Source organism: Castor canadensis, chromosome 1 (genome assembly GCF_047511655.1).
Source record: "Castor canadensis chromosome 1, mCasCan1.hap1v2, whole genome shotgun sequence".
Classification (NCBI taxonomy): Eukaryota; Metazoa; Chordata; class Mammalia; order Rodentia; family Castoridae; genus Castor; species Castor canadensis.
In genome coordinates this window covers 130,608,838-130,896,768 of record NC_133386.1, presented here as the reverse complement: position 1 = coordinate 130,896,768, position 287,931 = coordinate 130,608,838, and the positions used below count along the sequence as shown (strand labels likewise).

Genomic DNA, 287,931 nt, shown 5'->3' with positions numbered 1-287,931 from the left:
CAGAAAAGACCTGAAAATGAAAGGCACTTTTTGTAGGCACTTAAACATTCTTATCCAGAAAGCAAACCTGTGATTCAGCACAAACACATGGGAAAGCAGTTCTCCAACCTAGACCAGTTTAATTTGTGGATGGATTGAAGATCTGGGACCCACAAAGTATTAGGTTAGTCAGGGCTCAGAATCACTGAGGGGAGAAACTTGACTAAACAAAACAAAAAAACAAACATAAAAGGAAGTGGTATGAAGGGAGCTTACTGCTGGTTTTACAGGTTTTACTTCCCAGTTCTGTTTAATTTTTGTGTTTGGCCCTTTGAATATTTATTATTAAATAAATAAAAATATTTGTCACCTCATCTATCTACCCTGCCTCAATCTCTGTCATGAGATGGTGGTGGCAGCATAAACAATTTCCATAATTATTTGCTTCTATAATATGTCACTTTTTAAGGTTATCCTTCCACAGGGTCTGTTTTGCCATCTCCCTTGCAGTGTGCCAAGATAAATCTTATAGATAGTTCTGCCTCTGCAGTTTTCCTGAGGGCTGTCCAAGGTCCTCAGCTACAAGGCCCTTCCTCTTCCCTGCTCACAGCTCAGAAAACACTCCCCACACTCATCTTAAAAGAGTGTGAGCGAGGTGCAAAAATGTGACAAACAGCAATGCCACATTTTTAATTTTTGAAAACTGGGTCAGTCACAGATCTGAATAGCACTGAAACACAGCTGCTTTCCATTTTTTTCTTCCTGACAACAAGATCTAATTATAAGCTGCAAGAACAACTAAATCAGAACTGTGCATGTGATGACAGTATGAGCACCATCTTGGGCGGGTGGGCTTACATTGACTAGATGGCCCCAAGTTAGAGTAGGGGTAGTCACCAGTTTGACTTAGAAACACAGAGTCCGCAATCCTTAGTTTGCAGCTGTAGATAACAAGGTGTGGGTCTTGCACCATCTCCTCCCAAAGGCAAGGTAAATCTGGTTCTGCCTGGTCTCACTTTGGCAAGAGAGTAAAGATTTTCTTTCAGAGCACCATAATCCCAGGAGCAGGCCATGTCCCCTCTCATCTGTTCTGGGGCCTGCAAGAGTTGGCGCTGCTAGCACGTAAAGGATCAGATGAGAAAGGAAGGTTGGCCGAGGCCACGGATGGACCACTCCAGGGAGCAGCAAGAGGGACCAACAGTTTCTCCCTCCATCCCATCCTCCTCTGCCCTCCCCCACTTCATTTTTCTCCACATTTTCCTCTTCTGTGGTCAGTGGTGAGGACCACCCCCATTCTTCTCCTCCTACCCAGCCTGTAGTCTTTTATCTGGTCTTCATGATCAGGAAAACGTAACTTTAGGGACCAAACTTTCCGTTGGGAGCCCTGTTTCTACCCTTGGTAGGTGGGTAAATCATGTCTATCAGTGCAGGCCAGAAGTAGGGATTGGAGCCACCGCTAGGGATGAAATTAATAGGTCTGATGCTCCCAGTGGAAGTGGTGGGGCAGGAGGGGTGGGGAATGGTTGCATTTAAAAAGAAAAAAATCCCTGTTCTAAACAACTTTTTCAATTAACCGACCAACTTCTAGGTCACATAAGAAATGTCCTTCTATATTCTTCCTAGCCAGGACTCCTTGAGTAGCTATGAGTACCTATCATGTGCCAGCACTATCTCAGATGTTTTCTACTATTTCTGTTCCTTTCATCATTCTTACAAGGTGTATGCACTTTGTGTATCTGCATGTTATAAAGAAAATGAGGTTCCCAGAAGTGGTTACCTCACTCGAGATAACCCTGCTTGTTGCTGGGTGTGGTGGTACATGTCTGTAATCCCAGCTATTTGGGAGGCAGAGGCAGGAGGATCTCAAATTCAAGGTCTGCCTGAGCAGACCCCCTCCCCCTGGTCAAATAAATAAATAAACCTGTCTGTAAATAATGGAATAAGAATTTGATTATTAGTTTTATGCTAAACACTAAGAAACTGTGGGCAGGGTCAGACCAAGGGGCTATCTAGGCCAGTTTCTGTGACAATGGCATAAAAGAAACACTGAGGGATAGCCTGCTTACAGTTCCTAGGCTCACAGTTAGGAAAGGCCCTGCCACATTCCTACCTACTACTTTCTTCTAGCAGGAGGCCAACAGTTCATAGCTATTAACTTGCAGCAAGCGCTGTGCTGGACACTAGACACTTTATCTCATCTGCCCCTATCCACTCTGATGAAAGAAGAATTATCATCCCCACTTTTGTGATGAGGAAATTGATACTCAGTGTCATTGTGACTTTCCCAAGGTCAAACAGCCAGGGAATCGTAGAGCCATGATTTGAACACACTTGGAGATTCTAGAGCCTGCTCCATGGGGCCTCCAGGGACTGGACTGGTTCCTTTTGAAGCTACTCCCATGGTCCCTCCCTTTAAGCTTCAGGACAAATCGTTTTGTGACTAAGTATAAGAAGGATGTCCCTGAAAAAGATCTGTGCTGGTATCCCTCATACCTCAGAATGAGTTTATCAAATCCTAACTGAGAAGTTGGATGATAGAATGGTGTCAGTGTCTTAAAAAAACCCCACAAAACTAGAAAAGTTTCCACGTACATTTGTGAAAATCTGCTTCTGTTCACGACAGGGCAAGTGGAGCAGGAAGTAGGCAGACAGCTAGACTTTAGTTTCCGGGTCATGGGCTGTCTCACTCATCAGTTTCCACAGCCCCTTACATAGGACCAAGCACATGGGAATTATTGCCATTTTTTCAGTACTTGGTATGGCCCAGACAACTTTACTAGTGCCACCTCCCTCCTGCCTCACAATAATCCTGCAAGGTCAATATTATTTCTATTTCTCCAATGCAGGCCCTAAGGCACAGAGAGAGATTAGGCAGCATGTCACTAAGGAATGGCAGAACTGATAAATTCGGCCAATCCAGTTTCTCAGAGAAGGCCACAGTTGAGCTGGCTGCTAGAAGATGCATTTGAAGGAGGAAAACAGGAAAAAAGACTTTAAATTTGTAGCAATAGGCACAGAGGTGGGGAAGAACAGGATCTTGCTCAGACCTAACTCAAAAGCAATTTTTTAAAAAAAGAAACTCTATTAAATCTTTACAACACATGCAACTTGGTTTTCAGAGAAATAAAACTTCTTTTTTACAGTCATATTTCACAGGCTTATGTTGTTTTTCATTAAGTTACACTATGTGTGCCTGGAAAACAGTGGTCTCTCAGCAAACATCATTGACTCCCTGTGAACTTGTGACTCAATTATTGCTGAGTTAACGTCTTTATGCCTCATTCTTCTCGTTTGTAAAGTGGTGTTGTTATAAGGATAAATGAGCTAATCTATACCAAGTGCTCAGAAAGCTCCTGTTAGGGCACAGAAGCACAGAGGCATATCTTAGTTGAAGTGTTTTCTAGAAGGCTTTGGGGGACTAAAGACACTAGCCTCTGATGTGTATATGTGAGAGCACCCCCTGTAGTTATGGTGGGATTTTTTAGCAAGAATGCCTATGGTGGTAAACTAGGTGTCAGTGGCTCATACCTGTAATACTAGCTATTCAGGAGGTAGAGACATCAGGAGGATTGTGGTTCAAAGCCAGCCCAGGCAAATAGTTTGAGCAAAACCCTATCTCAAAAAATACCCAATAAGGCTGGTGGAATGGCTCAAGTGGTAGAGTGTCTGCCCAGCAAGTATGAGGTTCCAAGTTCAAATCCCAGTACCACCAAAAAAAAAAAAAAAAAAAAAAGAATGCCTGGGGTGGATTATAGAAAACTTCCTACCCAAATGCTCCCTTCTAACTCCCTGGCTTCCCAATGAAATGGAACTTTGTCCTGACTCTTACCTTATCCAAAAGCTCCTTTATTTGCAGATCCAGAGCTTCTTTACTTGCAGGTCCAGTTGAAGGCAGGAAGTAGCACAAATGCAGTGTTACTGTTTCAACCATACAAATAAACAAATAACATCCTTTCTATACTTTCAAAGACACACTTGGGATGAGTTTCTTAACCTCTCCCCCACTGCAGCAGATCTACTTTGAGAAGTATTAGTTGTGAGGGACACACATGTTCCAAGAGTGATGCTTTGGGTGGGAAATGTCACATTTTGCTGTCAGAGGACTCCCCAATTGCTGCCGCTTTCTAGTCACTGGCAGCCAACCGTAAGCACCCTTGCCATGCTACAGCTCTAGTGAAAAAGCTGGAAGGTAAGGCCCCATAGAATATATGACAGAAAGAGCAAAGGCTTTAGAGGCAGGTCACTGGATCCAAAGTCAGGCTTTGCTAGTTGACTAAGCAAGTCACTTAACCTTTCTGAGCTTGTTTCCTCAGTTATACCATGAATAACCTTTGCTACATTAAATCCTTAAAAAGCCCAGGCCAACCATACTTGTAATCCCAGCTACCCAGGAGGTGAAGACAGATATGATGGTGCTGCAAGTTCGCACTGGGCAAATTAATTAAAAGCAAAAAAGGGCTAGCAGCATGGCTCAAGTTGTAGCTAGCCTGCCTAGCAAGCACAAGACCTTGAGTTCAAACCCCAGTACTGCACCCCACCAAAAAAAATCCTTGAAGAGATGAAATGTATTAAGGCAGAACTGCACCTACCATAGGACTAGGCACATAGCTTGTATTCAATGAGCATAGCCGTTATCATCAATCATACTTCAGTGTAACTCCAACACCGACCCTTAGGTATAGTGAAGCTGTAGAACGTGGTGATTAAAAGCCAAGCGAGCTGGGTTTGAACCCCAAATCTACTTCTGAACTGGATGACCTTGGGCAAGTTTTTTAACTTCTTTGTGCCTTACTTTCCCTCTCTAAAATGAAAAAGTAACAGAACCTATTTCAAAATGTAAGAATTAAATTAGTGTATGTTTAGAATGGTGCCTGGAACCATATAAGTGTTGTCTATTGTGTAATTACTGTGTTGGAATTGTCTCTTTAACTGTGAACTGGGAGATCAGGGCTGTCTTTCTGGGTGGGCAAAGTGACTGAAGTAGATTAATTCATGTTAGATGAATGAATGAAACATCCATTCCTAGAAACGACACTAACCCAATTCACACTAACTAAAGAAACAAGAAGGCAATTTAAGCTGGGCTCTGGTGGCTCAGTCCTGTAATCCTAACTATTTGGGAGGCTGAGATTGGGAGGATCATGATTCCAGGCCAGCCCGGACAGTTTGCAAGACTCCACCTCCAAAATAACCAGAGCAAAATGGACCGGAGGTGTGGCTCAAGTGGTGGAGTACCTGCTTTGCAAGCATGAAGCCCTGAGTTCAAACCCCATTCCCACTGAAAAAACAAAAGCGGGGAGGGGCAGATGGGCAATTTATTGTTGCTCAGATTTTAAAATCCAGGAGTGTGTCTTGTTTCCAGCACAGTTATAACCAAGGGCTCAAATAATTTAAGGAAGACACGTTTTCCCCAGCATCACCTAAGTTTGTTTTGTTGGCTTTCTCCACATGATGGACGTTAGGCCTCCCAAGCCTCTTGCCAGCCAAGTCAACAAACACAATGGAAAAAAGAGATTTTTGTTCCAAAAGACATGACGGGGGGCAGGGGGGTTAGGATATTTTGATGTGTCCAACTTGAATCATGTGCTCATCCCTGTATTAAATTTTGGGGCAACAAAATGAGATGATCTGATTGGCTAGGTCTGCCTGCTTAAGCAGAAAGGAAGGAGCAACCCCATGCAAACACAGATTTCCCCAAAGGAAGGAATGGTCTATTATAACAAGGAAGGGAAAGGGATACTGAGCAGACAAAAGTGCCAGATGTCCTGACATGAGCCAAAAACGGCTGTTAATCCCATTAGTCTAAGGATGACAAGAATCTCCAGTTTTTTTTTTTTTGTGCATACACCTTGAGCCATTCCATCAGCCCTTTTTTGTGAAGGGTTTTTTGAGATAGGGTCTCGTAAACTATTTGCCTGGGCTGGCTTCGAACTGTGATCCTCCTGATCTCTGCCTCCAGAGTAGCTAGGATTATAGGTACGAGACACAGGCGCCCGGCTCTGTCCGGTTTTAATAGGTCTTTTAAGAAAAAAAAGTCTTAATCTGTTCCACATTTCAATATTCCTCCCCTAAGATTCTTCCTTAAATCTGGTGCAGTCTAAATCCCCCCCATGCTGGAGATAAACCTAGGGCCTCATGAATTCATGAATGCAAAGCTTGTATTTTTCATCTTGTTTATTCCACTGTAGAAATGAAAAAAAAAAAAAAAAAGAACCAGTTAGACAAGTTATTCCCTCTACAAATCAACCTTAAGATTTTTTGAGTAGGAATAAGTAATTTCATTAACTTGGTGCTATGTGGAGTAGTGTGGCAAGAAGCCCAGCCCAGTGGGAAAGAAAGCTATAATTAATTAGTGATGTTTGCCTGCCCTGGGTTCTAGAGGGAGAGCGGTCACACACTTGGCAGTGTTTGCCATCTCTGATTTTTTTAATCCTTCATATTAAGCAGGAGTAGGATGAGGAGGAGAAGAAGTTGTTGTTTCATCTACTTACAGGACCAAAAATTACTTGCCAGTGAATCAGCAACAACGTGGAGTGTGGCTGACATTTTTTTGGATGCAAAAGAACATTGCAGTCTGCTCAGCACCCCGCTTGGGTGTGCTGAGGTGCCATCTCAGGTGTTAGCAAAAAAGCAATGTGTGAAAGAAAGAATCTGACACCCCAGCACCCTCCTTCCACGCGACTCATCGTCCCAGGTGTGGCTGCTGATGCCAGATATGCCTCTACGCCCTAGTCGGAGCTGACAGAGAACAGCAAGTTCATGGGATCAGCAGTGACTGGTTCCACTTATTTACTCTGTGGATGGACAGGCATCAACCAGGCTGACGTGTCATCCAGAAGATTTCTGTTTTGCCTGTCTTCACACTATCATTTTATAATGACAAAATTTAAATCAACAAAATTCCAGCTGGAGGTGTGGTTCAAATGGTAGAGTGCTTACCTAGCAAACACAAGGTGTGTGGGTTCACTTCCCAGTACAGAAATACTTTGTAAAAAGAACAAATGAGTTCATGCTGATATTTCTAATTCAAATTTAACATCAAGATTTATTTCTATGAATACCTTTCATTCTATATTCCTCTTGAACTGAAATGTTGTTCCTAACAACATTAACATAATTACTTGTTATGTTATCTTATGCTAGGTGGAAAGTAATTTCACAGCACTAGGATAAAGACTTCTACTAGCAATCTATTCAGTGCAATGATAGATTTCTTTGCAGCTCTCTGCCTTTATGGTCTACTTTGCATGTACAGCAATATGATATAAATCACTTGAAATCATTACTCTAGGAAATAACCCTGTGCTCACAGAAGTTCTCTGTATCTTCAACTGTTCTGATTTGGAAGTAACACTCATTATTGCTCATTGTGCACCTATATGCTCTATGGGAAAGAATCAATGTACCTGCCATCCTAAAATCAGCTTAGTTATAAGCTACACTGTGAATTAATACACAGTTACATTTGTTATTTTTACTTTGTTTTAAAATCTTAGTAATTGTCTTTTTGTTATTTTGGGAGTTTTTTGGTGGCACTGGGGTTTGAACTCAGGGCCTCACACTTGGTAGGCAGGAGCTTTACCACTTGAGCCACTCTGCCAGTAATTGTCTTTTTAAATTAAAATTTTTGAATGTGCAAGACATATTTGTGTGATTCCAATGTAAACAATAAATTACAAATATATTCAGAAAGGTCTCTTCCATTCCTGGAGATTATTCTAGAACATATAAAAAGATACTCCTTCATTTTCAGTGTATTTATTTTCCATGATTTTTATGCAACCAATTTTCTGTAGCAGGACATGTCAAGTTTCCAGTCTTTTGCTGTTACAAACAATGACCATATAATCTTGGGAGTATGTCATTTCATCTTTTAACCTAGTCTACAATCAATAGGTAAAAGTCCACTCTACCTAAAAAGGGCTGCTTCCTGCCATACCCAACCCACACCATTCATCCTGGTGGACATTTGTCACGGTCTTTAGGAACCACTGGCTTTTGAATTCCCTTTTGATGCTTGGAGAACTTTCCCCTTTTGAGTTCCACCAACTCAGAAGCAAGATACTTATCCCCCTCTTACTCCTGCAGAGCTAGGCCACTGGTGTGTGCCAAGTGCTCCTCCAGTCAGATGCACATGTGTGACATGGGGTAAAGGAGCAACGTGAGAGAAATGACTACACAGTGTTCTCCTTCTGCTGGTGAGGAGCCCTGTGGCTTGGGGCCTGGAATGGTTTGTAGGGTGGAGTTCCAGGTACAGACATGGCATTGATGCCTTCAGAGCAGTCAAGCTGAGCTCTGGCAGCAGACAGTTACTGAGCGGTAATGGGGCACTTTTCCCATTCGGCCAGTGCTGCTGCATAATTTTGGGTGGGTTTTTTTTGGAGTTCTAGCTTCAGGATTGTTTTCTCTAGCCTGCCCAACAATTCTATGACCTACCCAATATCCTTGTCTGCTCATTCTGTCAACCTCTGTCACTTACAAACAAGAAATCATTAATACAGCAGCTTCTGGAGGTGGGAGGAGGGATTATTTTCAGTACCACAGGGCTTGATCATCTTCTATTGCCCTCTCACTCTTCTCCCTTCACCCTTATAGCGCTGTGAGTTCGGGGGCAGAAGGGGTTGTGGTGTAACAGAAAGAACCGGGTCATGAGAGGCTCAACAGCTCTTTTACAAGAACCTCCTTTGAAAATAATCAGTAGCATAACACTGAGGGGCCTCCCTGATTGCTGGAGAGGAAAAGAGGGCCAGGAGTTGGCAGGTGCCATGAGGTTAGCAAGGGCCAAGCAGAGGTCCTGGGACCCATAGAGCAGAAGATGACGAGGCCAACAGGCAAAGGAGATACTAGCTATAAAAATCCCCATCCCACCCCAAAGCCTCCTGAGGGAAGTGTTGGAAAAAGGGGTCCTGAGGGAAAAAAACTGAACTTCCAAGTAATAAAGAAGTTGAGTCTATAGAACCAGGACTTGGGGTGATCTTGGGAGTGGTCCCACATGGACAGGCTAGACCAAGTCCTGTGTATTAAGGCTGCTCACCTGTAATCTGTCATCAATGGAAATTTTTCCCTCTTGGTTGTCATTTGTCCTTTCATTTTGTGTTCATTGGCATAGTTGTTTTAACTTTATAGTTAACTCATTTTTTTTTGTGGTATCTTTCATTACTTTTATGTTTAGATAGCTTTGTCCAAACCTGTGTTTAGTATTCTCTTAGATTACCTCTTAGTTTTTCAAGTGGTTTTGTTTTTTATACTTAATCTTTGATTCCATCTATAATTCATTTTGATGTATAGTATGGTCACCATGTGATCTTGTACTTGGTTAAAACTTAGATGCTAAAAACAACCAGACATCATTAAACATGCTTCACAAATTAGAAGTATATTTTACAATAATATGCTGAATAATAAAGAATAATAATTCCTCACCTAAAAACTTACCAGAGCTTGGCATGGTGGTTCATGTCTGTAATTCCAGCTACTCAGGAAATAGAAATCAGAAGGATCAAGGTTTGAGGCCAGCCAGGCAAAAAGTTAGTAAGACCCCATCTCAACCAACAAGCCAGACATGGTGATATGCACCTGTGATGCCAACTACAGGAGGCCCTAGATAGGAAGATCATGGACTAAAGCTAGTCCTTGGCAAAAATGCGAGACCCTACCTGAAAAATAAATTAAAGCAAAAAGGGCTGGGGGAGTTGGGCGCTGGTGGCTCATGCCTGTAATCCTAGTTACTCAGGAGGCAGAGATCAGGAGGATCACAGTTCGAAGCCAGCCTAGGCAAATAGTTCTTGAGAACCTATCTTGAAACATCCTTCACAAAAAAGGGCTGGTGGAGTGACTCAAGATGTAGACCCTGAGTTCAAACCCCAGTACCACAAAAGGGGGAGGCATCCTAGAGGTATAATTCAAGTAGTAGAGTGCCTGCCTAGCAAGTGGAAGTCCTGAGTTCAAACCCAAATACTGCCAAAAAAACCAACCGTACCAAGGATTTAAAATACACACACACACACACACACACACACACACACACACACACACACCCCTAAGTCAGAGTAAGCATAGAGGAAAATACTTTTAAAGTGCTGCTTTTAGGCAAGGCATGGTGACAAGCCTGTAATCTCAGAAGGCAGAGGCAGGGGCAAAATTATGGAGATCTTTCTGAAAAACAAAGCACAAACAGAAGGGCTAGGGGTATAGCTCAGGTGAAGAGTGCTTGCCTAGCATGCACACACAAGGCCCTGGGTTTAATCCCGTGAGCCTAAATAATTAAAAAAGTGAAGTGCTACTTTCAATTTAGGAGTTCTGGTCAACAGCCTAAAGTTAAATAAATAGAAAAGGAGAGAAAAAGAGGGAACTTATTAGTTAAAGGAAAAAGGAAACATGTCAAATAGTTATAATATAGACCCCATTTAGAGCATGACCAAAATGAGCTAACTTAAAAAAAAAAAAAAAAAAAAGAGGGCTGGTGAAGTTGTTCAAGTGGTAGAACACCTGCCTAGCAAGCATGAAACCCTGAATTCAAACCCCAGTACTGCCAAAAACAGACCAAAAAAAACCTATCTTTCAGTGGGAGGCCAGTGGCTTATGCTTGTAATCCTAGCCACTCAAGAGGCAGAGATCAGGAGGGTCGTGGTTCAATGCCAGCCTGAGCCCCATCTTCAAAACAACCAGAGCAAAATAGACTGGAGGTGTGACTCAAGCAGTAGAGCTCCTGCTTTGCAAACACAGAGTTCAAACCCCAGTCCCACCAAAATAAATAAAGTCAATGGGAGAATTAAGTCGGTGTTTTATCTTCCCTTCATACAAAAATAAGTTACAGGGCTGTGCCGTGACTTCAGTGGGAGAGCGCTTGCCTAAGAAGCATGAAACACTGACTTCAAACACCAGTACCAATAAAATCATTGCTCACATAAAAAGGCTCTTATGGGTCAACCATCTAAAATTAAAATATACGATTGGTATGGCTTTATGGGATCTTTACTCCCATTTCCTGCATGGGAACAGGACATGTTTCTCACACCTCCCAACTTCTCCCTACTTTGTCCTGTTATACTAAAATAAATACTTGCTAAAACTTCCAAAAAGTACAGCTTTATTAAGAAAAAAATAAAACATAATCAGACAATGTCATATTGCTGCTTAAAATGACTTATTAATTTTCTAATTGTCCTCAGGACAAACACCCTCAGGTTGGCCTGCCTTATGTACACACCCTGCCTGCTTCTCCAGCCCCATCTCCTGCCCATCTCCACCCCCTCTGAATTCCAGGCATGAGAAGGAACTTACAGTTCCCAGAACATCCTTGTGGAGTTTGCACTCTGGAAAGAAGTGCTGTCCACTCAGCAGCAGTCTCTGATCTAATAGGTCAGACACAGGCCATGCTCCATCCCATCTCTACCTGACTGCTTTCCGTCCTCCTTCCTTCGTTCCTCCAGCTTCTTCCTTCTTGACATCTTCTCTGAGAACTCTTCTTCCAATCACCCAAGCTGGTCAAACAGCTACTCTTCTGTGTTCTCTGTGTAAGGGGCTTTGGAGGAGAGAAAAGGAAAGTCTTATTTCTCCCACTGGTCTTAGAGAGCAGGGATAAAATTCCCACCATGTGACTTAAGGCCTGGATCCGCTTAGAACATCAATGACTACATGTCGAATGGATGAAGGAATGAAGCATCCTCACCTGAAGGAAAGTGCAAAAGAGCAAGGACTGTTGTTTTCTTCTGTTTTATCCTTAGCACCTAGGATATTACCTAACACATAAATCTAGTAAATTTATAAATCTTTATTTACTAAAATGATTTAAACTACCTGTCAAAGAAAGGCTAGATGTCCATATGAAGGCTCACATCTAAACTGACCATTCCCTAGTGTCCAGCAGACTTTGATCCAGGGCTTAAAAACAAATTAATGACAAAAAGCGTTCTAGAGGTTGAAAACAATGAACGTTTTCCAGATTTTATTGAGTTAGAACTTGAATTTACAAATATGAAAGAAATCCTATCTCTAAGTCCAAGAATGATTGGGATATTTGTTAACTTGATTATTTTTCCATCCATGTTAGACATCATGAAACAGAATGATAACTTATTTCACACACACACACACACACAAAGATGTTAAGAATTTAGTAGATTCTAATGTGGAGCAGATCATGTTCCATGTACCCACATTGCCTGTGGACCTAAAAATACATTCAGCATGGAGCAACTCACCAGTTCCTCCATCTGGAGCAGCCAGGACCCAGGGAAAGCCTTATGTCATGAATTGCATCATCTCATTGATCTAATTTCTAACAAACAATGAAATAATTTCTTCTTGCCCAAACATCGTAGTGGTTTGGCGCAGCAACTTTCGAGTGGGGATGATGGGAAGGCCCCAAGGACAAAGGACAATTCTTGGCTACTGTTCAGCAGAAGGGAGATTGACAAAGTGATCTTTCTCAGGAGTCTGTCTGGGACCCACTGTCTACCACATGACAGGTGCTCTTGCATAAGTAAAGCAGAACTGGACTCAGTTTGGATTATTTTTTTTTTCTTCCACTCTTTCTCTGGAATCGTCCTCTCTAAAAGTCACCAGAACAGAAGGGAAAAGTGAGCTCTTGAACTCCGCAGGGAACCAAGGCCGAATTTCCTTCCTCTTACTTCACTCGTTTACCTTTTCAGGGCTGCCATGCACGGGGACTGCTTTGGAGAGGTTTTATTCCCCTGCTTTCTTTCAGGATCCTGCCTCACATAATCTTCACTGGCTTTTCACAAAGAAAACCAGGACTCATTTATTTCACCAATCCACCATTGCATTCAGCCTTGAACACAGCACGGAGCGTATTATCTTCCAACAGGGACAAATAGCACAATGGAGCCTGACATTTCCCATGGACCTAATTTTTGCTAATCAAACACATTTACCCTGATACCTTTTCAGTCCCTGTTGAGAATGAAGTGGTACCAGAAAGGACAGTATCTCTCAGTACACCATGTAGAAATGTATAGAGAACAGAGACTATTGAGGACTTAATGGAAAAGTAACTCAGTAACTTGTAGAGGGGCAGTAGAACCATTCTGCAGTATTAGCGGAATATGCACTACACACACCTTTGACCCAAGAATTCTGCCCTGGGATTTGAGCTCACAGAAAAACTCACAGCTGGGAGCAAAGGCAAATGAATGGCATTGTTTATTAAGTAAATAATGAACTGACACAAAAAATGATACACTATACATTGTAATGTGGAAAAAGTAAATTGCAAAGCAATATATGAGATTCTGGTTTGTTTGTTTTTTTTAATATGTAAGTGGTTGCATCTATCTGTATATATTTACAGATGTTTTTTAAAAGGCTGGAAACACGCACTAAACTTATTTTCTTTTTTGGAGGGACTGGAGTTTGAACTCAGGGTTTCACACTTAAGTGCTTTACCACTTGAGCCATACCTCCAGCCCATTGTGGTCTGGTTATTTTGGAGAGGGGGGGATCTCGGGAACTATTTACCCAGGCTGGCCTCAAATCTTGACCCTCCTGATCTCAGTCTCCCAAGTAGATAGGATTACAGGAGTGAGCCACCAGGGCCTGGCTATACTAAACTCTTAAGAGTGATTCCTTTCTCTGGATAAGGAGGTTAGGGAATGTGGTGAGGGAAATTTCACTCTTTAGTTATACACATCAACATTATTTACATCTACTTTTAAAATCAACAAAGGAAAAAAAGACTAACTGATCGGTATAAGGTAATTAAGAATTTATACAGCATCTGTTGTGCCAGGTTTATGATGGACACTTTGTATATACCATCTCACTTGTTCCTCCAACCTTCCAAAGCACGTAATAGTATCCCAGTTTTGAGAGGGGAAAACAGATTTGGAAGTCAGAGACTTGCCCAAGGTCATGTGGCTGGTAAGGAGCAGAGCTGGAAATGAACCCAGACCTTTCTTCTTTTTTTAAATCTAGAAGTACTGGTGTTTGAACTCAGGGTCTCACACTTGCTAGGCAGGCATTCTGTCACTTGAGTCATTCTGCCAGCCCTCTATCCTTTACATTCTTAAAAACTGGTGGTGAAAGAACTATTCACATCTGGTCCAATTCTTTTGGCAAGAAAATTTCCTAAATGGTGCTGTGTACTTCCTGGAGGCAATCGGACAGCTGTTTCACTTTAATAATGCTAGGGTTTGGGGGTCGTCAGCCTCATCATCTATTAACCAGTTTCTCATCAATCTTTCAGTTAGTAATTTTGGTAGCCATTGATGGCTTCTGTCTAGACCCATTGTGTGATTATGGATTAAATTTATTTTTAATCTTACAAGACTTAGGTATTTTTCAACACCATCCTAAGATAGCAATACTTTATCTTAGTTTGAAAATATCCAAAACAAACTCACCCATGATGGCTTAAGACTTTAGCCTTACTTTCCTTAGATTATCAGCTATTATTATGGGGATTCTATAACCTCGTAAGCCCCATATGGAATCATTTTTCTACTAAGATTGTCATTTCATCATTCTGTTATGGGTGTCAGGGGAACTTTATCCAGGCTACAATTTCTAAATAATCCATAAAAAAGAAGAAAATGTGTGTGGGGGGAGGAAGGGGTAGATATTTATCTTCTGATAAAATGCCACTCAGTAAACCATTTGAACACCTTTGAATCCTTTTTAGGATTCAAAGTTGCCCAGGGCAACTACTTTTTTACTTTAGAAAAGGGTGTTCCTTTCAGTGATTCTAACTCTTCTTTTATTCATTCCACATTCCTTGTGGCTTCTGTCCTGAGATAGGTTCACAAGCTAAACAGATGGAAGGCCCATGTCCTGTGCTCCAGGGGTTCCCAGTCACCTTCCCTGAAATATCAGAGAAATTTCCAGAAGGGCCAGGAGCAGTGAGGTACACTATAGTTCCAGGCCTCTTGAAAGGATCACTTGCAAACAGGAGTTAGGCAACATAGCCAGATTCCATTTCAGAAGAAAGAAAATCAAAAGGAAAAGGAAGGGAAGGGAGGAGAGGGAAGGGAAGGGAAAGGATGGGAGAGAGGGAAAGGAAAGGAGGGAGGGGAGAGAGGGAAAGAAAGAAGAAAGAGGGAGGGAGAGAGAGAGAGAAGGAAGGAAGGAAGGAGAAGGGAAGGGAAGTGTCTAGAAGGTTCTTGGGGATCAGGAAGGAAGCATCACCAGACTATAGAATCAGGGAAAGCTTCTTAAAGCAGAGGTTCAGCTTGGTTCTGCAGGATGAGTGGAAAGAAAGTGAGGAAAGGGCCTTCCAGGAAAAAGAAAAACCCCTGCAAAGAAAGGCTGAGAGGCAGGGAAGAACAGACCCTTTCAGGGCTCTGGGCCTGGGTCGTATGACTGGAGGGTGAGGTTTAAAGGGAGGGGTGGCTGCAGTGGGGACAGAACCAGGTCATCAGGCAGGTATCTTGTCTGTGAGGCTAAAGACATGAGAGAGCCCTGAAGGACTTCAAGCAGAAGAATAAATCAGACAGAGTTGTACTTATCTAGTATACTTTTCCTTAGTACGTTTTTTCCTCTTTCTTCCTGTTGTGAAATTCACATAACATAAAATTAACCATTTTTAAGTGCAAAATTCACTGGGTTTAGTGCATTCAGTGTTATACAACTACCTCCTCTATAGAGTTCTTTAAAACATTTACATCACCCCAAAAGGAAAGGAAAAACCCATGCCCATTAAGCAGTTAGTCCCTAGTTACCTCCCTTTCCAGCCCACGACAATCACCAGCTAGAATTCTGTCTGTGGATTTATTCACTTGTTCCCTCAACACATTTTTCTTCTTTTTAAAAATATAAAGTAATATGCATTCCACAGGAGAATCAAAATAGAGATGAACAAAGAGGAAAATAAATATTGTCATAATGTTAGCATCATGAGTAAAATTTGTAAACTGTATATTCTAAACAATTTTCTCTGATCCTGAACCCCATGTCTGCAAGTATTTTATAAGGTTCACCAATCCTCTGCAGTCTCTCCAGCTCTTGAGATGAGCTATGATTCTCTGCCTTCATCTCCCCTCATTTCACTTCCTGGGCATCTAGCCCCTTCTTTTACACTGTGTCACCCTGTTGGGCACTTCTTCATCCTCTTCTTTCCCTAAAAGACGGCCCAACATGGTTGCGTGTTTACAACAGTCTAGAAAAATTTGAAACAACAGAGGCTGGCTTGTATCAAAGCACAACTCAGAGAACAACTTGAAACAGCATTCAGAGCAGTTCTTTGAAGAATCTATCAGTCATTCTCATCCCTCCTGGCCATCCCTCTGCCAGCTGCCCAGCCTCTCTCCCTCCCACCCTTCCTCCATTTTCCAATTTCCACATTCAATTTCCTTTAGCTGTAGATTCTAAAGCACTCATTTCCAGTCTCCACTCAGCACTCCTTTTGCTTTGCTCCAACCAGCAGATTCTAAATGATTCTACTAAATCAAACAGCCTCTCCCTATCAGAACACTAGTGCCAGGTTGTCAAACTAATGTTTTTCCTCTACTGGTACATTTCCACTGTAGGGGCAGAAGAAGGAGTGATAGCTTTCTTGCCCATCACAGAGTCATGGCTGACACCTTCACAACAACAGACAGGTTAACAGGAGCAACATATACATATCTATTTGTTCATAATTTTACATGACACGAGAGGGCCAGGGTGATTTCTCCATTAAGTCAGAAGAAGCATCAAGAATCATGTACAAATATGACAAGACAAAAGAATATGACCTAATATTAATACAGAATATCTTTAATATTAGCATTAATATACTGTTCAGCGTAGCATTCCTTCATTCTGGGTAAGGGGCAGGACTCCTTGTGGAATGGAGTCTTCTCATCTACAATTAAACAAGGTGGGTCAGAGAATTTCTTTATGGAATTTCTTACACAGAAAGATAAGGTGAAGTTAGAGTAGTATTCTTAGAGTTTATAGCTGGATTTGGAGAAAAGAAAAGAGGTTCTGGCCTGCCTTCCTTCCTTCCCTCTCTTCCTCCCTCCCTCCCTCCTTCCTTCCTTCCTTGCTGGGGATTGAACCCAGGTTTATTTTTCTAAATAAACTTTAACATATTTTTATATTCTTAAAAGAAGTTTCCAGACATTCTATTAGGATTTTATTAAATTTATAGGACTAGCTAGAGGAAAGTTAGTAGCTTTAGAATACCAAATCTTCTACTGCAGAACATACAGCATTTCTCCAATTATTCACATTTCCTTTAGGATTCTATGGAAAAGTTTTGTAAATTTGCACATTTATCACTAGGCTTACCCTTAGCTTTGATTTTTTTTTTTTTTGGCTGTGATATAAGTTCATTTCCCCATTATCTGTGTTAACAAATTATTGCTGATATAGAAGAAAGATATTAATTTTTAATATTTCTGTTATAATTGCCAAACTGTCTGAACTCTCTTATTAGTTCTAATAGATTTTTTTTCAATATTGGGAGCTGAACCTCACACTTGTTAGACAAGTATTCTACCACTAGCCTATATCCACACTCTATTCTAATAGATTTTTAGGCCACCATATCCTCTTCAAATAATAAAAATTTAGTCTCTTCTGGTCAAATAGTTTTATTCTCTTTATTCATATATTCATATGTGCATACATTGTTTGGGCCATTTCTCCCCCCACCCCCTCCCTCTGTCCCCATCCCCCTCGCTTCCAGGCAGAACCTCTTCTGCCCTTTTCTCCAGTTTTGTTGAAGAGTAGACATAAGCAATAATAAGAAAGACAAAGCATTTTTGCTAGTTGAGATAAGGATAGCTATACAGAGAGATTCCTAGCATTGCTTCCATGCACAAGTGTGTTACAACCCGAATTGATTCAACTCTACCTGACCTCTTCACTACTTCCTGGTCACCTTCCCATATTGACCTCTGTCACTTTAAGGTTACTGTATTAGCTCCTCCCAGTCAAATATTTATACCTCCTTATACCTCCTTCCTTTCTTTTTCTCATTACTGAATTTGATTAGTAAATTGATTAGCACTTCCAGAATAATGTTAAATAAATACTGGTAAGCACAGCCAAATTACTAACACTAATGGAAATGCTTCTTTTTTTTCTTTCCTTGTTATTTTTTTTCCTTTGGAAATGCTTCTAATGTTTTATTGCTAAATACAATATTGGCTGTTGGTTCTGAGATCAATATTCTTCAACATATTAACATGTTAACTATTTTTTTGGAGGGTGCTGGAGATCAAATCCAGCACTCCACCACTGAGTTACACTCCTAGCCTCTAAGATTTTCTTAAATCAAAAATGTATGTTGAGGGACTAGTGGAGTGGCTCAAGTGGTTGAGAGCCTGCCTAGCAAGCAGGAAGCCCTGAGTTCAAACACCAGTGCCACCAAAAGAAAAAAAAAAAAAAGATGACTTTTATAGGTTGCTCACAAAAATGTATGTTGAAAAAAACTGATCTCAACTCTCTCAATAGCAGAAAGAAAAATGGAAAATTCTTAAATATGTAGAAATTAAACAACACACTGTTGAAAACCATTGTGTCAAAAAAGGAAATTAGAAAATACCTTCAGATAAATGAAAATCAAACATGTGAGATGCAGCAAAAATGATATTAACAGTGATAAATACCTATGTTAATAAGGAAGAAAGATTTCAAACAATGTGCCTTTGTATGTTTGGGAAGTAGAAAAGGAAGAACAAACTATGCTTGAAGTTAGCAGAAGGAATAAAATAACACAAATTAGAGTAGAAATAAACAAGATAGAAAATGGAAAAACAATAGAAAAAAAATCAATGAAAGTAAGTTGTTTTTTAGGAATGATAAACAAAAACCCAAACTGACCAACCCTTAGCTAAACTAAGGGGAAAAAAATGAGAGAAATTCTAAGAAATAAAACCAGAAATTAAAAAGATGTCACAGAAGTAAAAGATAGCAAGAGACGACAACAAGCTGAACAACACAGAAGGAATGGATAAATGCCTAGATGCATACAACCTACCAAAACTAAATGAAAGTCTAATCAGATTTATGATGAGTTTGAAGACTGAATTAATAATCAAACTCCCAACAAAGAAAAAACCAGGAGCAGATGGCTTTACTGGTGAATTTACCAAACATTTAAAGAATATCAATCCTTAAGTTCCCCCAAAAAACTGAAGAGGAAGGACCATTTCCGAATCTATGTTACGAGGCTAACATTGTCCTGATGCCAACAAGACAAAGACAAGGAAAGAAAACTATGGAACAATACAGTGATCGTGTACTAACAAATGTAGGTGAAAAAACTCAACAAAATACTAGCAAACCAACTCCAACAGTACATCAGAAGTATTACTGGAAAGTCAGCCCAGCTATCTACCTTGGTCCTTGTGTCTGGTGAGAGAAGAACTCAGGCAAGATGCAAAAATGTAGTGAAAGTGATAGCAAAGTTTATCAGGAGACATTTTCAATAGACCGAAAGTGGATGGTCTGTAGAGTGAGAATGACAACACAATAGTTATTCTTACTGTGGTACCAGTTTTTATTGAAGAAGGGGCTTGGAGCCCTCAGCCCATGAGGCTGGCTCACATGACTAGGGTATATCTACAGATTAACAATGTACCAACTACTGGCGGGTTCACCTGACCCCTAGGATAGGGTTTATATGTCTGAATCTTTGTTAAGATTTATTGTTTCAGGAACTGTTGCTGACCCACCTTAGGCCAGGTGACTCAAAAACATCTCATGACATCCCATGACCTTCGTGGGCTGTTTTGATCTAACAGATGTTATTAAGATTTAGAATGTTTAATTACAACCTTTTCTCTCAGAGACCTTGAAGAATACTCCATTTTTAGGTTCCCTTTGCTCATAAAGTTCCATCACTCATAAGTAACTGCTACCTAGCAGAAGGGTCATATGCAATGCCCAAGTAGAACTTATCCCTGGGATGCAAGGATGGTTGAGTATATGATACCCACCAATATGATGTATGACATCAACAGAATAAGAGAAAAATCACAAGATTGTCTCAATAGATGCAGGAAAAGCATTTGAAAAAAATCTAACACTCTTCCATTATAAAAACGAAACAAACCAAAAATAGTCAGAAATTACCTCAATGCAAGATGAAAATCCCACAGCTAACATCATACTAATCGTGAAAAACTGAAAACTTTCCCTCTAAGCACAAGAACAAGACAAGGATGCCCACTGCTACCATTTCAATTCAACCGAATACTAGAAGTTGCAGCCAGACTAATTAGGCAAGAACAGAAAATAAAGAACTGGAGGAGTGGCTCCAGTGGTAGAGTGCTTGCCTACCAAGTGTGAAGCCCTGAGCTCAAAGCCTACTACCACCAAAAAAGAAAAAGAAAGAAAAGGTGTTCAAATCATTAAGGAAGAAGTAAAATTGTCTCTGTTTGCAGATGACATGTAGGCAAATCCTAAGAATGACACAAAAACAGTAAATTCAGTAAAGTTGCAGGTTACAAAATATAAATTCAGTTGCATTTCTAAGCACTAAAACAAATTATCTGAAAAGAAAATAAAAAAGAACAGCATAACTTATGAATAAACTTAACTAACAAGGTAGAAGAGCTGTACATAGAAAACTCAAAACACGGATGAAGCAAATTAAAGAAGATACAAACAAATGGAAAGGTGTCCTGTGTTCATGGATTGAAGGACTTAATACGGCTGCAATACCCTTACTCCCAAAAGTGATCTACACATTCAGTGCACTCTGTATCAAAATTCCAATGGCAGAAAACACGATTATGAAACCACAAAAGGCTCTACCAAAGCTCAGTGGTAGAACAAGTGCTTAGTATTTGCAAGGTCCTGGGTTCAATCTCCAGCCCCAGAAAGAAAGAAAAGCTCAAAATTGATTACAGCCTTCAATGTAAGACTGAAACTCTAAAACTCCTATAGAAAAACATAGGGAAAAAGCTTCATGCCATTAGTCTTGAAAATGATGTCATAGTTATGATTCAAAAAGCACAGGTAACAAAAACAGGTGAAGCAACATCAAACTGAAACCACCTGCACAGCAATGGAAACGATCCACAGAGAAAAAAACACAACCTAAGGAATGGGAGAATATGTTTGCAAAGCATGTATCTGAAAAGGCACTAACCTTCAAAAATGTATAAAGAATTCCTGCAACTCAAGAATTTAAAATAATGTAGCCAGGTGCTGGTGGTTCCTGCCTGGAATCCTAGCTACTTGAGAGGCTAAGATCAGGAGGATCTTGGTTCCAGACCAGCCTGGGCAAATAGTTCACATGAGCCCATTTCTAAAATAACTAGAGCAAAATGGACTGGAGCTGTGGCTCAAGCAGTAGAGTGACTGCTTTGCAAGTGCAAAGCTCAGAGTTCAAACCTGTTTCACCAAAAAAAAAAAAAGTATGTAGTAGAAACCTGATTTTAAAATGGCCACGTGCGAAGTGGTCAACAGGTGTATGAAAACGCGCATACAAAAAAATGTTCAAGAAATGAAAACCACAATAGATATCATTTTACACATTTCAGAATGAAATAAAAACTACAACAGATACCATCTCACACCTTTCAGAATGGCTATTCTCAAAGAGGCAAAAGCTAACAACTGTTTGTAACAGTATATCAAAAAAGAAACATTTTCTCTATATTGTAGAAATGCAAAATGGGGCCAGGCACCAGTGACTCATGCCTGTAATTCTAGCTACTCGGGAGGCAGAGATCAGAAGAATTTCAGTTCCAAGCCAGCCCAGGCAAAATAGTTCACGAGACCTCAAAAATCTCAAAAAAGGGCTGGTGGAGTGGCTCAAGGTGTAGACCCTGAGTTCAAGCCCTACTACTGCAAAAAAAAAAAAAAAAAAAAGCAAAATGGTACAGCTGCTATGGAAAACAGTATGGAGGTCCTCAAAATATTGAAAATAGAACAACTGTATTATTCAGTAAGCCCACTTCTGCATATTTATTGAAATGAATTGAAATCAGGATCTTGAAGAGACATTCTGAAGTGACATCGCAGCACTATTTACAACAGCCAAACCATGGGAACACCCTAGATATCCACTGAGAAATGAATTGATAAAGAAAATATGAGAGCTTTGAGGATACTAGCTAAGAGAAACAAGGCAGTCACAGAGAGACAAATACTGCATTAGCCCACGTACATGCAGACCTTGTACCACAGGGGATGGTGGAAAAGTGGCTCGTAGTACATTCCCTATTGTGAGTCTGGGAACAACTGTCAACTACAAGCCTTAGAGATACACAGAACCTTACAGAATTGACTGAGGAAACAATTCTACTGTGGTCGTATGCCAGGTCCTCTCTCATTGCTAGAAAGAATAGGCACTAAAGGAACAAGAGGCAATTACTGAGAAGGGCCTGTGTCCGCAGAGCAAAGCCCTGGTGACTGACAAACAAGACTAATAGGTTTCCAGAAGCTGTGCCTGAGGACTTCAGTAAGCAGTAGCAGGAACCAAGACAGTGAAGTTTGCAGAAATAAACATCAATTAACTCATAGCTGTTATCTTGAGAAGCTAATAAACTCAGCAGAACTGAGTTGGGCAAAAAGCCTCTAAAACCAGAAAGAAATGAATGCCTTGCATATTAGACTATTTTTCTCTGTACTCTCAGTGTTGGTGGCATAGCACATTGAATGGGTACTGCAGTATTAAAGCCATGTATAAGCAGACTGTCTAAATGATGAATTAAAGGCGACAGGCTTTCTTATCAATAATCCCTGAACGCCATCTCTCAAAGCCTGAGAATATGCAAATTGCTAGACTCGTAGGCTACTAAATGTGACCTTAGGAAGGTGCAGTACTCACCTTTCTGTTACTGTGGCAAATACCTGAGATGATCAACTTATAAGAAAAAAATAAGTTATTTTGGAGGTTTCAGTCCCTGACCAATTAACTTCATGGCTTTGGACCATATTCTGATGGAGCAGAACTGGTCTCCTTGGGGACAGGAAGAGTTAAGAGAGAGAAGGGAGAGACCAGGGTCCAATCATCTCCTTCGAGGCATACTCCCAATGCCAAAACCTCCACTAAGCCCCACTCTTAACAGCTCCAACAGTTCCCAATAGTGCCATGGGATGGGGGATTGACCTTTGACATATGGGCCTTCGGGAAATCCAAACTATAGCAGAAGATACATAGAAATATGAGTAAGTAATCCTTAAATGATGTCCAGTAGAAAAAAATATGTAAGACATTTGGAATTGTAGTCAAACCTATATCTATTAAGTATTTATTAAGGGCTTGCAACTGAAGAAATATATATATGAGAGTTTGGATTCAAATGGAAATAGTTATATCAGGATACTCAACTTGGGGTAATCTTTTTGTTTTCTTGAAAATCTTTGATTTTTTTTTTTCACAGTACTGGAGCTTGAACTCTGGGCCTCACACTTGCTAGGCAGGTACTCTACCACTTGAGCCACTCCACCAGCCCTGTTTTGTAATGGAGTTTTTCAAGATAGGATCTCACAAACTATTTGCCTAGGCTGGATTGTAGGATTACAGGTGTGGGCCTGGTTTCTTTGATATTCTTGTCATGGCAACTGATCAATAAAAATAAACAAAATCAGGCTGAGCACCCATGGTTCCAGCTACTCAGGAGACAGAGATTGGGAGGATCACAGTTCAAGATCAACCCAGGTAAAAAGTTCACAAGACCCCCATCTCAACCAAGAGCTGGTTGTGGTGGCACACACCTGTCATTCCAGTTACTATGAGAAGCTTAAATAGGAGGATCATGGTCCAGGCTGGCCTGGGCAAAAAGCGAGACTCTATCTCAAAAAACAGCCAGAGCAAAAAAAGCTGGAGGTATGGCTCAAGTGGTAGAACACCTGCCTCAAAACCACCAGGCCCTGAGTTCAAATCCTCAGTATTGTCAAAAGGAAAACAGTAATAATAAATAAATAAATGGAATCAAAAAACTAATTCTAGAAAAAAAATCTGAGGAGTACTCAAATTACTGCTGTTGATTTTCATGTGTTCCAGTTTATAAGGGAAATGAATTGAGAGGAAATGTGATGTCTATGGCAAAAACGACAAACAAATCACTCTGTTAAAAAAAAAAAACACACAGAAAAGGAGGGATTTCATTTTGAAAGTCTGAAAAGGAAATTTATGGCAATATGTATGTGACACATTTATGTGACTATGATGTCCCTCAGCTGTCGAGGGACCCCCGTGTGAGGCCCATGGTTAATGGTGGTTTTGCAGTTGGGGAGCTCTGTAGCTATACTCCACCTTCAGCACTTACCAGCTATGGGTCCTTGGGCAAGTTCTTTCAGCTCTGTACTCCTCAACTTGCTCATCTGTAAAATGGAGACATAGATAACCAACTCACAAGATGTAACTATCAGGCAGGTAAAGCAAGCACTTGGTACCTTGCCTAACGACCAGTCATACTCAGTAAATGCTGGTTTCTTATCTCAGCATACTGTTCTCAGGAATCGCAATGGAAAGGTGGACTTACCAGGCCAGGTGTGGTGGCACATACCTATAATCCCAGCACTTGAAGGGTTGGGGCAAGACAACCTCAAGTGGAGAGCTGCTGGAGCTAAATAGTGAGAAACCCTGTCAAAAAAAAAAAAAAAACAGTACCTACCTGTGAATTAACTGCATGTTATTAATCATTCCGTTTACCCCTTCTCACTGCCTCCTAGAAGAACCAGGGTCTGGTACCTGGTAGACTCCCAGTGAGCTGGGATGATGACTTATTCTCCATCTTCAGATCGCTAGAGGAAGAGACATTGGGTTTCTTCTATATATTTCTAAAGACTACAACTGAGAGTCAGGTGCAGTGGCTCATGCTGTAATCCCTGCTACACAGGAGGTAGAGATTGGGAGGATGGCAGTTTGAGGCCAGCCCAGGCAAAAAGTTAGCCAGGTGTGATGGTACGCGCCTGTCACCCCAGCTACACAAGAAGTATAAATAGGAGGTTAGAGTTCCAGGCCAGCCCAGGAAAAAATGTGAGATCCTGTCTGAAAAATAACTAAATAAGGACTGTGGTATGGCTCAAGTGTAGAGCATCTGCCTAGCAAGAGTGAGATCCTGAGTTCAAATCCTAGTCCTGCCAAAACAAAAAGAAAGAAAGAAAAACTGGGACTAGGCAGTATCTTGGTAATCCCTCTTTATTTTTTGATCTTAAAACATGGATTTCACTAAACACAGTGAGGCTCCTGGGGAGGAGGCTGTTAAGTGCACAGGGGGCTTCTGTGATAGCACACAGTCACACATGGGCTCTACTGGAAAGGGTCACCCCACCCACCCTGGGTCTGAGGAGGCAGTACTCACCCAGAGGTGCAGAGTGTTGCTCCCTTCTGTGGTCCTCTGAGAGAGGGGCTGGCGGCAGGACCACCCAGAATAGTGGGGCTCCCACTGTGCCAGTGACATCCCAGAGCTGCTTGTGAGGGCCTCGCTGAGTCTGGACAGGGCTTGCACTTAATTTCCTTGTGGAGTAGGCTGGAAGCTACAGCAAATCCAGAGCACAGTTGTGTTAAAACTCTCCAAGGGGGCTGGGATGTAGCTCGGTGGTACAGCGCTTGCCTAGCATGCGTGAGGCCCTGGGTTCCATCCCAGCACCAAAAAAAAAAAGAAAAGACAAAAAAAAAAACCTCTCCCCAAAAAAAACTCTCCAAGGGTTGGTGGAGTAGCTCAATGGTAGAGTGCCCGCCTACTAAGTGTGAGGCCCTGAATTCCAATCCCAGAATTTCTCTCTCTCTCTCTCTCTCTCTCTCTCTCTCTCTCTCTCTCACACACACACACACACACACACACACACACATACACACAAAAGCTGTCCAAACTTGGAAGAGGGGTCTCAAACACTGTAGGTTCCTCATCATTGACCTCAGAGCTGGAGGAAGTGTTGGTGTGGTTATTGAAGACACTTCTGCAACTAAGGAATGACTGACCCCTAGAGGCTTCCTTAGTCAAGAGAGTATCACACAGATCTGAGCCCAAGGAAAGCGCCATTCAATCTAAATTCTCATTTTCAACACCACCTAGGTCTGCAGCTGCTACCCTTCTTCTAGGTAATCCCAAGGGTTGAGTCTCACTAAATAAATAAATAAATAAATACTAAGGTGAGTGTAGTAGTAATCTCAACTACTGGGCAGACAGGAAGATTGAGGTTCTTCCTTCCTTCCTTTCTTTTTTGCAGTACTAGGGTTTGAACTCAGGGCTTCATGCTTGCTAGGCAGGCACTTTACCACTTGAGCCACTCCACCCCAGATCTTGGTTTCTAACACCATGATCCTATGAAGAAACCAGACTCCTGGAGAAATGACTGATTCAAGGTCTCAGGCAGGAAATACACAGCTAGGATTATAGGTGTGAGCCACTGGTGCCTGGCTCAAAAACAAAAAAAATTTTTTAATGGTACTGAGGTTTGAACTCTGGGTCTTGTGCTTGCTAGGAAGGTGCTTTACCATTTGAGCCACACCTCAGACTCAAAGTAAAAGAGCTGGGGACATGGCTCAAGTGGCAAAGCGCTTGCCTAGCAAGTGCAAGGCCCTAGGTTCAATTCCCAGTACCACAAAATAAAACAACACTAAGTATTATGGTGCTACAATACCACCACCATTGTCACAGCTCCAGGAACAGGAAAGAAACACAGTTAGAGGAAACACCTTCATCCCAGCCTCAAGGAGAAGCTCTGAGAAAGAAATTGCCTGACACATAGCTAACGTGGGTGATTTAGGACTTAAGAGCTGAGTCAATGAACAAAGCCCAGGTCTGGAGTGGAAGGCCTGGGAGGGGCGAGTGAAGTGAGAGCGAGAGTGTTTTTGTGTCTGTTTTTTTGGTGCTGGGGACTGAGCCCAGGTCCTGGTGAACACTAAGCACCTGCTCCACCACTGAGCTACACTTGCAGCCCCTAGAGCTAGTTCTGGATGGAGAAATAAGCCAGGAAATGGGGGAGGAAGGGATGGCAGTGAGTGTAGCTGAAGGGCTTTGGAGTCCCAACCGGCCTGTATCAAGCCCTGCGGTCCCTTCACTGGCCATGATTCAGTCACTTGAAGTCACTGAACAGCAGCTTTCCCCTCTTACTTCCTGCTCTTACAGTGGGGACACACAGCTTTCCGGAACACTTGTTGAGTGGATTAGGTGTAACGTGTCCTGCAGCTTGCCAGGGTTTGGTACATAATAAGCACTCAACTGCAACTTGGACAGCCTTGGGTTAGATGCAGGGTGGGCCTGGAGAGAGCCCAGGGCTATGAGTCAGTAGACTGGGGTTTGAGCTTTTGATCTCATGTCACCAGACAAGTCACTTCCAGACTCTGGACCTCTCTGTCTCTGTATAGTGAGAATGCTGGTCTAGAAAAACAAGCAGTTCTTTGCCCTGGCTGCATAGAATCATTAAAAAGCTTTTAAAACTTTTAATGACTATCCTGCATCCCAGTCCAATTCATTCAGAACCTCCAAGGCTGAGAACACACAGATAGCAGACTGTTCTTTCTTTTTTTTTTCAGTACTGGGGGTTGAAGTCATGGCTTCATGCTGGCTAGAGAGGTGCTCTACCATTTGAGCCATTCTGCCAGCCTGACAGCAGGATTTTTAAAGCTTCCCAGGTGATTCCAAAGTGGATGGAAGGTTCAGAACCAGTAGACAGAACAGTTTGTAAGGTTTCTTTGAAGATAGAGAAAAACAAAGTAAATAATAATTATGTAAGTATAATCACCTATGTAATAGCTACCATTTATTAAGTGACAGGTATCAGGCACTTTACCAAGAGCGGCACATGGGCTAGGTAATATTCACAGTGAATCTGAGGGGTAGGGATTTTACAGAAAAAAATAAGGTTAATTTTTTTTTCTTTGATGGGTACTCTGCAGCTAAGTGGCAAGAGATACCTGTGCACAGGTCTCTCTGATGCCTCAAATGGAAATTTAAATATTGCATTTAACTATTTTGTATAACTACTCCATGGCATTAAAAGGGTTTTGTTTGGTTTTGTGTGTGATACTGGGGTTTGAACTTGGGGTCTTGTACTTGATAGGCAGGCGCTCTACCACTTGAGCCATGCCCTCCAACCCTGGAAAAGGATTTTTTGTTTTGCTTTGTTTTTTGAGACAGGGTTTCACTACATATGCTTATATGTAGCCCAAGCTGACCCAGAATTTTTTTTTTTTTGGCAGTACTGGGGTTTGAACTCATAGCTTCACACTTGCTAGGCAGTTGTGCTACTACTTGATAGGGTTTTTAAAAAAAATTTTATTATTCACTTATTCACATGTGCATACATTGTTTGGGTCATTTCTCCCCCTGTCCCCCGCTCCCACCCTCTTCCCCCTCCCCCCTCCCTTCCAGGCAGAACCTGTTCTGCCCTTATCTCTAATTTTGTTGAAGAGAAGACATAAGCATAATAAGGAAGACACAGCATTTTTCCTAGTTGAGTTAAGGATAGCTATATAGAGAGATTCCTAGCATTGCTTCCATGTACAAATGTGTTACAACCCAAGTTGATTCATCTCTAACCGATCTGTACACGGGTTCCTGATCCCCTTCTCATGTTAACCTCTGTCGCTTTAAGGTTTCTGTATTAGTTCCTCTGGAGTGGGGACATCAAATGCTTTCATGTTTTGGGTTTTCTACCTTTTCCTATATCTCCCATATGTGCTCTCCCCTTGTCATGTGATCCAAGTCCAACCACATTGCTGCATTTGCCCTAGATCTAGAGTCCACATATGAAGGAGAACATACAATTTTTGGTCTTCTGAGCCTGGCTAACCTCGCTCAAAATGATGTTCTTCATCTCCATCCATTTACCTGCAAATGATAAGATTTCATTCTTCTTCATGGCTGAGTAAAATTCCATTGTGTATAAATACCACATTTTCTTGATCCATTTGTTAGTAGTGGGGCATCTTGGCTGTTTCCATAACTTGGCTATTGTGAATAGTGCTGCAATAAACACGGGTGTGCAGGTGCCTCTGGAGTAACCTGTGTCGCATTCCTTTGGGTATATCTCCAGGAGTGGGACTTCTGGATCATATGGCAGGTCTATATTTAGATTTTTAAGAAGCCTCCACATTTTTTCCAGAGTGGTTGCACCAGCTTGCATTCCCACCAGCAGTGGATTAGGATTCCTTCCCCCCCCCCACCCCCGCATCCTCGCCAACACCTGTTGGTGGTGGTGTTGCTGATGAAGGCTATTCTAACAGGGGTGAGGTGGAATCTTAGTGTGGTTTTGAGTTGCATTTCCTTTATGGCTAGAGATGGTGAGCATTTTTTCATGTGTTTTTTGGCCATTTGAATTTCTTCTTTTGAGAAAGTTCTGTTTAGTTCAGTTGCCCATTTCTTAATTGGTTCATTGATTTTAGGAGAGTTTAGTTTCTTAAGTTCCCTGTATATTCTAGTTATCAGTCCCTTGTCTGATGTATAGCTAGCAAATATTTTCTCCCACTCTGTGGGTGGTCTCTTCAGCTTACAGACCATTTCTTTTGTTGTGCAGAAGTTTTGAATTTTACGAAGTCCCTTAGTTGCTGTGCTGCTGGGGCTCTATTGAGGAAGTCCTTGCCTATCCCTATTACTTCCTGAGTGTTTTCTGCTCCTTCCTGTACTAACTTCAGAGTTTCAGGTCTGATGTTAAGGTTCTTGATCCATTTTGAGTTGATACTAGTACAGGGTGATAGGCGTGGATCTAGTTTCAGTTTCTTGCAGACGGATAACCATTTTTCCCAGCAACATTTGTTGAAGAGGCTGTCTTTTCTCCATCACATATTTTTGGCACCTTTGTCAAAAATGAGGTGGGTATAGTTGTGTGGATTCAAATCTGGGTCCTCTATTCTGTTCCACTGGTCTTCATGTCTGTTTTTGTGCCAGTACCATGCTGTTTTTATGGCTATTGCTTTGTAATATAGTTTGAAGTCGGGTACTGTGACACCTCCAGCATTGTTCTTTTTGCTGAGTTTTGCCTTGACTATTCGTGGTCTCTTGTGTTTACAAATTTGACAAGATCCAACACCACTTCATGATAAAAGCTCTAAGAAAACTAGGACTAGAAGGAATTTACCTCAACATTGTAAAGGCTATATATGACAAACCTACAGCCAACATCATACTTAACAGTGAAAAACTGAAATCATTTCCCCTAAAATCAGGAACGAGACAAGGGTACCTACTATCCCCACTCCTATTCAACATAGTACTGGAATTTCTAGCCAGAGCAATTAGGCAAGAAGAAGAAATAAAAGGAATACAAATAAGTAAAGAAACTGTCATAATATCCTATTTGCAGACAAAATGATCCTATACCTTAAAGACCCAAAAACTCTTAGACACCATAAATAGCTATAGCAAGGTGGCAGGATACAAAATCAACTTACAAAAATCATTACCTTTTCTATACACCAACAACGAACAAACTGAGAAGGAATATATGGAAACAATTCCATTCATAATAGCCTCAAAAAAAAAAAAATCAAACACCTAGGAGTAAATTTAACAAAGGATGTGAATGACCTCTACAAGGAGAATTACAAACTCCTGAAGAAAGAGATTGAGGAAGACTATAGAAAGTGGAGAGATCTCCCATGCTCATGGATTGGTAGAATCAACATAGTAAAAACGTCTATACTCCCAAAAGCAATCTACATGTTTAATGCAATTCCCATCAAAATCCCAATGACATTCATCACAGAGATTGAAAAATCTACCCTAAAGTTCAGATAGGTTTTTTTTTTTTTTTTTTTTTGAGATAAGTCTTGCAAACTATCCTCCCTGGCTGGCTTTGAACCATGATCCTCCTGATCTCTTCCTCCTGAGTAGCTAGGATTACAGGTGTGAGCCACAGGAACCTGGCTCTGGAACTTGTCTTTAACCCAGGCCTTGAACTCACCATCCTCCTGCCTCAACCTCCATAGTGCTGTGGTTACAGGTGTGTACCATCACATCTGCTGAAAGGGTTTTTCGTTTGTTTTTGGTTTTTAAATCCTGCTTGCTTACGGGTAGATGTCAACATCCTAATACCTATGAATGTGTGGAATATTTCTGTAAACTTAGGGGCTCTTAGTCTCTTTCCGTACAAATATTTCTGTTTAAAATAGGTTAGTTTCTAAGTATGGGTTATGACTGATACATTTATTATTGTTGTTGTTTTAACTGAAAAAGTTGGGAGTGAACCATGAGTGGCCATTGAATGAATGAGTACAAAATGCTGCCATCTTGTGGCCAGGAATGTAATTCACAAGCCCAGCACACCTGCCACTTTGCCATCCTTCTGTGTCCTTCCTACCATTAACGTCATTTTGTTTCTTTAAATATATGAAGGGACCATTGTCAGCAACAGGAGGAAACACATAGGAAATGCTCAAGAATGATTATGTTCTTTCTGTTGACAAGAGCATGTAACTGTTGCCAACTGACTTATTTTTGGCAGGACTGGGATTTGAATTCAAGGCTTCCCACTTGCTCTGTCACTTGACCCATACCAATACTCCTCTCCCCCCTTTCCACTTTAGTCGTTTTTTGAATAAGATCTTGTGGTTTTGCCTGGGGCAGGCCTCAGTCCACAATTCTCCTTAACACCTCATGCTGGAACCACAGGGCCATGCCAGGCCTGAAATTTTATTACCTATTGATTTGGGACAGTAACACCCTCTTAACAAAATTGGTTGCTTTTGTTTGCTTGGTTTTGGTGCTGGGGATCAAACTCAGGAACTCCTGCATGCTAGGCAAGGGCTCTACCACTAAGCTATACCCCACACTCAGTATTTTTATAAGACCAAATGAAAACATAGATGCAAATTCTTGGAAAATTACAGGCATGTGACCAATGTGGCCACTCTCCCTCCACTTCAACTTATATGCTGTCACAGATATTGTAATACAAAACATCCCCCTCTGACCTTTTCACCTGCCTCTGGGCAACCTGACACACACCCAACTCTCTAGCCTCATTCTCCAAGCTCTTCCCCTTACTCTGCTCTGACCACTGGCCTCCCTTTTGCTCCTCTCTTTGTCAGAAAGGCTCCCTGGGTATCTGTACAGCTTGCTCCCTCACTTCTACCAATTTCTGCTCAACCAATGAGGCCTTCCTCAATGTTCTACAATGTTCTATACAAAATCTCACACACACACAAACCACCAGTCGATTTTTATCCCCTTTGTTAAACAGCTTTCTGTTACTGTAACAAAATGTCAGAGATAAGTAATTTAGAAGGAGGAAAGGTTTATTTTGGCTCACAGTTTTGGAGATTTCAGTTCATTGTCAGTTGGTTCCTTTACTTTTGGGCCTGTAGTGAGGCAGAACATCGGAGTGCACATGGAACAAAACTGCTCACCTCAAAGTGGCTGGAAAGCAGAAAGAGAAGGGACCAGGGTCCTGATATTCCCTTCAAGGGCATGCCCCCAGTGGCCTAACTTCCTCCCACTAGGCCTCACCTCTTAAAGGCTCTACCACCTCCCAACAGTACCACAGTCTGGAGACCAAGCCTTCAACACGTGGGCCTTTGGGCAACATTCAAGATCCAAACAACAGCCCGTTTGACCCTGCTTAGTTTAACTGTAGCACCTCTTAACTCATATTATCTATTTATTATTTTCTAACTCCCTGACCCAACTTAAGTACCCTGAAGACAAGGACGTGATCTGTCCGGAGTGCCTTGCCTGGAGCCTGGCACAGACTAGGCACTCAATATTTGCTGGGAGAACAAATCAAACCTCTGGGTAAGGGAACCTGTCTAGGTTGGGGACAAGGCAAAGTTTCTGGGCACTAGTTTTGTTTCAAGAATCACTGGGGGCTTCTGAAAATTCACATTACAGAATCCCACTCATAGAGGACTGAGATATTGGTCCCTGACTCAGCATTTTAAATGTCTTGCCTGGGGAGTCTGTGGCTTCTTTCAAAAACACATTGCTCTATCCAGTGCCAGTGGCTCATGCCTGTAATCCTAGCTACTCAGGAGGCAGGGATCAGGAGGATTGTAGTTCAAAGCCAGCCTGGGCAAATAGTTCATGAGAATACTTCATCTACATATATGAAACAGAATAATGAAACCTCTTCCAATTGTTTTAAGTGAGGCAGGGAGGAGGTTGAGGTGTGGAGATGGGGGGATCTAACCAATTTGCAATGTAAGCCTACCTAGAACTATCACAATGAATCTCCTCTGCACAGTGAATATATGCTAATAAAAATGAAAACAAAATAACCAACACAAAACTGGGCTGGTGGAGTGGCTCAAGTAGCGCGACTGCCTAGCGTGAGGCCCTGAGTTCAATCCCCAGTACAGCCGAAAACAGAAACAAAAACAAACAAAAAAACCCGAACACATTGCTTCACACAGCTCTGGGGAACAGATTAGGAATTAATTTCCTAGAGCAGGGATGTCTGGGGGCAGGGTTTCTGCTATAGAAACTGTTCTGTGCATTGTGGGATGTTTATCAGAATTTCTGGCCTCAGCCTACTAGACGCCAACAGCACTTCTCACTCCCCCTTCAAGCTGTAACAATTTAAAAAAAAATGAGCTCACGTGAACCCTGATGATGTATCATAGAGAAGAGGGACTGGGTACAGTATTCATTTGCTGCATGTGAAGATTTTTCAAAGTGTACACTTCTTCCTATTCAGGTGTAGGAACCGTCTATTTTCAGATGCACTATTCCTGGCTACTTTCATGTCTCACTCCTAAAAATGTTAGCAGTGCCATTCCTCCACGTGCTATGACTCCTAGGAACCTGTGTGTGGAAACAACATAGGCCTCACCTCTGCTGATCCTAACACTGTCCATGCATCACACTGCCCATGGTTTCAGTGGGTCTAGCATGAGTGTTACCATGGTGACTTCATTGATGGTAAGTATGAGTGCAAGTCTTGCCCAGAGTCTGCATGGAAATGCAATGATAACATACTTCCTGGTGAATCACCATCTCATTTCACGGCACAAACATCACACACTTTCCAGTTAGGTTTTTTCATAGTCATTGCACCCCTTCAATGCAACATTTTATAATGTTAATGGTACCCTGCCTTCCATCAACAGGTGGAAAAGACAAGTGACTCATCTGCATAAGGAAGTCTGGTTATTGCCTGGCATAGGTTAAGCCTACCTGGAGGAGGCAAGAGGCAATCAAACTGAAAGGTCTATCGGTGGGGCAGGACAAGTAGTTTAAAAGCCCAAGAGCAGAAAGGCCCGAGCCTGCCCTGAAGATTGCCAGATTTATGCTGTGGGTCTTGCAGAGGGATGAGGTAACTGCCTTGATGGTAGCAGTAGGGGATGGCCAGGGCAAAATAAGACTGCCATTGCACTCATCACCCTTGGGTGCCATGGATAGGAATTGCCAATGTGGTCAGAGCACAGATGGGCAAAGGTCAACGCACAGCCTCACAAGTGCAGCACAGTTCAGGGTCAGGGATAGAGAAGCAGATGTGCGAAGGTAAAGACCAAATGCTAGGGAGCTCTGTGTCTGACTATGAGTCACCCAGACCTACAATGGCACCATTCTGATGGCCCAATCTCTCACTATCTTACAAAATAACTACTTTGCTGGCCAGCAGAAGTGATCTGCTCCCTAGGCTGTCCTAGAACTGGGGCCTGGCCACTGGGATCTGAGACAACTCCCCAGGAACAAGTTCTGATGTTCTTCAGGACACCTGGCTGACTTAATGACCTAGGAGGGATTCAAGAGCACCAAAGGGGAATAGCTGGGTTTGCAGAATCCTACCTGGAGAACACGACTAGCCAAACGGGGGAAACCGAGACGATCTCAAGGTAGGTATTCTATAACAGGAAGGAGAGGTGGCAGGACCACTCAGGGCCCAGGGCAGTTATGCACTAGAGCAAAGATGAGTGTCAAAGTGCTCTTCTGTGGGATGACAAGGTGCACGCAGCAGGGCATTGGTCCTCAGCAGTGGATTTTTCTGAAAACATTGTCATGTTTTTAGCTGATGATAATGCATGTAAGATAAAACTTATAGAAAATTATGTTTCATTTTTACCACTGCTATTCCTTAGCAGTCTTTCTTCCCATGTATCTTAGAATCTCTGCTTCTGATTTCATCTGATTTTGGTGTCCATCATTTAGAATTCTAAACCTGGAGTCCATGGATGGGTTTCAAATGATCTATAAACAATCTCAAATTGTTGGTAAATTTTTTGAGGCATGTTATTTTCTGGGGAAAAGGTCCATGGTATTAAATTCAAGAGTTCTATGACCCCCCCCCCTCCTAAAAATTAAAAATCATAGTTCCAGGGATAGCAGCCCAATATTCTCCTATCCTAATAAGCCTAATATTTAAACCATTTAATATTAGCCAGTCTTTTTCAATAGGCAACCAGCAAGAAAAAAGGGAGTGTTTATTCATTGCTGTTACGGTGCCTAGCATGGGCTGGTACCTGGTGCTCAAGAAATACTTGAATGAAGACCCTATGGTGGTAAGAGCCTAGTAGGCTGGACATGATGTGCACACCATAATCCCAGTGCTCAGGAGGCTGATGTAGGAGAAGGATCATGAGTTCGAGGTCTGATTGGGCTACATAGCAACAGCCATCAAAAGCCTTGTGCTGGGATTACAGTGTCTCTCGACAGATCCAGTTAGATTATATTCGCCAATGGGAAGTAACGGAAGAATTAATTCTACCAAACACCACAAATTTGACTTTTAGGCAACAGCATCCTTTATAATAAATACAGAAATGCAACAACAATCACAAAGTAATAATTTTTTGGCTCTGTTTTCACACACTCTGTAGGAATAGTTCTGTGAAAACCCAAAGCACAGATGCAGAACCGACCAGAACTTCCACCACCATTTTCCTCCAGCCTGCCTGGCTCAGGCTCTCTACAGATGCCTTTGTTTCTGTTGAGCCCTGAAGGGAGCAGTCTGACCTCTAGCACCTGCAATTGCTGGTGCCCACAGGTGCCTGTTCTAAGGCCCTTGAGGCCCTATACTGAGGCCTTTTGTCTCTTTATAGCTGCCAAAATCACCATTGCCAACTGTAGGCTGTGCTGAAACTTCCTGGTGTTCAATTCTAGTAAATAATAATAATAATAGGAGCAACATACTCTGTACGGGTGTGATATTATTTTAATAAACTTTTTATTTTATTTTTACGAGTAAAGCAGGAGAGTTTATTGAGATAGAACAGTATAAATTGGGAGAGTAGAACCCCCAGAGTTGTCCCAAGAGACGGTACCCAATAAACTTTTGATTTGAGAATAGCTGTAGGTTTCTTCACCTTTCCATACCAAACTCTGTGGAAGGAAGTAGATATACACAACCCACATTTAACAAGCAAGGAGTTATGCCCCACCGCCTCGAAGGAAGACAGAAATTATTTGGTATTTTTTTGGCATAGGACATTTTTCTACTCGCCTCTCCTACTTATTTGTTGATTCAATCATAGATATGCATCAGTATGATCTCATGGATGTTTAATTTATACATTGTTTATAATCCACTATTACTTTAATTTGCTGTGCAAATTGCCAGCTTTAGCCAGCTCTTTCAGTTGGCACCTGTATCAACTTTGATGTACCTCCATCTTTTTTTCCCCTAGCAGCTTCTTACATTCTTGCGCTACAAGATGCTCTAGGCTAACCTTAGGCATTTCCTGCTGGAGTCCTTGAGTCAGTCATTTCAACAAGGAGTCTTGGTTTCTTGTATTGGAGTGTGGTGTTAGAAACCAAAATGTGGGCACTAGGCTATCTCATTATCCCTAGCAACATGTCCCTCCTTCTGGGCCCTTTCTATGTACGAGCAAAGAAAGATATGTGTGCATACTAATCCATGTACCTGCACACATCTATAAGTATTTTTGTAAGTGACCATCTGAAACTATATGAAGAGAAACATAGATTCATCCTGATATCTCCAACTCCAATCATTACCACGATTCATTCTAGTCTGTTTCTCTCAATTATCTGTAAACTTTTAGTCCACAGTAAGAAGCCTGGTTCCCACCATCAACCATCCATTTACTTAATGGTTTCATTTTGTATATGCACACAGCGATTTCAGAACTGTTAACTTCTGCTGCTGTAGGGGTACCACTTCATTGACTGGAGTAGTACCTACGTATGCCTTTTACTGTTAGAGACTAACTCATTCCCAAAGTTACTTACGTGAGCAGTTTTCTCCCACTTGCTTTGGCAAGGCTGTTCATAATACAGTTAAGATTCTTTTGTCCCATTCCTTATTTATCTTGGTATTCTCCAACCTCCTAAATATTTTTTTTCCTTTTGGCAACACTGGGGTTTGAACTCAGGGCCTCACACTTGCTAGGCAGGAACTCTACTGCTTGAGTCTCTCCACCAGCCCCCTTCCTAAACAATTTTTTAAAATTTGTATACACTGGGGCTGGGGATGTAGCACAGTGGTACAGCACATGCTTAGCATGTGTGAAGCCCTGAGTTTGATTCTCAGTGCATGCGCGCGTGCGTGCGCACACACACACACACAAACATAATTGCATATGCTAAGGTTCTGTGGGTTTTCACAAATGCATGGAGTCATGTATCAACCATTACAGTATCATACAAAATACCTTCACTACCCTAAATGTCTTCTGTGTTCCTTATTCAGTCCTCCTCTCCCACTGAATCCCGAATGACCTGTTTCTCACCTCTACAGTTGTTCCTCTATAATGTCATATAAATAGAATTATGTAGTCAGTCTTGCTTCTTTCATTTGTCATTACACATTTAAGATTCACTCTTGCATTTGCTTACCTTGGTAGCTAATTTCTTTTTTGGTCCTGGGAATCAAAGCTAGGGCCTCATGCATGCTAAGATGAGTGCTGTACCACTTAGCTACATCCCCAGCCCCATCCCTTTAAAAATGTTTTCAGCTATGATAAAATACACAGTACATAAAATTTACCATCTTAACCATTTTCCAGAGTACAATCCAGTGGTTTTAAGTATATTCACACTGTTGGGCAACCATCACCACCATCCACCTACAGATCTCTTGCAAAACTGAAACTATACCCATTAAACACTAAGTCTTAGTTCTTCCTTCCCTCATCCCCTGCTAACCACCATTCTATTTTCTGTCTCTATGAATTTCATATAAAGAGAATTAATTATATCTCCTTTTTTTTTCCATAGAGAAGACTGTAAAGCTGTCTTGACAGAATTTAACAAGTCAAGATTTCAGTGTAACAACAGTTTGCATGGCTTCAGTCTGCTTGGCTTCTTTTAAACTGATGGCTGCCCATTGCTTACTTCTGGAATTCCAGTACACTCTAGATTAGGTGGACTGTTCCATGCTCACCCTCAGTCTTATCTATACCCCCATTTCCTAACAACCACCTTCTAGTTCAGGGTCCTCTTTACATTCATCTGCAGGTGCTCCTTCTCTTTGTTGTCCTGGGGTTCAATGCCCTAACTCAGTTGGTCCCTTTTTTTTTTTTTTTTTTTTCTTCCGGCACTGGGGTATGAACTCAGAGCCTACAGCCTCAGCCACTTCACCAGCCCTTTTTTTGTGATGGGTATTTTCGAGATATGGTCTGGAGGAACTGTTTGCCTGAGCTGTCTTCAAACCACGATCCTCCTGATCTCTACCTCCTGAGTAGCTAGGATTAGAGGCATGTGCCACTGGCGCCGGGCAGTTGGTTTCTCTTGTTGAGACTTTATCACTGGGCTTCCGGATAACCACAGGTTCTGGAAGGGACTGGAAGATTCTTGATCATCTCCTCTCTGGACCTTGATCATACTCAAGCACTTTTATAGTTGAATCTACTAACAAATGTGTAAATTACTGTTGTGTAGAGAAAAAGTTTAAGATTATTTTTCTTCCTGGGTCTACATTGAAATGTAAGACTATTAGAGTATTTTATTTTATTGAGAAAATAAGCAATTTTGTTTAAATTCAAACTTCTGTAAAAATTATTTGAAAGTGCAAATTAGAAAGGTCTTAAAGCTTATCAGTTTATGTATATAATTAAATCTGCTATAATTTAAAATTGTCTTAAGAATTTTCTAAGGTCAAAATTTAATATACTGATATAAAACTAAAAATTATTTATGTATATAAGGTTGTCTTAATATTGTTCTGTTCTTAGCAACTTTTGTAAAACTGGCTTAAAAGAAAGATTTTGTTAAGTTTTTGACTACTTAGAAAACTAAACCTTAACTGAATCACAGTTCATTTAAATGTCTGCTCATATGAAAGTCTCTTAAATTACCACCTTAGAACTGTGTGGTAAAACAACTATTATTTTAAGTAATTCTAACACAATTAGTGCACTATATATCTGTGACAAAAGTATGTAGAGTTGTGTTTCTAGATTTTATCTAAATATTGTACAAACATTTGCAGAGTTAAAAGTGTGCCAGTTTAATATTTGTACAATGACCAGCTAAAGCTCTCTTTTATCCAAATGCATCACATCTAAACCTGGTCAATGAAACTTTTGGCATTTCTGCTGCTTGTAATCAGTAACATTCAAAAAAAAATTCTGCCATTTGGGCAATCTTACTATTTAAAATCTAGCCTACAATTATTTGTCTTAACCAAATGAGTGTTACTATCTATATATATGAGATGGACATTAGAAAATGAGACTATTTCAGATCACTACCACTATCCCCCTAACTTGTAAGAGACTATTTAACTATGTATGTCTTTTGTCCCTTACACCCAGTTATTTTGTCTACTTAAACCTATAGCTCATGCTTTTACCCTGAAGATGGCTGAAAATGGACTGAGTGGTTATTCTGCCTCTTCCCACGACATGTCCCGAGCCGTGTAATAAATCTCCTTTTTCTGCCTCCACCATGCCTCTTTATTTGGCATTTAGGGATAAGTGACCAGACCTGGCATGTGGAATTTCAGGAGTCTGGCCTTGGGTCCAAAACTACCGTTTCACTCAGTCTTCCAGCAATGCTTGAATCCTACAGACACATGGCAAAGGCTCTAGCTGGGGCACCTTCCTGCTGCAGAAGTCACTGATTGTAGTTCTCCAGAGGGTCCTTGTGAAGTAGTTTCACTGTGCACTGATACTTGACTTGTCTGAGTCTGGTGAAAAAAAAGACCCCCCCCACTCCAACACACACACATAAGTTACATGAATCAGGTAAATTCCAGGTAGGTGGTAGGGAACAAGAGAAGCCCAGGATTCATTATAAACCAGTCTTCCAAGTGGAGTCTTGACTGCAAGTGTCCCACTTACACTGCAGCTTAGGGACCCTGGAAAATAGCCTGCCTTATGGTTTTAGACCCCAGAAGTAACATGACAAACCAAGCTAAGGCACTGAAGGGCACCTTGCTTTTAGGGGAGGCTGAACCAGAGCCCAGGCTGTTCCAGCCTAGGACATGCTTTCCAAAGCTCTTAAATATCTCATCTCCTTCCTGCAAATATCACTAGAACACAGTTCTAAATTTTAGTGAGTTTTCCTCCTTGTCTTGTGAGGCTTTTTTTTTCCCCTTAAATCACCAAATAGTATTCCAGTGCACAGATATTTTTATTTAGTTCTACTCTTAAGACACAGGCATGACTCCCTGGAGGGCTGAGCTGCAGAGCAATCTAAATGACAGAGACCATCTCTTCTTCCTTCTGACAGTGCCATCCTTGAACCAAGCTTTCTTAGGGACTGAACGCTAGTGGTAACTCTCCTCTCCCTCTCTCCTCTCCTCCCTTCTCCTCTCTCCATTAAGCAACAGTTTCCCTCCATTTCTATACGCTAACCCTTATGAAGCACAAACTTATATACTAAGTACTCTTTAGGCAGTATCTCATTTAAACTTGATCTCTTGCTACTTCCTCCTTCATACTCCAGCCTAGCGTATCCTCACAGCCCTGGGCTTTCTCTCTGGACCTTTGGAATATATAGTGCCTCTCCTTTTTTCCTCCTTCTCTTCACCTTGAACTCCTACTCATCCTCCAGGTTTCTGCTAAGATGATACTTTCTCCAGGAGGCTTTCCTCAGGTCTCAGTTGAGGCTCCTGTCCTATGTCCCTAGAGACCCCTCTCTTCTATCACCACTGTACTTTTATACACATTTTAATTTTCTGTTGTCTCTTCTGGTCCTTTTTTTTTTTTTTTTTTTTGGTGGGACTGAAGTTTGAATTTGGTGCTTTGCACTTGCAAAGCAGGCATTCTACTGCTTGAGCCACACCTCTGATCCATTTTGCTCTGGTTGCTTTGGAGATGGGGGTCTCTCAAACTACTTGCTCAACCTGGCCTTGAACCTTGATCCTCCTGAGCTCAGCCTCCCAAGTCACAAGCATTACAAGCATTAGCCACCTGCACTCGACTTATTTTGGCCCTTCTTCTAGCCTATTTAAGAGCAAAGACTGTCTTCACTATTGTTTCACCAAAGCTAACAGGGTTAGCTCAAGATGTCACATTGAAGAAATTGTCTCTGAAAATAGGAAAAGATTGATTTATTTGATGTGAAATATTCAATCACAAGTAATTAACTGGGTTTATTTTGCTCTCATTCTTTGAAACAATGTCTAAAGTCCATTAATGACAATGTATATTTTAATGAGTTTTAAATTTCTTATCAGAGTCCAAAACACCAGTTTTTTTTACATAGCTCTTGCTAGTAATTATCAGCAGAGCAATAAACAAAATACATTTACATTACCTAATCCTCAAGTGACTTCTGATAAAGGGGAAAGGGTTTCGCCCACAGGATGGATTTTAAAGCAATCTCTTGAAACAGCCCAGTGACTGAAAAATAATTTTAATTTACCCTAAATTTTTCCTGGTCAGGCATCAGCACGGGAAAGAGGAAAGAATTTCCTTTCTCTACGTGATTTCTGTTTTGTGAAAGAATCAATTTTCTTTTCTACTGGCACCACAAAAATCTTGGCGTTAAAAAGGGAGTTTCCATTAGGTTTTAAAAGGCCAAGTTGGGTTTGGGGAGGAAAACTATCAGGAAGACATTATTCCCCTCATTTTTCTTCCTCTCTCCCTCCTCCAGCCCTGTGGTCTTGTCAACAGAGCCAGGTGGAGGCAAACCTGAGGAGGGACAGTGCTGAGGCACTGGGAGACTCTACACTAAGCCATGACATCATTTCACTAGCACAAAGCTTTGCTAGGTGCAAGGACAGAACAGACATCTCTCCAACTGCACCCCAAGAGAGTGAGCTGTTGAGTGGGGTGTGGTGGACTCTTAGATGCTGGCTGTTGAAACCAGCTTTTTCACCTTCAAGCTACTTATGAACACTTCCCATGTGCTAGGCTGTGCGAGAGGGTTCATGCTTCCTAAAACATATCGAAATTGAGTCACAAGACCCACTACTCTATGAGGTAGCGTGCAGTGCACATAGAAAATAACTGTTAAACTGGGGAGGGAGGGGGTAAGAAACAGTAACAGGGTGAATTTGATCAAAGTATATTATATGCATGTATGGCTATATCACAGTGAAACCACTTCGCAAATACTAAAAACACTAACAAAAAATAATTTTTATACTATTACATAGAAATAGTTCATACCAAAGATTATAGAGGCATTAGGAACTTGGAGGACTTCATTTCTAAGAACCACCACTTAAATTCTGGAAACAGAGAGTGGTGATGGTTGAACAAGTCTGAATGTAATTGTCATGGAATTATACACTTAAAATGGTTAAAATTTATATGTATACATTTATAAGTTGTACATAAATATATTTATAAAATGTATATGTTAATATTTATATAAAATTTATGTCTATATTTTACCGCACTTACAAAGAAGTTTTTAGGCAGGTGAAGAAAACAAAGACTCAAAGACCCTGCTGCACAGGTCAACCCCGCACCGCGTTCCCTGCGGGGTACCTCCCCTCTTCTCAATCTCACTCGCCCCATTAGTAAAAACGAAGTGACCTTTACAGCTCTTTCTAGTTCGACGTATTAGTCTTACAAGTACAAAAAGAAAAGTAGAAAGCCCGGTTTCAAAGCCACGGTGGAGACACTACCGCGCGCTCTTACCCTCACCTCCGCGCCCGGAGGTCCGGGTCTCCCTGCGCACGCGGACAGGAGCAGTGCGCGTGCGTAGTGGGTTCAAAGCGCGTGTCCCTCGACGCCGACTCCGCCCACCGCCGGCAGCCCCGCCCACCGCCGGCAGCCCCGCCCACCGCCGGCCGCCCGCCGCTCTGGTGGAGGCGGTGGCGGGGCCCATGTGTCTGTCGCGGCTGGGTGGACTGCTGACCCCTCAGCCGGCGCCCCTCACCGCACGGTGCTTCCCTCCTCCCCGGCTCGGGTCCCATCACCCCGGCGCCGAGCCGGGAAGGAGGGAGGAGCCCTCGGGCGCCACGTGGGGCCGCGCTCGCCGGAGCGGCCCGCCCCGAGGGGCGTGAGGGGAGGCGGGGCTGCGGACTTCGGACTCTGTCCGCTAGCGGCCTCCAGTCGCGCTGGAGTCGGCGGTGGGTCTGGTGCGGAGGGAGCCATGTCGGAGCTGCCGGGGCTCCGGTCCGAGGTGCTGGACACCTGCACCTCGCTGGCGCTGATGCTGACGGTCGTGCTGTGCATGGGGCTGGCCCGCGTGGTTGCCCGGCAACAGCTGCACAGGCCCGTGGCCCACGCCTTCGTCTTGGAGTTTCTAGCCACATTCCAGCTCTGCTGCTGCACGCATGAGCTGCAACTGCTGAGCCATCAGGACCCGGCACACCCCACCTGGACGCTGACACTGATCTACTTCTTTTCCTTAGTGCACGGCCTGACTTTGGTGGGTACCTCCAGTAACCCGTGTGGCGTGATGATGCAGATGATGCTAGGGGGCATGGCTCCCGAGATGGGAGCGATGAGGCTGTTGGCTCAGCTGGTTAGCGCCCTGTTCAGCAGATACTGCATCCGCGCCCTCTGGAGCCTGGGTCTGACCAAGTACCACTTCAGCGAGAGGAGCTTAGCTTGCAAGAATCCCATCCACACCGACTTGTCCAAAGCGATCATTACCGAGGCCATCTGCTCCTTCGTCTTCCACAGCGCTCTGCTGCACTCCCAGGAGGTCCGAAGCAAGCTTCGCATCCACCTGCTGGCTGCACTCATCACCTTTTTGGCCTATGCAGGTTTGTCATTTCCACAAAACACTTGGCGGGTCAGAACCCCCACACTAATGTGAAGTGAATATTGGTACCCCACCTCCTGCACTGTTATTCCAATCATTTTGCAGCCCCTTCTTAACCTGTAGGGCCGACGTGTAGAGATCCTTCATTCACTGCTGTTATGAACACCCACTTCTACAGAAACTGAGAACCTCATAGAGCTTGCCAAGGGTTCAGATATCCCACCAAGGGATTGTCTTAGTGTTAGGGAGGAAGGACACCCTATCAGTTACTCCCCCCCCCCTTTTTTTTTTCCTGCCAACATGGTATAGATCGTTTCTGACACTCTCACTGAAAAATTATCCCGGCTCTAAAAAGTTCCTTTCACAAGGCACACGATTGGCTAGTAGTAAAGAATGGGAGTAGAAATTCGTTAGTTTCATTTCCTGGTCTTTTCCTGTAAATTACTTAAGTCATTTCTTGCTTCCTTAACAATGCATCTTGAATTATAAATGAACTTTTAAATAGCCTGTCAAGAAAGATGGGGTTTTTAAAATGAAAACTTGTTTGGAATTAAAAATGCTTTTCAAAAATAAATAACATAAGAAATACGTTATTTATTTTAAACCATTTATTTACCTTGACAAACTTTAGATCAGGCAGATATTCTAAAGAGGACAAGGAAATTTAAAATGAAATGTTTAATGATGAAATGTATCATTCAAAGTGATTACAGCAGAATACCTTTACTGGGACTGTATCTGAATTATAAAATATTTTGGAGGTATGAATATGACAAAGGAAATTTAGAATAATAGTCTGTCTTCTGTCCACTTAATAGTGAAAATTATGAGTAGAAGCAAACCTTAAGATAGGACTTATAAATATATTTCTAACCTCCTAGTGTAAAAGTGAGACTTCCCCAACCCATTTTTCCTTGAGTTCGAGTGCCACTTTTTCAGTAGACACATGAAAATAAATAAATACATTGTGTGGGGGTGAGGGAAAGGCATATGCATATTTGAGGAGCTGGTGAGTAGTTGCTTATTTATTACAGTTTTAGGTTTTGGCTAAAACAGAAACATCGCTGTATATGGACAGAACTGCCCCTGGTAAAAACAATTATGCCATAGTTAAGTTCTGTATTTGTACAATTGAAAGCAGTAAAAATTTAAGATCTTTTAAAATTAATAAAACATTAACTACAGTTGGATCCTTGCCTATGTCACTCTTCCTGCTAATATTGTGAAGTTGGCATTCTGTCTTTTTATACTTTGGATGCATAGTTACGATTCCATAACTAATACTACATAAAATATTAGCCATTCCCTGGCTGGAAATGCAGCTCACTTGCTTGGCTTGCTCAAAGCCTTGAGTTCAATCACTAGCACCTAAAAAAGTCTTTGTTTTATAAGTGACAGAGATTTTAAGAGAAAAAAAACAAGGTAACATTTGAAGTCATAGATAAATACAAGGAAAGTTGAACAGAATCTTTAAAATATCAATTAAGGGATCTAAAACGCTGCCTTTTTTTTGAAATGTGGGTTCTAATTAATGGAGGAAAGGAATTGAGTAAATGAATCACTAGAGTGGTGGTTCTCAACATTTTCTGCATTACAATCACTTGGGGAGCTTTAAAAATATACCCTTCCAGGGCACAGAGATTAAAATTTAATAGCTGTGGGAAAGAGGCGAGGCAGTGATCCTTTTATGAAACCAAGGGTGGAGAACCCACTGCTCCAGCTAGGAGTCTAGACTGGTGTTGCGCAATTCAGTAGCCACGTTGCTATTTACATTTAAATGAGCTACTTGCTGGAGCCTCATTTCTTGTGTTCAGTAGGCACATAGGACTGAGCTAGTGGCTATGGTACTGACTGGGCTAAGCTGGAGACTGCCAGGGTAGACAGATATGACTCACTACCACTAGTCACAGAAATTCAGAATCTATTATGGTAATCCTTTTTATTTCCTTTTCTGCCAGTATCAGAGAGATGAGATATTCACTGGGCACCTTTTATAGGCCAAAGCATTTGTGTGTGTGTGTATTTTTTGAGACAGGGTGTTGCTATGTAGCCCAGGCTGTCCTTGAGTTCATTGTGATTGATCCTCCTGCCTTGGCCTCCAGAGTGCTAGGACTAAAGCTATGCACTCCCGTGCTCAATTTAGAACAAAGCATTTTGCTAGGCAATTTATGTGAGTTAGTTTAGTTAACCCTTATACCATTCCACTGATGAGAACATCATTCTCATTTTAATAAAGCAAGCAAGGCTCAGAGGTGAAATGACTTGTCTCAGGTTACACAGCCAGATCGTGCTGCAACTGTGGCCCAGTTGACCTCAAGTCAGCTCAACACCCATTTCATTATCAGCGTTTGTACTGTGTGCTCCTTAAGTTACAAAAGCATATACACTTGGATGCTATTTAGTAATAAAAAGGAGTGAAATTCTGACACATGCTACAACAACAATGAACTTTGAAACACTGTGCTAAGCAATATAAGTCAGACACAAAAGGGTAAGTATGGTTTGACTCCACTTACATGAAATATCTAAAACAGGCAAATTCATAGTAGAATAGAGGTTACAGGGACTGGGGAGCAGGAAGTAATGGGGGATTATTGTTTAATAAGTACAGAATTTGTGTTTGGAGTGATGGAAACTTAGAAAATGTTTGGGAAATGATGGTGTTGGTGTCCAACAGTGAAAGTAAAGAACACCATGTGGAATATTTTGTGTTATGTTTTACTACAGTTAAGACATTTAATTATAGAAGGATTCTGTTGCTCAATAAGCCACTGGATTAAACAGATTTAAAATTCTAGAATCTCACAGTCTTTACCATGCCAGTATATTATGTGAACCTCCAAGAGAAGCATGTGGCAGTGTTTGGAACTTCTGAGATCCTTTTGTGTAGGGGTGTGTAGCAGAAAAGAAGCTACTTTAGGAAATGCCACACAAGCTGTATCACTCCCATATATTCTGTGCTTGCACATCATACCTCTGTTCTACACAGTCAAGTCTCATGACTAGTTGAGTGTCTGTGCTATCAGACAAAGGCAAAGCTTTTGTAGGAAGATTTAAGAATGAACAGGGAGGGAAAGGCAGGGAATGAACAGGCAAGGACAGATAGCGTTGCAAGTTACTCCTTGGATACTGTGAGTACAGATTTGACAAAATTGCAGGCTGGGCAATTGCTTTATCACTTGGGCTCTGAGGGCACATAGGAGCCACCAATATAAATCATATCAAAATAACCAAGTATGTATTTTAAGATTCAGAATGTAATTGTCCAGCAGCTAACCACAGGTCCTAGGACCTGTGCATTAGTGATGTAGCACCCCAAATTTTTTTGTGGTGCTGGGGATTGAACCAAGGACCTAATACCTGTTAAGCACATGTTTTGCTGAGCCAGCTCAGCACCCTGGATTTTTATGTGCAGGTGGAGGCCACTGATGTCGTCAGCATTCATGTATTTTTTTTGGCTTCCCTTATAAAGTAAAAGAAAAATGCTGTGACTTAACATGTCAGAGCTGTAAATTTTTCTCTTTTTTTTTTTTTTTTGAGATGGGGGTCTTGCTGTTTTGTCCACACTGGTCTCAAATTTGTAAACTCAGTAATCCTTCCACCTCAGCTTCCTGAGTAGCCTGGACTATAGGCAGGTACTACCACAGCTGGCTCTTAGAGCTGTAAAGTATTAATGCAATTTCAAGCAAGTTTCCTTAATTTGGGTTTTGGGAGAATTTAGTTCAGTGAACAACGTAAGAGAGAGATGCATTGATTTTTTTGTGTGTGAATAATTAGATATTGAAAAATGTTACTTTACACATGTAAGTTGCCTTTATTACTGCACCTTGTTTGTAGAATTTTAAATTATATACTGCTTTCTCATATAATGTTCATGTACCTCTCTCAGAAGATAGACTTCGAGTGCAGAGACTACATTTCTTTTATTCATCATAACGTATGACCTGGTACATACGTTATAGCATAGGCCTGGTACAAAGCAAACTGTAAGAATTTTTTGAGTATGTGGATAAACTATCAAATAGTTTGCACACACACACAAACAACACAGAAAGATAAAATACTACCTGGGTATTCCATATTTTGTGTCCAAGGGCTTCATACATAAGTCTAATAAATTGTCAAAAGAAACTGTAGCATTCTTACTTTATTCTGCTACTCCAGGATTTTTAGTGTCCTTCTAAACAATATATATATCTAAGATTATCATCTGTCAAAAGAGAAAGGAAGTGAGTCCTTCACATGTGTTCTCTTTTACTACAATAAGTATATGAAAGGGGTGCCATTATCAATTTACAAATAAAACCCAGCTTCAAACAAAGGTCCCACACTTCTCTTTACTAGCCAGTATGATGTGATGATGAAGAGCACAGCTTTGGAGTTGGGCTGTGCCCTTAGGCTAGATGCTGAATTTGGGTTCACTTTCCTATCTGTAAAATGGGTACTAATACTATCTGATAGGAGTATGTGGAATAGGACTTCTTAGCATAGTACCTAGCATATACTAAGTACTGGAGACTGTTAATATTGTTCCTCCCTACTCATTCTCACAGGCTTCCAGTATAACTTGATCATTTTTGCATAGTTGATAAATTTGTAGTTCACGACACCTTTTGGGATAAGTTCAGGAAAATTGAAGTTAACAACTTTCACATAGAAATTTGTATGTTTGCAAATATGTCAGTTCATGTTTTTCCATACAAACCCCTACATGTTCCTCACAACCTCAGTCATTCTTCCAGGTCTGTAAGAATAACAATAATCTAAAAGCAACTAGTTAGCTTAGTTAGTAAATTAGCGGATCCCATAGGGTGAGCCAGCAATGGAAGGTGGGGTGTTTGGAGTCACATCTTTGAGAGCTTCTGCCGGGAGGTAGAGGTTTCATCAGGGGAAAGTGTCATCAGAGAGGCAGTTGTAATTCTGGACAGTGAGGTTTATCAGCCCTTCTTCATTGTAATGTTTGCTTTGATCACATGACTTACTTCTGATGATGGATTTGGCTTTCCAGGGGCATTTACCAGGAAATGGGAGCCCTGGAGGGGGAAGGTAGAAATGCTGGTTACTGGAAAGGGCTGGCCTTCACTGTAAGCTGGTAAATTTGACCCTCTGGCTTATACATGAGTCTTGTGGTTTTTTTTTTTTTTTTTTTTTTTTTTTTGCGATACTGGGGTTTGAACTTAGGACCTACACCTTGAGCCGCTCCACCAACCCTGTTTTTGTGAAGGGTTTTTCGAGATAGGGTTTCATGAATATTTTGCCCAGGGCTAGCTTCAAAGTGTGATCCTCCTGATGTCTGCCTCCTGAGTAGCTAGGATTTCAGGTTGAGCCACTGGCGCCTGCGAGGCTTGTGACTGTAACTAGTAGTATCCTTCTGTCAGCGAATTTGACTCCTGTTAGGAATATTGAGAACATTAGTGCCTAGAGTTGCCAATTTGGGGACCTCACCTGTGGTTACTGTAATTTCATTAAATTCACCCTGTCCTCTAAGACTGTTAGCGGTCAGCCAGGTAGATCTCCCCAGTGATACCTCTTCAATATCCACTTTTATTTCATCTCCCCTTCAAATGTCAATAAACTTGTTTGCTGAAGCCACTTTATTTTTTTTTCTTTTTCTTTTTTGGTGGGACTAGGGTTTAAACTCAGGGATTCTTGCATGCTAGGCAGGCGCTCTACCGCTTAAGCCATACCTACAGCTCTTTTTGCTCTAGTTATTTTTGAGATAGGGTCTCCTTTTTTGCCCAGGTCAGCCTGGACTGAGATCCTCTTATTTTAGGCTTCGTGCTATAGCTGGAATGACAGGTGATGTCCCTATTGCAGTGGGGTTTAGGTAACTGTTTGCCCCAGCAGGCCTCAACAGTTCATCCTCCCCATCTTAGCCTCTGAAGTAGCTGAGCTTATAGGCGTGAGCCACCAGTGCCCAGCTCTGAAGCCAGTTTCTGATAGTTCTATGCCTGATGATTCTTTTTAAATGATTCATGTTAAACACAAGACACAAACATGTTCTTTGTAAAAACCTGAAACACTGAGGTGCCTTTGATTGCTGACCTTTCTAGATGCACCTGTGTGTAGTGTGTGTCATGTGCTTCCAAACTCTTTAAGTGGGTTTATTATATATGCAGATAAAACACTGTGAAACTCTGTGTTCATGTTAGCATAAAGATTATCAAGCCTTACTTCTGCAGTCTTCTTTCTTTTTGGGTGGTAGTTGTTTAATGGTTTATCTTAGAGATCTATGTTAGGAAAAAGATTTCTCTCATTTCAAAATATAGCATGATATTCCAAAGTAATAAACTCATTCATTTAGCTGTTTTCCCCTAATGGACACTCAGGTTTTTCTCAGTTCCTTGTTACTATAAATAAACAACCTTGCATGTCTTCTTGAACACATACTAGCATCTCTCTAGGACAGTGGTTCTCAACTGGTAAGGATCCTGCCCAGGGGATATTTAGCAGTGTTTGGAGATATTTTGGGTTGTTACAGTGTGGGGATTGGGGTGCATTACTGGCTCTAGTAGCTAAAGAGGCCAGGGACACCATAAATGTCCTATAGTGTACAGATTGGTGCCCACAACAAGAACTATACAATAAGCTAGCAAAGCAGAGAACCCACACCTGGTGCAGATTTCTGTATCGGTTATAGCTATTGCTATGGAACATGCACGCCCAAACTCAAAATCACAATGATTTGTTAGTTTTCAGGATTCTGTGGGTTAGATGGGCAGATCCCTGAGATCGGGCGTGCCTGCGTTCAGCTCGACAGTGGTGGGGCTGGGAAAGCCTGGCCATTAGTGCCAGATGTCACCTGGGATGCCTCAGGCCTCCTCCCTGTGGTGCTTGTCCTCCAGCAGCCTAGACCAACTTGCTTCCATTGTCAGGGAACTGTTCTGAGAGAAAAAGAGTGGAAGTTGCTGAGGACTGAATTGCTACCTGAACCTAGAATTCAGTGTCACTCAGGCTATTCAGAATTCAGTGTCACTGCTGCATTCTGCCAACCCAAGCTGCAAAGCCAACCCACATTAGAGAGGAAAATGATTCTACAGTTCTTGATGGGAGAGGTAGTGCCTTCCCCTTTTTTCCCCCAATCACACTGAACAGAACTGGCGCCGGGAGGGTTAGAAGGAAAGGGAAATAGAGCAGTGTGAATTCAAGGACGGTATGAGACTGACACAATGCTGGCCTAATGGAAAGTCTTAGTACACCATGGCCTGTGGTACTGAAGTACCTCCGTATGAGGGTGATGGCTCGCTCCATTTCTACTGCTAAATGCCTTAAACAGCCATAGGTCATCGGTGTTATTCACAACTCATGTGCCAGTATATCATAAAGATCTGCGAGTGACTTTCTGCCCATGGTGTCTAGGATACAGGAACTCAGTTTTTTGTGGTATTGAACTGAAATGACCAGCTGCCAGCCAAACAATTGTGTTGACCCCAGAGGCTGCATGTTTAACATTTCAGGAGTTGACTGTTCAAGAATGATTCTGAAGGTCCATGATGTGACATCATTGTAATTGCTGAGGTATCACCATGAATGATGCTGTGAGGCTGGTGTGCCAGTGAGTGAACTGAGTCATTGCTAAGCAGCGTCATCTCAGCACAACGTCATTGTCCTTGGCTGTCCAGTGTGAAATCTTATGACAGGGTCACTTAATTCCCACTTCACTTTACTGCATTTTATGAAGATAACTAACATGCCATAGAGGTACATGTCAGTGCAACACGGTGTCGGTGTCGGTCTCGGAATCCATATCAGTGGTGAGGGAACAGGTAGATGTGTGTGCCCAGGAAGAACCACAGAGAAATGGCACTGTGCTAGCGAACCACACAGCACAGCTCTGGTGAGTGGTGTTGATAAGTCATTCAGCCTTCCGTGCCTTGCCTTATTGGCTTGTGGCCAGACTATGAACTGCTGGTCCCCGTGTCAGTTACTCTTGGGTTCGAAATAGAACATGCATCCCGAGAAGTAGTCAACAGTTGAAATTTGTGTTTAGCATTCATAACTACTCAAGTCACTCCTATATTTTATAACCACTTTATTTTCCAGTATATGTTTTGGTGCCTTTGTCAAAGATCAGATGGCTGTAGCTGCGTGGTCTGTTTCTGGATCTTCTGTTCCATTAGTCTACACACCTGTTTTTGTGCCAGTACCATGCTGACTTTGCTACCGTGCACTAGTAAAATTTGAAGTCAGGTATTATGATACCTCCAGCTTTGCTCTTTTTGCTCAGGATTACTTTGGCTATTCTGTGCTTCCATATGAATTTTAGGATTGTTTTATTTACTTATTTGAAGAATGAGACTGGGATTTTGATCGGCATGGCATCATTGAATCTGTAGATTGGTTTTGGCAGTATAGCCATTTTCATGATATTCATTCTGCCAATCCATGAACATGGGAGGTCTTTCTTTCTTCTAGTGTCTTCAGTTTCTTGCTTTAGAGTTTTATAGTTTTTGTTGTACAGATGTTTTACCTCCTAAGTTAGGCTTATTCCTAGATTTTTTTTTGAGGCTATTGTGAATGGGATCATTTTCCTGATTTCTTTCTCAGTTTGTCTATTTATATGGAAAATATACTGATTTTTATATCCTGTTATTTTGCCAAAAAGTGTTTATCGGATCTAAGAGTTTTTGGTGAGTCTTTAGGGTCTTTTACGTATAGTATCATACTGTCTGCAAATTGTTTTGTTTTTACTTCTTCCTTTCCTATTTGTATCCCCTTTATTTCTTTTTCTTGCCTTATGGCTCTGGCTAAGAATTCAAGTACTGTATTGAGTAAGAGTGGAGAGAGTGAATACTCTTGTGTCATTTCCAACTTTAGAGGAAATTTAAAATCACTTTATGGATATGTACCATTCATCAGCACTTTTTAAGGACTCTGCTGACAAGTTAATATGGAACCATAATTATGCTTTGGTCCATTTTACTTTTTGTTTTCACCACAAAGGTATGGCTATGCCTAAGAGGATCCTGGGATATTTTAACTGTTTTCATTATACTGTTGTTGCTATTCATTCATTCAAGTTGATGAATATTAAGGGCAGCCAAATCTCCCACTCCTAACACTGTAGGAACAATAATAAAGCACGTTAACTTTCAATGTGCACTTCATAAACAGGAAAACTCAATGTCCTCTGTCCTTTTTTTGGTGGGGGCCTGTGCCTGATGATTTTACAAAGGAAGATCATAGAATAAGAATACTTAAATATCTAAAATAAAAGTTATACTCAGTAACTAGTTTATGTAAGCTGTATTGTTTGGACTCACTCTGCTTAAAATGTATTGCAGGAGGAAGTCTAACCGGAGCACTGTTTAATCCAGCTTTGGCACTTTCACTTCATTTCATGTGTTTTGATGAGGCTTTCCACCAGTTTTTTATAGTATATTGGCTGGCTCCTTCTTTAGGTAAGTATATTTTTATTTAATATGTTTGAAAGATTAATCAGGCTATTTTAAAATGCGATGTGAACTGTCACTGTAACATGTCAATTTCCAAAGCCAGAGAAGGCACAAAAAAGAGAAAGAAATGAAAATGGTAATTAATATGCTTGCATTAATATTTTGTACAGTATTTTGTTTTGTTTTGTTTTTTTCATGGTACTAGGGTTTGAACTCAGAGCCTCACACTTGCTAGGCAGATGCTCTACCACTTGAGCCACTCCCCCAGACCTTTTTGCTTTATTTTGTAGGTAAGAGTTTTACCCTTTTTGCCTGCACTAGCCTCAGATTATGGTCCTCCTACCTTTGCTTCCCATGTAGCTGGGATTATAGGCATTCACCACCACACCTGACATGTTTATTGAGATAGATATCTTGCTCATTTTTTGACAAGGCTGGCCTCAAACCATGATCCTCCTGATCTCCATGTCCCGATTATACAGTGTTCTTTAAAACTCTTTTTATCAGCAATGAAGTGTAGCATTTGCTTAGTGGTAGAATGTTTACCTAGTATGTGGGAGGCTCTGGGTTCATCCCCAGCATGGGAAATGCAATGGGTATAAGGAGTGATTACTTCCATTCAAAAATAATTTTTTGATAAAGTTGTTTTTTCAAATTTGTGAGCTCCAAACAAAATGTCGTTTAATTCATTTGACTCATTGTGCAGAAGACTATCTCATAAAGCAATCATTGTGGTGAGCATAGATTTTCAGTTATCCTTAAATTCCACCCGTTACTCTATCTGGATCAAACACATAAACCTCTTTCTCTAAGAGTTGGGGATTAGCTCAGCAGTAGAGTGCTTGCTGCCTGGCATGCACAAGGCCCAGGGTTCAATCCTAGTAGGACAAAAACCAAAACCAAAACCCTCTTCTGTAGAGGGGTGAAATCACACAAACCGCATGCTAACTGTAACCGTCATACACACTCCTTTGTACATATGAGCACTTCTTGCTTTGTTTAGTTATGTTTTAAGCCTGATCATGACTCATAACTGTACATGGATGGATGGACACCCTTCTTTTTGTCTGGTTAAAATTTTTTGTCTTGTTGCTCATTTTCTGTTAATAAAAAGGCCCATGTGGAAGGCACACTGGCCCCACAGGGTTGAACAGCCACCATGCCCTACTCTTCCCAGTCACCCTCCAACCCTCGGGAGCCGAGGCAGGCAAATTGGGAGTTAAAGGTCTGTCCAGGGATACACAGGGGGAGCTGTCCCCTCCAAAACAAAATCAAAATAGCAACAAAAGAGAAGAAGAGGAAGAAGAAAAACAGCAAGTTGTGCCCTTGGATCACACCCTTCTCCATCCTTATTTCACCCTGAAGAATTAACAGTGGCTGGATTTGAGATTTGTCTGGTATAGCCTCAAAAATAAGAGTTTAGGCTGGGGGTGCAGCTTGGTAGTAGAATGCTTGCCTGGCATTTGGTTAAGTGGAGGATTTGATTCTGAGCACCTCAGAAACAAAGAACACGAAAATGATTAAAAATATTTTTACTCTATTTAAGATAAGTTAAAATTTCAGCATTGACTGAAATTTTCTGTTTTAAATATTCTACTTGGTACATGTCTAAAAGCTATTACTGGTTGAGGTTGATGAAGAAGAGAAGGGAGAATCCAGTCCTCTCCTGTCCAGTCACTGGGGTGGAGGGGTGCTACCGTCTTAGAAAGCAGCCAGCAAGGCCTGGACCCAGGCTTTCTCTGCAAAGGAGCCAGGAGTAAGGCCATTCATCTTCAGCTCTTCTTTCTGCTGGTTTTACCAAGTACCTGAGTAAAACCTGTTTTTAAGGATTCATGGTTGAATAAAAATGTGAGAATAGTAATCTTAATTTCTTGTAGTCTCTTAAAAATTTTATTAAATTTATTTTTGCAATCCTGGAGTTTGAACTCAGGGCCTACACCTTGAGCCACTCCATCAGCTCTTTTTTGTGGTGGGTTTTTTTGAGATAGGGTCTTAAGATCTATTTGCCTGGGCTGGCTTTGAACCTCTATCCTCCTGATCTCTGCTTCCTGAGTAGCTAGGATTACAGGCGTGAGTCACCGGGCTATTGTAGTCTTAATAGTAATCTTAATTCAGTAATCATGATCCTCTTTAACAACTTTTGTTTTTATTTTACTGTATTTTGTTCTTCAGGTATACTGTTGATGATTGTGATGTTCAGCTTCTTCCTCCCATGGCTTCATAACAACGGTACATCTAATAAAAAGGAGTAACTATTCCAAAAGACTCCACCTAAGTTACAGGACAGTCAAGCTGGCTGTGAGATTTTTATCACCTCATATTCAAAACTCTGGTTGCACTGGATTTATCCATGTTTTAATTTCCTTTGAGGAACCTGTCTTAAACTTTTCACCACTGGGACTTTAAAAATTACTGTGAAAATGAGGTATCCTGTATTCCTCAGTTAAGACTTGTTCTATTGAGTGACTTATTAAACGTTGCTAGAAAAGACTCATTCATTTCATCTCACACAAGCCTCAAGTGATAATTGCTCCCATTGATGAAAAACAAAGGAGGACAAGGTTGAAAAGGGAAGGGAAGGTGATGATGGAGGGACCAAAGTAGTTGTGTATTAGGCGTGACAGGAATGAACAGGTTTGTAACCAGAGTACAACCAGTCTCACTTACAGAACAGAGAGAAGGGAGGGAAGGTGCTGTTGGGCCACTACCTCACACTGGTCCCATTGGTGGTGTCATCTTTCACAAGCAAAGTTGCCTTTGGAAATAGCATGTCCACTCATCCTCAGGGGATTTTCCAAATTTTAAAAATACTCCAATACCAAAACATTTTTTCTAAACAGAGAATCTCACAAGTTTTAACCTAGTAGTATTCTTTTAAACACCAGGAGGAAGTCAAGTTTTCACATTCTCATTTGTGCCTAACAGTTACCTTAGGAAGTGGCTAGAATGCATATAATTTTTTTTCCTTTTTTGGTAGTACTGGTGTTTGAACTCAGGGCCTCTGTCTTGCTAGGCAGGCGCTCTACCACTTGAGCCACTCCTCCAGCCCTGACCGTGTATTTTTTGTTCTCCATTTTACAGATAACGAAGCTAAGCCTAGAGGGGTCTGCAATTTGCCTCTCTGCCCCAGGTCATTTAGATCCAAATACTATGTTCAGATTCTACATCAACCCCCAAATTCTCAGTCATCATTTTAACTTGAGGAAATGAAGGTTCTGAGGAAAAAATTACATGTTAGATTATTAAATTTAGGAATTCATTAGTATTTTATAAGATTTAAAGAAGCTTCAGCTTTTCTCTGTTTTCTTGTTCTATTGTATGAGGTCTAATTTTTAATAAGTGTTCAGGCCATAAAATATTGTTTCTCTTCAAAGGCAAGTCTGTTATCAGATTAAAACTAAAAGTAAAACCAGACACGGGATGAAATATGATCTGTGAGACATAATCAATTAACAAGCAGTCGGCAAGTTGCCAGGTAACTTAAGCTGGCGGTGACCAACTTGTAGACAGGCTCTATTTACACCACAGACTGAACAGGGGCAGCTTGTTGTTATGTGTAATAGTGTAGCCAGTCTGGTCATGGGTTTTCTGTCTTTAACTTACAAACTATAGCAGCACTACAAATAGTTCTTTTTAGTCTTGTTACTAGCATGAGGACTCCATGCCTTAAGGAAAATGGGTAATTTGTGAAAATGCCCAGCCTCTGAACTCCACCTGTCATACCGCATTTGTGCTGCCTGATGACACTGCTCCTGCAACCCTCTGGTGTTGGGCCTTTTCTCTCCCACTACTCTTGTCCTCATGGCTGTTTCCCACCCCTCTCCTCTGCCTGTTCTGTTAAAAACGGATCCTCAGCTACCTGGACGCCTGTTGCAGTTGGCTACTGTAGAGTGCCCTCAAGTCCCTTTCCTTGAAGATCTTACTTCCTGTCTCACGTTCATTTTCTCCAACACTACTCCAGTTCTACTTAATATCACAAAGCTGATCCTTCCAGTGTCTTGGCCTGAGTTCAATGGCTGTCTCTCCTCTTATAAACTTGTGTTCTCACCACCCTTCCCCCCATAGCAATTGAATTGAACCCAGGATATTGCACATGCTGTTTGCCTGGGCTGGCCCTGAACTCAAGATCCTTCCAAGTGGCTAAGATATGCACCACCACACTCATCTGATAATCTTGTCTTCTATTTTGCCCGAGTCGCAATTTAGCTACCAGCTTGTCATTACCAGTAATCAAATCTAAGAGCTCACACAGGCCCCGCTCTCCAGCTGTAACCCTTCAGCTCGCTCACTGTAGCACCCCATCTCCATGATTCTCTGACCCACAGGGAGCTTTGTCCGCTGGTTCCTTTTCCCATTTTCATTCCTCTCAAGTGCCTTCTTAAGCACCTTAAATAACTCGGCCAGCTGTCGTCACAAACATGCTTGCCTACGCCGCAACTCCCTTCTCCTCTATCTCTTCATACTCACAGGACTTAGCACAACTTGATTAAATGCAGTTGTCTCCTTATTTGCCTGCACCCATGCAGCAGGACACCATCTCAGCTTGTTTTTGCTTTCTTCCTTTTTTCTCTTAACTTTGAGGTTGCAGGTAACTGCATTTTTTACAAGCCAGCATCTAAGCACCCTTTCCTTTTAGGGTATTCTGCTTCACCACTAAGAATGTGGATGGTGCAGTGCCCCTCCACTACAGAAGCAAAGGCCAGATGCTCCTTCTGCCCCTTGCAACTAAGGCACAGTGCCACCCACAGCTTTGAATCTTGAGGGTGGTGACTGTCAGACATGGGGACAAAGTCAGTCTTAACAGCCTTCGAATGACTGTTTTCTCCTTAAGCTAGTCAGATCTGGATTGATTTATACCTAGACACAGGGTCATGACTGAAAAAGGTGCTGTGTCCTTCCATATTCAGTACCGCCACTATTCACACTGCATGCTACACGCAGGCTATATTGCAGGAAGAGGTCATGCATTTTTCTCTTCATAATGCTGTCAGCTATTTATTGCTGCTTCTGATGGATCTGATGCAACCACTCCCCACCTTCTCCTTTACTTACCTGTGGCATACCTAGAAATTACACACTCCGGTGCATTAGACCTGTGTGTAGGGCGGAGTAGAAACTTGCAGTGAAGACCTGTGGGTCTTATGAAAAACATGCAGACTTCATGTCTATTTTAATTGCTGAGTTTTTTTGGTGATTGTTTTGATTTTTGATAGGGTCTCGTATGTAGCCCAGGCTGTCCTCAAACTCATGAGCATCCTGCCTTAGTCTCCCAACTACTGGGATTACAGAAATGTACCACCATGCTGGCACTGAGTCCAGTTTTCAATTTCAAGCTTCTCAGATGTATTCTAAATGGTGGGTTAAGTGCAGGGGGCATGGGTCAAGTGGTAGAGCGCCTGTAGCAAACGTGAGGCAGAGTTCACGTACCCAGTACCGAGGACCAGTTCTCGGTCCCAGTACCGAGAAGAAAAATAGACTTATCATGTGTGATGAGGTAAAAGTTACTGCTTCTTTTTTTAAAAAGTTACTACTGGCATTAATGAGTACCTAGTGAGCTATTTTGTAGGCACTATTGTTCTAAGCCCTTCATGTGTATTAGTGATTCATATAATCTCTAAAATAGTATTTTAAAATCCTGAGTATTCGTTAGCCTGAATATTCCTGGACTTAGCCTTCTTACCTCCAGGTAATATATCTTTTAACTCTGTCTCTCTCTGTGTAGCCTAGGCTGCCCTCAAATTTCTGATCCTCCTGCCTCAGCCTCCCAAGTGCTGGGATTATAGGTGTGTACCACCACACCCAGTTATTTTCTGTCTTTAAAAGTTAAGTTAAAACCAAAAGTTCTAGCCAGGTCTGCTCCTCAGAAATTTTTCTGACATCTTATTTGAAATTAGGGATGCCTCCCAATTATATTCTGGTTTTATTTACATATTTATGAACAGAGTAAGATGTTAGTGTGAATATGTTCTAGCTCCTTCCATAAAGAGATGGCAATAATTCTATTCTTGGAGTTTAATTATTACCTACTAACTGCAGAAGATGGATACCAGATGTTGATTCATGCATACCAGAAATACTTAAAAAAGGATTTGTATGAGAATTAGCTAGATAGTAGGGAGCCTACTGAAGTCCAGTATATAAATCAAATTCTAAATAGTATCTGTGAATAATCACTAGTCACACCTACCTGCTAAAAGGACTATACATCATGATCAGCTGTGCATAATCGCTCACCTTTACCAACACTGAGGAAGATCCTAACAGAATCACAAACTGTATATATAACCCAAAAGGATTTCAACAAGTTTTATCTGTACAGTATAGATATCTGACGCACCCCGAGAAGGATATCCATGGGGACTACATTATAATCAATATAATTTTTAAATGACAGAATCTAAAACAGAACCACTAATCCTTTTAAGGATATTTTAGATGGCTCACATTTGGGGGAGGGAAGGAATGTTTATGTCTTTCAAATTTTTCTACATTAAGACCATGCAAGTAAAACAATTCCAGCAACACTAAAATTAAGCTCAATAGAATCAACACATGTTGGTTTGCTGATAATTATGAATCTCATTTTTAATAGTCTTTCCCCCCCCCAAAGCCATGGATGCAGCTGTCTAGCATTACAAAATGTTAACAGTTAAATCTTTAAGAGCCATTTACTAGGCTGGGCATGGTGGCTCTGCCTGTAAATCCTATCTTCTCACAAGGTGGAGATCAGGAGGATCTCAGTTATCAGGCTGGCCTGGGCAAAAAAAGTTATCAACACTCCATTTCAAGCTGGGTGTGGTGATGCACGTCTGTCAGCCCAGTTGTGTGGGAGTCACAGGTAGGAGGAATGCAGTCGAGGCTGGTCCAGGCAAAATGTGAGACCTTATCTGAAAAATTATCTAAAAGCAAAAGCCCTGTCTCAAGTGGCAGAGTGTTTGCCTAGCAAGCACAAGGCCCTGAGTTCAAACTCCAGTATTCCCCCAAAAAAAGTCAGTCTAATTCCCTGATTTTACAGATGAGTAAACAGGCCCAAGAAAGGTTAAATGCTGTGTCAGCCAAGCCAGACCTAGAAGCATGGTCTCCTGTCTCTCTGTACTGCATCATCTATAGTTTGGGCACAGCAGTACACACTGGAAATAGGGTGGGTATCCCTACTTCACCAAAAGTCACATTACAAATTTGTCCCTTTCCAAAGGAACTCAAATGGAATTTCTAAAATTGGCCCATGAGAAAAATCCTGCCCCACTAGTGAAGAATGGGCAAACTTCTAGGATAAAAATATAGATAGATAGATAGATAGATAGATAGATAGATAGATAGATAGATAAATGTAGTTCAGATTGGGTAGCAGAGAAATTTGGGAACCTCCTATGCTGTTCCATGAAATTTTAACACTGAAAACTGTAGCAGTGGGGAGAATTTGCTTCCTTTCGGCCAGTAAGTACTAAGGCTGTGCAGTGTCTTGGGGCACGGGCTAAAAACGACACTGCAATATCCATATGACCTTATGTAAGTCACTCTCTCTAACTCAGCTTCCTACCTATAGAGTGGGATATAAACGCACCTGGACCCCATAGGGTAGTCAAGTATATCGTAAGGCATAGTGTTTGTGAAGAACCCAGGACAATGGCTGCCACACTAGTCTCAGAAAATTTTACTTTCCATTTCCATTGTCTATTATAACAGAATCAGATTTTCTAAGTTTGATTAAAAAAAAAATTTTGTTTTCTTTGGAAACTGCTCAAAGGATCAGCAGACTAAATTCAGCCACCAATTAGCCAAGGGATGACTCTAAATAGCTTGTTCAACATTCTTTTTAAGGTCACAGAATGCATCTAAAGTTCAGGTATAAGTGTGTCACTACAAAGCAGCCTTATCAATGCTCAGGTGCCTGTGAAAATGAGAAAGTGAGAGTTGATAAATGTAAGAAATTATTTCTGACCCAAGGAAAAGCAGAAATTTCTAGAAATGTTTTAAATCCTTGCCAGATGCTCTAACTATACATTTTCACATTAATTTCATGTTTATGTTCTCAAAAATGACCTAAAATAAACCCCAAATTCTCATTTTTTGCCAGCATTACTTTTTTGTTTAAATTCTCATTAATATTTTAGTCAAGAATGAGACCACAGTAGTATAGAAAACCTAGATTTATTTGTTAAGCTATTACAAAGGCAAAACAATTATCATTGGGAGACTTTGAGGGCTTCATCGCAGTTCACTTATTCTGTCACAGAAAACTAACCTAAAAGGGTGGAAACTCAAGGCTATAACCTAAGAGGCCATAACAGAGCAGACTGGTGAAATAGGGCAGCAGGAGATGCTAGCACTTTAATATGAGGTTGGGATTTCCTCTGAATTCATTTATCGGGGCTCCAAATCAGTAAGACTCATGTCCCTATGGAACATGACAGAGGCTGATCCCTTCTCTCTTAGGAGTCAGGATTCTCAAGCCCCAGAGAGGCATCGTTAAGTCTCTCTTTCCCACCACAGTCCACCCATACCCCAAGCTCCATGTGCCTCACCACAGAGGCCTGCTAGCAGACAGATGTGCACATAGTGAAGGCAGGAACTAGAGGCCTTCAGGGGACACCTAGACACAGAAAGTTTCAGGTAAATGATACACTACAAACACCCTCTTGGTTAAGTTAATTCACCTTTGTTAATAAAGGTCTTAAATTTTTTCTGCTGGTGACAGCTTGCTGACTTGGTATAGTCTGTCTTGAAAGAACTGGTTTAAGTGAATTTTGGAGAAGGGAAAAAGCCTTTCATCAACCTCACTCCAAAGTGGAAGAGGCACCAAGTTCTCTCCTATGGTTATGAGCAGAATCTGAAAAACAAAAGGTTTACAGTGTTTTTAACAGTTAATAATAACCATTATTTATTGAATGCCTTGTCAAGAGTGCCAGGGGACTTAGATATATTATATCTGGGTCCTTACAACAACTATGCCAGATAGATATCATCCCCACCTTACAGTGGAGTCAAATGATGAGATAAGTTACATGCTTTGCCCAAGGGCACAGTCAGTGTGTGGCTGAGTTCAGAGTCCACCCTTTATGTGCCCTTCCCTTTACCCATCTCTTGGTCCATTATCTAGAAATTAGCGATGGTTGCACAAATACTCTAATTATTCCTTGGTTCATTCTTTAAAAGTACATATAATTTTAAATGATTATAAAAATTTACAGACATTGTCTGGAAATCAGGTCAATTACCCAGATGTACATGAATAAACTTTTGAATAAAATGTTTCTTTGCCTCTGAGCAAAGAACATAAAATGAACAGAAAACAAACCATCGGCTCATTAGGAAATTTGTGGCTATTTTTTATGGTTACTTCATTATTACAAAGACTCCTAAGAATTCTTGCCAGGGATTGCAGTAACATCCCATTTGTGCAACTGTTAGTGACATACCAACAGAGTTTCTCATGATCATTACTAACAGAGTGGTTAATGTTCTCTGAGCAGTCTATTTTTCAAGGAGAAATAAGTGAAAGTCAGATGATCCAAAAATGTCTTTCAATTTCAATAAAACAGCTACTGAACTGAAAAAAATCTACATGCTATAAAGAATGTGGTGAGAAATAAGGAAAGATAACTTAAAGTTGGTACTGAAAGACTTCCCACATAGTACACGAGTGAAGTGTGACAGCTGGAACTGAAAGAGCTGAAAATGAAAAGTAGCAGAGTGCAGTGACAGGAACGTGTGATTTCAGCCAAGGAGAAATCGCTGATTTTAAGACTCTATAGCTACTAGTGACACAAGCAAATGAGAAAATAATTCAGGTATTTATGGGAAGAAATACAATTCACAAACCTCTATGAGGTTTTTTGATAGTGCTTGTAGCACGACCTGAGAAGAAAGCAGGGATCCAACATCACAATTCATGGTTGATAGGAGCAGTGACATTGTATTCCTAATGCAACAAATTAGAAGGTTTGGAACTTGAAAGGCTGGTTTCTGATATAAAGTGGAATAGGGTAAAAGGATTTAAGACTTTTAACTGGGAGAGGGGGAAACAGCAACTACTTAAGGTTCAATACTAAACTCTGTACCAGAAGAAAATAAAGGAATATTTTTTGTGGTGCTGGGCATTAAAACTGAACTCAGGGCTTCGAGCATGCTAGGCAAATGCTCTATCATTGAGCCACACACCCAGCTGTCAAAAGGTTTACCACAGCAGGGAATAATGAGGGCACTCAACAACTGGATGGCTGGCAGTGGTAGCTGAGTCAAGTCAAAATCCACACAACTTGCCATGCTATGACAGATGCTTTAATAAAGTAAAAGGACAGGAGAGCAGTGGCCAAAGGACTGGGAGACAGCCAGTAGTCAAGAAGATAATGTTGTTTTAGGGAGGAAAGAGGAGTAACAACAATGTGAAAATGTTACCGTAATAAAGGAAGTACTACCAACACTAGTCCTAGCTCTGTATGAGGAGCTTAGCTACATGACCTTCCACTGTTACCTAAGGTACAGTTCAAGTGCTCAAGCTGGCAGAGGACAGTTGCTTCCCACAGTAACAAAATAGCAATTCCTCAGGGACAAACTTCAGGCAAAGCAAGTAAGAATGCCCAGGGGAGCAAACTGGCAGAGAGCTTGTATCTTGGCCATGAAGACCAGCCAGGAACCAACTTGGGAAAACATGACTCTGGATGATAACACAGGGACTTGTTACAGTTGGCAAATCAGCCTTGAACACTGTGGTACCAGGACCTTGGTCTCCCAACTGATTTCATGAGGGAACCAATACAAGATTATGACTAATGGCTTAAACTCAATTTGGAATTACTTATACTTCCTCCCTAAATTAAAAAGCAGTGGTAGCAGCAGATCATGAACATGTTAAGGGTTCAAATATTGCAAGTGAGAAAGGTGACTCAAGAGCCACGACCTCAGGTTCTGTTACTCCATGTGAGCCAACAGTGAGGTCTGTTTTTGAACAAATGGCTAGTAAGAAAGCTAATCTCATAAATTCACTGTGTCCTTTTTCTTTCTTTTTGAGACAGGATCTCATTTTGTAACTCAGAATAACCTTGAATTTGTGATCCTCCTGTCTCAGTCTCCTGAGTGCTGGGATTACAGGTATGCATTACCATGTCTGGCTCTCTTTTTCCTGTTTACACTCAATTCCTAGTGCAGTGCCTGTGATGGGGTAAGTGTACAGCAGATATTAAATTGAGTATCACCACATCTGCAGATTGATTTCTTCAGGAAAAAATGTAATTTTCATCAATAACTTCAGGGATGGTCAGCATTTTTCCAAACTGCTAAGACTTCTGTATCTCTTTTTTTTTGGCTATACTAGGGTTTGAACTCAGGGCCTTGTGCTTGCTAGGCCAGTGCTGTACTACTTAAACCATGACCCCAGACCTTTTTTGCTTAGTTATTTTCAGATAGGATCTCGCACTTTTTGCCTGGGGCTGGCCTTGGACCACAATTCTCCTACCTATGCTTCCATGTACCTGGGATTGATTACAGATGTGTACCAATACATCTGGCTTCTTACTGAGATGAGGTCTTGCTAACATTTTGCCTGGCTGGCCTTGAGCTGAGATCCTACCAATTTCTGCCTCTTGAATAGCTGGGATTACCAGCATCTATAACCAGTTCGTGATTTTCATGTCCAGTGACGAGAGAAAGTTACTCACCTTAGAGCAGTAAACTGTCTTCAGTGATCAACATCTGCATCCTCAAACTGCCCAGCAACTGTTGGTGTGGTATCCACCTCCATGCCATCTAAACAAAAAAGAAACTGCTGAGCCATACCTGCACAATTCAGACAGGTAAAGTTTCGACCAGAAGGAACCTAGTGCCCTCTGCTGGTAAGAGTTGTATTTTTTTTCTTTTGAGAATTAAAGGATACAGAAACAGACGAGAAAGGAAAATGCTGCCTGTTGAATTTAGACCAAGTTAAAATTAGTCTATACGTTTAACATTTACCTTGTAAATTTTCAACTTTGACACTGAGAACTTTCTTATTTTTGAGACTGAGTCTTCAATGCAGCCCAAGCTGGCCTTGAACTCATGATCTTCCTACCTCAGCCTTCCTAGTGCTATACATCTGGCTGACAGAAACATTCAAATGCAGTAAGTATCAACTGCACATGCTTCCCAGATCTGTGCTTAGAGGTTACTGTTAGACAAAACTTTTAAAGATATGTGGGTATATCCTCAAAACCTATCACATCATTCTGGAGGGAAAACAAAATCAGCACAGTGAACTTCTTGCCCATCTCCTGTTTTTCTCATCTCACTAAAAAGAAGGTAGGGAGGGGGCAAAGTTTACCTCTGGAAAGAGTTGGCTACAGTTGATCCTTTGCTTCCATATTCTCATTTACCCCTTAGTCCACTCCACAAACTTCTGCCAAGAGGCCCTTGGCCTCCCACCACTCTCAAACGCAAATGTAACATATTTCAGACTAACTCGTCATTTTTCCACATAAAAAAAAAAAATCCTCTTTCTAGTTTTGATAATGAGTGACTCCTTATCTACCAAAGCCAGAAGCTCCTGCCATGCCTAACTTCTACTTCTAGCTCCTAAATCTCTTAAATCAGTCAAGTCTTTTGTATTCACACCTTCTACTTAATTTGGACCTCCGTCTCTAATCTAAATTAACATGTAAGCCACATGCCAGAGCTTCTCTTCTTTCCTCCAGTGTTTTCCCTCTCCAATCCATCTTCCTCACTATACCCAGGGTCATCATCCCAAACACTAATCAAATTCTTCAATGGCTTCCCACTGATCTAAAAGTAATGTCTGAATTCTTTAATGAGACTTTCAAGTTCCTCTAGGATGCAGCCCAGTTTACGACTCCGTTTTTCTGTTATTACAACTACCCTCCATGCTTACAAGTTTCAGACATGACGAACTATAGTCGTCCAAAGGTGAGTGGTCTCTTGAACCTTTACACATGGCTAATCTCTTTACCTCCTCTCCCCAAAATCTGTGTGTAATCCCTGGTCACTTCTCTTCACTTTTCAGATACTGGCATAGATATCACTCACTCTGTGAGGGTTCACTATCTCTGCTGCGTGAAGGGCCCAGACCCGAGGGTTCCATAGGTTCCCAAGCATCAGCCTCCCAAGTAGCATACACCACTGCACCTGGCTGAACTCAAAAGTTTCTTGGATGCTGTCTAACCAATTAAATACATGGCTATCCTAGTTTTGCATATTAATCAAAATGCCTAAAATAAAAATGGTGTTGAAATGTGTATACATGTAAAAGCAAACAAACAGAAAGACTAGAAGGATATGCAACAGAAAATTAATATGTATGTCTCAGAATTATTATTGATTTTTTTCCCTATTTCTTTTCCAGCACACATTTTCTATTATAAACACAACTTCAATAGTTAGAAAATAAATGTAAAACCATAAAAGGAGGAAAAATAAAAGACATAAAAAATTACATAAGAATCCCGATTCTTGGGCTGACAGAGGTGCGCAAATGGTAGAGTGTCTGCTTAGCAAGCAAGAGGCCCTGAGTTCAAACGCCAGTGCCACTAAAAACAACAACAAAAACCATTCTATGTAACTTTACATTTGCTTCCTACACTGTAAAAAGCATATTCTGAGCTGTGCACAGGCACATACCTGTGATCCCAGCTACTTGGGAGGCTGAGACAGGATTGCTTGAGCACAGAGGTTTTCAAGGCCAGCCTGGGCTACTGAAACCTATTTCAGACTAAAAAAAAATTGTTCTGACATTTTATATATATTGTATGGAGAGAGGGTCCTTATACAGAAGAAACCAAGTTAAAGAGAGGTCATCAGGGTGAGCCCTAACCCAGTGTGACTTGTGTCTTTATAAGGGTAAAATAGTTAATTTTATCTATCAACCTGGCTAGGTCACAGTGCCCAACTGTTTATCAAACATCATTCTACATGTTTCTATGAAGGTATTTTTTTTAGATGAGATTAAAATTTAAATTGGTGGACTTTGAGTGAAGCAGTTACCTTCATGATGTGGTGGGTCTTATTCAACCCATTAAATGACTAAACTTCCCCACATAAGAAGAAATTCTGAAGCTGGGTATGGTGGCATATACTTATAAAGCCAGGACTTGGGAAGTGGATGCAGGAGGAAAGCTAGTTTGAGGCCAGTCTGAATTACAGTGAGACCACACATCAAAAAAAAAAAGAAAGAAATTCTGCCCACAGATCACCTTTGGACTAGAATTGCAGCATCAATCAACTCTTTTGTGGGCTTCTAGCCTGCCAACTTATCCTGCAAATTTTGGATTTGCTAGCATTCACAATCACACGAACCATTCTGTAAAACAATCAACCAATCAATCTCTGTGTTTGTGTGTATATGCACACCTATGTATATGTGTATACACACACACAGAAGGTCATCTCTACATTTTATACCTATGAAGGACTATCCAATTTGATAGCAGCCAGGTGTAAAATGTAGTGATGTTCCCCTGCTCTGCACACACACTATTGGTTTTATTTCTCTAGAGAACTGTGACTAATTAAAGGGAGAAATCTAGACACAGACACGACAGAGGGCAAGATGATGTGAAGACACAAGAGAAGACAGCTATCTGTAAGTCAAGGAAAGAAGCTTGAACAGATCTTTCCCTTAACTCTCAGAGAAGCATCCCTGGTTTTTAGCCTCCAAAGCTATGACACAACAAATTTTAGTTGTTTAAGCTAGTTTATAGTACTTTATTATGACTGTCCAAACTAATACAGATTTGCAACAAAAATGTCTCAGTGAGAATTACACCTTTTTTTATTTTTTATTTTTTTTGGCAGTACTGGGGTTTGAACTCAGGGCCTCACACTTGCTAGGCAGGTGCTCTACCACTTGGACCACTCTACCAGCTCCCCTCCCCCCCTTTTTATTTCTTCCTTGCTTGTGATCATTTAAAAATATTTGAGGCAAGGGATGTGGCTCAGTGGTAGGCTTGCCTAGTGTGTGAGACCCTGGGTTCAATCTCCAATATTGCAAAAAACAAACAAACAGACACCAAAAACAAAGAAAATTTAACCACAGACTACTTTGATAGTTAGTGTAATCTGGGGGAGGGGGATGTCACTAAAAACAGCAACAAAAGACAAATAAGAATGCCCATCCTTTGATTCTACATCTGCTTCCTACTCTGAAAGAGTTAATTGTGAGATTTCTTTGTCTTACAGTTTCCTACAGACCCTACGTTTCTCCATAACTTCCCTCTGCCAGGTGGCCATCTGTTCACATTGCAGAGAAAGGACACTCACCTTCATAATCTCTTATTGAATCTTCTGTCCGTACTCCAGCCATGTTATACTGACTGCTCACAGACTGAGAAAGCATTCCTTCTAATCTCTCCAGTGTTGCTTGCCCTTCTGCTGTTAAATGGGACAATCCTTCTTCATAGGTATAAAATGTAGGGATATCCCCCTGTCCCTGTTCTAAACAAACAAAAAGCTTTTAAGCTATTACACAACAATTAGAAAAAACAAAATGGGTAATCTATATTGCATCTGCTAAATATAAAGTATGGTGAAAAGAGGCTTCCAGGAAAATACTTCCAGCACTCACTGACAAGGTCACTGTTGAAGAGACACAAAGAAAATGCCCCTAACCTCCAGGATGAAAAGGAATTCCAACAGAGCAAGCCAGTAAACAGCAATTCCCTGAGAATGACATGCTCAGGAACTAAAAGGCAGAGGACGCTTCTAAAATCAGGAAGTCCTTTATTATCTCAAGGAATTTTACAAGTGAATGAAAATTAACTTGACATTGAAGTTTTTTTGTTTGTTTGTTTGTTTTAATATATATGCTCCTTTTTAAAAAAATCAGAAATTCAGCCAGGCACCAGTGGCTCGTGCCTATAATCCTTGCCATTCCAGAGGCAGAGACCAGGAAAATGGTGATTTGAGGCCACCCTGGGCAAAAAGTGAAACCCTATCTCAAAACCAGCCAACACAAAAAGCGGCTGGCTCAAGTGGTAGAATGCTGCCTCGCAGGCATGAGACCCTGAGTTCAAACCCCAGTCAAAAAAAAAAAAAAAAGTAAAATACAAAAAGGCCGGACACTGGTGGATCACACCTATAATCCCAGCTACTCAGGAGGCAGCAATCAAGAGGATCAAGGTTTGAGGCCAGCCCAGGCAAATAGTACAAGAGAGACTATGTTGAAAATAGTCAACACAATATGAATAAAAAAAAAAGAAAATACTCAACACAAAAAAGGACTGGTGGAATGGCTCAAGTGGTAGAGTGCCTGCCCAGCAAGCATGAGGCCTAAGTTCAAACCCCAGTTCTGCCAAAAAAAGAGAAAAGTCTCGGAAAGATGAGGACACATTTAGGTATGTGAAAGAGAATTCCAGAAATGAGTATATCTCAGGCCAGGAATTGGTAGATAGGGAGGAAAGAACTTTGGATACCTAATTTGTGTGTCTAAGACTACTGGGGTAAAAGCACATGCCTTAAGCTACAGGACTCTAGCAGGCTAGTGAATCCATCTGGGTATAGGAAGGCAATAGGACATATTCTTAGAGAAATGAATTAGGTTTCTGGGAAAAAAGAAATGACGTTAGCAATGAATTGGTTCAAGAAATATGTTAAATAAAAATGGAGATGATCCAACTTCTCAAGCAGCAGAGAGAGAAGGCTTGTTCTCTGGGGGCAGCTATCTCAGTCTAAAAGCCCACAAATCTTTCCAATTTGTCTGTTGAAAGGGCCTAGACACAAAATGTGCCCCTGTATCATTCACTTTTATTTATAACCATCTTATACAGTGTGCTTTTTGGAGATACAAAGAACTATAATCCCCTGCCCCTAGTCCAAATAACTGCTTAAAGCACAGCACTAAAACAAATACTTCACCCGATTCCACTAACCGTGTGCTTCCACGTCATACTCTTCTCCATCGTAATCGTCCGAGTCTTCATCCTCAGGATCCGGATGCAAGGCCTGGCACTCACACATTGCACTGAACATTGCCTCTACTGAACAAGGACATTAAGTAGTAACTAGTATTTTCTTCAGTGTGCAATAAAGTTTTATAATGAAAGAAACCATCAGTACAAATAAATTTAATGGGTAGACAAGAGGTATTTACAAAATCTGACAGCCAAATTCCAAGAAGGGTCTATCCTGAAAGTACCCAAGGCAATGGACAATCACAAAATAAGAGATCAAGATATTACTGAAATCTCTTCATAACTGTTGGATTTTGTGAGAGAAAGTCAGAGTCTACAGTCAGACTGTTGAGGCTAAGCCCCTCTCAGCTGACAGGGCACTTTCTAGTGAGCCTGGTCATTCTCCACTTTGGAAGTGTTCTGACTCCTTTCCCTTCTAACAGGTAAGATTGACAGTCAACAGCATCAATCAGTAAGACTAACCAGAGTCCCTCCTCCATTTACAAAACATTACCAAATAACACCTATAGTACTCTCACTTTAGATGCTAAAATGAAAAAGCAATAGACAAGCAGGTGTGGGGATGCATGTTTGTAATAACAGCACTTGGGAGGCTGAGACAGGAAGGATGGAGTTCCAGGCTAGCCTGGGCTATGGAGAAGACCCTGTCTCAAAACAAAACAAAACAAAACCCCCAAAAGCAACAGAGTGGAGGTAACAGGGATAAAGGTGAGAGATGTGTGTGTGTCAATGGGGGGAATGCTTGGTACATAAAGGGAAAAGATTAGTAGTGTAGAACACTCACATGCTGATTTATCACTAGGCACAAATCTAAATTCAGCAATAGGTTCCACATCATCATCACTGTCTTCATCTTCTTCATCAGAAAGAGATTCTCTTGATTCCTCTAAAAAGAGAATAAAAATAACTTTTGCATGTACTCTTTGACTTTCTTAAAATTAAAATATGAACTATAGCCAGGTGATAGTATATGCCTGTAATCCCAGCACTTGGGAAAAAAATAAAAATAAAAGCTCTCTGTTCTAATCACAGTATCCTTCAATGAGCCCTAAGTATTCAAGGCCCTTGTGGAGGCACAGGGGGTGTGAGAGAACAGTCAAGACATTAAGTACTGCTCCATTGTTACCTGTTTCTTATCTTTCACCTTGAAGCAAAGGGTTCAGTAAGACCTTGTAACCCTGATGGGAATGATGAATCAATCAACAGTTTATAGATAAGAAAACTAAAGTCCATGAAAGTTAACTGACCCAACAGATAAACTAACATGTAAAAAAATAAGAAAAAATAAGTTTACTGAGAACTAGGGCTGAGGACAGAGCTCAAAGGTAGAGCACTTGCTTTGTATACACGGAGTGGGGGATAAAAGGGGGGAACAAGGCGGAGGGGGAAAAGGAGAGAAAAAAGGACTGAGAGACAGGGAGGAAGGAGAACTAGTATATGTTGGTGGAAGCAGAAACTTCTATAACCACCTTGGAGACTAAGCAGTTCCACTTAGTCCACTTAGAAGTACATACACTTCTAAGTATGTACTAGTGATGACATCTCAGCAAATGAACTGTTTGCTGAGAGTGTGGCTCAAGTGGTAGAACACCTACCTAGCAAGTGCAAGGCCCTAAGTTCAAACCCCAGGACGCCAAAAAAAAAAAAGTATGTATATGTTATGTATATGAAAATGAACTGTTCATAAGAAGGAAACTGAATGTATTATAACCTGGTCATGTAATATTTTACAGATGAATAGATAATGACAGTTAAAATGTAACTGAATGAAAAAGCTAGTTGGAAAACACAAGATATCACTTAGATGAAAATTTTAAGCAAAAACAAAACCATTCAGTAAAAGTTAAAAGCACAGAAAGGAAGGACACACATCACCTTCAGGATATGAAATTCAATTCAGAGAGAAGAATAGGGAATGACATGGGGAGCCACACAAAACAGGCTACGACAGTACTAAAGTGGTTTACCTTAAAAGTTTATAGTAATTATGAAAAAATGTTAAGAAATTTATGCTAGATATTGAATCATAGAATCTTTTTTATTATATGAGGCCCTGAGTTCAATCCCTAGTACTATAAAAAATGTTTTATTACTCTGTATTTTTCAATATTTGAATTATTTCATAAGGAAAAAAATTACACGTCAGTAAAATATTAAATAGACACCAAAACATTAAAACATACTCAAAATTAGTAAATTTTTTTTTTTGATGGTACTAGGGTTTGAACACAGGGCTTCAAGATAGCTAGGCAGGAGCTCTACCACTTGAGCTCTTTTTGCTTTAGTTATTTTTTAGATATGGCCTAGTACTTGGGGCCAGCCATGGACCTCGGAGGGATTGCGCAAGTCAGTTTTTCATTGCTATGACAAAATACCTTAAGTGAGCAAATAAATCTAAGGAAAGGATTTATATCGCCTCATGGTTTCACAGGTTTCAGTTCATCCTGGTGGAGAGGTATAAGGAGCAAACTGCTCACCTCATGGTGGCTAGGAAGCAGATGGAATGCCGCACTAGTGGGCTTCCTCCTACCCTTTTGTTCCATCTAGACCTGCAGCCTACTGGATGGTGCTGTCCACATTCAAAGCTTCTTCTCTCCTTATTTAATCCTCTCTGAAGGCACTCTCATACATATCCACAAGCATATTTTCTCTTCCAATCAACTTGACAATCAAGAATTGGACACAGGGTTTGCCTCATGTTTCCTAAGCAGATCCTGTATCACTTGAGCCACTCTACCAGTCCTTTTTGCATTACTTATTTTAAAATTATTTACATATTTATTGACACTACTGGCATTTGAACTTGGGGCTTTCCACTTGCTAGGCAGGTGCCCTATGGCTTGAGTCATGCCTCCAGCCCTTTTTTCCCTGGTTTTTTGGAGATAGGGTTTTGCTTTTTGCCCAGATCAGCTTGGACCATGATCCTACTATTTTATGCTTCTCACCATTGCTGGGTGATAGGTTCATGCCACCACACCCAGCTTTTTTCCACTGACATGGGGTCCTGCAAATCATTTTTGCTTGTGCTGGCATTGAACCATAATCCTCCTGATCACAGCCTCCCAAGTAGCGAGGATTACAGGTGTGAGTTGGTGTGCTCAGCTCATCTTATTTTTATGTTATGCAGAATGGTATGAAAGTACAGAGAAACAGAAAAAGAGGAAGAAAAACTCCAAAAACGGCCACTGACAGCAGTTTTAAATAAGATTTAGTAGGACATTTTCTGTCTTCCTTTTAATGTTATTATATTGTTAAAGGTAATATACATGTCTTCTGTAAACAAAAAAATATATAAAAATACCAGAGAATTTTAAATAACTCTAAATAGTTGGATAAATTACTCACTACTATGAAACCTTTTTTTTTGTGGTACTGGGTCTTGAACTCAGGGCCTACACATTGAGCCACTCCACCAGCCCTTTTTTTTGTATTAGGTATTTTTGAGATAGGGTCTCAAGAACTATTTGCCTGGGCTGGCTTTGAACCAGAGATCCTCCTGATCTCTGCCTCCTAAATAGATAGGATTACAGGCATAAGCCACTGGCGCCTGTCTCTATGAAACCTTTTTAATACATTTTAATAAGCAAAATGATAGTACAATACAATTACTATTCTATATGAATGAATATAACTTTTTAACTCTTTTATATTCTTAGGAATCTACCTTAAGACAATAAACAGAAATGTAGGACCAGTGGTAGAATGCTTGCCTCCTATGTGTGAGGCTCTGGATTCAATCCCCACCACACCACCAAAACAGTAAGTAATACACAACAAAAAAACACCCAAAAAAGTGTGATATAACAGAAAATAAAAAAAGGAAGGAGGGAGAGAGAGCAAGAAGGAGGAGAGAGAGAGAGAGAGAGAGAAAGAGAGAGAGAGAGAGAGGGAGAAAGGTAACACAGTGATTTTACAATAAGGAAAAAAATGCAATTATCACTAATACCATCTCATACTAGGTTGTTATGGTAGGCTCTCTTTAAACCTTTCTACATTTTCAACAAAAAATAATTTAATCCAACAACGATGATAGTCATTTTTAAGGAGACTAATGAAGGTAAGTCAGAGAAAGAAAAAAAACAAATCTGAAGCTCAAAGAATCAGAATTTGCAAAGGGTGTGTGAGTATAATCCAAGCACAGGTAATTTATGAGAGTAGGTACAGATAAACAGAACCAGAGAGCGGAAACAAATGTGTGCCAGGAGGAACTACTTTCTAGTAAGATGGAAAGTTCTACATATTTTTACGAGAAAGGATTAATCATAATCATATCAATTTCAAACAACCACATGGAGTTTAAGTTTATTTATTTATTTATTATAAGTTTAAAATAACTACCCAAACCCTATTGAATTGTCCCACTCCTATTTGGGACGTCAAACATTTGCATTTTTATCCCCTGTACTGAGGACTGAACTTGGAGCCTCACTTCTTTTGTTTTCAGTTTGTTTTTCAGATAGGGTCTCAGGGGTTACCTTTGCCCAGGCTGGCTTGGAATTATGATCTTCCTACCTCTGCCTCTTCAGTAGCTGGGATTACAGGTATGAACCATCATATGTGGCTACATTTGTATTTTTAACAAGCTACCCAGGTGCTTCTAATATGCACCAGAGACTAATATAACCTTCTAATTTTTTAAGCAAAATTGAGACTCAAGAGAAAATAACTTACCTAGCAGGTTAACTAGAGTTTCCTTATTCAGTATCCTTTATCCTTTTATCTAGTATTTACTGAAACCCAACCTCTCTTTTCTTGCAGGCACCTTTGCCCAATTCCAAACCTGGACACTATTTTGGGGCATTTCACAACAGTATTAGTTCTGGTTTTTGGTGCTGGGAATTGAACTGAGGGCCTCATGCATGGTAAACCTACACTCCACCCCTGAAATATCAGCATTTGGAATTGACTGATGATAGTATCTTTAAGGTTTTTACATTTCCAGGAATGCAAATGAATACTTTAAGCTTCACAGGACACATAATTCTCTTAATTATTGGTATAGTCTGGATTTGAATGTCATTCACAGACCCACATGTTAAAGGCTTAGTCACCAATCAGTGGTGCTGTTGGGAGATGGTGGAACCTTTTGTGGGTGAAGCCTTATGGAAAGAAGTTAGGTCACTGGGGACATGACCTTAAAGGGAATATTGGGACCCCCACCCTGCCTCTTTCTTTGCTTCCTGGCTGCCATGAGGTGAACAGGCCTCCACTGCCATGTGCTCCTGCCATGATGTACTGTGCCACCACAGGCCCAAAGAAACGGGCAAGTGATTACAGACTGAAACTTCTGAAACCAAAGCAAAAATAAACCTTTCCTTTATTATCTCAGGTATTTTGTCACAGTAATGGAAAGATGACTACCACAGTTACAAAATTACAGCTATATTTACTTAGAAGGTGAGTGAACTTTGTGCCTAATAACCCATCAGGAACTCTTACTACACCCCTGCATTCTAAACAGCTTTTTACTTTTCCTTATTCTCTTTTTCAAACATCACTAAATTTTATCTATATCTAAACCTTCCCCAATGGCAAGAATTTGAACTTTTGTAACAAAAATATTTCCAGATAGCTAAATCAGCCATTATCATGTAATGAGGCAGGACTTGCCAAAGTTCTAAAAATTAATATTTAGTGTCAGGATATAAATATAAATGGTATTATATCTGGAATCTTATGAAAACTTAACTTGAAGGAGCAATAGCTTCAGAGGCAAAGTCACGGGATTATCTGTTATACAGTAGTTCAAAGAAAAGCATTCCATTATTTTAAAAGCAAACATCTTCACTAGATTTTTATGATTCTTTACAATTGTGTCCAATACACAACTTTGGAATCTGTAACCCAGGGCCTCTTAACCTTGGCATCATTAACATCTGGATTGGATAATTCTTTGTTGGGGGTTGCCCTGTATACTGTAGAACGTTTAGTAGCATCCTTGGCATTTAACTGCTAGATGTCAATAGTACCCCTCCCCCCTCCAATTAAAATGTCACTGCCATATGGGGGTGGGGGTGATAAGAGGGTTGAGGAGAGGTGCACAAAAACTCTCCCCCCACTTGAGAAAAAGAATAGTTAAGAGCAAAAACAGAAATACATATCCACAATAGAATTGTAAGTGCAAATATATAAAAGACAAAAGTCACACAAAACAAAAGTCCATTGTAAGAACTTCAAGTGTCCCAATTATTTTATTGTATTTCCTTAATTTTTCTTAATAAGCTATTTATCTAAAGTGGGTCAAAGATTGCTTTTTAGATGGGCATGGTGGCACATGCTTAGAATCCCAGCTATCTGGCAGACTGAGGCAGGAGGTCACTGGAGCCCAGGAGTTCAGGGCCAACCTGACAACAATGAGAGACCCCATCTCAAAAACAAGATTACTTTCTAAAAATATTCTATTAAAGGAAGCACTAGATTAAATTATACCATACATACCTCCAAATTTGGCATTCACCATAACATACAAATGCTCTCGTGGATAGGCATTTAGGTCCCTGGAGACTGCATGCAAGCTAATGGTGGGGTATTCCAGTGAGAATCCTAATCCAGAACCATCTAACCAAGACAGGCGGCTGAAAAACATGTTTTAAGTAGATTATTTTTAGAAAATAAATGTAACCTAACACCCCAACGTTTATAAAGGTTCAGCCTGGACCCAAGTTTGTTTAGAAATCTTCTAAAATTGAGCAGCAGGAACTGAACTTTTTATAAGGTCTATTCTTTTATACTTTCTTTTCCTCTAACTGTAAATTCAAGTAGATTTGAAATGCAATTTTTCTAATCACATGCTTCTATTATTCTTATTGGAAATGTCTTAAGGTGCTCGCTTTGCTTTTGCAAATTCTCCTCATCTAGTTAAGTCCCCAGTAAGTCCATGAGGCCTCCTTTCAACTACTGCAGTCCATAATGACCTCTTTTGTTTTCAGTCTGCACTCATGTTCAGTAGTATACCATTAGCGCTCGACTCTGCAGTAATGAATCTTACATATACCTTGCTATTTGACAGCAGAGTTTGACCTGTAACATTCCTTTAAACATTCTTCAAAAATATTAGCATAGCACTCAGCAGGTAATCATGCAATAAATACCTGGAAACCATCAAATGTATCCACTAATCTTAAATGATACACATGAAATGGGCGTGATCACACTCACAAGTCAAAAAATAATCATTAGTTTGAGAGACAAACTATGAAGATTTTCCATTTATTCCTGTCTTTAAGAAAAAGCTATAGATAAGGCAGGTCTACTTTTCCCTCAAAAGTGGTCAAATGCAAATATTTTATTGGTAAAACAAAAGAAACATCACCAAAATCAAATTAATTAATCAAATCAATTTTTGGTAATAATTCACCCACCTGGACTGTATCACCTATTGCAAAAATGTTAGCAAAAAGATTCTGAAAAAAACCACAAACTATATTAATGTAATAAAAGTTAATGCAGTTAACATTATTTTAAAAAAGAAGTTAAGGAATGTCACAATAAAGTCCATTATTTTATACAAGCATTATATGGTAAGTTTTAAAAAGTAAGTAAGTTAAGGGATTTGCTACAATTTACCCATTTAAAATATACAAGTTGATTGTGGCCAAATCAACTGTAGCATATTTTCATTGCTTCAAAAAGAAACTAGGGCCCCTTAGCAGTATTCCCTATTTCCTTCCAGCCCTAGACAATCACTATATAACACATTATCCTCAATAGTTATCAAAAGCAAAAGCAGAATATTAAATATTGGATTGTGGTGATAACTGTACAATTCCATAAACATTAAATTTATTTAATTGCACACAATAAAAAAATGAAAAGCAACAAAATATGCACGGTTACCAACAGACTTGTTTTTAAAAGAAAATCTGATAGGTTTAAAAGTAAAAAACCTTAAGGAGCATAAAGAGATAAAAGCTCCAGAAATTCTTTTCCAGAATGACTCATCCCCACTGGTTCCAAAGAAACCAATTTCACTATGTAATTAGACTGTGTGCTGGATGCATGTCTTTCCTGTCCACTTCTTTCCTCTTAGTGCAGAGATGAAATAGTGCATGCAGATCCAGAAGACTCATCCTACTAAGACAATTAAAAAAAATAATAAACTGCTTTTTCCTTACTTCAAAAGTCTCCCAGCATGAACACAATTTAGAAAGGCACATTCCAGACTTAAATGTCCAAATATCCAGAGTCATAAAAATTTAATGACTCAATTGGGAGGTAAAAAAATTGAAATCTAAACATAGAATCAGTGCCTATCAAATTATGGCCTTTATTTTAAAGCACACCACTGCTCTATATTTGCTTACCGCAAATGACTGCTGTCATAGCACAGCATTTCCTGCAGAGCGCTCTAACACCAATTCTGCCTCTACGATCTCATATTTAGAAACGGATTCTGCATTCTGTAGGACAGAGGCAAACTCAACACTAAAGAAATACTTCTTGACCGTTAAGTTCTAGTTACTCAGTCTCTTCTCATATTTTCTAGAAGAAAAAGCCCTCCGAACTCAAAATACGTAATTAACTATATCCAGTCCTAAAAAGCAGGTGGGTCACAAAAGGGAAAGGCAAGAGTTGGACAGCCAGTATACAGAGAAAAACATTTTGATAAACTGTACTTTTCCCAAGTATGACCAGTGTCCTTTATTCCATGGTGTAAAAAAAACAGGAGCAGAAAGTAAGAGAGGTCTTGAATTTCGGTTGGCTTAATTATTTGGTTTAAAATTAACTTTGGGATGAGATGCAAAAAAGCATTCTTTCTTTCTTATTGGGCCTTGCTTCTACTTGAGTCACATCCTCAGCCCTTTTTGCTTTAATTATTATTCGAATAGGGTCTCACATTTATGCCTGGACCTCGATATTCCTTTTTACGCTTCATGCATAGCTGGAATGACAGGCACTCATCACCATGCCCAGTTGCTTGAAATGGGGTCTCCTGACTTTTTTGCCTGGGCTGGTCTCAAACCATGATCTCAGTCTGAGCAGCTAGGATTACAGCATAAGACACTGTGCTCATCAAAAAGGTACAATTTCTAAGTTTAAATTACCTAGTTTTAAAACTTAATTAGCTATTTTACCTGTTTTAAATTATCTATTTACAATTCTTCATGCCTCCATATCTTCCTTATTTGGATAAAAAGTCAACATCCTATTACAAACAAGCCTGAGAGGCTGGGGGTGTGGCTCAAGAAGTAGAGGGCCTGCCTAGGGAACTGGAAACCCTGAGTTCAAAAAGAAGACAGAAAATAAGCCTGAGAGTTCTGCATATCTAAATACATATCTGAGAGGCTATCTACTCAGTCAATTCTAATAATAATCCTTGGTCTAAAGTCCTAAATCATTTCCCCAAAGCCTAAGGGTTATGATATAAGCCAAACTCATGACCCTCTCCAGCTCTAGCTTTATATCTCTTTCCACTTTCTCCTTTGTTTCCTCAGGGGAAAAACTGCTAGGCTGAGCATATATGAACATGGTATGAGCGTGTGTCTATGTAAAACACACAGACACATCCTGGCTACAGAACATTATTTTCCACATTAGTTTCCTTGTGTCTGAACATCCTGTTTCTTCTAATGAGAACCGCCCCCATCTCTGCCTTATTCACTGGCTGTTCATCATTGTCACACTCTTCAGGAAGCATTGCCAGTTTTTTAAAACCCAATCTTAGAAATGGTACAACAAAAGAAGCGATGAGACCAAGGAGGGGAGGCTGACGGTGAATAAAGAGGGATGGCCAGAGGTGTCCAAGGCACCAGTAATACTGTAATCTTAATCTGGAGGGTGAAGGAGATATATAGGTGTTGGTTTAATTACAATTCTTTGAAACATACATATGTAACTTGCATAATTTTTGTACATAATTTTTTACAAAAGTTTTGTTAGTGAAAAGCTGAAATATGAATTTTTAAAATAACAGCCAAGCCGGGCACTGGTGGCTCATGCCTGTAATCCTAGCTACTCAGGAGGCAGAGATCAGGAAGATCGTGGTTCGAAGCCAGCCTGGGCAAACAGTTCTCAAGACCTTATCTCGAAAAAAATCCATCACAAAAATAGGTCTGGTGGAGTGGTTCAAGGTGAAGGCCCTGAGTTCAAACCCTCGTATCACAAAAAATAAAACGAAATAACAGGCAAACACTTAAAAAGAATTTTACTTCCTGAGTGTAATAATTATGTTGTGGATGTCCTTGTTCTACAGAGGTAGATACTAAGGTATTTACAGGTGAGGTGAAAACACATGTGTAATTCTAACAGTTTAAGAAAAAAAGAGATGTGACAAAATGTTAACAATGAATGAATTTTTATAAGGGCATACACTTGCAACCTCTGTTTAGGTTTGAAACTTTTCAAACTTCAAAAACAAGTGCAGGACTCTCCCCGGCCAAAAAAAAACCCAAAAAACAAAATGGAACTATAGACAGAACCACCATTATACACAGAGGCCAAGAAGAAAAAGGATTGTGTAGGGGTTAGGAATGTATCTGTGCTTCACCCCCACTCCTTAAAAGGAACTACTCTTCTCAAGGTCACCAAAGATCTGGTCAATACCCAACAGACACTTTTCCAAATTAATTTTTTGGTTGCTCCTTCCTCCTCTTTCCTCAAGTCTCTTCTTCCATACCCACATCTTAATGTGTCTCTCCAAGGTCCTATCCGTGGCCCTCTCTTCCATGTTATCTAAGCCACTCCCATGAGCCTATGTCAGTACTTTAACCATTTCCAAATCTCTATCTTTATCTCCTCTTTCCTAAAATACACACACTCATGTGCCCAACTACTGCACACACATAGAGACCAGACTCATTACCTGCCCCTCATCCCAAGCTTTCGCTCCCACCCGCATTTCCTATCTCAGTAACTAGACAAAAGCCCATCTGCCCGGCTCTTCACAATTTTCGTACCCTGGAGTCTGTAGTAGACAGAATTTTGGTCCCCCAAGATGTTCATTTCTCCGTGTCATGCCTGTGAACATGTAATGCTAGATTGTAGGAGGGACTCTGAATGCAATAAGGTTACTAATCAGTTGACAGAGAAATAAAGAGATTATCTCATGAACCCAATGTAATCACATGAGCTCTTAAAAGCAGAGAGTTTTCTCCAGCTGGGAAAACCAGGGATTTCGAAGGACCGGAAGGATTCAGTGTGTCACTGTTAGCATGGAAGATGAAGAGGACTGCACATCAAGAAAACAAGACCCACGCTCTACAAACGCAATACTCAACGCATGTCTACATGATGTGAAAGTCCAAAGTGCTTCGGGTGGTCAAATCAAAGGGACGTTCCTTTCAGGACCCCTGCTTGGGGCTGCAGATGTTCCTCCCCCCACCCACACAGAAGCCAACCTTTCAAAACCTGCCCTGATCCTGAATATTCTGCACAGGGCAACACCGCCCTGTCTGGAAAAACAGGCACGTCGAAGATTCCTTCAGCGATAGGAACTCAACACCTTAAAACGTGACGCGAAGTTCAGGACACCGCGCGCGCCACACCTCCACTAGAGAGGAGGCCGCACGCACAGTGGGCGCGGAGAAATTCCATGTGGAGAACAGGGACAGGAAAGCTCCCGGGTAGGCGACACTCGAATAATTCGCCATGCTCTGCGCTGAGACATCCTCGAGGCGACGCACAGCACGCGCTCCCCTCCCAGTAGCCCTGCTCCTCTGCACGGCTGTCGCCAGCCAGGAGAAAGGCGACGCCACCGCGGGAGTACACGCAGAGACCCTACCTCTCAGCGATGTAGAGGGTGCCGGTGCCCAGGCCCTTCCCGTTCAGCACAGCCTCGGTATCCGGCTGCTGTTGCCGAAGCCCCTCCGCCGACCCTGGCGGCGGGAAACTCTTGAGGAAGCTCATTGCAGCCTGGAGCGGCGAAACACGGGCTCAGAGGGAGCTGGGCACAGAAATGCCAGCTCGCGGCAGCCAGCCCCGGAAGCAGTGCCGATGGCCCCGGAAGAACAACCTCGCCGGCACGGGCCTTGGAGTGCCATCGACCATAGAGACTAGACGCTCTAGGAAAAGTGTGGATTTCCTCGGCAACGGGGCGGAGTTTATCACGTGATACCGCTCCGCCACCCCCCTCTTCCTCTTCTTTTCTGCAGCTCTGTCCTTGGAATTACCGAGCGTTCTCTGGGACAGCCTACTTCAAGGTCGTCACAGTGAGAATAGAGTATACCTTTTTGTATCGAAGCGGGAACGGGACTAAGACATGGAGTCCCTTGCCCGAGAAGGCACAGGAGGTAGAGACCACGAAGGTTTGAAGTCTCCCAGCCTAGTTCTCACAAGCTGCCACCTCGCCCGGCATGGTCACGTGTCAGGCTCAGTCAGTAAAGTAGGAAGAGCAATGAAGCCTCAGAAAATACCGAAATAGCAACTAGTTATGCGCCAGACAGCGCAAAGCTCTCTACCCTCGTGACTTTCTTTCCCTTCTTTTTGGTGGTACTGGGGTTTGAACTCAGGGCCTCACGCTTGTTAGTCAGGTGCCTCCACCACTTGAGTCACTCCACCAGCTCTTTTTTGCTTTAGTTTTTCAGATTAGGGTCTCCCGATTTTCCTCCACGCTGGCCTCAGTGTAGCTGAGTGGTTTTCACCCCTATTATTTCATTTGTTGTTCATGACACATATGGAACCTAATTTTACAGATGTGATGTGAGGCATTAAACTCCAGTGCAAGAATTTGGTCATGACAGACTACTGGAATTCAAGTCACTGTCTCTAGGTCCGACTTTGTTGGTCTGTGAAAGTAGAATAGCTCCCTGGTAGGACTGTTGAGGCTGGAGGACAGGCCATGTGGAGTAGTTTTATTTATGTCTTCCGAACAGTCAGGGGAATGTTAGATTTTTAAGCTGGATAACTCTGTTGTGAGAGTCAGGAGGAAGGACACACTAAACAGGGATGTAGTATTAGTATAGGTGAAAGAGGAGCAATAAAGGTGGAGATAGGGGAAGATTCTAGAACTATTGGAAAGTAAAGCCCTCATAACTTGGAGATAGATGGCGGGGAAGATTGCTGTGAAGGTGGAGATTCAGGATGGATGAAGAAGAGAGAGGCATTAAGGGTTATTTCTAAATGTACAGTTTAAGACATTGAAAAAAAATTAAAAATAAATAAAAAAAGACATTGAGAAGATGCTGGCTTATTTCTCCAAGGTTGAAAATTTAGGTGGAGGAAGGGGTTTTGAAAGTTCTTACAGGGGGTGGGGTATAGCTCATGTAGAGCACCTGCCTAGCTTGTGCAAGGCCCTGGGTTGGATCCAGAAGAAAAGAAAAGATTACTGGCAGAGTGGCTCAAGTGGTAGAGCGCCTGTCTGGCAAGTGTGAAGCCCTGAATTCTAACCCCAGTACCACATAGATGTGCACACACACACACACACACACACAACCACGTACACACAAAAAAGAAAGAAAGAAAGAAACAAAAGGAAAGGGAAAAGAAGTAGCTTATAAATCTAAATTGAGAAATGACCAGTTTTGGCCTTCCCACAGGACATTTGTTTGTGGCTATTTAGTGGAACAGCCAGCGCTTGCATAGAAATGGAGTTCCCCTCCCCCAAGAGAAAATTGGCTAAAGCTAGTATAATAATTTACTATGAATTTAACCCAATTTCATAGTGTAATTTTTAAAAACTGCCTGATGGCAATACATTTTATCCAAGTTTATATTTTGAAAAAGGGATCTTAGCTATGATAAGGAGCTCTTCAAGCACCAATTACAGTGCTAGGCTCCCAGGAGGGGTTTAAGCAAATGTATGTCAAAGCAAACAGGCATAGAACGAAGAATTGAAAGAAGGAGCAGATTTGTACTTTTCTGCTTCTTACATAATTCCTGAGAATAACATAAGCAGTAGTCACTTCATACATCTCATATTTGTATAGTGTTCTGTTGTTTTTTTTTTTTAAAGAATGTTTGTTTCTCTCATCTCCTTTGATGATTATAGTAATTTTGTGCTGTCGGCAGGGTAGCTGTTACTATGCCAACTATAGATAAAATTTATTTATTTTGGTGGTATTGGGGTCTGAACTTAAGGCCTCCTGGTTGCTAGGCAGGTGCTCTACAACTTAAGCCATGCCCCCCAGCCCTTTTTTTGCTTTTTCAGTAGGGTCTTGAATTATTACCCAGCACTGACTTGAACTGCAATCCTCCTACCTATGTTCTCCCACATAGCTGGGATCTCAGGCACACACCACCATGTCTGACTCATTGGTTGAAATGGGGTCTCGCAGCCCCAGGTGCTGGTGGCTTATGCCTGTATCCTAGTTACTGTGGAGGCAGAGATCAGGAGGATCATGGTTCAAGGCCACCCTGGGCAAAATGAAAGCAAGACCCTATCTCAAAAATACCGAACACAAAAAAGGACTGGTGGAATGGCTCAAGTGGTAGAGCGCCTGCCCCAGTACTACAGAAAAAGTGTGTGGGGGGGGTCTCACTAACTTTTTCCCTGGGCTGACCTTGAACAGTGATCCTCCCAATCTTTGCCTTCTGAGAAGCTGGATTACAGGTGTAAGTCACTGACCTGGCTGTACAGGTAAAATTGAAGATCAGAGAAATTATTTGCTGACTACTAATGCTCAGGTAGAAATTAGGTTACTGTCCTTTTTATCCAAGTTCAACATTGCTACTCCAAACCATCGTATTTTAAACTAATTGGCAGAGGTCTAAAGAGAGCTATAAAGATCCCTGCCTTTTGGTATAATAAGAATTAAGCTTCCAATAAATTCATTCATACTAGATAAGAATTGTCATTAGAACCTTGGCACAAGTTCTAATGAGGTTCTATCATCATTAATCAAGTCTTTCCTTTTTAGGCTTTGGTAGAGGAAAAGCTATTCAGTTTTGTGAAGTCACAATGCAATTACTGGTGTTCCACTAGCACATGATAGTGTCAAAGCATAGACAAAATAGATATTCAACAGAAAAACATGAAATAAATGCAGGGAAAGGGAGGATAAGCCTTTTTTGGTAAGTTTTAGCTTTCTGTAACAGTTCTTCTCAATGATGGAATTCAGTTACTGTTGCTGAGAATCCTGCCAGTTTCTTGGCATTTCTTTTAGGAATTTGCAGTTTTAATGAGAATTTCCAGATACAGCTTAATATTTCTATAGTGCATTTACTGTAAAGCCTGGTAGTCAAGCAAGAAATAATTGGAATAAAGAGATTGAATAAATAACAGAGCTTTGTATAGGAGTAAGTTTGGAAGTATGGAGATTGGAGACAGATAAATATGATGTGAAAAACCTAAAGGAGGTAGTAGGGAAGCCACCAGATCAAGGCCACAGCTGAAGGGCTGCTGTAGAAAGAGACACCTCCTCCATGGAGACAGGCTGGGGAGAAGGATGGGTGCTTGGTGCATGGTAAAGTGGCTCTGAAATGGGCAGGAGGAATGATAAGGAAGCTACAGTACCCAAACAGCAGACCCTGGGTACCCGCGGGCACATGGTTACAAGGGGACTGCCACTGAGAAGGCCCACACATGCTCAGGGTGACAGAGTTAAATCTAAAACGTCCACTGTCACTTAAATTAAGCACATTATGTCCCTTTTTGGCTTGGGAGGATCACCATAACTTTTACCTTGCTTTTTGGGAGGTGTATTCTCACAAAATTAAGGGCAGGAAAACATTCAGCAGTCACTCAATGATTTAAACACAACTGATGGTAAAACAGGGCTGACATAGAGCTTCACATCAATTGAGCTGCATAGTGCATGTGCAGGAATTAAAAATTTTTATTTTTGAAACTTGTTCTGATTTTACTTTTTTTGACCACACTTGGTCAAAACCACATGTAAAAAGAAAATCCACAAATAAGATGGGTTTGCTGAACTGTGAACTCCTAGTTTCCCTGCTAACTTTTTCTTTGGGATATGTGCTAAATAAATACTGCATGTACCAAGTCACATCCTCTTAGAGTGTTGTCTTTGATTTTCACTTAGACTTGACTTTTATGACCTCAAAGAGCCCAGTCATTGAAGAATCAAAATAGCATTAAGCATTCACCTTATCATTCAATTTCATTAGAATATTTTCATTATTTTTAGTAAGTCTACTTCCACTAAATGATCAACATTTTGTACACCAGGATTTAGTTTTTGAAAGAAAAGAAGCCTTGTTCATCCTGTGGTCTCTTAGCCTAAGAGATGTAGGTTGACAACAATGTTCTAGTTCTGCTCTTGGTCCAGAAAAGAATCCTTTGAACTCTCTTGAGGCTGCCACAGCACAGTCATCTTTGGCTTCCAACATAACATGTCATTTTCATTTCCTTCTTTCCTTTTGTTTTGTCTTTCTCTTCCTCCCTCCCTCCCTTCTTGCTTTCCTTCCTATAGCCCAGGCTGGCCTTCAACTGGCAGTCTTCCTGCCTCAGTCTCTTGAGTGTTGGAATTACAGTGGTCTACCTCTTTTTTCTTTTCTTTTCTTTTTTTGGCAGTAGTGGAGTTTCTATTCAGGGCTTCATGCTTGTTAGGCAGGTGTTCTACTATTTCAGCCACAGCTTTTTCTCTGGTTAAATTTTTGAGATAGGGTCTTGCTTTTTGCCCAGGCAGAACCGGAACATCCTATTTTAGGTTTCTTACTGTACTTGGGATGCCAGGCATGTACCACAATTCCCACCTTTTTCCATTGAGTTGGGGTCTCATGGACTTTCTGCTGTGGCTGGTCTTGGACAGCGAACCTCCCGATTCTCAGCCTCGTGTGTAGCTGGGATAACAGGCACACACCACTGTACCCAACTGTTGGTTAAGATGGAGTCTTGTGAAATTTTTGTGCTGACTGGCCTGGAACCGAAATCTTCTGGATTTTAGCCTCTCAAGGTAGCTAGGATTACAGGTGAGAGCCACCAGTGCCTGGCTCCTCCCCTTGACTGATTCTTTTAGAGTGAAAACTTCAACTAAATTATCAAGAAACATTGTAACTAGCCATTTTCTTGCCAGCATAGACCAATTTTTCACTCCATTAAGTGAAGTTCTGATATTTTAATCTAAATAGTATTTCCAACTAGAATTGGAAAAACTGCTAGCTTATTGGTAAAAAGATGGAGTTCTGTTTGAATTGATTTTTGTATTCCAAGACTGAGGAAAGGCTATCAAATAAAAATTATGAGTTGAAACCCGTGATAATCCCAGCACTTGGGAGGCAGAGGCAAAGAGGATTGTGAGTTTGAGGCCAGCCTGGGTTACATACTGAGCAAATTTACTTTCTATATAGTGAAAGAATAGTCTATTCCTAGGTGATAAAAATATTTGAACCTTCACGAACCTGCTACAGAAAACTCAGCAATATGTCATGGTATCTAAAGTAAACTAAGTTTGCAAACACATCATGCTAAGTACATCAAATTATTTCAATTTTTTATTATGACAGTTGACATATATTAAGTAAAAGAGATGACAGAAGTAATATAATAAAACATTTTGAAAGGAAAAGTTACACAATTAGGCCAGTACCTGTAAAATGGCTTTAGGCCTGGTTCGTTACACTAAGTTGTGATCAGACTGTAGTGAGACACTGAACATTTCATTAACAAAAATATTGGCATTAGCCACAACATATTTTGGTTGTCACAGAAATATTATAAACTACTCACTGCAGTGCTAACACACTAGGTGTTCATACACTGCAGTTAACTCCTGAAGCTTTAAGCTATCAGGAATTCCCATGCTTTTTATACACTAAATTTACTTTGTGTTATCAGAATCATGTTTCTGGCTTTCAGATCTCGTCCCACCTCCCTTACACATGTTGTGTATTATGTGATAGAGAGCACTCCAGATTCTATTGACTAAGTTTGCCTTAAGAGTTAGTTTTATGCTTATCTTGGAACTTCTGCATTAGCTCACATTTAGAAACAAAATATTCTGAGAACCTATTCCAGCAATAACTTTTTTATGCATAGGAAAAATAAAGCATTTCATGTAAGTACATCTGAATGTCCAAGAGGTGCTTTGATCAAATGCTTTCTGGATCCCAGTTATTACTTTAAAAATTAAAGTGAAATTCTAACTGACAATTTACAATTCTGGAACTTGTATTACAAATCTGGAACTTGTATTTTTCACAGGGAAATTCATGGTCTCCAAGCTTGTGAATGGTGAAGATAGCAAAGAAACTGACTTCCTGGCAAGAGATGAAGGTTGCTTAGAAATTATGACACATTTAGATTATTTTAATTCTTTATAAGAATACACTTGTGCTACAAAGGTGAGAAATTAGTACAGGAAAATCAGATGGCAGAAAAGCATGGCATTAAACAAAAGGTGGCAACATAATATGGTCAAATGTGCCATGCAAGACTGCTAGAATCAGCAGTTCTACAAGGTTTCAAAAATACCTATCAAATAAGGGGCAACTGAAATTTGAGTCTTTCCTGCCATGTTTCAGCAGGTATTCCTGTGGAATTAAGTCTACTGAATAACCAAACTGAGCAATTCTAGTTTGTCTTTCTTTTACACATAGAAAACAAGCCCTTTCCCATCCCCACCTCAACACAGGACAACCCCCCCCCCTTTTTTTTTTTTTGTTTTTAGCTTATCATCCCTCTTAAAGTGCACAGATAACCTCACAGCAGTTTTGGGCAAGCTACTACTCAGATACTATAATCAAGAAGCTACTTTGATAAGAGAACAAAACACCAGGCCAACATTGAGAATACTCTATTAGTCATCACGAAAATCATGCATGGAGAGAATATGCTGTTAACTGCAAATTTGGGCTATTATAGCTGTTCTGATCCTGGAAACCCATTTACACTAATATAGACTAGATCTGTGTGTATACATATGTATTCACATGTATGTAGGTATAATTTTCATGCAACGATCTTAAAGCTTTGGAGACAGGTTTTAATCTAGTTTCAAGGCTTGTCCATATAGCAGTATTGATATGCATCAACTCTGCTAAGGGGCAAGAGAATGAAAAAGACCATGGCACAAATTTTTAAACAATTGTAGGTTTAATTACATAATGCACCTGCAGATGTTCTAGCATAAACACAGTTGTAGAAATCTACATCCTATTTTAGGGTATTTTCCCACCTCCCATCCCTTAAAAGCTGTACAGTTATAAAAAATGTGACTTTCAAGCAAAATAAACTTTTTTTTTTTGCAACATACAAAATAAGTTAAACGATTCAGAAGATCCCCAATGACTGTATTCTGGCTGTCCATAAGCATGACATGCAGGATCCTGGTCTATGACCAGAACTCAATAAATACAGACCAAACAAAACCTCCAACACTTAAATTAGACTCCTTTAGAAACTGATGAAAGTCAAGAAAATATATAGTTGGGGCTAAAAATTCCATTCTCAACTTACATCATCCAGTGGCAAAAAGAACAAGGCAGATTATTCAGTCCTTAGCACATTTTCTAGTTTGTACTGGTTTGGCACAAAAGTAGTTATTTCAAAAATTTTTTTTCTCCTTCAAAATTTCTAAAGTCTAATAAATTCATACTCATCTAATTGTTATATCTTCTCCTACAACTTATATATAGGAAAGCTGTCTTAAAATTATTAAAATAAAAAATAACACCTACAATAACTGAAACCACTACAATGTGCCAGAAGTGGGTTTATAGCATCTCCCAGAAGCAAAGTGGCATAAGAGTGAAATGAAGTAAATGAGTTTATATGATCAAAATGAGTGGAAAAAAAAAACATTCAACAGGACACTACTCAACTTGAGAGGGTTTGTATGGGTAAAAGTGTTGAGGGTACAATCTAAAGTAGTTACATACCAAGCTTACTATGTTTTGGCTTATGTTTACTGGGGAATGATATCTTTAATTTGTTATATAGTTAGCAATTCTTGGCACTCAAAAATGTTAAATAATAAATAAGTCAGAGTGAAATATTTTGAAAAAAAATCAGTAAGTGAAAATTAACAACAAAAAACTCGTTTAAATACATTGACAGAAAAAGGCCTGGTCTTTCAGGATTTGGGTGTGAAAAACAATGAAAACAAAAATTAGCTATTAGCTTGCCACTTCCAAGGTGGGTTTACAAGTACACACTGGGGATGGTGAATAAAGTAGGAATGGATTATATTCTAGGAGTTTAATAATGGATATTAAGCAGATGAGGACTAGGTTGATTACAGAAGATAAAGTCTTGGCAGTCTCTGCTTCTTGGAAAACATGTATACATTTTGAGAATGTCAAACCAAGAAGAGAAACTTTTTCTCTAGATTTTCTACAATTAAATGATGTTTGTAATTTTGTCAGTTGTAAAGCCATTATTTGCCTTTTCTTTTTATAGATCAATGATGGATTCATTATTCCAATACTTATCTAAAGTGTCTGGTGGTGTATGTGTGTGTGCACTCCATTAAAAAAAAAAAAGACCTGGGTCTCTGGGTACTTGTTCTAAAGCTGCGAGGCAACACCTTGAACTATGGACCCATTCTAATATGCTGGTAAAGAATGGCATCCACAACTTTTTCTGACTATGAAATTGTAGATTCACCAGGTTCTTTACCATCTTACAGTAGAACAAACTTTTAGGGAATAGTTAACATCTCTTTGCCCACAAACAGAAGCTAAACAGGCATTCCTTATGACAAAGGAAATTCCATCAATCCCACTAAAAAATAACTAACATTTTCTCATTTGAACTCTCAATTTAAACAAGTAATTGTCCACATTTTTCTTAATACATATGCATTTCTTAAATGTGTAAGATGGGTTCTGACAACCACAAAGTGAAAACTGGATCATGTATATTATTATTTAATTTGTTTAAAAATCTTTTATTCAACAACTTCATTAGCATTCAAAGTTCTTCATTCTTTGGCAGATCACTTTTTTTTAAATATATTAACAGCAGACATGAATTTATTCTAAATGAAACTCCTCTTTTACCTGAATCTATACCAATTGAAAAACGATGTCAAAGAAAGCCAACCTCAATATATTATGTATATCCTTGAAAATATCTTTGCCATCACTTTGCACTAATGTGCTAAAAAACCAAAAATGTTTTACATGAAACACTTTCATCAGCACACATGTACAAAACCAGTCTTGAGTCCTTTTCATATATTTAAATGCAAAGTTGCTACATTGTGAAAATATGGCTAGTTTTCAAACCTTTATACAAGTTGCAAACTAAATATTCTGAATACTAAACTGTATCTCCCTTTATTACATTTGCTTCAGACTAGAGTTTGATATTGGGAGCCCAACTTGTATTTCAAAAAACAAAAAAAAAAAACAGCTCAAAGAATAAAAGGGCTCCATTCTATTGTGAATCTAAATCCATAGTTAGTTCTTTAACAAGGATCCAAGATGATAGAACATATATGAATTACTGCTTTCCTTTATGTTTTCTGATTCCTAATGATTGTATTGGTTGGCGTCTTAGGATATAAAACATTGATTTTTTCTAATTTTTAAAAAAACTTCAGAACATCTTCAGAGTACGTATTTCTGAGAGATAGTAAGACTCTGAGGGATTGAAACTAAACATGAAGCACGGCTAGGACTTAGCTCAGTGGTAGAGCACTTGCCTAGCATTAAACAAGGCCTTGGGCTCAATTCCCACCATGGATCGAAAACCAAATACCAGAAACAAAAAAACCCCTGCAGAACTGTTCAAAATGTTATCAGTTATAGTCGGTCTATCTATACAATAAGAATTTGTATCTATTAGCTGCCTGGATTACATTCTTGGTAGATGAAGCATAGTTAATTGGTTGAATCAAAATCTAGGGTTAGAAGGGAGACACTCAGTATCAAATTGACACACACTTATTCAAGCTTGGTAAGTATCAGGCAGCACGAGTGGTTTTGTAACCCATGTCAGTGTGATACTTGCTGAATGGAATACTCATTCTTTACTATAAAAATTACCTTGGACTTCCTACGGTGGAAGGGTAAAAATAACTTATTTTATGGTAGCATCCTGTTAAATAACCCATTTAGCAGCTGGGTGTGTAGCCCTGTGGTAAGAGTGTTTGCCTAGCATGCACTATGGCCCTGGGTTCAATCCCGAGTACTGGAACAAGCAAACAAACCCCCAAAACCAACTCAATTATCTACCCATCTAATACTAGTAATGCCTGCTTGACTGAGTAGAACTTTAATAGGCAGAAACAGGAGCTAGTATGTCCAGAGGTAGAGAGAGACAGGGAAAGTCTAACATTATAGTGGCTTTATATGGCTGCAGGACTGAAACAGCAAAGGGCAGGATACACCACCTATATATCTGAATCACTTACCTTTCACAAGTAGGAATCCTTTTACCTGCCTGTTTTAGATAGTTACAAAGGTTAAAATTTTAAATTGACTTTCAAATAAATGAAATAAAACTAGCTAGACAGTGGCCTCGTAAGTCAATGTTGCTGCTTTTTCACTCTACTTTACTGCCTGTAAATGTAAGCCCTTCCCTCCCTTCCAGTAGAACATTGTTTCAAAATAAAAATCACAACTGGCTTGGAACCATATGCTCTTGTTGCATCCTATTTTTAGGCTGCTATCATTATTTTATTTTTTATACAGATACATATACATTGCTAGAATCAAAGCAAAAATATTAGTGGGCAGATAGTATAGAACTAAAGTGAAACAAACCAACAACTGAAAAATAACAGCTATAAGACATTCAAGACCAGAAGATTTAAGGGCTATACCTGTTAAGGAAGAAAAAGTAGGAGAGTAAAGTTTCTAGAGAGGTATTTATAATGCAAGTCTAATGTCAGCTTTTTAATAATAAAAAAGAAGTGAGTTACTATACACAGACTAGCACATATAATGGCTTAATTTGGAAAGAAAAATGAAGTTCCTTGGGCCAGCAGCAGATACGATGTGTCCATTGCCGGCAACAGACACAACACTGAAACAGAAACCCCAAATCCTAGGGCAGAAGCACCCACAGAACTAACAGTTGAAGGCTTCAGCATATGACAGACAAGGTTTACTCACAAGGGCTACGCTCTGTACAATGTTATGGCTTGGCCTGAAATTTTACAGCCGTAACAGAAATTAAGATGAAGCTCATATTTTAGTGTCAATTACGGTACTTAGTTATGTAAACCGTCTTTTCTTGAAACAAAGGGATTATCTTTAAGTGTTGAGATGTTTAAAATGAATGTCATGCTTATTAAGTATATTGGCGCTTCTCATTCAACTCTATATGGGTTGTGTGACTATTAATGAAATTTTAATAGAAGTCTAAGGGCCAAAGGCCAAAACTACATTCAAACCCTGCTAATATATCCAGGCAGACACGCAGACACGCAGACACGCAGACACACACACACACACACACACACACACACACACACGTACACACACAGACATACACACTAAAACTCAAAACTAAAAACCTCCCAAAGGAACTGCTTTGTTTGTAGACTTCAATTTGAAGTAGATACTAAGGGCAAGAATAGACCAGTTAAAATTCACCTGAAAATCCCTTCCCAGTCTTCAAATGTGCTAAAATACCATTGTCAACTTAGCATCTCTTCCTGTATGTTACATAGAGATGTTATTTTTCTCAAAATGACATTTCAGATATTTAAACATCAAGTGGCCAGAAGACAAAGAGTTACACTGCCAGCAGAGTTTATAGTCCACCTGGGTTTTATCAAAGATCACACTCATTTCACTAACTCTCCACCAGACATAGTAAATTAGAGGCCACCTTATTACCACTGCATAAAGCTATTTTAAAATATTTGTTACTAGCACAATCTGGTTGTCAAAGCTTCATTATACTTTTTACTGTACAAACCTTTTTCAGATGATTTTGTTTTTTTCAGACAAGAAACTCCGCTATAACAGAAACTTAGGCTTAAGTATTTTTATGATGGTACTTTCATGGTCTCTTCTTTATTTAAAGTGTGGTAACTCCAATAGAAAACAAGTTGACTTCACGAAGGCTATTACTAAATGACTTATGTATGATGTTATCTACAATTCTCAAACTGCAACAGTACAGACTTGGATTTTTAAACAGTCTGTTAATCATCATCTATGCCATGAATGTTTAAATATAATATATATTTAATATGAAAAAGCTAAAGCACAAGTGCTTTCTCCCACCCTCTAAATTCTGTTTTGGGCCCTCATAGATTTGGAATGCATTCTTATCCACTCTTTTCACAAAGTCAGGAGAGCTCAGGAAATATAAAGTCAAAAATATACAAATCTTTGTTGTTATTATAATAAGATTTTTTTTCCATGAATGAAATTACCAAGGACCATGAACTTGGAAAAAGAAAATCAAAAGGAATTTACAGCAATTATTTATCTTCAAAGTTCAAAACTGGTCACTTCACAGAAAGACTTCAGGGTTTGTTGAAATTTTTCTTCTAAAAAGTCATTCTGTAGTGGAGTTTTCTAGGAAAAATTAAACAGCTTTTAATAACTGGCCCGCTGGTGTGAGAGCTACCGTGGAATAAATTAGCACAAAAATGGAAAAAAAAAAGTTTTATAACTGTTCACTGTTACAGACATAATCAACAAGATCAGTCACTCTCAAAAGCTCATCTTCCTCCTCTTCTGGTGCTCCTGCCTCCTGCCCTCCACTTGTCCCATTGGGGGCTAGGCTTGCACTAGCTGTGCTGCTGTCCTTGGGGGTCTGGGCCTTCTCTGTTGACTTGCCAATCAAGTTCTCAATGGCTTTGCCTGGACTCTGTCCATTGGTGGAAGGCAAGTCCACTAAGCTATAGTCCAATGGGCTCCCCACTTTGCCTACATTTTCAAAGTCGTCCTCGTCACTTTCTATCCGGTAGGGCTTCTTGGCGCTCTCTTGCTCTGAGGGCAGGACCCTGGGCTGGCTGTCATGGGCAGGCTGACCCACACCTCCATGAGTATTGTCACAACTCTCCTCATCCGTCTCAATCCGGTGTAGCCGTTTTCGAGATGGTTTGCCTTCCTCTTCCTCCTCCTCATCTGCTTCTGAATACTCATCAGTGCTTCGGCCTCGCTTTCGAGCTGACCGCTTTGTTTCTTTAGCTAGCTCCTCATCTTCAGAGTTCTTGGACATATAGCTCTCTAGAACAAACAGCACATTTATTGGCAATTAACTAAAACAGATTCAAGTACTCTTCTCCCATATGCATCCAGTGGCCTGCTTTCACACCTGTGTATATATATTTATTTCCCTTCAATAACTGGCCTGTTTTCCTTTCTCTTTCAGTTCCGTACCAATGCCCAGTGTGATTCATTGTATACTTTACCTATGATTTTAGGAAATAATAGATTTCATGGGGAAGTTGGATGATCCTTGAATTAAATGAAGATAGACTGGTCACAAACTGGAAAACTCCTTCCCACTAGTCCTATAATTAGGGAATCATGTAAACATACTGATAAGGAAGGATTAAAACTGGGCACCCCTCTGTTCGTCTGTTTAACTCTCATCTCATTTTATCAAATTCCCTTGGTAGTCTGTGAATGTTTTCTCTTCTTTGTCTATATTTAACTCATGGATGATCTCACCTAGTCTCATGGTTTAACATACAGATTATCTGCTGGTAAACCTAACATGAAAAAAAAAACCTCTTAAACTTTCCCCTTAAACCTACAGCATTATGGTCTTTATCATTTTAGTTTTTGGCCATTCTATTCTTAAAAATTGCTCCTTGATTCTAACCCAGCAGTAAATCCTTTGTGCTTGTCTTCTAAACCTATCCATACCTTGACAAGTTTTCACCCATCACCCTTTCTCACCTGGACTATATCAGTAACTCCTAACTGGTCTCCAAGTTATTGCCCCTTGCACCCTTCACATATTTATAACATAGCTACCATAGAAAATTAAAATTGAACGCAGCTCATACCCCACTTCCCTGCTCAAAATCTTCCAATTTCTTCCCATCTCACACAGAATAAGATCCAGTCTATATACATTGGCCTATTCTGTGGTTATCCAATACGGTGACACTAGTCACAAAAATTCAGTTTCATTATCACACTAGCCACATTTCAAGTGCTGAATAGTCATGTAAGGCTAGTGCTTACCAAATTGATCAGCATGGATACAGAATATGCCCATTACTGTAGACTGCAGATTCAAGAGGACAGCCTTGCTTTTCATCCAAGGTTAACAGTATTTTTCTGTAAAGGACAGGCCCCATATGGGTCTCTATCAGAACGACTCAGCAGTATGTAAACAAATGGAGATAACCATCTTCCAATAAAACCTGATTGACAAAAAGCTTATTCATGCAAATAAGTGGGCTGTAGTTTATTGACTGTTGTTCTGTATGATCTGGCACCCACTGTTCTCTATGCTTCATCTCATACTCTACTTAGAAGCCCTCACTTGGTTCCAACAACCATGGATTCTTTTCTGTTCCCCCAACATGTCAGGCACTAACTTGGCTCAAGGCCTTCACATCTCTTGTTCTGTCAGTATCACTCTTCTTTTAAGTTAACTTCATGAATCATACTTGCCATTTCTTTCATGTCTTCACTTAAATTCTGTTTCTGTATGTGTGTGTATGTGAGTGTGTGTGATGGTGGCAGATATCAAACCCAGAGTCTCAAGCATGCTAAGCAAGTGCTCTACCACTGAGCTCCACTCCCAGCCTTTAGATAGTGTCATCTTAGTAATGACTTTCTGTAGTACCCAATCTGAAATTCTAACTACTCTTACCACCTCCTTTTCTCCTTTGTCTTCACAGCACAAATCTCCATCAAATATGTCTTATATTCTACATATTTATCTTGTTCATTGTTCATGCACCTCCAACTAAAAGTAAGAATTGCATGAGGGTTATTTTGTTCTCTGTTAAATTGCCAGTTCTTAGAATAGGGCCTAGTTGAATATTCATATTTAATGACTAAATGAATGAATTTGTCTGTCTTTATGACATGTGCATATAAATAAGCACTCAATATAATGTTTACTTCTATTCTTTAACCCTCCTGCATTTAAACATCCCCCCTCCAAACCATTTCCCTGGCTTATACTCAATTTATTTCATGCTTAATCTATAAAAGCCAACAACTTTCAGAACAAATCAAACAATAATGAATTAAATGTATGAAAGAAAGGTGGGAAGGAGCGGGTTAGGGTCATTTAAAATGAACTTTGGAAGAGCTCTAGATTAACTACAAAGGCTAAATGGTATCACAAGCTCATATCTTAGGTATGTGCCACCACACCCAGCTTTTATTGGTTGAGATGGAGTCTCCCAAACTTTTTGCCTGGAGTGGCTTCAACTATGATCCTCCTAATCTCTACCTCCCAAGTGACTAGGATTATAGATGTGAGTGTGCCCAGAATTCTTAAAAATCAGCATCTTATCATTTATTTAAACTATAAAATCAGTAATTAGGAAAAAATAATGGGATTTATCTTAAAGATACTGCTGCTTGTAGGTGTTTTAAAAAACTGTACATAATCACAATCCTAAATTTACATTATAGTGCCTATTTCTGCCCAACCATACTTTCTCAGATAGGAAAGCTATGCCTTACCTTCACTTTCTGAGCTGGAAAGTCTGCGCTTGTGAACTCGCCTAATTTCTTTGCCACGTCGTATACTCTTCTGGGAACCATCACTTTCTGAATCTTCTTTGTAGTTAATTTGTCTTTTCTGATTCCTCCTTGACCTCCTTCGCCGAGTTTCTACAAAATCATCACTAAAATCATCGCTAAAATCACTTTCTATTAAAAAATGGAAAAATAAGTATAAAATTTAGGTTCATTTAGTGGAAGTGTTAACTACAAAAACTAACAAAATGTAAAGTTACTAAGCAGAGTTTAATCGTACAACACTTCAGATGGATAATAACTTTCATAAATCTTGTTTTCTTTTTAATAAGATGAATTAATCTGTAGGGTCTTTAATGCCAAACCTCCATATATATATATTATTATCAGTTAATCCTCAAGACAAGAAAACGTGGAGGGCTGGTGGAGTGGCTCAAGTGGCAGAGCACCTGCCCAGAAAGTGTGAGGCCCTGAGTTCAAACCCCAGTGCTGCCAAAAAACAAACAAACAAAAAATATGGACGAAAAGGAAAAGGGCTGGGACTGGAACTCAGTGACAGAGTGTTTGCCTAGCATGTGCCCTACCGTTAGCAATGCCAAAACCAAAACAGAACAGAAACCAAAGGACAATGTTTTTAATATATTTAAAAATAATCTTTATTACATTCAACCTAGAGAGCTACCTGATTAGGTACACAGCTGCCACAAGTGCTGTGTCTTCAGTCACCAGAAAATTCATTCTGTTGATCTTATATATGGCTACATTCATAACTCTTTAATCAAAGAAAACTAATAAGCCTGTTTCAAAGAAGTACAGAAGTGATGAGTTCTATTTTTCACTTTTCTCCACTAAAAAAAGCATACAGAGCTACTTAAATTCTCAAAGCACTGCTAAACAGCACTGTTCTTATTATCTCTAGTCAATAAACCAGAGTGAGAGACTAAGATTTTCTATCACCTGTTTTTCAGTGCTTATGAATTCTAGTGAATTATCACATCCAACTTTATTGTGCTGGAATGGACTGAAAACATTTCAAAACAGCCAATAGTTTGAAGTGGTTTCTATTGGCCAGTCTGGGACAAACTGCACTTGTGATGGTAATGTAGTAATTCACTGATGATTATAAGAATCCTTAAGTATATACTGATATAATAAATAGATGGAGAGAGGAAAGTTAATTCATTACAGAGCAATGGTTAATAAATATAAAAAGGAATGATGGAGCTGGAAAATTCTCAATGGAACTAAAAGTAACAGGTGAAAAATCTGGTTATTTATAAAACTTCAAAGAATCCTCCCACAAATTACTTATTAATTAAAAGGAAAACTAGTAACAAAGAGACCTGGAAGACATAATACCTCCATCATACTCCTGCCAATAATATGTAACCAGAATATGGTTACAGGGAAACAGAAAAACCCAAATTGAGCAATGTTTTACAAAATAGTTTTATTCTTTCAAATTGTCATGGTCAATAAAGACAAAATTTGAGGGACATTCCAGACTAAAGAAACATGAATATATGGAATGCATACTCCTACATTGGATTCTGGACTAGAAAAAAATGAACATATAGAAAGTTTTGGGACTCCTATATTCAAATGAGTACTGTTCATTAGTTAATAGTATTATATAAATGTCAAAATTTCTGATTCTATTAATTGTACAACGATTAAGTATGGAAATTTTCTTGTTTTTTGGAAATAATCACATAAACAAGCATAATTTTTGTCACTTACTCAAAGCTTTAGAAAAAAACGAAGTAACCCAACAGATGGCCAAAGTCAAATATATAATACTCATGTCTATCGCACTTTTCCCATAAGAAGCAACCACCTGTTTGTCAATTACACAAAGCACTCGTCTTTTCTTTTAGCTGTTGTACTTCTCACTACTTATTCAGCTAATAAAGATAAGTGTAAGCTGTAAGAACACTAATAATTGCTCATTTGGAAAAAGTATGAATCACTCACTGTGGTTATATAAATTAGGCACGGAAACAGTTGGCACCAAAAGGATCCATCACAACCCTACATGATTCTTGGTATGAAGTTAGCACATCAATGTGTATGAATTTTCTCAAATATGCTATGTGGAAAATTAGTTACCAGTGAGTCATAAGAAAAGGACTCAAAAATTTGGGGAACTTGTATCATAACTGAATGGAATTTTAAGAACTCTTAACTCCATAAGTTATACGGATTTACTGAGTTGGTATGATATGGACAAAAGTTGTTTATACCAGAGTCTCTACTATTCTCCTCAGATTCCTCCTCTTCATCATCATCAGAATATTTTTTCTTTGGAGTCTTTCTCCGCAAACGCCTACTTTGCCTCATTGGCCGAGAGGGGTGCCGCCTCAGTCTACGGCTACAAAAATCAGTGTCACTGTCATCATTAGATGGTGGATCTTCTTCACTTTCATCTGGGTTGTCATCAGACACAACAAACTCATCTTGGGATCTGTCAAAAAACAAAACAAAACAGATAAATTATGATGGTTATCACACTTAGAAGTGATAAGCCATTTTTGACAACCTCCTTTTTTAAAAATTGTTGCTGTACTAGAGGTATACTGTAACATTTACTAAAGTTCTATACAATATATTATAGTTGAATTCACCCCTCCATCATTCTCCTTTATCTCATCTCCCCCCACATTTTTGATAAGTTCTTAATACAAATTTTAACAAGTTCAGTAAAACAATTATTATATTTAATACAACATATCTGGACAATTGTATCAATTTCTGTTTCTAAAAGGTGCTGGTGCTGTTAGCTCAGGCCTGTAATTGTAGCTACTTGAGAGGCTGAGGATCACGAGGATTGTGGTTAGAGGCCAGCCAGAGCAAACAGTTCAAGAGACTCCATCTCCAAAATATCCTAGCAAAATGGACTGGAAATGTGGTTCAACTGGCAGAGCAATTGCTTTGTAAACAGAAGCCCTAAATTCAAACCCCAGTCCCACATAAAATAAAACAAAACAAAATAAAATGAAGTGTCTTGCTACCTATCCTTCTCTTTGGAGGGGCTGTGAAGATGAATTAAAGCTGTTATTTTTTTGCCATGAGCCACTGGCACATGGCTAATGCTGGGTTTTTCTTTTTCATAGTTTATATTGGCCTCAGGCTGGGTGTGTGGCTCAAGTGGCAGAGCTGCAAGGCTTTGAGTTCAAACCCCAGTACTGCCAAAAAAAAAGGTATAAACTACATTGGCCTCTTTGGAATGTTCCCCACATACTTTAAACTCATCATGTCCAACGTGGGCTCATTATTTCCAAACCTACTCCTTTTTTGTTCCCCAACCTGGTATTTGGTATCATCACCTATCTAACAACCAGACACTTAACTTGGTATTTATCTTAATTCTTCCCTTTTCATTTCTCCCATCTAAAGCTCTTCAGTGATTCTTTTTCAGAATTTTCAAGACAAAGTCCTGCACAACAAACAGAATACAATCTAGTTCTTTTTTGTTTTGTTTTACTTTAATCTCCTGGACAGGAGATTAATAGGACATTCTCTTTTTCATCCCCATACTCTTGCTAACTTGACTACTAGGAGTTTCTCAGCTATTCCACGCCTTTTACGGCTTGCTGTCTTGAACATAAACTTCACTGCTTGGGATACCTTCTTTCTTCATCCTACTTCTAATCTCAAACTCACCGACCTCACTAAATATGAATTCTACAAATTTTAGACTAAGCATTACTCCTGTGGTAAGGCTTTCCCTAACCTCCTTGAATTAATCTAACTGTGCTCTATACCTTATTTTATATTTTCCCTGTATTTTAGTAGCAGTATGAAGAATGACTTTTTTGGCAGCACTGGGGTTTCAACTCAGGGTCTCACACTTGCTAGGCAGGCGCTCTACCACTTGAGCCACTCCACAAGATAGGGTCTCACGAACTATTTGCCTGGGCTGGCTTTGAATCTCAATCCTCCTGATCTCTGCCTCCTGAGTAGCTAGGATTACAGGTGAGTCAATAGCGCCCAGCCAGAATAACTTTTTTTTGTGGTTTATATGCTTATTATCTCTACTAACAAATTTGAAAAGAGAAACATTGCAGTATTTTTCAATACCTGCTTTGCATAAAAACCTTCCTTGATCTTTCATACTGAATAATTTGTCCCAACCTCAACAGGTCACCAGAGAATATTAACTAATTATTTGTTAATTTCTCACATTTGACTGGGAACCCCCCCTCATGGACCTGGTAGCAAAAGGTGGCAAAGAGAAAGTGCTCAACAAATGAATGTTCAACTGTAGTTAATCAAATTTAAATATAATTTGGAATACTAAATAAACCATAAACCAGTTTTTATTTTGATCTAAAACCAATCAAAATCAGCATTCTTTTTTTATTTTGTTTTTTGAGACAGGGTCTTACTATGTAGGTCAGGCTGACTTAAACTCATGATCCTCCTGCCTCAGCCTTCCAGGTGCTGGGATTATAGGTATAGACTACCACACCTCACAAAAATCAGCACTCGTCAATCTGCTGTAAATACTCTGAAAATAAGAGACACTGGACTACGTATATGAAGAACAAAAGCCCGAACACAGGATGGCCAAACCTCTCTGCCAGCCCAACCCTACTGAAGCTGACATCCAGCGAATGGGTCTTGCCGTAGGCACACACCCGTCACTGATCTTGAATTCATCCTCACTCTCTTCTTCATCTAGATTGCTGTCACTGTCTAGATCATTTAGTCGCCGGCGTTTCTTCCGTCGAGCGGCAGCTGCCCTCTGGGGTCGTTTATTTTCTTTTCTTTCCTCATCCAAAATAGTAGAGATATCTTTTCCACGGTGACCTGTGATGGTGGAGATATCTTTTCCTCGGCCAACTCCTGAGGAAGAGAGAGAACTGTATGTTGATTAAGCCTTCTTAATTTGCAGGTTTAATTTCTTTCCTCCCATAAATACACATATTTCTCAGCTGACAGAGCTCTCAGAGAGATCTAGCATTTGTTAATCTTACTGAAAAGAAGTTGACACTGCAGAGAATCTTGTATTGTTAAATTCTGATTTAAAGTCTTAAAACTGTGATACTTTCTTCTTCTTCTTCTTTTTTTTTTTTTGGTGGCAGGGTCTGACTACGTAGCCCAGGCTGGCCTTGAACTCTGGATCCTATTGCTGAGATTACAGGAGTATGCCACATTACCCAATGCAACACTTATCTTTTTTGTTATTTTTTGTGGTTTGAATTTGAACTAGGGTTCAAATTCATGGCCTTGCACTTGCTAGGCAGGTGTTCTACCACTTGAAGCATGCTCCCCCCGCCACCAGCTCTTTCTGACTTTATTTTTCAGGAAGAGTCTCACATTTATGTCCAGGGCTAGTCTCAGTTCACGAGCCTCCTACCTACAGATTTTGCATAGATGGGATCACAGATACAGCTCACTAGGACCAAGTTATTGGCTGAGATAGGGTCTTGCTAACTTTTTGCCTGGGCTGGCTTTGAACTGTGATTTTCCTTTATGGTGGGACCAGGGTTTGAATTCAGGGCTTCATGCTTGCAAAACAGGTGCTCTACTGCTTGAGTCACACCTCCAGTCCATTTTGTTCTGGTTATTTTGGAGATTGGGTCTCTCAAACTATTTGCTTGGGTTGGCCCCAAACCTCGATACTCCTGATCTCAACCTTCCAAGTTGCTAGGATTACAGGTGTGAGCTACTAGTGCCTCCCTGAACTGTGATTCTTGAAACCAGTCTTTTAGGAAAGACTTTAGTAAGAGGTCAAGTCATTAAAAACAAACAAAAAACATTTTTCAGGACAGAAAAACTGGGAAAAAGGTAAAAAAGGCACACACTCTGGAATAGCTGAGATCTCAGTTCCTTTATAAATACCTACATATTAATCCTTTCTGAAGTTTTCGTAGTAAGTGGAAACAGAAGGCTCTACATTCACATTACTAACTAGCTTTAGTAATTACCTTCAAATGATTCTACTATAATATCACCGTTGAAAGACTAGGAAATTAGTAAACTGATTTTTAATTGAAGGGAATCATTTAGATTCTGGATATTCACAAATTTTGAGACTTTATATTCTCAGAGACAACAGGGAAGAGCCTTACTATTATATTTGGAACCAGAACTACCGTTTTTAATCTATGGAGAAATATTAAGATTTTATGTTAGTTCATAAAACAAAACCACCTTTGAAATAATTAGTAAGATCTGGGTCAATACACTGAAACTGTATCAACAGGTTATTTTTGGATCTAAGACAAGAAACATTAAATCATAGTGATGCACACTGGGGAGACTAACTTTTTGGCAGAGCTATATGAAAAAGAACAAATAAAAAAAACATACCTCCTCCATCAGCCTCTTTGATATCATCTTCTATAGCTTCATCAATTGCTTCATCAAACTCATCAAATCTAAAATATACACAAAGATCACATGATAGCCTGTCCTGAGTTTTGATTTCTAAAGATCATTTATACTAGGTGTCTGCATGGTCTGCCCCTACAATTCAAATGCTGAAATCTTAACTACAAAGATGATGGTATTAGAAGGTAGGGCACTCATGAGAAGCATCAATGCCTTTCTAAGAGGCCCAGAGAAAGACCACTGGCCCTTTCCATGATGTGAAGTTACAGTGAGAAGTCAGACATATACGAGGTCAAACACTGGACCTGTACTGGAGTCTCCTTGCCCTTTCTAGACCCAGGGCCTCACACAAATGAGGCAAGAACTCTACCACTAAGCTACACCCCAAATCAATCAAAACAAAAACAGGGCTGGAGTAGCAGCTCAAGTGGTACAGCGGCATGCCAAGCAAGATGAGGCCCTGAGTTCAAACCCCAAAAGAAAACTTAAAGAAAAAAGTCAGACAGTAAATATTTTAGGCTTTTCAGATTATACATCTTTATAGTAATCATCAACTATACCACTATAATGCAGAAGCAGCTATAGACAGCGAATCAAGTTAATGAATATTTCTGTGTTTCAATAAAACTTTGTGGACAATGAAATTTGAATTACATGTGATTTTTACAGGATAGTATTCTTCTCATTTTTCCAACCATATATAAACATAAAAACCATTCTTAGGGTCACAGGTTGCAGTTATCTGGATTTAGCTTCTAGGCGCCATCTTAAATTATAAAAATCACATGGCAAAGTAAGTTGAACAAGATTACTGTTCCATAAATAATATTGAGTATTAGGACAGAAAATTATATTATTATTATTATTACTGAAATTCATATACAGGTCATCAAAATTACAGAAATAAATAAATGTACATTTGTTTATAGGGCTTTTTCCTTTGATTTAAAGAAAAGGACTGGCAGAGTGGCTCAAATGTTAGAGCACCTGCCTAATAGGTGTGAGGCCCTGAATTCAAGCCCCAGTTTTGCCAAAAATAAAAAAAAGAAATTAGAAAAAAAGAAAAGGAATAAGACTAAGTGATCCATAAGATTCCCTCATATGTAAAATCCCTTTCACTTAAGAGCTGAGGAAACCAAAAAGCATGAACTTACTCTTCTAAAACCAGCTAAATACAGTAATTACAAGTTGGGTGAGGTGACACACAGCTGTAATCCCAACATATGGGAGACCCAGGTAGAAAGATCAAAAAAGTTCAGAGCTATCATGGTTACCCAGAAAGAACCTGTCTCATAAAAACCCCAAAGAAACTAGGGAGGTGGGGCAAGATGGAGAATTAGAAGTGTTCACCATTTTGATTGTGCATGAGAAGAGTTACATAACACAGGAGAGACTATACTCTGAAAAGAGAAAGAGAAGAAAAGCATTAGGAATCACAAACAAGACACAGCAGAATAGGAAAGCACAGAGGAGCAGCTCAAGTGGTAAAAGAGCCTGCCTAGCAAGTGTGAGGCTCTGAGTTCAAACCCTAGTGCTGCCAAAAAAAAAAAAGAAAAGAAAAGCAGCACATAGTTGCAAGCCCCATCACTGGCTCCCCAGGATGGGGAGGGGAGAATGAAGATGCAATCACAAGGTAAGTCAGATGGCAGAGACAACAAATTGGCAATTCTAGCTGCAGGATAAACCTATCCCGACTCGAGCTTAAACCCAGTGCGGGGGACTGATAAAATAGTGAGTGCTCCAGTATGGAAGGCTAGCCTCAATGGAGGAAGACCTTCTGTTGCTTTACTCATCTTTGATAGCTACAGCAAGAGGCATCTTCTGCCTCAGCTACTCTGAGGGCTTGAAAACAAGGAATAATCACAGCTCAAGGAGTCATGGAACACCCAGGAACAGCGTCTGGGTGGAATATGGTCATGGAGAGGGAAAGGGCCCGACATAGTATCGTAGAGAAGTTCAAGCACTGAGGAGCACCACCAAGGGAAGGGAACAGCAGGTGGAGGCCCTGGGCACCCAGGCAAGGAGCTAGTCCTATTGAGTCACAACAGAACAAAGCACCCATCTGTGGCCGGTGTAGGCTTCCAGAGCCTGCCTCCTGGTTGCATGTGTTGGTTGCTAGGTAGGTCTGAGGACCTGGAGCTCAGAACCTCCAACATGTGACATACACAGCCTCCTCATCCCCAAAGAGAGGAGAACTGCTGGCCAGGGCCTACAGTAAGGCCCAACTTTGGTTGGTAACTGAATCCTGGTGTGTGTTGGCTACCAGGCAGGTCTGAAGCCTGGTGCAGAGGCCAGGTCTTCTATATCATGTGATTCCTATAGCCTCTCACTCCCCACCATAAAAGGTGAATGGCTGCATAGGGTCTGAAAGCACAGAGGCTTACCTCCAGCAACTACATCCTAGTGTGTGGGGGTGTCCAGAGCCCAGATACCATCCCACCCCAAAATATGTGACTTTCACAGCTTCCTCCCCTGAATAAGGAGGTGAACCGCATCCCAACATGTACTGGCTAACAGGTAGGTCTGAGGGCCCTGAGACAAGGTTCCCCTGAATCATGTCTCCTCCCCCTACACAGGGAGATAAATTGCAGGGTAGGATCTGAAAGTATTGAGACTAACCCTCCAGAAACTGCAGGCTGATGGGTGTTTGCTGACAGGTGGAATGGAGGTCCCAAAGTCCAGACCCTCTGAATCATGCAACTTCTATATCCTCCTCCCCCCAAAAGGGAGGTGAACTGCAGGGTAGAATCTGTAAGCCTAGAGATGAGCAGGCAAAGTACCTAGGTCCCTAAGCCTTCCCCTAGCTCTTGGCACATAAAGGGGTCACCCCTGGGTTTTCTGCTTGCTGTCCTGTTGCAGCAAGTGGGAAACTAACCAGACTGAAAAGCTCCTTTCAGCTTGAAGTGGCTCACAGTACACAAAGATATATTTCTATAGTGAAAGCAGACCAAAAGTGGACAACCAACCATTCTGCAAAAGACTTCAGTTTACCTCAATTTGAGCAGTGCTGGGGATTTAATACAGTGGTGAGAAATAGTACCTCAACCCAACTATTACATAGTCCTTCCTGAAAACTGAGAATAATTCAACTGAAAGGTTATGGTTGATTAAAACTTCTAAACAACAATTTGGCCACAGATGCACAAATCCTAATGCAGAAACACAAAAAATATGAAAACACAAGGTAAGGTGACTTCTCCAAAAGCCAACTATTCCATAGGAATGGATGCTAATGATACTGAAGAAGATGATCTCAGATAAATAATCCATAAAAATGATTTTAAGACAGATCAATAAAATAAAAGAGGACAAAACTAAATGACTGAATTCCAAGAAAACTCAAAGAGATGAAATAAAGAAAATAATGAAGCACACAAAGGAATAATTTAAAAGATACAGAAATTCTAAAAAAAACCTCAAATTGAAATTCTGGAAATGAAAAGTTCAGTAAGTCAAATAAAAACATAGTGGAAAATCTCTCCAGTAGACTGGATCAAATTAAAGACAGAATATCAGGGCTTTGAGGACAAGGTATATGTATAGAACATGCAGATGAAGACAGAAAGAGAGAGGGAAAGAGAGGGAAATAGGGAGGGAAAGAGGAAGGGAGAGAAGGAAAGTAGGAAGGGGAGGGGGAGAAGAAAACCAACAAACTAAAGAAGTATGAGTGGAGCAGGAAGACTACTGGGACACCATTAAAAGACCAAACCTATAAATCATGAGCATAGAAGAAAAAAGATGTGTGCAAGGTAAAGGCATAGAAAACACATTCAATAAAACGTTAACTTCCTAAATTCTGAAAAAGTGATGGTCATCCAGGCACAGGAGGCTTTAAGACTCCAAAGAGACAGACTATAAAAAAACCTTCCTGTGTTATATTATAGGTAAAATATTAGGCATACAGAACAAGGAACCAGTATTTAAAGTGGAAGAGAGAAGTACGACATCACCTAGCAAGGCAAATCTATCAGACTTTTAACTGATTTCTCAACAGAAACTTTAAAAGCAAGGAGGGCATGGACTGATACATTTTGAATCCTGGAAGAAAGTAACTGCCAACCTAGATTACTGTACCGAGTAAAGTCACCCTTCATAATTAAAGGAGAAATAAAAACTTTCCATTATTAAAAACTAAGCAACTCATGACAACTAAACCAGCACTGCAGAAGACATTCAAAGGACATATAAAGGAGGAAAATAAACACAGTAAAGAAAATATGGGAAAGAATAAATCTCACTAGATGAGTGGATAAGCAAATGAGGAGTAAGGAAAAATTACGTACTACAAAACCAATAAAATGGCAGGTATTACTACATAGATATCAATAATAACTTTGGATGTAATTGTATCAATTCTGCAATCAAAAGATACAGACTGGGAGACTGGATTAAAAAACAAGTCCTGATCATCAGTTGACTACAAGAAACAACTCATTCAAAACTGAACCAAGAGGAAATTAATCACCTGAATAGACCTATAACACAAAATGAAATTGAAGCAGCAATCAAGAGTCTCCCCAAAAAGAAAAGTCCAGGACCTGATGGATTCTCTGCTGAATTCTATCAGACCTTTAAAGAAGAACTGATACCAACCCTCCTTAAACTGTTCCATGAAATAGAAAGGGAAGGAAAACTGCCAAACACATTTTATGAAGCCACTATTACACTTATCCCAAAACCAGGCAAAGACACCTCCAAAAAGGAGAACTATAGGCCAATCTCCTTAATGAACATTGATGCAAAAATCCTCAACAAAATAATGGCAAATTGAATTCAGCAACACATCAAAAAGATTATTCACCACGACCAGGTAGGCTTCATCCCAGGGATGCAGGGGTGGTTCAACATACGAAAATCAATAAACGTAATAAACCACATTAACAGAAGCAAAGACAAAAACCACTTGATCAACTCAATAGATGCAGAAAAAGCCTTTGATAAGATCCAACATCATTTCATGATAAAAGCTCTAAGAAAACTAGGAATAGAAGGAAAGTTCCTCAACATTATAAAAGCTATATATGACAAACCTACAGCCAGCATTATACTTAACGGAGAAAAATTAAAACCATTCCCTCTAAAATCAGGAACCAGACAAGGATGCCCACTATCTCCACTCCTATTCAACATAGTACTGGAATTCCTAGCCAGAGCAATTAGGCAAGAAGAAGGAATAAAAGGAATACAAATAGGTAAAGAAACTGTCAAAATATCCCTATTTGCAGACGACATGATCCTATACCTTAAAGACCCAAAAAACTCTACTCAGAAGCTTCTAGACATCATCAATAGCTATAGCAAGGTAGCAGGATATAAAATCAACATAGAAAAATCATTAGCATTTCTATACACTAACAATGAGCAAACGGAAAAAGAATGTATGAAAACAGTTCCATTTACAATAGCCTCAAAAAAAATCAAATACCTAGGTGTAAACCTAACAAAAGATGTGAAAGACCTCTACAAGGAAAACTATACACTTCTGAAGAAAGAGATTGAGGAAGACTATAGAAAGTGGAGAGATCTCCCATGCTCATGGATTAGTAGAATCAACATAGTAAAAATGTCGATACTCCCAAAAGTAATCTACATGTTTAATGCAATTCCCATCAAAATTCCAATGACATTCATCAAAGAGATTGAAAAATCTACTGTTAAATTTATATGGAAACACAAGAGGCCATGAATAGCCAAGGCAATACTCAGTCAAAAGAACAATGCAGGAGGTATCACAATACCTGACTTCAAACTATATTACAAAGCAATAATAATAAAAACAGCATGGTACTGGCACAAAAACAGACATGAAGACCAGTGGAACAGAATAGAGGATCCAGATATGAAGCCACACAACTATAAGCAACTTATCTTTGACAAAGGAGCTAAAAATATACGATGGAGAAATAGCAGCCTCTTCAACAAAAACTGCTGGGAAAACTGGTTAGCAGTCTGCAAAAAACTGAAACTAGATCCATGTATATCACCCTATACCAAGATTAACTCAAAATGGATCAAGGATCTTAATATCAGACCCCAAACTCTTAAGTTGATACAAGAAAGAGTAGGAAATACTCTGGAGTTAGTAGGTATAGGTAAGAACTTTCTCAATGAAACCCCAGCAGCACAGCAACTAAGAGATAGCATAGATAAATGGGACCTCATAAAACTAAAAAGCTTCTGTTCATCAAAAGAAATGGTCTCTAAACTGAAGAGAACACCCACAGAGTGGGAGAAAATATTTGCCAATTATACATCAAAGGACTGATAACCAGAATATACAGGGAACTTAAAAAACTAAATTCTCCCAAAACTAATGAACCAGTAAAGAAATGGGCATGTGAACTAAACAGAACTTTCTCAAAAGAAGAAATTCAAATGGCCAGAAAACACATGAAAAAATGCTCACCATCTCTAGCAATAAAGGAAATGCAAATTAAAACCACACTAAGATTCCACCTCACCCCTGTTAGAATAGCCATCATCAGCAACACCACCAACAACAGGTGTTGGCGAGGATGCGGGGAAAAAGGAACCCTCTTACACTGTTGGTGGGAATGTAGACTAGTACAACCACTCTGGAAAAAAATTTGGAGGCTACTTAAAAAGCTGGACATCGATCTACCATTTGATCCAGCAATACCACTCTTGGGGATATACCCAAAAGACTGTTACTCCAGAGGCACCTGCACATCCATGTTTATTGCGGCACTATTCACAATAGCCAAGTTATGGAAACAGCCAAGATGCCCCAGCACTGACGAATGGATTAAGAAAATGTGGTATCTATACACAATGGAATTTTATGCAGCCATGAAGAAGAACGAAATGTTATCATTCGCTGGTAAATGGATGGAATTGGAGAACATCATTCTGAGTGAGGTTAGCCTGGCTCAAAAGACCAAAAATCGTATGTTCTCCCTCATATGTGGACATTAGATCAAGGGCAAACACAACAAGGGGATTGGACTATGAGCACATGATAAAAGCGAGAGCACACAAGGGAGGGGTGAGGATAGGTAAGACACCTAAAAAACTAGCTAGCATTTGTTGCCCTTAATGCAGAGAAACTAAAGCAGATACCTTAAAGCAACTGAGGCCAATAGGAAAAGGGGACCAGGAACTAGAGAAAAGGTTTGATTAAAAAGAATTAACCTAGAAGGTAACACCCATGCACAGGAAATCAATGTGAGTCAATGCCCTGTATAGCTATCCTTATCTCAACCAGCAAAACCCCTTGTTCCTTCCTATTATTGCTTATACTCTCTCTACAACAAAATTAGAGATAAGGGCAAAATAGTTTCTGCTGGGTATTGAGGGGGGGAGCGGGAGGGGGTGGAGTGGGTGGTAAGGGAGGGGGTGGGGGCAGGGGGGAGAAATAAACCAAGCCTTGTATGCACATATGAATAATAAAAGAAAAATGAAAAAAAAAAATAAAGCTGTTTTAAAAAAGAAAAAAAAAAAAAAAAAAAAGAAACAACTCATTGAGTGTTGTTTGATTAGATTAGAGTGTAACTTGTTCCTTCCTATTATTGCTTATACTTTTTCTTCAACAAAAGTAGAGATAAGGGCAAAATAGTTTCTGCTGGGTATTGAGGGGATGGTGGGGAGTGGGAGGGAGTGGAGAGGGTGGTAAGGGAGGGGGTAGGGGCAGGGGGGAAGAAATGACCCAAGCCTTGTATGCACATATGAATAATAAAACAAACAAAAAAGATTAGAGTGTAAGTATGGAAAAAGACATTTAAAGCAATTGAAGCTCAAAAGCAACCAGAAATAGCTATATTCATACCTAACAAAGGAGATTTCAAAGCAAAATCAGTCAGTAGAGACAAAGAAAATCATTTCACACTGATAAAGGTAACAATCCAGCAAGGGAAGATACAATTGTAACAATTTATGTAACAAATGTCAGGAATCAAAATCCATAAAGAAAAACTGCTGGAAGTAAGAACACAGATAGATCCAATGCAACAGCAGTGTGTGACTTCAATAAATTTCTTATACCAACAGAGACGTCATCCAGAAAAAAAAAAAAAGTCAACAAGGAAATTCAGAATTAAACAATGCTTTAGATCAAATGGACAGAAGAAATTTCTGTAGAATATTACACCTGACACAGAATACATATTCTTCTCAGCAGTCCACAGAACTTTCTCCACACTAGATCGTATCTTAGAACACAAAGCAAGTCTTAACAAATACAGTAGAAATGAACTCCCATATGATCTTTCTATCCTACTCCTGGGCATATATCTACAGGAATGTTAACACAGATTCTTCTACTCAAAATGTATTTCTCATCCAGCCTTTGCAGTCATTACCATTGCTGCAGTAAATTATAGTAAAGAGGGAAAGGCGCTCAGTGGATTAATGACAGCATCAAGGTAAAAGGTAAATATACATACATACGTATTTCAGAGAATTTATAAGTTTCAGGTTAATTACTCTTCTTCCACATTATAATTTTTATTTTATTGATTTGCTTTCATAGAGCTGGGGGATCCAACACAGGGCCTTGTTCATGCTAGGCAAGCACACTATATCCCCACAATGTAATTTTTAATGGCTGTGCAGTATATCATCTTACAGAAATAATTTTAATTAAAAGAGTTTCCTTTCAATTTTTTCAGTTACTATGTTATGAACAATATCCTTGAAGCTGTAGTTTAGATTTTCCTTAATATAAAGTCTGAAAATCTGCATATCTATTCATTGGAATAGAATAGCTGATACAAAAACAGAAGCAAAGCTTATTAAAATGAGTGTCTGTCCAACAGGCACACTGCAGTTGTAAAATGGCATCACAACCTATTTCTTTGAGTAACTCCTACCTTCTTACTCGCTGAAAAGATTTTTTCACTAAAATCAGATATTAGAGACTTCAGACAATTTTCTTCTTCAGGAAGAATGAAGACCCTGCTCTTGATTGGAGGATCTAAGTCATTAACATAATTACGCAGCCTCAATTTATAAACCGGGATGAGGGATTTCTGGCCATAATACTTCACATAGAAAGAAACAGTAGCAAGTGTCTATTTTGAAGCTTGGGTCTGAAATTGAGCCTTGCTTTGCTCTGAGCCTTTACTCTTCATTTGCTTCTTTTAAATTTCATCTAAACCCTCCATTCTTCCTCAGAATGTTATAATAATTCGCTCTTTCCCCTTTCCAATTTACACATGCCATGATTCCATTGGACCACACTTTTGTTTCTGGTGTTTTTATCACAAATAAAATAACCAGCTTTTAAGGCAAGCAAACTACTGTAATAACAACCATGAAGTGAATTTTATCATTAAGGTTTCTTCTTGGGAGAAATGGCCCAAACAATGTATGCACATATGAATAAATGAATTAAAAAAAAAAGGTTTCTTCTACTTTGGAAAAACAGTTATTTTCCTGTTTTTCTAATTTTCATTTGATTACTGAGTATGTGTATATATTATTTTCATATTTATTGGTTATTTTTAATTCTTCTTTTGTAAAGGACTGGTTTGCATCCTTTGCCCATTTTGTTGCTGGTGTGTTTATCTTACTGATTTATAAATTTTTTACACCAAATATTGCAACCTCTGGCTGGTGGAATGGCTCAAGTAGTAGAGCAACTGCCTAGCAAGCATGAAACCTTGAGTTCAAACCCTACCACTACAAAAAAAAAAAAAGGATTGCAACCTCTTTGGAACCTATTACAATTCTTCTCAAAATGTATTTCTCATCCAGCCTTTGCATATATAATTTAAGTTTTGAGAAAGGAAAACTGACATGTTGCCCTGGTAACATTCTGAGTAAATGTGCTATCCCTTCTAAAGTGAAACTGCATTTCTTCACCTCTCCCAAAAATAAACAAACACGACACCCTGTTCAATTTTAGTCTTTGAAATAAATGAAACTTTAATTTTGTTTAAGCAATTGAGTTTGACTTTTGCAATACTAATTTCTGGGGATATGCAACAATCTTTACAGACATCATATTGAAAACTACTGTATTTCCACCATGGAAAACCACATGCATTGCATTGAATTAAATTCACAAGCAATTACATTTAAATTCTAACACCTTAAAGAAACTGTCAAAATATCCCTATTTGCAGACGACATGATCCTATACCTTAAAGACCCAAAAAACTCTACTCAGAAGCTTCTAGACACCATCAATAGCTATAGCAAGGTAGCAGGATATAAAATCAACATAGAAAAATCATTAGCATTTCTATACACCAACAATGAGCGAACTGAAAAAGAATGTATGAAAACAATTCCATTTACAATAGCCTCAAAAAAAATCAAATACCTAGGTGTAAACCTAACAAAAGATGTGAAAGACCTCTACAAGGAAAACTATACACTTCTGAAGAAAGAGATTGAGGAAGACTATAGAAAGTGGAGAGATCACCCATGCTCATGGATTGGTAGAATCAACATAGTAAAAATGTCGATACTCCCAAAAGTAATCTACATGTTTAATGCAATCCCATCAAAATTCCAATGACATTCATTAAAGAGATTGAAAAAATCTACCATTAAATTTATATGGAAACACAAGAGGCCACGAATAGCCAAGGCAATACTCAGTCAAAAGAACAATGCTGGAGGTATCACAATACCTGACTTCAAACTGTATTACAAAGCAATAACAAGAAAAACAGCATGGTACTGGCACAAAAACAGACATGAAGACCAGTGGAACAGAATAGAGGACCCAGATATGAAGCCACACAACTATAACCAACTTGTCTTTGACAAAGGCACTAAAAAAGACAGCCTCTTCAACAAAAACTTCTGGGAAAACTGGTTAGCAGTCTGCAAAAAACTGAAACTAGATCCATGTATATCACCCTACACCAATATTAACTCAAAATGGATCAAGGATCTCAATATCAGACCACAAACTCTAAAGTTGATACGAGAAAGAGTAGGAAATACTCTGGAATTAGTAGGTATAGGTAAGAACTTTCTCAATGGAACCCTAGCAGCACAGCAACTAAGAGATAGCATAGATACATGGGACTTCATAAAACTAAAAAGCTTCTGCTCAACAAAAGAAATGGTCTCTAAACTGAAGAGAACACCCACAGAGTGGGAGAAAATATTTGCCAGCTACACATCAAAGGACTAACAACCAGAATATATAGGGAACTTAAAACACTAAATTCTCCCAAAATTAATGAACCAATAAAGAAATGGGCAAGTGAATTCAACAGAACTTTCTCAAAAGAAGAAATTCAAATGGCCAAAAAACACATGAAAAAATGCTCACCATCTCTAGCAATAAAGGAAATGCAAATTAAAACCACACTAAGATTCCACCTCACCCCTGTTAGAATAGCCATCATTAGCAACACCACCAACAACACGTATTGGCGAGGATGCCGGGAAAAAGGAACCCTCTTACACTGTTGGTGGGAATGTAAACTAGTACAACCACTCTGGAAAAAAATTTCGAGGCTACTTAAAAAGCTAGACATTGATCTACCATTTGATCCAGCAATACCACTCTTGGGGATATACCCAAAAGACTGTGACACAGGTTACTCCAGAGGCACCTACACACCCATGTTTATTGCAGCACTATTCACAATAGCCAAGTTATGGAAACAGCCAAGATGCCCCACCACTGATGAATGGATTAAGAAAATGTGGTATCTATACACAATGGAATTTTATGCAGCCATGAAGAAGAACGAAATGTTATCATTCGCTCTTAAATGGATGGAATTGGAGAACATCATTCTGAGTGAGGTTAGCCTGGCCCAAAAGACCAAAAATTGTATGTTCTCCCTCATATGTGGACATTAGATCAAGGGCAAACACAACAATGGGATTGGACTTTGAGCACATGATAAAAGCGAGAGCATACAAGGGAGGGGTGAGGATAGGTAAGACACCTAAAAAATTAGCTAGCATTGGTTGCCCTTAACGCAGAGAAACTAAAGCAGATACCTTAAAAGCAACTGAGGCCAATAGGAGAAGGGGACCAGGAACTAGAGAAAAGGTTAGTTCAAGAAGAATTAACCTAGAAGGTAACACACATGCACAGGAAATTAATGTGAGTCAACTCCCTGTATAGCTATCCTTATCTCAATAGTAAAAACCCTTGTTCCTTCCTATTATGGCTTATACTCTCTCTACAAGAAAATTAGAAATAAGGGCAAAATAGTTTCTGCCGGGTATTGAGGGGATGGGGAGGGGAGGGAGGGGACAGAGTGGGTGGTAAGGGAGGGGGTGGGAGCAGGGGGGAGAAATGACCCAAGCCTTGTATGCACATATAATAAAAGAAAATAAATAAATAAATAAATTCTAACACCTTTATAAGTAAACATTTTCTTTTATAAATGTTTTTGTCTAAGTCTTAGATTTTAATTAATTAATTTTTTGGTGGTACTGGGATTTAAACTCAGGGCCTCATGCTCACTAGGCAGGTGCTCTACCACTTGAACCATTCCACCAATCCTTTTTTGTGTATTTAGTATTTTCAAGATAGGGTCTCTAGAACTATTTGCCTGGATTGGTTTTTTTTTTTTTTTTTTTTTAACTCATATGTGCATACAATGTTTGGGTCATTTCTTCCCCCTTACCCCCATCCCCTCCCTTACCACCCCCTGCCCTGCTCCCTCCCTTACCCCTCCTTACCCCTCGTTACCAGGCAGAAACTATTTTGTCCTTATCTCTAATTTTGTTGAAGAGAGAGTATAAGCAATAATAGGAAGGAACAAGGGTTTTTGCTAGTTGAGATAAGGATAGCTATACAGGGAATTGACTCACATTGATTTCTTGTGCATGTGTGTTACCTTCTAGGTTAATTCTTCTTGAACTAACCTTTTCTCTAGTTCCTGGTCCCCTTCTCCTATTGGCCTCAATTGCTTTAAAGTATCTGCTTTAGTTTCTCTGTGTTGAGGGCAAAAAATGCTATCTAGTTTTTTAGGTGTGTTACCTGTCCTCATACCTCCCTTGTGTGCTCTCGCTTCATCATGTGATCAAAGTCCAATCCCCTTGTTGTGTTTCCCCTTGATGTAATGTCCACATATGAGGGAGAAAATACGATTTTTGGTCTTTTGGGCCTGGGTTAGTTTTGAACTGCAATCCTCCTGAGCTCTACCTCCCCCACATCTAAGATTACAGGTATGAGCCACTGGCGCCCGGCAGATTTTAAAAGTTGCTCCTTAGAATATGGTTTTATACCTTCCTTAAATATTTTTGAGAACTAAATAGGGCATGAGAAGTGCATCAAATAATACATTTTCTGCTAGAAAACACAGTTTACCTTAAGACCCCACATTGCTAAAAGGAATCATCTGTGTTAATTCACCATCACAGATGAGGTAACTGAGACCAAGGGACATGGACCACTCAAAAGATACATGGCCAGAAGTGGCACACTGAGGAATGTGGTTTTAGTCCTCTGATCCTACTAGTTCATTTTGATGTCATTCTCTTTGTTAGAAGTATTAAGAATCACGTAATGCCGAGTGCCTGTAATCCTAGTTACTCAGGAGGGAGAGATCAGGAGGATTGCAGTTCAAAGCCAACCCAGGCAGATAGTTCATGAGACCCTATTTCAAAAACACCCATTACAAAAAAGGGGAGGCAGAGTGGCTCAAGGGGAAGGCCCTGAGTTCAAGCCCCAGTACCGTGAAAAAAAAAGAAAAAAAAAAAGAATCAGGTAAACATGACAGTAGTGAAGAAATTCGTAGGCACAACAAATAATTTCTGCTGTACTTCTTGTTTTGTTGTTGATGTTTGGCTTTTTCGTTGGTGGTGGTACTGGGCCTTCCACATGAACCATGTCTCCAGTCCTATAATGCTTATGTGTAGTTCCATTTGTGAGAAACACTAGGTGAATGCAAAAAACTACACCTAGCAGAACAGAGCTGCTTAGAAATATACATAACATATACAGTTGGCCCTGTATAGCTATCCTTATCTTAACTAGCAAAAACCCTTGTTCCTTCCTATTATAGCTTACACTCTCTCTTCAACAAAATTAGAGATAAGGGCAAAATAGTTTCTGCCAGGTATTGAGGGGGTGGGGGGGAGAGGGAGAGGGCGGAGTAGGTGGTAAGGGAGGGGGTGGGGGCAGGGGGGAGAAATGACCCAAGCGTTGTATGCACATATGAATAATAAAACAATTTAAAAAATTAAAAAAAAACATATACAGTTGGAACAACTACCAGCTACATCAGTTTATCACGTGCTATGAGCTGTAGCTATTTGCATCTGGTATTATGTCTTCTATCCAAAGTCTGACTTCAGATAACCCTCCTTCTTCTAACATAGCATGAGTTTCAATTACAAACCTCCACTTCCACAGGTCTTTTACCAATGTCAAATGTCTTGTTTATTATATTTCTTAATCATTTAACATATGCTAGACGGCACCCCAATTTTACTAGGTTTTTATGTTTAAGAGGAGAGACAAACAATGGCCCCCAAAATTAAAATATAATTTATTAATTGAGGGAGACAATGTGATTTAGTTGAAAAACACTAGAACTATCAGAAGATAGTTTTTATCTATACTTAGCTATTAACAGAGTGGCTGTGGAAAAATTTCTCTCTCTGGTGGCAAAAAGTGAACCAGATTATATTCATTAATTCTTTCACTAGGTATTTATGCTAGGTGTAGGGGACACAAAGATGCATAAAATAGACATAGTCCTTACCTTTCATGCTAACAGTCTAGTGTGGGAAGAGGAACATTAATTAAATCATTTTAATCACACATAATACAACTATAAGAGTTTTCAAAGAGAAAAGCTGGTTGCTCTAATGAAAGAATCTAATGGAGAGATTTGATCTAGAGAAGGTTAATAACAGTGAAAGAGAAATTACAAGTAGAGTAAATGCTGTGCAAAAGGGACTCAAGGATGACAGTGTAGTGAATACACAGAGAGTGAGGGAAAATGTGGATGAGCTGGAGCTGAGACTATGCAATGCCCTACAGACTTTGTTAAAAGTATCGATTCTCATCCCAAGAGCTACAAAAATCCAAAAAAGTATGTTTAAGCAGAAGAGGATGACATAAGCAGATTTATGCTTCAAAAAGATTACACTGCTGCAAAATTCTATGACTATAAGGATGGAAATGTTGTCTAATTGTAAAAACATTTTATACTCTTTATTTTATACCTGTAGCTTATACATTTCCGTGTTCTTGTTGACCTCCTTTCAAGCAAGTTTGCTTTGGATTTTTTGGAATCTTTTTTCTTTTCTTCTTGATCTTCAGAAAAATCTGGCTCCTTTAACAATATAATAAAGTATATAAGGTATGCAAAGTTCCTTGGAACTAACAAGATTAGAGTTTTCTAATTTCTACCTAGGCAGCACATGTGAAAGGTTTGAACAAGTGAGATTATCCCCCCAAATGAATATACAGCAATACTAATGATACAGATTAAAACACAATACTGGTGATCAAAGGATGAAATGCTTCTCCATCGAATTCTTATACTTGTCTGTTTAAAACAATGGTATGAAGCTTTCCCACTGATATAACCTCTTAATAAATAATTAAATGTAACACATAGAAGATACTCAATAGATACATATCCTGAATGAATGAAGTAACTAATCTAAAAGGAAAGGGTATGATGTTGAAGAAAAATAACTTGACAGGCTATTTAAGTCTGTGACTTAAGTAAGCCTGAAGAAACTGCTCATGAGAAATGAGAAACTATGTTTCATATACTTTCACTCATGAGATACCCTTCTTGATTATACACTAATAAATGTCGAACAATGGTAATTCTTCAAAGAAACCAAACTGTGAGTCAGAATACAAATTAAAGTTTCCAATAACCGCAAAAGCAGAAAACTAAAAACTTCCCATTCTCTTCTCTAGTCAGTTTACATAAATAGCACATGAAAAAGCTAAACAAAAATTACCCAGTTTAGGATTAAAAAAATGGAACATTACTCCAAAATGATGATCTGTAAGTTTAGTTTGGATGTGATAATTGCATTTTCAGGTTATCTGCATACATATAATTTCAGTCATGATGGATTATAGATGATTTCTCTAAGGTCTTAATTTTTATTTTTAATGAAACAGGTATATTACATAATTAAAACTGGTTACATTACATAACATGGGTTAAATTTTAGAAAATCTATGGCGGGATCCCCTTTAAAATATAAACCAAAAACTTACTTGTGGAGGAATGATGTTTTCAATACTGATACCAACATATACCAAGCGTTCTTTCCTGTAAGTAAAAAAAAAACAAAAAACACATACACACCAAATAAGATTTGCTAAAAATAAAACTGTCATAAAAAAAAAACTACTAATGCAGCAGGGCGCCAGCGGCTCATGCCTGTAATCCTAGCTACTCAGAAGGCAGAGATCAGGAGGATTGTGGTTCAAAGCTAACCCCAGGGTAATAGTTCATGAAACCCTATCTCAAAAATACCCTTCACAAAAAAAAAAAAGAAAGGCTAGTGGAGTGGTTCAAGGCCCTGAATTCAAGCCCCAGTACCACAAAAAAAAAAGTTACTAAGATAGACAATAATAAAATTACAATTTCCTAGTATACGGAGGCAGTCACAGACATGTTAAGCATCATTCTTAAAACTATTGAGAATTAGTATCTGTGAAAAGCACAAAATTTCCTCAAGATATGAAAACTACACTTTTAGAATTGACTTATACCTATAACTGAAATACACAATGAAACTTCATGAGGAGTTATGCTATGATTTGACATGATTACATAGAAAGCCTCTGATATGATAGGACAAAGTAGATCTCTGACATGTTAGCTCTTAGTAATATTGTGAATATACACAATTCTAACTCTATTGTGCTAGGGGTATGTCTCAAATGGGAGAGTGCTTGCCTATTAAGTGTATGGCCCTGAGTTCAAAGTCTAGTATTATATAATTAAATTGTATCAAGGTCCCAGTGAATGACACTAAGACCACTGATGCTTTGGTCTAGAGAAGAAAAAAGCAAGGCAGATATATGGCACTACATTAGACACTGCCACAATAACGATATGATTAAAGCCAGAAAATAAGGATATGGACCAGTAATAACACCTTCCTGGTTTTATTTCCAAGAAAAAAACTTCTGCTGCTATTAATTAAAAAATCTTACATAATAAATAGCTATATACAATAGATGCTTTCTCTGGTTCTACCAAAGTGAATCCAATTCAATAAGCGCAGCTGAGCTCTGACATGCCAGAGTATGTAAGACTGAACTAAAACAGTAACCACTCTTCCTCCATCACTTGCAATGTCCTTCTGGAGGAAAATTAATGCATCCACTTGTCCAAGTCCTTTATAGTGCAGCCTTTATTGCCCTGTAAACCCCTGACTCTGTTAACAAGAATCTCAGAATAGATCAGAATAGTTATGAAGCCATTAAATAAACACTGCCATGTACGAAAATGATAAAAATGATTTTAATCAAATCCCGATAAAAACAAAAGTAATAACTAGGAAAGGCAGGAACTAACTAGAATAGGGAATACTTCATGGTTTGAGCTTTTTATTATTACAAATGTGTGACACACTTGTCCTTTCAATAACCACATTAATACCTCAAAACCTGTACTTTCATTTGGCTACTATTTGTTTACGTGAAAAAACATTTATTCACATTCACTGTATTAGATGAGTACTGTGTCAGGCTTGGTAATCCACAGGTAAGACTGTTTCTGCACTTGCAATTATTTAACAACTGATTACAGACCATTATGAGCAAATATAATGGAAATACAAAAATTTTAAGATTAATTTTGGTATGAAGAGCTGAGATATTTGGGAAGGCTTTAACAGGTTGGTAACATTTGTGTAGGATCTTCAGGGTAGGTATAACTTCTTGTAACATAGCTATCTTGTTCAGTAATCTTACAGAAAAATACACCTTTCAGTCTTACTACTTAGCTTCTGGCCCTGACCTTACCATTACCAATGACCCAATTCTTCATAAAGTTTCAATTTTAGGTCCCCCTATTCTCTGAATTCCACTTGCTCAATTTCCAACCATTTTATATACTGATTCTAGCAATTCTTTGACAGCAGGAGAACTTCTACTCATTGATCCTACCCTCTTTGAAACACTGTCCATCCCTTGCCTGGGTTCAACTACATGGTCAACACTATAAACACTCCTGTGCATACACTTTCAAACTCTTTGTCCCTTTCTTTCCTTCATATTATACCAGGAAAATTCCAACCCTGATTAAATTCAATTCCCTGCTAGCAAAGCACTAGTAATAGCACTCTGGAAGTACAGAGCTGTCTGAATTCCCAAATGATCACTGGGAAGTATTTATGAATCACTGAGTGAACTCCATACAGCCTCACAGTTCTGTAAGCTCTGTTCTCTGTAGACAGTTGCTGACTAGTCACTAAATACTCCTGGACACAAGCCTCTTTTCCACAAGACTAGTGCCCTTGAAGGTAGAGACTGCATAATATGCTTCCTTATATTGAATACACTGTCTGGCATAAATAAATACCCAGGAAATGTTGGTTCAGTGTTGAATAAATGCAAAAATGGAAACAAGGGAAAAGATGCTCTTATATTGTGAACATATGGAGTAAGGTTTTAAGCTGCTAGGATGGGTATTAGAGAAGTTACTTCAAAAATGGATGAAGCCACCTGCATTTACAGTCAATACATTTTTACTTAATAATTGATTGACTGACTGGCAGTAAAGAAATTTGAACTCAGGATCTCACACCTGCTAGACAGGCACTCTACCACTTTAAGCCATACCACCAGCCTTTTTTTGCTTAGTTATTTTTTGGATAGGGTTTCATGTTTTTGCACTGGACAGGTCTAAGACTGTGTTCCTCTTACCTATGCCTCCATGTAGCTGGGACCATACGTGCAAGCCACCATACCCAGCTTATTGACTAAGATGGGGTCTCACTAACTTTGTGCCCAGACTGGCCTTGAACCTTGATACCGTTTATATCTGCTTCCCTAGAAGGTGGAATTATAGGTATGTGCCTTTATACCTGGGTAAATATTTATTTTAGAAACATACATATTTACCTGCTTGGAGTGCCTAAGGTTTGTATATATAAATACATACGGCTGTATTCTTGGAGTTACGAACTTTGTTAACCAGATTACTGGGGGGAAAAAAAATCAGCCAATTTCACCTGGGACTAAGTGTGTGATCTAAAGCCAGTATTATAGATATCCTCTTCAAAAGGATGACACTGAAGTAAACAGACTCTCTACTATAACACTCCAACTAATTGCTCTTCTGGAAAGTAAAGGAACTGGCCAACAGGAGACCAGTAATGTAAGCAAATGTGACTTATTTTAACATAAATTTCTAAAATTTAAACGATTTTGTACTTGCAGCAGCAGGTCCTATAGTATACATGGCCACTGTAAAAAAAATCATCACTAGCTTTTTGCACATATAAATGGCATATGCATTATAGGCTTTCAAAAAATAAGCAGATATAATCTGAATATTAGACAGAATTCTTAGTGGTTTACACCCTTGGCTTTTAGAAAGAATACATTCTCTTCTAAGTTCTTAATGTGTGAGTGTCAGGACATGGGAAAAACCATTCATTTCTCAAGATGGCAGGTTCCAGAAAGACTGAGACAAAGAAAAACCTAGTTATGATTTTTTATTTAATCTGAAGTATCTTTAGTTAGATCTTTTCCACCATTAAAAATAAAGATGGAAAAATACTACATTAGCAAAATAGTTCTAATAAATTTATACAGGATCCTTCTTTATATTTGGAAATGCCTTTGAAAAATACTGCAAATATTTAAAACGTTGTTTATAGAAACAATGCAGGGGATCTAAATTCAAAGACATTTAGACAACTGATTATTTATTTATTGTGGTACTGAGGAATGAACACAGAGCCTCTTGCATGCAAGGCAAGTGTTTTACCACTTGAGTTACTTCTCTAGCCCTTTTAGTTTTTTCCTGCTTTTGTTTTTGAGTTAGGGCCTTGCTACCTGTGCCTCAGCTGGCCTTGAACACACAATCTTGCTGCCTCTACCTCCTAAGTAGCTAGGATTATAGATGTGCCCAATCACACCAGATCTGATTTTTTTTTTTTTTGTCCTATTGATAAAGGGATTTGCTATGTTGGCCAGGTTGGCCTTGAACCCATAATCCTCCTGCCTCAGCTTCCTGAGTAGCTTCAATTACATGCCACAGTACCTGACTTAGACACTGACTTTCAAGAACTAAGTACTTTGGGGGGCGGAGGGCAAACAATGCATACACATGTGAGTAAATGTAAAAATGATAAAAAAAAAAACAAAAACTAAGTACTTTTATCAATTTCTCACTTAATGTTAGAGATTAACTTATTAACTTTTGTTTTTTTTGCAGTACGTAGACCTTGTGTATCTTAGGCAAGTTTTCTATCATTAAGACAGATCACCAGCCTTCACTTATCTTTAAACTAAGTAGCATAACTTATGAGACAGCTCCAGTAAATAGTAAAAAAACACACCAAACCAAACCTAGGTTCTGGAAACTGAACTTATAACAATTAAGATTCATCTTTGCACAGGGTAAAACACAAAGCAGCTTACAAAATTAGTTGACTGCCTTAAGACAAACTAAATATGGGGGGAAGGAACATAAGTGAAAGGATAAAACTTCAGAAGTACCAAATGAAGTAGTAAGGCTTATAAAGAGGTACTGCTTAGATTTCTGAAACTAGTGTGCAAATGGGCATTAAGTCCTATAGATTAATCCTCTGAAAATCCTTTTATTTTTTTTGCTTGCTTTTTGTTGGGACTGGGACTTTCTCTCAGGCCTTTGTGCTTACAGAGCAGGCACTCTATTACTTTAACCACATCTCCAGTCCTGAAAACACTTCTAACACATCTACCTTACAATTACAATGACTGCACAGTTTAGACCTTACAGGCTCTCATGAACTCTCACTAAAACACCCCAACTTTGATTCCTTCTTTTGACTGTCACCAAGACATATTTTTTGAAATAATGATCAGATCCCTCCTTTGATAGCTCCCTCACAGTCTACAGAGAATAATTCAAAATCTGTAGCCAGCTATGCAATGCTGTTTGCAATTTGGACTTGCTCTGCTTTTACAAAGTTCTATCCATTGCCATTCTCCTATACAACTTCCACACTTTGCATTTGCACGTGTTTTGTGCTCACTGACTAGAATGCCCCATCTCTCCATGTTCACCTGTATAATCCTAATTTATCTTCCAAGGTCTTTCCTGATAACCCCAACTCCCAGGAGAACTAAAATGCTCTTCTAAAATGTTCTGGTTTGTTTTGGATACACCTCAATTTTTCTGTTTTATTGTACCATTGGCTCATATATCTGTACTTTCTGATAGAATATGAGTTCTATATAAAGGGATTTGTTTCCTCATCTTTTCTCTTCAGTTTGAGGTACAAAATAAGTATGAATGAAGGTTTAGAAATATGCTAACCAAAGAAAGTACTAATAAACTTACTGCTGTGATTCTGAAGCCCCCTTTAAATACTAAGTTCCAGTTTGGTCTTACTTCCTCTAAGAAGCCTTCTCAAACTGTTGTAGGTTGTACTGCAGTGGCATAATGAAAACAGATGCATCTCTGACACAGTTCAGCAATTAAATAGTCCTTATTCACCAGTGTTAATACTGCCCACCCAAAGAGATGACATGACTAAATAGTACAATGGTTCTCGTAATTTTTTATGTTCCCTATAATATTTGGGCCAATATTTATTCACAACACAATCTGTAAATTACTCTAGCTCAAGGGCTGACAAATTTTGCTGTGAAAGGACAGACAGTAGATACTTCAAGTTTGGTGAGTTATAGGTCTTCACTGCAGTTACTCAACTCTAATGTTGTAGAGCAAAAGCCAGCCGAGCACCGGTGGCTCATGCCTGTAATCCTAGCTATTCAGGAGGCAGAGATCAGGAGGATCGCGGTTTGAAGCCAGCCCAGGGAAATAGTTTGTGAGACCCTATTTTGAAAAAACACATCATGAAAATAGGGTTGGTGGAGTGGCTCAAGATGAGGGCCCTGAGTTCAAACCCCAATACTGAAAAAAAAAAACAAAAAAACAAAAAACCTTACTGTAGAGCAAAAGCAGCCAGACAGTATATAAATAAATGAGAAAAGGTCTGTTCCAATAAAACTTTAGTTATGGGCAAAGAAATCTGAATATCATCTAATCTTCTTGTGTTATGAAATATGATTCTAGTTTTGATCTTTTTCCACTTAAAAAAATAAAAACCACTTTTGTGGGCAGCACAAAACGAGCAGGAGGCTATGGTTCACTAGTCCCTGCATTAGACAGGTCCATTCATATACACTGCACAATGTACTGCTGTCAAATTCCCAAGGAAAACATTGACACACACATTAAAATACCTTCGTTCAGCACGCTCCTTCTTCTTTAAGGCAACATCCAAATCTTGCAACTGTTCCTCTAACTTTTCACATAGCAGTTTCTGAAGGAGCAAGATGTATGTGTCACTCTCAATATTTTTCTACTATCACATACATGTTAAACCCCTAGGTATTATGCTATTATAGCTGAGAAGGGGCCAAAAGGCGAATGTGAATTGAAGCATTCCCTCTGTTTAAGGAAACCATTTTCTTCTATCAAACTTTTCTTTGAATAGAAGATAAGCACAGTAGTTTTTAAATAAAGCATGTTAGAGAAACAGCTTCAACAAAAAACATATCTTGGGCCTATTTTGCTACAAATTGTTCAAAAAGATATGAATATGATTATAATTGAAAAAAGAATGAAACATTTTAAGGATATGATATGTACAATAAAATAATAGTGCCAATAAACATTTTTTTTTAAAAAGAGATTGGCAAAACATATACCAAATAATGCCACATGGTTACGAGCTCAAAACAGAGCTTGAAAAGTATAAAGCTATACTAATCCATTGAATGTCAACTTCAAGAGACATGCGTGTGGTCCATCACTTTAAAACCAAAATTAAACTGGGCTTGTAAGACACAGAAAAAAATATAGCAGTGGCACAGAAATATGCTGTTCTTCAGTTTCAAAAGAAATTCACATGAAGCAACACAGAAGAGACCTAACTCATGTTTCTTGTAATGCTGACAATATAATCTATAAAATTACTGGCAAAATAAATAAATAAAGGTAGAAATGAAAACAGTGGATGAAAAAAAGGAATAAACTACAGAAAGAAACTTATTCTCTCCTAATGTATATCTTAAACTGGGGGCTGTAGGCATGGCTCAAGTGGTGAAGCAAGTGTCTATATATTTTATTTGGAGGGCTGGAGTACCTCATGCTTGCTAGGTAGACACTATGCCACTTGAGCCACATCTCCATCCCCAAAAGAGCCTATATCTTAATTTGGTACTTTTTGTACTTCCAAAAAATGTGAGGGAAGAAAGTTAATACTACAAAAGTTGGAGGGATTCTGAAAACTGCTTTCGAAAAGGGCGAAAGGAAGGCCTAAAAGGTACTAACAAAAAAGACAAATAACCTGGAGGTAAACACTACAAATTACTTTGAAAATGGAAGTTGTTCAGCGGCTATTAAAAATATTACTATTTTGAACATAAAACCAAAGACTAGAGACAGAGATGGGCTGGGTCATACATGTTGGCAAGGGGGGCAGAACCATTCTCCATCAGGGATGATCATCAGAGGAGGGCGGAGGCAGGCGGTGTGGTATCCACTGTCACAAGAGTCACAAAGAAGAATCTGCAACATACAACATTAATGTCAACCTAACTCTATGACTAAATTCAATGGCATCTTTTAAAGATAATGACATTTCAATACTTTGTACTCTACTGCAAAGTGTACTTTATTTGCATAAAGAAAGTAAATAAAAAAGTTCTGACAAATAGGGATCTGACATGCCAATTTTCTAAAAATTAAAAAACCCTTTCCTCCAAAAAAACTTAAGAAAATGTTACCAGATTTACCAAAAAAAAACCAAGTCCTTTCTGAACTAGAGTTAGAATCATCTTATGGTATGCTATAAAGATGATAGTAACGTTCTTCATAATGAAGTTTTATAGTTCAAGTATCATAAATTACTCTAGCACATACAGATATTTAAAAACACAAAAGAACTCCCATTTTAATTGTTTTTCAATTATTTATGTGTAAGAAACATTCATGATTCCTTTTACACTGTAAATTCAAACTGACAGAATTGAAGTATGGAAAAGAACTGGAAGTATACTCAGAACCATCACATTCAAAGATTAATAACAATTAGTCTTACAGGTAGGATTTTATTGCTATTTGAGTTTAAGGTGACCAAATCTCTAAAATTTAACATGGTACATTCATGAGTTTTTAATTTAAAAACAACTTTAAAAACAGTTTTAGGTTTATAAAAGATTTGTCAAGATATTACAGTGTTCCCATATACCATCTTCACCCAGCATTCACCAAAGTTAAAATCTTTTTTTTTTTTTGTGGTGGTACTAGGAATTAAATTTAGGCCTCAAGCTTGCTAGGGAAGTGCTCATACTTGGGCACAGCCCTAACACTGGCTTCTTATCCTTAGAACTTATCTATATATTTATTGTTATTTCTTTCCTTTTTTTCACAATACTAGGATTTGAACTTAGGGCCTACACCTTGGGCCACTCTACCAGCCCTTCTATGTGATGGGTTTTTTTTTTAAATAGGGTCTTACAAACTATTTGCCTGGGCTGACTTCGAACCGTGATCCTCCTGATTTCTGTACCCTGAGTAGCTAGGATTACAGGTGTGAGCCACCAGCACCTGGCTATTTGTTAAAGCTCATTCTGGGATGTAGGTATGGCTCAAGTGGTAGAATGGTCTGTCTAGTAAGCATCAGGCCCTGAGCTCAAACCCCAGTATGATTACAAAAAAAAAAAAAAAAAAGTGTAAGGTACTTTCTGACTTTCTGGCATTACAGGATGCTATAGGATATCTTGTATAAAGCCTTAGAATCATCCATTTCTCCAAGAAGCCCTAGTTCCTTTATTGAAGAACAGAATTTAGAAACCAAGATATAGGTATCTCACTGTTCTGTGCTACTGGATATCTCTAATGCTAAGTTCTCTCAGAGGGCAGAGCTAAGAAATATATCTATATCTCTCTATATATTTATATATAGATATCTATCTCTATATCTCTTAATCTCTAGACATACATATATTAAAATAAGCGTAAGCATACTAATATTTCTAGTATTAAGCATTGTAGGAGTCATTCTACTTTTCGTCTTACTAAAAGTATGGACATGGCTTCTATTATGTACATCTTACTTGTTTGGTCTACCTTAGCATACATGTAGTTTCTAAAATTCTAACCCACAGCCTGGAGAGGAAGGGTTAAAAGTGGAAAACCACCTTCTTCCTTTTCTATACAATGCATCACCACTTGATCCCAAAGCCTGAAATTCTGTAAGTTATATTAGTGTTATGCATCACTTATATGACTGATTGCCTAGGTGTATGTAGACTATCCCAGGTACCCATCTGCATGTAACACCATTATTTCTATGATGACATATAATTTAAGTTTAAATAAAAAATTACAAATAAACTTTTAGAATTCAGCTTACTTCTAAAATGAAGATGTCTCTACTCTGTAACAAAAGTAAAAAGCCTCTAAATAAATACAACCATGTAAGATTTCAAGCCTCAGGCGTTTATTTACTTATTTAGGTACTGGAATTTGAACTCAGAGCCCTGAGTTTATTGGGCAGGTACACTACCTCTTAAGCCATGTTCCCAGTACATTTATTTTAATGAAAGCATGTGAAAAATCCCACAGAAGTTCTACATTTACTTGTGAATTTATGCTTTCTGCCATAATCTTGATGTGGACACAGACCATGCTCTTTCTAGCTCAGCAACATATCTTATGCCCCTGGCATAAGAAATCCATAACATTTTGTATCCTCACTTTCTAATGTCTAATTTAGTGTGCCTTCTCCTTGGCACACTAAACAGCAATCAGGTTTTTCCAATTATTAAAAAAAAAAACAGATAAATTAAAATCCTGTGTGTATTTCAAGAATAGTTCAACTTTCCCCTTCTTGTGGTTATCACTGTTTATTCCATTTTACTGCTTATTTCCTCACACTGGTAGCTACTACTGCCTTATGTTAAAATGCATTCTTTTAGTTTAAGGATAAATTTAGAAATGGTAAAGAGAGAACACAAGCACTTCTTGGAAGGCAGAAAAGATTGTTATCTCAAATTTCTCTTTACCACCTCTGCACAAGCATCGCTCTGCATAATTTCAGTATCTATTCTTCTCATACGTAAGTCATTCTCTGTTTCCAACTGAAATCTTTTACTTGATTTTTCAGAAGCTTTAATGATATGATAAACTTTACTGCTTAATTTAGTTTCTAGAAATGATTTTAACAGTAAAGAAGAACAAGTAAAACAGAATTAACTTTAAACCAGCAAATAATACATAAAAGAAAGCATACACAAATTATTAAAATATCCCAGAAGCATTGGTGCTAGTTCCATTTTTTTTTGCAGTACATGGGTCTTAAACTCAGGGTGTTCACCTTGACCCACTCCACCAGCCCTATTTTTGGGAAGGGTTTTTTGAGATAGGGTCTTGCGAACTATTTGCCCGGGCTGGTTTCGAACCATGGTCCATCCTCCTGATCTCTGCCTCCTGAGTAGTTTAGGATTACAGGCGTGAGTCACTGGTGTCTGGCTAATTCCATTTTTGAGAAGCTAACACTGATAAAAAGGACCTGGATCCACATCTGTCGGGCCCCTTGCTCTACCATCACATTACACTGCACTCCAGGAAAAAAAGCCTGCACAACTACCTCTTACGAGGATGCCGAAATGGTTTTGCTCCACATATCCTACACATGAAGAAGGACGTCTTTCTACTTAATAATTGGAGGTCACCTTTAGAATCAAATCTATTCAAAAGAGCAGCAGAGTTGCATAGTATTGGATAAAGTAAGAGTATTTCCTTAAGACACTCACATAAGATGTACAGATTAGGAATTTGTTCTGATGCAAGTTATCTTTGAAGAGTGTACTTCTTGGTAAGAAAGCTCCATATAAATGTAGTACTTACCCTTTTGAATGTATCAGGTTTACAATGTTGTCTTTTTTTTTTTCTCATTTATTCATATGTACATATAATGTTTGGGTCATTTCTCCCCCCTACTCCCTACCCCCTCCCTCTTTCCCCGCCCTATAATGTTGTCTTAAAAATTTTTTTTAACTGCCCATAAAAAATTTAATGTCCAAAAAAAAAATTTAATGTCCAACTAGTTATTACTTCATTTTTAAACAGGAAGGCAATGAAGCCTTCAGGTCTAACTTATTTAAAGCTAGCACTTCAGAAATATTATGATTTAAAAGGAAAGAAGAAAAAAATTTAAAACACAGCAATATTTAAGTAAATTCACTGATTTGTGAGAAGAGATATGGGGTACATCCTCACCAAATAGAGAAAGTATCAATATATAAGCCAAGCAGAAAGTAAAATCCTAACTCTTGACCTTCCTCAAACTGGGAAATAGAAATAAAAGTCACTTATGGAACACAAGCTCTGTAGTATAAAAAATTTCAAATCATGATCAAGCCCAGAAGAATGAGGCTATTCCCAACAACCACAGCATGTTCATAATATGAAAACCACCCTTTCAGACCAGGTACGTACTAGCTCTGGATGGTTTGGAAGGCCACATTTTTTGCATGGTTCATCATCATCTGCTAGGACAGCTTCTTCGCTTTCCTTTCCTTCTTCCTCTTCTGAAGCTGCAGATGACTTTTCACTGTCAGACCCTTCACTTTCATCATTGCTGGAATATTTCCACCGCCCACGTGTTCGAGAACCAGTCCATCGAACTTTGCCTTTGGGTTTTACCTTGTACAAAATTAAAAATTGGAATTCATGTAAGAAGTTTTTTTTTTTTTAACATCTACTGAATACATGATCCTTGTGGAGTATTTAGTCAGAATACAAACAAAAAATGAAAATGGTTACAGTTTCATCACCAGATATAGCGACTATTAAATTCCATTGCTTTTGGGGTTTTAAAAAATGGGATTATAATATAATCATTGTCTTGTAAGTATTTTTCTTAGTCATAAAATATTGACCTAATATCACTATAAATGCCGTAAGAGGGCTGTATTTATCTCACCCCCATTAGACATTTAGGTAGTTGTTTCCCATTTTTTCACTTTCACAAACAATGTATCCCCATTTATAGAAATTTTTATAAACATCTTTGTGGTTAGGATAAATTCCTTGAAGAGGATTCTGGGTCAAAGGCCACGTACACTTTAAAGGCTCTATCAATAATACAAAGATATATTCACAGAGTGTTATGCAAAATTGTGAAGTCTATATTAGAGATGAATTTAAAATTTTAAGTGGGTAAAAGTTCCATATAAAAATTATGACAAAGTTAAAAAATATATTATCCAAACACTACATTTATAATGTTGTCACAGCTATTTATTGCCTTGTTTCTCAATATTTTAACTCGTATTTCACTTCATTCCTATACTGTGGATCTCTAGCAAAGAACAAAATAATCGTAACAGAAGAAAAAACATTTTTAAAAGAATTAAAAATTCAGTATTTCAGGGAACAAAGAACTACTTACAATGAAAAACTAATTATTTCAATAAATTAAAAACAAAAATAGCATTTTTAATTACAACAAATTTTCATCAACTAGCCAAAGACTTGGAAAAGATTTGCTTAAAGAGGGTCACAGAAAACAGGATTCTGAATTCTAAAACTAACGATAAGATGGGGACAACAGGCACTATGACACACTGGTAATGAGTGTATGATGGTATATTAATAGGGCCTTTCTGAAGGGCAGTGTGGCAATATCTATTAAAATATATAACACACATGCCCCTTGACCCAGCAATTCCAATTCTAGGAGTCTATTCTAGAGAAATACTCACTCATGTCCAAAAGGATCTTCAAAATGCAGCATTGCCTGTAATAGTGAAAAATTGGAAACAACCTAAATGTCAATTAATAAGGGAGTAATTAAATCAACTGAGGTATATCCACACTATGAAATGCTATGTGGCCACTAACAAACTAAAGGTAGACTACATCGCCTGGCATGGAAAAATACAGAGACACGTTGTTAAGTGAAAATTTCACAGAAAAATGAACAGATTTGATCCAATTTATTTTGAAATGAATAGATAATATGTTTTTAAACATGTACATGAAGGCATACCCCAAACTGTTAATAGTGGTTAGGGGGAATTGTCATTTTATAATCCTATACGTTGGTTATTACTTGAATAGTTCATAAAAAGAACATATTCCTAATACTGCCTATAACCAGAAGTTTAAAAGATAACAAGACTATCTTTTACATTATCTTCAGATTAATATGTGAAGATAACTACTGAGAAAAGATAAAGGAAGATGTTATTTTTAGTTGTCTTTAAATGCCTGTTTTAGCCGAAAGAAAAAATTATAAACATCTAGATCCAAATATTTCTAATTAAAATTTAAAACTCAGTAGAAGTTTTACCTTGCTTACTTTAGAATTTGTATCCTTCTCCATTTTTTTTAAATTTTCTTTTTTGTCTGTTTTTTGCAAAGCTGCTGACTCTTCTTCCACTTCATCTTCTCCTTCTCTTTTTTTATCAGCTTTTTGATCTCTGATCTCAGCCACTTTTGCTGTGGGTCTAGATATTCTTGGAGATCTTCTTAAAGTACGACCAATATTTGTTTTCTCTTCTTCTTTTTCTGTCTTCTCTTGCTTGCTTTCTGGTTCTAGAATTTGGGGGGGACAATCGGGCTTCTTCTTCCGACTAGATATCCTAATTGTTAATTTGATGCCTTCTTTCTGCCTTTCAGAGGTTATCTCTGTATTTTCTGAGCCAGTACTTTCTTCTTCAGGAACCAACTTATATTTAAATTTGCTTTTTTGCATAGAACCTTTTGTCTCAGAAGAGTCTTCTACGCCAGAAGTCTGGGCATTGTCCAGATTATCCATTTCCACCATCATGGACTCAGAATCCTCTTTTAGAACTTCTGAGTCTGCTTTGTCCAGGGACTGAGCTTCAACAGACCTTGTTGTTTCTACCCCTTCTTTTTCTGACATTAGTTTCTCACTGTGGCCAGTCATTTTAGATGGTGGGGAAGTTTCAGCTGCTTCAGGGGAGCTGGACTTCTCTGATTCTAGGGTACTCTTTGGAACTTCCTCTGGTATTGGACTCAACCTTTGCATGTCCTTATCAAGAAAAGTCTTTTTAGACTTCTCTATCTTTTCAAGACATTCTATGATTGGTGGGCAGTTATCGTTCTTACTTTTAGGGGACTTTTCTTCAATAATCATGGTACAGGATTCAGTGGCAGACAAAACAGTTTTTAAAGAGAGATCCTTTGCTATCCCAGAAGACTCAAGGGAAGTTTCCATTTTTGGAGGATCAGGTTCCTGTGACTGCCCTTTCTGATTGTGGGTCTCTGAGACTGACAAGGAACACTCTGCACCTTTCCCTAAAAGGACCACTTCTTTCTCAAGCTCACTTATTTTTATGCTTGTTATGACAGAGTTGAAGCACTCTGCTCCATTTCCCTCCATGATGACATTTCTGTCCTTAGAGGGGCTATTAGAGGTATCTTCCTTTGTATCATAAAACTTTGTCTCTGTTTGTTCTGTTTTAAAATTTGGAGTTATCTTTTCATCACTGACTTCTCCATTTACCAGTTGTTTCCCTTCATTACTCAAGGAAGTGATGGTAGAGATCCTTTTACAAGTTTCTTCCTCTAGTTTTATTTCATCTTTTAAAAACTCTTTTGTTGGAGTAACTGATTTACACAAAGGTCCTTTGACTGGACTGTCAAAGTCATCACTTAGTTTAATTTCTCTCTTTTTTAGTGGTATCTTGGCCTGCTGGTCATTTTTAAGTTTCTCAGTTTCTTCAGTAGATTTCTCTGTAATGTCTTGAGAAGATCTGATGTTGCCACCAAATTCTAGCCGCTCAGGTTCCTGTGCCCCAAGCTTCTCCATGCTGCCTTTGATATCTTTGGGATCTGCCTTGCATTCCTTCACTTCAACTTTAACAGGTTTGACATTTTCCTTGAAAGAATCATTTTCTTCTTTAATAATCTTTTTTCCCTCATTTTCCAGCAAAGATTTTTCAAGCTTTACTATGACTGGCAGTTTCACAAGTTCCTTTTCATCTTCTTTTTCAATTTTCACAGCAGTTTCTTCTCGAATACTGGCTGTAGAATGGTTTACTGAATCTACTGGCAGCTCATCACCTTTTGTCTTTTCATTTTCCTTCTGTTTCTCTAAAAACCAGAAAAAGTTTAATTACATGAATATAAGCTTTTAAGACTAAAAAATACAAAATACTTAATATCTACATGTCTGCTTCTTAAAAGAGGTGACTTTTGTCATTGGGTATTTTGACAAAAGAAACCTGACAATAAAGAAGATAAAATTTGTCAAGCACAACTTCCAGATATTAAAAAACTATTATTTAAAAAGCTATTTTTTAGAAAAACTCATGTTTCTGCCTTTTACTTTTAACCTCAGTCTTCTCAATGAAATGCAAATATTTATACAGCTCAAATAATTTATTCAAGCTCAAGGGATAGCTCAAAATCATGAAATAAAAAATGCCACATAAAACAATTTCAAAGATAATTTTCGGCTGTTTTATAAACTGGTAATTGTTCTCCTTTGAAAGCTACTGAGCACTTCATTTCACTAAAGTGACATGAGCACAACAGCAGGAAAATGAAAAAGAGAAAAGAAAAGAAAAATGCCTATAGCTGTATTACCCAGAGGTCATCACTAGTAATGCTTTAGTTATTTCCTCCTGGCCTTTTTTACTTTTCACAAGGTTGGGGTCATGTTGCCTTAAGTTCTACATCGAAACACTGGTGCTTTCTTATGGTGTTAATTGCCCTTTTCAAAAATCAAAATTCATAATTACGCAACATTCCTCAATGTAGCTGTACTACAATTTACTTTATCAAATGTCATTACTGAACATTTAAGAAGTTAGTATTTTAGACTATTTAGTTTTATCTGCCATTTCCTCTTCTTACGTTATTGACTATGTATTTTCAACTTGTATGGAATGCCTAGCAGTGCATGTCTAAACATAAACAAAAGCTGCACACAGCTCGATCTCTGAATAGGTTACAGAATTGCACTGGTGATCTGAACAGTGTTTTGTGAACCCACCACTACATTTCAGTACATTTTCTATCCCTTCACTTTATCTTCGCAAGTAAAGGATCTCAATTCTAAACAAAGCTTTAACAAGATAAGAGTTTCTTTTTAAAAAATTTTGCAAAGATCCTTACTGATAACCCAGAGTTATGATATATTTCAAAGGGACATAAATGGGATGGGAAGGGCTTTTTTTTTTTTTTAAATGAGAGCTGGGGGAGTGGCTCAAATGGTAGAGCACCTGCCTAGCAGACGTAAGGCCCCTGAGTTCAAATCCCAGTTTCACCACCTCACAAAAAAAAAGAGAAAAAGAATTCAATAGTTCATTAAAAAGTGAGTGTTTTCACTACAAGCTTCCTTTTTTACGTCTAATCATGTTGCAAATAAAAAAGTCAAATAGAGCCTGCGATTGGACCATCCTTTTGGTGCTAAACCATTTAGAGATAATGGGATTATCTAATTTATCTGTCTTCCCTTTCCCACTAATAAAATAGGTTTAGTAAATTCTCATTCACTGAGTTTGGTTAGTATATCAGGAAAACTAATTAAATGAACATTTTAATAGTTAAAACTTAGATCACTATCTTTAAAATTAATTGAGAATTAATACTCAACTTTACTGAACACAATTTAGTGTTTCTTCTATGTTTATGGTCCAACAAGCATCTAAAGATTTAATATTGACTATGACCCATGGTAAAAGTAACAGTACATTTTTATTTGGGTTAAATACTGATTTTGGTTTAAGTAACAACATAACGAAATGAAATAAGGAATGACATTAGATGCAGGAATCTCAAATTCACTAATCCTAATTCAGCTAGTGGTGTACCTTTCTATATGTCATAAACTCTTTGATTCTAGTTCTTCATCTGGACTAAGTAACCTCAACCTCCACTCATCACTGGTGGTTTGTTTTTGTTGTTTTTTGTGGATTTCGTTGTTTTTTAAGGATTGAAAACAGTGCTGCAATAAGCACTTGAGCTGTACCCTAACCCTTTTCTTTTTACTTTGTTTTTGAGTTAGGGTCTCAAACTTTGTCCAGGTTGATCTTGAATTTACAATCCTCCAGCCTCTTGAAGTAACTGGGAGTAAAGACATGCACCACCAACTTCATTGGTTTCATTGGTGTTATATCTCTTATTCCCCAAATAGTAAATAACTGGAAGTTTTGGTTCAGTTCTTTTTTTTTTTTTTCCTCGCTTTGTTTTGATCTGTTTTGTTTGGAGCTCACTATGTAGCTCAGGCTGGCCTCAAACAACTGATCTACCTCAGCCTAATGAATGCCTCACACAGCTGGCTCAATTCCTTTAAGATAAAACTATGACATTATTACTCTCGCTCCCCTATATTACATGGGCATATCTAAAGGAGAAGAATCAAACAATATGAAATTTTAAAACCACTATGATAATTAGTCATTTAGTTATAAAACCATCTCCCCAAGGTTTGTCAAAAGGAGATTATAAAAAAGGATATAAATGAGTTTGAGAGGCATGAAATTTGAAGCAATAAAACTAAAGGAAAAACTCACTTCAAAAATCACAGTGCAGCTGGGCACTGACAGCTCATGCCTATAACCCTAGGTACTTGGAAGGCTGAGATCAGGAGGACCAAGGTTTGAAGCTAGCCCAGAAAAATAGTTTGCAAGACCCCATCTCCCAAATAACCAAAGCGAAATGAACTGGAGGTGTGTCTCAAATGGTAAAGCATGAAACCCTGAGCTCAAACCCCAGTCCTATCAAATTAAAAAAAAGAAAAGAAACTTATCTTCTGTAGGTTTTACTTTATTATCACAATTATTGTTATTATTACTATTATTTGGCAGTACTTGGGTTTGAACTCAGAGCCTCATACTTGCTAGATAAGTACTCTACCACTTAGCCACTCCGACAGCTGACAGAGATTTTAAAATGCTTTCTTAACCACCCACAGCAGAATCAGTTTAACAAAAACAATGAACGTGCCACATAAATTAACAGTGGAAACTATGTAATGTTTCCAGTGGCTGACCCAACATCTAATCTCCTCTTCTTTCTTAATAACGTAACTCTGATTGTATTAAGGAAGGTGCTTGCCTCCTGGAACACCTTACAGCTATGGGTCATATGATCCAGTTATGATCAATCAGATTTGTGAGGAAGGCAGGAATAAGACAGGATTCAGCTGATTGGAGTCTTTTCCCTCTTTCCCTTTCTTATGTCTACATACTGCACACAATATCCAGAGAAGCAATTGTCACATGATAAAAACAGCAGACGAGGAAAGTTTCTTGATGCATTCATGAAGTTACCATATTATACCTAGACTTATTACTTGGCCTTTTATTACAGGCAAAAAAGAAAGAAATTAAAAAGTCAATTGCAATCCTTTCCAATATACATACCTTTCACTTTTTGCTTCCTATTCATGCTCCTTTCCCATACAAAACTTTCTCCATCCATTTAATATATTTTGGACTTGTCATCTTTTGGTTGATAAAAGGACAAATAATCCCTGATAATGTTTTAGTTTCTTTATAATTCTCCTCTTTTATGTTGAGACATGAAAAATTTCAAAATAGTATGGTGGTTTCAGACTCTACTAAAATCTTATTTATCTACAGTGAGAATGCAAATTAACACAAATACTATACAGAGAAATTTGGAATATCTGTTCTAAAGCTTGGAGAAACATACTGCATTACTCAGCAATTCTATCTCTAGAGTATACTTACAACTCTATATACATGAGAAAAATACATACATGAATATTTAAATAACCTAAATATCTCACAAATAAAGGAATGGATAAACAACCACCATATGGTGATTAAAATGAAAGAAACAATTTTATAGGGTTCAATATAGATCTCAAAAACAAAATGAGTTAGAAAAGCAACTTGTAAAAGAACAGGCACAATATGATATAATTTGTAGAAAAGTTATAAATCACACAAACTAATGCTCTGGTTTTTTTTTTTCCTTGGCAGTACTGGGGCTTGAACTCAGGACCTCACGCTTGCTAGGCAGGTGCTCTATTACCTGAGCCACTCCACCATCTCTAATGCTTTGTATGGATGTAGCCATATGTAGCAAAATCATAAATGTATGGAAATGATTCAGAGAATTGTAGTTGGTCCTAGAAAAGGAAAGAGGAGGAATGGGATAGAAAATGAAAAGGAAGTACTATATAACATTTAAAAAAACAAAACAAAAGCAAACACTGGAAAACCACTGAGAACACTGAGCTGGGTACCTAAGCGTTTCAGCCTGTTTCCCGTTTATTTGATTAACTCATTGAAAGTTAAGAAGCTCATGAGTCAGACAAAGCTTATTTGCTCTCATGTCACCTCCACATTGGCCAGCTGTGCGACCTCAGGAAGATCATCTGAACTTTCTAATACAAACAACTGTTTCTCACGGAGTAGCTGTGAGGATTTTAAAAAAGTGAAACATGTGAAGCACTTTTACACCACAACGAGGAGGTATTATTAATTACCTACCCCCGTTCTTACAACAAACTTTAGCCACATCAGAAAATTCAGGGTTTCCCACAGCTGCTGTCAGCAGTTTTCCTCTGCTAACTTGGCCTATAAAGCCCCTGCTATTCTTTAGCTTGTAGTGTCCATCATTTTTCTAGCTGTAAAACAGCTGAGTATCAGTGATGATCTCTTTGGGTTATTCATGATTGCAAACTATACTGCATTAAGGCTTTCAGAGTGCCACGAGGCAAGCATTCAATGCTAACTGATGTAATTAATAATCTATTACTGGCAAAATTTTACATTCTTCAAGTCAGTGAAAATATCACTCCATTTCATGGCAATTTTATTAACTGATTTTTTTTCTCTATAAACAATTATTATTATTGTTGTTGTTTAAGACAGGGTCTTACTATGTAGCCCAGGCTGGCCTCAAACGGGCAATCCTCCTACCTTACCTTGCAAACGTTGGGATTACAGGAATGGGCTAGGAATAGACTTTTATAAAGCACTTATTATCCAGAATTGTAATTATTTATTTATAAATCTATCCTATGGGACAAAACCACGGATTATTCACTTGCAGGAGACTCAATTATCTGCTGATTAAATTAAATAAACTGAAATGGCAACAAACTAGCCTAAATGCTGACAAACAACATCAATACTTTAAAATGTTTTGTTAGCAGCAGGAATTCTTTTTGTGCAGATTATGAAATAATATTAATTGAAAATTCTTTTATAAGCCTATATGACCAACTTACAAAGTGACATTTGGCAAGGGCACAGCACCTTTAATAGATGTAAGGTACATTACATTCAAAGACTAATAAATTTTGTAAAAGACAAAAGTAAAGATCTCAAAAGAGCCAGGCACTTGTAGCTCATACCAGTTATTTGAGAGGCTGAGAAAGGAAGGATCATGGTTTGAGGTCACCCTGGACAAACAGTTCTCAAGACCCCATCTCTAAAAAAATGAAAGTAAAATGGGCTGAAGGTGTGGTTCAAGCGATAGAGTGCCTGTTTTGAAAGCACGAATCCCTGAGTTAAAACTCCAGGCCCACCAAAAAAAATAAGATAAAAAATAAAGATCTCAAAAGAAAATGAGCTATGGATATCAAGCAACAACTCAGTGGTTGAAATGTTCAAACTCACTGGTAATCAAAGAAATTAAAATTCAAACAATGAAATTTTTAATCAAACCAACTAGCAAAGTATTTTTTAGTGATAATATTCAGAGCTTCTGTCTACGGTGAAAAGAATATGCTTAATATACTCATAGTGTTGGTACAAACTACTATACCTACTCAATAACAAATATTTACTGATTGCTGTACACCTGGAACTTTCTTCTTGAAGGAATAAAAACATGAAAAAATTCTCAAAGTACAATGTTAAGTGCAAAAAGTTTGATATAAAACTATCATGTGATCTCAATTCAAATAAACACATAAATCAGTAATCATGGCTAAAATAAAGACTAGAAAGAAATAGAACACAATGGTAATAACAGGGCTGCCTGCTGGTCACAGGATAATGATTAAGTTTTACTTTTTACTTTATATCTAAATAATAAGCAACACAATTTAGGGTGAACAATATCCTGGTTTTCCTAGGACAAGTGATTGCTTACGACATGGGGCATCAGTACTAAACCCGAACATTCCTATATACCAGGATAAATGTTTACACCATTCCCATTCATATTGAACTTTAATTAAAATTAAGCAAATAGTTATTTTTACAATAGCACTGCTGCATTTATTTGTAACCACAGCCTCTCATTTAATACATCAGGCAGGTAAAGTACACTGAACATTTTGCAAGATGCCAATTGGGGCTTAAGGAGAAAATTACAGCACAGCAATGCAAATCTAATCTGGTCCAAAAGCATCCCTTCAGATCCAGAACACATTAATTCAGTTAACTTTGATATAACTTTTATCAATATATATTCAGAATTAATTAGCAGGCACAATGAACCTACTATAAGCAGAGCTCTACATCAGGTGATGATGTGTATGAAAAGTAACAAAATTAGTATAATAAATTCATGGTTACCAGTTATCCCTGATACACTGACACTGCCTAATCACCTTACTATTTTCTTTAGCAACAACTGTTTCAATCTTCTTCCTTATCCTTAAACCTCCATTTTCTCTGCCATGTCCATATTTTCAGGCGATTCTACCTTCAGCTTCACAGAGAAAACAGAAGCCATGAGGTAGCAGCTCCTTCTCATCACCAGACCTATAAACTTGCTCCTGTAAAAACAGAGATGCCTATTTTAAGCTAAGGCAAATGAATCCACTGTGTTTTGGATCTCATCTCCTCCAGCCTACTCAGGAGGAGATTTTAAGCACAGTGTCATCATCACACTTATTTTAATGAGATCTCACTGGCTGCAGTATTGAGCATAAACGATGAAGAACAGCAACAAGAACGCTTAGCATATTACTGGGAGAGAATTAAGGATAAAAGCTCTTCAAGACCATCCCATTTATTCAGATTAAAAACCAAAATTCTGAATAAACTTAAGGAAAGTCCTATACAATCTGCATATCTCTTTGCCCCCCTATTTAGCCTCTGATCTCATTTCATCCTATATCCCAATACCCCACACTCATTCAGCTTCGGCAGCATTGCTTGCAGGGGCCATCAAACTTATTCCATAAAGGGTCAGAGTAAGTAATGTAATCTTTGCAAGCCATATTGTCCGTCACAATTCTAAACTGTACTTTTGTAGTGTAAAAATAGTCATCAACATTAGATATTAAATGAATAAATAAAATGTAAGGAACAAGCCGGATGTGGTAATGTATGCTATTCTGGATGCTGAGGAGAGAGGATCACTTGAGCCCACGGGTATGGGCAACAAAGTGCAACAATGGCTCAAAATTTTATAAATGAATTAATTAATAAAACAGGCTTGTTTTGTTAACAAATCTGGCCTATCTGGCTTAGTCTCCTGATTTTTGCCATAATGTACTATTAGGACGTGCTCCTACTTTGTGGTCTTAAATTTGTTTTTATCTGCTTAAAAATCATTTTCTCAGTTATCTGCATAACTTGTTCTCTCAGATTCTTTAGGTATTTACTCAAGGGTTATCTTTTCAGTGAATCCCATCCTAGGGCTATAACCTAAAATTATACTCACCCTCTTTCTCCAAATTATTTGCCCTCTACAGCTTCTTATCACTACCTGTACTACTGTATACTACTATAAATATATATACATAGTACATATATGTATTAAATCTAAGCATAATATATATTTTATTAATCTTGCTACTGTCTGATTCATACTAACATATTAGCACCATAAAGGCAAAAATGTGTTTCTTAGTCACAGCTGTAGTTCCAGTACCAAGAATGTACAGCATGTACTAAATATTTGCCGATTAGAATGTATTATAGGTAAATATCATGTGTGTCTAAAGAGGAATATATTCCTCCAACTGAATTTTGCTTGCCAAAAAACTTTTCACCATTTTGAAAATGTTAGACAGATTTTAGTCTCCAAAAGTGGCTCAAGCTGGGCGCTGGTGGCTCACACCTCTAATTCTAGCTACTCAGGAGACAGAGATCAGGAAAATCACGGTTTGAAGCCAGCATGGGCAGTTTGAGAGACCCAATCTCAAAAATACCTAACACAAAAGAGGGCTGGTGGAGTGGCTCAAAGTGTAGGTCCTGAGTTGAAGTCCCAGTACCGCAAAAAAAAAAAAAAAAAAAAAAAAAAAAGTGGCTCAAAACAACTTAATGATCTGTCACATTTGTTGCCAATAATATATTTACCATGAACAGGAGGATATCCCATTGCACTTAAATATGTAACTGCTAAATCTGGCTTCTTTCAAAGCCATATTTTTTTGGCTTTACTAAATTCAACATAGAAAAAGTTTTTGATAACACAGGTAATTATCCTTCTCTTAAGAATATATAGCTGTACATCATCATATTCCAAAACAAATCTCCTCAAATTTTCATTTTGTCTCTGCTCTTTTCAGTCTCCTTATCAGGTGTCTTTTCCATTAACCGTCATAGTTCTTATTGTTATACGTGATAACATGTGATGGAATAATTGTGGTTTTCTTCCTAACTCCATTTAATATACTGAATCCCTAACCCCAATGGGACTGTATCTAGAGACAGAGTCTTTGAGGAGCTAACTACAGTTAAACAAAGTCATAAGAGTGGGACCCTAACATGACAGGACTGGTGTCCTCATAAAATTAGAGGAAGACACAGACTACTTTCTTTCTGTATGCACAGAGAAGAAGCTGAGGGCAGACACAGCGAGAAGTGGCAATCTGTAAGTCAGGAAAATGGCACTCAACAAAAATGTAATCTTGTAGCTCCAAAACTGAGAAAATTAATTTCTGCTTTTTAAACCACTCAGTCTTTCTGAGGTATTGTCTTATGGCAGTCTGGAAAGTCTAAAATATTAAATTTATTATTTGCCATGTTGAATTTAAGGTTTATATCATATACTTAGTGGCCAAAGAAAGATGATCAGTAGATTTCTTTATCTATTACAATTATAATGATTTTCTTCTCTTCTGCAAACAATTAGCCTCTCCCATTTTTTTTGTCATATGTAGAATTCTTGGCTTACCTTTGTTTTCTTCAATATTTATAAACACATGAACATAACTATTTTATTTTCACATTAACTGTGCTATAAGAAAAACAAAATGTAAAGCACAAGGCTAAACACCTGGGTATTTAATTCAGTGATAGAGCAATTACCTAGCATGCCTGAGGCCCTTGTTTTGATCCATAGACCACCAAAACAAAACAAAACAAAACTCCATATATTCCCAGAAAAATTTATACAAGAATATTCACAGCTGCATTATTCATATTATATAGTCATAAAGTGTCAACCCAAATGTCCATCAAGTGATAAACAAAATGTGATATACACCCACAAATGAGTATTATTCATCCGTAAAGAGGAATGACATACTAATACATTCTATGTACGGATGAATCTCGAACACATTAAGTGAAAGCAGCTAGAAAAGTATAATACTGTATCATTCTACCTATATGAAATGTGCAGAAGAGGCAAATCCATAGAGACAGAAAGCAGATTAATGGCTTCTAGGCATGGGAGAAGGAAGAAATGTAAGTGGCTACTAAATGGGTACAGAATTTCTTTGTGGGTTGATAGAAATGTTCTAGAATTAGGTAGTGGTTATGGTTACACAACACAATGAATATATTAAAACACAGTGAATTGTAAATGTCAAAAAGACTAATTTTTCTTAGCCTTCTTAAAATAAAGCAACACTATTCAAAACAAAATAAACGTATTTTTGGGCAAAATCTGCAAGGTGCCAGTCTGCAAATTCTATTTTTTTACTACAGATTCTTAAATGATACTTCCTATCTGCTTACACATAAAGGCAGAAGATTATCATTGCAAAAACTAACAAAAGAACAGAAATTTTCTAAGTTACTAAGGAAAAAAAAAAAAAACAACAATGAAATTAAAGATTAGCTGAGTTTCAGTCAACTTTGTTTTTCCCAGAAAAGTTTCTTTTTAAGATTTGGTATCTTCTAACTTAGAATGGTTTCTATTATAGAATGAAAATGTGTATTAAATGCCATGATGTTCATAAGCATAGTAACTTCCAGGCAGTATACCACCAAAAGTGATACACTGAATCTTCAACAGCCATAAAAGGGTATAAAACTCACTTGAGTATCTGTCATACTTTGAGAATAATAATTCAGTACATATTTGCACCAGGCTTAAAGTTTGCTGTTTACTGTTGAAGATTCAGTGTATCACTTTTGGTGGTATACTACCTGGAAGTTACTCTGCTTATGAACATCATGGCATTTAATACACATTTTCATTCTAAGTTAGAAGATACCAAATCTTAAAAAGAAACTTTTCTGGGAAAAACAAAGTTGACTGAAATCCTATCTTCTTGATCCCCTTTTTTCAGCCCATCTAGAACTGAGAGTAATAAAAACAACAAACCAGAATCACATCTTTTTGGTTTTTCCATAGAACAGACCACGATGACTACACCTGAGAGGACAGTGGAAGAGATAGTAAGACTTTGGGGGCAGCATCGAAAGTGCACAGGACTCTTGACACAGACCACATCAGATGGAATGCTGAGACAGCCACTAACAGGCTGTGTGACCTAGGAAAGTTACTTCAATCACTCTTTGTCTTATTTCCCTCATCTGAAAAAGGAGAAATAATAATGTATAGTAGTAACTCCTTACACAAGGTTTCACTTTCTATGGCTTTAGTTACCCATAGTCAAGTACAGTCCTAAAAGAAGAAAGGTGGTATGGTACAGTAAGATATTTTGAGAGAAAAGAGAAACACAGAATATAGTCACATAAATTTTACTACAGTATAGTTATAATTGTTTTATTGTTGTTATTGTTAATCTCTTTATTGTACCTAATTTAGAAATCAAACTTTATCTCTATAGGAAAAAACATAGTATATTCATGGCTTCTGAATCCATTGTGGACCTCCGAATATATACTCTAAGGATAAGGGGAACCTACTACAATGATATCTACTAATAGGGTTTGTTGTGAAGACTATGTGAGTTAATATATGTAAATTTAAGCACTTCTGAATAATATTAGCACATAGAAAATGACATATGGGTTAGTTTTTTAGCCACTATAGTATAGCTTTAGTACAAAACAATTATAGTCTGCTTTTTTTTTTAATAGAATTCCCCTTCCTAAAACTACGATTAATACATGGAAAGTACACAATAAATATTTGTTGAATGAATAAGAAACCTTTTGTTGGGGATTACTTGCTTCAGTCCTGGAATTCAATACCAGCCTAGACAACACAATGAAACTCCATCTCAAAACAAACGTGTTTTTTTTAATAGAAATATTTTGTAGTTTACACCTTTAATCCTATCTATCTAGGAGGCTAAGAAAGGAGGATCACAGTTTGAAGCCAGCCTGGGCAAATAGTATGTGTGATTGTCTCTAAAATAACCAGAGCAAAAGAGATTAGAATGTGTGGCTCAAGCAGTAGAGCACCTGCTTTGCAAGCACAAATCCCTGAGTTCAAACCCCAGTCCTGCCACAAAAAAAAGAAAGAAATATTTTGTTGTTAGAGTAAGAGAAGCACAAAAGCACTATTTATTTTCTGCAGTGGTTGGATTGAACCCAGAGCCTCCCATTTCACGCTTCCTGCTGTAGTGCACCACCACTTCCAGCTTTTTTTATTTCCCTCTGTTTTGATGGGGTCTCACAAACTTTTCTGCCCAGGCTGGCCTAAAGCCACAATTTTCCCCATTTCAGATTCCTGTGTAGACAGGATGACAGACATGCACCACCATACCCAGAAACTGGTTGAGATGGGTTCTTGTGGATTTTTTTTCCTGGGCTGGCATTGAACCATGATCCTCTGCATCTTAGCCCACCAGGTAGCTAATATAGGCATGAACCATGGGCACTAGGTTCTAGTTTTGATTTTAATTGTGTAAGGAAATAGGAAAGTGCATGAATAAATGAACAAACTGAATAACTAAATGAATAAAAATTAAGTTCAAATCAAGAATTAGTCCTTAGTAAAGTCTAGAAATTCAATAGAATGTTAAGACAACTTTAAAATTACTACACTTTACTAAAGCAGTCTAAGAATTTAATTTTAATATATCAAATTTTCAAATCAGAAAGATGGATTAAAAATAAACCACTACTGTTATCTGAGATCATGTAAACAATTGTGAAAGGAGGGCAGAAGGAAGAATTTGGGCTAACAGTAATGCCTAACACATAGGAACATTGTTTCAAGGGAAAGGTTTCATTGTTTGTTTTCAAGCAATGCTTCCTGCATATATGGATTCTTTATGAATTGTTCCTTCAAAACATCGAATAAAGAAAGAACACAAGTGGGTGCTGGTGCCTCACACCTGTAATTCTAGCTACTCAGGAGGCAGAGATCGGGTAGATCATGGTTCAAAGACAGCCCTGGAAATAGTTGGCGAGACCCTATCTTGAAAGTGCTCAGCACAAAAAAAAGGGCTAGGTGAGTTGCTCAAGTGGTAGAGCCCCTGCCTAACAAGCATGTGGTCCTGAGTTCAAACTCCAGTACCACCAAAAAAAGAACACAACGTTTTTAGGTTTGAATCAACACAGTAGAGGCAAATTAAAAACCTCTAGTGGAACAATACACAATAGGAAAACAAATTCCTTCCCCTGTCATTAAAAGATTTGTTATTAACGACAATTATTAATTAAAAGGTATCAACAAAAATTTCAGTTGGTTTCTCTCCTGGAGAGAACACTTGGTCTGTCTTTCCAGAAAGATAGGGATTTTATCTGCCTAATTAAGCAAATTAGAAAATTCAATAAGGACTGGAAGTGTGTCTCAATGGACAAAGTGATTGCCTACCAAGTGCAAGACCCTGAGTTCAAACCCCAGTATCACCAAAACAAACAAAAATATTCAATCCCAAATCAGGTCTAATAATAATTATCATGGACTTAAGAGTTTGCAAAAAAAAAAAAAAACCACAAAAAAACCCCCCAAAAAAAACTACCAGCAACAGTAATACTCCAATCAAAAATGGACAGGCTACACACACAGCTACTTGGGAGGCTGAAGCAGTAACACAGGGAGTGTCTCTCTCTCTCTTTCTCTCTCTCTCTCTCTCTCTCTCTCTCTCTCTCTCTCTCTCACACACACACACACACACACACACACACACACACACACACAGGACTTGAATACACATTTTCCAAGGAAGATATATGAACGGCCAATAAGCACTTGAAAAGATGTTCAACACCCTTAGTCATTCGGAACTAATGACTCTAATGAGATACCACTTCACACCCAGTAGGAGGGCTGTGATCAAAAACCCAGAAAATAACAAGTGCTGGCAAGAATGTGAAGAAACTGGAGTTCTTGTGTATGTTCAAAAAAATCAAACATAGTTATTTATTACCATATGATCCAGCAATTCAACTCTGGGTATGTACCTAATAGGGAAAGCAGGGATTCAAAGATATTTGTACACCCATAACCACAGCAGGATTATTCACAATAGACAAAAGGCAGAAGCACTCAAATGTCCACTGATGGATGAACTCAAGAACAAAATGTGGTTTACACATATAATGAATATTGTTCATTCTTAAAAACAAAGGAAATTCTGACACATGCAACAATGTGAATGAATGTGATGTGAAATAAGCCAGTCAGGGAAGGACTTGGTACCTGTGAAGTACGGTTCCTAGTGGTCAAATTCTCAGACAGACAGTAGATGCCAGAAGTTGAAAGGAGGAGAAAATGGGGTGGCAGTAACACATTTGAAGTTTCAGTTAGAGAAGAAGAAAAAAAAGTTCTGGAGATAGATGGCAGTGGTTGAAACATAGTATGAGTATTTTAACGTGCCATAGAACCATACACTTCAAAATGCTAAAAATGGCCGGGGATGATGGCTCACATCTGTAATTCCAGCTACTCAAGAGATGGAGAAGGGGAGGTTCACAGTTTGAGGCCAGCCCAGGAAAATAAAGTTATCAAGCCCTATCTAAACCAATTGATTGGTGAGTGCCTGCCATCCTAGCAACATAGAAAATGTGATTAGGAGGATCACGGTCCAGTCAGGCCTGGGTGCAAATGTTTAAATGGCATCCCCAAAACAGCTAAAGCACAAAGGGCTAAAGTGTGTCTCAAGTGGTAGAGAACTTGCCTAGCAAATATGTGGCTCTAACTTCCACTAATACCACCAAAAAAAGCTTCAACTGGGCAATTCTATGTATGTATATTTTTCCACAAAAACTTCCCTAAATGTCTTAACATTCTTTGTGTGTGCATGTGTGTGTAGTACTAGGGTTTGAATTCAGGGATCTAACACCTGAGCCACAATGCCCACCCTTTTTGCTTTAGCTATTTTTTTTTTTTTTAAAGGATCTCACTTTTATGCAGGGCTGGCTTGGAAAACAATCCTCCTATTAATGCTTCCCACCCAGCAGGGATGACACGTATACATCACCACACTGGTTGAGATGGGATCTTGCAAACTTTTTGCAGTCTGGCCTTGAAACATGATCTTCCTTATCTCCATCTTCTGAGTTAGGTAGGATTATAGGTTTGAGCCATCAAATCTGGCTATATATGTCTTAGCTTTCTTAAATTAGAAAAAGATAATGATTTATATTAGATTTATATTTTTAATGTGTTAAAAAGAATAAATATAATTTTTTGCCTATGTTCTTCTTCAAATAAAAAGCCCTTTTTAGGAAGGTTTTCAATTTTTCAAATTGAGATGAAAATGCATGATTATATAGTTAGGTATAAGAGTAGAAGAAGATAGAAGAGATACAAAAGAAAACACACAAAAAAACCTTGTTTAGGTGTTTCTTCCTCTTTTTTAGTCTCCTCATCCTCTAAGGTGGGACTTTCCCGGGAAGAGTTGTCTTGTTGGCTAGAGTTTTTCAATAGTACAGGATCAATTTGTGCTTTCAGGAGTGCAAGAGTCTCAGCCAACTCGTTTCGATTTCTAAACAAGGGAAAAAACAAGACAGCATAAAAATTTTTCTTCTACTCTAAAGAGCTTTCTGAGTAATACCTATTGGAGATTAAAATGATAAAAAGAAAAATACATTAAGAGAATCCAAAATACTGGTACGGCTAGTCCTAATTGACCCAAAATTCTGAAAATAAGTATTAAGAAAGAGTACATATTAAAACATACTACTCAGCACAGGGAAATCTTAGATTATTCTCCTTAATGATTGTCACAGGAATGCAGCTCTCCAGTTGAAAACAAAAACTACGAATAACACTAAACAAAATCAAAGTCTGATCACTTTGAAAAGTACTATGTCATCCCTAAGGAGATAAAAATCAATGTAAAATGAAGTTTTTTTAACAAAATAATTCAAGTTCTTGATTCATTTGGAAGTAACTCTTCTGTCTTAAATAGATAATTTGATATTATTATAAAATTATTATCTATAACTGAATAATGATGGCAAAAAGTCTGCTCTAATAACACAATTCAAAATTTAGTTACTGATTTTCTTTTGCCAGTTATAACTTCTAACTACAACATGGGAATTCAGTTTGATTCAACAACACCAGAAAATTCCCAATAAATAAGATTCTAATCTATAAATCCTTTAAAAAATTTATTAGCATGTACTAATTGTACACAAAGGTTTCATTGTGCTATTTCTATACATGCAGATAACGTACTTTAATCAAATTTACCCTGTTACTCTTTCTGTTTGCCCTTCTTCCCATTTTAAATAATTTTTAATGGCTATTATTATTCTATTTTTATATCTGCATATCTAATCTATAAATTCTTTATGTTTATTCACAAAACTGGCAGTGAAGTATGATTAATTTATATTCTATTTACAAGTAAGGAAAGTCCCTTGGGTATTTTTCCTGCTTAGACAAGGGGTATGAAATGAATATTAAAAGCTGACCCTGTTCGTTCCCTAGCATCTCCACCAAAAAATAAAAAAATAAAAAATAAATAAAAGCTAACCTTGCACCAAGAGGTATGAAACTTGATTCTGGATCTACAACTAAGCTGCTTGACAAGATGACTTCCTCCCTGTTCCCATAGAACTGTGTATACAACTCTAATTCAATGTTTTCCTTCTATCATCACAATATGTTCACTATCCTATCCCTTAACAGTTCCATGCTAGCTACACTATATTGCTTGAGCATGCTCTGTGTGACTAAGCTCTTTAAAAATACTTAGCAAATCAATGAAATCATTGCTCCCATCTAGATGGCTATATGCCCCTAGACAAATCACACACACGTTCAATACCCATTGCAATGCCTGGGACCAGAAGTGTCCAAAACTTCAAATTTTTTCAAATTTTGGAATATTTGCATATTCATAATGATATGTCTTAGGGAAGTAAACACAAAATTCATTTGTATATCTTACATACCTTATATATACAACCTAAAGGTAACTTTATATAGTATTTTGTTGTGCTTTTAATTTTTTGAGACAGGGTCTCAGTATATAGCCAAAGCTGGCTTTAAACTTGCAATCTTCCTACTTCATTCCTTTGTTCCTCCTGAGTGTCAGGCTTACACATTATTTTTTAAATAATTTTCCCCATAAAATAAACTTTGCGTACAATAAACCATCAGAAAACAAAGGTGTCATTATCTTAGCTACCCATGTGGACAATCTGTGGTTGCTTGGCATCAACATCATTCTTGTCTCTGAGTTTACATGCTACAAATCAGCAATCATTTACATGTATGTAGAGTAAAATATAAGGCGTATCAATACAGCGATAAAACAACGTGCTCAGGGAAACTAAAGTATCACCAGAATGTCTGTGTTATCAGTTAAACAGCAACAAGTAACAGCGGATTTTCAATTTCGACTTGTGCTTTAATTAAAGGGTTATGACTAGGGTTTGAACTCAAGGCCTTGGAATTGATAGGCCAGTGCTTAACTACTTGAGCCATGCCAGTCCTTCTTGCTTTAGTTGGTTTTCAAACAGAATCTCACATGTTTACCCAGGCAAGGCTAGATTACAATCCTGTTTGTCTCTGCCTAGGTGGAATCAAATAAGCATGCCACCGTGTCCAGCTTTTTACTGGCTAAGATGGCGTCTTACCGACTTTTTGCCCAGGCTGACCTTAAACCATGATCCTCCAGATTTCTACCTCCCAAGTAGTCTCTCTCTCTCTCTCTCTCTGGTGAGAAGCAAAACCTGAAGCAAGGGTTGAGGAGGTATTCTGTTGAATGGCTTTTGTTATACTAAGTGTCCCCCATGACAGCATTATTGGGAAGTGATAAAATGTAGGCAGTAGAACTTGGTTGGAGGTAGTGAGTCACTGGGACCAAATGACCCACTACCAACTCTTGAGAGTTATATTTTGCCTTGGCTACTTCCTGTATCCTCTTTCTCTGCTTCCTACCTGCCATCAGGTGAATACCCTCTACTATAACCTCTCATGGCCTTGATGCTCTGCCTCACCATAGGCCCATAAACACTAGAGTGAGCCACAGAGGAATGTAACCTCTGAAACAATTGAGTTAAAATAAATAATCTCTCCCTTTAAGTTATTTATCTCAGGTATTCTGTCACAGCAATAAAAGTCTAACACACAGCTTTATAAAATGTTTCTTCCAGAGTCATCTATTTCACGTATATGTACTTCACATACAACAGTTTTTTGTCTTAGAAGTCACTCTTCGCTTTTATAAACTGACATGATTTCTTGCTTCATTACAAATGCACACTACTCTAGTTCTTCACTGTCATCTATAAGAACTTTTCTGCAGTGTTAAAAACATCACGCCATCCTGACTATTGTCAGACCCAGCTTCATTAAGAACGATTTTAGCTATTTCACTATTGGTCAATGAGTGAATAACGAATGTCACTGATTTTTGAAACTTTCATAGCCATTTCTTCCAGCTTACTCTGTAACTCTGAAAGCAATTTTTTGCATACATAGGAAGGTAAGAAATCTTTCTTTTCTCACTTGACATGCAGAATCCATCAAAGTCACCACTTTGTTCATCAATATTGCTGAATATAGCTGAAAGACAAAGGTTGTACCAGATAGGTCCAACTGTCTTTGTCTCTGTATTCCAAATCTTGGCAACAGCATCTAATGCATTGGTCATAGTAAACCACTTTTGAAAACAGCCCCCCCACACGCTTCTGTTTATTGCTGCTATAGCATGCTGTTGATGAAAATGGTTGTTTATTCTTCATTGACATGTTATCTTTGTTGTCTGGCTGAATTAATAGAGTCACATTAATTAACTAGAGGAAAAGACAACAGTGATTTTGAGGAGGATTTCACCTGGAAGATGAGCAGAAGAGTTACCGAAGAATAACAATATCTTGCAGTCATCATCCAGTTCAGGTTCCCCAGTGAGCATGAGCTGCTAATGAAAAAAATGCTTGTGAAACCAATCAGAAAAGCTGCCCCAGGTGATCTATGCTTTTTTTGTCAGTATAATATGGACTAGTAAGAAATCCACTCATTTTAAACAGCAAGGACACAAAGTTTTGACTATGATAATGGGTTTACACTTCTGTATGCCTGCTATATTTGTACATCCCAGCACAGTTATTCTGCCCTTGGTCTCCTTGACTCCTATAAGATCTATCTCACCAGCTATAGTCAGTCTTTCTGGGGCAACAATGCCAAAATAGTGATATTTCATCAACAGTACAGACTTGTCCTGGTGTCAGATTTTCATCACAATGACCTTGGTAAGCTCATCAATGAATTGCTCTGCTGCTTCACGATCCACAGATGGTTTAGCATCACAAAAACTTTAAAAATTTAATGCAATGTCATTCCTTAAATTTCTGTAACAAGCCTATTAAACAATTAGTTTCCTTCAATTTTCAGTTCATCAGGATAGATCTTTGCTTCTTTCATAATCAGCATACCATAAGTGGCACGTGTTCACAGTAACTGATGGATTCATTCTTTTAACATATAGTCAAGATCTTCATTTTTAGCTTTATAAAGTGTTTTCCTTCCCTTTCACTTTCTTTCCTTCCTTGGCAGTACTCATATTTGAATTCAGGGCTTTTTACTTGCTAGGCAGGTGCTCTACCACTTGAGCCAGGCCTCCAGCCCTTTTTACTCTGGTTATTTTATAGGTAAGAGTTAGCTGTTTGCTAGGGCCAACCTTGACCATGATCCTCCTATTTTATGTGTCCTGTCATAGCTGGGATGACAGGCATGCACTCCCGTGCGCAGCTTTGTTCCTTTGAGATGGAATTTTTTTTTTGGTCTGGGATGGCCTAGAACAGTGATCCTCCTGGTGTCAGTCTCCCCCATAACATATGATGATAGGCACATGCCACTTCACTCAGGTATTGATTGAGATGGGGTCTCATGACTATCAACCCAGGTTGGCCTTGAACCTTGATCTTTCTGATCTCAACCTCTCAGGCTTACAGGCATGAGCCACTACACCTAGTTTCTATTTTTCATTAACTTATGTTCATCACTTTCTGTGTAAAACAATGACACTAAATCCTTCTGTTTCTCTGGTCATATATGGTGCTCATTCCAATACCACACTCTTTGGTAAGATGTTTCACTCTTACACCACTGTCCAGTTTGGTCAACAGCTTGAACTTCTGTGCTATAGTCAAACATAAAAGCTTCTTCTTTTTCATATCATTGTTACCCAATGCTTTTAACAATATCTCTAAACCATTGAGCATAAAAATGCAAAAATAAAACAGAACAAAAACCAGTGAATAACGCATATAGGCCCTGGGCACATGGGGCATTGTGGGTAGCGGTCATAGGCTTGCATACATGTCATTTTTTACTCTTTGTGGACATCCCTGTGTGTGTGTGTGTGTGTGTGTGTGTGTGTGTAAATACGGATATGAGGGAAAGAGGGCTTCCAGCTAAAGGGGGGCTATAAGGATCTTTTTTTCCCTTGAGGATGCTGAATAAACTATTACATTGTATGACTGTTTTATCTCCAACTCATCACACAAGGTCAGGTGTAGAAGTTTCCATTTGTGGTATAATGTCCGTGCCAAAATAGTTTCAGATTTTGGAACATTTTCAATTTCAGATTTTTAGATTAGTGATGCTCAACCTGTATCCTAGGCCTCAGCTTCCTAATCTATAAAAGACTGGATTCTCTTATTATCAAATTTGTTGCCAAAAGAAAGGAATAAAATTGCCACTGATGAACATGTGTCAGATATTGGAATAACAAACATTTATTGTGTATGGGAATGGACACATATTTTTACATATTTCATGTGACCAAATAAAATAAAATGAACAGTCTAAACTTTTAATTACCTAATAGGAGATCAGGTTAAATGCTCTCTTAAAGTCATGGTATTGTCTCCATTTTACAGAAAGGAAAATTAAGATTCAGGCATTTGCAAAGAAATTATTTTCCACAAAAATTCTGTCTTCCAATTTCATTACACCAATGTGTCTACATAACCAAGGCTACATGCTTAATGGTACTACTTTTCATACTGCCTAACTCTATGTGCAATAAATGTCTCAACCTATTTGTTAATATTGGAAGTTATACTGGGTCCTGAGCTGTAGCACATACTATTTTAAAAAGCATCAAAACATGACAGCAGATATTGCTAGAAAAATCCATTTCAATTACTTCCATAGACTAAGTGGCAAGAAATTTAACTGTAAAGTTCATTTAAGAAAAATTCTCTATGCCTGCAATCCTTTCTACTTAGGAGGCTGAGAGGAGGAAGAACAAAGTTCATGGTAAGCTTGGTAGAGACTGAGACACCCCGTGTCCAAAATAACCAGAGCAAAATGAACTGGAAGTGTGGCTCAAGAAGTAGAGTGCCTGTTTTGCAACTGGGAAGGCCTGAGTTCAAACCCCAGTCCAACCAAACAAAAACAAAACAAACAAACAAAAAAATCCCCAAACTAAAAGGCCTTTAATCTGATTAATGTGCTTAAACACAATCCCAATCTACTCAGTAATGCATGAAAACAGAAAACTCCCTGTCTTGGGATTTTTTTTTTTCCTATTTGGATCCAATAAGTAGTGCTGTGTTAAGACAAAAATATTTCAAAAACACTAAATGTGAGTTTGCCAGAGGAAATTTTAATAAATATACATACAATCAAGTCATTCACAAATTTGTAAATACAATTTTTTTTTAGAGTAGACTATGGACCCTAACAACAATCTAGGTGTTTTGCCAAAACTCCCTCCCACCTTTGCTATTTTTCCTTCCAAATAATTTCTCCCATTAAAGAAGATATATGCCTCCAAAATACTATGCTTTCTTAAGATTTCATATGATTGCACCTCTGTTTGCTTAGTTTGGAATGTGTTTCCCATGTCTACTTACAATTATTCTTTCAAAGACAAGCATAGAATGGATAAACAACACCTGGTATATTTATAAAAGGGAATATTATTCAGCAGTAAAAAGTAGTAAGTTCTATGACCCAAACAATGTATGCACATATGAATAAAATAAAAATTAAAAAAAAAAGTAGTAAGTTCTGATTTATACTACATGGATGACCCTTGTAAACATTACATTATCTGATGGAAGTCAAACGTAACAGGACGCATTATTGTATGATTCTTTGTACCTAAAATGTTCAAAATAGGCAAATTACAGACATAGAAAGATAAGTGACTACCAGGGACTAGGAAAAGGGAGCACAGGAAAAAAATCACTAATGGGTACAAGGTTCCATTTGATGTGCGGAAAATGGAAGTCAGACAGCAGTGCTGACTATACAATAAGCTAATATACTAAAACACACTGAACTGTGCATGTATTTTTGTTTGAATGTTTTTTTGTGTGTGTGTGTTTTATTCTTTTGAGAAGGGGATCTCACCAAGTAATCCAGACTGGCTTGAAACTTGCGAGGCTACTTAAAAATCTAAACACTGATCTACCATATGAGTACCACTCTTGGGGATATACCCAAAAGACTGTGACACAGGTTACTCCAGAGGCACCTGCACACCCATGTTTATTGCGGCACTATTCACAATAGCCAAGTTATGGAAACAGCCAAGATGCCCCACCACTGACGAATGGATTAAGAAAATGTGGTATCTATACACAATGGAATTTTATGCAGCCATGAAGAATGAAATGTTATCATTCGCTGGTAAATGGATGGAATTGGAGAACATCATTCTGAGTGAGGTTAGCCTGGCCCAAAAGACCAAAAATCGTATGTTCTCCCTCATATGCAGACATTAGATCAAGGGCAAACACAACAAAGGGATTGGACTTTGATCACACGATAAAGCGAGAGCATACAAGGAAGGTATGAGGATAGGTACGACACCTAAAAAACTAGATAGCATTTGTTGCCCTCAATGCAGAGACACTAAAGCAGATACTTTAAAGCAACTGAGGCCAACAGGAGAAGGGGACCAGGAACTAGAGAAAAGGTAAGTTCAAGAAGAGTTAACTTAGAAGGTAACACACATGCACAGGAAATCAATGCGAGTCAACTCCCTGTATAGCTATCCTCATCTCAACTAGCAAAAACACTTGTTCCTTCCTATTACTGCTTATACTCTCTACAACAAAATTAGAAATAAGGGCAAAATAGTTTCTGCCGGGTATTGAGGGGGTGGGGAAGAGAGGGAGGGAGTGGAGGGGGAGAGGGAGGGGGTGGTGTAAGCGGGGAGAAATGACCCAAACATTGTATGCACATATGAATAATATAAAAATTTTAAAAAAAGAGCTGTATACTGATTATGTCATATCACTGCAATTTAACAAAAATAAGTAGGTACCAAATAATTTCCATTTTATAAATGAGAAAACTAAGGACACACAGAAAGTTATGGTAATTTGCCTCAGGTCAGAGTAAGTATAATTCAGCATGAGTGAATTCTAGACAGTCTGCCTTCAAAGCCCACTTTCTCATTCCATTCTTTAGAGATGTCTGGACAGAGTTGTAGTTCGAGATTCATGAAAACTGTATACACTACTTAGAATTCAAATTTTTGAAAATGATTGTCAAACCATTACCAATTTTTAAAATATTTTTATTGAAGTATAATTTATATACTGTAAATTAACACTTTTTTTGTACTATTTTGAGACAGGGTCTTAAGATGTAGCCCAGGCTGGCCTTGGACTCTTGATCCTCCTGCATCAGCCTCCAGAGTGTTGGCATTATAGGCAGCTGTAAACTTGCTTTTTTTTCTCTCTCCAGTGCTGGGGATCAAACTCACGGACTTACGTATGATACAAAAGCACTTACTACTGAGATATAGCCCCACCCCTTTGAAATTCACCATTCAGCAACTTTGACAAACACATATACCATGTAACCCACCTCCCTAATAAGATAAGGAATATTACCACCATCACAGAAAATTTCCTCATGTCCCTTCCTACTGAATCCTTCTCCTCAACCAAAGCAAGAAGATAGCAATTCTGCTTGGTTTCTTGAGACAGAGTGTCACTATGTAGCCTGACTGTCAGTGAGCTGGTGATCCTTCTGCTTTCTGCCTCTAGCATGCTGGGGTAACAGATGTGTGCCACCAAACCTGGCTAAAGTCAAGTGTCTGCATTACTATAACAATAGGCTGTTAGTTTTGTTAATTCCAGAAGTTAAAAACAAATGGAATCAAACAGCATACAGTTTTTGGCTTCGTTCACACTCAAGGATTCTGAGATAAATCCTTCTTGTATGAGGTCATTTCTTTTTATTGCATGGTAGTAATCCATTGCATGAGTACTATTTAGAATGAAGATGTTATGAACATTCATTTCTTTCTTTTTTTTTGGACTGGGGATTGAACTCAGGGCCTTGTACATGACAGGGAAGAATTCCTCACTTGAGCCATGCCCCCAGCCCCTTTGGTTTTAGTTATTTTGCAGATAGGGTCTCAAGTCCAGGCCAGCCTAGACTGTGATTTTCTTTATGCATCCCAAAGAGCTGGAATGACAAGTGTGAGACATCATGACCAGCAACTGGTTAAGATGAGGGATCACTAACTTTTTGCTCAGGCTGGCCTGGAACAATGGTCCTCTGTATCTCCAACTCCTGAGTAGCTTGGATTACAGGTGTGAGCTACTGTGCCTGGCATGAATAAAGATGCTATGACATTCTTATACAGGCTTTTTAAAAATGTATTTCACTTTTTTTCTCCCTGCTGGTACTGGGTATTGAACTCCAGGCTTCAATTTGTTAGGCAGGTGCTTTACCACTTGAGCCATGCCACTACTCCTGTGTTTTCAATTCTTTAATATAAATACAAAGTAATGAAATTAATGAGATATAGAGGAACAGTTTGTTAACATTTGAAGACATTACCAAACTGTTTCCCTAAGTATTTGTACTATTTTACATTTTCACTAGCAAGGTATAAATAAGTTACAATTGCTCTGTATCCTTGGTAATATTGAGTGTGGTAAGTCATTTTCATTCTAGTGGAGGTAAAGTCACAACTCCATTCGGTCTTCACTGGGATTTCTCTCATGAATAATAATCCGGGATTCTTTGTCATATGAATATTAATCACATGTATATATTCTTTATGAAATAACTGCTCAAAAGTAGACTTGGTATCTGAGCACTTTCTATAGTTCCTCTGTGATCTTGAAGAAGCAGTTCTACTTAAGATCTCAAATTCCCTCACCACTAATAACCAAGTATTACTATACTTTTTATATTCATATTCTTTGATCTTTTTCATTCAGAAATTCTATGTGAGTAGTATCACTTATTACATTATTTGATCAGATGTAAAACATACTTTATGTACTTTTATCTTCTTTTGTTGAGACTTATATTAGAGATGAAATAATTAAATTCTTTTGTGACAATTCTACTTTGAATACTAACTGAAACATGTAATACATTAGGTAGCGCTTAAATACTTTTGTTATTAAAACGTGCTATTAATACTTGGTAAAACCACACAAAACTGTCATTTTTATACATCAAAATGTTCCATTGTTGATGATATTACATGGTTCAATAAAATTTAACTTTAACTGGTCATATGGTACACCTCTGTAACCCCAGCTACTCGGGGAGGCAGAGACAGAAGTATCATAAATTCGAGGCCAGCTCAGGAAGTTAGTGAGACCCTATCTCAAAAACAAATAAGCTGTGACTGCGGTTCAATCAGATAGACAGATAAGATTAGATAGATAAATAAATGAATGACCAACCAACCAATCAAAAGGGCTGGGAGAGTGGCTCAAGAGGAAACTTAACACCTTTTCTTATATTCTTTTGTAAAACTCATACTAAATTTTCAACTTAAAGTATAATTCTACAAAGATGAATTAACTACTTCCAATCTATTGCATATATTTGTTATTAATTTTACAAGCAGAAATGGAAACTGTTAAACAGTTAAAGTTTAAACACTGGTGATGTTAAAATTTCAGTAGAAAGTAAAATCCATAAAATTACCTTTTTTTTGTGGGTTTTCAATTTTAGAAACAAATTTCATTTGATTTTTATGTGGCAATGTTTAGCTACATTATCTATATTTATCAATCATTAGCAAGGCTGATTAAATGGCTTTAAAAACCAGAATTCTAAAGGCCAGTAATTTTTGTTAATAACTATTAAGGACTAGCAGAAACATGTTTCCAAAATGCCAGTTGATTTCCAAGAAAATAACAGTGTTATTTTAAAGAAATTATTTTAGAGAAAATGAAGCAGGCTTTTCATTTCACTAATTAAAAACAGTATTTACTAGTTAAGCAAAGTATCTACGTACAATCTATTAAATTCTACGAAAATTCCATTTGTATACTTGGTCTTTCCTTATCACCTGAGTTTCTGAAGGAAAAGATTAATGCCTTTTAAAACTCTGCTTCACATAAACCTGCAAGTTTAATTAGAAAGTAGTTTGATAGCATGTATCAGCCTTGAGACAATCATATTCTTGCTTTCATCAAACTCAGTTCTGTGGCCTCAGAATACGTATCCACTGATCATATCTCAGCACTTACAACAGATCTTTCCCACAAATTAACCCTTAAACTGTTTGGAGATCTATTTACACTAGACCAAGCACTTATAGTTCTTTTAATCATCTTCATTCCATAAAGGACTTACCATACCACAGTTAATGTTGTGCTAAGATTTTGGTATCAAACTTAAATTCTGGCACACTTGGCCACTATCCAAGCACTCGCCTCATCCCTGGAGTGTACTCCCTCTGTTTAGGCAGTTACTGTCACTCAACTGTCCATTTCCAGTCTCCAGATTTACTTTTGCTTTGCTAATAAGTCACTCTTTACTATCTTTGGAAAAAAAAATTAAACAGTATATTACAAGTATGACCTCATCTGGGTCAAGTGGGATATTAAAGACAAATGAAAATCATTTTTTTTAATTCATTTCTTGTTGTGGTAGGGACTGAACCCAATGCCTCAACAGCATGTTACACAAGTGGCCTGTCACTGAACTGTACCCCCAGCCCATTATTATCTTTTTTTTTTTTTTAACAGTACTAGGGATGGAACACAGGGCCTTGCACATGCTGGGCAAATATTCTATCACTTGAGCCACATCCCCACCCCCAGTAATATCTTTTTGAGGAAGCAGGTAACACAACACTCTTCACATTATGAAAGAAATATGTGAACAAGACAACTCATGTCTGTCAATAGTAGTTCTACTGCATTGATGAGTTAAAAGCTAACTAAAATGCCGTTTATAAAAAGCATAAGTATGCCCAAATAAGAATCTGAAGAAAACTATTGTCCTCCAAGAAAATATGCATTCTATGCAACTAAAAGCTAATCCTTACAATGTAAGGGATTTCAGATGCCTAAAACACAGCTAGAGTTACACTACTACTATATCTTGAACTGCTTAGTACAGCACAAGTTAGTATGCAATAAATATACTTATAAATTTAAAGAAATAAAGGAATAACAGGAAATCAATCAGGTGTCTGAAATCCGGGTTTTATTAGCCAAACCACTGTCAACAAACCTAATGGTTTCTGAATGGTCCTGTATGCTTCTACACTATTTGGGCAAAGGTCCTTGGCCCATTTGCAGGTTAAGTACAAGATGAATTTATAAAGGTCTTCAAAATGGCTAAAAATAACCAGGTATCAGTTCCCTTAAGAAATCTGTGGTTGTAAAATTAGAGATAAGGGCAAAATAGTTTCTGCCTGGTAGCGAGGGGGGTAGGGGAGGAGAAGAAGGGGGCGGGATGGTAACGGGAGGGGTGGGAGGAAGGGGGAAGAAATGACCCAAACATTGTATGCACATATAAAAAAAAAAAATCTGTGGTTGTTAACATGAGAAAACTGGTCGGGAATTCTACATGAGCACCGGCTTCTTAACAATTGCCACATACACCGTATTATTTTTATTTTAAATAGTTATTTCCATAAGGCAAGAGGATTCTTGTTTGTTTCATTTTTAAAGCCAGAGACTGGTGAAAAAGTCAAGGGTGAGAAAAAGTGAAAGAAACACCAATGGAATTCTGACCTGTCTGCTGATAAATATTTCTTCAATGAAGAAATGAAGTTTCCAACTTTAGAGTTAGAAACATTCTAAGAAAAGCCAATAGTTAAAAAGGTGGGAAGAGGGCTGGTGGAGTGGCTCAAGTGGTAGAGCACCTGTCTAGCAAGCATGAGGCCCTGAGTTCAAGTCCCAGTACCACCAAAAAAAAAAAAAAAATGGGATAAACAAATGTTTACTAGGCATGTACTATGGTCCTAGCATCACTTAGGGGAACTATTATCTTAACATTTTAAAGCACAGGAAAGTAACTCCTGGAGGTAAGAAGTAATGTGCCTACAGATGGTTAAATGAATGAACCCAGATTCAAACATAACTTTTAACTCAAAAGCTTTACAACATGCATTAGGATATAACCTACCTGAAACAGTGCCACTTTACAATTTATTTTAAGCATGTATGACTAATCAACAGTAAACATGATTATTTTGTCTTAAAACATATAGAAGGGGATATTTTTAACACATCTATACAAGATTAGAATATGGATTAGCACACATGGCAGTAAAACTAGAAAGAGAACCTTGTTAAATGTTTGCATTCACAGGGAAATGATGACTAAATTTGATTTCAGAAGTATTTGTTTATCTCCATTTAGAAAATTAACTACAACACATCATTTAATTATACTAGCTTATAAAACAATAACCATGAATTCATTTTTATTCTTGGAGAACACAAATTGAATTTTTCTGACCTATACATATTATAAGTTAGTAAGTAATCACTAAAAGAATGTTTAAAATAGGGCTGGAGGTATGGCTCGAGTGGTAAAGTGCCTGCCTTGCAAGAATGAAGCCTTGATTTCAAAATCCAGTACGACCAGAGAGAGAAAGCTAAAAATACAAATAGGGCAAAAACAAAGCAAGAAAACGAACCCCAAAACCAGATAGGAGTTAATGTCAAGGAGCTTTTTGGAAGCCAGCAGTTAGATATCCATGAATTCTCCCTACTTTAATAGTGCCCCTGATATTTTCAAAATTAATATATATTGTGGGTATTAATAGGCTATTTCAAAATAATAACGTTGCAAAGATAGAAAATTATAGATTCTAGATAAAGGTCCTATGTTACAGACCTTTTTAAAAAGTTGTATTTCAACACTATACATCAAATGTTTCTGGTCAAATATATCTGCCAGCACAAATAAGAAAAAAAAATCTTTCTGAAAGAACTCTGCCCAAAAGCACAATGTTCTTCAGATCCCCAGTAAAGGGCTGGCAGAGTGGCACAAGTGGTAGAGCATCTGCTCAGCAAGTTTGAGACCTGAGTTCAAACCTCAGTATATCCAATAAAAAAATGCACACACAACAAAAATAAAAAATACATTGTGTCAAGAGGAATGGGCTGAATTAAAACAGTTAGAAATAAGTAGGTACTGGCTAGTACAATAGCTAAGTAAGAACCAAACAAACCTTTTCATGTATTTATTTATAAGAATGTGTTCTGTGTATATTACTTATATGTTATTATTCAGAGTATAGGTGTTTGAGGCATAAGGTGTATGTCCTGACATAGAATGAATTATTAAATTTAAATTTATTTGACAAATAGTTAAGTACTACTATGGACACTAGGTTAAGCCCTGGAAATTCAGCAACTCCATAAAGAAGGACCTTCCTTGCTCATAGATTACATTCTGGTAGAGATCAAAATAAGAAACATGTAAATAGATGTAAATGGATTCCAATAAAAGATACCTGACAATGCATTTCCATGAAGAGCCATCTTGATCATCTTGTTCTTCTATGTACATTCTGACATTGTGATCTTGATCCAACTGATACCAATACATGAGGCCATCTTTGTCTCGCCCAATTGGCTGAAGACGCATGGTATCGGCATCTTCCTCATTAATAATAGTCTTGAATTTAAGATTGTCATCAAACTGACACTCACAGAGATACTGAAAAATAGTTACAACATGGCTTAAAATATCCTATAAATATTTCTCCACCACAACAAATGACACAAACACAGAATTTATTCCTTCAGGGACAGAGCAAACAGAACACTCAGTTTACTCATTTTTCACTATACTCTCAACCTCTGAGTTAAAAAAATATGTTAACATTTTAATTTTACACCAATTTAGAGATTTAACACAACCACTGACACACAAATCAAATTCTATTTTCTTTTTTTGCCAGTACTGGGGATTGAATTCAGGGCCTTCTGCTTGCTAGGCAAGCACTCTACCACTTTAACCTACACCACCAGACTGTTTTTTGTTTTTGAGAAAGATCAGGAAAAAATTAGCAAGACCCCATCTCAACCAATGAAAAACAGGGCAAGGTGGTGTATGACTGTCATCCCAGCAACATGGGAAGTATAAATAGGAGGACTGATGTCTAGCCTGGACCAGGAATAAATGCAATACCCTATCTCAAAAACAATCAAGTCAAAAATGCCTGGAGGCATGGCTCAAGTGGTAGACCCAGGCACAAGGCTCTTAGTACCTTTTGCCCAAGCTAGCACTGGACCATGATCCTCCTACCTTCACTTCCCAAGTAGCTGGGATTACAGATATGCACCACACCTGGCAAATCAAATTATATTTCTAAAGTAATGAGTCTATTAGCAGTAAAAACCCTTCAAATTGTATCATGGTAAAAGCTTTACTTAAAATTTTATTTATTTAAAAATTATTAATTTAACTGGCAAATAAAATCATCAATATTTATGGTATCTAACAGAATGCCTTGATATATATATATATATATATAAACCATGTGGAACAGTTAAATCAAGCAGTTAACATATTTATTACCTCATATAATTGTCACTTTTTTGTAGTGAGAACACTTAAAATCTATTTTATTAGCAATTTCAAGTATGTAATACTGTTATCCAACACAATTACTACCTTATACAATATCTCCTGTCCAATTGAACCTTTGTAAATTAAACCCAAAATCTCTTTAATTTCACCACTATCCTGACTGCATCCCACTGTAACCACCATTCTATTACACTGTTGCTACAATTCAAAATGTCAGAACAAGGGTTATTTCTTTTTGTGTCTGGTTTATTTCAGTTAACATGTTCTCAAAATTTATGAATGTGACAAATGACATGATGTCCTTTCTAAAGGCAGAACATTATTACACTGTACATACATTTTTATTTCTTCATCTATAATCAATATTTGTGTTGATTCCATACTGTAATCAGTATGTGGTGAACATGTGAGTTCAGAGAGCTGCTTGACACAGTGATTTTATTTCTGTAGGAAATCTACCAAGTTATGAGACTGTTAAATCATTTAGTAGTTTTGTTTTGAATGTTTAGGATCCTCCATACTTTTTGTTTCTAAGTGGTATTTTACAATATTAAGTTTCCACTACTCTGGAGGCTGAGGCAGGTGAATCTCTTAAGTCTGGTAGTTTGAGACCAATTTGCCAAATAATAGGATTCCATTTCAAAAAACAAATAAGTAAAAATGACAAGGACAAATCTGGGTATACTGCAGATAGAAAACACCATAAGATCTCCTATATGCATGTTGCAGACTTTCATATAGGCTGTTAGCAGCAATTAACATCTAACAGTAAAGTAATAGCTATCCAATAGCATAGCTTATCTCTAATATATATTTATATTCATATATGTACATATGCACACACTGACATTATATTTTAAGAATTATCATAAAATCCTGAGCTCCTTTGAATAAGGAATCTACTTATAAAACATAAATTTTAGTAGTGAAGAGATCATTAATTTTTTTTCAGAAAGCATATTTTCCCCTCTATTATGCTGATCACCTTGTTAGTAATTAGGAAATAAGTAGGGGAAAAAAAGGATAGCTCAAACTTGAAAATAAGCCTACAAAAAAGCCAGTCACAGGGATGGGAGATATGGCTCAAGCAGTAGAGTACACCTGCTTTGCAAGCCCTGAGTTCAAACCCCAGACCCACCAACAACAACAAAAAAAAAACCAACAAAAAAAAAGCCAGACACAGTGGCTCATGCCTATAATCCTAGATACTCAGCAGGTGAAGACCAGGAAAAAATTAGTAAGACCCCATAATGACCAATGAAAAGCTGGGCAAAGTGGTATACGACTGTCAACCCAGCTACGTGGGAAGTGTAAATAGGAGAACTAAGGTCTATCCTGGACCAGAAATAAATGCAACATCCTATCTCAAAAATAATCAAGTCAAAAGGCCTGGAGGCATGGCTCAAGATGCAACATCCTATCTCAAAAATAATCAAGTCAAAAGGCCTGGAGGCATGGCTCAAGTAGTAGAGACAGACACAAGGCCCTGAATTGAAAACCGAGTACCAAAAACAACAAAAAGCCTACACTGAGATGACTCATTTTAATCAAATACTTTTGGTTATGTGAGGGTTTAAAAAATTACATAATGGCATGTCCACAGTCATCTAAAAAACATTATGTACTACTAGTTTAGTAAATCAGTATATTATCCACAGTACAATATATAGCAATTCATGTGAAAGCTGAAAACAATAAAAGTCATTTAAAGTGATTGCTTGCCCACTCATACTATCCCTATAAGAAGAAATAATTAAAACTCATGTTGTGAACACAACTTTAAAAAACAGTAATGTGTGACTATTTTAAAAAGTCACAAATACAGTGACTGTTTTTGTCAGTGAAAAAAATCTATTGCCTTATTCCTCTAACAATTAAAATGTTTACTTTTCATTTCTTTTCTAATTTAACCAGGAGTCAAAAGTGAAAACTTAAATTAAAATCATTGTAACAAATAATACATTTATTACCTTTAAGAGAGCTAGTTTGCATTCAACACTCATTTCAAGATAGCCCTTCTTCTCCATCTCCCATGCCCAGGTGCTGTTAAACTCTTGGCATATCTGTCAGAGAAAATTAACATCTTAATACATGAAAGCAAGTATTACTGACATTTGTTATAGCTTGGATTTGGAATGTCTCCCAAAGGCTCAAGTGTAGAAAGAGTGGTCCTCAGCTGGTGGCACTACTTGGAGGTAGCAGAAAATTTAGAAGGTGAGGCCTGGTTTGAGGAAGTAGGTCACTACGGGTGTGCGTTTAAAGGGAATATTTAAAAAAATAAAATAAAATAAAGGGCATATTTTTTGTTCCTGTCCCCTTCCCCCCTCCCTATGACTTGCACTTACTTACTTTTTCCTCCTCCTCCTCCTTCCTTCCCTCCATCCCCAACTAACACAACATTGGTAGTCTTCTAAGATTTAACCAAGTGTTCTTTTTTTTTTTTTTGAGGATTTTTTTTTCTTTTATTATTCATATGTGCATACAAGGCTTGGGTCATTTCTCCCCCCTGCCCCCACCCCCTCCCTTACCACCCACTCCACCCCCTCCCTCTCCCCCCCACCCCCTCAATACCCAGCAGAAACTATTTTGCCCTTATCTCTAATTTTGTTGTAGAAAGAGTATAAGGAATAGGAAGGAACAAGGGTTTTTGCTGGTTGAGATAAGGATAGCTATACAGGGCATTGACTCACATTGATTTCCTGTGCGTGGGTGTTACTAGGTTAATTCTTTTTGATCTAACCTTTTCTCTAGTTCCTGTTCCCCTTTTCCTATTGGCTTCAGTTGCTTTTAAGGTATCTGCTTTAGTTTCTCTGCGTTAAGGGCAACAAATGCTAGCTAATTTTTTTTTTGTCTTACCTATCCTCACCCCTCCCTTGTGTGCTCTCTCCCTTGTGTGTTTGCCCTTGATCTAATGTCCACATACGAGGGAGAACATACGATTTTTGGTCTTTTGGGCCAGGCTAACCTCACTCAGAATGATGCTCTCCAATTCCATCCATTTACCAGCGAATGATAACATTTCGTTCTTCTTCATGGCTGCATAAAATTCCATTGTGTATAGATACCACATTTTCTTAATCCATTCGTCAGTGGTGGGGCATCTTGGCTGTTTCCATAACTTGGCTATTGTGAATAGTGCTGCAATAAACATGGGTGTGCAGGTGCCTCTGGAGTAACCTGTGTCACAGTCTTTTGGGTATATCCCCAAGAGTGGTATTGCTGGATCAAATGGTAGATTGATGTCTAGCTTTTTAAGTAGCCTCCAAATTTTTTTCCAGAGTTAACCAAGTGTTCTTAATGAACATTTATAAAGGGGAGAGTTTACATGAAACAACAGTGCAATCTAATTTCACCCTAAAATGTTTACTACTTAAATCCACCAGAAATGTTTACAAATGGCTGATACCTGAACTTATGGTAAGAAGTAATCTCTGGAACTTTCTACTTTGCTTTCAACAACTTCATACAAACTTTTCGGGCACATTTTTTTCTCACATGAGAGTAATTACTAGATTCTATCTTTCCAAATGACTGAGGTTCCTTGAAGGCAAGGACAATAGTTTGTTCATCTTAAGGCCTAGAACAGAGGTAGGCTCAAAGACCTGCTAAATCCTAGACATATTTTTTAATGAACCTCTCTTCAACTCATTGTCCACCTGTTTATTATGGGTAAAGTAAAATTCCACTGCTGGGCATTTGATAGCTTTGATAACATGCTTTAAGTTGAGTGTTTCAGGATTCTCTTCCTACATAAGCATTTCAGGCAAACCAGAACTAGTATAGCAAACTAAAGAAAGAAAATGTACATAAATGCTCCATTCAGAAGTCAGTGCAAGCTGGTTATGATGGTATACACCAGTAACTTCAGCATTCAGAAACAGAGACACGAGGATCTCAAGCTGGATGCTATCAGCCTTGGCTACATAGTGAGACTACCTGAAAAAAGTCTGTGCAGAAATCTTTTTCCCATTTCTGCAGCTCCTCTCATACTAGAGGTCAGAGAAAGCTAGTAAGAGCGATTAATGTGGAGAAATGCCATGGGTTTATGGCCTCTGTGAGCCAGATTTTTTTTTTAAGCGATAAATGAATAGTAGTAATACTTATTTTAGAAGCTATGAAGTGAGCATGAAAAATGATGCAAAATGTCTACCAATCTCAAGCTTTTTTTACAATTAAAGGAACAAAGAACAAAACGAATAGGTTAAGGGAATATAATGGAGGGGGTTAACTTGTTCAAAGTACACAATGCACATGTATGGAATTATCACAATGAAATCTGCTCATACTATCAATGTATGCAAGTTCAAAAAAAACATAAAAGCAAAAAAATAAGAAAAAAAAAGAGCAAAATGAAGGCAAAAGAAGAATAATCAACACAAGGGAAGAGATTATTCTGGAGCCTGGGCAAATGGCTAGACAGGAAGGTGAAAGAAAAACAGTCAATAGGTAATGCTTAGACAATCCTCTCAATCCAGGAATAAGACTAGGGTGGCCTTTCCAGAGGAGTTATGCCTTCTCTATCCTGTACTAGTGTCATCTTTTCACCAAATGTTACCACCAAAGAAAAAATAAATAAAAATCATAGGAGGTCAGTATTAGGATAGAGAAAGAATATAAAGCAAGCACTATGTCTTAGAACTATGCAGTTGAGGGTCTTCAAAGGCTCACAGGAGAAATCACTTCCTGGAATGCAACCATACTCCTTCTGACAGTACCATATTCCTTCTGACTGTACTATGAGATACACAGCAAGACCAAGAGAGAGGAGAGAGAGAGAGACAGAGACAGAGAGGCCTGAGATATACAGAACAAAAGAAAACTTTTATAGTAGTATGTAAGCTAGACCCTAAACTGACCATATCAAAAGCTAAAAGGTCAGGATCTAAAGACATTTCATCCTAATGAGGAAGACAGATGTTACATAAATACTCTTAGACTGCCAGTAGAAATGTAAAATCATACAGCTACTTTTGGAAAAAAAGTTGACAGTTCCTTGAATGTTGACACTAGTAACCATGATTTAGCTATTCCACTCCTACGTATTTACACAAGAATAACGAAAACATAAAAGCAAAAGCCATATTATTCACAAAAGTCAAAAGGCAAAAACAAACCAAATTCACTAACAAATGAATGGCTAAACAAAATGTATATCCATACAATGGAATTTTATGCAGCCATAAAAAGGAAAGAAGTGGGGCTCAGTGACAGAGAACTTGCATAGCATGTGTAAGGCCCCAGGTTCTATCTTTACTATCACTAAAAAAAAAAAAAAAAAAAAAAGAATGAAGTAAATAAAATAGCCTAGAGGAACCCTGAAAACATGATAATGAAAGAAACCAGCACAAAGGGTACATGTTACATTATTCTATTGACTCAATGTACATGAAATGTCCAGAATAGTGAAATCCAGAGACAGAAAATAGATTGGTAGGAGTAAAGGACCAATGAGGAGTGACTCCTAATGGTCAGGAATTTTTTTGGAATAATAAAAAATGTGTATGTTGAGACAGGTTGCACACTCCTTGTAAATGTACTATAAACACCATTTAATTGTATAAAAAGCTGTGGAACAGGCTACATTGAGAATTATAAATAATCTAGCTTCTTATTTATACATACTTAAGTTACACCTTATTAGAAGTGAAGTATAAATACATTCAATTGTCCTGTACAAATAATCATTCAGGAGGACTAAGCCAAACACTTAGGGACCACTGATCAGAGAAACATCCTACATTAAATATTGGGAAGACAGGATAATTAAGAGAAGGTCTCAAGTTCAGAATTTAGAGAAGGCGGGAGGAGGAGAGATGGAGAGAGAGAAAGAGAGAAAGAGAGAGAGTCATATAAATAAGCAGTCAGTGAGTTATTTACAAAATATGCCAGGACCAGAAGGATTAATGACATTTTACCAGAAAAGGAGGTAAAGGGTGTTTCAGGAGGAAAACACAATGTTTTTCAATGGAGGTATGAATGATTATGGAATGTTCTGTTGAATAACTGAGATCTCTATGGTAAAGTGTAGAGTCCTGGTTCCTAGGGGTGCTTGGTTAAGCAGTGGATGAGACAAGACTGAAGGAAGACAGTGAGCCAGGTCGTGAGAGTAGATCATGGGTAGTGAATATGGGGACCAACTGACAGTTTGGAGGTACTAATGAACACAGTCATGTTGGCACTGTGCAGGAGAGACAGGCAGCTAGATTCTGATATCAAGGAGACCAACTAAAGCTTTCCGCAGTAATTCAATTGAGAAGTGATGAAGGGCTGGTAGAGTGGCTCAAGTGGTAGAGCGACTGCTTACCAAACGTAAGGCCCTGAGTTCAAGTCCCAGTATCGCAAAAAAAAAAAAAAAAAGAGAGAAGTGATGAAGCTTCAGCTAAGCTGTGGCAGAGTATATTAAGAGAAAACAGAGAGATGGGGAGAAATGACCCAAACATTGTATGCAAATATGAATTAAAAAAAAAAAAGAGAGAAGACAGATTGGATTGTGCACATCTTATGAAAGCAACAAGTCTACAAAGGAACATTAATGTATTTTATCTCATCTCTTTTGAGGTGGGCATCCTGCAAAACTTCTGAAAAAAACAAAAGTTGGATTTATCTTTGTTTCCTACAGTACTTACCAAGTACATGGCTAGTGGACATTCAATAAATATTTAGGGTATCAATATCTCTGGCATAACCACTAAAATAATTTATTATGATAATATCTAGGAACCCTGCCAGAAGAATGCATTAAGTGTTATACATATTTGGTGTTTCCTTAATACCTTAAAAATACATAAATATAGGAACTATGATACTAAGGTTCTCAAGAAACACAGCTTGGAAAATCAAAAGACTAACAAATCTCAACAATTGGTCAAGGCAAAGGCAAGTCTGAAGTAATAATTAGCTCATTCCATAACTATTTTATCAGGAGGCATTCTGTGCCAGACATGACGCTTGACACCAAGATAAACAAGATACTACCATTTCTCCTAAAGGAGTTAGGGATTAGTGGGACAGAAAGTTGGAACCCTCAATTAATGTAAAAAGTGGGCATCTTAAATCCAAAGTTTGAGCAAGTACTCTCAAAAGTGTGTATCTTGATCTTTAGTCAAGGAAAGATGTACTTAAAACATGTGACACACCAGCAAGAATCAATAAAAAAATCTCCATTTAACTATTTTGTATTCGTACTTTTTATTTAAATATTTCTTTTTTCTTTTTTTGGGTGGGACTGGGGCTTGAATTCAGGGCTTTGAACTTGCAAAGCAGGCGCTCTACTGCTTGAACCACACCTCCAGTTCCATACATTTTATTTACTCATAGTAATATACTGAAAATGGAAGAGTGTGATTGGAGAGTAGTTCTGTCCAAGTAATCTGCTCCAATCAGTAATCCTGAGGCAGTGTAAATACAAAGGGGCTGTAGGGATTCTAAATCATATAGATTGAGATTCAAACCCTGCCTCTCCCTACTAGCAATGTGATTTTTTGAGTCAATCATCAATTTCAATTTGAGGTTCTTAATCTGCAAAATGCAGGTTTTGTGTAAGAGATAAGAAATATGTCCATCATATATTCACTGTGTCATAGCTCTATTATATAAATGCAAACCTGAAAGTAGCTACAGAAAATCACCAGAAGAAACAACTTAGAACAATTGTAAGGGAATGAAGGAATTAAGAGCTGGTAAGCAGATAAAAAATCTTCAAGATGTGTAAATTTTGTTTCACAATGCTTTAGCTTCAGGTATGCATATAAAACATGACTAAAATGTAAGTAAAATTTTAGTGATTAATCTGCTTTAATTTCCTACCTTTATTTTCTAGGGAATTAACCCAATATAATACTAAAGAGCTTCCACTGTTAGGCTCTGTAGCTAGTATGATAGTGAGTATGCTAAAACTAAGACTCTTGCTAGATCTAAAGAAATTCCTTTTCTATGGCATTAAAAATTCTTTATTATATATATATATGTATATCATAAACTTGTTATATATTTATAATAAATGCCTAAGACAAAATCTGACATTTTAACCTTTTTCAATTATATAATTCATCATTTTGCACAGTCATCACTTTTTATTTCCAAAACATTTATCTTCCAAACAGAAATTCTTTTACCACTTAATTCTTCACTCTCTTCATAGCACTTAATAGTCTACTTTCAGTGTGTAGATTTGTAGATGGTTCATGTAACTGGAATCAAATAATATCTGTCCCTTTGTGTCTTTATTTTTTCACTTAGTATAATGTTTTCAATAAAACACAGTCTTTAATGCAGCATTCATTCACCTATTGGGACACATGAGTTGTTTCTACCTTTTGGGCTACAAAGCAAATATTTTTGTACACTGGTGTACAGGTATTTGAATTCCTACTTTTGAGAATATACTTTGGAGTGAAACTTCTAGGTCATATGGCAAATCTATGATTAGCTTTTTGAGGAGCTGCCAAACCCTCTTCCATAGCAGATGTCCATATTACATTTCTATGAGGAAGGCAGAAGGGTTTCAATTTCTCCATAACCTTTTTATACACTGCCCCATTTAATAGTTATCCTACTAGGTATAATGTAATATATCACTGTAGTTTAGAATTACATCTTCCTAAAGACTAATGATGTTGAGCATCTTTTCATGTATTTACTGGATTTTGTATATCTTCTTTGGAGAAATGCCTATTTAAATCTGTTGTCCATTTGTTTTTGTTTTTGTTTTTAGCAGTACTGATACTTGAACTCAGGGCTGCATGCTTGCAAGGCAGGTGCTCTACCACTTGAGCCACTTCACCAACCCTCTTCCATTTTGGGTATTTTCGAGATAGAGTCTCGTGAACTATTTGCCTGGGCTGGTCTCGAAATGCAATCCTTCTGATCTCTATCTTCCAAGTAGCTAGGATTACAGGCATGACCCTCCAGTGCCTGGCCTGTTGTCCATTTCCAAACTAGGTTCTTTCTGTTGTTGAGTTTTAGGAGTTCATTAAATATTCTGGATAATAAATTCATTCCAGTTACATGATTTGTAATGTATGCAATCTTTGCAACATGATCAGTTGCACTCTACAGGTTCTTTGTATTTTCTTCATAATGTCTCCAGATACAAAAAAGCTTTGAACTTTGATGAAGTCTAATTAATCTATTTTTTCTTTTGTTGTTCACTCCTTTAGTGTCATATCTAAGAATAAATCCAAGGTCACAAAGATTCCCTTATGGTTTCTTCTAAGAATTGTATGGATCTAGATCTTATAATTTGTTATTGATCCAATTTGAGTTCATTTTTGTACATGGTTTGAAGTACAGTATCTGTAGCATTTTGCAAGTTGTTACATTTTAACAAGTATTTCATACCATAGGGATCAGTCTGAAAAAATACACAGTAAATACTTAATAAATCTTATATATACACTGCATTCTTCTTTCATTTTCAGTTCATTCAAGAATCCAGAAAAGTATACATTGTCAAAAACCACAGTATTTTTCAATAAATTTCCAAGCCTTTTATACTTACCAGATTTCAGACAAAGATTTTGTTTTTAGTTGTCAGGTTTACATGTTTAGATAAAGCAATAATATTATACTTGCAAGTATGTTTATAAGTACCTGTGGTTATGAAGGAACAGTATTTTTTAGTATATAAATGAAAGGTTATAACCAATATAAGTGTTGCATATTTGGAAAAAAGAAAACATAAAAACTCTAGAGGGAGAAGTAGGTTCTTGAAGTCTACCTAAAGGGCACTCTGGGTTTTTTTGTTAGTCATTATCAAATACACTTCCTCTAAAAAATATATTTACTTATTTATTTATTATCATATATAGTTGAATTCACACCCTCCATCGTTCTCCTTAGGGGCGCTCTTGGCATGGAAAATTTCCAGCCATAATTAATGTGAATGATTCTCTATGGGAAAGCATTTAGGAACACCTGAAGTTACTTAGGATTCCTTAGGAAACCAAGGAAAATGTAACCCAACATTTCTACATCCAAAGTACTGATAATCTGGGCCAAGTTTATGTTAATTTTTGCTGAAATGTCATTTACAGAAGATAAAGAATGTTCTCCAAAATTGCCTTGTTATTTCCTTGGTAGATTAATATTAATATTTAAACAATATTTCTTGGGTTCCAACAACTTGACAGGCCCAAGCTTAGGATACAGCAGACCCTTGGTATCCACAGGTACACAGTTCCAAGAACAATGCACTTAAGGAAAAACCACGAATGTTCAGAATGCACAGAGTTTAAACACAACTGACAGTAAAGTGGGACTGACTTGAGAGCTTCTCCACATCAACTGAGCTGAGTAACGGTCCAATATGGGTTTGGTTTTGTTTTGTTTTCTTGAACTTGGCCAAAAAAACAATGTGAAATAAATTTACAAATAAGTTTGGTTTACTGTATTCACATGTACTTTCTTTCGTTTTAAGAAAAGTCAAAGAAGTTAAGCAAGTAATTAACTTATATACCTAGCAATTAAGAGTCAAGTGCATTTCCATTGCAGATCCAGTGTTCTCTCTGCAACTCACTTGTAAGAATAAACCATGGTTATTTATGTGTTCCCACAAAATAAATAAGGTTCTCTGCAATATGTAAATAACTTAGCACTTGTGTTGTGATACTGGACAAATGCTCAATCCTTGTTTTACCAACTTCTATTTATGTGACCTCAAGAGTTATTTACCAGTCTATGTTCCGGGTTGTGGAGTGAACATGTATGTAAAATAGCAAAGTACCTAAGTAAGTTCACAATTATTAGCTATTATTATCATCACTAAAACAGGTTACAGAGAAATTAGAACCCTAAAATATTGCTGGTGGGGATGTAAAATAGTACAGGTGCAACAGAAGACAATGTGGCAGTCCCTCAAAAAGTTAAACACAGAATTACCATGTGACCCAGCAATTTCACTCCTAGGTACATACAGGAAAGTAATAAAAATACATGTCCACACAAAAATTTATATACAAATGTTCATGACAGTGTTATTAACATAGCCAAATGTCCATCAACAGTTGATAGAGAAATGAAAGATGGTAGTATTCCAAATACGGGATTAGTATTTGGCAATGAAAAGGAATAAGATACTGATACATAAACCTTGAAGTCATTACACTAAATGAAAGAAGTCAGATGCTAAAGACCACATATTTTATGATACCATTTAAAAGAACTGTCCAGAACAGGAAAATTCATACAGCTAGAAAGTAGGTTAGTGGTTATGATTGAAACTAACATTATTAATAATAGGTACCAGGTTTCTTGTAGTGCTCTGGAACTAGACAGTGGCTATGGTTATACAACACAGCGAATATACTAAAAACCAATGAAGTACACACTTTAAGTGAGTTTTGTTATGTGAGTTTTGTCTCCATTAAAAAAAAAAAGAAAACTAAGGCAGGAACTGGTGGCTCAAACCAGTAATCCCAGCTAATTGGGAGGCCAGAATCAGGAGGACTGCAGTTCCAGGTCAGTCCAGGTAAATAGTTTATGAGGTCGTATCTCCAAAAATAACCAGACCGAAATGGACTAGAAGTGTGGTTCAAGCTACAGAATGCTTGCTTTGCAAGCATGAAGTCCTGAGTTGAAGCCTCAATCCTACCAAAAAAAGAAAACTAAAGTTAATATGTTAACAATGCAAATAAAAATTAAAAGTACCAATCTTAACTTATACTTCTGAGAAATAAAACAGTAAAAGAAACAGCTAATGCTTGTCAAAATATGACCAAATTAAGAAATGACAAAAGATGACCTTTATGACTGGATAACAGATGATAATCTTTCTAAGGAATAAAAGCAATAGGCTAGGGTGTAGTTCAGTGGTAGAGCTGTTTCATAGTACAGAATGGAAGAAGGAGGTAGTGGCAATGAGGCTTTTTGAAACTGCTGTTTAGATCAAGGCTATCAATTACCAAATTTATTCACTTCCAAAGGATTTATAAATATGTTACTAAGGACCAAGTAGGAGAGATTTCTCTTTATGTTCTCTTTACTTTTGAGAGACAAAGGAATGAGGTTATTTTTGCTGAGGGGCAGACAAACACCCCAGAAGAAACACATTAGGTTATTTTCTAGTTAATGTCATTATCTTTCAAGCATTGAGCCCCAGAAAATATTTACCATCATTTGTTTATTATCTAAGAAGCATATATCTAAGAAGCATATTTGTTTTTATGGTTTAATGTTTCTTGAAATTAAGTTCCTCTTTTTAAACCAACAATTACACTTGTTTAAAAAATTCTCTAAGTCACTGATGTGACATATACTGAAGAGATCACAGAATCAAAGAAAAACAGCAATAATAAATTATGACCTTCTTACTCAGAAATTACTCTCAGGCTAAAGGACATCAACCGTGATTTAAAGAATAATTTATTATAAAATTGCTTCCTTATTATTTTGGAAGGCCTTCATATGGCTTTTGGAAAGAGGCAGGGCAGCAGAAGAGTAGAGGCACAGATGCTGAATTTGTGAAGGTGGATGATTGTGTGAAGTAGAGTGGTATTCATTATCCATCGTCAAGGTATCTGAAAATGTTTATAGTATCTAAAATCATTAACAACCAAAGGAAATGGAAGAGTTTTATAGAAGTATGAGAGTTCACTGGCAAAGAAATTTCTTTGTGATTGGCCAAGTAAAAGGAATGTGAAGCATGATAAGGCCAAGGCCTATCCAACTAAGCAAGGAGTTAATAGGTCTTAGCAGGTCAGCTAGTTTAAATTTCAACTCAATGGGCTTCTTTATTTTTAGAAGAATAATTCTACCTTACAAGTAAAAAAGTTACCAGTCTAGATTTTTGGGTTCGGTGTCACTCTGGATAATACTGGAAGAATATATGTAAACAAGTGCAAGATATAAAATAATGAATGCCCTTGGTTGAGCTGTGTATCTAGACATCTTGCTCTCCAACTTTATCAATTATCAAGAGTTAAGGATTCTACCTTCAAACAGCTCTAACACTGAAACCTTAATTTACACATAACAAATAAGTTAAGCTTATAGCAGTCAAGGGGAAAAAACTGAAATTGTCTAAATGATTGATTCATCTAATATTGATGCTTAAAAGATGAAAAGAAGCATTCAAGACGGTCTACAAGAAAGACAAATGCAGGGCTACCTTATCAATGGTATTTCAAAGCACAAGTCACCAGCTCCTGGGCTTTAAATGCAAGCTCTGCCATTTTTTAGCAATGTGGAACTATATAAGTTAATTGAATTCCTTACACATACAATGAAGACAATATTTCAAAGGTGAGAAAAACACAGCCTGGTACAGAGTGAACATTCTATACAAAATCATACAATCATACAACAGTTTCAATAACGGAGTTAAACTAACTCCACAAAGTAACACCTTCCTAGGAAAGGGCTCAAAGAGACAGTAATTCTTGAGCTGAAACCTCAGGGGTAAATGAGTTTGCCAGGATAACAAGGTGATGGTAAGGCATTCCAGGAAGAAGATACAGTATGTGCAGGAACTCTTAGGGATGAAAATGATGACAGGTCCTGTATCATACAGTCTAGATTTGTAAATAAAAGGGAATGCTTTACTATGAAAGTGATATAGTAGCATTTTTGTGTTTAAGTCACTTTTGCCAGGCGCTGGTGGCTCACACCTATAATCTTAGCTACTGAGAAGGCAGATATTAGGAGGACTGAGGTTCAAAGCCAGCCCAGGCAAATAGTTCGTGAGACCCTCTTGAAAAAAACCCAACAAAAAAAAGGGCTGGTGGAGTGGCTCAAGGCAGAGGCCCTGAATTCAAACACCGGTACCACAAAAAAATGAAAAGGAGAAGAAGTCACTTTTGTAGGAGTAAGATGATAGCAATGTCCGAGATTAAAAATTGGGAGACCAATAGAAGGTGATGGGTCAGGCAAAAGATGAATGGCCTAAACTAGGTAGTGCCAAGTGGGATTATGAGAAACAAACAGGAAAGAAAAACCAACAGGCCGTGACTGCCTGCTTGGGTGAGGGGGAAAAAGAGGGGTTTAGGACAATGACTAGATCTTGGCTTGGGCTCAGAGTATTGATGATAACATGAACAAACATATATCATGTATTCAACAGGCATAGTAAGTTTGAAGAGAATGAATGTGGCTTTTGATATGCTGTATTTCATTTGTTTACATGACATCATTTCAGTAGGCAGTCATTCGGATATAAATGGCAGTATGTGTAATGTCATAAAACCCTAAACTAAAGTTAGAGTTGAAATTTAGTTAAAAAAAAAAAAAAAGATTAGTTGAAACTATTCCAGGAATAGGGGGTGGGGGGTAAAGGAGAATGATGGAGGGGGTGAATTCAACTATAATATATTGTAAGAACTTTAGTAAATGTCATCATATATCCCCAGTACAACAGTAATAAAAAAAAATTTTTTTAAAGAGGGGGAAAAAAGAGATTTAGTTAAAAAAAAGATTTTAGTTACAAAAAAAGTTGTAAACTGTTCCTATTAAGTTTCTTAAGACTGTTCTTAAGACTCTTAAGAAAATTTATTACTCAGACTTCATATATGTATAGTGAATATGTATACACTTATGCATATAGTTTATGTAATTAGAGCTTGCTAATATGGCAGTCAAAAAGGGGGACACGAAAAAAGCCAGAAGTGGATGACTTGTGCTTATAATCCTGGCTGAGATTAGGAAGATCACAGTTCGAGGAAAGCCCAGGTAAACAGCTTGTGAGACCCCATTTCTGGAGGAAATCAATTTATAAGAAGAAAGGTTTATTTTGGTTCAGTTTTGATTGATCATGGAACCATGATCAATTGGCTCCATTGCTTCTGGGCCTAAGCAAGGCAGTAGATCATGACAGAAGTACATGCAGGTCAAAACCACTCAGCTCATGGCCAGGAAACAAAAGAGAGAGGAAGGAACCAGACTTCCCCTCAAGAGCATGCTCCCAATGAACTAAGGAACTTCCAACAACTAAAAATATTATGGATTAGATACTGCAATGGTCACAACTTTGGGAATATAATAAAAATGACTATATTGTAGTCTCCAAAAGAATAAATTTAGGATACATGAATATATGTTAGTTCAAACAATTTCAATTAGAACCACAACTACAGAATTGAAGGGTCTTATAAAGAAAGATATCATCTCAATTCTCCTATCTTACAAAGCAACTGAGACCCAAAAGGGTAAAATAAATTAACCACAATCCTAAAGTTTATTAATCATGGAGTCTGATAGCAGGATCAGTGTACAAGAAATTTCTACCTCAGTTCTTAGAACACTAAGAAATTAAAATAAAAAACTTTAATAAACAGATTTATTCATAAGGGACCACATTCTTTGTACTTTTAAATGTTATGTTAAAACCAGTGTCCTGAAACCCCAGCATCTCTTTATGCTTCAAAACCTTGAATCACTGAGAATCATTTTGTTAAAGGCAAGCCGGCAATTTTACTGGTATTGAAAAAGCACTTTGATGGTTAAAATTTTTTTCATATATCATTCACAGTTAAATATACTTCAAAAATTTAAACATTACTCCATCAGGCTTATTGAAAACCCAGGGCTGGTAGAGTGGCACAAGAGGCAGAACACCTGCCTACTAAGAGTGAGACCCTGAGTTCAAACCCCAGTACTGCCAAGAAGAAAAGAATCTTATCACATCAAGGTTTTGAAATGCTAAGCCAACTTTGCAGTGTTTCAAATTTGTGCAAAAATACTGGAACGCATTTTATACTGGGTTTTTCAAAAGTTAGGAACCTATGTTCCAACTCCTTGACACTGGGAAGAATTGTGACTGGTTTGAAAAGTACAGTATGGTCAAAGTGACCTTTCTAAATTCCTAACCTAAAGAATCACTGAGCAGATTAAAGTTATCGTTTTATGTTACTTAATTTGTACTTGTGTGTTATACAGTGAAAATAACTGGATTAGAACTTAAGGTATAATGAAAATAAGTATATATAAACATCAATTTTTTGAAAGGTAGACAAGAAAATTATTTTTAATCACCTAAAAATATAGCCTGATATTCTAGTATGTTACAAAAGTCAAAACACTCCCAAAGGACACCATGTAAGTACATCATACACATTAGCTTTGGCTTCTAAAAGTTGTGTGGTTCTCAATACTTGGATGCAATATGAAACAAATGATCCTGAGTAGTCTTGCTTTTATTACACTACATCCTAAGGCTGATATATGGTGAGACTCTGTCTCAAAACACAACCAGGAAACAAAAGGAAAATAACTAAAAAACCTAACATAAGGACTCAAGACTCCTACTTAGTAGCAGTGAAAGTGGAGAAACACACATTTATAGTAATGATATAGATTCAGAGTCATATTCTATAACTTTTTTAAAAGAGTTTTTATTAGTAAATAATAGCTGTATAGGGGAGGTTGACTGTAACATTTCCATATATACATATATTATACTCTATATTCTGTAACTTCTAATAAGCTATTTTAACAGTTAAGTATATTATGAATGTAAATATCAATTTATACTCGAGCAATATTTTAGTGATAGAAAAGAATTTATAAAGTTACCTTGATCAAGTACTTTTCCCATCTATCTGCTGTAACAGATTTGCCAATCTTTCGCATCAACTTCAAATGGAGCTCCACCAACTCTTTTGGTACTTAAAAAGAAGGAAAAAAATAGTTAGCCAGCAAAATAAACATTTAAGATTACAAAAAAAAAAAGAATCTTTCCCCAACACTGAGTATCTTCTCAAAATAGATGATGTTAATTCCAGTTTCTACACCTCTGAATCCTTAAGGCCTAAACTAGAACAAGAAATGACTAAAACTCATTTTCTTTAAGATGTGAAGGAGGACTGGAGGCGTGGCTCAAGTGGTAGAGTGCTGCCTAGCAAGCGGGAAGCCCTGTGTTCAAACTCCAGAGCCACAAAAATAAAGATGAGGAGGAATAGTCAGATTTTCTTCAAATCACCAGCAAGAATGAAATCTAGGGCTGATGGAGTGACTCAAGTAGTAGAGAGCCTTGTCTAGTGAGCATAAAGCTCTGAGTTCAAACTCTAGTACTGCCAAAAAAAAAAGAATGAAATTTAATATAAACTACAGACTTCAGGTGGTAATGACAGTCACTATAGGTTCATCAGCTGTCATACATATGCAATCATAGTACTGGAAAGGGATGGTGTGCATGTGTGGGGACAGTGGGTATATTTGAATGCTATAAGCTTTCTGCTTAGTTTTACCGTGAACAGAAAACTGTTTCAAAAAGCAAAATCTAATTAAAAAGAAAAACAACAACAAAAACCAGGCTGGAGATGTAACTTAGGGATAGAACACTTGGATAATATGTGAGTGGCCCAGGCTTCAACCCAGTATCGCAATCAGTCAGTGAAATACCATCGGGTAAAATCACTTAACTATACAACTAAACTTTATAATATGTTTGTTTCCGATACATTAAGTTTGGTTTCTTCACTGAGATTTTCTACCAAGATAAAGATTCACAGAATTAAAAAGGAATAGATATCTAAAAAGTGAGTCCGGTGATTTTCAAACTTTCAAAAAAAACTACTCTCCCAATTTATCCTTATCTGATATGCTAAAATTTCTCTATAGAATCCCTATGGATCTTTGCCTAATCATCTTCACTAAAAACAAAAACAAACAAACAAAAAGAGTTACTTACCTTCCAAAGCACTATCTTCATTTTCTGGATAGTTCTAATTATTCAAAATATGCTTTTCTACAACTTCTTCCCCTAGTTCTGTCTCTTACTTTCTGGCTTAAAAGATACTTTTAATCCATCTTCTACTGGAACCTTCAAATATCTGAAGATTGCTGTATCTTCCCTTGGGTTCTCTGTTCTGACTACAAACAGCCAGAGCTCCTCCAAATATCCCTTGGGCAGGATCTGATTATATTTTTAAATTATATTAATTAGACCAGAAGAAAATACAGGACACATATGCCTGCCAAATTTTGCATTTCCCAAATCCCAAATCCCACTACTAACCTAAAAGAAATTATAAGTACTTATCTAAAAAGTTTCCATAATCAAGTGTATTAGGAAAATGCTGGATTAAAAACAAATTTACATCAGGCCTTCTCATAGCCCTTATGGTGAATTGTGAATATCCAAGGCAGAAATTTAATCCACAGCATTCTCTAATATATTTGAACCAATATCCTGGCGGAAATAAAGGCTCTGAGGACACTAATATTAGGAAGTGATGGCCTAATCTTTTTCAATCATTCTTTCAGGCTCTTTACTCTCCACTAAAGCTACTTCTACCTTAAAACAACTCTGAAGTATAAAAGTTTTCACTCATTCAACCTATTTCTGTGGGTATATCATTAGCAAATAAAACAATAATCTCTGTCCTTAATGAGCCTGCATTAGGGTTGAGGGTGGGAGAGAAGTGGTTACAGACAACACAGACAAGTAAACAGACAATTTCCTAAGCAAAGGTAAAAAGGTGAGGGTGGGATGGAAAGCTTGTAGAAGCAACAGCAGACAATAAATGGCTTAAAAACCCAACATGTTAATGGAACTGGAGGCATTGATTTGATCAGGAAAAGCCTTGTAAGGATAGGCTAAGAAGTTTTGATTTTATTTAAGTTTAAGCAGGACACTGCTCTATATTTTATTTATTTATTTTTCCATTTATTCATATGTGCATACAATGTTTGGGTCATTTCTCCCCTCATCCCCCCTGCTCCCCTACCTTATTCCTCCCTCGCCTCCAGGCAGAAACTGTTCTGCCCTTATTTCTAATTTTGTTGAAGAGAGAGTATATAAAAAAATCTTAATCACTGAACTGGAGGAAGACAGACTTATAAATAAGTTTTTACTTGCTTGTTTTAAGAGGTGGTGTACAGGGCAGACATTAGATATAAATTCAGGAAAACATCAATCCACAAAGATAGGAGTAGCAAAATCAAGATAGAAGTGGTACATAGAGCAGTGGGCAGATCTGAAAAATGTTTAGGAAATCAAATTAACAAAACATAGAGACTGACTGTGCAGTGATAAAGAGTTAAGAAAACCTGAGATATTGGCTAAGGTGACTTAGTAGATATCAATGAAGAAGGAAAACAAAACAAAACATGGGCTCAATTCTCAGGTCTACCACCTACACAAGTGGTCAGGTCAATTTCCTCATGTGTAATAAAAGGGGTAGTGTAGGCTATCTCTATGAGTTTTGAAATGGCAAGACACTATATAAAGCTACAATACTTTTTTATTTCTGTTGTGATTTTTTTTGAACTAAGATTACTTTCAATCTCTCCGTTCCCTGAACATAGATAGTCCTACCTCTGCTTCTCTAGGACAGAACTATACCTTTTTTTGGGGTGGGGTGCAATACTGGAGTTTGAACTCAGGGTCTTGCACATGCTGGGCCTGTGCTCTACCACTTGAGCCACTCTGCCAGCGTAACTATGCCTTCTCACTTTAGCTACAGATAGTCTGTAACCAAACCAGTATTCCAAGAATACCGCCTTCATGTCACTTCCCACTTGATAGTTTTCTAGCTCCCAAACACCTATATACAGCTATCTAGATTTCTTACTCTATTCACTTTCAACTTAATTCTCAACCATTTTCTCTTACTTCCACATAGAAATCCTTATATAAATCATTTTGGCTTGTTCACTGTCAACTAGGCCTACCTCAGCCCATTACCTGTGAATCAGTTTATCCTTCGGTGTTTGGGAAATAGAAGTCCCAAAGTCTCAATGATGACTTTCCAACACCAGCAGCTCCTTTGTTCTTAGAATGCCCATTGCATTCATATTGCATCTACCAGTGATTCAGATACCACATCACATAGAAATCATGAAAGATCTTGATACTCTTGGTACTGTTTTTAAAAAGCCAATACATTTTGGGTTGGCTTGCTCGTTTTTCCAAGCGTTTGAGATGCATCATCAGATTATTTATCCAAGATCTCTCTAATTTTCTGATGTGGGCACTCATAGCTATAAACTTCTCTCTTAAGACTGCCTTTTCTGTGTCCCACAGGTTGTGACCTGATTTTCATTTGAATCTAGGAATTTCTTAATTCTTTCCTAATTTCATCAATGACCTAATGATCATTCAAAACATGTTGTTCAACCTGCATGAGTTTGAATGGTTTTTGTGATTTTCTTTGCTATTGATTTCTAATTTTATTCCACTCTCGTCTGATAGGACAGAGATCATAAAAATAAGGGCAAAAAACCCAATGAGTTGGAGACTAAAAGGACAATACAGCATATCAATGAAAGAAAAAGTTGGTTCTTTGAAAAAATTAACAAGACTGACAAACCTCTAGCAAAACTAAATAAAAGGGAGAGACCTGAATTAATAAAATCAGAGATGAAAAAGGGGATATTACAACAGATACCAATGAAATTCAGATCATACATGAATACTTTAAAAATCTATACTCCAGCAAACTGGAAAATGAAGAAGAAATAGATAAATTTCTTGACACATATGCCTCACCAAAATTGAAGCAAGAGGTCATTAAAAACTTAAACAGATCCATAATAACTAATGAGATTGAAACAATTATAAAGAACCTCCCAACAAAGAAATGCCCAGGTCCTGATGGACTCACTGCTAATTCTATCAGACCTTTAAAGAAGAACTAACACTAATATTCCTCAAACTAGTCCATAAAGTACAAAAGGAAGGAATACTACCAAACTCAATCTATGAAGCCAGTTTTACTCTAATACAAAAACCAGGTAAAGATGTATCAAAAAAAGAGATACAGGTCAATATCCCTGATGAACACAGATGCAAAAATCTTCAATAAAATACTAGCAGAATCACCAACACATGAAAAAGATCATACACCATGATCAAATAGGTTTCATTCCAGGGATACAAGGTGGTACAACATTACACAAATCAATATATGTAATATATAAATAATACATAAACAGAATCAAGGACAAAAACCACATCATCATCTCAATAGATACAGAAAAAGCCTTTGACAAAATTCAACGTTCTTTCATGATAAAAGCTCTAAAGAAACTAGGAATAGAAGGCACATTCCTCAACATGAAAGGCTATATATGACAAATCTATAGCCAACATAATACTAAATGGGCAAAACTGAAACCGTTTCCTCTAATCAGGAGGAGAAAAGGGGTATCCACTCTCCCCACTCTTATTCAACATAGTACTGAAATTCCTATCCAGAGCAACAAGACTGGAGAAAGTAATAAAAGGGATTCAACTAGGGAAGAAAGAAGTCAAATTATCCCTATTTATAGATGATATGATGTTACACCTGAAAGACCCTAAAAACTCAACTAAAAAAAAAACCACTCAGATGTCATAAACATGTTCACCAAAATAGCAGGATACAAAATCAATACACAAAAAAGTAGCATTTCTATACATAAACAATGAACAATCCAAGAAAGAAATCTGGAAAACAATACCATTCACAACAGCCTCAAAAAAATTAAAATACCTAAGAATAAATTTAACAAAGGAAGTGACTGACCTATATAATGACAATGAAAACATTAGAAGATGGAAGGACATCCCATCCTTATGGATCAGCAGAATCATATTGTGAAAAATGGCTACACTACCAAAAGTAATCTATATGTTCAATGCAATCCCTACCAAAATTCCAACGACATTCTTCCCAAAAGTAGAAAAGTCAATCCTAAAGTGAATGTGGAAACACAAAAGATCTCAAATAGTCAAAGCAATCCTGAACCAAAAGAGCAACATTGGGAGGCATCACAATACCTGACTTCAAACTACATGACAGAACCATAGTAATGAAAACAACATGGTACAGCACAAAAACAGCCATGAAGAGAAATGGAATACAACAGGAGACATGGACATAAAACCACGAAGACAGCCATTTGATTTTCAACAAAGGATCCCAAAATATGAGCTGTAAAAATAATAGCCTTTTCAATAAATGGTGCTGGGGAAACTGGATATCTATCTACAGAAGATTGAAACTAGATCCCAGAATCTCCCCCTGTACTAATATCAATTCAAAGTGGGTTAAAGATCTTAATGTAAGATTTAAAATGGTGAAATTAATCCAGGAAAGAATAGAGAACACAACAGACCACTTAGGCATAGTTAATCACTTTATGAATAGCACGCCAACAGTGAAACAATTAAGAGAAAAGATTGACAAATGGGACTCCATGAAACTAAAAGGCCTCTGCACAGCCAAAGCAAACAGTCACTAGACTGAAGAGACAGCCTACAGAATGGGAGAAAATCTTTGCCAGCTATACATCTGACAAGAGATTAAAAAACAGAATACATAGGGAGCTCAACACACTAGCCAGTAAAGAATCAACAACCCAATGAATGAATGGGCAAATGAACTGAACAGACACTTCTCAAGAGAAGCAGTGCAAATGGCCATAAACACGTGAAGAAGTGCTCCACCTCCTGAGCCACAAAGGAAACGCAAATCAAAACCACACTGAGGTCCCACCTCACTCCAGTCAGAGTGGCTACCATCAACAACACAACAACAAATGCAGGCGAGGATGATGGCAGGGGTGGAGGGAGAGATACAATGTTCTTGGGAATGTAAATTAGTACAACCGCTAAAGAAAGCAGTATGGAGGTTTCTCAAAAAACTAAAAATAGACCTACCATACAATCCAGTGATACTATTCCTGGGCACATACCTGAAGGAATGTGAGCCAGGACATGATAGAGCATCTTGCAACAGCACTATTCACAATAGCCAAGCTTTGGAAATAGCTCACATGCCCCACAAATGATGAACTGATTAAGAAAATGTGGTATTATAATACTAAAGTATTATTCAGCCATAAAGAAGAATTATACTGTTTGCAGGTAAATGGATGGAACTGGAGAAAATCATGTTAAATGAACTAAGCTAGGCTCAAAAGGTCAAAGGTCGCAATTTCCCTCAAATATGGAAGCTAGACCTGTAAGTTAAATGTACACATAAATACATATATGATCTCTTATACACACATGCATATATGTATGATAAGAGAGAACAAGATTGTATTAGTGTGTCTGAAGGAACAATACTGAAACATTCCATCTAAATATAATGTAATGCACTGTAAGCTGTTGAATAATGGGAGGGTGGTGATAGAGAAAGAGTAAGTAATAGGGGGGTTACTCTGATTAAAGCACAATATATACATGCCTGAAAACTACTTGGACAGCATACACTTTAAAAAAAATGAAGGAAAGATAGGTAAAACCTATCTTTTAGCTTTAAAACCACTGTGGGTGGGTACCAGTGGTAGGGGGAGGGCAGAAAGAAAGGGTGAATGAGGGCAAATATGGTGACCTCTCTTGTATTCATATATGAAAATAGAATGATGAAACCTGTTGAAATTTTTCTAAGAAGGAGGGAGAGGGAGAACAACCCACAGGGTGACTCTAAGATATATTGTAAGCACATATGTAAAAATCACAATGTATCCCCTTGTACAACTATTATATGCTAATAAAATAATAAAAAGCCAATAAGGCAAAAACAAATATAAAATTAAACATATTTTTCATTTCACTCTAATTATCATTGACTTAGGCATTAAAAATAGATTATATATTACTTAACTCATTAACGTATTGACTCTTGTATAACACTGTCCAACAGAAATATAAGGTGACAGTTACATAATTTCAAATTTTCTGATAGCACATTTCTAAAATTAAAAAGAGGTTGAAAAAAATTTTTGGTCATGCTTGAGATCAACCCCAGGGCCTTGCTCATACTAGACAAGCACTCTATCACTAACACCCCCCCAGGTCGGAAAATAATTTTAATAATATCTTTTACCTTACAGTATATATCCAAATTATTATCATTTCAACATATAGTTGGTATTTTAAAATTAACATCCTTCACATTACTTTTGTAGTAAATATTGAAAAGCCATTGTTTATTTCACATTTAAAATGTTACCACATCTCAATTCACACTACCACATTTCAAGTACTCAGGTCACATTTGAGTAGTGCAGTAAGTATTCGGCAGTGTTACAGAGTATAGAGCTAGCATATTTAAAATTTATAATCCACCATTTATTACCTAAATTTATTTACACTTTGTTACAAATAGAACTGAGAAGCTGAAAGTCTTTAAAGGTACTAGTAGCATTGACTTGCTAACTTGTAAGAAATAGGCAAAAACCTCAGTAGAAAAATGAGTTACAGCTGGGGGTCTAGCTCAGTGGTATAGCATGTGCTTAGCATGCAGGAAGCCCAGGGTTCAATCGCTAGCACCAAAAAGAAACAAGAGGCAGAATTACAGTTTAGCAAGTATTAGAACTGTCTCGGCTAGGTTCTCTAAAGCAGTTGCTTCTTCCACAGTTTTCTAGGATGTTAGAAATGTTCCATATCTGCAATTTCCAGTTACAGGAGCCATTTAGACACATGCCATTACTGAGCACCTGCTATGTAGCTAATGAAATTGAGGAACTAAGCCTCTAATTTTATTTATTCTTAATTAATTTAAATTTAAATAGACACATATGGCAAGGGGCTAATGGTTTAAAAGGGCACGAGTAAAGTATCAAATTATATTTTAAATTACATGATCATTTTCTAAAACACTAACAAGCTCTAAATTTACTCATCTATCACCTAGAACATTTTCTAAATAATCTTACTTATAGAATATTAAATAATTATTAACTTCCTCCTAAAAATTTATTTCCTAACCAACCTCAAGACATTCTTTTCTAGGAAATATAGCTTTTGTCCCAATTGAACTTGAATCTCTACCTTTTCACATGATAGATTTGAAATACAATCTTAAGAAACCTCTTTCTTTCACAAAGCCTCAGGAGATGAAAAATTCCAAAGCAGAAAAAAAGGTCAGAGGTTATATGGATTCATGAAGGGTCTGCCAACATGATATAGGTATGAAGCAGAAGAGGGTGGTAGAATCCCAGACTGTATACTGTATACCTAATTACACAAAGACAGTTTATATTTTGACATTTTCCTAAGCATTTTTCTATCATGAAGTCTTTAAAATGCTGCTGCTTCTCTAATTCCAGTCTGTTACTCATAATTTTGCTTTTTTAATGGTAAACATTTACAGCAGTTCATAATGACCATGATTCTCCTCAAGCATCAATAAAGTCTTATTTAAATTTTCTCTAAGCTTATAGGCAGATACATGTGCAGTTACAAAAAGGGTTGATTTTTATCTAGGTCACTGTTACAAGAACACAGATTTCAGATACAGTGTTTGAAAGACAAGCTTATAAGAAGCTTTTACTTAATGCCCAGTTTTTAGAAATTCTGTTGGAGAAGCACAGAGTTTTAGAATAATGACACTTGGTCCCACAAGCCACTTGATCATTGAAATCACTGTCATGTATTCATATACTTATCTTTAAAGAGTTCTTTAACCAATCATCCCAGTTTTCTGAAAAGCAAGAATTGGCTCAAGACTAAGAACTGTAACTTAGAACATCATCTGAAAAAGTACAGAAATTCCAGGTAAATGACTCTGCTCAGCAGTTTATCATTATGGAAAAAGACATCCAAGAACAGTTTTTAGGCAGGCAGACTAAGGGGTACCTACTACTCTACACTGGGTTTTTGAGCTCCATTTAAAATCAAATAGCTGTTCCCTCATAGGAAAAGAAATGCACCAAACATGGCTTGTATTCCATGAGAACCAAAACCAGAAAATTTATCTGCTACAAAGAAAGGGGGAGTCTTTACTCCCATTTTCTGTTATACTAAATTCCTTTCCAAATAAACTTTACTATTACTTTCACTACAGAGAGAGAGAGAAAGAGAATAATCACAATACTATAAATATTCAAATGGCTGAAAATGGTGATAATATCAGCAATTGAGAAAGGAGAACCAAATTAAGAGCAGTGGAATTGTATAAAACTGCAGCACTGTGAATCCACCGTCCTGAAGAAGGCAGATGTTTGTTTTCAGACAGGAAGGACCTCTGGGTGAGATGAAGAGGGCTATTCGCATCAGTCAGTCTTTACAGGGTTATTTCTTGCTTATACCAACAGCATCTTAACCGAGGGAATTTGAGGTACTTAAGGCAATGACTTCCAAGTACCATGTGTTCCAGCTCTACTCAAATGATCCTATTTCCTTTCTCTCTAGTCACCTTAATAGTCATGGAGGAAAGGGTCAGGATACACAACACAATTAAAAAGAAAGATTGTAAGGCACTATTTAAGAAGAAGGGATTTTCCCAACATTTTCCCCCATTAATTTCAAATCTAGTGAAAAAGTCAAAAGACTAATAATACATTCCTTCACCTAGATTGATCAATTGCTTACATATTGTCCACTAGAAGAGAAACATCTCACATTATGTTAATACCATCAGGGAATGCCTCTTCTCGAATAAAGATCAAACCAAAAAGATAAGCAGGTGCCAACCAAGCCAAGGAAGGGAGAAACATACCAGGCAAAACAAAATGCATGTATAAAAGCCCCGAGGCAGTCAAAAGTTCAGTGTGGCTGGAAAGAAGAAAGGGTAAAAGATACATGTATGTGGTCCTAGGTTCAATCCCTACCACCTTAAAAAAGACAAAACAGCTTTTTTTTGGTGGGACCAGGGTTTGAACTCAGGACTTTGTGCTTGCAAAGCAGGCACTCTACCACTTAAGCCACATCTCAGCCCATTTTGTTCGTTTTTATTAGAGATGGGGGGTCTCATGAACTATTTGACCAGACAGGCCTCAACCCACAAACCTCCCAATCTCAGCCTCCCAAGCAGCCAGGATTACAGATGGAGCCATGAGCCATGTAAAATGTACATTTATTCTAAATTTAATGAAAAACTACAGGAAAAATATAGGAAAGTTTAAAGGATTCAAGTTTTACCTTAACATTATTAATTAGTAATAAATTAATAGCATTAATTACATTCTCAATATTTACAACCATCACAAGTATTTCCCTATCCATTTTTTTTTTTTTGAGACATGGTTTCACTATGTAGACCAGGCTGGCTTCAAACTCAAGACCCTCCTGCCTCAGCCTCCCCAGGGCTGGGATTACAGATGTGCACCATTTCAAATACCAGGCATTCATTTTTGGGGGAGGACAGTACTGAGGATTGAGCTCAGGGGCCTTCCACTTCATAGGCAAGTACTCTAACACTTGAGCCTTGACCCAGACCTTTTGCTTTTTAGTTTGTTTTTCAGATAGAGTTTTGAGATTTTGCTGGGGTCAGCCTTAGACCAAAATCTTATACCTCTGCCTCCTGAGTAGTTGGATCACAGGCATGGACTATCATACACAGCCCCTAGCACTCATTTTATTTATTTATTTTTTTCTTTTATTATTCATATGTGCATACAAGGCTTGGTTCATTTCTCCCCCCTGCCCCCACCCCCTCCCTTACCACCCACTCCACCCCCTCCCGCTCCCCCCCTCAATACCCAGCAGAAACTATTTTCCCCTTATCTCTAATTTTGTTGTAGAGAGAGTATAAGCATTAATAGGAAGGAACAAGGGGTTTTGCTGGTTGAGATAAGGATAGCTATACAGGGCATTGACTCACATTGATTTCCTGTGCATGGGTGTTACCTTCTAGGTTAATTCTTTTTGATCTAACCTTTTCTCTAGTACCTGTTCCCCTTTTCCTATTGGCCTCAGTTGCTTTTAAGGTATCTGCTTTAGTTTCTCTGCATTAAGGGCAACAAATGCTAGCTAATTTTTTAGGTGTCTTACCTATCCTCACCCCTCCCTTGTGTGCTCTCGCGTTTATCATGTGCTCATAGTCCAATCCCATTGTTGTGTTTGCCCTTGATCTAATGTCCACATATGAGGGAGAACATACGATTTTTGGTCTTTTGGGCCAGGCTAACCTCACTCAGAATGATGTTCTCCAGTTCCATCCATTTACCAGCGAATGATAACATTTCGTTCTTCTTCATGGCTGCATAGAATTCCATTGTGTATAGATACCACATTTTCTTAATCCATTCGTCTGTGCTGGGGCATCTTGGCTGTTTCCATAACTTGGCTATTGTGAATAGTGCTGCAATAAACATGGATGTGCAGGTGCCTCTGGAGTAACAGTCTTTTGGGTATATCCCCAAGAGTGGTATTGCTGGATCAAATGGTAGATCGATGTCCAGCTTTTTAAGTAGCCTCCAAATTTTTTTCCAGAGTGGTTGTACTAGTTTACATTCCCACCAACAGTGTAAGAGGGTTCCTTTTTCCCCGCATCCTCGCCAACACCTGTTGTTGGTGGTGTTGCTGATGATGGCTATTCTAACAGGGGTGAGGTGGAATCTTAGTGTGGTTTTAATTTGCATTTCCTTTATTGCTAGAGACGGTGAGCATTTTTTCATGTGTTTTCTGGCCATTTGAATTTCTTCTTTTGAGAAAGTTCTGTTTAGTTCACATGCCCATTTCTTTATTGGTTCATTAGTTTTGGGAGAATTTAGTTTTTTAAGTTCCCTGTATATTCTGGTTATCAGTCCTTTGTCTGATGTATAATTGGCAAATATTTTCTCCCACTCTGTGGGTGTTCTCTTCAATTTAGAGACCATTTCTTTTGATGAACAGAAGCTTTTTAGTTTTATGAGGTCCCATTTATCTATGCTATCTCTTAGTTGCTGTGCTGCTGGGGTTTCACTGAGAAAGTTCTTACCTATACCTACTAACTCCAGAGTATTTCCTATTCTTTCTTGTATCAACTTAAGAGTTTGGGGTCTGATATTGAGATCCTTGATCCATTTTGAGTTAATCTTGGTATAGGGTGATATACATGGATCTAGTTTCAGGTTTTTGCAGACTGCTAACCAGTTTTCCCAGCAGTTTTTGTTGAAGAGGCTGCTATTTCTCCATCGTATATTTTTAGCTCCTTTGTCAAAGATAAGTTGCTCATAGTTGTGTGGCTTCATATCTGGATCCTCTATTCTGTTCCACTGGTCTTCATGTCTGTTTTTGTGCCAGTACCATGCTGTTTTTATTGTTATTGCTTTGTAATATAGTTTGAAGTCAGGTATTGTGATACCTCCTGCATTGTTTTTTTGACTGAGTATTGCCTTGGCTATTCGTGGCCTCTTGTGTTTCCATATAAATTTCACAGTAGATTTTTCAATCTCTTTAATGAATGTCATTGGAATTTTGATGGGAATTGCATTAAACATGTAGATTACTTTGGGGAGTATCGACATTTTTACTATGTTGATTCTACCAATCCATGAGCATGGGAGATCTCTCCACTTTCTATAGTCTTCCTCAATCTCTTTCTTCAGAAGTGTATAGTTTTCCTTGTAGAGGTCTTTCACATCTTTTGTTAGGTTTACACCTAGGTATTTGATTTTGTTTGAGGCTATTGTAAATGGAATTGTTCTCATACACTCATTTTCAGTTGGCTCATTGTTAGTGTATAGAAATGCTAATGATTTTTCTATGTTGATTTTATATCCTGCTACCTTGCTATAGCTATTGATGATGTCTAGAAGCTTCTGAGTAGAGTTTTTTGGGTCTTTAAGGTATAGGATCATGTCGTCTGCAAATAGGGATATTTTGACAGTTTCTTTACCTATTTGTATTCCTTTTATTCCTTCTTCTTGCCTAATTGCTCTGGCTAGGAATTCCAGTACTATGTTGAATAGGAGTGGAGATAGTGGGCATCCTTGTCTGGTTCCTGATTTTAGAGGGAATGGTTTTAATTTTTCTCCGTTAAGTATAATGCTGGCTGTAGGTTTGTCATATATAGCTTTTATAATGTTGAGGAACTTTCCTTCTATTCCTAGTTTTCTTAGAGCTTTTATCATGAAATGATGTTGGATCTTATCAAAGGCTTTTTCTGCATCTATTGAGATGATCAAGTGGTTTTTGTCTTTGCTTTTGTTAATGTGGTTTATTACGTTTATAGATTTTCGTATGTTGAACCACCCCTGCATCCCTGGGATGAAGCCTACCTGGTCGTGGTGAATAATCTTTTTGATGTGTTGCTGAATTCGATTCCTAGCACTCATTTTAAATAGTCAAAACTTTTGAAACAGCTACTCCACTTTCAAATTGCCTCCCAGAAAATTTATAAACATTAAAAGCAAAGTTTGCTACGGCATATTTTCTCAGTGGGGGCAATACTGTTTCCAGGAGGTGCAAGCCCTGGTTCTTAGGGAAGAAGAGATGAAAAAGATCTCAAATAATGGTTTTTGGCTTTCTAAACCTTAACCCTTCCTGACAAAATCTTATTTTTTAGTATGCAATTTCTCTGGATAGAAAAATTATTTTAAAACATAAATTGTCTTGTTACGGGTATTATAATGAAAAAAAAAGGTTGAGAAACACTGTCCTACAGAATTCAAAAGTTAGCATATCTAAATATAACACTACTACAGACAATGTCCAATGTCTCAAAGAAACCCAAAGTTGTAAATTACCCAATAACCCACAAGAACCAATTTTATCAACATTAAACAGAAAAAGAATTATCTTGTAATTTTAGTATTTAAAGCCAAAAAAGGCAAGCACATTGGCTAAAATTGTTCTAAATTTATCCTGAATGCTGAACAATAACTAAAACAATTATTCTGCCTTTTATAATAGGTGTTATCATCAGTGTGGTATTTACAAAAACAAAAGAGAAAACAACTAAGTAAAAACAGGAAAAGAGAAAGAAAATAAGGATACGCCCTTTGACTTCAGATAGTCCTAATTATCTCAATAGTCTCACTTTGTAATTATCTCTCATCTCTTTTTTTATCCCATCCTTAGATGTAAGTGCCAGATCCATCTGCCTTTCTCATCATTGTGTTTCCAGGACCAAACACAGTTCCTAGTTCTCTGCAGCCATTCAACTAGGATAGTGGCAGGAGAATATAGGAGAAAAAAACTAACAGGGAGAGAGGGAGTTGAGAAAAGTAAAAACAAATTTGCAGACAGCTAGGGAGCTCCTATATGTGTGAAAGAGAAATTATGTGAACTGATAACAGTATTTAGGTAAGTTATAAAAAAGACAGCAAAAATGGCTCCATCAAGTAATTATGTTAGCCATCAAGTAATATTGCTGACCCAAGAGAGTTTATTTTTCATTTCTGTACCTTTTAAAGGGACAAATGGAAAAGGAGAATGTTCCCAGGGATATTTGTATAAGGGAGTAAACAATGAAGTCCACATGTTTAATTAAATAAATACCTATTATAGTGATTTCCTAACAGTAGATCTAGATAAAGTGCCAGGTTTCTGTCCCCATCACATATATTCCATAGTATTTAAAAACTTGAACAGCACACTAAAAAATACATTTATGATTCACTGCCATAATCTTAGGCATTATGAAATCAATTTCATGTTTGTTTTACAGATAACTTTGCTGAACTGTGATTTTACACTAAAAGAACTTCACTCATTTGTGAAATTTATATTCTGTCCTTATTCCTTGAAAAGTGAAAAGACAAGTGATCACTTTTCTTTCAACCAACATTGCCTTGACAAGCAGAAATACCTGGATAAGTAACATACTATGTCATCCTATAGCTATCTGAGATGTTGGTTCAGAAAGCACAACAAAATGGGTTCATTGTAATTTCTAGTTATTTAAATAAATGAGAAAATATAAATGTAACCACTTGAAAGAACAAAAAAGCAATATCCAAATCAAGGTATTGTTACTCACCACCAGATGGTGATCATGTCTTAATTAAAACAAACTTCTGACATCTTTATCACAAACCAGTTAAGCAAACCAGGATACCTGAATAAAATGTTGGTGGCTTTAAAATACAAACCAAAACCAGCAAAGCACAAAGAATAAAAGCAGGTTTTGGTTTTAGAAATCTAAAGGAGTTGACATGTCCACTTAACTCTGAAAGTTAAGGGAAAAAGACAACTGTGCATGTGTTTCTTACAAACTTACATGGGTTATTAAACCATATCAATATACCCAGAATTACTTGAACTACAGACCGAGAAACTACTCTGCAAAACTGACACTAAATAGTTAAGAAAAAAAAAAAAAACAGAAACAGAAAAAATCTATTATTATGAAAATGCTGAAACAAACTCAAATTAGAAAGTAGGCTGGGCATGGTGTTGCCACATCTCTAATCCCAGGACAATCATGAATTTAATACTAGCCTGGGCTACACAGTGACACCTTGTCTCAAAAAACCAACAAACAAAACACCCAAATAACAGAGAGTAATATAAGTAAAACTTGAAGAGACTTTTTCTCACTCTAGTAGATTATTTTTAAGCTAATTCCATGAGATAGCTCAGGGACTATCTCTAATGATAATATAACCGCATTATTACCTCTGTAAGTATGACCATAACATTATGGTACTAGCCACAAATAATTTTTTAATAACCATAGCACCATTATTACCACCTAAAACTAATAACTCCTCAATGTTAGGGAATTTTCAGCCAATGAAATCGTTTTTAAAATCTTCAATTAACCAAGAAATGAAACTGTATTTTGTTGTTGCCTGTGTAACAGAAGTTGGCAGTGCCTCATCTTTATCCCTTTAGCACTTAGGATTCTGGTGTAGGCATATCCAAGTCTTTGTGAGGATTCTGACTACACAGTAAGGAAGTTAACCTTTCCTGGGAGTAGCCCCTAACCAACCAGAGCTCCTTTACCCTGGGCTGGGATAAATCTGAGATACTATCTACACTATTCCCCAGCTCAACAGGAGCACTCTCAGCTCCAGTTGCCCACAAAGCTAACCCAGTGGATAACCTTTCCTAAATTGGCTTATTTTCCCCTCCCTACTTCACATTAGTGTTCCTCCCCTATCAATGCTCCCTGGCATCACTTCCCAAAGAAACTTCCTGCACTCATATTTTCGTCTTAGGGTCTCCTTGGGAATAACATTTTATCCCCACAAAAAATTATGCAAATACACTCAAGGATTTTATATTCAAATATGCCAATTTAAAGAATCCTTCCTCTTGAGATCCTGTTTTTTAAAGTGGCCCATCAAAATTAAACAGTTACACTGAAAAGTTAACAACCCCATCCCTTACTCATAATTGTTGGGGAAAAAGCATCATTACTTGAATACTTAAGTTCTTAACATGCACATCATCTAACCTAACTGAAAATAAGAGGGTGCAGCTCTGTGGTAGAATGCCTGCTTAGCATGTGCAAAGATCCCAGGTTCAATCCTTAGCACCACAAAAAACAAACAAACCAGAAAAATGAGGCATAAGCTTCTATACTTCAGAGAAAAACAAGTACCCCTAGGGGTGAGTTTACCAAGACTAGATCTCTTGAAAAACTGTAAGACATGAAATTTACAGGTATTTACATATGTATACAACTCTAGATGTTTTAAACTGCTGTTAGTCTCAAACAATACAGTAAGAGTGCCAAACTTGTTTAAATTTTGTTAAGAAAATAACCAATTGGGGCTATCGCAGTAATGCGATATAAGAATGGTATAAGAAAGTCTCCCTCCATCCAACACATGTTGCCAGTCTCTTCTGAAAGACATCTCTGCATTCACAGCTTCCATTTCTCACCTTTTGCTCTTACCTCTCCATAATTTGACTTCCACTAATTAAAGTAAAAGGACTCTAGTCTTTGTCTTAACTCAGCAGTATGTTATGTGTGACAGTACTTTCCTTCTCGAAATCTGGGCATTCTCTGCCACCACTTTTTTGGATTTTTCCTCATATCTTTGTCCCATTTGGATTTCTTTGCAAGCCTCATGCTTGCCATATCCTTGAAAACTAGTTCCATTTTAGAATTTAATTTCTTTTGTCCCTAAGTTATCTATACTTTGCTTCAGTTTAATATCCTATTGTCTCATGCTGGTTAAGGAATATGTTCACATAATGGAAAATCTTACCAGAGTGGCTTCACAAATGAAGTATTAACAAGAAGCTCAGATTAATGAGTTGCAAGTGTTAGTTTAATGGCTCAACAAACCTGTCACACTGAAGCTCTTGGAGTCCCCAAACATACCATACTATTTCTAGCCTCTAGCTCTTAACATGTACAGTTTCCTCTATTCCCACCTCACCTGCTTGTCCTCAGGGTTCAGGTTGTTGCTCCTTAGGAAATAATTCTTTTACTTCACCATATCATTCAGGATAAAGTGTCCCTGCTGAACATCATCCCAAAATGATCCTGCTTTGCATCTTATGCATCATAGTGCATCATAAAATACTGTGTGGTTAGGTGTACTCCATATTAAATAAATCTGTCTTCAGCACCTAGGACAGTGCCTAGGATAGCTAATGCATTCGATAGACTTATTCATGAAATGCACCTAATCTCTTAAAAAAACAAAACAAAATAAAATAAAAAGCCTGCTTTTCATAAACATGAATTCCTAACCAAAGTAACTGATTAGCAAATGAATGAACAATAATACAAGTTTCTTACGCATACTCAAAAGAACCACATAGGAAAAAAACAAATGACAAGTTTCTAAAGACATGAAGCAAACATGTAAAATAGAATATGTTCATTTTATGATGTGTATTTAATACCCAATTAACTAAACTCATGCTTTCAACTGTAAATGGAGCCATCTATAAACAGGCTCTTATGAAAACTAACCTTTTAGGAAGTTTAGTTTGGCTCCTAGCTAACATCTGACAAGAGAACAGGCTACCTATGACTATTCACCAGCTTTCTGTCACTACAAATTTGTCTATTCTCTATGTTCATGTAACTAGAATCACATTATCCTTTTGTCTGGCTTTTTTGCACTTAGCATAATGGTTTTGAGACTCATCCTTTTTAACGTTAGTTTTCTCACGTATGAGTATAAAATATATTTGACCAATTATCTGTGGGTAAATATTTGAGTGGTTTCAGTTTTTTGCAATTATAAATAAAGCTATGAACATTTGTGTCCAAGTCTTGGTGTGGGCATATTTTTATTTGTTTTTTAATTTAAAAAAATTATATTTACTTAGAAACATTAAGAATGTCAACAAAAGGACTGCAAGTTTTATTTTATTTTGCAATTACATAGTATTCAGTTAGAACAATTGTCACATAATCTGCAGTAGAGACTCCTGAAGATGAAAAAATTAACCAGCCCCATATATAACTAATTTGTTCTACTCACCATCAGGAACCTGCTTTAGATTTCCATACCAATTCATAATGCCCAAACTGTACTGGGCAAGGTTAGCCACTACTGAAAATGCCACCAGGACAGGACTATCTAAAGACTCATTTGATATTGTGTAACCAACCCCCCCCCCAAAAAAAAAGGCAGTACAGTTTTTTTTTTATTCATACGTGCATACAAGGCTTGGTTCATTTCTCCCCCCTGCCCCCACCCCCTCCCTTACCACCCACTCCGCCCCCTTCCTCTCCCCCCCACCCCCACAATACCCAGCAGAAACTATTTTGCCCTTATTTCTAATTTTGTTGAAGAGAGAGTATAAGCCATAATAGGAAGGAACAAGGGTTTTTGCTGGTTGAGATAAGGATAGCTATACAGGGAGTTGACTCACATTAATTTCCTGTGCGTGTGTGTTACCTCCTAGGTTAATTCTTTTTGATCTAACCTTTTCTCTAGTTCCTGGTCCCCTTTTCCTATTGGCCTCAGTTGCTTTTAAGGTATCTGCTTTAGTTTCTCTGCGTTGAGGGCAACAAATGCTAGCTAGTTTTTTAGGTATCTTACCTATCCTCACCCCTCCCTTGTGTGCTCTCGCTTTTGTCATGTGCTCATAGTCCAATCCCCTTGTTGTGTTTGCCCTTGATCTAATGTCCGCATATGAGGGAAAACATACGATTTTTGGTCTTTTGGGCCAGGCTAACCTCACTCAGAATGATGTTCTCCAATTCCATCCATTTACCAGCGAATGATAACATTTCATTCTTCTTCATGGCTGCATAGAATTCCATTGTGTATAGATACCACATTTTCTTAATCCATTCATCAGTGCTGGGGCATCTTGGCTGTTTCCATAACTTAGCTATTGTGAATAGTGCCGCAATAAACATGGGTGGCACTACAGTTTAAAAACAAATCTTACATAGCCTCCCATTTCAAGTTTTTTCTCCTTTAAAGGGAGTGAGTTATACACGGGGAGTTAAATGCTTAACAGACAAGAAACAACTGTGCTAGAATTAGTTCATTCATCACCATCATCTTCTTCTTCTCCATCTTCCTGGTCTTCCTCCTCTTTTCTTCCATCTTTTTCTCACTCTTCAGCCTTGACAACTCCCTCTTCACTGCATCCGAGTGTCCTGTAGCTCAGTGGGCAGCAGAATCCTTTCTGCATTTGTCCTTCAGCTTAGCCTTCTGTTCATAAAGCTACATGTGGTCTGCAGCAGGGTTGTCCCACATCTCTCCCAGAGATGGGAGGTGATTTGGGGGTGACACTCAGAACAGAACAAGAAGACCAAAGAAGGCCTCTTGGGTGCATTGCAATCCTTGAACGTTTTAGTTTTCTCTTTGGGAGGGACACAGGTTTTCTTTTCTTTCATAATGGGTCTTGCCTACCTTCATGTCTTCAAATTTTCCTCTCTCCCTTTTTTTTTTTTTGGTGTGTGCATGTGTGTGTGTGGTGGGGGCAGCACTGGGATTTGAAGTCAGGGCCTCAGGCAGGCACTCTTACTGCTTGAGTCACTCTTACCAGCCCAAATTTTCCTTTCTCTTTAGCAGACATGGTCCTCCACCTCTCTGAACACTTAGAAAACTCTGAGAGGCTGACTGAAGCATCTGGATGCTTCTTTTTGTGCTTCTCCCTGTAAGTCTGCACAAAGAATGTATATGATAGAGGACATTTTGCCTATCAGCTCTTAGAATCTCCTTTGTCCATGTTTAGTTGTTTTTGTTTCAGTGAGGCAGTTGCCCAGTGCCCATCGGCTCTCACTTGTCCCAGTGCAGTCTCTATGAAGCTCAATATACTACAATGGCCATGAGAGTGGGAGCCAGGCACCTATCTTTATTTCTTTTGGATATACAGTAGTGGAGATGATGTGTTGTGTAGTAGATACACATTTATTAATTTAATAAGAAAATCCCATTTTCTCAAAGTAAAAGTTTATTTTGGTGAAGCTGCACCATTCAATATATTCACCATTATTGTGTAACAGTTCCAGTTATTTCATATCCTCATCAACACCAGGTATTGTCAATCCTTTTAAAAGTATGAATTTTCTACTTTGGATGGAGCACTCTAGAAACACCAATGTCATTTGTTGGTAACATTTTTCACAGAGGCACTGGTTTTCTCTCTATCTACACTAAGACTGAGAGTGTTGAAACTTAACAGTTAAATCTGTGGGTTATACATATTTGTTCAGTTGTCAAAGTTATCACTAGTAGGCTCTGCTATACCTCTGGCATTATAAAATACTGCACCTATTTCTACTAATATTCCACTTTCTAGAGTCTCTACTTGCTGATATTAGTATAGTCACTACAGCTTTCCTATGATTAACGTTGCATGGTGTATTATTTCCTATCCTTTTACTTTTAACCTGAATATTTTAGAGAACATATACTTAACTCTTGCCTTTCTATCCACTCTGACAACCATCATCTTTTCTTTAATTTTAATTAATTAAAGTCCCACATGTGTCTAGTGGAGACATACTGGAGAAAGCAGATTTAAACCAAAGGCTAGAAAACTACTATGTACAGGACAAATGCAACTTATAATGTTTTCATACAATCTATGAGCTAAGTATATTTTGACATTTATAAAGAGTTGGATGGGGGAAAATCAAAAGAAAAAGAATAGTTTGTGACATATTACAATTACATGAAATTCAAATTTCAGTATCTATAAAGTTTTATTGTAACATAGCTGTATTTACTTTTATTCACATAATGCCCACAGCTGCAATTGAGCTACAATAGCAGAACAAATAGTTTCAGCAGACATTTTGACTACAAAGCCTGACATATTTGATATTTGAAAGTCTGCCAACCTCTATTTATATTTAATGCAATAACATATGCAATGGAATTTAAGTCTATAATCCTATCATTTTGGGGTCTATAACCCAATATTTCTTTGTTCATTTCTCTTTTACTGTCATCTTTTCTAACAACTGATTAACACTTCTTCTGCATTAACTATGTTAACATACACTTCACTTAACATCCACTGTTGAATAGTTAAGTATACTTTTTTTCTTCTTCTCTCCCTACATCCTTGCAGTGCTGGGAACCATACCGAGGGCCTTGCACATGCAAGAGCACTACACTAAGCTGCACCTCCAGTCATAATGTTTAGTGGTTGCTCTAGATTTTACAATATTATCTTTAACTCAACAGTCTGCCATCAGCTGATATTCTACCACTCACATTCACACTTTTTATCCTTAGGACAATAAACCTTCCTTTTCCTACTCTCATTTTTAGTGCTACAGTTATATCTTATTTCTTTCTGTAAAACTTACAATACGTAAGGTGTATGCCTTAAATAACTACCTTTTAAAAAGACTTTTAAAATTAGTGCTAACACATTTTACATTTATCTTCATGTTTCGATTTCTTGAATTCTTTATAACTTTGTCTCAACAAAGTTCTCCATTTGATTCACGTTCTTTTGATATGAAGGTATTTCTTGTAGTGTAGATAAAGTAGCTCATAACAAATTCTCTGGATTTACTTGTATAAAAAAGGTTATTTTACCTCTTTTTTTAAGACTGTTTTGGTAGATAGGCGTAAGTTTTTTTTATAACTCTGTACTTTTAAGTTCATTACCTCCTAGTTTGCAGTTTCTGACAAGAAGTCTTTTTTGTTCTTTCATACATACTGTGTCTTTTTGCCTCATAGTTTTTTTGGCAATTGATGAAGTCTTTGTATGTTCTCATGTCTTTGTCCTACTTCAGGTTTGTTGGATCTCTGAGGACATAAAATTCATAAAATTTGGAAATGTGAGTCATTTCTTCCAGTATTTTTGGCTCTGCCCTGCTAAATGACAAATACACTTGGCTTGAGCCTGCATGATTTTGTCCCACAGACCAGTGAAGCACTTGACTCTCTTCGGGTCACTTTCTCTTGCTTCACTTAAGGATAAAAGCTATGTCTTCAAGTTCTTGTGTTGTTTTTCTATAGAGGCCAATTTTCTGTTAAATCCCATTTAGCAAATTTTTAATTTTATTTTATTTTCACACTTGTACACCCATGTTTATTGCAGCAATATTCACAATAGCCAAACTATGCAAACAGCCCAGATGTCCTAAATTGATGAATGCATTAAGAAAATGTGCTACATATATTTTTTCTTTTTTTACATATATATTAAATATATACGCACAATGGGATAATATTCAGTCATAAAGAAGAATGAAATTATGTTGTCTGTAGGTAAATGGGTATAACTGGAGATCATGATGTTAAGCAAAGTAAGCCAAGTTCAAAGACAAAGGTCACAAGTGGAAGATATAACACAAGCTATATATGCATATACATCTAACATACACACACAAAACATGTTACCATCAGTAACATGGTACTGTTTGAGGAGATTGGGGGAGGAGGGGAGGAAAAGAGAATGATAGTGAATAATATTGAAATACATTGCACTGTGTATAAAGAAGGCATAATGAAACATACTGAAAGCTATTGAACAATTCAGAGTAGGGGGAAAGTGTAAGGAAGAGTAATAGATGGGGTTAGACTGATTAAAGTACAATGTATTCACAAGTAAAATAACATGGCAAAACCCTCTGAACAATGAACATGTACTTAAATAATGAAAGACAGGAATGCAAATTTTTTATTTTAAATACTGTTTTTTTTTATAGAAGTTTCATTTGCTTCCCCTTTTACATCTTTCATTTCTCTTGTTAGGTTCCTATATTTTTAAGTATTTTTGGCTGGTGGAGTGGCTTAAGTGGCAGAGCACCTGCTTAGGAAGTGCGAGGCCCTGAGTTTAAACTCTGGTTACCACCAAAAAAAAAAAAATAAATAAAGGTTTTTTTATTTTATTTTTTTTTTTTAACAAACTTTAATAGCTATTTTAACATCATTATCTCTTAACTCCAAATTTCTGTCATTTCATTTCTGAATGTGGCTTTTTGTTTGTTACTGGTGGTACTAGGGTTTGAACTCAGGGCCTCATGCTTGCTAAGCATTTGCTCTACCACTGGAGCTATTCCACCTGCCCAATGAATGTGCATCTTTGAACTAATTTTTCTCTTGGTTAAGGATTACACTGAGTTTCTCAGTATACCTGGTAATTTCTGCTTGGATGCTGAAAAATATCAATGTTCCACTGTTATTGTTGAATTTCTGGATATGTATGTGCATCTATGTATATATTATATATTTATTTTGTTTGCTTGTTTGTTTGTTTATGTACTACTGGGGTTTAAAACTCAGGGTCCCACATTTGCTAGGCAAGTGCTCTACAACTTGAGTCACAACAACACCCCTTTTTGCTCTTGGTTTGTTTTTTAGGTAAGGTCTTGTGCTTTTCATGTACCAACCCTGGACCATGATCTTCCCACCTCTGCATCACGAATAACGGAGATTACAAGTGTAATCTTGTAATTAAGCCACCATGCCTGGCTAGCTTTTTGGGATAATCTTGCTACCTTTTCTGTCTGTACTGATCTCAAACTACAATCCTCCTATCTCCCAAGTAGGTGAGATTACGGGTATGAGCCACCAGACCCAGCCTGAGTGTCTGAATTTTGTAATCATTCTGCAAAGAGAATTGGACTTTGTTTTGGCAGGCAGTTATCTGCAGATCCATCTGATCTTTTGAAGGCTTTCTTTATTCTTTCTTTTTTTGGTAGTATTGGGGTTTGAACTCAGGACCTCACACTTACTAAGTGGGCACTCTACCACTTCAGCCAATCTGCCAGCACTTTGTGCATTTATTAATCTTCAGGTAGGGTCTTCCTTTATGCCCAGAATAGCCTATTTATGCTTCCTGCATAGCTGGGACAGCAGGCACATGCCATCACAGCCAACCTTCATTGGCTGAGATGGGGTCTTACTCATTGCCTGGGCTGGACTCAAACAGTGATCCTGCTGATCTCTACCTCGGAAGTAGCCAGGATTATAACCTTGAGCCACCATGCCCAGTCTTTTGAGGACTTTTCTGTCAGCTTCACCACAAAGTGACAAGGATGCAGATAAGAGGAACTCTCATAAACAGCTGACAGGAATATAGATTGGTATAGCCATTATGGAAAAGTGTGTAGAAGTTCGTAGAAAAAAAAAAACTAGAAGTAGAACTGAAATATTACCCATCAATTCCACTACTTAGTGTATATCCAAAGGAACTGAAATCAGAATGTGAAAAACACATCTGCACTAACGTGTTTCTTATAGAACTATTGACAATAGCCAACATATAGAATCAACCTAGGTGTCCATCAACAGATGAATGGATAAAGAAATTGCAGTACATACACATAATAGAATCGGGCATAAAAAAGGAAAGAATTCTGTTCTTTGTAAGCACCATGAATGGAACTAGAAGACATTATGTAAGTGAAATAGGGCAGGCACTAAAAGACAAATTATCACATGCTCACATTTATATGACGTGGAAGCTAAATCATAGAGACCAGGCATGGAGGCTCACAACTACAATCTCAGAATTCAGTTGAGGCAGAAGGATCATGAGGTCAAAGCCAACTTGGGATATATAGCAAGACCATGTCTCTTTTTTTTTTTTTTTTAACTCAAGGCTTCACATTTGCTGGGCAGACACTCTTACTGCTTGAGCAACCCCACCAGCCCAAGACCATTTCTCAAAAACAAAAAAGATGATCTCATAAAAATAAACAACAGAATAATGGTTACCAGAGCCACTAGAAGGTAAAGGGAGGGAGTGCTCAAATTGAATTGTGGCATATCCAGTTGTTATCCAGAGAACTAGAAAAGTCCTTGATATGAAAAAAAATCATACATTTGGTTTCAGAAATGTTCTATGGATACAGGCAACAGTTTTTCTTTTATCCTGATACCAAAGTGTCCAAAAGATATTACTAGAAGACTACAGATAAATATATTTTATGAATTTGGACATAAAAACCTTCAACAAATTATCATCAAAGTGAATTTAGCAGTATATGAAAGAGACTAAATTTTATGATCAGTTCGGATTTATCAGAATGAGAGCTAGCTATGTCAGAAAGATCAAAAATTAACTGGAATGTTGGGCCACAAGAAACTAGCCCAGTCACCAGGGGAAAGAGGGGACCTAAAGACTGAATTCAATCACAGGGCGAAACCCCTAAAAAAACTTGACAGACTAAAGGTAAGTGGATCTTCCTTTCAGTGGACACACTGCTGTTCAAGGAAGGAGACATACCCAGTGTACTTCTAAGAAAGTCATCATTGTATAAATATAGCACTTTCTTGATTTGAGTCATTTTAGTCAATTACAAAATCTAAGGCAGACCTGGGGAATTCCTCGTATTTGTAGCCAGTTGGTCAAAAATGCAGGTGGCCTAGGGACTCGCCTTATGGATTGGGTCTGAAATAGTAGTTTTTTTGGTGACTGTCCCCTTTTCTGGAATCTGAAGCTAGCTCCATGTGGTTAGAGACTGACCTACACTAAAATTTTAAAAGTTTAGGCCAATGAAAAAGACTGTAAAAAGGCAGTGTACAAAAGGGGAAAGTAAATGGCTGAAAAACATAAAGAAATGTTTAATCTCATCATAGAAAGACAATGGAAAACTAATTTATAACCACATTAACAAAAGCTTTAATATCTGACAACACCAATAACTGATTATGTAGATAAGCAGGAACTCTCATACACTGCTAGCAGTATATAAATTCATAAAGCTTCTTTGAAGTACAACTAGGTTATACCAAGGGTAAGAAAAAAAAATACATACACTTCAATTTAGCAATCCCATCCTGAAACAAAGTTGCTAGAATGTTCACTAGCACTACCATAACCCAAATACCACTACCACTGCCCAAAATAGAAAAAAAAACCCCGATCTACCCATTAAAAAAACATAATATACTCTATTTTCAAGTAATGACTGGCATATGGTATTTAAAATAAATAACTAAAACAACATATATCAATACCAATATATTTCATAAACAGTGTTAAGAGGATAACAAAGGAAGTTGCAGAAGAACAAGTACAAGATTATACCACCCACATTTAAAGTTTTAAAGCACATAAATCCACTAACAATGAGCAAACTGAAAAAGAATGTATGAAAACAATTCCATTTACAATAGCTTCAGAAAGTGTTCAGGTTATTTCCCGCAGATCTTTCTTTTTTATCTTCTAGCAGTCACTGTTGTAGAGAAATCTTGTCAGTATGATTCTTGCTCCTTTGAAAGTGAGCTTTTTTCCTTCCTGAAAGATTTTTGTGATTAAAAAAAATTCCTGTAGAAATTTTCTGGAATGTGATTTTTTTCTTTGAATTTCTTTGTTTTTGCTTTTACTCTTAGGACATTAAGGACATTTAAGTTCTCTTTGTGCTGCTCCTGTACTGATTTCTTCCCTCCATTACCACGGGCAAACACTGTCCTGAATTTTGGAGTTTACTGATCCTGTGAATGCTTTCATACTAAGAATATATATTTATGTATCCAGAAACAATACATAGTATAGAATTATGTGCTTTCTTTTATTTTATTTTTTTATTGTTTTATTATTCATATGTTCATACAAGGCTTGGGTCATTTCTCCCCCCTACCCCCACCCCCTCCCTTACCACCCACTCTGCCCCCTCCCTCTCACCACCACTCCCTCAATATCCACCAGAAACTATTTTGCCCTTATTTCTAATTTTCTTGTAGAGAGAGCATAAGCCATAATAGGAAGGAACAAGGGGTTTTGCTGGTTGAGATAAGGATAGCTATACAGGGAGTTACTCACATTAATTTCCTGTGCATGTGTGTTACCTCCTAGGTTAATTCCTTTTGATCTAACCTTTTCTCTAGTACCTGTTCCCCTTCTCCTATTGGCCTCAGCTGCTTTTAAGGTATCTGCTTTAGTTTCTCTGCATTAAGGGCAACAAATGCTAGCTAATTTTTTAGGTGTCTTACCTATCCTCATCCCTCCCTTGTGTGCTCTCGTTTTATCATGTGCTCAAAGTCCAATCCCATTGTTGTGTATGCCCTTGATCTACTGTCCACATATGACGGAGAACATACGATTTTTGGTCTTTTGGGCGAGGCTAACCGCACTCAGAATGATGTTCACCAATTCCATCCATTTACCAGCGAATGATAACATTTCGTTCTTCTTCATGGCTGCATAAAATTGCATTGTGTATAGATACCACATTTTCTTAATCCATTCGTCTGTGGTGGGGCATCTTGGCTGTTTCCATAACTTGGCTATTGTGAATAGTGCTGTAGTAAACATGGGTGTGCAGGTGTCTCTGCAGTAACCTGTGTCACAGTCTTTTGGATATATCCCCTAGAGTGGTATTGCTGGATCAAAGGGTAGATCAAAGTCTAGCTTTTTATGTAACCTCCAAATTTATTTCCAGAGTGGTTGTACTAGTTTACATTCCCACCAACAGTGTAAGAGGGTTCCTTTTTCCCCGCATCCTCGCCAACACCTGTTGTTGGTGGTGTTGCTGATGATGGCTATTCTAACAGGGGTGAGGTGGAATCTTAGTGTGGTTTTAATTTGCATTTCCTTTATTGCTAGAGATGGTGAGCATTTCTTCATATGTTTTTTGGCCATCTGAATTTCTTCTTTTGAGAAAGTTCTGTTTAGTTCACTTGCCCATTTATTTATTGGTTCATTAGTTTTGGCAGAATTTAGTTTTTTAAGTTCCCTATATATTCTGGTTATCAGTCCTTTCTCTGATGTATAGTTGGCAAATATTTTCTCCATTCTGTGGGTGTTCTCTTCAGTTTAGAGACCATTTCTTTTGATGAACAGAAGCTTTTTAGCTTTATAAGGTCCCATTTATCTATGCTATCTCTTAGTTGCTGTGCTGCTGGGGTTTCGTTGAGAAAGTTCTTATCTATACCTACTAACTCTAGAGTATTTCTTACTCTTTCTTGTATCAACTTTTGAGTTAATATTGGTGTAGGGTGATGTACATGGATCTAGTTTCAGTTTTTTACAGACTGCTAACCAGTTTTCCCAGAAGTTTTTGTTGAAGAGGCTGTCTTTTCTCCATCGTATATTTTTTGCTCCTTGTCAAAGACAAGCTGGTTATAGTTGTGTGGCTTCATATCTGGGTCCTCTATATTGTTCCACTGGTCTTCATGTCTGGTTTTGTGCCAGTACCATGCTGTTTTTATTGTTATTGCTTTGTAACATAGTTTGAAGTCAGGTATCGTGATACCTCCTGCATTATTCTTTTAACTGAGTATTGCCTTGGCTATTCGTGGCCTCTTGCGTTTCCATATAAATTTAACAGTAGATTTTTCAATCTCTTTAATGAATGTCATTGGAACTTTGATGGGAATTGCATTACTTTTGGGAGTATCGACATTTTTACTATGTTAATTCTACCAATCCGTGAACATGGGAGATCTCTCCGCTTTCTATAGTTTTCCTCAATCTCTTTCTTCAGAAATGTATAGTTTTTCTTGTAGAGGTCTTTCACATCTTTTGTTAGGTTTACACTTAGGTATTTGATTTTTTTTTGAGGCTATTGTAAATGGAATTGTACTCATACACTCATTTTCAGTTGGCTCATTGTTAGTGTATAGAAATGCTAATGATTTTTCTATGTTGATTTTATATCCTGCTACCTAGCTATAGCTATTGATGATGTCTAGAAGCTTCTGAGTAGAGTTTTAGGGTGTTCAAGGTATAGGATCATGTTGTCTGCAAATAGGGATATTTTGACAGTTTCTTTACCTATTTGTATTCCTTTTATTCCTTCTTCTTGCCTAATTGCTCTGGCTAGGAATTCCAGTAGTATGTTGAATAGGAGTGGGGATAGTGGGCATCCTTGTCTGGTTCCTGATTTTAGAGGGAATGGTTTCAGTTTTTCTCCGTTAAGTATAATGCTGGCTGTAGGTTTGTCATATATAGCTTTTATAATGTTGAGGTAGTTCCTTCTATTCCTAGTTTTCTTAGAGCTTTTAGCATGAAATGGTGTTGGATCTTATCAAAGGCTTTTTCTGCATCTATGGAGATGATCAAGTGGTTTTTGTCTTTGCTTCTGTTAATGTGGTTTATTACATTTATTGACTTTCGAATGTTGAACCACCCCTGCATCCCTGGGATGAAGCCTACTTGGTCGTGGTGAATAATCTTTTTTTCTTTTTTTCATTTTTCTTTTATTATTCATATGTGCATACAAGGCTTGGTTCATTTCTCCCCCCTGCCCCCACCCCCTCCCTTACCACCCACTCCACCCCCTCCCGCTCCCCCCCTCAATACCCAGCAGAAACTATTTTGCCCTTATCTCTAATTTTGTTGTAGAGAGAGTATAAGCAATAATAGGAAGGAACAAGGGGTTTTGCTGGTTGAGATAAGGATAGCTATACAGGGCACTGACTCACATTGATTTCCTGTGCGTGGGTGTTACCTTCTAGGTTAATTCTTTTTGATCTAACCTTTTCTCTAGTTCCTGGTCCCCTTTTCCTATTGGCCTCAGTTGCTTTAAGGTATCTGCTTTAGTTTCTCTGCATTAAGGGCAACGAATGCTAGCTAGTTTTTTAGGTGTCTTACCTATCCTCACCCCTCCCTTGTGTGCTCTCGCTTTTATCATGTGCTCATAGTCCAATCCCATTGTTGTGTTTGCCCTTGATCTAATGTCCACATATGAGGGAGAACATACGATTTTTGGTCTTTTGAGCCAGGCTAACCTCACTCAGAATGATGTTCTCCAATTCCATCCATTTACCAGCGAATGATAACATTTCGTTCTTCTTCATGGCTGCATAAAATTCCATTGTGTATAGATACCACATTTTCTTAATCCATTCGTCAGTGCTGGGGCATCTTGGCTGTTTCCATAACTTGGCTATTGTGAATAGTGCTGCAATAAACATGGATGTGCAAGTGCCTCTGGAGTAACAGTCTTTTGTGTATATCCCCAAGAGTGGTATTGCTGGATCAAATGGTAGATCGATGTCCAGCTTTTTAAGTAGCCTCCAAATTTTTTTCCAGAGTGGTTGTACTACTCTACATTCCCACCAACAGTGTAAGAGGGTTCCTTTTTCCCCGCATCCTCGCCAACACCTGTTGTTGGTGGTGTTGCTGATGATGGCTATTCTAACAGGGGTGAGGTGGAATCTTAGTGTGGTTTTAATTTGCATTTCCTTTATTGCTAGAGATGGTGAGCATTTTTTCATGTGTTTTCTGGCCGTTTGAATTTCTTCTTTTGAGAAAGTTCTGTTTCGTTCACATGCCCATTTCTTTATTAGTTCATTAGTTTTGGGAGAATTTAGTTTTTTAAGTTCCCTGTATATTCTGGTTATCATTCCTTTGTCTGATGTATAATTGGCAAATATTTTCTCCCACTCTGTGGGTGTTCTCTTCAGTTTAGAGACCATTTCTTTTGATGAACAGAAGCTTTTTAGTTTTATGAGGTCCCATTTATCTATGCTATCTCTTAGTTGCTGTGCTGCTGGGGTTTCATTGAGAAAGTTCTTACCTATACCTACTAACTCCAGAGTATTTCCTACTCTTTCTTGTATCAACTTAAGAGTTTGGGGTCTGATATTAAGATCCTTGATACATTTTGAGTTAATCTTGGTATAGGGTGATATACATGGATCTAGTTTCAGTTTTTTGCAGACTGCTAACCAGTTTTCCCAGCAGTATTTGTTGAAGAGGCTGCTATTTCTCCATCGTATATTTTTAGCTCCTCTGTCAAAGATAAGTTGCTCATAGTTGTGTGGCTTCATGTCTGGATCCTCTATTCTGTTCCACTGGTCTTCATGTCTGTTTTTGTGCCAGTACCATGCTGTTTTTATTGTTATTGCTTTGTAATATAGTTTGAAGTCAGGTATTGTGATACCTCCTGCATTGTTCTTTTGACTGAGTATTGCCTTGGCTATTCGTGGCCTCTTGTGTTTCCATATAAATTTCACAGTAGATTTTTCAATCTCTTTAATGAATGTCATTGGAATTTTGATGGGAATTGCATTAAACATGTAGATTACTTTGGGGAGTATCGACATTTTTACTATGTTGATTCTACCAATCCATGAGCATGGGAGATCTCTCCACTTTCTATAGTCTTCCTCAATCTCTTTCTTCAGAAGTGTATAGTTTTCCTTGTAGAGGTCTTTCACATCTTTTGTTAGGTTTACACCTAGGTATTTGATTTTGTTTGAGGCTATTGTAAATGGAATTGTTTTCATACATTCTTTTTCCATTTGCTCATTGTTAGTGTATAGAAATGCTAATGATTTTTCTATGTTGATTTTATATCCTGCTACTTTGCTATAGCTATTGATGATGTCTAGAAGCTTCTGAGTAGAGTTTTTTGGGTCTTTAAGGGATAGGATCATGTCATCTGCAAATAGGGATATTTTGACAGTTTCTTTACCTATTTGTATTCCTTTTATTCCTTCTTCTTGCCTAATTGCTCTGGCTAGGAATTCCAGTACTATGTTGAATAGGAGTGGAGATAGTGGGCATCCTTGTCTGGTTCCTGATTTTAGAGGGAACGGTTTTAATTTTTCTCCATTAAGTATAATGCTGGCTGTAGGTTTGTCATATATAGCTTTTATAATGTTGAGGAACTTTCCTTCTATTCCTAGTTTTCTTAGAGCTTTTATCATGAAATGATGTTGGATCTTATCAAAGGCTTTTTCTGCATCTATTGAGATGATCAAGTGGTTTTTGTCTTTGCTTCTGTTAATGTGGTTTATTACATTTATTGATTTTCGTATGTTGAACCACCCCTGCATCCCTGGGATGAAGCCTACCTGGTCGTGGTGAATAATCTTATTGATGTGTTGCTGAATTCGATTTGCCATTATTTTGTTGAGGATTTTTGCATCAATGTTCATTAAGGAGATTGGCCTATAGTTCTCCTTTTTGGAGGTGTCTTTGCCTGGTTTGGGGATAAGTGTAATAGTGGCTTCATAAAACGTGTTTGGCAGTTTTCCTTCCCTTTCTATTTCATGGAACAGTTTAAGGAGTGTTGGTATCAGTTCTTCTTTAAAGGTCTGATAGAATTCAGCAGAGAATCCATCAGGTCCTGGACTTTTCTTTTTGGGGAGACTCTTGATTGCTGCTTCAATTTCATTTTGTGTTATAGGTCTATTCAGGTGATTAATTTCCTCTTGGTTCAGTTTTGGATGATCATATGTATCTAGAAATCTGTCCATTTCTTTTAGATTTTCAAATTTATTTGAATATAGGTTCTCAAAGTAGTCTCTGATGATTTCCTGGACTTCCATGGTGTTTGTTGTTATCTCCCCTTTTGCATTCCTGATTCTACTAATTTGGGTTTTTTCTCTCCTCATTTTAGTCAGGTTTGCCAGGGGTCTATCGATCTTGTTTATTTTTCAAAGAACCAACTTTTTGTTTCATTAATTCTTTGTACGGTTTTTTTGGTTTCTATATCATTGATTTCAGCTCTTATTTTTATTATTTCTCTCCTTCTATTTGTTTTGGGGTTTGCTTGTTCTTGTTTTTCTAGGAGTTTGAGATGTATCATTAGGTCATTGATTTGGGATGTTTCAATCTTTTTAATATATGCACTCATAGCTATAAACTTTCCTCTCAAGACTGCCTTAGCTGTGTCCCATAGGTTCCGGTAGGTTGTGTTTTCATTTTCATTGACTTCTAGGAACTTTTTAATTTCCTCTTTTATTGCATCGATGATCCATTCTTCATTAAGTAATGAGTTATTTAGTTTCCAGCTGTTTGCATGTTTTTTGTCTTTACTTTTGTTGTTGAGTTCTACTTTTACTGCATTGTGGTCAGATAGTATGCACGGTATTATTTCTATTTTCTTATATTTGCTGAGGCTTGCTTTGTGCCCTAGGATATGATCTATTTTGGAGAAGGTCCCATGGGCTGCTGAGAAGAATGTATATTGTGTAGAGGTTGGATGAAATGTTCTGTAGACATCTACTAGGTCCACTTGATCTATTGCATATTTTAGATCTTGGATTTCTTTATTGAGTTTTTGTTTGGATGACCTATCTATTGATGATAATGGAGTGTTAAAGTCTCCCACAACCACTGTGTTGGCGTTTATATATGCTTTTACGTCTTTCAGGGTATGTTTGATGAAATTGGGTGCGTTGACATTGGGTGCATACAGATTGATGATTATTATTTCCTTTTGGTCTATTTCCCCTTTTATTAGTATGGAATGTCCTTCTTTATCTCGTTTGATCAATGTAGGTTTGAAGTCTACTTTGTCAGAGATAAGTATTGCTACTCCTGCTTGTTTTCGGGGGCCATTGGCTTGGTAAATCTTCTTCCAGCCTTTCATCCTAAGCATATGCTTATTTCTGTCGGTGAGATGAGTCTCCTGTAAGCAACAAATTGTTGGATCTTCTTTTTTAATCCATTTTGTCAAACGGTGTCTTTTGATGGGTGAATTAAGTCCATTAACATTAAGCGTTAGTACTGATAGGTATGTGGTGATTCCTGCCATTTAGTTATCTTAGTTGTTTGAAGGTTTGATTGTGTGTACCTAACTTGATGTTACTCTCTACTGTCTTGCTTTTTCTTATCCTGTGGTTTGGTGCTGCCTGCCTTTTCATGGTTAAGTTGGGTGTCACTTTCTGTGTGCAGGATCCCTTGCAGAATCTTTTGTAATGGTGGCTTTGTGGTCACATATTGTTTTAGTTTCTGCTTATCATGGAAGACTTTTATTGCTCCATCTATTTTGAATGATAGCTTTGCTGGGTAGAGTATCCTGGGGTTGAAGTTATTTTCATTCAGTGCCCGGAAGATCTCACCCCACGATCTTCTTGGTTTTAATGTTTCTGTTGAGAAGTCTGCTGTGATTTTGATGGGTTTACCTTTGTATGTTACTTGTTTTTTCTCTCTTACAGCCTTCAATATTCTTTCCTTAGTTTCTGAACTTGGTGTTTTAATGATGATATGTCGTGGAGTAGTTCTATTTTGATCTGGTCTGTTTGGTGTCCTGGAGGCCTCTTGCATTTGTATGGGAATATCTTTCTCTAGATTTGGGAAATTTTCCGTTATTATTTTGTTGAATATATTACGCATTCCCTTCGCTTGCACCTCTTCTCCTTCTTCGATGCCCATGATTCTCAAGTTTGGTCTTTTGATGGAGTCGGTGAGTTCTTGCATTTTCTTTTCACAGGTCTTGAGTTGTTTAATTAATAGTTCTTCAATTTTTCCTTTAATTACCATTTCATCTTCAAGTTCTGAGATTCTGTCTTCTGTTTGTTCTATTCTGCTGGATTGGCCTTCCGTTTTGTTTTGCAGTTCTGTTTCGTTCTTTTTTCTGAGGTTTTCCATATCCTGGCAGTTTTCTTCTTTATTGTTGTCTATTTTTGTCCTGAGTTCATTTATCCATTTATTCATTGTGTTCTTTCACTTTGGTGTTTATACAGTGCTTCTATGGTTTCCTTTATTTCTTCTTTTGCTTTTTCAAATTCTCTATTTTTATTGTCTTGGAATTTCTTGAGTGTCTCCTGTACATTTTGGTTGACCCTATCCAGTATCATCTCTATAAAATTCTCATTGAGTACTTGTAGTATGTCTTCTTTTAAATTATTCTTGTAGGCTTCATTGGGTCCTTTGGCATAGTTTATCTTCATTTTGTTGGAGTCTGGCTCTGAGTTTCTGTTCTCTTCATTCCCCTCTGGTTCCTGTACTAATTTTTTGCTGTGGGGAAACTGGTTTCCTTGTTTTTTCTGTCTTCCTGTCATTGTCCTTGGTGTTGTTACTGTCCCTGTACTGTGTGTAATTAAGTATTTTCTAGCTTGTAATAATAACAATGGTAATATTGAGAATGGAAGAGTGAGCTGAGATGGAAAGCAAGAAGTTAAAGAAAAGGGGAAAACAAATATACAGACAAGAGGGAGAAAGCAGAACAAGGTATCAGACAAGAGAGTTTCAAAGGTATAAACAGGGAGTGTTAGTGTACTAATCGACAGTAAGCTGAACAGACAATAGAGAGACAGAGAGAGGATTGAAAATCAAAGATAAAAAAATAAAAAATAAGTATATGAAAGTAATATCTATTTATAAAAATGAATTAAAATAAAATGGAAAATAGAAAATTAAAAAAAAAAAACAAAAAACCAAAAAACTTCCAAGTTTATATGCAATGCAATTTCAGTCTTAATATTTTGGATGTCCGTCTCAATCTCCAGTCCTGGAGTTGGTGCCTCAGATGTTGTTCTGTAGTTGTCTCATCAAAGGGGATGCATAAAGTAGAACAAAACTACACTCACACACACACAGAGGATAAAAAAAAAAACAAACAAAAACCCCACCAAGTGTCCCCAGTTCAAATGCAATACAGTTTCAGTAAGTTTTTCGGCTTGCAGTTGTAATTCGGTTGTTCTCTCATCAAAGGTAGGGAGAAAAAGAAAAAAAAGCGTCTGGAGGCAGTTCTGAAAGTGGTATCTGCAACTGTGGCTTGCCTGCCTGCTGCTCTCAGCCTGTAGCTGGCGGCGTTATTTATGCAGATCTCTGGGGTGAGCTAGCACTCACCTGGTCCCACAGGCTTTGTTTGCTCAGAGTTCTCCTGTGCGGCGGCCTCTGCCACAGGCTTTCCCCTTTCCAAGCACCGGGAAAGGTGACACTGCCCCGCGTTGTCACGCCTGCATGTTTATTTACAGTTCACGTGGGAAGTGGGTCTTCCCTCCTCTCACAAGCGTCCCGCTCCTGGTTGCTGGGCGCGCCCCGCTCCCGCCAGAACCTCTCAGGCCCAGCCGGCTTGTTTATTTACAGTCCCGGGAAGGGTTCCCTTCCCCCAATCTTCAGCGCTCAGGGCGCCCCACCCTCTTTCCAGCGTGTCTTAACTGTTCTTATTGCTTAGTACTCAGTTTCTCTTTTTTTTTTTCCCGGGTGGAGGTCAGTCTGTCCAGGGGGCTATGCTGCTCTGGCCCAGGCTTGTCTGTGGGGCTACCGCGGTACCGCGAAGCTCACCTGGTCCGCGTCTTCCCAAGCCGTATGGGCGCCGGCCACTGGCGGCCCGGGAGCCTCCTCGGTTCTCCGTTTAACGTGAAGTGGAGATTCTCTGCGCCGGCTGGAGATGTGGAGGAGTCAAAGTTATGCCTTTTCTCGGTGATTATGCCTGCAAAGTGTGTCTCCAGCTTCTCTCCAAGATTTCACTATAGGAGGGTCGCTTTCTGCTTCCTACCTCTAGCCGCCATCTTGGAATCCCTCCGTGAATAATCTTTTTGATGTGTTGTTGAATTCGGTTTGCCATTTTTTGTTGAGGATTTTTGCATCAATGTTCATTAAGGAGATTGGCCTATAGTTCTCCTTTTTGGAGGTGTCTTTGCCTGGTTTTGGGATAAGTGTAATACTGGCTTCATAAAATGTGTTAGGCAGTTTTCCTTCCCTTTCTATTTCGTGGAACAGTTTAAGGAGGGTTGGTATTAGTTCTTCTTTAAAGGTCTGATAGAATTCAGCAGAGAATCGATCAGGTCCTGGACTTTTCTTTTTGGGGAGACTCTTGATTGCTGCTTCAATTTCATTTTGTGTTATAGGTCTATTCAGGTGATTAATTTCCTCTTTGTTCAGTTTTGGATGATCATATGTATCTAGAAATCTGTCCATTTCTTTTAGATTTTCAAATTTATTTGAATATAGTTTCTCAAAGTAGTCTCTGATGATTTCCTGGACTTCCATGGTGTTTGTTGTTATCTCCCCTTTTGCATTCCTGATTCTACTAATTTGGGTTTTTTTCTCTCCTCATTTTAGTCAGGTTTGCCAGGGGTCTATCGATCTTGTTTATTTTTCAAAGAACCAACTTTTTGTTTCATTAATTCTTTGTATGGTTTTTATGGTTTCTATTTTGTTGATTTCAGCTCTTATTTTTATTATTTCTCTCCTATTTGTTTTGGGATTTGCTTGTTCTTGCTTTTCTAGGAGTTTGAGATGTATCATTAGGTCACTGATTTGGGATCTTTCAGTCTTTTTAATATATGCACTCATGACTATAAACTTTCCTCTCAGGACTGCCTTAGCTGTGTTCCATAGGTTCCAATAGGTTGTGTTTTCATTTTCATTGACTTCCAGGAACTTTTTAATTTCCTCTTTTATTTCATCAATGATCCATTCTTCATTAAGTAATGAGTTATTTAGTGTCCAGGTGTTTGCATGTTTTTTGTCTTTACTTTTGTTGTTGAGTTCTACTTTTACTGCATTGTGCTCAGATAGTATGCATGGTATAATTTCTATTTTCTTATATTTGCTGAGACTTGCTTTGTGCCCTAGGATATGATCTATTTTGGACAAGGTTCCATGGGCTGCTGAGAAGAATGTATATTGTGTAGAGGTTGGATGAAATGTTCTGTAGACATCAATTAGGTCCATTTCATCTACTTCGTATTTTAGATCTTGGATTTCTTTATTGAGTTTTTGTTTGGATGATAATGGGGTGTTAAAGTCTCCCACAACCACTGTGTTGGCGTTTATATATGCTTTTAGGTCTTTCAGGGTATGTTTGATGAAATTGGGTGCATTGACATTGGGTGCATACAGGTTGATAATTATTATTTCCTTTTGGTCTATTTCCCCTTTTATTAGTATGGAATGTCCTTCTTTATCTCGTTTGATCAATGTAGGTTTGAAGCCTACTTTGTCAGAGATAAGTATTGCTACTCCTGCCTGTTTTCGGGGGCCATTGACTTGGTAAATCTTCTTCCAGCCTTTCATCCTAAGCATATGCTTATTTCTGTTGGTGAGATGGGTCTCCTGTAAGCACCAAATTGTTAGATCTTCCTTTTTAATTCATTTCATCAAGCGGTGCCTTTTGATGGGCGAATTAAGTCTGTTAACATTAAGCGTTAGTACTGATAGGTATGTGGTGATTCCTGTCATTTAGTTGTCTTAGTTGTTTGAAGGGTTCATTGTGTGTACCTAAGTTGAGGTTACTCTCTACTGTCTTGCTTTTTCTTTTCCTGTAGTTTCGTGCTGCCTGTCTTTCCATGGGTAAGTTGGGTTTTACTTTCTGTGTGCAGAATCCCTTGCAGAATCTTTTGTAGTGGTGGCTTTGTGGTCACATATTGTTTTAGTTTATGCTTATCATGGAAGACTTTTATTGCTCCATCTATTTTGAATGATAGTTTTGCTGGGTAGAGTATCCTGGGGTTGAAGTTATTTTCATTCAGTGCCCGGAAGATCTCACCCCATGCTCTTCTTGCTTTTAATGTTTCTGTTGAGAAGTCTGCTGTGATTTTGATGGGTTTACCCTTTGTATGTTACTTGTTTTTTCTCTCTTACAGCCTTCAATATTCTTTCCTTAGTTTCTGAACTTGTTGTTTTAATGATGATATGTCGTGGCGTAGTTCTATTTTGATCTGGTCTGTTTGGTATCCTGGAGGCCTCTTGCATCTCTATGGGAATATCTTTCTCTAGATTTGGGAAATTTTCTGTTATTATTTTGTTGAATATATTACGCATTCCCTTCGCTTGCACCTCTTCTCCTTCTTCGATGCCCATGATTCTCAAGTTTGGTCTTTTGATGGAGTCGGTGAGTTCTTGCATTTTCTTTTCACAGGTCTTGAGTTGTTTAATTAATAGTTCTTCGGTTTTTCCTTTAATTACCACTTCATCTTCAAGTTCTGAGATTCTGTCTTCTGTTTGTTCTATTCTGCTGGATTGGCCTTCCGTTTTGTTTTGCAGTTCTGTTTCGTTCTTTTTTCTGAGGTTTTCCATATCCTGGGTGGTTTCCTCTTTAATGTTGTTAACTTTTGTCCTGAGTTCATTTATCCATTTATTCATTGTGTTCTCTGTTTTACTTTGGTGTTTATACAGTGCTTCTCTGGTTTCCTTTATTTCTTCTTTTGCTTTTTTAAATTCTCTATTTTTATTGTCTTGGAATTTCTTGAGTGTCTCCTGTACATTTTGGTTGACCCTATCCGGTATCATCTCTATAAAATTCTCATTAAGTACCTGTAGTATGTCTTCTTTTAAATTATTCTTGTGGGCTTCATTGGGTCTTTTGGCATAGTTTATCTTCATTTTGTTGGAGTCTGGATTTGAGTATCTGTTTTCTTCATTCCCCTCTGGTTCCTGTACTAATTTTTTGCTGTGGGGAAACTGGTTTCCCTGTTTTTTCTGTCTTCCTGTCATTGTCTTTGGTGTTGTTACTGTGCCTGTATTGTGTGCAATTAAGTATTTTCTAGCTTGTAATAATAACAATGGTAATATTTAGAGTGGAAGGGTGAGCTGAGATGGAAAGGAAGACGTTAAAGAAAGAGGGAAAGCAAATACACAGACAAGAAAGAGAAAACAGATCAAGGATTCAACAAGAAAGTTTCAAAGGTATAAACAGGGAGTGTTAGTGTACTAATTGACAGCAAGCTGAACCGACATTAGAGAGACAGAGAGAGGATTGAAAATCAAAAATAAAAAAAAAAGATAAGAATAAAAATAAAAATAAGTAAATGAAAGAAATATCTATATATAAAAATGAATTAAAATAAGATGAAAAATAGAAAATTAAAAAAAAAACCAAAAAACCTCCAAGTTCAAATGCAATGAAGTTTCAGTCTTAATAATTTGGGTGTTCATCTCAGTCTCCAATCCTGGAGACGGTGCCTCAGATGTTGTTCTGTAGTGGTCTCATCAAAGGGGACACATAAAGTAGAACAAAACTACACACACACACACCCCCCCAAAAAAAAAAACCCACCAAGTGTCCCAAGTTCAAATGCAATACAGTTTCAGTAAGTTTTTCAGCATGCAGGTGTAATTCGGTTGTTCTCTCATCAAGGGTAGGGAGAAAAAGAAAAAAAAGAGTCTGGAGACAGTTCTGAGAATGGTATCTGCAGCTGTGGCTTGCCTGCCCACTGCTGTCAGCCTGCTGTTGCTGGAGGCGTTATTTATGCAGATGTCTGGGGTGAGCTTAGCACTCACCTGGCCCCACAGGCTTTGTTTGCTCAGAGTTCTCCTGTGCGGGAGCCTCTGCTACAAGCTTTCCCCTTTCCAAGCACACTGGGAAAGGTGACACTGCACCCGCATTGTCAGGCCTGCGTGTTTATTTACAATTCATGTGGGAGGTGGGTCATCCCCCCTCTCCTGTGGAGTTTTCCTCCCACCGCCACTTTTACAGGCTTTCCTGCTCCTGATTACTGGGCGGTGCTGTTGCTCCTGCCAGCCGCCATGTTTGTTTACAGTTCACATGGGAAGTGGGTCTTCCCTCCTCTCCTGTGGAGTTTTCCTCCCTCCACCACTCTCACAAGCTTTCCCACTCCTGGTTGTTGGGCGCGCGCCCCACTCCCACCAGAGCCTCTCCGGCCCACCCAGCTTGTTTATTTACAGTCCCGGGAGGGATTCCCTTCCCCCAATCTTCAGCAGTCAGGGTGCCCCACCCTCTTTCCCAAGTGTCTTTATTGTTCTTATTGCTTAGTACTCACTTTCTCTTTTTTTCCCGGGTGGAGGTCAGTCTGACCAGGGGACTATGCTGCTCTGGCCCAGGCTTGTCTGTGGGAGTACCGCCGTACCGCGAAGCTCACCTGGTCCGCGTCGTCCCAAGTCATCTGGGCGCGGGCCTCTTCTAGTGTGTTTAACAGTTCCACATGGACTTCAATTCAAATAGCTGTGCTAGAGAATCTTTCAAGATTTCTTTCTTTCTTGTTCTGACACTTGAGCTATACCCCCAGCCTTTTGTTTTTATTCTGTTTTTGAGACAGTGTCTCAATGACTATCTAAGTTGGTCTCAAATCACAAACCTCCTAAATAGCTAGAATTATAGTGTGCACCACCACACCTAGCTCACTCTCCTCAATTTCCAACCTACTAACATATTTATGTCCTTCTCATCTATATAATGGAGTCAATCCACACTACATATTCCACATATGTGTTTCTCTATAGAGTGGCATTTAAATTAAATTGAAGTTTTATTTACTTCCTGTGATGGGGGAGAAATGACCCAAGCATTGTATGCACATATGAATAATAAAATAAAATAAATAAATAAAATGAAATAAATAAATAAATAATATTTACTTCCTGTGAGACTGTCCAGTGACTAACAACTCTATGCAATTAACAAAATTACAACAACTTTTGCTTGCAAATAAAAATGACAGACCACCTCTGTTAAAGAAAACTTTAGAAACCGGAGTCATGTCTAAAGTGGTAGAGTGTTTGCTGAGCAGGTGTCAGGCCCTGAGTTCAATCCTCAGTATTAGAAAAAGAAAAGGCATTACAGCTGGGTGAGATGGTACACACCTATAATCCCAGCATTCAGGAGGATAAGGCAGGAGGATCAAGAATTCAAAGCTAGCCTGGGCTACAAAGAGACCCTATCTCAAAAAAAAGAAAAAATAAAGCTTTGACTATAAAAGAATAGAATAGAATAGAATACCAAGACGGTTTATTAAATCTAATTTTAATTACCTTAAGTACATAAATAAGGCACTCTAAAAAACTGTCGTTAAAGATGTAGTAAAAGGTGTTAAATATGTGTGTATAATACACACATATATAACTACTCACTGTACAAAAAAGAAAGCTGTGAATCACACTAATCTCTTCCTACTGTAAGAAATACACTCATGAAGCCATTATCAAATTCTACCTGTGAAATCATTCTCAGATCTAGCCTTTCTTCTCATTTTCAACAAATACTGCTGCAATTCATATTTCATAAATACAATCATAACAATCTCTGCTGGCTTTCCATATCCCATAGCTGCTCGCTGCCTTTTCAACAACCCAAAATACACCAGTTTCAGACCCGATGAGAATTTCAGATCACCCCCACTGGAAAACTGGGATAGGAATCTGTGTTTTGAGACAGAATCTTGCTATGTATCCTGGGTTGGCCTCAAACTCACCAACCTGCTGCCTTCACTTCACATCTATTATTTCCCTTTGTTTAAAAAAAAAAAAATCCTAGCTCTATACCGTAATCGCACTCCTGTAATCCCAGCACTTTCAAGGCAGAGGCAGGAGAATGATGAGTTCAAGGTAAGCCTAGCCTACAGCTAGACATTGTGCCAAAAACAAAAAATAAAACACAAAAAAATTCCCATTTCAAACCAGACATGTTGCACACACCCATAATCCCAACTAACTGGGAGAATGAAGCAGGAGATCAAGAGTTCCAAGGTCAGCCTTGACCACAGAGTGAGACCGTGTCTCAAACAAACAAAAAAGATAAACTGTCGAAAAGGAATAATGACTGTTTCCCAAATGTTTAGGGGAAAACTGATTCTAATACTATACCCTTGAGCATTTTTGTTAAAAACAGTAAGTTTAGAAGACAGAAGGTAACAGCGTGCAGTTTGGCATATAGTTAACAAATGGCTGTCACCATATACATTCAGCAGAGAAGCTGACAGGATTAACCTAAGATTTTTCATCTCAGCCTTCTAAGGTACTTTAATATAAACCCTAGCTGGGCAGCACCCAAAAGGACACACCTGATTCATTTTTTAAAAAATTAAACAAAATATCCCTATTTGCAGACGATATGATCCTATACCTTAAAGACCCAAAAAACTCTACCCAAAAACTCCTAGACACCATCAACAGCTATAGTAAGATGGCAGGATACAAAAATCAACTTACAAAGATCATTAGCTTTTCTGTACACTAATAATGAACAAAATGAAAAAGAATATATGAAAACAATTCCACTTACAATAGCTTCAAAAAAATCAAATACCTAGGAATAAACTTAACAAAAGATGTGAATGACCTCTACAAGGAAAACTATAAACCCCTGAAGAAAGAGATTGAGGAAGACTATAGAAGGTGGAGAGATCTCCCATGTTCATGGATAGGTAGAATCAACATAGTAAAAATGGCTATACTTACCAAAAGCAATGTACATGTTTAATGCAATTCCCATCAAAATCCCAATGACATTCATCAAAGAGATTGAAAAATCAACCATTAAATTTATTTGGAAGGGGGTGGGGGAAGAGGGGAGAAATGACCCAAACATTGTATGCACATATGAATAAAATAAAAATTTTTTAAAAAATTTATTTGGAAACACAAGAGGCCACAAATATCTAAGGTAATACTCAGTAAAAGAACAACGCTGGAGGTATCACAATACCCAACTTCAAACTATATTACAAAGCAATAGCAATAAAAACAGCATGGTACTGGCACAAAAACAGACATGAAGACCAGTGGAACAGAACAGATAAACCGGGTATGAAGCCACACAACTATACCCAACCTATTTTTGACAAAGGCGCTAAAACTATACAATGGAGGAAAGACAGCCTCTTCAACAAAAACTGTTGGGAAAAATGCTTAGCAGTCTGCAAAAAACTGAAATTGGATCTATGTTTATCACCCCTATACCAGTATTAACTCAAAATGGATCAAGGACCTTAATATCAGACCCTAAACTCTAAAGTTGATATAGGAAGGAGTAGGAAATACTTTGGAAATAATAGGTATAGGCAAGAACTTTCTCAATGGAACCACAGCAGCTCAGCAACTAAGCGAAAGCATAGACAAATGGGACCTTATAAAACTAAAAAACTTCTGTTAAACAAAAAGCTTCTGCTCACCAAAAGAAATGGTCTCTAAACTGAAGAGACCACCCACAGAGTGGGAGAAAATATTTGCCAGCTACACATCAGACAATGGACTGATAACCAAAATATACAGGGAACTCAAAAAACTAAACTCTCCCAAAATTAATGAACCAATAAAGAACTTTCTCAAAAGAAGAAATTCAAATGGCCAAAAAACACATGAAAAAATGCTCACCATCTCTAGCCATAAAGGAAATGTAAATCAAAACCACACTAAGAGTCCACCTCACCCATTAGAATAGCCATCATTAGCAACACCACCGAGGCGAGGATGTGGAGAAAAAGGAACCCTTATACACTGCTGGTGGGAGTGTAAACTAGTACAACGACTGGAAAAAAATTTAGAGGCTTCTTAAAAATCTAAACATAGAACCGCCATTTGATCCAGCAATACCACTCTTGGGGATATACCCAAAGGAATGGGACACAGATTACTCCAGAGGTACTTGTACACCCATGTTTATTGAAGCACTATTCACAATAGCCAAGTTATAAAAACAGCCAAAATGCCCCACTACTGACGAATGGATTAAGAAAATGTGGCATCTATACACAATGGAATTTTACTCAGCCATGAAGAAGAATAAAATCTTATCATTCGCAAGCAAATGGATGGAACTGGAGGCCATCATTCTGAGGGCGGTTAGCCAGGACCAGAAGACCAAAAATCATATGCTCTCCCTCATATGCGGACTTTAGATCAAGGGCAAACACAAGGGGACAGGACTTTGATTACATGATAAGGCAGGTGCACACAAGGGAGGTATGACGATAGGTAGGTAACCCAAACAAACAAACAAACAAAAGATAACATTTGATGTCTTCAATGCAAAGGAAGTAATGCAGAAACTTTAAAGCAACAGAGGCTAATAGGAGAAAGGGACTAGGAACTAGAGAAAAGGTTAATTCAAGAAGAATCAATATAGAAAGTAACACATATGTACATGGAAGCAAAACTAGGAATCTCCCTACACAGCTATCCTTACCTCAACTAGCAAAAACCCCTGGTCCTCCTTATTAATGTTTATACTCCCCTTTCAACAAAATTAGAGATAAGGGCAAAACAGTATACGCTTGGAAGCAAGGGTGTGTGGGCTAGAGGGAGGGAGTGGGGGAAAGGGAGGGAGAAGGGGGAAGGGCAGGGGTAGAAGGAAGGGGAGAGTAATGACCCAATCGTATACACATATGAATAAAGGAAATAAAAAAATTAAACAAGCAAAAAACATGTAAGGGATTTAAGTAATTTACATCTTTACAAGCAATGCCAAAAAGGGAAACAAGGTGACAGCCTGAAAAGTCACCCTAATAAGCAAAGGATGAAAGGAAAAGCTAAATGTACATCACAAAATACCAATTAACACTAATTTGAAATATGTGACACACTCATTCAACTAACTTTGAGCACCTATATGCTTAATATTATATGCTAGAAATAAAGGGTAAGACAAAATAAATTTATTTATGGGACACACTGTCAGTCACTCACATGTTGGCTTTATTTAACGTACAACTTTTTAGTTTAAAGAAAAATAGCTGGGCATGCGCCATGCCTATAATACCAGCTATTCAGGAGGTGGAGGTAGGAGGATCCCTCTCCAAACAGTCCTGCAAAAGCAAAGACCCTATCTGAAAAACAAACTAAAAGCAACAAAACAAAACCCCAAGGAGACATGATTGAAGTGGTAGAGCTCCTGTCTTATAAGCACAGGGCCCTGAGTTTAATCCCCAAACTGCAAAAAAAAAGAAAACAAAAGTAAGGGCTGGGGATGCATGCATGAGGCCCTGGATTCAACACCAGTAATGAGGGGAGGGAATATGTCTAAGTTTTAAGGCAGTTATAACTCCAAATATAATTTCTAACATGCTCTTAGGTTCCTCAGTCACAAATCTTATCAGAAACCTAATGTCTATGTTAGGTTTTGATTTCCTGTATGCACCACATTATCTCAAATCTCCATGACTTTTCCCATGCTGGAATGTTTTTCCAATCTCTATTCCACAACTGAAATTTACATGGCTACAGTGATGTTATGATTTCCCATGGGTAAAGATAGGTTCTTCTTCCTTTGTATTAGCAAGGCTCATTGAAATTCTTCTGTAAAGCAGTTATACTTCCATATTATTAACTAGATTTATGCAAACACAACGATGCAAATATAATATAAATATGTGCTGTCTACAAGTGACACACTTTAGAATCAAAGACAGAGAGGGAGGGGGAGGGAAGGGAGGAGGAGGCAATATAGTTCATTGACTCACTTGACTATAACAAGGGTTGAAAATCACTGATTTTGGAGGAAAAATAAGACAATTCTTTTAATTAGAGTAAATGAAAGTCATAACAGTAGGAGTATACATCCTGGAGACTTCTGATGATAACCTGAATGAAAATTTTACAGCTACAGGAGATGAAGTCTTATTTCAAAAAGATCCAAGAAGAAAATTATTTCCAAGTGTGAGGAAGATTAAAGTTGCCCCACATGTGAGGAAGATTAAAGCAATGATGAAGAGCAGATAAAGATTCATGTATAAGAAATTCACTTTAACTTCTTTAGTTTCAATATCCATTCAAGTGTTACACATTTTAAAAAGTAAGGCTAACATTAATAAAATTGGAAATTTTCATGGCAAAAAAAACAAGTAAATGAATGAAAACGTACACTATAATCAGACTCAAAAGCCTAGGACAAAGGAGGAGAGTGTAGCTCAGTGTAGGCAGAGTAGGCAGTACATTTACCTAGGATACATGGAGGCCCTGGTTTCCATCCCCAGCACCAGAAACAAACAAACAAATAAAAGATGGCAATGGAGAAGATAATTAAGGATGAAAGGGGAGGTCCAAAATATGGGAAAGTAGGAAAAAGGATGAGATATTGTTACCATGGTCAATCAAACTACATTAAGAGTAGAAGAGAGCTGGGCACTGGTGGCTCACGCCTATAATCCCAACAACTTTGGGAAGCTAAAATCTGGTGGATCTTGGTTTGAGGCAAGTCCAGGAAATATTTCTTGAGACCCTTGCTCCAAAATAACGACAATAAAATGGACTGGAGGTGTGGCTTAAGTGGCAGAGTACCTACTTTCCAAGTGTTAAACTCTAAATTTAAAACCTCAATCCCATCCAAAAAAAAAGTGAAGAGGATACAGGTTATACAATGAAGAGGTGATAAAGGCAAAAACAAAGACAGCAAGGACAAACCAGTTATCATAGTCAATATTTATAAGACAAATTTTCTTAAAATTAGGAAATTCGCTGTATATCTAAATCTGGATGCCAATCTATTTTAGGGCTACTACTGACAGCTCCTTTGTGGTTCAACTTCAGCAAGATTGTAATAGAATATAAATTAGGTAATACAAATTAACCCCCATTATATTTCTGATTAGTCAATTTTTTTGAATGTGTTACTCTCTTGCTATGTCCCAAATTCCAGACACCAAAAGCAAGTTACAATTGGGAATAAATCATTCTATTTTTTTTTCCTCCTAAAAGGCTTTTAACATTCAAATATTGAGGAAGTGACAATTACATTTATTTGCACCGCCCATTGTGAGATTGTTCAGGGCAAAATAGAGAACGTATCAAAATAAATTCCCTGAGATATTAAATGGTACCAAATGCCAAGGCCTCATAACCAACAATCTCCACTTTCTCTGAAAACACACTCACTGCTCCAGCATGGTAATACATGCCTGTAATCTCAGTTATGGGAGAGGCATAGGTAAGACAGTCCAAGGACAACCTGGGTTAAAAAGCCTAAGACTACCCCTGAAAAATAACTAAAGCAAAAAAGGCTGGAGGTGTAGCTCAAGTGGTAGAACACTTGCCTAGAAAGTGCAAGGCCCTGAGTTCCAACCCCAATACCACCAAAACACAGAATAACCCTCAACAACAACAAAACCACTGACTGATCAGGCACTTAATAATCCTGCATATTAGTAGGTTACTAGTAATCTAGTTATGTTCTCATTCAACCCTCTGTCCTCTAACTAACTTTTTTAGCTTTACCTTCAATAAATACATCCTTTCCCATGTAAGTGAACAGCATTTCCTCTCATCTAACCTAATCCTCACCATGACCTGGAAACTTGCCACCAGACCAGATCTTAAATCAGTCCACTTGGAGGAGACTCTGAGGCCAGTATAATAGCAATGTCACAACTATTACCTTTATGGCAATTATTAGTCACTTGGCCCTATCTAGCATTGCCTTATAACAATTATGCAGCTACACTCGAGTGAAAAAGTTAGTTCAATGTAGTATCTCACCCTGTTAAAAGAAAGGCTTTTCTGGTTTGTGGTTACTGGGATTTGAATTCAGGACCTCATGCTTGCTAGGCAGGTGCTCTAACCTCTTCAGCCACTCCACCAGCCCTTTTGTATGTTGGGTATTTTCGAGATAGGGTCTCTGGAACTATTTGCCTGAGCTGGCTCAATCCTCCTGATCTCTGCCTCCTGAGTAGCTAGGATTACAGGTGTGAGCCACCAATGCCTAGCAACAGAAAGTTTTTAGACTCACCTAACCTAAGAAAGAAGAGTGACAATAAGAGTTATGTGTAAAATTAGATAACAATTAAGGAAACTACTGCTCTACTAATATTTTCATTCACAGAAGACTCTAAGCATTAACCTCTGTTGATTCTAATGTATTCTTAAGCACAGAGATCATCATCTAATAGATGTCTTTCACGTATTAGAAGAGGCATTAGCAATTACTTTTTTCTGGAAAGGGCTAGTTAACTACTTCAGTCTATACGTTCTCTGAGACAATTACTCATCTTTGCAACAGAGGACAGTATGTAAACAAATCAACGTGGCTGTGTAGCAATAAAACTTTATTTATGAAAGCAGACTCAGCCAATAGGCTACTTGGCTTCCCCTGAAGTATACTATGACAGATGAGGCTTTCACTTTCAACTACATGAATTTATTTTAATTATGATGTCACATCTAAGGAAATGGGACATAAAAATCTACTTAGTTCAAGTGGTAAATTCTAAATAGTATGTCGATTACTTTCAAGAAGTGGAAATAATGCCAATCTCATATGCTGGGCAAATGTTTATTGTAAAAGCTTACTTTATATAAGATTTAATTCTAAAAGGATATTTTACAGTAGACATGGTACTACAACAAATTGGGAAAAACTTCCTTTATAAACATTTATTAAGCACTCACTAATACCCTGGGGTTAAAAGGATAAATGAATGAGCTCCTTAAGGAGCTTACTGTCTCCAGGATAGACTATATGTGAGAAAGTGTTATCATTAGGAGATAAAATCTACAGAGAGGGCTGGCAGAGTGGCTCCTAGTGGTAGGGCACCTGCCTAGCAAGTGTCAGGCCCTGAGTTCAAACCCCAGAACCACCACCAAAAAAAGAAAGAAAGAAAGAAAACAATCAAAATCTACACAGGGTATGAGTGGGATGAGGAGGTGGAAGTGTTTAATTTAACCTATAAGACAAAGAGGAAGCAAGATAATTTTCACACAGCACTTGGTACTGAAAGAGCAGACCTAATGGGTAAGGAGGCAAGGGAAAGAAGGTAGGAAGGGATATCAAGATGTAAAACAACTTTTCACACTTCGAACACCTGTAAGCAGTTCGGTATGACTAGAAGTGCAGCAGTGACAAAAGAAAAGTGAGGCTGCATGTAGAAGAGGATAAGGAAAATGCCTTATCCACATCTGGGTGATGGGTAGGTGATACCAAAAATCACTGGAAGAACAAAGTCAAAATTAAAAGTAAATAAATATAGTTACTCAATTTTGCTTTTATAAAGTCTCTACAGAAAACTACTTTTAAATAATTTTTGGTGGTTAACAGAAAAACATACAATTAATATAGAAGATGAAATATAAAAAAGCATAAGAAAAACTAAATGAGAACTATAATCCTACTTTTGAGAAAATGATTAACATCAGTATGTACAAATACAGAAAAAATCCTTGAAAACTACAGTAAATACAAATTCAAACTTCACTTTGAACTCCTTGAATTTTGCTTACATGAACCATATATAAACTATAGCATACACTTAATTTTTTTTCTTTTGTTCATATGTTCATACAATGTTTGGGTCATTTCTCCCCCCTTCCTCCTACTCCCTCCCTTACCTCCCCTGCCCTCTCCCTCTCCCTCCCACTCCCTCACTACCAGGCAGAAACTATTTTGCCCTTATCTCTAATTTTGTTGAAGAGAGAGTATAAGCAATAATAGGAAGGACCAAGGGTTTTTGCTAGTTGAGATAAGGATAGCTATACAGGGAGTTGACTCGAATTGCTTTCCTGTACTATGTGTTACATTCTAAATTAATTCTTCTCGAACTAACCTTTTCTCTAGTTCCTGGTCCCCTTCTCCTATTGGCCTCTGTTGCTTTAAAGTATCTGCATTAGTTTCTCTGTATTGAGAGCAACAAATGTTATCTAGTTTTTTGGCTGTCTTACCTATCCTCATACCTCCCTTGTGTGCTGTCGCTTTATCATGTGATCAAAGTCCAATACCCTTGTTGTGTTTACCCTTGATCTAATGTCCACATATGAGAGAGAACATACGATTTTTGGTCTTTTGGGCCAGGCTAACCTTGCTCAGAATGATGTTCTCCAGTTCCATCCATTTAATTGAGAATAAGATTTCATTCTTCTTCATGGCTGCATAAAATTCCTTTGTGTATAAATACCACATTTTCTTAATCCATTTGTCAATAGTGGGGCATCTTGGCTGTTTCCATAACTTGGTTATTGTGAACAGTGCTGCAAGAAACATGGGTGTAACAAGTACCTCTGCAGTAACCTGTGTCACATTCTTTTGGGTATATCCCCAAGAGTACTATTGCTGGATCATATGGTAGATCTATGTTTAGATTTTTAAGAAAGCCTCCAAATTTTTTTCCAGAGTGGTTGTACTAGTTTGCATGCCCACCAGCAGTGTAAAAGTGTTCCTTTTTCCCCCACATCCTCAGCAACACCTGTTGTTAGTGGTGTTGCTAATGATGGCTACTCTAACAGGTGAGGTGGAATCTTAGCGTGGTTTTGATTTGCATTTCCTTTATGGCTAGAGATGGTGAGCATTTTTTCATGTGTTTTTTGGCCATGTGAATTTCTTCTTTTGAGAAAGCTCTGCTTAGTTCACTTGCCCATTTCTTTATTGGTTCATTAATTTTGGGAGAGTTTAGTTTTTTGAGTTCCCTGTATATTCTGGTTATCAGTCCTTTGTCTGGTGTGTAGCTGGCATTTTTACTATGTTGATTCTACCAATCCATAAGCATGGGCAATCTCTCCACTTTCTATAGTCTTCCTCAATCTCTTTCTTCAGAAGTTTATAGTTTTCCTTGTAAAGGTCATTCATATTCTTTGTTAAGTTTACACCTAGGTATCTGATTTTTTTTTTTGAGGCTATTGTAAATGGAATTGTTTGCATATATTCTTTCTCAGTTTGTTCATTATTAGTGTATAGAAATGCTAATGATTTTTCTATGTTGATTTTATATCCTGCTATCTTGCTGTAGCTATTGATGGTGTCTAGGAGCTTTTGAGTAGAGTTTTTTGGGGGTTTAAGGTATAGGATCATATCATCTGCAAATAGGGATATTTTGACAGTTTCTTTACCTATTTGTATTCCTTTTATTCCTTCTTCTTGCCTAATTGCTCTGGCTAGGAATTCCAGTACTATGTTGAATAGGAGTGGAGATAGTGGGCATCCTTGTCTCGTTCCTGATTTCAGAGGGAATGGTTTCAGTTTTTCTCCGTTAAGTATAATGCTGGCTATAGGTTTGTCATATATAGCTTTTATAATGTTGAGGTAGTTTCTTTCCATTCCTAGTTTTCTTAGAGCTTTTAGCATGAAATGGTGTTGGATCTTATCTAAGGCTTTTTCTGCATCTATTGAGATGACCTAGTGGTTTTTGTCTTTGCTTCTGTTAATGTGGTTTATTACATTTATTGATTTGCATATATTGAACCACCCCTGCATCCCTGGGATGAAGCCTACTTGGTCGTGGTGAATAATCTTTTTGATGTGTTGTTGAATTCGGTTTGCCATTATTTTATTGAAGTTTTTTGCATCAATGTTCATTAAGGAGATTGGTCTATATTTCTCCTTTTTGGAAGGGTCTTTGCCTGGTTTGGGGATAAGTGTAATACTGGCTTCATAAAATGTGTTAGGCAGTTTTCCTTCCCTTTCTATTTCATGGAACAGTTTAAGGAGGGTTGGTATTAGTTCTTCATTAAAGGTCTGATAGAATTCAGCAGAGAATCAATCAGGTCCTGGACTTTTCTTCTTTGGGAGACTCTTGATTGCTGCTTCAATTTCATTTTGTTGTTATAGATCTATTCAGGTGATTAATGTCCTCTTGGTTCAGTTTTGGATGATCATAAGTATCTGTACACTTAATTTTAATTTTGCCATTTTGTTCAAGTACACAAGGCTGAACCCTGGTCTGTCTGCTGGGAGGCATCTGTCAAGTTCTTCCTGCATGCTTTTCTTTCTTATCATTAATTTGGTGCAGTTTCCATTGGTATACCCACATAGCCTATGTTCTTATATGAAAAAGGTCACCCTGATTTGGGGAAAATACACTTCTAAGCATAGTTAGTTCTTGTTCATTTACTCAGTGTTTCGATATGAAGCGTCTCCCCTCCACCGCCAAAAAAAAAAAAAAAAAAAAAAAAGACACTCGTGCTGAAAGCCTGGTCCTTAGCTGGTAGCACTATTGAGTGGTGACTAGATCATGAGAGCACTACCTGTATGGGCCCTGAGGAGATGGGACCTGGTTGGAGAGAGTAGGTAACTGGGGCATGGCTTTGAAGGGACCCTTTTTGTCTTGGACCCTTCTTGTCGTGCTTTCTCTCTGCTTCCTGGCTACCATGAAGTGGGCAGCTTTGCTACACCACACCCTCTGCACCATTTTGTTCTGTATTTATGAGCCCCAACAATGGAGCAAGTCTGTCATAAACTAAAACTTCTGAAGCCATGAGCCAAACAAATCTTTCTTCCTTTTAAGTTGTTTTCTCAGGTATTTGTCACAATGATGCAAAGTGACTAACATAACAGCCTCTAAATTAATAAGATAATATACACTGTAATACTTCACTACATCCCACTTCTACTCCCTATTCCCCTCCACCACCACCACCACCACCCACACACACATACACACTTCTCTAGAAAGCAGCAAATAAAGGGCTGGGGATGTAGTTCAGTAGTACAGCACTTGCCTAGCATGGGCAAGGCCCTGGGTTCTGTTTCAGCACTGCAAAAATAAATAAATTTTAAAGAAAATAAACATAGGCAGGCGCCAGTGGCTCATGCCTATAATCCTAGCTACTCATGAGACAGAGATCAGGAGGATTGCAGTTCGAAGTCAGCCGGAACAAATAGTTTGCAAGACCCTACCTTGAAAAAATCCATCACAAAAAAGGGCTGGTGGAGTGGCTCAAGGTATTGGCCCTGAGTTCAAGCCCTAGTACCACAAAACAAAAACAAAAAAAAGAAAGAAAGAAAATAAACATAATAGCACAAATTATGGAAAAGGATCCATCATTATATAACTTATTTTGGGAGGGAATAAATATTTTTAAAATGATTTAAAGTGAGTGCTAAAATTTACTTCATTCTGAACAAAACTTGAAAGCAAAAGGTACCATAAGATCTGTTTAATGAGCTAGGCACTGGTGGCTCATGCCTGTAATCTCAACTACTTGAGAGGATGAGATAAAGAGGATCATGGTTTGAGTTCTCGAGACACCCCCATCTCCAAAATAACCAGATCAAAATAGACTGGAGGTGTGGCTCAAGCAGCATAGTGCCTGCCTCCACCTCCTAAATGCCAGGATTACAGATGCATGCCGTCAAGCCCAGCTACAAACATCCCTTTCAAATGGCTAAAGGTGCAACTATGGACTTGATAAGGAAATGGAAGTATAGAGGAAGAGAGAGTGCCTGCTGTTCATTCTAGTTTAAAGATCTCAACTGTACAAGAATGAGCAAAAATATTTAAAACTTAACTAACATAAATCCATTATACAGATATTATAAATACAAGGGCTGCTGAAATATATTATTATAGAGTATGTATTATACTTGTCCTCATAATAATTTTTTTTAAATCTTACTGCTCCATTGTCTATCTTCAGTGCTGAACTCTGAGCTCCATGTGAGCAAGGATATTACTTTTGCTACTTATTAATGTATCCCAAGAGTGTAAGCATACATGGCACATAGCAAGTAATCAACTACCATTTGTTGAAAGAACTTTTTAAAGGAAGCCTCAGATTATTCTCAAGCAGCATTTAATATTATAAAAATTGTAACATGAAAAGAAAACATCTTTTGTAATGACATCTATCTTATAGTAAAAACAGAGAAAGAAAGAAAACATGATATATTTAGACTATACAAATCAGGCAGAGTCAAATTTTTTTCTTAGATCCAGCAACGCACATATATGTCTACCTTGCATACACAATTCAAACTAAAAATGTACTTTGGGCTTAAATTTTTCTTAACTTTTCCACAGTGCATGTGGCCACACAATTCACCAAAAACTTGTCTAGAATGCACATATTACTACTCTACTTAATAAAATCCAAGAGAAAAAAAAAGAAGTCTTTGAAGGGTGGCAGCAGCAGTCATTAATCTTACTAGATTAGGGAGATTCTTTTAAAAGGGCCTATGTCCAATGCTTTTTTAAATCCTCACAGTACTTACTAGATTTACCATGTAGCAGATGCTCAATGCACATGGTAAACGAAAGAAGTAGGTAATACATGTTCATCTTTCTTACTGGTGGTCTACTTTAACACATCTGAACATCAATGCAAATGTCAGAGTAACTAGAAGTCTAGTTACTGGGCCAGTTTGCATTATCAGCTCACTTTCCCCAGAAAAGTCCCTCTGTCTCTACTCCCTCCAATCTTAGGACAATGCTAACAAACTTCCTCCAAACCCCCATAATTTTTGGTTACCTCAATTGCATGACATACCGAAAATGATGGTAATCATTTGGTAATCTTCTAATAAATGCCCTAAAGAGTACTTTTTTCTTCAATGTCAGAAGAGTAAAACTAGAAAATTTCAACCAAATCAGGCTCTGACTCCACCAATGTCACCACCAACGATCCACCACCATAAGCCCATGCAACTTCTGGCATGTGACTCTTCTGCTTAAATTAAGAGATAATGGCCCTAATTATGGTCATAACCTTTCTACTTTATCAAATGCACTTACGAAAAAGTATTGTCACACAAGGAGAGGAGAACATTAAGTTACAATCACAATTTCATTTAGATATAAAAGATATATGTTTTATACTTCACATTTTGATCATGAAACTAAACTTTGATTCATTAAAATTAAGTGCAAGAACAAATGAGCATGTACCCAGGAGGCCAGCCTGGGCCACACAGACTTCGAAGCTGAGCTGGCTACTTAGTGAGACAGTACCCAAAAGAAGACGACGAAAAAGAAACTGATAAACACTAACGATTCAACTTATTTAATACTATGCAAATAACTCAGCAAAACATAGGATAAACTATGAGAATCAAGTCATGTTATTCATATATACTTTGATAGACTATTAGATATGTATCACTTCTCAATCAATATCCACTCAAAGATTATCTTTAAAGATGAAAAAAATATATTTTCCCCAGGAGAGAAAATACACTTAGGAATCTTGGGTTCAGCAATCACACAAAGGCAATGTCCATTTTTATTTTTACCCATAGCCCACAATCATCTACCACCAGTTCAGAGGCAGCAGCAAACTTCATACTGAGCACAGAATTAGGAGGACTAAAATAAAATGCATGGAAAAAGCTGATAAAAACTACCTTCATTTGGAATACCCTTTCCCTATTTTAACAACTATACAATTTAGCATATAGGTAACTTCAAATAACAGTTTGAATAACACCAATAGTTAGCTATATGCACTTGAAATCTATCTCTGTGCCTTGGTTTTCCTTCCACAAAAATAAAGGCAAAAATAATGCAATACTCCTTTTCTTTTCTAGCCCAAAAATTGAATGATAGTCTGTAGAACACTGATTCACAATTTTTTCAAGGTTTATGCAATTCTTCCTAGATTTTTTTGGGGGTTGGGTGGAGGAGGAGGTACTGGGATTTGAACTCAGAATCTCACGCTTGCTAGGCAGGCACTCTACCACTTGAGCCACTCCACCAGCCCCCTTTCTAGATTTGTAGTGTCTCAGTAATTTTCTCAGCAGTGAAAGGCTAAGAAATAGTAATCAATCCCACTTTTCACATACTTGGTACCCATCTGAAAAACTAATCTACCTAAATTGAAAAAACTCATGTTTTTATTTCAGACTTAAGTAACCATAATTACTTATGGAATACTTATTACGGTTGGGCACTGCATAACTTCTCAAATTTGAGAATTAAGAGTGGACACTGTTGTCCTACTTTCTGTTCTGTGCTGATTTTCAAGTTTCAGGGACAGGGTATTCTACGCTGAAGCCACAATATCAAATTAAACTTGTAAACAATTCTTTTTAGGAGAAAGATTACAACATGCTTAAGCAAGGGCAAATCAGAAAACTAGTTTTCTCCAAAGGATGTCATAATGTTCATACATCTATCATAATAAATGTAATATAAAAAGTATTAAACTGGCAGAACTAAACAGTATACATAAAGCATATTCTAAGGGCAATCACACTTGGAAAAAGCAAAACTGTTTAGATTCTTTTTAACATAACAGGAGAACTTTTATTCAAACTTTTTTTTTTTTGCAGTATGGGAGTTTGAACTCAGGGCCTCACTCTTACTAATCAAGCACTCTACCACTTGAGCCACAACCACAGTCATTTTTGCTGTTTGTTTTTCAGACAGTGTCTTGAGCTTTTGCCTAGGTCAGCCTCAAAACCTGATCCTCCTATCTCTGCCTTCTGCCTACCTGAGATTATAGGCATGCACTACCGTATCTAGCTTTTTTTTTGAGGGGAGGGAGGACTGGGATTTGAACTCAGGGCTTCACATTTGCAAAACAGGTGTTATAATGCTTGAGCCACACCTCTAGTTCATTTTGCTCAGTTTATTTTGGAGATGGGGGTCTCTCGAACTATTTGCCCAGGTTGCTTCAAACCTTAATCCTCTTGATCTCAGCCTCCCAAGTAGATAGGATTAGAGGCGTGAGCCACCAGAGCCTGGTTATGTTTAGAATTTTTTTAAATGGCACTAGTATGCCTTTTAAAAAATAATTATATTTAAACTGGGCATGGTGGTACATGCCTGTAATCCCAGCTACTCAGGAAGCAAAGATTGGGAGAATTGTTTCCAAGCCAGCTCAGGCAAAAAGTTCTCCAGACACCATCTCAATCAATAAAAGTTGGGGGGGGGGTGGTGTGCACCTGTCATCCCAGCTATGCAGGAAGTGAAAAATAAGATTACAGTCCAGCCCCGCCTGGGCATAAAGCAAGACCCTATCTGAAAAATAATGTAAAGCAAAAAAGGCTGGAGGCCTGGCTCAAGTGGTAGAGAACCTGCCTAGTAAGCATGAGGCCCTGAGTTCAAGCCCCAGTACAAATAAATAAAATTAATTAAATTAAATGTACACAGAGCAAAATTCATTTGATTATATTAAAGACTTCTCAATGAGCATACTTGTTCTCACAACATATTAAAAATTTAGCATTTTAGTTCCAAATGTCTTTTATCTGAAAAAACACCTGTAATAAAATTTGTAATACAAGAATATTTGTAACTGCTTGGTTTCTGAAAGGATTTTTGAAACAGCTATTACCTCCATTTACTGAAGAAACTGAGGTCCATATAAATTAAATACTCGCCCTACAACCTATGCATTTATACTTCTCAACTTCAAAGCTCATGTCTTTTTTTTTGGCAGCACTAGGGTTTGAACTCAGGGAGTTACACCTGCTAGGCAGGCGCTCTACCACTTGAGCCACTCTGCCAGCCCTAAAGTTCATGTCTTTTAACTGTTTCTAGTATACCACAACTCCTTCCCAAAAAGAGGAGGTTCAATTCAGTAATGTTTCATCACCACTATAAGCAGTCAGCTGATCATCACCAAAGTTCTGAAAATCTTTTTCCTGCACAGTAAAGGCATTCACCTTCAGAGACTTTTCATTTGCCAAGTGTGTTGAACTGTGACATTAATTAATAATTATTCTTAGATCATCTTATGACAAGATCTATTATTACCAGTCCCCTTAGCAACTACACCAATGGTAATGCCATGGCTGAGCTAAATGATTTCTCTTAACTTAGATATTCCCCAGTTAGATTGGTGGCCCAATGTTCAACACTCCAAGTATCAAACGACCCTGCCATTTTTTCTCTGTTACTAATATAAACTAAAAATGTACTGATCAAAATACCTAAAAAGAACGAAGAAGCAATCAATCCTGTACACTACCGAAAAATACAATGTCATATCCCCAAAGCCTCTGCCTGCCTCTTGGTCCACAGAAATTCCAAGAACCATTCAGCAATTCATTCCCGAAATTTACACCTATTTCTCTGTGACAGATACATTACTATATTTCTCAATGTACCCTAAAAGCAACTTATTAAGGCATCCTATTGCACAATGTCTATTTTCTTCAAAAAAGAATGCAAACACAATTTGATAATGAAATTACATCGGGAGCATAATGTTCAAAGAAATTCTGCAGAAAGTCTTTATATAAGGTAATTAACCACACTCCTATTTTATACTATTTTTTAAAATTTGCCTTTTATAAGCCAGAAGGTAGAGGAAATGTGGACAGGTAAGAAGACAGGTAGACCTGTACTACAACTGCTGTGTAAATGTGAGTCGTTGGTAGCAGCCATACCATCATACCTTATCACCTACACGTTAATACTTTGATGAACTTTACACTTGGGCCCTTTCTAGCAATGTAAATATATTGTTAACAGAAACTTCTTCATTTTCATAGAGAACAGAAGAGAGACTCTGCTTTCTTGGAAAGGGAACAGCTATCTGTCTTGTACAATACCCAGTCCACTCTCGCCATCCAATACAGACCGAAAGAAAAAAAAAAAAAAAAAAAACCTATCTGGAAAACGTTTCTTCTCCAGCCAAGGGCTGTACCCAGATGAAGGCAATGCTCAGAGCACACAAATAAGCCTTCTCTTCGGGAAGACATGTGCCAGAAAAGGAGAGCATGGACGGGGAATGGAGGAGGGTGCGTGCTAGCGCACAGCGAGAGGGCTGGAGGCAGCAGGCACAGCGCTGAGATGCTCCAGCAAAAGAACCAGCAGCAGCAGCAGCAGGAAGTTTCAATGGGGCCGGGCAGAGCATGCGCCCTGCACCCGCGCGGTGGCCTTATGTGGAAGGAGCACCACTTGCGAACACCAATAATAGACCAGCGGCACCAGAGAGAGAAACATGAGCAACAAGCACCTTCTTCAACTGTTTCCCCCACCGTCAGAGCCCCTCCTCCAGCCTACAGACTAACCACCCCACCCACCCTGCAAATGGGAGGGCGACTTTTTCTTCCCTCCAGCCCTGCGGCCGAGATGAAGGGGGAAGGGATTGGAAAAGTGGGGAGATGCTTTTCTATTATTTTGGGGGAGGTGCGAGGAGGAAAACTATGGAGGAGGAAAAATTAACCCTCTCCTCCCCAAAGTGCAGAAGATGAACTGACTTCATTCCCCCCAACACGAGAATGAGGCAAACCTCCCTCCCTTGAAGGAGGAGCAGACCTCCCGACTCGGCGGAGGGAGTTTGGGGGGTTAAGCCAGCCCTGGAGGGGAAGAGAGGAGGGATGAGCAGACTCTCTCGGGGGAGTTCGCAGCAGAGGGAGGGAGAGTCGAGTGGCCGCCGGCCCCCGCCCACTCAGGTGGAGGGAGATAAGGGGGCGCCCGAAGAAGATAAGATGGGCCCGGCCTCCCCTGAGATGATCGGGAGCACTGGTGGGAGGAGGGGAGGAGGAGAAAAGCGCAAAGCTGGCCGGAACCTGCGTTCCCCTTCCCCCGCCACCTAAAGGGAGACGGGGTGGGGGGGGCCGGCCCCGCCGCGGGAGCGCCGTCCCGGGGGCGGTCGACCCGCACAATGACCCCTCCCCGCCCCTGGCCCACACCTAGCCCGATACGCCCCCACCTTCACTCCCCGCCGAACACAGTGGCCCTAGAGGGCCTCCGCCCCGCCTCCCCACTGCCCAGGAACCCCGGGGCTACGCGGAGAAGACGGGCGCTGTGGTCCTGCGCCCGGGCGGGAGGACAGAGCGGCCGAGGCCCAGGATGTCTGCGGAGAGCGGAGGGAAGGAGCGCGCCAGGGCCGCTTCCCGCCGGGCGTTCGGGCCCCTCGCTTACCTTCTCCGTTGCCGACGTCCGGCGGTGGCGCCTGCAGCACCCGCTCCAGCTCGGGGAACGGCAACTCGGGCAGGTCTAGCAGCGGCCCGTAGCGCTCCAAGAAGGAGCAGACTACGGCGAAGTTGGGGCACGAACCCGGGCAGCCAGGAGGAGCCATCGCCGCCGCCGCTGCTGCCGCCGCCGTCGCCATTTTGAACTGGAGGATGGAGGAGGAGGCGATGGGGGGGCAGGAGGAGTTGGGGTGCCGAGGAATGGCAGGGCAGCCTTACAGACGACAGGAGGCGCTCTCGAGTGGCTCCCCTGCGGATCTGAGCGACTCAGGGACGCACCGCGATCCCACAATACAACGGCGGCCCGGAGCAGTAGAGAACCTAGCCAGACCGGGGACAGAGAGGCGCCCTGTGCCTTTCACTTTCCGCCCTCTTTCCGCCCCCTTCCCCCTTGTGCTTCTCTCCTCCCACTTCGGGTTTGCCACTGCCTCGTGTGACAGGGGGAATGAAAACAAGGGAAGCGGGGCGGGGAGGCGGGCTGCAAGTTGGAGGGGCGGGACTTTTCATGAACGATAGCCAATAGGCTGTAAGGGGGCGGGGCTTCGGTCGTCCACGGCCGCAGGCTGGATCCGGGCGGGGAATAGAGGATCGCCGGCGGAGAGCCGAGGATCACGGGGAGGTGAGAGGGAAAGCACGGAGCGTGATTGAGAGCAACTCTGAGAACAGAAGCGCTGCGTGAGTTTTCGGGGGAACCTGGGAACTGAAGCGACCCGAGGGAATTTGAGGAGCGAAACTAAGAAGTAGAAAAAGAATGGCGGGTGTGGGAGCGCGTCTGCAGGACGAGGTTGGGAAGAGGAAAGTGAAGCGGTGCCATTGGTCACAGGTTGCAAGAATATGTGACAGTTTGCTGAGGGGTGTTGGCGCTCCACCAGGGTAGAGGAACCTCAAGTCTGGTAGGAGGCCGAGGGTGGGGGACATGCGCCCCAGGTTGAGCAGGAGTGGGGGACCCTAAGGTCTGAAGGGACGCGGCTCCGTCTGCAGGGGACAAGGGGCGAAGGCCCGGCTGTGCCGCGGGGACCAGGGTGGGCGCGGGTTCCACCAAGAGGGCGAACGTGCCAGGAGACGGTGGAACAGCAGAAAGCCTGTTGGAAGACAGAGTTCCACTCCGTCTTCCCGGAGAGAACCCCCGGCGCGAAACTCCAGCCGTGTGACATGGAATGTGCGGCTTAGGAGGCAGTGTCCAGTGCTTGGGGGCCGGAACTTTGGGTTCAGCCAGACTGGGGTCCCACCAGGGCCCCTCAAGGGCATTCTGAACTTCCTTCATCTCTTCCAAGTGGGGCGATGATCGTCCCACATCACGGGGTTGGCTAGGTCATTCGCAGTTAGTGACCTTAGCACATTGTATATAAGGTGGACCTATAAATATAGTTAGATTTACTTATTATTACTTAGAGGCAAAATTTTCCCAGTGCATTTAAAATTTACATAGTAACTACTTCTTAAAAATAAAGTAAAAAAAATCTGTGACTAAGGGAAGATAAGTATTGGCAAATACTTATTTCAGGAATATGAAAAATGGTTACATAGATAAACATTGAATTTTGTTCTGTGTTTCCAGGGAAAACCATAATGGTCAACGTCATTCTCATCATTCACATTATCTAAAGAAAGAATACTCATTTATCAAGAAAGAAAAAAATCCCTTAAGAGAAATTGTGCCACCTAGAATAGTGATTCTTTATCTGAGTAATAATGCGAACCCTTTTTTTGGAAAAAATTATTTTGAATCTTGGCAAATACTTCTGAAACTTCCAGTTAATAGGTACTGTTGTAAAAAATTAAAGTCTAAACACCAATGTGAATGGACTTAACTGCTACTGAAGTATATACTTTAAAATAACTTAAATGGCAAATCTTATATATTTTATTACCATAAAAAATAAAGTTTTACTTTAGGAAAATAGAGTTGTGAATTATCATTGCAAAGGAGGTTTTAAGTTAATGAGTGGTAAAATATTGTTTGGGTTTTTTTTTTTGGTGATGGTACTGGGATTTGAACTCAGAGCTTCACACTTACTAGGCAGTAGCTGTACCATTTGAGCCACCCACCTACCTCCAGCTTAAAATATAGTTTTTAAGGAGTCACTGAAACTAAACTAAAACATTTTGATAGCACTCTCAGTCTTCTAAATATGTATCTTTAAACCCTAGGGACCTGAAGTTTAAGAAAATCTGACTCAGAATATATCTTTAACAACCAATTTGTGGAAAGATCCAAAAGCCTTTCAAAAGTCTTTACTTAACAGGTACACAATACTTTAACATCATTATCTCTGTGAAGTAATTTCTATGTAAAGAACTTATGAACCAAAAGGAAGATTTCATTACACATCATATAAACCTTACCCAGATTTCTGTTTTTCAGCTTTGCTAGCACCTCACTTCCTACTCTCCCAAGAGGTTGTAAAATAGCATTCTAAAAAAGAAATAAAAGCTTTATTACTATAGTTTCCTTTTCTGTGTGTTCACACTGTTTTCAAAGAGGACTGATTAAAAAACAAAAAAAGGTTAGAGTTTCTGCCTGTTCTAATCCAGATTGGCATGGGAACAAAGTCCTTGAGCATCAGAAAGTTATATCCACCCAAAAGATAAGAGGTGTTCTACTACAAAGCAAGGCTCAGATCATGCCTTCACAAAGTCTGTTCTTGAAAAGAAAGTAAACAGCACGCACCTAATAACACCTATCATCTTTTGCCTTTTTAGGCTAAGAGAAATTGTGGGTCACAAGAGTCTAATCCCAAATTATGTAGTTAAATAACTGATTATATAATATTATATTTAACGTCAGATTGGAATGTAAAGGTGGAAAAACAATTGTTTTTTTAAAACCTGTAATTTATTACTATTTCTATAAAGAGGGCTTTAATCATTAAATTACACTTAGCTCAATTTTGCTTATGAAAAAGAAGTTCTTAAGATCAAATTTCACATCCTTTTAAGTTAAAAAAAAAATTGAATATGCCCAATTAGGGATTAGTGGCTTATTTACTTAAAATATCAAAATGTCAAAAATAAAACAACTATTCATCCACAGAATTTATAAACTGTGATATATTCCTATAATCGTCTACCATGCATAACTATGAACATTATTGACATGGATGAATCTTAAAGATATGTTGAATGAAAAAAGGCAGATACAAAAGAGTACTATACAAATCTATCAATATGAAAGTCAACTAATCTATGGAAATAGAAATAAAAATAATGGTTTCTTTGGGCTTTGAAGGGGATTGACTAAAATTGGAGACAAAAGGCCTTTGTAGCTACTTTCCGTATCATGATTGGCAAGTTTATTTGTCAAAACTCATTGAACTATAAACAATATCTGTACATCAAAATAAATGTAATTAAGCCTCATATTAAAATTTAATGATTTATCCCTACGTATTCCCAAATAGCATTGGTAGCAGTCTGTCTTTTAACAGAACAATTTATACATAATTCTTTGTTCCCTCATTGGTACTGAGGATTGTACCCAGGGTCTTGCTCATGCTAAGCATACTCTACCACAGAGCTATACTCCAAGTCCCAATTTATACATATTCCATTCTCCCACAAATGTTATCTTCCCATTTGTTACACAATGTTTCTTAAGATACAAGTTTGGGGAGCACATATTGAGGTGAATTGCATTCAGTTGTTGAGCCAATGTGTGAAATTCCTAATCTCTGATGTACAAATTAGGTTTGTTTAAAACTTAAATAAGTAAGGTAGACCAGGAACTAGCTGCTCACACCTGTACTACTAGGAGGCGGCGATCAGGAGGATCAAGGCCAACCCTGGCAAAAAGCAAGACCCTGTCTTAAAATACCCAACACACAGAAAAAGGGCTAGTGAAGTAGCACAAGTGTCAGAGTACTTGCCTAGCAAGCTTCATACCCTGAGTTCAAAGCCCAGTACCACAAAAACAAACAAAAAACACCATAAATAAAAGTTAAGCACATCTGTAGTCCCCACTGCTTGGGATATTATGGCAGGAGAGTTATTTGAGCCCAGGAGTTAAAGACCAGCCTGGGCAAGACAGTGAAACCCGACCTCAAAAAAATTAGTTTAAAAAAATTAAGTTATACCAAGAAGTGTGTGGATGAATGTTACAAGTGGTGAAAAATTATAGTGTCAACAGAAATAGGAATCTATGCTCTTCAAGACAGTTTAGTAAAAAGAGAATAAAAGGAAGTCTTCAAATAAACAACATAAACCAATTATTTTCTAGTTTTTTTCTCTTCATAACTGAATTCTGGGTTACGATAGAATTCTGTTCATTGATGAAGCTATTTTTTAAAGTATCTTAGCATCTTTTTTCTTAAGAGTTGTGAATTAGTCCATTCTTTTAAAATCATAGCTGAGATCACTTTTTTAAAATTTTCTGTTTTGATACAAGGTCACAGTATGCAAGTGAAGCTGGCCTGGAACTTGTGATTCTCCTGCTTCAGCCTCCCAAATGTTAGGATTACAGGCATTCACCACCATGCCTGGCTTGAAATCACTTTTTCTGATGGAATAAAGACTATGGAAAAGAAAAATAATGATGGGAGAATGCCTATATTATTATGTATCTTACTTCATGCCAGAAGTAAATGTCTACATTTTTTAACTTTACTATTAGATGCTTGAGACCACAGATCATATTACGCAGTTTGGTATCCTGTACTGAATTGATGAGAGTCACTAGCATGGATTGCAAAGATTGTTAAAATATTAAAGATACTGTGTTTTTATGCCATTGCAGAATAACTTTTGCCTGAGCCTCCTAAATATACTCCTGATACACTGTCTATCCAATCTCCATCAACTTCCAGCAACTGGGTATTTGATACAAAAACACAAACCTATTCCAGCATTCCACTTCCATTTTGATAAAGTCAGTCTTCGTACTGTCTTTATTATTAGATATTTTCAGTATGCCCCCAGACTACAGCAACAGTTTTCAAACTGTGAACTATGACCCATTAGTGTGTTTTGAAATCAACTTGGTGCATCAAGATCAGAATTATACTAAAAATGAAGAAATAAAAATGATCAGAAAATACCAGAGGGCATTACATATAGTAAGAATAGCTATTATTTCATGGCAAGTATATACACAATTACCAAGTGGGATTTATACCAGGTATGCAATGGTTGTTTTAACATCCAAAATTTAATCAATAAATTACTCCATATTAACAGGATAAAGGACAAAACCAACACATTCATCTCAATAAATGCAGAAAATCCTTTTAACAGAATCCAGTATTTTTCATGGTAAAAATAACAAACTAGGAATATAAGGGAACTGTTTCAACTTGATTGAGGGCATCTATGAAAAACCCACATCTAATATCAAATGTAATGGTCACGAACAAGACATGTATGTCATACTTGAGGTATGGCTCAAGAGGTAGAGTACCTGCTTTGCAAGCATAAAGCCCTGAGTTCAAACTCCAGTCCCACCAAAAAAAAAAAAAGACATGCATATCTGCTATATCCAATTCTATTTAACATTGTGTTGGAGGTGGTTTTAGACAGAGCAATGAGACAAGGGGAAAAAAATCCAGATTGTCATGGAAGAAGTAAAACTGTTCTATCATAAATGACATGATCTTGTATATAGGAAATCCTAAGAGATCCAAAGAAAATTAATAATAAAAAACTATTAGAACTAGTTAACAATTTAATCATGTGTGCTGGATTCAAGGTAAAAGCTCAAAAATGAAGTATATTTCTACCAAGAAAAGTAAATTGCAAAGAGCAATCCAAAATAGAAATTAAGAAAATAAATCTGGCCAGGTCAGTAGCTAGTCACAGCCACTTAGCAGACTAAGTTAGAAAGATTACTTGAGCTCAGGAGTTTGAGACCAGCCTAGGCAGCATGGCATGACACCATCTCAGAAAAACATTTACAGTAGCCTCAAAACTAATAAATAATACTCAACTACAGCCTAATAATAAACCTGAAAAGATGTCAGTACTCTAAATTAAACTACAGATTCAGTTCAATGTAGTCCTTATCTAAATTCTAGCTAGCTTCTTTATGGAAATTGACAAGCTGATTCTAATATGGAAATGCAAAAAACCCAGAATATTTTTTAAAAATTTAAAATGACGAACAGAGTTGAACTCTCACCTCCTGGCATCAGAGGTTACAAGAAAGCTGCAATAATCAAGACTATGTCATAGGATAGTTGCTATGGACAGAACTGAATTTCCCCTCATTTCATATGTTCAAACCTTAATTTACAATGTGAGTGTATTTGGAGATTCAGACTTTCACAGATAACTAAGAGTTAAATGGGGTCAAGCATTTGGTACATGCCAGCAATCACAGTGCTCAGAAGCAGAGGATGGCAAGTTCAAGACTACATAGAAAGGCTGTGTTTTGTTTTTGTTTTTTTAAAAAAAAAAACAAAAATTTAAAAAATAAAAAACGAAGAAAGAGGGTTCCCTGTCTTCACATGCATTTACCAAGGAAAAGCCATGTGCAACCCAAGGAGAGAGCCTTCCCCAACAACCTTAGCAGCACCTTGTTCTTGAACTTCCCAGCCTCCAGAACTGTGGGAAATAAATTTGTTGGTGTGTTTTGTTATAGCAGTCCAACTGACTTACAGCTATATAGATCAATAAATAGAATGAGCAGTCTAGATGTAATCCATACATACAGAGTGAACTGATTTCCAACAAGGATTCTAAGGCCATTGAGGGGAGAAACAATAGTCTTTCCAACAAATGATAATAGGAAAACTGGAGATCCAGATACAGAAGAAACAGGAGGATCACAAGTTGGAGGCCAGCCTGAGCAAATTTAGCCAGTCCCTATCTCAAACCCAAAATTTAAAAAGGGATGTGGGCATGCTTCAAGTGGTGAGCACTTGCCTAGCAAACATAAAGCCCTGGGTTAAATCCACAGTACCATTTAAAAGAAAAAAAAAAGGTCAATTTATGACCAAATTAAAATACAGATAAAAGATTTGATAGTCCATGCTGGCGGAGTGGCTCAAGTGATAAAATAAGAGCACTTGCTTAGCAATCATGAGCCCCTAAGTTCAAACCCCAGTGTGGCCAAAAAAAAGATCTGATAGTCCTGCCTTTAAAAAGTAGGCAAATAGCCTATAAGCAATGAAAATACGCTCAACATCATTAGTCTTCATGAGATAACTAATCAGCTGACTAATCATGAGAAACCACCATGAGATGCCATTTCACAGTATTACATCCACTAGGATGGTTAGGATTTAAAAAGGAAGCAAAGCAAGTGTTAACAAGGATGTGGAGAAATTGGAACCACGTACAGTACTGTAAAGTGGTATATCTGCTCATAGAACAACCTGACAGTTCTTCAACTTGTTTGACAGTTACTGTTTGAACCAGCACTTCTCTTCCTAGGTATATACCCGAGAGCAATCAACGTATGTCCATGCAAAAGTTTGTAATACATATTCATAACAATGTTATTCCCTGTAGCTAAAATTATAGACAGCCCATGTGCCATCAGTGGTAAGAGATCTCTGTTGGAGCCTGGGTGTCTGCAAGCCCATGATTTGATTGTGGATCTGGGGTTTGGAGGACTCCTGTTTCTATGTCCTACTCTGCCCTTAACTGCCTGTGTTTATCCACCCAGCCCAGTGCCTGCCAGCAGGGCAGTCTTTGTTCCACACAGTGTAGAAGAAGCAACTATCTTTCATATTACCTGAGATAGCTTTTAAAGTCTTCTATTAATTGTGTCACTTTTCTGTTCCTAAACATTTTATGACTGCATTTTCTCTAACACGCAGGCAAAATCTCTTAACATGTGTTTTATATCAATCATAATTGTAACACAATTTACATTTCCAGCTACATATCTCACACCTTAATCCACCCTCACCTCATACACCCTGTACACTTCCAATATCACACAATATTTGACAACAGAAGTCTGTTTGAAAGTGACACGATGTAGCCAGGCATGGTGGTACATGTCTGTAATCCCAGCACTTAGCAGAGAGATGCAAGAGGATTTTGAGTTCAAGGCCAGCCTGGGCTGCATAGTGAGACCTTGTTTCAAAAAAAGCCAAAACAACAACAACAAATACAGATGATCATTAATGGAAGGCAAAGAAATATGTAAAAGAATACATAATTAAATGTATTCTTTTAGTTTATAAAATAAAACTTCATAGGGAGGGGAGCTCCTATATTTATTCTTCAAACATATCTCCAGCATTTTTAAATACAGTGCCTTTGCTTAAAAAAAAGTCCTTCCTTCTTTGAACCCCAAATTTGCCTAATAATTTTGTATGCATAATGTCATATTCCCCAAGAATTCCTCCAGAACATACTTATTTGTGCTCTATAATTCTTCCCAGAGTTAAACACTCTTCCCTGTAATTTCCTATTGTGCTTTGTTTATCTGTTACAATGTTTACCAAATCTAGTATGAAAATCCCCATTTACTTTAGATTTACCACAATCTGATTTATACTACAGCTAATGGTATATTAGTGTATATCTGTAATTCCCAGTAGATTTTGACCTTTCTGGAAGTAATGAAATGGTCTTGTTTATCTGCAAGTAACTCCACCTTCCTTATTTCTTCTCCCACTCTTAGCACAATGAGTTGCACATGATAGAAGTTCAAAGCTATATTTCTTGGATGGGTGTCTGTGGCTCACACCTATAATCCTGGCTACTCAGGAGGCAGAGATCAGAAGGATTGAAGCCAGCCTGGGCAAACAGGTCAAAAGACCCTATCTGGAAAAAACCCATCACAGAAAAGGGCTGGTGGAGTGGCTCACGGTGTAGGCAGGAGTTCAAACCCCAGTACCACAAAAAAAAAAAAAGCATTTCTTGAAATAAAATAAATTGAAAGAGTAACTGAAAACAAATGCAAACTGTAGATAATGAAAAGTACTTTTGAAACCTTTTATCTCTAGTTATCACATGTTTAGTTAAGCTCTCAACAGTAAGAAAAGTTGTCCATATATATTTGTTTTCATAGATTACCTTAAAAATTACAATCTTAACCAGGCGCCAGCGCCTCGTACCTACAATCCTGGCTACCAGGGAGGCTGAGATTGGGAGGATTGAGGTTCAAGGCCAGCCTGGACAAATAGTTCAGGAGGCCTCTTCTCCAAAATAACCAGAGCAAAACAGACTTGGAGGTATGGCTCAAATGGTTTGCAGGCTTCTGCTTTACAAGCTCAAAGCCTGAGTTAAAACCACAGTCCCACCCCCCCCAAAAAAAAGAATTACAGTCTTATACACATCCATGCAGATTCACATGTACTACATAAACTGACCAAGAACATAAATACTAACTCAAATGAATAAAACAAAAATTATGTTCCAGCAAACACATGACATTTAAACAAGCAACAATTTGATTCCAGCTGTGAACTAAACATCTAAGGTTTTGAAGAATAGAGGATACAAAACTCTGACAAAAGTAAGAACATAATGAGGATCAAAGAATCTCTGAATTGTGATTTTATCAAACACAATGGCATGAGGAAAGCTTTGCTTTTTGATGAGGAAATGGATTTTAGGGGTAATTCAGATGCTTCTCAACTCTTTTCTAGTATCAAGGCATTGTGTTCTGATGGTGAAGTCTGATGGACATAGGTTCACATCTCACTTTTGCCTCTCTGAAATTGTAATTGGTTTTTTTTTTGGTGGCACTGGAGTTTGCACTGAGGACTTCGCACTTGCTAGACCGGTGCTCTACCAATTGAACCATTCTGCCAGCCCTACTTTCTTAAGCTACTTATCTGAAAGTGTGAATTACAACATGTACCTTGTAAATTTATTCTGAAATTCATTCATATTGACACCGTTATTATGATTACTGTTACTATATACTGGTACCCATTGGCTTTCAAGTCACACATATGGATTTCAAACATTAATTTCAGAGTAGAAAGCTTTGAAACGTCATAAAGGTAGCAGGTAGTAAACTGATAAAAACACCAAGTTAATCATGAAATATCATGGAATACTGCTGAGTACGTTGAGAAGGAGCTTGCGCACAGTAGTTACAGCTATCCGGAGTCCTGAACACTGAGCATGGCGCACAGAGGACACTGCAAAATCATGAATTAAACCAGACCATGCTTTCCTCAGAAAGAAAAACTACTCTGAATTATGAGGATGGATAATTATATTGGATACTTAGTTCCTCAGCGTAGATTATCCCCTCTTGGAATCCCTATTTGCTAACTGGTACCTTACCTCTTGGATAGATGGTACATAGTCTAGACGTCACTGAAACAGAGTAACTACGTGACTATATTCTAGTAAACAAGATATAAACAGAAGTGTTATCTAAAACCTTCCAAGAAATTTCCTTAAAGACATCTGCCATATGCCTTGACCTCTTCGTGCTTTTTTCTTTATTCTGGTGCTTGGAACATGGGTGTGCTAACTAGATCTCCACATTCCATATGAATGAAGACCACATCTTCTGTGGTCTTACTCTGAGGCTGTAAGCAGCCTTAGGGCTGCTTTCTCCATTACTCCATACCTGCCCTATTTTGACTACCTCTGAACTTTAAACTTTAATTGATACAATGATTAAGCTTTATTTTTACATCAGACTCCTTTTCCTCCTTCATACTTCTTGAAAGCATGTATCTCCTTCTTTAATATTTGTTGAATGTAAAGTTTGGAGAATGGCAAAGTGAGTTGAAGAGCATGGCTGTAAATCAGAAAGAGCTGGATTCAAATCCCAGTTTTCCAATATATCAGCTACATAATCTGGGGAAATTTTCTTAACTACTCTCTAATCTTGGAGTTTTTGAGAGAAATCTAAAATTCCTAGAACATAGTTAATTCCCAATTAGTATTAAATCCCTTCTTTCCCAAATGGGCATCAAAACTGAGTTCAAATACTATGTTGTCAATCTGGTTTCTTTAATTTCCTACTTATAAATTGCTGTGAATTCAAAGTGTCCCCTTCCCATTTATGTGTTGAAGTCCTTAACCCTAAATGTGACTGTGTTTGGAGATAGGGTCCTTAGGGAAGTAGTTAATACCATAGAGAGTATAAGGTTAAATGATGTCATAAGATTAGATGATGTCATAGGACTGGTATACTTGTAGGAGTAGAGACACCAGGAGTGTGCCTGCTCATAGAAAAGGCCATGTGAGAAAACAGCAAGAAGTTGTTTATTTCAAGCCAGAAAAAGAGGCCTCAACAGAAACTAACCCTGCTGTCACCTTGATCTTGTCTTCTAGTTTTCCAAACTGTGAGAAAATAATTTTCTGTTGTTTAAGCTATCCAGTTCATTATTTTATTATGGAAGACCTAGCAGACTAATACAGATGTCCTCAATACTCATACCAATTCATTTGTGTCCCTTACACTACCTCTCAAATGTTAGCTTGTTTTGTTTTTTGTTTGTTTGTTTTGCAGGGGTTTGTTGTCTTTTTTTTTTTTTTTGGCAGTAATGGGGTTTAAACTCAGGACCTTATGCTTGCTAGACAGGTGCTATACCACTTGAGTGCCCCCAGCTCCCCCACTTTTTTTATCTTTCAATTTTTGCTCAGCCTCAGGCTGTGACCCCCCGCCCAACTAAGACACCTTCATAGCTGGAATTACAGGCATGAGCCACCATACCCAGCTTATTTGTTGAGATGGGGGGGTCTGGCTAACTTTTTGCCCAGGGTGGCCCCAAACCTCATTCCTCTTGATCTCTGCCTTCTGAGTAGCTGGGATTACAGATATATACCATATGGCCAGGCCAACTTTGTATTTTTTTTAAAAAAGAAAACCTTAAAACTTGCATTGTAATTATATGTATATCTTCTGTAGTGTAGTATTAGCTGCTAAAAAACAGAAATCATGTTTTATAAATTTGTATCTTCCCCCCCACCATAGAACCCCAAACAGTATGTTTACCTTCTTTCATATATATATACTTAGAAGGTGAAATAGCAAAAATGGATTAGTAGCAATGTTAGGTAAAAGTATGACTTTGTAATTGTCTTTATTTGAAGATTAAGTATAGTTTATGGAGATATATAGAGGTGCTAAATTGACAAAGAATGGATTGTGATGATTAGTTTATGTGTCAAATTGGCTAGGTTCTGGTACCCAGTTACTCAAGCACTAATCTAGTTGTTACTATGAAGTTATTTTATAGCTATGGTTAACATCTATAGTTAGTTGACTATTAAATAAATGAGATTATCCTTGATACTCTGAGTGGGCCTCATCTAATTACTTGAAAGGCCTTAAAAGCAAATGCAATGTTTCCTTGAGAAAAAGAAACCCTGCCTCCATGCTGCAGCAAGTCCTGCCCTGGAGAGTGCAGCCTACTAGCATCTCCTGATCATTGTGTTTGTTTTTTGGGTTCCTGCTTCCGTTTCTCTTGAGAACCCTGACTGATACAAGCACCTGTTAGTCGTCATACTTACCATCTGTCTTGGTCCATATTTTGCTGCTATAATAAAATTCTGGTTCATGGTTCTGGAAGTCCAAAAGCATGATGTTGGCAGCTTCTCAGCTCCTGGTGAGGACCACATGATGCTGCAGTCACAGAGGAAAGGCAGAAGGGGAATCCAGCATGTGCAAGAGGAGAGGGGGTGACAAAGAAGCTGGCCCACTTTATAGCAACCTGCACTCATGAAAACAACCAAATTTAGGACAAAGGCATCAATCCATCTCACCTCTCAGTGCCACAGCATTGCAACCAAATTTCACCACGAGTTTTGGCAAGAACAAACCACAGCCAAACCATTACAGCTATGCTGGAACTTCCATTTGATTCTTAGTTGAAACTGTTTTGAGATTATGTGTTTATTGAGTCATTGATGTCAAATTTGCCTTAAATTCTTTCTTTTTCCTTTTCTTTTGTTGTTGTTATTTTGTTTTTTGAGCAGGATCTTGCTCTGTAAGCTAGGCTTGCCTCGAAATCTTGATCCTCCAGCGTCAAGCACCTGAATACTGGGATTACAGGCATGTGCCTCCACACCCAGCTTTTGTTAAATTCTTTATTCATTATTTACTTTATAATAGCATCTTTGAAACTCTTGCAAATCACACATCTGAGAATACTCAGGGTTTCAGCTAACTAAGTATAGATCACACTTTCTGGTTTCTTTGCATGTCTTGTAATATTTTGTTGAAATCTGGACGTTTTACATAAAATACTGTAGAAAGACTTCAAAGTTGCCGTTCTTTATTTGCATTTAGTCACTTGCCTATACTAAGTATCTTAGCCTGTTTTGTGCTGCTGACTGGATAACTTATAATGATAGGAAGTAATTTGTTTCTCAGAGTTCTAGAAGCTGTGAAGTCCAAGAACAAGGGAGCAAGATACAGCGAGGACTTTCTTGCTGCATCATCCCATGGTGGAAAGCGTCACATGGTGCCAGGGCAGAGAAGGCAAGAGGAGGAGATAACGGGGCCAAACTCATCCATTCTTAGGATCCCACTCCTGTGATGATGAGCTGACTGCCTAGTCACTTCTTGCAGTCCCACCTCTTAAAACTGCTGTACTGCCAATTACATTTCCAGGAGTTTGGAGAACAGATACTCAAACCATAGCTGAAATCTATCATTTCTGCCTCCCTTGCAGTCGTGGCCACTGAAATCTCCGTTCACTTTGTTCAGTTTTGTTCTGTTTTGTTTTTTGGTGGCACTGGGGTTTGAACTCAGGGCTTCACACTTGCTAAGCAGGTCCAACAGCTCGAGCCACTCTGCCAGCCCCTGCTCAGGTTTTTGATGCATAAGCTCGTAGCTTCTGTTGTACTTGCGATTTGTGGACAGCTTACAAAGTCTTTACAACTGTTCACCTATGAGAAATCCTCAAGTCTCTGCCTACTCTGCCAATCTGTTCTTGTCACTGACATCATCATTTTCAGCTGACAATGCACCAAATCAAGTGCACCTCCTCCGGCAGTGGCAGCAAAGCTGTTCATTTTCAGGCCCCAACCTAGTTGAATTTTGCCAAAGGAACTGGGGTGGGACAGTGAGAATAGTCCCAAACAAGAACAACAAAAAAGGTTGTTATTCTTACCTGAAATTCAGTGATTTTCGTGAATTAGCACATCACAATTTATGTTATACCTTCAATTTTATTTCTAGAGCAACAAATCATTTTTTTTGTTTTTGTTTTTGTGATACTGGAGTTTGAACTCCAGGCCTCCTGCTAGTCACTCTACCACTTGAGCCACATCCCTGTGCCTTTTTTGCTTTAGTTTCCAGCTACAGTGTCACATTTTTGAGCAGGTTTTCCTTGAACTACAATCATGCTACCTATGATCTCCCATGTAACTGGGATTACAGATATAAACCATCACACCTAGCTTATTTGTTGAGATGGAGGTCTCACTAACTTTTCCCTGACTGGCCTTGAAAGTAGTCTTCTTAATCTCTGCCTGCTGAGTAGCTGGGATTTCAGGCATCAGCCACTGAGCCCAGATAATCTTTGTTTTTGACAGCTTTTTTTTTTTTTCTAGCCATATAATTTCTTTTGGGGGAAAGGATATGTCAACCTCTTCACTCTGTCATGCTGAAGTAAATCTCTACCTTTTAATTTTATCTCTCAAAAACTATCCTGAGGATTCCCTCTGGAGTGTGAGAAGTAATTGTAGTATCTGGTTTCTATGCTTGGATGATTCAGGATCTCAAGAATAATACTTATTTTTCAGACTTCCAGAGAAGAAGTGACAACCACATAAATGAGAAAGATGAGTCTGATATCATAGTGAATTGGCTTACCATATCTGTATTTTGAAGCTGCTTCAACCTTACATCGTAATTGATTTAGTGTATTTTTCTTTTAATTCCAGATTTCAGTTCAGTTCCGTATGTCTTCCCCTGAAATTGCTTCCCTCTCATGGGGGCAAATGAAAGTGAAAGGCTCTGCCATAACCTATAAGGACTGCAAAGTATGGCCGGGAGGCAGTCGGGCTTGGGATTGGAGAGAAACTGGAACGGAGGTAAGATGCTAGTGCTTGGTTGATGCTACAGGAGACTGACCAAGTGATTTCCAGCCCCAAAGTATAACAGTCAAGTGAAAAGTCTCTCTCTCTCTCCCCTTCCAAACAACTCATTACTTTTAAACTTATCCTTTTAAAGTACATAATGCAATACAACTTTTATATTCATAAACTCATATAGTTACCACTAATGGCAGATATATTGATCACTCCCAAAAAGAAATGCCACAATTATTAACAATTGGTCCCCATTCCTCTCCCCCCGCCCAGTTCCTGACAATGACCAATTAATTTACTTTCTGTTTTATAGTTGAACCTATTGTGGACATTTCACATAAATGGAAACCTTCCATTTTCTTAGATGCATACCCAGGCGTGGAATTTCTGGGTCGTGTAGTAGCTCCATGCTTAACCTTGTGAAGAACTGCCAAATTGTCTTCCAAAGCAGGTGCACCATCTTATGTTTCCACCAGTAACACAGGGGGCGTCCGGCTTTTTCATATCCTTCTTCACTAAAGTGTAGTATTTTTTCTTTGTTTTATATAACCTTCTTATTGGTTATGAAGTGCTATCCCACTTTGCTTTTGATTTTCATTTTCCTAATTTTGTATTTCCTCTAGTGTTCTCAGTATGCCATTTCCAAGATGCACCCTCCTTTCCATGAAAGGTGAAAGAAGGAAATCCCTGGTAGGGTGCTGGTAGCTCACACCTGTAATCTGAGCTACTTGGGAGGCTGAGATGGGGAGGATCATAGTTCGAGGCCAGTCCAGACAAATAGTTCATGAGACCATATCTTCAAAATAACCAGAGCAAAATGGACTGGAGGTGTGGCTCAAGCAGTAGAGTGCCTGCTTTGCAAGCTTGAAGCCCTGAGTTCAAATCCCAGTCCCCACAAAAAGACCAACTGAAAATGGATCAAAGACCTTAATATAAGATCTGAAATTTGAAGCTACTAGAGAAACACAAAGGGGAACACTGGAATATATAGGCACAGACAAGGACTCCAATAGTTTAGAAAATAAGAGCATAGAATTGACAAATAGGATTGATTCACATTAAAAACTTTCTGCACAGCAAAAGAGGCAGTCAACATAGTGAAGAGACAGTCTAAAATGGGAGAAAGTCTTTGCCAGAATTCATCCAACAGGAGATCATTAACTAGAATATATGAAGAACTCAAAAAAATTAAACGGTAAAAAAGCAAACAAGCCAATCAATAAATGGGCAAACACTTTACAAACGAAGAAGTACAAATGACCAATAAATAACACAAAAAAATGACCATCTTTAGCTACCAAGGAAATGCAAATCAAACTACATTGAGATTCCATCTCACCCCAGTCATAATGACTGTCATCAAGAAAAGAAATAACAAATGCTGATGAGGATGGGGAAGAGGGCTCTTGTTTCCTGTTGGTGGCAATGTAAATTTGTGCAGCCACTGTGGAAATCAGTATGGAGCTGCCTCAAAAAATTAAAAATAGAACTGCAGTATAATGTAGCCACACCACTTCTGTATACATAGCCAAAAGAGTCAGTGAGCTTACAAGAGATACCTGTGTAAGCCATGTTTGTAATGGGATTATTCACAAAAGCCAAACTATGGAATCAGCCTAGGTGTCCATCCACAGATGAATGGTTAAGGAAAATGGGCTATAAATACACAATAAATGGACTGAACTGGAGATCATCATTGTAAGTGAAATAGGCCAGTTCCACAAAGACAAGTATCACATTTCCTCTCATTTGTGGAAACTGGGTGGGGGAAACAAAGTCAGGAAAGTAAAAGGGGAACTACTAGGGAGGTGGGAGGGGAAGGGAATGGAGGAAGGGAGAGTAAGAAAGAATAACAGACGGGGCGAATATAATCAAAGCGCACTACACGTGTTGGACACCTGTGGCTTGCACCTGTAATCCCAGCTACTCAGGAGGCAGAGATCAGGAGAATCCAGGTTCAAAGTCAGTTTATGCAAATAGTTCACAAAATCCTATCTTGAAAATACTCAACACATGAGGCTAGTGGAATGACTCAAGTGGTAGAGTGCCTGCCTAGCAAGTGTGAGACCCTGAGTTCAAGCCCTAGTACCACCAAAAAAATAAATAAACAAAAAAATACACCCAACACACAAAAAGGGTTGGTGGAATGGCTCACATGGTAGAGCACCTGCCTAACAAACTTGAAGCCCTGAGTTCAAACCCCAGTACCACCAAAAAAAAAAGTACCCTACATGCATGTATGGAAATGTCATGATGAAACTCCTTACTTTGTACAATTTAATTTATGCTAATAAAAATGTAAGACCCTGAGAAGGGCAAATGACCCAAGATAACTTCACTATCAGTTCACCATTTTAATTTCCAGCTCTCAATTTGTGGCCCCTGGGAATTTTTTTTTCCTTTTTCTAAGCTCAGTTATGCATTTCAAAGGATGTTTATTATATAGCAGTTGAAAGTTTAAAGAAGGTATTCAGACTGTGTAGTCTATCACATTGTTTTGCCCTGGTTTGAACTCAGGGCTTCAAGCTTGCCAGGCAGGCTCTCTACCACGTGAGCCATTCCACCAACCCTTTTTGTGTGTTGGGTGTGTTTGTTTGTTTATTTATTTACAGAGTAAACAGTTGTGCCTACATAGTCATATCCCACATAAAAAGAGACTTGCAGCATGTATTCTCTGTTCACACCATTCTCCTGGTTGTGCACTTCATGCACTCATTGATTGGATCCTGACACCTAATTGCTGGTTAGCTACCAACCTGGATCATAAAGGAAGGTATACTCTGGATTGGTGGAAGGAATTAGAAATGGAGATGTAGCAGGAACAGAATGAGCAAAGGCTAAGAACTAATAAGGCATAAGTCATGTGACCCACTTGAACCAAATGGCTCCACCGGAGTATTTCAGAGAATGAAGCTGGAGAGGTACAAGAGTAGACAGTGGTGTAACAAATTCTCCCTTCCTCTGCCCTCAATGTGTTGGATGAGGGCAGTCAACTGAGTCCACAATTCAAATGCTATTCTCATCCAGAAACACCCTCACAGGCACCACTTCTGGGTACCCTCTAGCCCAGTTAATTTGACACTTAAAATTAGCCATGACAGATGACTTGTGTGGGAATGTGATGTGCCTGAGAAAGGTTAACTAGACTATGGTTTAAGGTAAATTGAAGCACCAACTTACGAACATGCCACACTGGAGAGATTTGTTTCCCTCCAGTGCGGTACATTGTATTTGTCTCGTACAACACTGTATGGGTTACTATTATTATTAACCTCATTGTTTGTCTACAGAAACTTGTGCACAGAGGAGTTATATAACTTGTGGAGTCACAGAGCTAGAAAATTGAAATCAAATAACCCCAGGTCAGATGTCAACTTTCTTTTTTCTAATTTTATTTTATCATTTTTACATTTGCTCACATGTATATACATTGTTTGAGCCACCTTCCCGCCCTCCACTTTCTGTCAGGTTCTTTTCTACTACATATTGTTGCCTCATATAAACATTAAAATTAAAAACTACAGGTACTATAGATATAGCACTGTGAGAGAACATTTGCCTAGTATTCACAAGACCTTAGGTCCAATCTCTAGCACTGCACAAATAATAATAATAAATAATAATTAGTTAAAATAAAACCTACAAATTTGTGAAGAAATGCCATTGATAATGCTAGGAAAATAGGAAAAGGTTTCCGTAAGTATAGTTTCTAAGTTGGTTAAGTTTCGTTTGTCAGCAAGATACCCAAGAGGAGATGTTCTCTGATCAGTTGTAGAGATAGGTCCTGGGAAAGATGAGGAGGAAAAACTGTAAGGTTGACCAAGGGCTCCTCAGGGTAGAAACAGAAGTACAAAAGGATCAAAGCTATCTGAGCCTCCAGCGCCTTCATCTACCAAATAGAGATAATAAGATTATCTGCCTCAGAGTTGATCTAAGGAGTGATATACAGAATAACTATGTTGTATGTACTCAAAAAGTAAATCTGTTTTGAATTAGTAATAATGTGCAAGTGAGACAATTGTAAAAACTGTTAAGAAGTTGAAGTTGGCTAGATAAGGTGATTTGTTCAATTTAGTGAGTGAGAGAAAATGGGTCAGTGTAGTACCAGTCATTGAGAATGGGTAAATTAGGGGAGAAACAAATATGTTTATATTTGGGACAGGATTTAGGTAGAGAAAATAATTCTTTTGCACATCTTGAGTCTGAACTTCTATTGAGCATCTGGAGAGATTTATTAGACATTTAGATTCATAGGTCCAGGCACCATCACTTTTCAGCTGGGTAACCTGAAACAAGTTATTCAGCAGCCTGAGGCCTCAGTTTATCATCTATAAAAGGAGAATATCTGTTTGCCATAGATTGATATGAAAGTAATATATGAGTTGGAAAGAATAAATTTTTCAGAGTATGCATTTGCCTTGCTCAAGCACATTCTCATTTTTTCTTTTCTCTCAAACTATTATTTCTCAAAGTATAATTCATTTGCTCATTTCAAATGTGTATTCTTGAAAGGCATTGCTTTGGAAGTAACTTCCCTACTCTCCTTATCTGCTGCAGGTAATCTTGCACCATTTGTTTTATTTCTTGGCTGTGCCTGTTTTCACTTGGCACTCACCAAGTTGCAAACCCACTACATTGGTTGCAGAACCAATTCCTACAAAAAAAGAACACACAGAAAAATCACCGCTACTAGGGAAGGGTGCTCACACTTAACTACATGGCACCCTGCAAAGTGAGACATTATCTGTTCTGTGGATATAGTGAGGGTCACACAGCTGCCTGTGTGCAAAGCTGGATTCAAAACCTATCCTTGAGGACATGGCTCAAGTGGTAGAGTGACTGCCTAGCAAGCTCAAGGCCCTGAGTTCAAACCCCAGTACAGCAAAAAATAAAATAATAAATAATAAAATAATAAAATGTATAGTCTTTATCTCACCCTCTCTCCCTACACCTATTGATTCAGAATCTCTTACTATTGGACCTAAAAAACAATCCATTTGATGGGATGCTTTGCTATTAAATGTTATCATCTTTGTAAATCACCTTCATAGTGCCTGTTACATAATAATTTTTTTATGGTACTGGAGTTTGAACTCAGGGCCTCACACTCACCAGGCATGCACTCTACTAGTTGAGCCAAGTCTCCGTCTATTTTTTAATTTTCTTCTCTTCCTGTGTTACCTATTATAATTCATAGCATTTAATAATGCTCAAGACTAGGAATTGCTCTTTCCCCTTCCTACCAATACTGGCTTAATTAATAAAACTGACCAACTTCTGGGCACCACTGGCTCATGCCTGTAATCCTAGGTACTCAGGAGGCAGAGATCAGGAGGATCACCATTCAAAGCTGACCCAGGCAAATAGTTCATGAGACCCTATCTTGAAAAAACCCCATCACAAAAAAAGGGCTGGTGGAGTGGCTCAAGGTGTAGGCCCTGAGTTCAAACTCCAGTACTGGAAAAAAAAAAAAAAAAACCTGACTAGCTTACTTCTTTATAAATTAGAGTTTTAGTCAAGAAATGCTCCAGTTCATATATCAAATGCTGCATAATAGGCAATCCTTAAGGGAAGTTAAGTGCCTGAGAGTGTTGGGGGAATGATATTTACTTGGGACAACCAAATTTATTTATACCATCAGTCTTTTGTTATAATTTCTAAAAGAGGCTGCAGGTGTGGCTCAAGTAATAGAACAACTGCCTAGCAAGCTCAAAGTCCTGAGTTCAAACCCCAGTCCCACAAAAAATAAATAAATAAATAAAACTCCATAGACCTCAAAGAGAAGTAAAAACTTTCTAGGGTAGTGTTCAAGACTGTTTTTTCAGGGTTTTTGTTGTTGTTGTTCTTGTTTGTTTTATTGAGGTGGAAGGGGCTTTGAAACATTAAGTCCCTCCCGAGGACAAGCCCATGAGGCCAAAGTCATGGTTGAGGTCAGGACACTAGGGTAGGTCTGTAAATTTCTAAGGACAAATTATTGGGTCCAGTTGACCATTAGAGTGCCATTTACAATCCTGGGTCTTTGTTTTGTTCAGTTAAAGATCTATTGTTTCAGGAACTGATATTGACCCACCCTCTTGTGACACCTTCATAGACTATTTTGATCTTAACAGAAGCTTTAAGTGTTCTTCTCTCAGCAACCTTGAAGAATCCTCCATTATAAATTTTCTTTGTATATCCCCATAACTCGTGGCTAACTGCTACCTAACATTCCCCACTCAAGGACTAGAGACCCTGAAAGCTTTTAGGGAATGGAAAGTCACAATTGGTCTATTTCCTGCTGGTACAGGGATGTAGGCCAAGTTCAGGAGTCTCTTATCCTTGCTCTCTGTTGATGGGAGCCAGCAGTAGTTGTGTTCAAGGAGGAGAAGCCATGCTCAGAATTTAGTTCCTTTGAGCTGTATTATTTATAGTTTTATAGCCTGGAGATGAGAGGAAACAAGCTTGGTTAAAACATTAATATAAGGTTTAACAAAGAGCATCTGGATTTCTCCAGGAGCTGTAGAAATAGCAGGTGATAGAAAGGCAAGGGTGCAAGTTCCTGTCCAGTTGGAAGGTAGAAAGGTATGGGCATCAGGTAGTCAAGCTTATGAACCACTTTTCAACCTCTCAGCTTTAGTTGTTTTTGGATGGGCAGGGCACAAGTGACTCTGTTTGGAATCTGACAGTTTACCCTCTTGTCTGAGACTTTTCTTTTTAACTGTCTCTGGATGATCTCTCATGGCAGAGGTAGGTCTTTTCTCATTACCATGATGAGAGATATCTGATTTGATCCCACATTGGAGGGGAGTGAGGGCAGGTCAGGTGGGAGCCAATTCCAATAAGACCCTTTTGGCCAAATTTAAGCAACAAAGAGGTTAGAAGGAGTGGCTCCTAGACTGGGCTTTACCTGGACCCCATTAAGTTTTCCTTGTTGTAAATAGGAACCCTGGACATAAAATGGCAAAGGGGCTAGCATCATTGACAATTTTCATTTAGAGGGCACCAGCCTGGGAAAGTGTTTTCCTAAGCTCCGTATTTTAGAAGGCTTACCTACTTGGGGAATAGAAATATATTCAACATACAAGGGAGCAAGCAACAATTAGCATCACAGCTACACAACTATCAAATATTAGGTTTTTCCCTTTGGAGTATAAAATAAAAATTCCTTTAAGCCAGTTTCTTGCAGAATAATATTAAGATAGCCTCATTGTTATAGACATAGAGAACTGAGTGCTCTGCACCAGTGTATTAAATCATGACTTTAGAAAATCCTTTCAGTAACCCTTTAAATTACACCTAACTTAATAACATACATGTACCTTTTATCTAAATAACCACATTGAGGATCCCTTTTGCTGCTCTGGGTTTTAAAACGGCCATTTCTTCCTTTAGTTAGCACTTGAGAGTTAATTCCTGAGCGCCTGCATTTTAGTTAGACCTGATTGAGATAACCAATTTTTAGAGCAACAGTTTCTACTTCTTAGCTTTATAATAGCAGTTTAAGAGCTATCATAGAGATATTTAAACACACATACACATACACACAAAGTTTTAAATTAGGCATGCCAAGACTGAAGCATGCATAAAAATGAAAAACAACCCTGAAAACTGGCCACAGTAACTAACCAGTTTTCTGGAATTCCAGGGGCAAAAGAAGTTTTTGCCCAATATTTGACAGGCTAATATACACACTTATTAATTAGACCTTTCAGCTATAGGTTAATTACAGTTCTCCCTAGAGAGTTGGTATAGACCTCCTGTCTGCTGTCCTAATGTCATCATGGAGATGCCTGCTGTGCAGTTTGGGCCACTGGAGGCAGTGCAGCAGTTCTGTTTTGGCTGCAGCATTTCCTGGTGATCACAAGGTTTTCCCAAAGGGTTTTTAGATAGAACATAAAGCCATGTTACACCCAACATACAAACACAAAACAAACACCAAACACAGGACCATGGGAAATTTCTGTTTTTTTTTTTCTTTTGTTTGAGCCTCCAGAAGCCAAAGGGGGTAAAAACAATTTAAAGTGCTCTTCCAAACTAAAGGATAGCCTGGGGAAAGAGATAAGACAAGGTGGGAGACTTGTGAATTGGCTTGGACTCTAACCAGCAGTACAAAAAATGTCTAAGGAGCATAAAACTTTCCCTGGGACAGAGGGCTGAAAGGCAGTCTGCCCAGGAGGTTGGGCAGTAAAGACAGAGACTGGGAGGTTTAATTCCTCAGAGAACATATCCAAGAGCCAGGAGAGGATCCATTAGACTTGCAGAGTTTAAAACCTGGAGGTCTCCATAGAAACAGACTACGAGCCACTTCCTGACTAGTGACAGATGAAGTAGTCCTATAAGGTGGGGGAGAAGCCACCCCCACGTGAACAGTGCTAGGAGGCGGGAAGAAAAGACCAGGGCACTGTACAGGCAGCAAAGTGGAAGAGATCATCTAGAGTAAGACCATATTTTTAATGGTACAATTCCACCCTATCCTAATTTCAACCTCATCTCTTTATTTTTTAATACATCTAAGGCCCTGGCTATTCCATACAAAATACTATTCTCTGTCAAATCTACCATGATCTTTCATTCCTCTGTTCCTTTGCTAAAACCATTTCCTTTACTTGGAATGAAGTGTTCCTTCTACCCCTAATGAACTCTGTGTGTCCTTCAATTCCTGAGCTTTTGCATTTTCCCTAAGAGACATTCCTGATAGTCCCTGTGAGAAGGAGCTGTTTATTCCTTCCTCGATAGTTACTACTTTGTGTCTTTTATTATAGCACTTGGTACTATTCACCGGTATCACCCAGAGTATTTATGTTCTCTCTGAGTGGTCATCTCTTGGTTAGCAAGAGCTGTGCATCTAGTGCAGTGCTTGTGAAAAGCAGGAACTCAGTAAATGCTTGCTGAATTGCATTTTGCTTTATGTCGTTAAACAGTGTTTTGCTGTTGTTCTGGGGATTGTACCTAGGGCCTTTCACTTGCTAGACGAGCACTTAAGTTAAACCCCCAGACCTTTTTGTTTCTCTGGTTTTTGTTTTTGAGATAGGGTCTCACTAACTTTGCTCAGGCTAGGCTCAAATTCTTGATCCTCCCACCTCTGCCTCCAGAGTAGCTGAGATTACACTATGAACCACTATGCCTGGAAATTTTTGTAATCCTTTGTGACATCTAAAGTAGGTTAATGTCATGATTTTGTGTGTGTGTGTGTGTGTGTGTGTGTGTGTGTGTGTGTGTGTTAGTTTACAAAGAAGAGAAAGCAGATTATGTCATGATTACAGAATGGAAATGTTAAAGAAAATTATTGTCTTTAACTGTGTCTTGAAATAATAGTCAAAATCTCTACCAGCCATTAGACAAACTATTTGATCAGTGCCTGGTCAAATATTTTTTCCAGGATCATACAACTAATTATTTCTGGAAACAAGACTTGAATGTAAGCTTTTCTCTCTAAAGTCTGTCTTCTATTTCATACTACCCTTGCTCACTTATTTCTATCTTATGATGAGAACTGTCCTATTGGAGAAGATTTTCCTGTCTGTGTTATTTTTTGTTTTGTTTTATGTTTTTGAGACAGGGTCTCACTGTGTAGCCCAAGCTAGCCTCAAACTCATGATCCTCCTGCCAAGGCATGCAATCCCATGCCTGACCTGGAAAAGAGTTTTCCACACAGAATCATGTGTGGTCATTCATTTGTATATCCTTTTTGTTAGGCTGAAAGGAGTGAAGAACGAAAGCCTAACAAGTACAAAATTTAAAAGAAAGCAAGACCAATTAGCAACCACTCTAAAAAAGAAAAAAGAAAAGTTAAAGGAACTACAGAAACTTTTACCTCAACTTTTTATATAGGAAAACGTCAAACCTAGAGGACACTATGAGTAGTATAATAAATTGTCATGAATCCTTTACCTAAATCCTCAAGTTGTTAACATTTTAGCATGTGTTTTTTCTCTAAACACACACACACACACACACACACACACACACACACACACACACACACACACTTCTCCCCTTCCCAGTCACATGAAAATAAATGGCAAATATATATTTCAGCATTTCTCTCCTATAGCATACCTGATGTGCTGCACAGTTCTCAGAGAGCTATACATTTGACTAGGCTGGAGGTTCTTCTCTCAGGTACATTCTACTAAAGGAAAGATAGATGACCTGTTCCTGTTCTACTTTTCTGTTTTGTTTGGTTTAGCTTTTGTTTTCTTGCTCACATCCAAACTCAGTTTATGTGGAAAGGCTATATTGAACACCTCTCCTTTTCTTTTTCTTCCTTCTTTTTTTTTTTTTCCCAGTGGGACTGGGCTTTGCACTCAGGAACTGGCCTCAAACCCTGCTCCTCTTAATCTCAGCCTCCCAAGGCATAAGCCATGGGCACCTAGCTAAATTTAGAAAACTTTCAAACCTATGTAGCAAATTGGAAAAAAGTTAGAATGAACAGTCATATGCCCTCAACCTAGATCTCCTAGTTAACATCCTGCCACTTTTGCTTTATCCTTCTCTGTGGCCCTCTCACCCTCCCTTTAGTTATTTTTGCTGAATCATTTGAAAGTCAGTTGCAGATATTGTGACAATTGAGTCTTGAATACTTCAGCATGTGTCTACTAAGAACAGAGGTGTTCTTCTGTACATAATCACAGCATCACACTCAAGAAACTCCATACAGTATTAACAAAACATTGGCGCACACCCGTAATCCTAGCACTCTGGAGACAGAGGCAGGAAGATCTTAAGTTTAAAGCCAGCCTTGGATACCTAGTGAGCCCTGTCTCAAAACAACTAAAATTCATCTCCATACTTAAAATCGTTTCAATAAAACACTCTCTTATCTACTTGGCTTTCCTTTCTAAATCAGGATCTAATCAAGGATCATTCATTGCAGCTTAAGTTTCTTTATTTACTTTTAATTTAAAACTAGTTCCTCACCATTTTATGAAGCAGATAGGTGGTGTTGTTTCAGTTTTTTTGTTTGGTTGGTTTTTTTTGCAGTAATGGGTACTGAACTCAGGACCTTGTGTTTGATAGGCAAGCACTGTACCACTTGAGCTACACATTCAGTCCTTTTGCTTTATTTATTTATTTATTTATTTTAAGTTTTCAGATAGAGCCTTTCCTTTTTGCTCTACCAGTATTAGACTTCAATTGTCCTGTCTCCACCTCCCAAGTTGTCAGAATTACAGATGTGTGCCACACCTGGCTTGATTTCAAGATAGGATCTCACTAACTTCTGTGTTGCCTCAAACCAAGATCCTCCTATCTCTGCCCTCTGAGTAGCTGGATTACAAATGTGCACCACTACACCTGGCACCAAATAGACAGCATTTTAGGTTTTTTATCTTGTTTTGTTTTTTGATGGTGGTGGTACTGGTGTTCAAACTCAGGGCCTTGTGCTTGTGAGGCAGGTGCTCTGCAACTTGAGCCACACCTCCAGCCTCAGCTCTTGTTGATCTGATAATTTTGGTGATAAGGTCTTGCTTTTGGCCCAGCTTAGCCTAGACCTCAATCCTCCTATTTTAGGCATCATCCAATAGCTGGGAGAACACAGCCCAACTTTTTTCCATTGAGGTGGGGTCTTGAAAACTTTTTTTCCCAGGCTGTCCTAGAACTGTGATCCTCCTGATCTCACCTCCTGTTAGGCAAATGTGATAACCACTGCACTATGGAAACCCGGTTAATCTTACCTCCTGCATAGCTTGGAATGACAGGCATACCCCACCGTGCCCAGCTATTGGTTGAGATGGGGTTGCGCTAACTTTTTGTTCTAGGCTGGCCTAGAACTGCAGTGCTCCCAATCTCAGCCTCCCAACCAGCTAGGATTACAGGTGTGAGCCACCAGCACCCAGCTCAAGTAGACAGTTGGGAAGCATCAAAGCTAGTTTTTTGTAAAATGTTCCACAATTTGGATTTATTTTCCACACTTTTGGAAAGGATGGTACACAAGTGGTTAGTACATTTATTAGGAAACACATAAAGTCAAATTGTCTAGTTAATGATGAAATTGAGTTTGACCACCAAATTTATCCATTGTAAATGTACATTTTCTTATTTGTAATTAAATAATCTATAAAGTAGTAATTTGTGACTATCAGTATCTTGTTCTCCAACAGTCTTTTCCTCCAATGGTTTTAGTTTAAACCATTAATCCTTGCTTGCATCAATAATATCATTAATGGTTACAAAATGGTTTTGTATTTCTAGTCATCTTTTACATTCATTAGCTGGTACTCTTTCATAAAAAAAGAGCTCTTTTTCTGCTACTTTAACCATTTTTATTATCTTTTTTTCTAATTTTTTGGTGGTACTGGGGTTTGAACTCAGGACCTCATGCTTGCTGGGCAGGCACTTTTCACGTTAGCCACTTCTTCACCCTTTTTTTATGTTGAGTATTTTCAAGATGGAGTCTCACAAACTGTTTGCCCAGGGCTATCTTAGAACCATGATCCTCCTGATCTCTGCCTCCTGAGTAGCTAGGCCTGAGCCACAGGTACACAGCCTGATTTCTTTTAATCCATTACAATCATCGTATTTTTGAGGTTTAAATTGTCCCAAATTTGGCAGTGTCCTTTTGTCATTTTCCTTGCTTTTTGGCATAGCAAGGTATATTTCCCTGGATTCAACCATTTCTTGAAGGAGCCTTGGTTCTTTTCAGTGGAGGAATGGAGGCTAGGTATGCTAACTTTTAACAGGAGTCACCTCATCGAAGGCCTTTCAGTACAGACAGCAGAAAATGTATGTGTATGCACCCATATTTGTGTGTATGGATGAGTTCACAATTATATCACTCGTTCAATCCAGTGCCTCAAGATTCTTTCTTAGGCCTGGCTAGCAAGTGTGAGGACCTGAGTTTGAACCCCAGTACCACAAAAAAAAAAATTTTTTTTTAATTTTTTCATAAGTATTCTTCCATTCCAATCTGTGCTTCCCTTCTCCCACAGTGAGAACACTCAGTCCCCAACCACCAATATGATTGCTTATTTGCTCTGTCTTACTATAATAAAGCACTTTTATATACTACTCTAAACACCAAAATCACAATATAAAAGTCAAGATTGTTATAGATCTTTTTTTTGTACTTGGAGTATTTCTCACCTACATGTATATCAGAGCACTGTGTTAAAAAGTCATTTGAATTACTTATCTTTTGTTTTGTTTCTTGTTTTGGCGGTGCTGGGGATGGATCCCAGGGCCTTGCACTAGTTAGGTATTCTAACACTGACCTATGTCCCCAAGCCTACTTTTTTTTTTTTAATGTTATCAATAGTTGTACTCATTTGTTTCTATTGGCATACAATGTTAGATACCCTTCCTCTCATGTGTATGTGTAATGGGCATTGAACCAAGGTGCTCATGCATTCTAGGCAAATGTTCTACCACTGAGCTACATCCCCAATTGCACATTTACATGGTTCAAAATACAAAAGTCTATGACAACATACACTTAGAAAGTCTCATTCCCTTCCCCACCTCTTCTATCACGTTCATCTTTCCCTATAGTTAACTATTTTTATTAATTTCTGCTTTATCCTTTTTAGAAAAAAATGACCAAACACAAACATATATGTACAATTTATATATTTTTTTCCTTCTTATTTTCTGCCTTTTCTTACATAAAAGTAGCATTCTTTGCTCATTTTTAACTTTTTCTTTCACTTATTCTGAAACTCAAGATACCATGTTTATAAAGATATTTCTTTTTTACCATTATGCAGAGTAATCTACTTTGTGAATATAATATGCTTCATTGAATTTGTCCTATGGATGGGCACTTAGATTGTTTCCAGTATTTTGCTACCATAAATAATGCTGTGATAATCCAGGCAACATGGTCCACACTTGCAACCCTAGTCCTTATGAGATGGATGCAGGAGGATCACAAGTTCGAGGCCAGCCTGAGTTACATAGTGATACCCTGTCTGAAAAACAAAACTAAATTTAAAAAATACTGTAATGACTAACCTTGTACATGTTTTTTTATATTGTTGGAATGTATCTTCAGGGTAAATTCTTAGAATTGAGATTGTGGTGAAAGTGTAAATTTCTAACTTTTGGGTAGGTATTGCAAAATTTCTTCTTCTTCTTCTTCTTCTTCTTCTTCTTTTTGGGTGGGACTGGGGCTTGAACTCAGGGCTTTGCACTTGCAGAGCAGGTGCTCATCAAGCAGGCACAATACCAGTGCCAAAATTTTTTATAGAAGTTGTGCCATCTTTTAGTAGTGCCAGTAATTTATGAGAACAGTTTTTAAATATGGAAATTAAATTTGTTAGTAAAAATGAACACCATTTCCTATTACTGTTTTTACTAAAGCCAGAGTTGAAAACAGAATAGATGATAGAAGCTCCCAAGAATGAAACAACATTTTGGTAATTTCTCAGAGCCTTTCGGGAACTTTCATTAATACTCAAACATTCAGCATCCAGAAATGAATTTGGATGTGACCCATTGTTGATTCACTATGAATGAGTAGTGAGTACTGTCATGATTCAGCATTTTTTTAATGTGTCGGGGTTGCTTCTGGGTGCTAGGCATTGTCTTTGTGATTAATCTCCCATTTCTGCCTTCAAGGGGCTCCATGGGGGATCAGGAAAAAGACAATTGTAATAATTAATGTGATAGGTAAACCAAAAGAGATATAATGAGAACAGAGAAAAGGGGATACCTAAGACTCCTGGCTGACTTTAGGGAATCATGACAGGTCAATCATATGAAGGAAGTGTTCCCCATGAAGACTGGGTGACTAGCTTATTGGCAGGAAAAACATACGCACTGACATCGAAGTGTGGGGAAATGCTGAAGTGGAATCATGGGAAAAGGCTTTTCAATTGGGTCACCAATATTTGCAAATATTTATTATTTTGTTTGATTGATGGTGCTGAGGATTGAAGTCAGGGCCTTACACATGCTAGAGCTCACCCTCAGCTGCCACCAACATTGACTTTTCTGAGAAGCTAATATGCTATAGTTGGCTGGGGTCGATTGATGCTTAACCACCACAGAGGGTATGTGGGGCCTCTGCATGGGGAAGGTATTTTGCCTTCTTTTGGGTGAGGTTTTCATTTACCTGTTTTGTACAGTCCTTCACTAGATTGCCTCCCTTTACACTCCACTGTCTTCTGAATAGTAGTACCTCTACAGCTCAGTGTTTTAATTCTCTCCAGCCTTGAAGCTCCACCCCCACCTCCAACATTCTCTCAAATTCCCAGTTTGGCTTGGATGTCCTGGTCCACGAAGCCTCCAAATGCCCTTTCCCCAGCATCCCCAGGGCAAAGGATTTTTAAAATTTTTTGACAACCCTTGCTTTGTTCTCCCTGTGGGTTAGTGATTTAAGTCTGACTCTGCCCCTTGTTGTAAGTCATAAGAATTAGGTGTTGTCCTCCTTGAGTATAGGAAACCACATATTATTTATCTTTACATATGATATTATCTATTTCTACTTGTATGCTTTGTGCATAATATTTAGCAAGTGGATCTATGAGTACCAACTGAAGCCAACAAATCCTCTCAAGTGGAATGTGTAGGTTAAACAAAGTTTAAGAAAGAACAATGAGCTGGCCACCAATGAATGGCTCACACCTGTAATCTGAGCAACTTGGAAGGCTAAAAATCAGGAGGATTGAGGTTTAAGGCCAGCTGGGCAAATAGTTTGTGAGACCCCATATCCAAAACAACTACAGCAAAAAAACTAATAGCCTGCCACTACAGACTGAGTGTCCCTTATCCAAAATGCTTGGGACCAGAAGTATTTCAGAATCTGAAAATTTTTGAATTTTAGAATATTTGCATATGTTTGGTGAGCATACTTAATCAGAAAACCTGAAGTCCAAAATGCTCCAAAATCTGAAACTTTTTGAGCACAAGCTCAAGTTTCAGAGCATTTTAGATTTGGGATTTTGTGATTAGTGGCTCAACTTGTATGAGATAAGAGGGTAATTCTGCAACTTTTGGAAAAGACTTCCAATCTCTTGAACTATTTTTTTAAGCATATGTATTATGAGATCATACATTATTTTTTATTTTTTGACAGTACTAGGGTTTGAAAAATCGTTTTTGTGGGACTGGGGTTTGAATACAAGGCTTTTTTTTGTGCTTGCAAAGCAAGCAGCAGGCAGTCTACTGAATAAGCCGTAACTCCAGTTGTCATTGTTGTCATCATCATCATCATCATTTTGCAATGCTGGGGATCTAATCTAGGGCTTTGCACATTCTGAGCAAGTGCTCTACATGTAGCTGGACCGTTGAGCTACATCCCAGCCTGAAAAAATAATCTGATCACTTCATTTGTGTAAAATCTGTTTCCTTTGTAATCCTAAATATTTTCTTTTGTGTATTTTAAAGCATTACTCTGCAAAGGGAGCCACAGGCTTCACCAGACTGCCCATGGTACAAAAGCAGGCCACTGCCCTGGTAGAGTCAGATCATTTAAGAGGCTGCTCATTCAGACATGCGATAATGAGAATGTGACTCAGGCGGTGTCCACAGGGGACAGATTCCAGAGATCCTTTAACCTTCACTCACAGAATCTGCTTTTATCAGCAACACAGCCAGCTAATGGTATTGCTACTCCCCATTAGTACTCCCTTCATTTTGGCAGAAGGAAATGATTTTTTTTAAGTGTAATTTAGGCATGTTTTCATTTCAAATTTATCATAAAATGTCTGAGCCACAAAGAATGCTATCTTCTTGTTTAGCAGGCATAATGGGGAGTAGCTAGACATCTCCTACGATTAATAGCTTTCCCCCAAGAAAAACAATAAGCTTTTACAGCCTTAGGTTATGTGACAGAAAGCCTCTTAAAAGAAGAACTGAATCAGACACTCACTAGGATGAGACTTAGTGGCTGCCTTGCGGGATTGGAATGAGCATAGGAGGAGCTGGCGGCAGGTTGCAGTCGCCTCAGTCACGGTGTGATGCTCCAATCACTGCCAAGGCCGGGCTGCACAGGCTGGTGCAGTTGTTTTTCACTCCTCTGTCCACAACACCCTGCAGCACAGCAGCAGCCAAATTCTTCACTTCAGTTTCACTGACCTAGCAACTCTGATGGGCGGTGGCTTTCTGCACTCTCTGAACCTCCAGGGGACTGTAGTCTTGCGCTGTCCTATGACCTTTACTTGATGTATAGCAGCCAGTGGCCTTATTTCTTTCATAATAGAAAGTGAGCTCATAAGAGTCATGGTACGCTCAAAGTAGTTGCTATTCTTTGTTAAATGAACATTCAGTAATTGATGTAAATGCATTTATTTAAGAAAGGTGAAGATCTCCAGACCTAATCTATAATTCTATTAAATATTAATTGTGGTCATATCTCTAGAAAAAATTTAAGTTCTTTTTTTGGGAGTGGGACTGGGATTTGAACTTGTGAACCAGGCACTCTACTGTTTGAGCCACTCCTCCAATCTATTTTTCTCTGGTTATTTTGGATAAGGGATCTTTTGAACTATTTGCCCAGCTAGGCCTGAAACCATGATCCTCCCAATCTCAGCCTCCCAAGTAGCTCAGATTACAGGCATGACCCATCAGCACCCTACTAAAATTTAAGTTATTTGAATCATATTTATTTAGCTGAAGGTGATTCTAGAATTGATCACAGAACTATGGAATTAAAAAGAGCATCTAATCCAGTCCTCTTATAGTCTTTAAGAATGAGTTGTAATCATATAAAAATATATCCTTATTTTGATTTGCCTTTTAAGAAAACAATCTAGGGTTGGGGTATAGTTCAAGTGGTAGAGCACTTTTAAGACCATGAGTTCAATCCCCAGTACTGCAAAAAAAATTTTTATTAAAGTAAACGACTTCTGATCTTTGTGGAAAACAGGGAAGGCTGGGGGCAGAGAGTCTATACTCTAAGAGTCCCTAGGGCACCAGCTCTGCATCCTGTCCCAAGGTGAGGATGTACCCTGACTGCTGATGAGTTTGTTTGCCCTTTGACCATCAGGTGCCCTAACCTAGATCACTCTCTGACGGTCCCTAGTCTTACTGTAAATTCTTCAGTAAGGTGCTGATGAGGGAAGCCTGAGTAAAAAAGGGAAGTAGTGAGAGAGAAATGGCTTCATTACCTGCTTTGGAACTCTAGGTGAGTAAAGAATAGCCCAGCAGCAGCTGCACACTACACAAGGAATCAGGAGACATGGGGAAGCCATGTCACAAAAATATGCTCCTCCCTCCTGCTTTATGTAGCCACCTGACTTCTGTTCAGCTTGGCTTCCTAGGCTAAATAAATCAGGGAGCAGGTGGGTGCCTATGTGTGCCTATACGTGGTCTCTTCCTGTTAATTTATAACTTGCCGGGACTACTAAACTCTAAAAATATGTATATATTCCATTTTCAAATAATGTTAGACTTATAAAAAGTTACAAGAACAATACAAAGAATTCTCATATGTCTTTCACCCAGAAACAGAAGTTAACATTTTACCATATTTTATCATTCTCTCCATTTATAAACAATATTTTTGTCCAAACTGTTTGAGTATATTGACGATACTACATCTCTTTACTCTTACATACTTATGTATATATCTGAAAAAAATACAAGGACATTCTCTCACATAATCACAATACAGTAATTAAAATCAGGAAATTAACAATTACCATTATGTAGTTTATGGACCTTATTTAAATTTAGTTGTCATACTAATGGAGTAGCATTGTATGTAATCTTTCAACCTTGTTTCATCATATTTTTAGATTCATAGTTTTAGATTCATCTATATGGCCATGTATATCATTATTCTTCTTTATTGATGAGTAATATTCCACGATTTGAATTGTAACACTATTTGTTTACCCACTCACCAGTTAATGAACATTTGGATTGTTTCCAGTTTTAGGATCCTACAAATAAAACTGCTATAAACATTCGCACAAGGTTTTGTGTGGACACAAGTTTTAGCTCCTTTAGGATAAATACCCAGGAGGTGTGATTGCTGAGCTGCATTGTAAGTTATATGTTTAGCTTTATGAGAAACTGCCAAACTGTCTTCCAGAGTAGTTCCACAGTTTTCATCACCACCAGCAATGTCTGAGATCCGATTTCTCTACATCCTCTCCAGCATTTGCTGTCTCCTTGCGATTTTAATATGCATTTCCATAGTGACTACTGATACTGAGGTTTTTCCTGTGTTTTTTTCCACTAGCCATCCACAGGCCTTCTTTGATAAAGTGTTCAAATACTTTTTGCCCATTTTTAAGACTGGATTGTTTTCTAATTATTGTTTTGACACAATCAGAGACCATCTTGGGGACAAAGGGCAGGTACACTCCCAGGGCCTTAGCCCATAGCCTATTATCCATGAAAAGTATGAGATACAGCCAGGTACAGTGGCTTATGCCTATAATCTCAGCTACTGAGGACATGGAGATGGGAAGGATTGTGGTTCCAGGCCAGCCAGAGCAAAATGTTCATGAGACTCCACCTCAACCAATGCCTGGGCATGGTGGTACGTGCCTGTCACCCCAGCTATTCAGGGAAGCACAAGTGGGAGGACCATGGTCTAAGTCAGCCCTGGCATACATTGAGACCCTATCTCAAAGCTAACCAACACAGAGTGGATCAAGCGGTAGCATAACTCCCAGCAAAACAAGACCCTGGGTTCAACTCCCCAGGACAGCCAAAAAAAAGAGCATGATATGAACTCTTTCCTACCCACTCACTCTTCCAAGCAATCTTACTCACCACAAGAAATCAGGTGCATCGTAAAGCTAGGGATGTCTTCAACATAACCTCTGCAAGTCAACTGGAGAAATGAGGCTGTTGGAGGAACCCACAAGAGGACAGAAGGCTAGCAAACTCCTGGGCCCTTAACCTGTTGGTTGTTAAAAACATCATGTGTGTTTTCTCCATCCCACCAGTGTGCTCTCTTAGCAGCCACAGAGGCCTATCCTTATCACAAGACTGGGGTGTTTATGCAGGATGGCAGGGCACCAGCAAAAGGAATGTGACAGCTCTGGGTAAGCTGATCACTGATTCCTCAAAGCAGGATCTGTAAGGTCCTGTGGGTCTGTACCTCATCAAGATTCCTAGACTTTAATCCAACCCTGCAGCCCATACTCTTAAATAAAAACCTTGGTTTTTTTGTTCAGCGACTTCCCTTCACCCTAAGTTGAAGCCTGTGTTAAAGCTTTGCCTGTGTGTCCATATTTGGCTCTGTTTCTTTTCCATTGTCTCCAGTCAGAAGTTCCTATCTGGAATCATTTTGAGCATTCTTGATATCTTCTGAATGTAAGTCTTTTGTCAGATGTGATATGCAAGTGTTTTCTCCTAGTCTGTGGGTTTTCTTTTCATCTTCTTTAACACTTGCTGGGAGTTTGTAAGTACATAATAAACTTTGTCAAGTACTTTTTACACGTGAATTGAGATGATTTTTTTTTTCTTCTTTTTTTGCTGCTGGCTTTGTGCATGGTAAACAGGTATTCAGATTTTTCTTTTCTTTTTTTGGTGGTACTGGAGTTTTGACTGAGGGCCTCTACTCTCCAGACAGGCACTCTCCCACTTGGGTCATGCCCCCAATCCCAGATTTTCTATTTTAAAGAGCCGTCTTATGGCCTTGTTGATTTTCTGTACTGGTTCTTTTCTATGAAATTGGTTTATCTTCTACTACTTTCTTTGAACATACTTTGCCTTGCTTTTTCTAGATTTTTTTTTTAGACAGTCTCACTATGTTGCCATGCTAGCAGGGCTCAAGTGATCCTCCTGCCTCAGCCTCGGACTGTAGGCATGTACCACCATGCCAGGTTCTTTCTCTAGCTTTTGAAGGTAAAATCTTATACCGTAAGTTTCTTGCAGAGGAAGGGAGCAATGCAAGGGATCAAACCCATGGCTTTGCACATTAGGCAAGCACTCCACCCTGAGATATGGCCTCAGCCCCCTACATTGTAGACTTTAGGTTTTTTTGGTTTGCTAATCTTCTATTACAAGTTTCCCTATAACAATTATTTAGCCATGTTTCACAATTTTGAATGCATTTTTCTATTATCCTTCAGTTAAAATAAACTACTGCTTGATTTCCAATTATTTTTAGCTTTTCTAAATATCTTAATAATTTTTAATTTTAACCCATTTTGTCAGATGATGTATTGCTTATTACTTTACTCCTTCAAAATTTGTTGAGGAATATGGCCCAGAATATAGTCTTATCTTAGTATTCCATGAACACTTGAAAAAAAATGTGTATTCTATAGTTCTTGGGTGCACTAATCTATAAATAATACAATTGATATTAGTTGATGGTTTTGTTCAATTTTTCTTTATTCTTAATGACTTTTGTCTATTTTCAGAATTCTCTCAATTACTAAGCAAGAAAGAAGCCGTGAGGTCAAATCCCAGTCCCAGCCAAAAACAAAAAATTCCAACTATGGTTATGGTTTTATCTGTTTCTCCTATTACTCCTATTATTTCTGTTTTCATATATTTTGTAGCTGTATTAAGTATATACAGATTTCAAGTTGGTTTTTTAAATGAATTTGCCCTTTTGGTATCATTAAAATTAAATTATACTGTTCAGTAATACTCCCTATCTTAACATACTGTTAGCATAACAATTATTAACATAACCACAACAGCTTTTTAAAACTTCAGCATTTGAATTTTTTTTTTTTTTGGTGGGACTGGGGTTTAAACTTGGCTTCATTCTTATAAAGCAGGTGCTCTACCACTTGAGCCACACCTCCAGTCCATTTTGCTCTAGTTATGTTGGAGATGGGGGTCTCATGAGCTATTTATCAGGCTGGCCTCAAACCTCGATCCTCCCAATCTCAGCCTCCCAAGTAGCTAGAATTACAAGCATGAGCCACCAGAGTCCAATGAAACTTTTATTATGCAGGTTAAACACAACTCTCTATGGTCATTAGTTTGTCAAGCTTCACCTGGGTATAGTATTCCATTAAAGTGCATTGATCATATGAGAAGTAAGACATGTTTGAGTTCAAACCGTGGCACTACCACTTGGCAACTGTGTCATCTCGGTAAACTGAGTCATCTTCGTCAACTTTTATGTTGTTTCCTTATCTACAAAATGGGAATCACTGACGCTTTCATGCTTTACAGTAGATCACACAGAATAATTTGTATGAATATATTATAAAAAGTCTAGCTATTAATATGTAAGATATTATTACAGGATTTAGTGAAAAGACCCATACCTCTTATAAATAGATAAATTTCAATCCTACCTCCCCAAATCATCACCTTCCTGGACTGGAAAACCCTTCTTTTACTGGGCCATTTATTATCTTAATGATAATTTTTTCTCTATACTATCTCTATGTTTACAGTGTACCCCTTCTACAGCTATTGCATCAAACCCAATTAAAATAGAATGTCTTCCATGACAGTTTCTCACTCATATTTACACACTCTCTTTTGATATCCTCAACTCTATTTCACCTAATTCTACCTTTTTTTTTTTTTTTTGGTGGTACTGTTCTTTGAACTCAGGGCCTCACTCTTGCTAGACAGATGCTTTATCACTTGAGTCACTCTCCCAGTCCTTTCTTGTGTTTAGCATTTTCAATATAGGGTCTCCTGAACCGTTTGCCAGGGGCTGGCTTCAAACCACTACCCTCCTGATCTCTGCCTTCTGACTAGCTAGGATTACAGCCAAGAGCCACCAATGCCCAGCTAATTCTACCTATTTCTACATGTTCACTAACCTACCCAAGTAAAGACTCCTCCCAGGAATATTTGGTTCATCTCAGTATTTCTAGTTTTAGTCCAGGACATGGCAAAAAGTAAGTGTCCAGTAAATGCTTATTGAATGAATGAAGGATAGAGGTAGGGAGGAGTGCTTTGTTGTTCTGAGTTTCAGTGGTAAGAGCATCATCCTTATGCAGTGCTCACCAGGTGAAGCCCAGTGTGCTGGACTGGTATTTGCCGAACTCTCCCCTTGGCTGACAGAGGTAATTCAGAAGCCCCTATCCTTTAATGTTGAATTCGTAGTTGTTAAAGAGTGAGAAGACTTTCCAGAGTGATAGGTTTTAGGTGATAAGTAGAAAAAGGAAAAGTGTGGAGTCTTATAAAATTTTTCTAAAGCCCTTGGGCTGGTGGAGTGGCTCAAGTGGTAGGTAGCAAGTGTGAGGCCCTGAGTTCCTCCCCAGTACTACAAAAAAAAAAAAAAAAAAATTGAAAGCCAAAATTTTAATATGGTGTGTGACTGCTCTCTGCTGCCAGCCTGTTACTCTCCACTGAAGGTATACTGAATTACCTGCAATTCCCTACACTTTTTCCTATCCCGAGCCTTTGTATATGTTTCTCCTTGTACTTGGAATGAATGCCTTGTTTCCCTGGTTTCCTTTAACCTAATTCCTGACCATCTTCTACGTCTCAGGTTAAATGTCACCTCCTCTAGAACACCTTCTCTGATCACCTGCCCTAACCTCCCAGATGCCCATAATACCCTGAATTTACTTGCTTGTAGCACTTGCAAGACTATTGAAATTTCTCCTTAGTCTTCTATATTTTTCACTAGACTTGGAGCTCCTTAAGGGCAGCTCTGTATCTTCTCTGATATTTCCAGGGCCTACAACAATACTTGGTACAGAGAAACCTCAGTAAACATTTCTTGAATGAGTGAATCCTGTAAGAATGCCTCAGGTGAAGAAAGATTGGTATCTTTCTGCTTTCTCTCCACATCCAGCATTCTCCTGGTGTGCAGCCTGCAGATTTAAAGGAAGTTGTTGAGAAGGGAGTACAGGCCCTTGTGATTGGCCGAGGGATGAGTGAGGCCTTGAAGGTAGGTACGGTGTGCACAGCATCCCTAAGGACAGGTAGTGACAGATATGTCCTTTGCTGGAGTTTATCTCTGTGTATTTTGTGCTTTCACTTTGCTGAAACAGTGGATGACCCAGGATGAGTAAAGACTGCACACTGGGCTGGGCCTTCTGACTCTGCCCAACCCTGAGACTGTTGGTTTCAACTGTTTCTCAGAAATGCCTCAACCCCGGAATTTCTCAGGTTTTACAATTACCAATACAGTCATTTGTTGCTTAACCACAGGGACACATTCAGAGCAGTGCATTGTTACTTGATTTCATCACAGTGGGAACGTGACACGTATTTACACAAAGACAGGTAGTGTCACTAGGTGACAAAACCTATGGAACTGTGCTCATACATGGGGTCTGGTTGTTGCCTGAAAAATCCACTATGAGGTGAATGTCTATACTTGGTCCTCTAGATTTGAATAGTATTTACATTTTATAACTTTTTTTTTTCTTTGCAGTACTGGGTTTGAACTCATGGCTTTGTGCTTGCCAGGCAAGTGCTCTGCTACTTGAGCTATGCCTCCAGCCTGTAGCTATTTTATAGTACCTTTTTCCATTTTCTTTTCTTGGACACATTCCAGTTAAGCTTTTTGCCCTTTTCAGAAAAACAGTAACTTTTTTGTTTATTTACAGAAATAATACATGCTCTTTGTGAAATATTTGTGATTCACTGCAGAAATGTAGAAATGAAAGGTGAAAGATCTCCCCTTCCCATTCTCCACATCTGGTGTGTACTGCTCCAATTCTCTGTGTGCATCTGCAGATATATTCACTCTTTCACATATAGGTAAACATGAATGTATAGTTTTTGCTTAATTTGGGTGGTACTGGAGGTTAAACTCAGAGCCTCACACTTGCTGAGCTTGCTAAGCTTGAGCCGCTCCACCAGCCCTTTTGTTTTGTTTTTGAGACAGACTCTTACTATGTAGCCCAAGCTAGTCTGGAACTCACCATGTTGCCCAGTCTGGCCTGGAATTCATAAGCCTTCTGCCTCTTTCTCCTGAGTAGCTGAGATTACAGGTATGTACTACCATGCCTGGCTTGTATGTATACTTTTAACCATACTACCTAAATAGGATCACACTACATGTATTACTCTGTAACTTTTCCCCACATACATTATTATATTATAGACAGCTTTTCACATAAGTATATAGAGATCTACCTCATCCTTTCCTTTCTATATATGTCCTACAATCTTTTTCCCTAGTGAAAAAGGGAAGGTAGGTTTTTTTCCACTACTATCTTTTCATTCCCTAATTTCTTTATGTAAGGTTTCTGTTACAAATCTATCATACATGTAGAAATTAGTGTAAGGCATATTAAAAATATTTCACTTGACTGTTTCTGAGGGGCAAAACCTAATTGAAATCATTTTTTTAAAATATTCAGGATAAGAAGCAGGGAACTGGTGGCTCACACCTGTAATCCTAACTAGTCAGGAGGCAGAGATCAGGAGGATCGTGGCTTGAAGCCAGCCCAAGGCAAATAGTTCACAAGACCCTACTTTGAAAAACCTAACACAAAACAGGGTTGGCAGAGTGGCTCAAGTTGGAACAGCACCTGCCATGCAAGCATGAAGCCCTGAGTTCAAGTCCCAGAACAACCAAAAAATATATATATATATAAAATATATATAAATATATTTTTTTTCCTGAATATATATATATTCAGGAAAAAGCCAGGCACCACAGGCTCTATTCCTGTAACCCTAGGTACTTGAGAGGCTGAGACTGGAAGGATCAAAGTTCAAGTCTAGTTTAGGCAAATACTTCATGAGCCCCAATCTCCAAAATAACCAGAGCAAAATGGACTGGAGGTGTGGCTCAAGAGTGAGAGTGCCTGCTTTGCAAGAGGGAAGCCCTGAGCTCAAACCCCAGTTCCACTATCCCCCCCACAAAAATTAGGGCAGGTTTGGTGGAGTGGTGCAAACAGTAGAGCGCCTGCCTAGCAAGCATGAGGCCCTGAGTTCAAACTCCAGTACCATCAAAAAAGAAAAAAAAAAAAAAAAAAGGAGTGTTGAGCATATGGCTCATGCTTGTAATCCTCACTACTCAGGAAGTGGAGACCAGAAGGGTCACAGTCAGGAGGCCAGCCCAGGCAAAAAGTTCCGAGAACCCATTTTGACCAATAAGTTGGGTGTTGTGTTGTGACTGTGATCCCAGTTACTCAGAAGGCCACAGGTAAGAGGATAGCTGACTGAGGCTGGCCACAGGCAAAAACAAGATCCTCCCTGAAAAATAACTAACGCAAAAAAGGGCTAAGCGGCAAAGCACCTGTCTTTGCCTGAGTTGAAACCCAAATATCAACCAAAAAAAAAAAAAAAAAAATGAAGACAAGCCAGAGTTGAGAGTATCATCCAATAATTGCTGCCATTGTTGATGATATCTTCTATACAATTTATAAATAAATATTAAGCATTTCCCATTGGTCAGATGGCACTGATAACAACAAAGAGAAACAAATTTCATTCCTTTTGTGGATAATAAAAAACTAGGCAATTTCAGATAACATGCTGTGAACAAAATGTTGACCAATGAGGGGCAACTTATGGGATGGTCAAGAAAGGCCTTTCTGAGAAGAATTTGAACTACAGTGTACATACATTAGTAAATGTCATCCTCATACAAACCCTGTGAGGTAAGCATGGTTACCCTATTTTACAGGGGAGGAATTCAGGCCTGAAACACCTTACAAAGCTTGTCAAAGATCTTTTGGTCAGTGCATGGGGAAGTTAAGATTTAGACTCAGGTGTCTCCTGCTCAAACTTTAACGTTTGCATAGTTCGGGGCACGCTTCATGCTAGACATTTCCCATACCTTAGCTCAGTTAGTTCTCATACCAACACTGTGCTTGGTATTATCCCTAATTTAGACATGGAAACAAAGGCTCAGAGAATTTAATTCATATGCCCAATGTTAAATCCAAGGCAGCCTCCAAAAGTGATGTTCTCATTCCCATTTCCTGTCAGCTTTATGCATATTATTATACTTCTGTCAACTTCTCTCCCTCTCCCAACTAGGTGTTGGGGATTGAACCCAGGGCCTCATGCCTGCTAACACTCTATGCACTGTGCTACACCCCCGTCTTCTTAGAGGCCTTTGACTCATTGGGGCTCAGTGTCAAATTATGGGCTGGTAACACCATGGGTGACTGAGGAGTGACAGATGGTACTAGTTCTGTAGAATGTACTTGCCTTATAGCCGGAAAGGAAGCTCTGTGTGTGGAGGGTATTTATTCAACTCTTTTCCTCCTACCCAGGTCCCCCCATCAACTGTGGAGTACCTTGAGAAACAAGGCATTGGTGTGCGGGTCCTCCAGACAGAGAAGGCAGTGAAGGAGTACAATGCCTTGGTTGCCCAAGGGGTCAAGGTGGGAGGCATCTTCCATTCCACCTGCTGATGGAACTTTAAAATAAAGCACTAAGCAGTGATGCCTGTGACTATCACGCTTAACATTCACCACACCTGCTTCCCCACGCATTTTTTTAACAGCTGCTCATGCCAGGTCCTGGGCCAGGGCTGTGGGATATACAGATAGCTGAGACAAGTCCCTGTCCTTGGGATTGCTAAAAATCAGAAGGAGACACATGTTTATTGAAGTTTAATAATGCAGTGTGTGTTAGGCTGGTAATATGAGAAACTTTAGAGAAAAATAAAGGCTGTACCTTGAAGGGCAAAGAAAAGTCTCAGTGCATTAAAATCATGTTGCAGTGATGCTTCCAACAATTTTTTTCAAGTACTTTACACGGCAGACATTGCTGTAGGCTCCAGAGAAACAGAAAATTTAAAAGTCTTGTCTTAATGAAGCTTACATCCTAGTGAGGAAAATGAGCAAGTAAACAAAATACATGATGTATATGAAATCAGTTGAGGAAAAGTAAAGCAGGATAAGAAGACAAAGAGTGATAAAAGTTACTTCAGATAAGTGGTCCTTACAGGTAACATAATAAAGCAAAATGAGGCAGCAGTGACAGTGACAGTAGGAATATGCTCTGAGATGGGTTCTGGAACCCATTAACTTGAGCCAGATTTCAGATCCCCTGGTTATTCAGGGTTGGACTGGACTAGATGCCCTTTAAAGGTTATTACTGGATCACTTGGTCTTTGTCCTATTATACCCAGGTGGCCTTTGTAAAGCTTAGACTAAGAAAACTGCTAATTATCAGCATCAGCTTATCTTTAACTTTTTCCTGTTTGATTTTGGTGGTACTGGGACTTAAACTCAAGGCTCTGCATTTGCTAGACAGGAGCTTTAACTCTTGAGCCATTCCTCCAGCCCATTTTTTTTCCTCCTTAAAGGCTTGATTTTGAAGCGTAGCTCTCTGCTGCTCACTGGTTGGGCATTTATTTAATCTCTCAGAGTTCCACTGTTCTCATCCGTCATAGTTGCTCTAAGTATTAAATGAGGTAGTTCACACAAAAGCTTAGCACCCTGCCTGGGATGTGGTAAGGACTCAGTAAATTGAAAGCATGTCATCATTATCATTCCATTAATGGAGCTACTGTATAAATTGACTAGTTTCATTTTGTAGTTTTTAATATAGCATCTTACTATTTCATAGATTAATGGAATGTTGGAGCCCAAAGGGGCTATTTCACAAATTTATTCAGCAATTTTCTTTGATGCCCATTTACTGAATCTATTGCTAATTTTCTTATAACTAATTGTTGCTGCATCTTGGGGTTTCAGGGATGCATAAGTTATAGTACCTGACCTCAGGAGTTATGTAGAAGAGACAGACAATAAGGATACAATGTGTTAATAACAGTTACAGGGTCTAGTGATGGTACAAAGAAAAGACTAATATATTCTATCAGGATGGGAAAAAGAAAATCAGGGAAGCCATCACCAAGGAGATGACACTTAAGCTGAGTTGTGAAGAATGAAATGTCCATTAGTTCACTGAACAATCGTTTACCTGGAAGCTATTTGAACTAGACATTTACTAAGTATGATATTTGTCATAGCTGTAATAACAAAATTGCTCTACCCTAGCTGCTGTAGAAGCAATAGCCTTAGACGGCTGATTTTTGCTCTATGTGATCTGACAGGTAAGCCCAGTTACGTATCTGACTGGGAGCCAATCCATAGGCCAGAGAGCAATTTAAGATGTGGCTTGGCCAAAAAAGATGCACTAAGACAATCGGAATGGAAAGCGAAGGCATTCTTCCAACTTCACCCAGGCAAGTGGCACAGCCAGGATTAGCGCCAAAGGCTGTGTCTTAATCTCTTTCTAACAGTACACCTCCTGGCTCCCCAGACTCCTGGGAATGAGTTCCTCACAGACCTGATACCCAGCATAGAATCTGGGGAGGTCCTGCTTGGTGCCCTTTTTTCAGCTCTTTCTACATTTGTGACATGACAAGGTCTTTCTAGATCTGTTCCCTCAACTCATTAAGCCAACTCTGTGTAGACAGGACTATTTCTTATTGATGCAATCTTTTTTCTAATTATATTTGACTAATTTGTCAAATATAAGGCGAGACAGCTCCAGTGGATGTTGAATCAGCTGTGATTGTAATCACTGTCCCTAAGTTAGCTGCTTCTACATTATTGAGAAGTTAGGTTGGCTGCAGTGGTGCACATCTATACTCCTAGCATTCAGAGGCTGAGGTAGGAGAACTGCAAGTTTAAGGCCAGCTGGGCTATATAGTAAGACCTTGTCTTAAAAGAAAGAGGGAGAGCCGGGTGCCAGTGGCTCATGCCTGTAATCCTAACTACTTGGTGGGAGGCAGAAATCAAAAGGATAGTTCAAGAGACCCTATCTTGAAAATATCCAACACAAAAAAGGGCTGGTAGAGAGGGTCAAGTGGTAGAGTGCCTGCTTAACAAGTGTGAGGCCCTGAGTTCAAACTCCAGTAATAAAGAGAAAAATTAGCACAGACTTCTTAGTGAGTCAGAAGTATCTGGCAGTGAGGTTATTACATTTTGTACAAATGCTGCTAATAGCCCCTACTTCCAAATCTGGTCCACATGGTCAATGCTGGAAATATACAGAACCTGGAGAGAAGGTATTTTTTCCACATGACAGACACTATACTCAGTCCCGTACAGTAATAATTAAATCATTTGATTCAATGTGTAAGTAATACAGCTCTCAATCTACCGACACTTACTTTCTTCTAGCCTGATTGGTATCTAAGACAAGAAACCAGTCAAGTGGGATGCTTGTAGGTTTCTTAAACTCAAATGTGAACACCACATATAAAGTTTTTATAGAAACTTGAGTCTTAGGTTTTTTTGCAGATGTGCCATGGTGTACTGTTAAGTTTGTTCTGGATTCATGTGCGCATTCATTGTTGCCTGGTATGCACCAGGAACTGTGTTAGGGATCCACTACCACAAACATTCTTACTGTCCAGGTACTTACAGATTAATGTAAAGTAGCAGATTTTTAAACATATTATGATGGTATAGAAAGTGCAAATTGGCATAAATCTACCTAAAGACATACTTTGTCTCAATTTTAACATTAGTCACGATAATTTTTAATTGAATTTTTTATATGAAAATGTAAATGTCTGGCTTTTCTGAAAGAATTGGAAGGTTTGGCCCACATACCCAGATTAAAATAATTAAGTGGAATGGAACCACAGCCATCTTCTTCTGAGAGAGACTGCTCTCTGATTTTTCAGTCTGTGTTAGCTTCCTCTAGACCACACTACTCCTTTGCTTTTCCTGCCTGCCTTGTAAATTGTGAATCTGCAACACAAAGAGATACTGTACTTGAAGAATGTATAGGAGGCTGTAGGAACATATAGGCAATGTTCCCATCCCATACAAGGTACAGCTAGGTTCTAGAACAAGGCTGTTCTAACGAATTGGAGGAAAGGAACCAGAGGAGACAGACGGAAGAGCATACTCCAAAGTTCAGCAGGTCTGAAGACCTGGAGGGGATGAAGACCAGGAGAACTTAATCTCTAAGCCTCATTTGGCTGCTGTGAAGATTAAACGACAGGTAGAGCACATGGCACAGCCTGCCACACAGTTAACTTCTGTATCACTGACACACCATTGTACCTGCCCATTATTCACACAACATAGCTCCAGCGCATCAGAGATGAGCCAGAAGTAACTATTTCTTCCACTGGATTCCTCCTTCCCATAACACTGGTTTCTTTTTGTAAAATATGATTCTTCTATATTATTTTATTAAAGACAGAGCAATTCTAAGGATAATGGCAGACAAGATCAAGAATTCCTCTCAGGATGAAAATGATTCATTCTCCAGCTGTTTCATCAGTCCTTGGCCCAACT

General features: G+C 38.4%; 4 protein-coding genes across 11 annotated transcripts; 2 read left to right on the top strand and 2 right to left on the bottom strand.

The window, feature by feature from the left end:
* Positions 1 to 42,958: 42,958 nt before the first annotated feature.
* Aqp11 (aquaporin 11) lies at positions 42,959 to 55,726 on the top strand. Its single transcript, XM_074082428.1, has 3 exons — positions 42,959 to 43,842; positions 53,126 to 53,242; positions 55,409 to 55,726. Exons 1-3 carry the CDS (start codon positions 43,224 to 43,226, stop codon positions 55,486 to 55,488), a joined length of 816 nt encoding a protein of 271 aa, XP_073938529.1. The 5' UTR covers positions 42,959 to 43,223; the 3' UTR covers positions 55,489 to 55,726.
* Clns1a (chloride nucleotide-sensitive channel 1A) lies at positions 48,963 to 82,093 on the bottom strand. 4 transcript variants are annotated; one of them, XM_074082407.1, is made up of 7 exons: positions 81,848 to 82,079; positions 76,567 to 76,703; positions 70,913 to 71,014; positions 70,087 to 70,194; positions 68,480 to 68,653; positions 64,894 to 64,981; positions 48,963 to 53,312 (listed from the first exon to the last, which is right to left on the bottom strand). In XM_074082407.1, the coding sequence occupies exons 1-6, from the start codon at positions 81,970 to 81,972 to the stop codon at positions 64,914 to 64,916; spliced, it is 714 nt and encodes a 237-aa protein (XP_073938508.1). In that variant the 5' UTR covers positions 81,973 to 82,079; the 3' UTR covers positions 48,963 to 53,312; positions 64,894 to 64,913. The 4 variants fall into 4 exon arrangements, with proteins under 4 accessions (XP_073938508.1, XP_073938518.1, XP_073938502.1 ...); XM_074082401.1 differs by lacking the exon at positions 48,963 to 53,312 and adding an exon at positions 61,372 to 62,066 and having other exon boundaries at positions 81,848 to 82,076; XM_074082417.1 differs by lacking the exon at positions 68,480 to 68,653 and having other exon boundaries at positions 81,848 to 82,093.
* Positions 82,094 to 87,443: 5,350 nt separating this feature from the next.
* Rsf1 (remodeling and spacing factor 1) lies at positions 87,444 to 242,424 on the bottom strand. Of its 3 annotated transcripts, none has more exons than XM_074082385.1 (16): positions 241,992 to 242,424; positions 181,761 to 181,852; positions 167,228 to 167,320; positions 164,176 to 164,381; positions 149,843 to 149,997; positions 133,363 to 135,122; positions 131,496 to 131,702; positions 127,455 to 127,559; positions 126,230 to 126,309; positions 120,029 to 120,083; positions 119,008 to 119,117; positions 103,867 to 103,934; positions 102,189 to 102,396; positions 99,792 to 100,012; positions 97,534 to 97,722; positions 87,444 to 95,100 (listed from the first exon to the last, which is right to left on the bottom strand). In XM_074082385.1, exons 1-16 carry the CDS (start codon positions 242,179 to 242,181, stop codon positions 94,535 to 94,537), a joined length of 4,305 nt encoding a protein of 1,434 aa, XP_073938486.1. In that variant the 5' UTR covers positions 242,182 to 242,424; the 3' UTR covers positions 87,444 to 94,534. The 3 variants fall into 3 exon arrangements, with proteins under 3 accessions (XP_073938486.1, XP_073938481.1, XP_073938492.1); XM_074082380.1 differs by having other exon boundaries at positions 133,354 to 135,122; positions 241,992 to 242,423; XM_074082391.1 differs by lacking the exons at positions 149,843 to 149,997; positions 164,176 to 164,381; positions 167,228 to 167,320; positions 181,761 to 181,852; positions 241,992 to 242,424 and adding an exon at positions 138,401 to 145,155 and having other exon boundaries at positions 133,354 to 135,122.
* Positions 242,425 to 242,567: 143 nt separating this feature from the next.
* On the top strand, positions 242,568 to 284,104 carry Aamdc (adipogenesis associated Mth938 domain containing). Of its 3 annotated transcripts, none has more exons than XM_074082360.1 (4): positions 242,568 to 242,660; positions 256,796 to 256,945; positions 280,545 to 280,640; positions 283,933 to 284,104. In XM_074082360.1, exons 2-4 carry the CDS (start codon positions 256,814 to 256,816, stop codon positions 284,071 to 284,073), a joined length of 369 nt encoding a protein of 122 aa, XP_073938461.1. In that variant the 5' UTR covers positions 242,568 to 242,660; positions 256,796 to 256,813; the 3' UTR covers positions 284,074 to 284,104. The 3 variants fall into 3 exon arrangements, with proteins under 3 accessions (XP_073938461.1, XP_073938455.1, XP_073938468.1); XM_074082354.1 differs by having other exon boundaries at positions 242,573 to 242,716; XM_074082367.1 differs by lacking the exon at positions 280,545 to 280,640 and having other exon boundaries at positions 242,573 to 242,716.
* Positions 284,105 to 287,931: the final 3,827 nt, after the last annotated feature.

Excerpts from the sequence above, each read along its gene's own strand:
- Aamdc (XM_074082360.1), top strand. The coding sequence starts at position 256,814 with ATGTCTTCCCCTGAAATTGCTTCCCTCTCATGGGGGCAAATGAAAGTG. Across the intron at positions 256,946-280,544 it reads GGAGAGAAACTGGAACGGAG|CATTCTCCTGGTGTGCAGCC; the intron begins GTAAGATGCTAG and ends CTCCACATCCAG. Across the intron at positions 280,641-283,932 it reads GGATGAGTGAGGCCTTGAAG|GTCCCCCCATCAACTGTGGA; the intron begins GTAGGTACGGTG and ends CCTCCTACCCAG.
- Rsf1 (XM_074082380.1), bottom strand. The coding sequence starts at position 242,181 with ATGGCGACGGCGGCGGCAGCAGCGGCGGCGGCGATGGCTCCTCCTGGC. Across the intron at positions 127,560-131,495 it reads TTCCAAACCATCCAGAGCTA|ATTCTTCTTTGTGACTCTTG; the intron begins GTACGTACCTGG and ends TGTATGTTGCAG. Across the intron at positions 95,101-97,533 it reads TTCCAGCTCAGAAAGTGAAG|AGAGCTATATGTCCAAGAAC; the intron begins GTAAGGCATAGC and ends TGTTTGTTCTAG.
- Clns1a (XM_074082407.1), bottom strand. The coding sequence starts at position 81,972 with ATGAGCTTCCTCAAGAGTTTCCCGCCGCCAGGGTCGGCGGAGGGGCTT. Across the intron at positions 76,704-81,847 it reads ACCCTCTACATCGCTGAGAG|CCGCCTGTCTTGGTTAGATG; the intron begins GTAGGGTCTCTG and ends CATGTTTTTCAG. Across the intron at positions 71,015-76,566 it reads GGTGAATGCCAAATTTGGAG|AGGAATCAAGAGAATCTCTT; the intron begins GTATGTATGGTA and ends TTCTCTTTTTAG.
- Aqp11 (XM_074082428.1), top strand. The coding sequence starts at position 43,224 with ATGTCGGAGCTGCCGGGGCTCCGGTCCGAGGTGCTGGACACCTGCACC. Across the intron at positions 43,843-53,125 it reads CACCTTTTTGGCCTATGCAG|GAGGAAGTCTAACCGGAGCA; the intron begins GTTTGTCATTTC and ends AATGTATTGCAG. Across the intron at positions 53,243-55,408 it reads TTGGCTGGCTCCTTCTTTAG|GTATACTGTTGATGATTGTG; the intron begins GTAAGTATATTT and ends TTTGTTCTTCAG.